The sequence below is a fragment of the Orcinus orca genome, chromosome 3, assembly GCF_937001465.1.
Source record: "Orcinus orca chromosome 3, mOrcOrc1.1, whole genome shotgun sequence".
Taxonomy (NCBI): domain Eukaryota; kingdom Metazoa; phylum Chordata; class Mammalia; order Artiodactyla; family Delphinidae; genus Orcinus; species Orcinus orca.
In genome coordinates this window covers 108364470-108583460 of record NC_064561.1, presented here as the reverse complement: position 1 = coordinate 108583460, position 218991 = coordinate 108364470, and the positions used below count along the sequence as shown (strand labels likewise).

The 218991-nt window shown below is 37.7% G+C and overlaps 5 protein-coding genes across 14 annotated transcripts; 3 read left to right on the top strand and 2 right to left on the bottom strand.

The window, feature by feature from the left end:
- Nucleotides 1–3544: 3544 nt before the first annotated feature.
- Nucleotides 3545–158672, bottom strand: SKIC3 (SKI3 subunit of superkiller complex). Of its 7 annotated transcripts, none has more exons than XM_049707062.1 (45): nt 158537–158672; nt 142871–142986; nt 93312–93357; nt 91591–91730; nt 84915–84983; nt 80478–80568; nt 76581–76724; nt 75407–75498; nt 74920–74995; nt 74253–74393; nt 70391–70489; nt 70175–70283; nt 63162–63302; nt 62210–62311; nt 61225–61364; nt 58992–59078; nt 58797–58900; nt 58006–58132; nt 57196–57375; nt 56746–56870; nt 55564–55817; nt 54288–54390; nt 51921–52097; nt 51688–51832; nt 51446–51524; nt 51295–51356; nt 51125–51181; nt 49638–49706; nt 47519–47593; nt 46153–46294; nt 43940–44033; nt 41258–41335; nt 38663–38787; nt 37501–37624; nt 28070–28291; nt 26945–27017; nt 26020–26073; nt 25672–25783; nt 22268–22396; nt 18869–18984; nt 16555–16713; nt 12868–13020; nt 7975–8105; nt 6054–6177; nt 3545–4339 (listed from the first exon to the last, which is right to left on the bottom strand). In XM_049707062.1, exons 6-45 carry the CDS (start codon nt 80565–80567, stop codon nt 4265–4267), a joined length of 4689 nt encoding a protein of 1562 aa, XP_049563019.1. In that variant the 5' UTR covers nt 80568; nt 84915–84983; nt 91591–91730; nt 93312–93357; nt 142871–142986; nt 158537–158672; the 3' UTR covers nt 3545–4264. The 7 variants fall into 7 exon arrangements, with proteins under 7 accessions (XP_049563019.1, XP_049563020.1, XP_049563021.1 ...); XM_049707063.1 differs by lacking the exon at nt 158537–158672 and adding an exon at nt 83900–83999; XM_049707064.1 differs by lacking the exons at nt 6054–6177; nt 158537–158672 and adding an exon at nt 6245–6305.
- Nucleotides 88947–133193, top strand: ARSK (arylsulfatase family member K). Of its 3 annotated transcripts, none has more exons than XM_033400989.2 (8): nt 88948–89210; nt 97034–97163; nt 103299–103458; nt 114008–114098; nt 117397–117568; nt 119504–119728; nt 127436–127660; nt 130112–133193. In XM_033400989.2, the coding sequence occupies exons 1-8, from the start codon at nt 89073–89075 to the stop codon at nt 130390–130392; spliced, it is 1422 nt and encodes a 473-aa protein (XP_033256880.1). In that variant the 5' UTR covers nt 88948–89072; the 3' UTR covers nt 130393–133193. The 3 variants fall into 3 exon arrangements, with proteins under 3 accessions (XP_049563032.1, XP_033256880.1, XP_033256874.1); XM_033400983.2 differs by having other exon boundaries at nt 88949–89210; nt 114008–114290; nt 130112–133177; XM_049707075.1 differs by lacking the exons at nt 127436–127660; nt 130112–133193 and adding an exon at nt 125465–125562 and having other exon boundaries at nt 88947–89210; nt 114008–114290.
- GPR150 (G protein-coupled receptor 150) lies at nt 137878–142064 on the top strand. Its single transcript, XM_004263523.3, has one exon. The coding sequence runs from the start codon at nt 140205–140207 to the stop codon at nt 141498–141500; it is 1296 nt and encodes a 431-aa protein (XP_004263571.1). The 5' UTR covers nt 137878–140204; the 3' UTR covers nt 141501–142064.
- RFESD (Rieske Fe-S domain containing) lies at nt 158669–167893 on the top strand. 2 transcript variants are annotated; one of them, XM_004263522.4, is made up of 4 exons: nt 158669–158805; nt 164451–164626; nt 164737–164771; nt 166806–167893. In XM_004263522.4, the coding sequence occupies exons 2-4, from the start codon at nt 164452–164454 to the stop codon at nt 167067–167069; spliced, it is 474 nt and encodes a 157-aa protein (XP_004263570.1). In that variant the 5' UTR covers nt 158669–158805; nt 164451; the 3' UTR covers nt 167070–167893. The 2 variants fall into 2 exon arrangements, with proteins under 2 accessions (XP_004263570.1, XP_049563034.1); XM_049707077.1 differs by lacking the exon at nt 158669–158805 and adding an exon at nt 159419–159559.
- Nucleotides 167894–168327: 434 nt separating this feature from the next.
- Nucleotides 168328–198329, bottom strand: SPATA9 (spermatogenesis associated 9). Its single transcript, XM_049707076.1, is given in 5 exon segments — nt 168328–169628; nt 174680–174775; nt 185386–185613; nt 197940–198028; nt 198182–198329. Coding segments are annotated over 5 exon segments (762 nt in total). The 5' UTR covers nt 198243–198329; the 3' UTR covers nt 168328–169340.
- Nucleotides 198330–218991: the final 20662 nt, after the last annotated feature.

Genomic DNA, 218991 nt, shown 5'->3' with positions numbered 1-218991 from the left:
ATGTCTGTAGGGCAGATACAGTCAAATGAACTGTCAGACTGCAACTTCTGATCCAGAGGTTTTAGTTTTCTAACAATCCCAATATTTATAGCAAGTCTAACTTATGCATATTTAAAATATTGATTCATTGTACTCAATATGTATCAGAATTACGAGCAAGTAAGAGTTAACGATATAAAAGAATACAACAGTTTCCATGAAAAACATCCAACATAATTTCATCTTGGTGCTAAACTCAGAAGCACTTCAAAAACGCTAATTAATTTCCCATAAAATTAAAATATATCTAACTTTTGTAGATATAAATGTTAAATTGAGAGCCTGGTATTGGGCAGTAAAATCATGAAAAATAAAATATTCATGTCTTGCACTTTGTAGAGAAATGTGTACTCTCTTATATTATTGGAGAGTCTACAAATTGGTACAATAATTTAAAGGGCAACTTGGAAACATCTATTAACATTTTAAAATGTATATAACCTTTGACCCTGGAATTCTACTGCTAGAAATATATATTGCAGGGGGGAAAAGAATTCCAAAATGTGGAAAGATATATGAACAAGGATGCTCATTATAACACCATTTCTTATAGTAAAAAAACTGAAAACTACTGAATTAAAAGGAACTGATTGACTAAATTAATGATATCACCAACAAAAAATGCTATCCAACACTTAAAAAGAACACAGAACGATATCCAAGATATGCTGTTAAGATAAAGCAAGTTGCAAAGCTAAATGGATGTGATCCCACCTGTGTCAAAAATATTTTAAAATAAGTTAAAATACACATACTACAGTATGCAAAAAAAAAAGTAAGACTTTACAACAGACTAGCAGTGACTGAATTAAGAAGAGTTTTGTTTTCTACATTAAGCAATTATTAATGCTTTTATATTATCACAATATAATATGTTTCCAGTAAAAATGTTTTAGAAAACAACCACAACAACAAATATACTACAGGGCTCAAAGAGTAACTCTTTATAATAAACCAAATAAGTGGTTGCAGGAAGGGTTAAATTAGAAATTCACACAGATCAAGAGCCAAGTCATCTCACTCAGACCCACATTTTATTCTACCCATTTAGCAACAAAAGCTGTGATGATATACCATAGATAGGAAAAAAAAAAAGATGTTGATGCATTTCTTTTCCTTGTAAGCAAAAATGCTCTAACTCGTAATTCAAATAATAGCACAAGATCAAGGCAAAAGCTTTCCTAGAATGGTTATTTTGTATTGGTGTTGACAGGGTAAAACCATGTAGAACTGAATGTAATGCAAGCGAGTAGGGGCTCAAAGGATCCTCTGCTAGAATTCTCTTGCTTGGGATCCCAAGTTGGGGTGCTCAGAGGTTTGCAGACTCTAGATGGCCTGAGAACTATGCCTAGTGAGAAGGTGGAGACACATTTTGTAGCGCCTAAAGCCTATACGGTTTTAATTTGTTGCTGATATCCTGTCCTGATGAGTGGGCACAGTAGTATGTAGGAATATTCCTGGAAGCCATTGCTTCCTCAGGACAGCAACAACTTAACTCCAAACAGAAGTGACTGTGAACAACATATTAATCTATATAACCCTCTAACCCAAATGTATCCCCAACTGAACTTCCCTTTAGTTGGATCCAAAGATGTCCACCGCCACCCCAGGGTCAACTGATATCAGCAGAAGTGGGAGTGGAGTGGTCTCAATCAATGGACTTACTGAAGTTAAAATACAAATTTTACAACATGTAAAGCTCATGTAAGTGAGGGACCCTGGAACTCAAGAGCCATCATTTCACAGTAAATTCACCTCTGCTTGGAGGACCAGCTGAGCACTGGGTTTCCCTCTTTTTACATTTATTTTGCCACAGATCCAAAAAGATGATAAAAATGAACAATTCCCCTTGAGAAGCTCAATATACATTGCACTTTATTCTTTATCAAACACCAATACTTAATCCTCTGGGAAATGTGAGACTTCTCTCCCCACAAATACAGGAGACTGTCTGAGCATGTTCAAAGTATTTTGCTTTCCTACTGAAGATGAAGGACAAATCCCTCATCTTATGTTACCCAGGTAACTTCCTTCTTGGCCCCATTGTGAGGTGGATGTGCTCACCACCTGTGAGCCAGGACAGCAATAAGGCTCAAGGTCAAAGAAATAGCATTCCCAGAGTGCTCTGGACACGATCAGCTCTCCCCTTTTCTGCAGAAATGCACGAAACATCATCTCACTTCTATGGTGTCACCAATAATATCAGCAAGTAGCATCCAAAAACACCAAGAAGGAAAAACTTGATCTATAATATACATGCTTTTACCTTATAAATGGGGCCTCTGAACTTTTTTGAGATATTACTTTTTATATTTTCATTCATTCACGTGCTAGGCACTGGAGATACAATACAGGACAAAATAATCATGGACCCTGCCCTTAGGGAACTTATAGTCTAGTGGAAAAGACCAACAATCAAACTTGCAAATACTTGGGCAAGTAAAGGGTGTGATGGGAGCACGTGGGAGAGGCATTCAGCATGAACATGGGCAAGCAGGCACAGGGGTCTTCCAGAAGAAGGGGTGTCTAAATCGAGACCTCCAAAGTATAAAGAGACGTTAGCCCAGGGGAAGGGGCTTGATTGGTAAAGGTCGGGGCTCAGGCAGATGGTGCAGCCTGAGCAAAGGCCTGGAGACCAAAAGAATGGGGCCCATGCCAGGAGCTGAAGAAGTTCAACACGGTCAGAACCTAAAGCGTGTATGGCTGGAGGTGGGGGCCAGGGGAGGGGGGCCAGCAGGAAAGAGAACACTGGAGACTTTAGGGGAGTGGGGTATCTGATCACAAAGAGCTGTGTTAACTCGTGTTGAGGAACTTGGGCCTGCAACAAAAAGAATAAAATACCTAGGAAAAAAACCTACCTAGGGAGACAAAAGACCTGTATGCAGAAAACTATAAGACACTGATGAAAAGAAATTAAAGGTGATACAAATAGATGGAGAGATATACCATGTTCTTGGATTGCAAGAATCAACATTGTGAAAATGACTCTACTACCCAAAGCAATCTACAGATTCAATGCAATCCCTATCAAATTACCAATGGCATTTTCCACAGAACTAGAACAAAAAATTTTGCAATTTGTATGGAAACACAAAAGACCCCGAAGAGCCAAAGCAACCTTGAGAAAGAAAAACGGAGCTGGAGGAATCAGGCTCCCTGACTTCAGACTATACTACAAAGCTACAGTAATCAAGACAGTATGGTACTGCCACAAAAACAGAAATATAGATCAATGGAACAGGATAGAAAGCCCAGAGATAAACCCATGCACATATGGTCACCTTATCTTTGATAAAGAAGGCGAGAATATACAATGGCGAAAAGACAGCCTCTTCAATAAGTGGTGCTGGGAAAAGTGGACAGCTACGTGTAAAAGAATGAAATTAGAACACTCCATAAAGGGCATTTTGTAAATTAAAATAAAATAGGAAAATGTGCTTTCATGTCTTAAAATCTGAAATTCTGAAATTATACCTGATATCGATACTATAAAGAAAACAAAACAGCCATTTCTTTTTTTTTTATTTAAGGAAGTTCATCTTTTCATCATGATTGAAGGAACTGCATGACCAGTTAAATATTGTCAGCACTATTTTCCAAAATTTTTCATTAATGTTTTACATGCAACCTTACACCTGAGTGTTCTGAATTACATAAACATATCCATTAGCAGTCTAAGATTCACCTAACATCTTCTTCAACAGAATCCAAGATGAACCACTAGTAAAACAGATTATAAGATTATCTGGATTTTAGATGAGTTGGTCTGCTGAACTCTAGAATTCACAGAAGGAATTAAATCTTTGAATTTGTTGTTTAACAAATACAATTCTGCATTGTGCTAATCTCCTTTTGCATATTATTTAGCAAATGGCTATTAAGGCTTTATTGTAAGGGATTACCAAAAAACAGTCCAATGGTGAACCATGCAAGATAGAGAAAATAATGATTTACAAATAACTAATGAACAACTAAGGGAACCATGGTTTTTCCTTTCATTATAGACTTCTCAAAATCAAAGATATTTTTCAAATTAAAGTTATATTAAGAGTTTATGGAAAATTATACCCCTAGCTTAAGAACTTAAACATCTTTAGATTTAAAAAAGGAATGGATGATTATAACTATAGTTTTTTAAATGCTGCTTTGGGGAAAAGTCTTGATTCTTTGTTTCATTCTCTCTAATAGCTTTTTCTTTGCTTGCTTACTATAAAATAAAGCATTGTTATTGTGAGGACAATTTCTGATTCAGTTCCAGTGCTCTTGTATCTCCATGAGTTTTGGCATTGTTTACCAGCACCTGTGGGAAATTATATACAGGAAATGTTAGTATTTTCTTTATTAACAATACCTACATTTAGAGTCATAGAAGTCAAGTAAGCCAAAGGGCAGCAGGCAATATCAAACTACACAAAAGTGACTATGTGCAAACTTTCTGTCATTTTTGCTGAAATAAACTGTTCTAACAAAGCTAACATCAGAGATAAGCACAATTTACTCAAATGCTCAACAGTACAGATGTCAACATTTTGATTGTTACCACCGCCAGCACTGCATAAAGTTAAAGGTTTTGTTTGGAGGCTTTGGTTTACAATACTGTCACCTTTAAACCCTTACCCCAAAAGACCATTTTATGCATAGAATTGTTCAAATGACATTGCTCTCCTTTAAAACCACAGCTTAGGATCAAGGCTTGGGTTCTAAGCTCTATTAAGAACCTTTCCGTAAGTTTCATCAGTTCCACAAACTAGAAGCTTTAATTTTAGTTTATCATTTGATTACTAAAACATTTTTTGGTTGTTCATTTTCAAACACTGTGAAGGATCCGAGATGTTGCTCTATCTGCAAGCTAACAAGTTAGCCTGTCACAGTTTCATGATGGGACACCTGGGTCAGAGACAAATGTCTTTATCATTCATGGTGTAGCAAACGACATGAGTATCAACATATTTGCATCTGTTCCCCTCCTAAGTCTCAAAGGGGTGACATGGATGGATGCATATAGTTTCCCACATACACAGTGGGTTGACAAAAGGGGAACCTTAGATTTAAGCCTAGGCACCTAGGAGACTTGAATCTTTTATAATTGGCAGTAAACATGCCTATTCCTTGCTCTGGAGGGAGACACTTATCTCCATCGCCCAAGGCTGGGGGTGTTTAAAAAAGGCTTCTCATTAATTTTCATTGTTTTTAAAACTCTTGGCTGAAGTTATAAGAATTTTAACTCAGTACATGTCATACAGACTCTACCTTTTTAAAAAGAATACACACACACACACATACATTTGACCCTTGAACAACATGCGGATTAGGGATGAAGACCCTCTACATGCTCAAAAATCCACAAACTTATAGTCAGCCACCCAAATAGGCAGTTCCTTGGTATCCATGGATTCAACTAATCAAGGATCGTGTAGTACTGTAGTATTTACTATCAAAAAAAAAATCCAAGTGTAAGGGGACCCACACCATTTATTTAAACCTGCATTCTTCAAGAGTCAACTGTACATGTTTATATATTTAGAAACCAGACCCATCCCACGAGAAGTGGAGTAGAAATTGTCATATGAATTTTACAGAAAAGACAATAAGAAGTAAAATAATCTTTCCAAAGATAATATGAACATTCCATTAATTTCTGCTACTTCTAAACCTATCCTATCTACCTATTTGCCTCCACTGCAATGGTCATAAGAAATACTACAACCAGAACCCAGAGCCTTCATCTATCTTTTCTTATGCTACATAGCACATCAGGAGAATATATTTCCTACAGGTTAAATCAGTGGTTCTCAACCAGGGGTGATTACACCTCAGATATTATTTGGCAATGTCTAGAAGACATTTTCAGTTGTTATAAGTGGGGTGGAGGAAGGAGGACAATGCTACTGGCATCTAGTGGTTAGAGTGGTTAGGGATGCTATTAGACATCCTACAACGCACAGGAAAGCAACCCTTAGCCCTCACCCAACAAAGGTCCAAGATTAATAACTTTAATACAATCAATGCCTTACATCAATGAGCTCGTAGTCATTTTTGGCATGTAAGTGTCTCAGAAGGTACCAACGTGCTGTTGAAACAATAGATTTGGGATACCCAGGCTGATACACCACTCTCTCTAAAAGTCGCCGTGTCTCTCTGGGGAAAAGATATTTACTTTCAGTCCAAAGCATATAAATTAATATAAGATATTTCATATACTAGCCTCAAACACACATTATCTTTCTCATTCTTTTGCAGACAACGTGCTGATTACTTCATGAATTCTTTCATCCATGTAACAAAAAAGATAGTAATAATGGTTAACATTTACTAAGTATTTATTACGTGCTACGTAGTATGCCAAGTGTTTTACTCATATGGTCACATTTAACATTCACAACCTTATAATGTAGGCTGCTGCTATTATTCTCATTTTACAAATAAGTAAATTAAGGCTCTTTCCAAACAGAATGGGAAAATGACCCCTATTTCATGAGCACTTCTGACTACTCTACTTCTAATCCCTCTTGAAGGTAGACAGAAAATAAATAATGCAAAGATAATACAGAGTGGAACAAGAAGAAATATTTAACATCTACACTAGAGGTTAAGTGTATAATATCAGGCTTTTAGTATATATTTTTAAGAACGTGTACAATATATGAACCTATGTAATAACAGGCTGATTTACAGTTGTGTTCTAATTTTTTCTTTCCAAATTTACTAACACCTATGGCTCTAAACACTTCTGTATGGGTAGAAACAACACAAATTGTGGTAACTTCAGAACTGCCGAATAGGAAGATTTTGTAGGTAGCAACTGGTTTGAAGTAGGAGCTAAAGAAGAACATGCCCTGAAGATGCTTTTACATAGGAATCACATAGTAAAGCACACTGCTTTTTCTTAGGCGGTATGTTTATTTGAGCTGATTTTGGGTGGTGATAAAAATTATGGGAGGTGCTAACAGAGATTACAGGCAATTGGGGGTTAAGGCTCTCTAAGTCATGTATACTGAGCTGCGGCAGAAAGAGTTCATTAGGAAGTTCACATTATAGCCTAAAACATTTCTTGGTGAAATTAGTCATATAAGAAGTGGCAAAAATAAATAAATATCAGTAAATGATGCTGGAATTGCTAATTAGTCATAGGTCTTATCTCTTCCTTCACTCCTATTTTGTGGTATTGATGTGACCTTTGCCACACATTTATATGTGTTAAGCTCTATGTCTACAATGCTTATTCTGTTTCAGCAATATATGCTCCTAAACCATTGTTTCACTTGTTTATGTGTGATATCCATTAGAGCTAAATATTCTCAGAATTCAAAAATATTCTTGCCTGTTTTTTCATCCATATGACTTTTAAGTAATTTTCTTCAAATTTATTTCTGACCTCATCTCTGCTTCCAATAAAAAGACTGTTAAAATTTAAATTTTATAACTTAAAATTTTTATATTTAAATCTGTAAAGCTTCTAGATTTTCTAGATATAAAAACCACATTATTTATAATATCTCTGCCTTTTTAATATTTATTACTGTTTTTCATAGCTTATTGCCTTGCAGGAATTTATGTCAATCTAGCCTTCAACTTGAGCCTTTTGGGTTTTGTTTGTTTCTAGAATCCACATTTACATTGTTGGCTCATCCTAAAACAGTGAAGAGCAAAAATTCCAAGGCCTTCTTCACTCAAAATGCTGTCATGCAAATCTCTCATATTCTATATCTGGGTACCAAATCACTTTTTTTAAGTAAGACTTTATTTTCTTCCTTACTGGGTTACTAGAACCAGCCTTTCCAAAGTAGAAACATATATATGAATAATATCAAAGTTTGTTAAACTAATTCTAAACCTTTGTGGTTTTTTTTGTTTTTTTTTTAAACCTTTGTTTTGTAGAAGGATTAAAAGTGAAGAATCACTTTAAAGAAAAAAATGAATAAAGATTCTTCATACCTTGCTCCCATTTTGCGTTTGAATTGTAACAAAGCTTGTAAAAGGACAGCAAGCGGACAAAAGCAAAGTTTCAAGGCCTCAGTTGTAGCTTCTTGAACCAAGGATGGCCAGTGATCACTGGAAATATTAGCCTATAAAAATAAAATACAAATATTAAATCATTAAACATTTGACGCGTTTATTTTTTAAATAAATTTATTTATTTATTTTTGGCCGCACTGGGTCTTCGTTGCTGCATGTGGGTTTTCTCTACTTGCAGTGAGCAGGGGCTACTCTTTGCTGCGGTGCATGGGCTTCTCATTGCGGTGGCTTCTCCTGTTGCGGAGCACAGGCTCAAGGCGCACGGGCTTCAGTAGTTGTGGCACACAGACTCAGTAGTTGTGGCTCACAGGCTCAGTTGCTCTGCAGCATGTGGGATCTTTCTGGACCAGGGATCGAACCCATGTCCCCTGCATTGGCAGGTGGATTCTTAACCACTGTGCCACCAGGGAAGTTCTGACATGTTTACTTTAAAAAATGTTATCAGCTCTTATTTGTTGACTGCCTACTTGTCTAAGTTGCCATGTAAATGATACAGGGATAAAAATTCTTCAAAATGATTAAAATCTGATTCCTGCCCTTATGGAACTACAAAACAAGGCTGACAGGGATTAAGGAAGGTTTCAAAAAGGAGATATCACTTTAAAAACACTAAAATATTTGCTAAAAGAAAATGCACTATTCTATTACATGGGTGAATGAAATCTATCAATTACTAAGCCTCTGGTCTACCAAATATACAAAACTCAATTTAACGTGATTCTTTAATTGGTAGTGTATGAGTTCCACATTTCAAAAATTATCTAAGGAGAGAAGAAAGACTGAAATGAAATATGTTAATAAAATCCCAATATAGGAAAAAAGGTGCAAAGCAGATCAGAGATAAATCAAAGTCATCAATTCTGAAAAACATTTTAAGAATTTCACTTTATGGGGAAAATGTTAAGATATCTATACATTACTTAGGTTGCAAACTTTAGTTTGTTATAGTATGTACTGACTCAGAAATAATATAGATAAGTAGTTCCAAAGAAACAGTAACTGCAAATAAAATGGTGAACACTCTACTGAATTACATAAGGAAAAAAATGTATTTAAAATCTTTCATTGGAAACCTCAAATTGTAACCAAGAATTCATAATTACAGGTATCTAGAATACACATTTTAATAAAGTCAATATAATGAGTGAATACACAGTCACTTTCAAACACTAAATTATTTTTTTAAATGTTAGAGCAATAAACTCTGAGTTCAGCACAGGCAAGAGTAATTTGTGTAATCAAGGAAGAGGAAGCCATAGGGATAATGAATATGAAAACAGAGATCAGAGATAATGAGGCATCCTCCATAAAGACGGGAGCAATGGCACCTTGGGTACATCTGGAAAAGAATGTAAGGCAAAGCCCATACTAATAAAATTACTCCTAATATATTTTTAAAAACTAATAACACAAAACTCTCACTGGTTGCTTTTATAATGCACTCTTTAAATTCCAAGAATTCATATAAAGTATCCCGTAAGTTTAGCCCATATTATGATATAACAGTTTCTATATGTAACTGGTATACTAAACAATGTGATTAGAAAAATAAGTATATTTTTGTCTCCCATTATGTTTTTAAAATTTATTATATAAGGGAGACTTTTCCTCATATAATAAGGATGTAAATTACAGTAGGTCCCATGACTCTGACATCCATTCACAAACACGGTCTTAACTAGAATGTTCTCTTTTCAATACTTCAATCTTCTTTCAAAGGTAATATTTACATCCCACTCCCATCTCCTCAGCTCCCAGCTAGGGTATGCTTACAGGGAGCAGCACATGGCTTGTTCCTCCGCCCAACACTCCCACCTTTTCTTACTAACTGTAGTTTCAGGAACCAACTGAAATATCAGAAGTTTGACTGATGCCATCATAAGATGATGCTCTTTAGGCCTGACAGATATTTAAAGATCTTTTTCTCATCCAGACTTTCCTAGCTTTATCAGAGACTCTCAACTTTACGCATAGTCTCTTATTGCAGGACCAGCTATGAAATCTGTGGGGCTCAATGTCAAAAAACAAAAACAAAAACAAAAACATGCAGGGCCCTTTGTTACAAAATGATTAATTTCAAGATGGCGGTTGCAGAGCGTTAAACCCAATGTGGAGGCCTATGCAGGTGCACAGGTAGGATGCACACCCACGAAGCAGTCCTGCTCAGCTGCAGTTCCACTAACCTGGGTGAATGAACTATTCCACTTACTCTCCTCACATGCTATGGCAATCTGGAAACCTTTAGCTTCCTTTCTGCTAGATCCCATCATTCCTCTAGGTGGCTCTACATGTCAGGATCTAAGATAATTCCCATGGCAGTCCACTATCTCAGCTGGCATCACTCATTCCTGGCCCTAACAAGCTCTAGGAGCACTGCTGACCCCACGCTGCAGCAACCCTCCTTCACAAGACGGAGGGCATCTTGTACCCAAACATTCACTCCTACCCACTTTTGGGATTCACCCACTGCTGACCACTCTGTCCCAGAAGCATGCAGTCACTTTCTAAAACATGAGCAACTCTTCCCAGCAGGTGGAGAGCCAAAGCTTCCGAGGCATGTGTCAGATACCTGTCCATGTGCTTCTAGACGTGTGCCTCCCGGACCTCAGAGGTCACACATCAAAGCCTCACTCTCTCTGGCAGCGAGACTCCCTTCCTCTGGTGGGCACCTGTGTGTGGAAACGTGCCAGGGGGACGACAGGGGAGGCAACAGCTTTCTCCAGAGAGATTTCTTCCCAATCCTCCAACTCTGCTCTTCTAATCCTTTTATAGCTTCCTTATAGGTTACTCTTCTACACACTTCAGAAATCTGTATCTTGGTCTGATATTTCTCTTTGGAATCTGATATTTAATATCTCAGGGGAAACTTTCAGTTTAATAGCCTTTTCATATATTATTACACATACAATAGCTTCTCTTAAAACAGTCTAATTTTAATATACCCATCCTCTGCACACTGCCAGCTCTTTACCAGAGAAATATGACATCTCCTTATAATAACTGCTGGGTATCAAATCTTATAACAAGCAAATTAGATGTGGATGGTGCTTTAAAGTTTACAAAGGCATTTGTAATGTTAACTTCATTTGATATTCCTAATACCTAGGCAAAGTAGGTATTACTACCTCCACTATTACCAAAAAAGGTTGGGGGAGCTCTAGACAGCTTAATTGGCTGAAGTTTTCACAGGTTGTAACTGGTAGAACCAGAACCAAGGCTCTTATAGAAAACACTTTTGTGGTGGTAGTAGTGGTGGGGCAATGGGGGCAGGTATACCTGGGTATTACTAAATTGTAAGCTAATTTTCCCATCTGTAAAATAAGGTTCTTATGAATATTAATGAAGTTAATATGTATAAAGCACTGTAACAGAACCTAGCACAGGCTAAGTGTTCTGTATGTTTGCTATTATTATTGCTATTTTTATTTTATTTCAGGGCAGATTTAATTTCCCAGCATGAAGAACAAACAAACAAAAAACCACATCACTAATAATATTTAACTAACAAATAATAAGTTAGACTAAAAGGGTATCGACTTCTCCAGTTCACATATTCAAGAGCATTTATAGGTGCTACATGTGGCTTCCATAGCCCACCGACTGCCAATGTCACAAAGACTTTTGTTAAATATAAACATGAGACAAACAAAACAAAATGTTTGGTGATCTAGAATTACCATTAACCACCATTTCTTTCCAGCCAAATCATCTCAAATTTGACTACCATTAGTCTAGTCATTCAAAAACCATTGGTGGAGGAGCTCCTATATATAAGGCAGAGTGGTAAAGCAAAGATGCAAAGATGAACAAAACATGGCCCCAACCTAAGGAACTCTGAAACGTGCTCCACAGTAATAGCACCAAAGCTGAATAAATTTCCTAATTCTTATATTTCTTTGGCAAAATGTCTAGTTAAAGCAAGTAAATAACGTTGACAATGGACTATTATGGCAAAAGCATGAGTTAATTCAGGCCTGTCTAGGTAATTTCTTCCAAAACAAAAAATGACATTTTATCTTTTAATTACAGAAATAACATGCATATGATAAAAAATTCAAATACTATCAAAGGATATAAAATGAAAAATTCTCCTCCACTATCCCTTAAAGACCCCTAGGTACTATCCTCCAGAATAACTGCCATTAAATTTCCTTTGTATCTTCTTGTATCTTTCCATGTGCCTATTAGCGTGCACACATGTACACACAGACACACACACACACGATGTAGAGATATATATTCTTAAAAATTCATACCACACACATATACACTCAAATAGCATATCATACACACTGTTCTGGAGTTTGCTCCTCCATGCAGCCACTTAAATATTTATCTTGAAAAGTTTTCCACACTAGTATATAAGACTTCTAGATTAATATACCTACCTTGGTATCAGAAAACATATCAAGTCAAAAATTACTAGAAATTCCTCTTACAGAATGTCAAATTGAACTAAGAAATGACTAAAATGTTAATTATTGGTATCTTTGTCACTGATGAGTAGCTGGGTTAATTCTAACTTAAATCACCAAGAAACAAAAATGTATATTCTGCCATAATTCAACTTTTAAAATTGCAATCTTTGTTTTTTCCCCCTAAACACTGACAGTGTCCTGCTAGAGTCTATAGGTTTATGTTATGTTACTCTTATGTCCATCAAAAAGCCCAAATACAAAGTCTATGAGGAGACCACACTAGAAGGTGATGAAACTATAGGAACTCAATGGAATATCACTATGTAAAAAACTTTTATCTTAAAGAAAAATAAAAGAGTCAACTTTTCACATCATAATTATAACATGATCTTACCATGCAGACTTCTAATGCAAGCAGTGCTAGTCTCAACAGGCTTGAGAGTTTCCCACTCCAGCTACCCTGTTGGGATGCTACTTGTAGACTCTTCCTATAACACATCTCTGCAGCACCCATCATTCCTTGGGACTGATATATGTGTGCCAGCCACTGAGGAACAGCAAGAGAAAAGGACCCAAAAGATTTTAGTTTCGTACACAGTCTACTTCCAACAAATTCAATAAACTTTGATGAAACTAAATTTTTAATTTAATTATTGATAAATTTTGTGCCTCCAAAACAAAAATCACAGGTCAAAAAAGGGGTAGCCATCTTGCCCATTCTACTGGCAACAGCCACATCCAGTCTGAAGCCTTAAAAAGTCTCCCAAGATGGCAAGTCAGGAACAAAATCAAAATGCAATATAATTTTTTATACATTACAGATGTAACATTTGAAAATCAATGCAATCTACCACATTAACAGAATAAAGAAGCATTCTCATAGATGGCCCCCACCCCAAATCCACTCATTCATGATAAAAAACAAATCTCTCTTGACAAACTCAGAAAAGGATTTCCTTAATCTGAAACATAATTTGGACAGCCATTTTAGAATCTGATAAATACCTACAAAAACCTAAAGCAAAAATTATAATTATGAAATCACAAATGTTTTCTATCTGAGGTAGAGAATAAGACAAGAATGTTCCCTTATCACCACTCTGCTTAACACTGTAATTGAGGCTCTATAAACAGTGCAATAAGGCAAGAAAAAAATTTAACATAAAAATATTAGAAAAAAAAAGTAAAACTTCATTATTTCTAAAGGACGTAATTGTGTATACAGAAAACCCAAAACCATTTCAAAAGAATAAGTGAATTTAGCAAGGTTTCTGGAAGGTCAGTATATAAAAATCAATGGTATTTCTAAATGTTTGACACCAACATACAGAAAAAAATACCACTTGCAATGGAACAACAAAAAAAATCAACTACCCGGAAATAAATTTAACACAAAAATGTAAAAGACCTCTATTGCAAAAATTTTAAAACACTGCTGAGAGAAATTCAGAGCTTAAACAAGGAGGAATATAACATTTATGGATAGAGAAACTCAATAGTAATACTTTGTCAATTCTCCCCAAATTAAACTATAGATTCATGTAATTCCAATCAAGATCTCTGTAGGACTTTTGTTTGGCGGGGAGAGTAAGGGTACTTGACAATTTACATGTAAATGCAAAACACCTAAAGTGACTGAGACACACTTGAAGGAAAACAAGAAAGTTGGAGGTCTTAATATTACCTCCACATATCAAAACTACTTATAAAACTATAAGCAAGAATAAACAAATAGATCAATGAAAAAGAAGGAAAAGAACAGGGAGCCTTAAAAGACCCAGTCACCTGATTTATGACAAAAGCATCACTACAATTTAGTGGGGACATAATGGTCTTTTCAAAGGATGGTACTGGGACAATTACACATCCATATGGAAAAAAATGAACCTTGACCCTGCAACACTCACAAAAATTAATCCAGTATGGATCATAGACCTACATGTGAAAGGTAAAACAACAGTTTCTAAAGAAAAACAGAAAAATATCTTCATAAACTTGGAGTAAGAGTTCTTGAGTAGAACACCTCAATAACGCATTAGCCATTAAAAAAATGATAAATTAGACTTCATTAAGATTAAGAACTATTCATCAAAAAATAATATTAAGAAAATGTTAAGCCAAGGTGCAGATGTGAGAAAATATCTGCAATACAGATATCCAAAAATGTGTCTGTATCCAGAAAATATGATTCCAACAATTCAGTAAGAAAACAGCATATGAAAAACTACAGTAAAGAAAAGGTAATTTAAAAAGAGGAAATCCAAAGATCCAATAAGTATATGAAAAGTGGCTCAACAGCATTTGTCATCAGGTAAATTCAAATTAAAACCACCACAAGATACTATTACCTACATATCCTTTGGAAAGGGAAAACAATAACCACGATCTGGCAATATCAGCAATTGGAATGTTCATAATTTGCTGGTGGGAATGTAAACTGGACATCCATTTAAAAAAACCATTTGACAGAATCTACTAAAGTCAATATACACATACTCTATCACCCAACAAAAGGCATATCCCAGAATGGACACAGCACCATTAATCATAATAGCCAAAACCTGGAAACACAGTTGACCCATGAACAACACGGATGTAACTTATAGTCAACCTCCGTATCCATGGTTCCGAGGATTGAACCAACCATGGACTATTGAAAAATATCCATTTATTAGTTGACCCGTGCAGTCGTGCAGTTCAAACCCATTATGTTCAAGGGTCAACTGTAATCCAAACAGTAAAAGGGATATTTTACAGTATATTCATAAAAATAAATGAAAAAAAACTATGGCTTCATGAATTTCAACTAAATGAAACAACTAAATGAATTTCACTGACGTGATGTTGAGTAAAACCAGATACAAAGTGATACTCCATTTATATCAAGTTCAAAAACAGGCAAAATTAGATAGAAGTGATAGAAGACAGAATAGTGTTCCCCTTTTCTTTTGGACGTAGGGGGCGATCACAAAGGGAGAGCATGGGGAAGGCAGCTAGGCTGCAGAAAATGTTCTATATCTTGATATAGGTCGTGGTTAAAAAGGTACATACATATAATGAGTATAAGATTTTTACACTCTTTTCTTTGTGAATTATATCACAGTATAAAAGAAAACACATATACTATCTCTAAGACTTTACCTACTGTATAATTTATCCTTTAATTTTCCCTTTTAGTTTGACAAGGTGTTTTTCCCCTTGATAAAGAACATGAGATCATCAATATCCAGTTGACCTTAGAATTAAAGTATCTTAACTCTCATATGGCAAATTTACTCTGAGAGGGAAAAAAGCACCATATTTCTTCAAGGATTAGAGTAAACAAAGTGGCTTAACTTGCATAGTCCAACTATTTTACACCATTAGATAATCTTTTTAAGCAGGACATCAAAACTGTTGACATAACAAAAGATCAAAATGAAGAACTGTAGTAAAATAAGCTTCTGTAAAACCTATATCAAAAAGTCCCTTGATACTATCTTGTGGTACAGAAAGAACTATAACAAATTGAGTAATTATATGCTTTTTGTATTTTACTATCAATTAGAATAAAGTACACAGTGATCATTATGTATTTGTCCTTGTGGTAAGCAGAGCCAGCTAAAAGGGCAGACAGTCTATTGATTGAGGCATCAGTCCTGAAAAGAACTATTTCTAAAGGCACTAAAAACCCATTAAAATCTTGGATATAGGTTACCTGTAAAGTAGCTAAGGAAAAACTACACACATCCCCTCTAAAGACAGAGTTAAACACCATTATGGTAACTTTATTATAAAATGTTTGTAACACTTAGCTCTCTTACACCAATCCTATGTAAAAGACAGTATTTTCAACACTATTTTAAATGGAGAAAATTTACAATCAACAATGTTAAAAGCTTCGAAGCCGTGCAGCAGCAGATTCTAAATGAATATTCAACTTCCTTAGTTTCTCTAACCACAATACCCTTTAAAGCCTGAAAATGAGAGATATACAGTGAATCTAAAGGCCAGACAAAAATGTAGCATACCCCTGACCTCATTTAGTATCACAGAGCATTTTAATTCAGGACTCACATAAGAAAAGAGAGAATTTATTTACCTGCCAAGCTGGAACAGAGGTTGAGTTGGACATGACTGTTTTTTGCAGCTCTTCAAGTACAGCATCTGGGAGAGGTTTTTGTGACTCTAGGAGTGGTTTACATTGAACTTGTCTCAAAAGTAAGATAACAGCTGGCTGATCAGGGTTACTTTTTAAATTCTAAAAATCAAACCCCAAACAGAAATACATCAAACAGGTTCTTAAGTGTTAAATGTAAAAGGCAAATAAGCTATTCTCCATATTGAAAAAAAACCCCTGACTTTAACCTTTTCTTATTAAAAAGTAAACAACAGCAAAAGTCAACAGAACACTGAACATCTTGGGAATACCAAACTCTACACTTAAATAAGCTCTAAAATCAGTAATGCTATTACTGTAGCTATAAGTTGTTAATCTTAGATTTAGTATGTCCCTTTGACTTGGTTTATTCTTAAGTGATATCTTGAAAAATTTAGGTACTACATATAAACAGCTGAACTAAGAAAACATAAAATTAACAGTGAAAGCTAAAACTAATCCTTATTGGAAGAAACTTAACTTTTTTTTTTTAAATTAATTAATTTATTTATTTTTGGCTGTGTTGGGTCTTCGTTTCTGTGCGAGGGCTTTCTCTAGTTGCGGCAAGCGGGGGCCACTCTTCATTGTGATGCACGGGCCTCTCACTGTCGCGGCCTCTCTTGTTGCGGAGCACAGGCTCCAGAGGCGCAGGCTCAGTAGTTGTGGCTCATGGGCCTAGTTGCTCCACGGTATGTGGGATCTTCCCAGACCAGGGCTCGAACCCGTGTCCCCTGCATTGGCAGGTAGAGTCTCAACCACTGTGCCACCAGGGAAGCCCAAACTTAACTTTTTTTAAGAGGGAAAGAGTTATAAATTTTTTCCTTTCTCAACCTCTTAACAAAGATACTCATTGTCCTTCCTCCAGGCACAGACTTCTTACACACTGGGAGTAAGAGAAATGACCCATTTACCCAGGCCATTTATTTATACCTTAAAACACATACACACACATATAAATGTATTGTATGTGTGTGTGTGTGTGTATATATATATACATACACAATATGTGTATGTTGTATATGTGTATATGTGCGTGTATATATTCTATATGTATATACATATATACATACAATATACACATACAAGAAGAAGTTAAGGAGATTCTCTAAACAAGTCCTTCCACTATTGTTTTAAACATTTCTTTCTTTATTGCTTGTCTCTCAATGACATAATTCTTTATTTTCTATTATTAGGTCATAGTCCTAAATGTCCTTATTTCTGAAATGTGACTGCTTTCTTCTAAGTAAGAGACTGGGACATTAAAATGACAAGTAAAGGTTCATAAAAGTATCCCTTATTCTGTCAGAGGGAGCACGAATCAACTGTCAATTTATGCTTACTAAACATTCACTGTATTATACTAAACTGTCCTGAACCTAGGTGGAATTTCTTAAATAAAAGAGAAAATGTATTATTCTGATTTTCAGAGAATTCAAGGACCAAAGGGATCTTCAAAGATCCATTCTTCTCTCTCTGCAAAATTTATATTGATCTTTCAAAAAACATTTCTAGAAAGACACCACCTGCTCCCTGGTAAGCATTTATGAAAACAGATGTTTTCAGGAAAAAATGATGTTTAAAACTCCCCTTATTCATTAAATTATTTTTGAGTTGGTTTATGAAACTGATTTGTTCATTCAATAAATATTTACTGAGACCCTACTATGGGTTGGGCAAGGTGTAAGAATTTATTCACACAGCCTACAATCCAGGTAGGTAAAAACTGACTACTCAATAGTTCCCGTCACCCACTTAACAATCCCCACAGTCATTCTACATTGTTCAGAACTTTGGAAAAATGTAGGGATACTGGAAAACATAGCATTCTGAAGAGAGTAACTAGAAATCAAAGGAAAATACTGCTTCCATAATGGTGCCAAAAAAAAAAATAGATTAAAACCTTGAGTCTTAAGAGTCAGAAAAATGTGAGCTCAAACAGCAACTCCATCAATTTCTACCTGTGAACTCCTGTGCAAATTACTTACCCTCTTTAAGCCTTAGTTTTCTCACTTGTAAAAATGGGGATAATAATAAATACCTATGTCATAGGATTGTTGTGAAGGTCAAATACAAAGTACTAAATGTATTAACTAGCTTACAGTAATTACTCAGTTAATATTGGGTATTATTATCATCATCATCACCACCACCGCCACCACCACCACCACCAAATGCTCTTTAAATAATGTGCATTCTATTTTTGAAGTTATTTTCCAAGTAGGATAAGAATCCATGAATCTCAATTCCATAACAATACCTTTGTGCAGAGGGCTTCAGCTTCAGCTATTCTTCTTGTGTCTATTAGACCAGTGACAGCTTGGGAGAGAGACCACTTTTCAAGAGATTGGTTGTAATTTTCAAAGAATTCTTTGTCTTTATTAAAAAAAAAAAGTCAATGTTACTTTTTTCTGCAATTTATAATGTGTTCTCAGAGAAGTAATCAGTTGTTAAGAAGTATTAAAATTAAATTACCATGCATATACAACTTTTACACATACCACTGGAATACCATAGACTATCTCAACATGAGACAGGTTTCTGCAAAGTTTCATAGCAGGAACATTTACAGCTGAATAACTTAAGACTTTACATACTTGTGACTTACATTAAAAAACATCACTATCTTCAGTAAAACTGAAAATACTTCATTGAAAAAAAGTGAAGATTTATTGCAATATAACTGACTTATGATAAACTGCACATATCCACATATTCAAGCTGTAAATCTGATGACTTTTGACATAAGAATATATCTGTGAACCATCACTACTATCAAGATAATACACATACCCATCATCATGAAAAGTTTCCTCCTACTACTTTGTAATCACTTCTGTCTCCAACCCATCTCTCCTCCTTTCCTCTGTCCCCAATCACTAATCATTTTCACTCACAATAGATCAGTTTGCATTACCTAATATTTCATATAAATGGAATCATAAAATATAAACTCTGGCATCTTTCATAGAAGCTAACGTGGTAAATTACATTCATTTTCAAATATTAAAGCAACCTTGCATTCCTAGAATAAACCTCACTTGATCATTAAGTATTACTATCTTTTTTATGTGTTACTGGATTTGAATTGCTAAAGTTTTGTTATAAATTTCTACATCTGTAGTTCTGTAGTTTTCTTGTAATGTCTTTGTCTGGTTTTGGTATCTGCATAATGCTGATCTCACAGAAGAAGTCAGGAAGTGTTACCACCTTTTCAATTTTCTGGAAGAGTTTGTATAGAACTGGTATTACTTCTTACTTAAATGTTTGGTAGAATCCATCTGGTCCTGGAGTTTTCTTTATAAGAAGATTTTTAACTATAAATTCCGTGTCTTTAATAGATATAAAGCTATTCAGTTTATTTCTTCTTAAGTGAGCTCTGTATCTTTTAAGGAATTTATCCATTGTATCTACATCGCCAAATTTAACGGCATAAAGTTCTTCTTAAGATTCTCTTATGAGCCTTTTAATAGCTATAGTGTTGTACCTGCTTTAAATCCTGACAATGGTACTCTCTGTTTTTTTCCTGATGCCTGGCTAGGTTTATCAATTTCATTGATCTTCTCAAAGAACTAGATTTTGCTTTTGCTGATTTTCTGTTTTCTATTTCATTGATCTCTACTCTATTTTCTTTTCTTCTGCTTACTTTGGATTTAATTTCCCCTTCCTTTTTCTAATTTCTCAAGGCACAGCTGAGATCATCGATTTGAGGCCCTTCTTATTTTCTAATGTGGATATATAATGTTAATATTTTCATATAAGCAGTGTTTTAGGAGTATTATAGAATTTTATATGTTGTTTTTTCATTTTCATGAAGTTCAAAATATTTTCTAATTTCCCTTCTGCCATATTCTTTGACCTGGATTATTTAGAAGTATGTTATTAAGTTTTCAAATATTTGAGAATTTTCCAGATTTTTTGGTTATTGATTTTTAAATTAATTCCATTGTATTAAGGTAACATACTTTGTATGATTTGAATCCTTTTAAATTTACTTAGACCTGTTTTATGGCTCATAATATGATATATATGGGTAAATAGTCTGTGTACACTTGACAAAAATATGCATTCTGTTGTTGTTAGGAGAATTGTTCTATAAGTTCTAACTAGGTCAAGTTAGTTGATAGTGTTTTTCAAGTTTTTAATTATATTTTTACTAATTTTCTGTCCAATTGTTCTATCAATTATCAAAAGAAGAGTGTTGAATCTCTATAATTATGAATTTATTTATCTCTCCTTTCAGTTCTGTAAGTTTGTTTCATGTATTTTTCCATAATTTTTCATTTTTTCTACCTATTTTATTGGGAAATACAACACAGATTTTATGTGTTTTGAAGCTTTGCTACTGGGTGCCTAAATTGTCCTCTTGATGAATTGATTCCAATGTGAAATGACCCTCCTTATCACTGGAAACATTCTTTGCTCTGAAATCTTAATTTGTAGGAAATTAACGTGGCCACTCCAGCTTTCTTTTGATTAGTGTTGGCATGGTATATCTTTTTCCATTCTTTTACTTTTTAGGTCATTTTTGTCTTTTTATTTGCATCTTTTTAAAATTGATGTATAGCTGATTTACAATGTTTCAGGTGTACAGCAAAGTGATTCAGTTATACATATATATAAATATATACATATAGATTCTTTTTTAGATTCTTTTCCATTATAAGTTATTACAAGATACTGAATGTAGTTCCCTGTGCTATAAAGTAGGTCCTTGCTGTTCTTCTATCTTATATATAGTACTGTGAGGTTATTTTGGTCTTTAAATATAGATTTATATTTTGTTTATGTTTCTTTTAAGCAGTATATAGTTAGCTCTTGCTTTTTTATCCAGTCTGTCAATCTGTGCCTTTTAACTGGGGTATTTAGACCATTATGCTTAACTTGATTATTGATATGGTTGGGTTTAACTCTATTGTGTTGTTTTCTCTTTATTCTATGTTCCCTTTTCCTCCTTTTTGTAGTATATAATTCCATTTTTTCTTTACTGTCTACTTTAAGGTTTAGAGTATTCACCTTTAACGTGTCACAGTCTACCTTTAAGTACAGTTGACCCTCTGTATCTATGGATATGGAACCCATGGATATGCAGAGTCAACTATTACTACATCATTTTATGTAAGGGAGTTGTGCATCGGTAGATTTTGGTATCTGAGGAGGGTCATGAAACAAATCCCCCACAAATCCTTACGGATGACTGTAATATTATACCACTTCACTTACAGTATAAAAACTTTACAACAAAATACTTCCATTTTCCCCTCCTGGCCTCTGTGCTATTGTCATATGTGCGTTAAACAGTAAATTACATGTTAAAGAGATTTCTATCGTGTGTCACTTGTGGATCTGTTTCTATTGATTGATTCTTCTCATTATGGGTGGTATTTTCCTGCTTATTTGCATGCCTATTAAGCTTTAACTGGATACCAGACATTGTGAATTTTACCTTGCTGAATGCTGGATATTTCTGTATTCCTATAATGTTCTTGAGCTTTGTTCTGTATGCAGGTAAACTCCTTAAGCCTTGTTTTTAAGCTTTGTTAGATGAGAATATAATAGCCTTTCATGTAGGGCTAATTCTGCCTACTACCTTTTGGCAATATCCTTCTGAATTCTTTATCTTGAATATATCATGTATGAAATGCTTCTTTAAACTTACTTGAAGCAGAAACAGCAGATAACAGTGCCAAGTGTAAATCCATCCTCTTTGGCTGAGTGTTCTTCACTAGGGCCAGTTTAGCATCAGCATGACAAGCTGCCATTAGCCCAGCCCAGACAGCAGGATCACCTAAACACAGGAAATACAGTTAGGAGGCTGTCAATACCAACACGTTGCTGAAAAACTACCAAAAATGAAAGTAAGAGTTTACAAATACCAACAAATGAAATAAAATAGTATCTCCAGAAAAATTCCATTTTCTTAAAGAAAAACTAGTTCATAAGGCACATTACTATATTCATCCTTTAAGATTTGCCATTTTGGGGCTTCCCTGGTGGCGCAGTGGTTGAGAGTCCGCCTGCCGATGCAGGGGACACGGGTTTGTCCCTGGTCCGGGACGATCCCACATGCCGTGGAGCGGCTGGGCCCGTGAGCCATGGCGGCTGAGCCTGCGCGTCCGGAGCCTGTGCTCCGCAATGGGAGAGGCCACAACAGTGAGAGGCCCGCGTACCGCAAAAAAAAAAAAAAAAAAATTGCCATTTTTTCCAAACACATCAGAGGATAAAAAATATCCTATTTAACTCTTCTTCCATGGCTGGTTACGTGAGTTGCCTAGAGTACTACGCTGTTGTGCAAAGGTCAATTATATTTACTTTCACTGAATACCAAGGGCAAGTCTCACAGAGACACTTGTGTTCATCACTGTCCCTATATTAAAGGCTCAGTCATGGGAAAAGGAAGATAACACAATTTCTCAGCTCTTAAGAAAAGTCTGAGACAAAGGAAAAGCTCAAGACAACTCCATTTTACCTATGTTCTAACAGCCAAGCATAAAAGTCACTTTATCATTCCAAGGAAGCAATTATGATTACACTGATGTATCCCTTCATCCATTTGATCTCTCCTTCCTTCCTTCACACCTTGATATAGCTTCAGGGGAAGAGGGAAAGCCCAATAGCAGTGGGTTGAGAAGGTAATAAAAGAGATTATGAGTATAGACTCCTCTTTTCAAGAAAGTTAATTGTGAAAAGAGAAAGCTGGATTGGGATTTGGAACTTAGGCTTTTTAATTTGATTGGTCTTTTGTTTCACAAATCATATTTTGCAAGTTAATATTTACATGGTTAATATTTTCAGTACTATTACCCTTAAAAAAACAAATGGATAATTTTTAAATCCTACAAGGGGTTCCAATTAACAATACAGTCATTTAAACATACTTCTTAGCTCTAGTTTTTAATTTTTTTCTTACCTAACTGCCCCATTCAATATATATCTCCTATCAAATGGCTGAAATACATGTATTTCATTTATAGACAGTCAGTATTACTGCTAATTGTACAAGAATCATTAGAAATCTTATGTAGACCAAAAATGTTTATAAAAAATTAAATACATACCTTGATATTATAAAATAATTTCTGCCCAGATAATGCCTACCTTATTTTAAATATCATAAGACATAATTAAATCCAGAATAAGAAAACAGGGACCATTTCCTACAATTTATGGTGAGATCTGAATACTATATAATGAAAGGCAGATGACTGAATCTTAGATCTGGATTTTAGGTCTAACAATGCCACTAATTAACTGTGCAGCCGCTCTTCCTTTGGAACACATAATTCTACAAAATAAGGCATCTAAATCAGATGATGGCTCAGGTGCCCTCAGGTCTAAAATCCTATAATTCCAGTTGAAGTGGACTCAATTTTTGTGTTTGTAAGATTAAGTGAACAACTCATTTAAGGATCTTAGGGTATTCTATAGTTTAGATTTTGGGAGGGGGATGGACATTAGCTGGCAGCAATTTCTTTTGTCACAATTCAAAAGAATTGCTGTCTTCATGAACTCTTCTACAGATAACCAGCAACTCAAATTCCCTATGAAACAAAGTGATAATATAAATATTATACATATATATGTGTATACACATATATATAATTTATACATATATATGTATATACACATATATATAATTTATACTATATATATACTAGAAACCTAAAAAAAATTAATATGGTTTGCTAAAAATACCTTTTAATATCACAGAAGTACTAATCTAACAGACATTGGATTTCTTTCCATTCAATTCTAAATTCCTGGGATTATATTTAAATTTCTGAAAAGATTCCTTGGAGTACCATCTATCAAAATTGTACTTTGTCTAACTAAAGATCTACAAAGGTTAGATGTACAGCTACTACACATAACTACAATTACATTCACTTTCACTGGACTCCACACAAGTCTCAAATAAGCACTCAGCTTCATCAGTCAGTCCTTGTTTTAAGCTTCCTATATGACTCTGCTTCCTTGTTTATGAATTTCTCCAGATAATATGGGAAAATCAGAAAAAATGATTAGAGAAGATCTTAGCTGGGCAATCTCACCTTTCTAAAGTGCATGCCATGTACACAATCAGAGGCTAACATTTATCATTCTAGATCCACAGTAAGAATTCTTGAGAGTAATTCTATATCTAATACTTGTTTGGGAACACCTTTAAAAATCAGAAACTTACCTAACATAGAACATAGATAAAACCAAATGTTTAGGATTTCTTTTTGTTCTAGTTCAAAAATGAAAGAAAGAATAAACAACAGGACATTGGTCTGTTTACTTGTTTTATAAAATAATCTCTGAAGTTTAGTTAGGATCCTTACCATTTATTGTGAAGACAGTACTGAACCTGTTCTTTGTATGTTTCCCCACAGTCCCTGGCCAAAAGCAATAGCATTCTGATCCAGCAAATGTTTGAAGTGCTCTGGGGGAATATACTGTTTAAAGCTATATTTCATGTTAAAAATAATGTTACGTAAAAATACATCCCATAACCCTACTTTGTTAGACATTCCAATCCTCTATAGCATTTCTCCAGCCGTGGTAACGGAAGCATGCTGATGCAGGTTACATGCAGTTCCTCAGTGCCTTTTGTGACCAATGGCATACATACGACTCTGGTTAGAACTAAGAAATTAGTTCATGTGAGGCCAGCACCTTGGCAGTTCTAACGGTTACCATAGAAGACATATCTCCACTCTTCAAGAAGTTAACTACACATAAAAATAACTAAACATGTTTATTAAATAATTTAGTAGCTATAAATAAACCTCATTAAACCAGACTGATGGAAAACAGAAATAAAACCACTTTTTGAAAATATATAATGCAGAGTTTTGATAATGGTTAATGAAGTATCTTTATACAGATATTCCTTTGAGCCTGCTTCAATAACTGATTATCTCTTAAATATCAGTAGCTGAGTGCAGTAATCGAATAATATGCAAGATCTTAAAATATTTTAAAATTCCCTTATTTCATAAAAATACAAACTTTGCTTCTTTAACACAAATGCAAGATGGACGGAATCCTAAATAATGAAATGGATCACATTATACTCACCTGGAGAAAGGAGAGCTGCCTTCTGAATGGCTTTTAGTGCAGTATTTTTCTCACCATCTGCTGAACTGCTTCCCACAGCCAACTGATTTACTGCAGTGTATAGTAGTGCCTTCTACAAAGAGAAAGGAAGGGTGTTAATCAATTCTCTTTATAGCTCCCTGACTTTCAAAGTGACTAGAAGTAGTACTATATTGGATATTGTGTGACCCCCAAGCCTAAGAAGAAAAATTATTCATCAATAATATTATTTAACAATATTATTTAACAGTAAATAATATTATTTAACATTTCCAATGTTAAATAATAATAATGTTATTTAACATTTCCTTTGAATTGGGGCAAACTAACCTTTCCATGATTTGAGTCCAGAATATAAGCCACATTTCCTGCTACCGCACCTCCCTATAATAGTAAACAAATTATTACTTATATAAATGCATAAACTTTCACAAAAAAGTAAAAATTAAGACTGATAAAATCTTTACATTAAGTCATTTGAAAGGTTCAGCTTTATCACATTTGTAACTTTTAAACTCCTTAAGTACCAACTTTAAAAAAGCAGTTTAATATTTTTATAAAAGAAAATCTTTTCTCCTATGATCAGTTCAACTCTGCTCTTTTAAAATATTCATTAAAGGTCCAAAAGTTACATGACTTTACAGTAGTAACAAACAAGTATACAATTTTATAACAATATACAAGATTGTGAAATGAAGACTGAAAGAAAAAAAAGAGAGACCACAAAACTTATTTTAAGATAAACTAACACAGTTTTACTCCATGAAAATTAAGTATTTTTAAAATGTCCATAGTCCCCAGTAAAATAAGTAACTAAAGTTCAGAGCATCATGAACCTCACCACCACCACCTCAATATTCAACTCAGTACTAAATGTAAGGAAAATATACGCAGCATGATAGTTTTCATAAAGTCGATCTGAAATCCTTAATGTAAAAAAATTCAATTGGACATTTTACCTGGAAAAGAAAGTGAAATTATAAGAATAACGTAACAATCTATACATGTTCAAAAAAGTCCACCTCCTTCTTTGTATCTTCCATAACACCCAGAGCAGTACAATAGTACATGGAAGAAACTCCGTGTACTACTTGTTGAATGACTAATGAAAAACTGCACTAAATAACAGAACTCCCTTGCTCTATTAGTTAATTATTTTCCAGAATGATAATGTTAATATTGATACTTTAAAATTATATTATATACCACATCGTAAGTTATTTTGTCTTTTGCTAGAATTTAGAACATTACTCACCTTTGCATTTCGTTGAGTATACTGAGCAACTACTCGGGACAACAAAGACCAAAGAGCAGGATCAGCTGGGTTACTATAATGATCATCAAAAGCAGAGGGCTTAGAGATGGTAGTTACTTTAATCACAAAAAGTACCCCCCCAAATCAACATTTTATTTAGTATCTAAGTTAAAAATCTTTTAGACATCTAAAACAAGTTCAAATTAATTCTCTACATGTGGTTAAAAGTGACTGAATTTTTAGAAACATACTTTATATCTCCTATATACACCTACAGTTTTTATTAAAATAAGAAAGAAAAATCAGCAATGTGATGATTACAGAGCCATGAGATTCAATTAGGAAAGGTTAAGGAAATTTTAATACGTTGTGTTCAAAGAAAACACAGAGATGAGAACTGTGGACGGAAAATAAACTACAGATGTAACACTTTACTGCTAAAAATAAATCTAATAAATAACTGCTGTTGCTAGTGATAACAGGTTTATATTTTCCAAATTTTGAACATTAATGAATGTTTGAGTGGCCAAAAAGTTCCTAAAACCATCAAACTGGACGGTATCAGATAATAAACTGACAATAACACAAACCTGAGAATTTGTAAGGGCTTTCATATTAAAACAAGATTTGGTTCAGGAGAATTTGGGGAAAATGTTTTGTGGCCAGTTACAGGTCCTGTATGAGTCCTCCATGTATAAACTGCTTTTACTCAGTATTTCTAATTTTTTTAAAAAGCTTAAAAATCTTTGTCAATTTGTCAAAAATTATATCTTAAAATTTGCATTTATTGTATTATTAATGAAGTTTCAGATATTTTCTTGTATATTAACCATTTTTATTCCTTCATTTGTGAATAAACTTTTTATGTTCTTAAGAAAAACGAGATTTGGGGCTTAATCTGAAAGATTTTCTGTTCTCTCTTTACCAACTGAATTTTTTATTTAAATTGTTAGAGGTGAAATAACGTGGAGTCAGTTACCTGATCCTACGTGCAGTTTCATAAAACCACAACTTGGTTTCCAAATATATATGCTTACCTCATTATATAGTCTTAATAAGGTCCAAACATCAAAGACAACTTCATCAAGTATAACTAGACCCCAAGTTCACAAGTACAGAATTTACCTGTGAACAGCTTTAGATGCTTGTCTCTGCACTGCCACAGTGCGACCTTGCAGTGCATAGATCGCTGAAGTAAGAAGGCACCTCTGATAATCATTGTCTTTCTGTTTGCAGTGCTTCAGTAACTCATTAAGTGCAGCTTTGGACAGTGTTGCATCCTGCATTGCCAATCCTAGAGCACACAGGGCTTGAAGGCTTTCCGTGGTTGGTTCTTTTAAGATAGAGCTGTAAATGTATTTTTAATTGCCTATTAGCCATGAGTACAATAGTCTGTAGCTATTAAAACATACTTAACAGTTGGTAGAAAAAACAATTTACTTATAGATTCACCAAACTACAGTCCGGCTTAAAATAACTATAAAACTAAGTTCCATGGTTTCTAGGAACAGTAATTTCCCTGAATTTCTTTTTTTTTTGGGCTGTGTCAGGTCTTTAGTTATGGCGCGTGGGCTCTGTAGTTTGCGGCACGCAGGCTCAGTAGCTGTGGCGCGTGGCTTAGTTGCCCCATGGCACGTGGGATCTTAGTTCCCCAACCAGGGATCAAATCCATGTCACCTGCATTGCAGAACGGATTCTTTACCACTGGACCACCAGGGAAGTCCCGTTTCCCTGAATTTCTGAAGCAGTTAAAAGTACCAATGGCCTTTGCAGAGCATCAATAGCCAAATTTCCTTTCTGGTCATTTTATGTACGTTTAGAAACAAATATACAGCACAGTCTCTTTGGGTCATAGTTCTAGGTAAATAATTAGAATAATTTCGCTAAAATCTTTAGTTCCAATAAAATCCTAAAAGGTATGAATAATAAAGAAAAATCCTTAACCTAAGTTCTGATTTTTATCATTCGCAAAAAGCTTTTGTCTTATTGTTCTGTGGTATTTGAAACAAGAGCAATATATAATAATTATAAAAACTGTATATCCACCATATTCCAAGTGAGCACATTTATAATTGAAGGAGAATTTAAATTTTGTATGTAAACATCCAGCTTTTTTCTTTTCCTTCTTCAGCCGTGAAATCTGATTTAAGCTTATGGAGGTAAAAGTCAATAATGTTTAGGAATCCTTATTAATTAAAATGAAGAAAACCTGAGCTCTTTATAAACTTAACAGTACTTCTAATAATAATTATGAATGTTGTACTGTAACAAAACATAGGAACTCTGAAAATTTTGTTAAACAAAGTTCATTAAAATATAATATAAATAGCTGTAACATTATAAAATATCACATACCTACCACTACGTCTTTCTATTATTTTGGGGGAGGAGATAACAAGCTGTTTAGAATTTTATTTTGACAAACAGCTACAAAGTCATGAATTTTCATGGGCAGCTCTGGAGTAAACTTAAAGCATCCATAGTAACTCTTTTTACGATAAGGGTTAATAGATGGAGGCATCCAAATATGGAAGAATATCAATTAGTTATAGTCATTTCCATCAATATAAATAAACCACACCATAAGTTGTAACTAAAAAAAAGCAAATAGTAAAATATAAATTCCAATACTAACAACAAAAGAAGAAATTCTAATTTGTGCCTTGGTTCAAAAGAGAACAAACATATACTCTAATATGTATTAATATACAAAATCTAGGGACTTCCCTGGTGGAACGGTGGTTCAGAATCTGCCTGCCAATGCAGAGGACACGGGTTTGAGCCCTGGTCCAGGAAGATCCCACATGCTGCAGAGCAACTAAGCCCATGCACCACAACTACTGAGCCTGCACTCTAGAGCCCACGAACCACAACTACTGAGCCAGCATGCCTCAACTACTGAAGCCGACACACCTACAGCCTGTGCTCTGCAATGAGAAGCCACCACAAATGAGAAGCCCGCGCACCGCAACAAAGAGTAGTCCCTGCTCACCGCAACTAGAGAAAGCCCGCGCACAGCAACGAAGACCCAATGCAGCCAAAAAAAAAAAACAAAAAACAAAAAAAAAAATCTAAATTATTACTGAAATGACTACATCCCATTAAGCTAACACATGCTGAATGCACGGTACCTGCATGTTGTCCTGTACCACGTGCTAGAATTTTACATATAGTTATTTATATCAAAAATTCTATGATGCTGGTAACCAGATTTTTTCCCCTTATGTATTGAACTTATTCACACTCCGCCTAAGCACCGAGGACACTGCTTTGTTCCCAACATGAGAATGCCAAACAAGATGAATAAAGAACAGGTAACTGAATTATTCATAGAAAGGAAGTCAAAGAAAAGAATGCCAAGGGGCAGGAAAGGGAGCAGTCTGCAGTGTTAAGTTTGGAAGATGACATGCAGAGAACCAAAAACAAAGAAAAAAACATAGATCAGATAAAATACCTAGCCCTGGATCCAACAACGCAAAAAAAAGGAGGTAAAGGTTTTCCCTCATAAGAGGAGAAAAGAACAAGAAAATATTCTACTATTTTTCCCCACTTCTACTAATGTTCAAAACAGTTTCATTTACTGTTTTAAACAGTAACCCAAGACTAATCTAATCATAATAATTTGGTGTTACTTTTGCTCTTGATTACTGCAGCAACATATTAGCATCTATGATTCTTTTTCTCAAGCTATTTGCAAATTTGGATATTCTGAACATATATTCACGTTACATGAGTATATCCATGTAAAGTGACAAGATTTTTAAAATTCTGATTGGTCTTCTCAAAATAGCTAAGAGGAGGAGAAAGAACTGCTTATTTATTATACAGGAAAATTACTTTTATCAGGATGGAACAAAAGTATCACCACGAATAAACAAAACCAACGCTTATCGTATAGAAGTCATTCTCAACTAGTACCATCTAGTCATCTCCATCCCCCTAACCTTTGGCACGGGAGCATAATTTGGAGATGTGGAGGCACTTCTTTCATTTCCACAATGATTGAGGAGTGCTGTTAGCATCTAACAGATGGGGGACAAGGATAAGATCTTCCTGCAATGGGGGAAACAATTCTGTACTATGAAGATCTGTACCACTGAAAATGCCAACAGAGCACTCACTGATAACCACTGTCCAATAGCATCCATTAATCATCTCCTGCTTTTTAAGGAATTAATAAGTTCAACATCCCCCCCCCCAACAAAATATTTCGAAAAGTCAAAAAATACCATATATGGCCTCTCTGGTGGCACAGTGGTTAGGAATCCACCTGCCAATGCAGGGGTCATGGGTTTGAGCCCTGATCTGGGAAGATCCCACATGCTGTAGAGCAACTAAGCCCGTGAGACACAACAACTGAGCCTGTGCTCTAGAGCCCGTGAGCCACAACTACTGAGCCTGTGTGCCACAACTATGAAGCCCATGTGCCTAGAGCCCATGCTGCACAACAAAAGGAGCCACTGCGATAAGAAGCCTGCAGAGATTGGAACAAAGATGGTGGAGTAGAAGGACGTGCTCCCACTTCCGCTGGTGGAGGATGGCTCTGTCTCACCGTGAGGACAAGGACACTGGCAGCAGAAGTTCTGGGAAGTACTCCTTGGCATGAGCCCTCCCAGAGTCTGTTATTAGCCCCACCAAAGAGCCCAGGTAGGCTCCAGTGTTGGGTTGCCTCAGGCTAAACAACCAACAGGGAGGGAACCCAGCCCCACCCATCAGCAGTCAAGTGGATTAAGGTTTTACTGAGCTCTGCCCAGCACAGCAACAGTCAGCTCTACCCACCACCAGTCCCTCCCATCAGAAAACTTGTACAAGCCTCTTAGATAGCCTCATCCACCAGAGGGCAGACAGCAGAAGCAAGAAGAACTACAATCCTGCAGCCTGTGGAACAAAAACCACATTCAAAGAAAGACAGACAAGATGAAAAGGCACAGGGCTATGTACCAGATGAAGAAATAAGATAAAACCCCAGAAAAACAACTAAATGAAGTGGAGATAGGCAACCTTCTAGAAAAAGAATTCAGAATAATGATAGTGAAGATGATCCAGGACCTCGGAAAATGAATGGAGGCAAAGATCGAGAAGATGCAAGAAATGTTTAACAAAGACCTAGAAGAATTAAAAAACGAACAAACAGAGATGAACAATACAATAACTGAAATGAAAACTACACTAGAGGAATCAATAGCAGAATAACTGAGGCAGAAGAATGGATAAGTGACCTGGAAGACAGAATGGTGGAATTCACTGCTGTGGAACAGAATAAAGAAAAAAGAATGAAAAGAAATGAAGACAGCCTAAGAGACCTCTGGGACACAATTAAACACAACAACATTCACATTATAGGGGTCCCAGAAGGAGAAGAGAGAGAGAAAGGATCAGAGAAAATATTTGAAGAGATTATAGTCGAAAACTTCCCTAACATGGGAAAGGAAATAGCCATCCAAGTCCAGGAAGTGCAGAGAGTCCCATACACGATAAACCCAAGGAGAAACACGCCAAGACACATAGTAATCAAATTGGCAAAAATTAAAGACAAAGAAAAATCATTAAAAGCAGCAAGGGAAAAACGACAAATAACATACAAGGGAACTCCCATAAGGTTAACAGCTGATTTCTCAGCAGAAACTCTACAAGCCAGAAGGGAGTGGCATGATATACTTAAAGTGATGAAAGGTAAGACCCCACAACCAAGATTACTCTACCCAGCAAGGATCTCATTCAGATTCAATGGAGAAATCAAAAGCTTTACAGACAAGCAAAAGCTAAGAGAATTCAGCACCACCAAACCAGCTCTACAACAAATGCTAAAGGAACTTCTCTAAGTGGGAAACACAAGAGAAGAAAATGACCTACAAAAACCCAAAACAATTAAGAAAATGGTAATAGGAACATACATATCGATAACTAAATTAAACATAAATGGATTAAATGCTCCAACGAAAAGACACAGGCTTGCTGAATGGATACAAAAACAAGACCCATATATATGCTGTCTACAAGAGAACCACTTCAGACCTAGGGACACATTCAGACTGAAAGTGAGGGGATGGAAAAAGATATTCCATGCAAATGGAAATCAAAAGAAAGCCGGAGTAGCAATACTCATATCAGATAAAATAGACTTTAAAATAAAGAATGTTACAAGAGACAAGGAACAACACTACATAATGATCAAGGGATCAATCCAAGAAGAAGCTATAACAATTATAAATATATATGCACCCAACATAGGAGCACCTCAATACATAAGGCCACTGCTAACAGCTATCAAAGAGGAAATTGACAGTAACACAATAATAGTGGGGGACTTTAACACCTCACTTACACCAATGGAAAGATCACCCAAATTGAAAATAAATAGGAAACACAAGCTTTAAATGACACAAAAGACAAGATAGATTTAACTGATATTTATAGGATATTCCATCCAAAAACAGCAGATTACACTTTCTTCTCAAGTGCACACAGAACATTCTCCAGGATAGATCACATCTTGGGTCACAAATCAAGCCTCAGTAAATTTAAGAAAACTGAAATCATATCAAGCATCTTTTCTGACCACAATGCTAAGAGATTAGAAATCAATTACAAGGAAAAAAACATAAAAAACACAAACACATGGAGGCTGAACAATATGTTACTAAATAACCAAGAGATCACTGAAGAAATCAAAGAGGAAATCAAAAAATACCTAGAGACAAATGACAATGAAAACATGACAATCCAAAACCTATAGGATGCAGCAAAAGCAGTTCTAAGAGGGACGTTTATAGCTATACAAGCCTACCTCAAGAAACAAAACTCTCAAATAAACAATCTAACCTTACACCTAAAGGAACTAGAGAAAGAAGAACAAACAAAACCTAAAGTTAGCAGAAGGAAAGAAATCATAAAGATCAGAGCAGAAATAAATGAAATAGAAACAAAGAAAACAATAGCAACGATCAATAAAACTAAGAGCTGGTTCTTGGAGAAGATAAACAAAATTGATAAACCATTAGCCAGACTCATCAAGAAAAAAAGGGAGAAGACTAAAATCAACAGAATTAGAAATGAAAAAGGAGAAGTAACAACTGACAGTGCAGAAATACAAAGCATCCTAAGAAACTACTACAAGCAACTCTATGCCAATAAAATGGACAACCTGGAAGAAATGGACAAATTCTTAGAAAGGTATAACCTTCCAAGACTGAACCAAGAAGAAATAGAAAATATGAACAGACCAATCACAAGTAATGAAACTGAAACTGTGATTAAAAATCTTCCAACAAACAAAAGTCCAGGACCAGATAGCTTCACAGGTGAATTCTATCAAACATTTAGAGAAGAGCTAACACCCATCCTTCTCAAACTCTTCCAAAATATTGCAGAGGAAGGAAAACTCCCAAACTCATTCTATGAGGCCACCATCACCCTGATACTAAAACCAGACAAAGATGCTACAAGAAAAGAAAATTACAGACCAATATCACTGATGAATATAGATGCAAAAATCCTCAACAAAATATTAGCAAACACAATCCAGCAACACATTAAAAGGATCATACACCATGATCAAGTGGGATTTAGCCCAGGGATGCAAGGATTGTTCAATATACGCATATCAACCAATGTGATACACCATATTAACAAACTGAATAAAAACCATATGATCATCTCAATAGATGCAGAAAAAGCTTTTGACAAAATTCAACACCAATTTATGATAAAAACTCTCCAGAAAGTGGGTAGAGAGGGAACCTACCTCAACATAATAAAGTCCATATACAACAAACCCACAGTAAACATCATTCTCAGTGGTGAAAAACTGAAAGCATTTCCTCTAAGATCAGGAACAAGGATGTCCACTCTCACCACTATTATTCAACACAGTTATGGAAGTCCTAACTGCAGAAATCAGAGAAGACAGACATAAAAGGAATACAAATTGGAAAAGAAGTAAAACTGTCACTGTTTGCAGATGACATGATACTATACATAGAGAATGCTAAAGATGCCACCAGAAAACTACTAGAGCTAATCAGTGCATCTGGTAAAATTGCAGGATACAAAATTAATATACAGAAATCTCTTGCATTCCTATACACTAATGATGAAAAATCTGTAAGAGAAATTAAGGAAATACTCCCATTTACCATTGCAGCAAAAAGAATAAAATACCTAGGAATAAACCTACCTAGGGAGACAAAAGACCTGTATGCAGAAATCTATAAAACACTGATGAAAGAAATGAAAGATGATACCAACAGATGGAGAGATATACCATGTTCTTGGATTAGAAGAATCAATATTGTGAAAATGACTATAGTACCCAAAGCAATCTACAGATTCAATGCTATCCCTATGAAATTACTAATGGCATTTTTTATGGAACTAGAACAAAAAATCTTAAAATTTTTATGGAGACACAAAAGACCCCAAATAGCCAGTCTTGAGGGAAAAAAACGGAGCTGGAGGAATCAGACTACGTGACTTCAGACTTTACTATAAAGCTACAGTAATCAAGACAGTATGGTACTGGCACAAAAACAGAAATATAGATAAATGGAACAAGATAGAAAGCCCAGAGATAAACCCATGCACCTATGGTCAACTAATCTATGACAAAGGAGCCAAGGCTGTACAATATAGAAAAGACAGTCTCTTCAATAAGTGGTGCTGGGAAAACTGGACAGCTACATGTAAAAGAATGAAATTAGAACACTCCCTAACACCATACACAAAAATAAACTCAAAACGGATTAGAGACCTAAATGTAAGACCGGACACTATAAAACTCTTAGAGGAAAACATAGGAAGAACACTCTCTGACATAAATCACAGCAAGATCTTTTTTGATCCACCTCTTAGAGTAATGGAAATAAAAACAAAAATAAACAAATGGGACCTAATGAAACTTAAAAGCTTTTGCACAGCAAAGGAAACCATAAACAAGATGAAAAGACAACCCTCAGAATGGGACAAAATATTTGCAAACGAATCAACGGACAAAGGAGTAATCCCCAAAATATATAAACAGCTCATGCAGCTCAATATTAAAAAAACAAACAACCCAATCCAAAAATGGGCAGAAGACCTAAATAGACATTTCTCCAAAGGAGACATACAGGTGGTGAAGAAGCACATGAAAAGCTGCTCAACATCACTAATTATTAGAGAAATGCAAATCAAAACTACAATGAGGTATCACCTCACACCAGTTAGAATGGGCATCATCAGAAAATCTACAAACAACAAATGCTGGAGAGGGTGTGGAGAAAAGGAAACCCTCTTGCACTGTTGGTGGGAATGTAAATTGATACAGCCACTATGGAGAACAGTATGGAGGTTCCTTAAAAAACTAAAAATAGAATTACCATATGATTCAGCAATCCCACTACTAGGCATATACCCAGAGAAGACCATAATTCAAAAAGACACATGCACCCCAATGTTCACTGCAGAACTATTTACTGCAGCACTGTTTACTATTTACTATTTATAGTCAGGTCATGGAAGCAACTTAAATGTCCAGAGACAGATGAATGGATAAAGAAGATGTGGTACATATATACAATGGAATAGTACTGAGCCATAAAAAGGAACGAAATTGGGTCATTTGTTTAGACGTGGATGGATGTAGAGACTGTCACACAGAGTGAAGTAAGTCAGAAAGAGAAAAACAAATATCGTATATTAATGCATATATGTGGAACCTAGAAAAATGGTACAGATGAACCAGTCTGCAGGGCAGAAACTGAGACACAGATGTAGAGAACAAACGTATGGACAGCAAGCAGGGAAAGCGGCCGGGGTGTGGGGATGGTGGTGTGATGAACTGGGCGATTGGCATTGACAGGTATATACTGATGTGTATAAAACTGATGACTAATAAGAACCTGCTGTATAAAAAAATAAATACAATAAAAGTTAAAAATTAAAGAAAAAGAAAAAGAAGCCTGCACACAATGAAGAGTAGCCCCTGCTCACTGCAACCAGAGAAAAGCCCACATGCAACAACCAAGACCCAACGCAGCCAAAAATAAAATAAAATAAATTATTTTTTAAAAAATACCATATAAGTAATCACAGATATCAGAGACTGTTATTTTATTAAATTATTCCAAAAATAAAGAAACAGTTACAATTTATATTGGTGTATATACACATTTTTAAAGACTCAACTTTAAATGAACTTTATCAGGTTAACCTGAAAATGAAAGAGGAAAAAAAGTCTCTTTGGGAACTTACGGGGCCAAAAGCAAGCCAGTTAATGACTGCCTTCATTAAAATTTTATGAGCCGAAGATATCAGCTGATCAATTATTGTTTTTAAAAAATAAATAATACACACAGAGTACAGGATGGTTTTGAAGGATTGGATGAATCCAGAATTTAAAATTAAGCCATGATCTCTAGCTCCACCTGTGACTGTCAGTTCAGAACCAGGTGGGTCCAATCCCTTTTGTTCACAAAAATGTTCCTGAAACATTAAGAACTTCATTTTACGTTCCTCCAAATTTTAACCCAATATTTAAGTATCTGGTCATGTCGAGTGTTGATGTCAACTATACATACCATTTAAATAACAATGTCTTGGCTACGTCCATTTTTCCTTGTTTATACTCCGCTATTGCCAGAGCTGTCAAGATATGAGCTTTGTCTTGCTCTGATTCAACAGTAGACAAGGCTCTCTCGTAGGCTGTTACATAGAGTTGGAAACAAAAACAAAACAATGTAAAAGCAATCCTGACTGACAAATGGTGGGATATTTCCTTTCCTAATACTATTTTTTTTTTTTTTTTTTTCCGCAGTACGCGGGCCTCTCACTGTTGTGGCCTCTCCCATTGCGGAGCACAGGCTCCGGACGTGCAGGCTCAGCGGCCATGGCTCACGGGCCCAGCCGCTCCGCAGCATGTGGGATGTTCCCAGACCAGGGCACGAACCCATGTCCCCTGCATCGGCAGACGGACTCTCAACCACTGCGCCACCAGGGAAGCCCACCTAATCCTATTTTTTAAAAGGGTCTAACTAAAATTACATCTTATTGTTCCCTTGCTCTCAAGTGAATGGAATAAAAATTTAGAATATCTAACTTGGTTTAGCTGTTCCAAGGTGATTCTGGGAATATCATTTGGGTTATTATGTGGTATTTCTCAATTTCCTTCTTTAGAATCTATAGGCAGGTTTGAATTACTATCTTCAAAAGAAGTGGAGGTCTAGAGCCATTGAGGTATCACCCACATTCCCATGTACAGACCAGCAACTCCATTAAGCAGTACTTAAAATGAGCTGCACACACATAGGCTGGGCCATATATGTGGAAATGCACTCAATAAGCATTTTTGGAGAAACCAAAATGTATTATTACTAACAATGGTTGAGGTCTTCATTTATCAGAAATGTATATTTAAACACTGTGGAGTAGTAAATACTTGCTTTCAAATGCTACCTTATACATGTACCCTAAGTGATATTGGGTCTGTTTCCTCATCTAAATAATAAAGATAAAATTCAGTTTGCAACACTGCTAAAAAGACTATTCATCATAATAATGTACTAAAGGAAGGAACAGTTAAAAAGTACCTCTTAACGTTCCTGACTTTTAGTCAGATTTTTAATAAACACTGCAACCCCTACCCCCATCTTAATATTACATCTTTCTGTATGTAAGCTCATCATGATTAAATTCTTCTCAGCTCTGGAAAAGTAGAAAGTATCCTTTAAGCAATGCACTTACCTTTGCTGCTCTCTTTATACAGACCCTTCATAAATAAAGCCAATCCAAAACCTATGATGTCTTCTAACTCCTCAAGGGGTGTTGACTTAAAAGCCTGGATAGCTTTATCATATTCACCAATAGAACTAAGAAGCAAAACATAACTTACTTTTAATATCAAAAATCATTTTGGATAATATCATCAAAATTCAGAAATATTATTATACTAAAGCTCTTTTAACAACTTAACCTACTTCATCTACCAGTGTTAAAGCTGTAGAAAAGCCTTATATTAAAATAGAAGGCGTTATCACTTATTTCAAACAGGATGCACTAAGGGGATTTAACTTCACACTTTTAAATTATGTGTGAAAATGAACAGTTCTGCTAAATTACAAACTGCCTTTTTTTTTAAAACAAACTTGAATTAAACTCTGTTATAAAAATAATTTCAAGTTGACTTTGATATAGAACTCTAATTTTTTAAGCTTAATATGTTAGTTAAATATTACCCTATGAGCATCTTTGACAAGCTTAGCAAGTCATAACCAAACCCAGCCTCCGTGTAAACTCTTTATCTGCACATCCATTTTTTTGGAGGGCATATAGATACACTAAAATCCCACAGACAAAACTATACATTATCTTTTCGGCATTTAATAGGAATAAAAGTAAAAATTGTTATGCATGATACTAAAGTAGAATGCTTTTTAATAACAACAAAATAAAAAAACGTGTTTTGTTTACTTAAAAATGAAGAGAGGCTGCCACCACCTGGAACAGACTCACTGAACCTGAGACTCTGATTTCTGGTATCTATCACTATAATCAGAAACTGCTTCTATTTTTAATGTGTTATGAGAAATCTTTTCATAAAACCTTTTTAATCTTGGAGGTGTGGATGGGAGCTAAAAATATAGGCAATGTTTGCTTCTAAAATTAATTTTATGAAGGTGAAAGAATTTTAAAATCCATTAACTCAAATTTTGATAAATATTTAATGAAGGGAAGAGGACTACCTTAGATTGTTTATGGATACATACATGTATTTTTTTAATTAATTAATCTAATTTGTTTATTTTTGGCTGCACTGGGTCTTCGTTGCTGCGCGTGGGCTTTCTCTAGTTGTGGTGAGTGGGGGTTACTCTACGTTGTGATGCACATCCCTCTCACTGCAGTGGCTTCTCTTGTTGTGGAACACCAGCTCTAGGCGCACAGGCTTCAGTAGTTGTGGCATGCGGGCTCTAGACTGCAGGCTCAGTAGTTGTAGTATACGGGCTTAGCTGCTCTGCGGCATGTGGGATCTTCCCAGACCAGGGCTCGAACCCGTGTCCCCTGCATTGGCAGGCAGATTCTTAACCACTGTGCCACCAGGGAAGCCCCCCATACATGTATTTTTAAAGTATTTTTTTTAATGAACACTATCTTCAAACATTTGATAACTTTTGTAGAGAAAAGAATGGAACTAGAGAAGGGCACAAGGGGCTTCAACTTTATTTGTAACTTTTTTTTTTGAAAAAGAAACCTGAAACCTATTAGCAGAATTTTAAGATCTGTTATATCTGAATGGTGACTATTCACTAAATTATGCTCCATACTCTATTGCTATGTTTTGCATGTTTAATATATTTCATAATAAAAACAAATTAAAAAGAAATCAGATGACCTATTTTCAATGGGAGGTATAAATCTTCTTCTAAAACAGTTACATTATATGAAACATCTAACTAAAGAGAACAGATACTTTGCTCCATACAGTTTCTTACAACAAAATGTTGGAACTGACAGAGCTCTATCAACTCCTAAACACAACGATTTAAAAGAATTAAAAGGAGAAGCAATCAAAACAGGGGAAATTTTCTGTCTGTAGATATGATTCAGTTACACGGTTATAAAAGAAACGAACTGGCTACCTCCGATTTCTACTATGTAGCTCCTTAAAAGATGTAGGTACTAATCCCAAAATATCAAACTATAGTTCTAATAATGTGTTTCAAACTGGAACATTCAATTTTGGGGCAGCTCTCAATTTGAGGAATGCCTCCTTGAGCCAAAAGCCTTCCTCCCATTAACACTCCTACTGTCCCAACCGAGTCCTATCCTCTGAAACAATTGGTTTCCAGCCTATTTTTTTTTTCAATCTTTTTTTTGAAGTCGGAAGTCTTCGAGACTCTGAAGAAAGTGATATTGCTCCCTCCCCACCCCCAAAATGCACACATACAAAAATTTTTGTGTACTATCTCAAAAGGGTTTCTGGACCCTTAATCCCACCCCCAGTTTAAGAATATACATCAAATCAGAATAAATTGAATCCTCTTCCAATTAACTAGGCTTCTACTATTAGAAACAGTAACTACCTCTCCTGTCTAGTTCACAAACATCAGTTCTAAACCTCGTCCTCACAAAGGACACTGGGGCTAGGGGTCATTACAGGGACAGGAAACTGTTAACACAGCTTGGTACAGTGGGAATGATGTATCCTGGGGGAATGTCATCATCGTACTCATTCATACACAACCCGCTACTCTGGAAACTGGTCATCACTTTACTAGCCCCACAGCTTTCACCAGAAAAACCTGTTAGGTTCATGAAATTAATGGGAAAAAATATGCTTACCATAACAATCTGCCATAATTTCTTATTGTAACATTATAAGCATCTCTGTCTTCTGCAGTCTGTAACAACAAAATTGCCCTTTAAAAAAAGGACAAGGTATTTTAAATTATCTACGTGCAATAGCATTCTTTTACGCTTCCTCCTTAACTGAATCTACAGATTTTTGTTTTCTTCATTTAATTCTACTAATTATTTAACTAGTTCCATAACAGCTTATTTATATTTTATTAAACTGGTACCACAAAAGCACTTAATAGATTTTAGATTGTCAGGAAAATAATAAAAAGTGACCTCTTAATAAGAGAAATTACTTACCATACTTGAGCTTTAAATATTCCAAAGATTTTAATCTAAACATGGGGAACAACTGGGTTGATGTTTTAAACTTTTGACATATTTGAAGTATACAGAATTTGAAGTACATAGTACACTCTTAAAATTATTTATATACTAGAAGTTTGAGGTAGGAAGCCAGGAAATTGAGTGCTTTCATGTGCGTTTTCCTGCTACATACAGAAAGATATTTAGGCAATAATGAATTCAGAGAAGGGAATGAGTCATCAGGAGTCCCAAGAGGCTTAGAATAACTACACCAACATGCTGACAGGCCATATTTTTACCTTCTCATGCTCAGTCCCCTTTGGGCAAGCAGGGAAATGTCTCAACAACCAAAGCAGTTGGATATTTAATGACTTTTTTTTTTCTGTTAAAGATTAGCCAGGGAGAAATAGCCAAGAAAAGCTTTTAATGCCCCTGATGTTACATGAAAAACAAAAATTTGCCAGAGAAGTCTAAAAGACAGTATTACAGAAACAGTATCATATTAAAGACTGTACCTGTGGTTAGATTTATACCTAATTTGTAATTTCAAGTCTCAAATACTTGTTTAAGGAGAAAACAACAGTGGTGATCAGTCAAGAAAGAGTGGTGTATACCCAAGTGACTATAGAGTTGCCATTTTAAGCAAAGGTATAACCAGTGTTACACTCACAATATTTGTGATTATAATGTATACCGAAAAAAGTAGCAAGCATTCTAAAGCTGCCTAGTTTTCTCTGTTTAAAAATCCTGCTCACTGTTGTATCCTATCAAATTTCTATTTTCTTTACTGGTAACTTTATTGTAACGTTGAAAGAAATAGAATTGTGGGTTTTCATAAACCTCTCTCCACATACACCTGGCAAAATAACTTCTTGATTATACAGCCTCCAGTACCATCTAGTGATTACTTCTTTAACTACAGAGAGATCCATACAAGGATGGCAAAGCATTTGGGACACCTCCATTATTTATTATCTGACAAGGCTTCTTCTAGACATCTGTTTATTTAGATTTAGGGCAGTGATGTGCCTCAGAGGTTAGGCAATCAGGTCTTTTAACTTTTCGTCTAGTACTCATGAGATCAACAGTGATTTTCCTATTCACAGATTGATTAATTTTTTTTTTAATTTTTATTTATTTTTGGCAGCGTTGGGTCTTTGTTGGTGCGCGCGGGCTTTCTCTAGTTGTGGCAAGCGGGGGCTACTCTTTGTTGCGTTGCATGGGCTTCTCATTACAGTGGCTTCTCTTGTTGTGGAGCACAGACTCTAGGTGCATGGGCTTCTATAGTTCTGGCATGCGGGATCAGTGTAGTTGTGGCTCGCGGGCTCTAGAGCGCAGGCTCAGTAGTTGTGGCGGACGGGCTTAGCTGCTCTACGGCATGTGGGATCTTCCCGGACCAGGGCTCGAACCCGTGTCCCCTACATTGGCAGGCAGATTCTTAACCACTGTGTTACCAGGGAAGCCCCACAGATCAATTAATTTGTAGAGAATAAAACTTCAAGTTGATTTCACTTCCTCTCACTCTCCCAGCTGGTCATCTCACTGAAGCACGCTGTCCTTGTTTCTTCAATATACCAAGTCCACTCCTGCTTCAGAGCACTTGTTCTTGCTGTTCCTTCTGCCTGGAATGCTCTTTCCCTGATAACCAAACGGCTTGTGGCCTCGCTTCATTCAGGTCAGGCCTTAATTGCCTCCTTAGGAAACCTACCTCTTAAACCTATCTCAAATTTGCTGCTTGCCTCTCTAGTGTCTAGCCCTTTACTTCGATTTTCTTTCCTAGCAAGTGTTACCATCACAGATGTTTATTAGCTTACCATGCGCCTCCCCTCCACCAGAACATGAGCTCCATGAGAACTGAGCCTGTGTTTGTTTTAACTCACTGCTAAATTGCCACTGCCAAGGACACTGCTTGACACATAGCAGTTTAACAAATATTTACTGAATGAATAAATACGATATAGTAGACATTAAAGTGATTCAAAATAACATGTAATTTTTTCTCATGCCTTAAATCTCATTTCTTCTCTGAATAAACACATGTCTTTAATAATAAAGCGAGACAAACTGTAAAGGGACAGATTTTTCTAAAACCTGAGAGGTTTTCTGGTTTGGTTTTTATTTTTTTTCTCTCTCTGTCTCTCTCTTCCTCTCTTTCTCTCAGGTTGAGCAACAGAAACGAAAATATAGCTGAAAATTTAGAACTGTATCTTTTCATATACAAAATGTAATAATAATAAATAACGAAAGATCAGGAAAAGAATCAGAACCTTTTATTAGTACCTTCTTCATGAAAATGAAACTATATCTTAAAAAGGCCAACTGACAAATAAGGACCACATTTCAATTAAAGGGAGCCTTTACCTCTGGTATGCATCTGCTGCTTCCTTCTTCAGTTGTAGATGTTCATTTAAGTAACCCAACATTGTGAAAGCTGGAGCATAATTCTGAATTCTTTCTGGAAATCCAAAAATATCTTTTCTTTGCATGTGCATAATGGTTGTGTTTGTAAAATATGAGTTTTATTTTAAATTTTTTTCAACATTTTAAACACTAGATTATTTCCTGAGGTGATGGGCATTGCTAAGAATAGTAGTCTGATTTTATCCTGACTATAAAATACCAGTAATCATTTCAGAACTCTTTTAAATTACTGAGTAACATCTATAGTTACATATGGCTTCTACTTATGTTTTAAAGTTTAAACACTTTTTTATTCCCAAAGGTATAACAATTTGAAATCATAGCTCATGTTAAAACGGGTCATTTGAATTGTAAGGAAATCCAGTTCTTTGGCTAGTCACTTAAACCTTCCTGGGATTAAATTTAGCAACAATTTCTCTTGGTGGTTCTGTTCCAATTTCTATGTATTTTTTTAAAAATTCAGTATTGTACTCTAGAAACAGAAGATGATTTGGGCACTTTCAGTGTAGTATTTTGAATTCTAATGTCAAAAAACATCATATATCTACTAACGTGCAAAGGAGAAAGAAACACATCTGATCAACTTGTGTTGGGAAGCAAGCCTTCAAATCTCTTAAACTGTTTAACAGAGTAGAGTATAATCACATCTTATGTGATGGTTAGGTTCTAACTGTCAAAGCATAAGGTAAAAATCACACGGTTAAAATGATTCCTGCAAAATTCTTAGGTCATCACACAAGGAGAAGGTCACCAAACTGAGTCAAATTAAGAGGAGACCCATAACCTTCATCCACTCTCACCCTGAGGCCAACGGTCAGCAGGACAAATGATTTATCTGCATTTTCTCTTGTCCCCCCTCTCTCTTTTCTGCTTCTAAATTAATATTTTTTTGGCCAAGCACATATAATTGAATTTGTTAAATGAATATATGATATGGCTCCACTACAGACTCAAAAACCTAGCTATTTATAACTGTCAGAGACTGTTTGTTGTTCTAGGTATCTGAATTTTGCAGACAGCTAAAAATTTACCTCTTTATGTAAACCCTTCACAAATGTTTCCCATTCTGTAAGGAAACCTATCAATAAAATTTCTGATCATACACTTTCTCAGAGGCTCTAGGTATTCATTAGAGTCATTCATTTGGGCACACTGCATAACATTTTAATGTCCCGAAGTGCTGATGTTTATAAATGAACTGCCTTCTACTCAAGTGCCCCAGGCTCAATGCAGGAAGAGTATTACCATCCTGCATATTACAATGATGAGGCATTTTCTCTTCTGCTTTTCAGTTTATCTGATTCTTCATATTATTCAACTGTCAATATTACTGCTTAAACGCCTTGCTTCTTTATTAGAATTTTGTTGAGGGATAAATAAGATGCTAGTGAAACTAATATTTCTTGAGCATCTAGGATACGCCAGGTACTCTGCATAACATTTTATATATATCATCTCATTAAACCCTAAGGAATAGATACTTTCACCTTGTATTATAGGTAGGAAAACTAAAATTCAATTTGGTAATAAGGCCAAGGTTTCATCATGGCTACTAAGTGGTGGAGCTGAGACTAAACCCAATGTTAGTTTTATTAAGGAAGAAAGTTATTACAATAGATGGTTAATTAAATTTCACCATTCTGTCCTTTTCCTAAGTCTAAACATATTTTTCCAGTATGTTGAAGAAAGATTAGGTGTTAAAGTGGGACGTTAAAGGCACTGGGTTTGGAACTTAAAGCATATTACCTCATTCAATTCTCACATCTCTGCAACCTCAGTATTATTATCTCTACTTCCCAAGATTAACAGAAGTTAAGGCAAGTAAAATACTTGGCCTAAGACTGCAGAGAAAGTAAACAGCAGAGCTAGAACAGCAGCAACTCAGGACCATTAGGCTCCAAAATGCTTCCTACTACAACATGGAAATCACTTCTACCTTGAATCAATAGGTAATAACAATTTTCAGCACTCTTCAAAAATCTTTAGAAAAGTTTAAAAAGCAGAATACTTGGCCGTGGGGTGGAAAGGGCAAATTCATGTCTTAAGGAGCTAATATTTAATTTGGAATTAATTTTAAATTTAATTAATTTAAATTCTTTAAATTATCTCGACAATTATTCATATATCTTGCCATTGTATAACAGGTGCCTTACCTGTGTATTTACTCAAAACCACTTGTGCTGCTGGAATTGCATTCATCTGGAGGATGTTGTATTGGTACAGCTCCGTGTCTCTGTTGCTTTTATCTTGCAATGTTGTACAGACCCAATACGCATAACCTATTGCTCCCTCCGTCTGTAAAAAGGCCAAAGTTAACAAGTAGACACAGGGTAATAAATCTTCCAAGAAAAATTAAGAAATGAAACAATGTACTTCAATACAGTAAATATCACATCTTAGTCTTCTAAGTCAACTGGTAAGTGCCTTTAAATAAAGGGTCACTATGATACAACACAGCTAAGAACATATTTAAATCACTTGCTTCAAACCTAAGTAGAAGAATCAAGCAGGATAAATAAAGGGGAAAAAACAGAGCCCCTCCTGATGGGTTGGTTTGCTTCTTCTCAGCATCATTTCCATAGGTCAAACAAATAATTACCAATCAAAAGAATTCTAAAACACTTTCATAAATAATCGAGAAATGTCAATCAAGTCTAGTATTTATCTCATTTTTTTTTGTATTAATAGTTAACTCCTTTTTATTGCTTAGCATTCCGTAGGTATGGACGTACCAGTTTGTTTGTTTTTTTAACAGCCTTATTGGAGTATAATTGCTTTACATTGTTGTGTTAGTTGCTGCTGTATAACAAACTAAATCAGCTATAAGTACACATATATCCCCATATCCCCTACCTCTTGCATCTCCCTCCCACCCTCCCTATCCCACCCCTCCAGGTGGTCACAAAGCAGGAGCTGATCTCCCTGTGTTATGTGGCTGCTTCCCACTAGCTATTTTACATTTGGTAGTGTATATATGTCAATGCCACTTTCTCACTTCGTCTCAGCTTACCATTCCCCCTGCCCATGTCCTCAAGTCCATTCTCTACATGTGTCTTTATTCCTGTCCTGCCCCTAGGTTCTTCAGAACCTTTTTTTTTTTTAGATTCCATATGTATGTATTGGCATATGGTATTTGTTTTTCTCTTTCTGACTTACTTCACTCTGTATGACAGACTCTAGGTCCATCTACCTCACTACAAATAACTCAATTTTGTCTCTTTTTATGGCTGAGTAATATTCCATTGTATATATGTGCCACATCTTCTTTATCCATTCATCTGTCGATCGTGGTTTTTTTTTTAGAGTCTCAGTTTCTATTCTACATGACTACTTCATCTATTGAATCCCAATGTCATTTCTTCATCAGCTCTTTAATGACAGTTTAATCTGTTTTTTAAGAAAGAATGAAGAGTAGGGACAACTGCTATCATTAACATCTGATACCACTATGTATTCAATTTCTCAAGAAGGACAGTACTTTATTCATTAATGAATCCTGAAGAATGCTCAAATTCTTACATGCATACTGAGTTCTGTAGTGTGCCTGAAGAGATCCATGGTGTCATAACTTCCAACTGTCTCTGCAATTAGAGCCTATAAAAGGAAAAAGGAGGCTCTTAATGTGTTTAAAAGGACTACTACTACTACTATTACTACTACCACTACTCCTACTAACAATAATAATAAATGAAACTCTTTGGAGGAACCAAAGGTTTACTAGCTGTGCTTAAAAGCAAAGTTAACTTCTTTTTCAATCTTGGCTACCGTATTCCCATGGCTCAGAGGACCAGAATGACTTGTTAAATTAGCCCTTAAGCTGACAGATGCTTGCAGAACTCCATTTGCAACCAGGGAGTTAGTGAAATAATCCATGTAAAATTCCTCAGAACACTGATAAAGCTATGCTACCTCCTCCCTTCCCTCCCCCCAATCTATTCATACTGGTATTTGTCTGGATTAGAGTTGTTAATCACAGGGTCCCCTCAGATTCAACTGGAAAGCTTTTAAAAAGGAGATCCTCTCCCCTAGAAATCTAGCTTCCATAGATCTGGGTAGAGTCTCATCATGTTTATTTTTTAAAACTGCCTCAGGATTTTAAATATTATATCTATGCCACTGACTTCATAGATTATGTGATAGTTAAAATTACTTTCAAGCTCATCTATCTTTTATAAGAAAGCAGGGTTTTTTTTTTAGTTATCATACATTACTAATTAAGAAATTAATATTAAGCCACACTCTATTGTTACCATTTTAATTAAATCTACTAATTACCTCCTGAAATAAATTATTTTTAAGAACAGAAATAATTTAAAAATAAGAAAAGGGACTTCCCTGGTGGCACAGTGGTTAAGAATCTGCCTGCCAATGCAGGGGACACGGGTTCGAGCCCTGGTCTGGGAAGATCCCATAAGCCACGGAGCAACTAAGCCCGTACGCCACAAATACTGAACCTGCGCTCCAGAGCCCGCGAGCTACAACTACTGAGCCTGCATGCTACAACTACTGAAGCCCACGCTCTGCAACAAGAGAAGCCACCGCAATAAGAAGCCCACGAACCGCAACGAAGAGTAGCCCCCGCTCGCCGCAACTAGAGAAAGCCCACGTGCAGCAATGAAGACCCAATACAGCCAAACATAAATAAAATTTAAAAAATAAATAAATAAAAATAAGAAAAAAAATACTTAAATGACTCTGATGAGCATCTCAGACCTACTGACCTACAGCAGTGCTACTCAAAGTGAAGGCCCTGGACCACCAGCATCGTCCTCAGTTGGGAGCAGTTATAAATGCAAATTCTCAGGCCCCCTAGGTCCAAAACCTTACATAGAGATTAGTGTAGTAATGCCACTGCTCCCAGATGCTACCACAGCTAATGGCAACAGGAGTTTGCCTTTCCTAACTCTGCATGTTTCACCGATTAACTAGAATCAGACCCAAGAGTCAAAGTATAAGAGAAGATATCTAATCCCTGATTAATGATTTTCTAATAGGGATGATGCTCCCACTAGTCTCTGAACTGAAACAATCAACCACTTACTAATTTATTACAACTTCTCAACTAGACAAGACCTTGGAGGCCACTCAGGCCAATCTCCTTCTTTTTCAGGTAAGAAAAATGAAATCCAGAAGTGATATGTTAAGGTAAAACAATCAGTAAGTGACAGACTCAGACTAGTAACCTGATTCCTATTTGGCAGTACAAAAATCTAAACTTTGCCGGGCGGGGGTGGGGGGGGCACTCATAAACAAGTACCAAATCAAATATGAAGATTTTACAGAAAATGAGAAAACATAATCAAAATGATCTTGTAAATGTTCATTTTTTTGATAAATGTATGTTAACAGAGTTCTAGGTTTATTTTTTAAGAATAATAATGGCAGAATGATGGTGTTCAAAGCCCCTCAAATCAAAGCTTAATCATTACAAGCTGTATGACCTTGGGCATGATACGTGGGATCTTTTAGCTTCAGCTTCCACACACAAAGAGCCTAGCACAGCAACTGGCACAAAGTAAGCCCTCAAATGCTATCATTATTATCAGTGTTGTTTATATTGACACGTTATTTATACCACTTTCTATTAACATGTTAGTTATAAAACAGATTATTAATAACTATATGTTATGTATCTTACTTGTCCAATCCAGCACATTAAATAAGATGGATCAAGGGACTGAGCCATTTTGAAAGCTTCATGAGCTTGCTAGGAAAAAAAGGCAAAAAATAACAAGCCGTTTTATAAACTTTATATTAAAGCACTTATATTTAAAAAGCATAAGAGAATAAGAAAAGCCAGACTTGTAAACATAACTACAAATGAACCTAAAACTTCACTGTTTAAGCACAACTGGCAATGCTTACAACTATGTCTTAAATATAGTCCTGAAAGAGTCCCGGATTCAAAAGATTTCTCTATAGGCTTAGGGATTCTGGTCCTCAATGAAAGGGCACTGTAGGTGTCTGCCTCATAGCCTGCAGAACTTTGAACCAATTACCCATCTATTTGCTAAGTCACAGGTCTGATGGAAATAATTAGAGAAGGCTGAATCTATTCCCCTCTCTTGGAGCTCAACTGGGAAGATAAAAACTACCAACAAGTGAGGTCTGAGACCTGCTACTGGGTGAAAGGAGTGGTCAACATAAATCTGAGCTAAACAGTTAGGAAACTTTCAAGTTACCCCACTTGGACACTTTAAATCATATGCTTTTTTTTCTGCTACAAAGAATAACTTATTATATGCTGCTTTGTATTGTTTTCCATCTATCTATGTGTGGCAGGAAACAGTCTTTTTTTCTCTTAAGAAAGTAAGCTCATGGACAACAACTGCACCACACTACCATAAAACCACATTCGTAGCTTATTAACTAAGACTTATCTTTGTTTAAATTTTAAAGAAATATTTTCACATATTTTAAGATCCAAATTAATATTTTTCTTCATTCTATTTACAATCTTCTAAAGCAATCTCTGCAGTGACTTCATGTATCCCTGAGAATACCACTGAAGCTATTTTAAAAGGATGATATTTAATATACTGGCTGAAACACAAAACAGTACAGATGTGCTATTATATATAGATTTGTGGAAACTTCTAAACATGACCTATAAACATGCTCCCCATTACTGTAGTTCTAATTCTCTATAGACAACTCTTCACGTATGACAATTTACACCGTGGCATGTAAAGGGATTAATATCTGCTAAAGCCAAATCTAAATTACCAAGCAAAGGTTAAATTTAAGTTTCTAGAGAGTACTAATAAATGCCCTTACTTCATCACCCCACCCCCAACACAGCCTACATGGGACTCCTCTTAATGTGTAAAAGATAAAAAGAAACACACCCAAATAATTCATAACAGAATTATTTTAATCTCCAAATGAAAAAAACAACATAATTATAAAACCAGAAATTTCTTGTGACATGAAAAGGGAAATCTTACACATTCATTATTCAATATAATAAAGTGAATGCTATCAATGATCTAGCATATTAGAGAGCATGCTGGATAGATAACAATGTGCAAAGTATTTCTCCACAACAAGTTAAGCTATTATGAAGAGGACATATATAGAAAATGTTCTTTACTTTTAATAGGACAAAACAGACAATATATGTACCTCAATCTTTTCATTTGCAAGGTATAACACTCCCAAGTTGGTCCATGCAACAGCATTCTAAAAAACACACATATACAAAATTATGTCCCTTGTCTACATAGCAGTCTCAGAAAATCATTAACACTAAATTTTGAAGTTATTTTGCATAGACAGAGACACGTAACACTCACAATTTGTTCTGATTGGATTGATTTGATGAAACAGTGCTGAGCAAGGGCATAATTTCTAATACCTGAAAAATACAGATTTCAATAAAACTGAACTTTACTGCCTGAAAACAGGCAATCTTCTAAAAATATTGAAGTGTTACTCAATTCTTACCACTGTAACATGAAACTACACCAAGAGCATTCCAGTATAAGTGATTATTACTGTCAAGTCTCACAGCCTTTTTCAGACACTGAAAAATAAAAGTAGATAAATTTTTCTCAGAATATCAGCATTTATATCAAGGTAAGTGTGGTTTTATGTGAAAACACTACAGAATTTACTTTATCAAAAGCATCTTTCAGAAAAGCCCTTAGTTTTTTTAAAAGTTTATGAAAAATTTCTCAAAACCATACATGCAAAGATTTCTCCAATAGCTCCTGAAGATCATTCGACTTGCTGCCTGTTTCTGCTAGATGTTGTGCTTGGCGATAATAATTAATTCCAAGATCACACCACGTGTTAGATGTAGACATCAGTTTTAATGCACGACCATAACACCTATAGAAATATAAAAGTGAATGTTATATTGTGTTATGATGTTCTAATTCGATTTGAATGTCATCCACTGGCAATCATTGAAAATTACCTTCCTCCAAGATGGAGGAGCTCATATTTCTTTAATACTTGTTTTCCTTCTTTCTGACCTAGGAGGACTCCTAAGACACTAACATTCACTTTAGATAGTGAGACAGCATACAGACTGGTACAAGCATCCCCAACTAGCTTCCAAAGGCAAGACACATCAGCTCGATGCTGCAGAGCCCTAAAAAAAAAAAACGGTGTGATTCTTACAAATTATTTCCAAAACGTATGGCGTTTATCTCCCTCACTACTACATACAATTAAAACAGAAAAAGTATACATACAATTTTGATTTAGTTCCTTAGCTAAATGCAGCAAATGCTTTACTGAATTCCTTCTAGCCATCTTATATCTTATCACCTCCTTATTATGAAGAAAGGAAGAGGGGAAGGAGAAGAAATTGACTATTTTAAGTGACAGAAACTTTGCAAACATTTCTTTGGTACTCTTTATCATTTTTCTTAGAAGCAGCAGAAATCACATAAATAAATCAATAAATTTTCCAGGACCAATTTACCTTTAATACTGAATTTTTTAAATTATGCTTTTTGTGTTTGTCTATTTAAACAAAAAGCAAAGCAGTAAAGTTGGTAACTGTCTCATAGTTGATTATTATAAACTTAAGTTTTGCTTGAAGATCTTCCTTCACATATTAAAAAAAAAAAGGACTAGTAAATATAAAATATATTTGGTAGTCCAAATGATTTTTACTCTCTGAGATCAAGAATACCAAAAATCTAAATATGAGAATGTGAAAAACCGTATTTATTGAAGCAAGAAAGACTCAGTGGACAAGCTCAAAAAGTAAATAAAAATATTAATTACGGTGATAAAGGGCACTTCTTTTTAGAATGAGAAAATCTCAGTTATTCATTTCTCTTCACTTTTCTCTTCTCAAAATCTTACAAATAAAACACAGCAATTTCTCAATTAAGCCAAGTCTCGATAATCAGCTATCACAAACAGCTATGTTGCTGGCAGATGGGCAAGCAGATGGAACATTTTTCATAGCCTTTTCTACTCATGGAGTCCAGCCAAAAATCATTTTTCAATGTCTTCCTGAGAAACAAGATTAATTACTGCAGTCATCACTGAAAGCCCACTGTGAGGATCAGGAGGAAGGACACTATTTGTAGCTCTTTTGCCTAAATATCTTAGTGTAATTTCTAAACTTGACAGCAGGAAAGAAGAAAACAGAGAGGAAAACAGAAAAGAAAACACTGGCAATTTTAGCAACCTAAACTCTTATCTCCTTTTAAGTTCAATGAAAAATAAAATATCTGTAAAGTGAAATAACTTCTATCACCCTTACACTAGAACTGTGGTAGTGTGAACTTTAAGTCTAGAAGTAAAGTAAATATAAATGTGGGAATATCACTTTAAAAGTTTTGTATACCTCCTCATAATTAGTTGTGAGTGTTATCCAGAACAAAATTTCCCAGACTCAGAAAGGCAGTATTTGTAGCTGAAGTATCATCACTCAAAGGTTCACATTTACCCTTAAATACTAGTTCAAACAAATTACACCCCTCTTCACAATACCTTCCTTTGGAAAGAGCTATATGTATTACATAAGACTTGAAAAGTAGCAATAAAAATCAGTGGGAGAAAAGAATGAAGTTTTCATTTCAGATTTGGTTCATGCTCAAAGCAAAGGAATTCTAGAGCAAGCAAATCAACACAACACACAGGAGAGGGCAACTAGGGAAAGAAAGGAAGTGAAGCACAAGAAAGATGTTTAAGAGCAAAAAAATTTAATTCTATGTCTAACTTGAGTACTTTTTAGTCATCTATCACAAATAACACTTCTACCTAACTAATGAATTTAGTTCTATAAAATAACCAGATTTACTGAAATCTTTCTGATTTATTTCTTGTTATTTGACATCACTTTTTTTCCTACACAGATTCTCTCCAGGAGCAATCAGATTGCTCATCTCCCTTCACCTTCAGCCCTACTAATTAGTCTAAAATGGGCCCTGATCACTGAATGTAAAGCCTATTGTGCACCTGAAACCCCATTTTCCAATCAGTTCCAATTAGAGATACTTGCATCTCTAGGTCTCCTGAAAGAGAACAATAACACGTGGTACCCAAGCTGCTGCTCCACTAGCTGACTGCTTCTTCCTTCCCATCCTTCTCTATGCTTCCAGCATGTCAGCTGCTAAAAGCAAGAAATTGTATCTGTTCCCCAGTGCAAAATTAATACAATATGTATGTTACAGAATTAACTGACTAGTCTGTTACTCTTTTATGTTTGAGATTCTGAATTATGATTGCTATAGCTAAAAGGATAAACAAAGCATGATTTCCTAAAATTGGCTTTATTATATAATACTAAGAAAATAGACTCATAAATAATGATACTAACCGAGTAAAATATTCCAGTGCTTTCTCTATGTAGTCTACAGCTTTTCCATCAAGATAATCAACTAGAGCTGCTTTTGCCATCATGAGATGGCATTCACCCAAACCTAAAATCAGGTAAGTTTGTAGTTGTTAAAACATGTAAAAGAAACATTGAGAATGAACATCAAATAAATTCATTGGTGTTATATTACAGCCACTTTCCAGAAAACAAAACTTAATGGTATTTTATAAAAGTTATCTTAAGCATGGTCTTGATGCATTTATTAAAGAATTCAAATGGCAGGGTTCTGCTGGAGTAAACATGTACTAAAAGATAAAAACTATCTATGGAACCTAAGAATTTCCTTGATTTTGGGCAAATTACTTACCTCTTAAAATCTTAGCTTTGAAAATGGGGATATTACCTAATAATATCTAATATGATGCTACTTGCTATCATATTACTATTTATTAGGTTGTTGTGAAACAAGATTTGACCTCTTTATATTCAAAACTATGTAGCAAACTATACTATCAAAATTAAATGAAACAGCAATTTCCTAAAGTGGCCAGTAAACATGTAATAAATGTGAGTTCTCCTTCTGTTAAGGAGTTTTATAAAAAAAATTTTTAAAAAGGGTTTCAAGGCCTAAGTTACATGTCACTTAAAACATACACTATTTCTGAATTAAACCCCCCACTGTTTCTTTAAAAAGGAAAAAGAGGGAAGCAAATATAATGAGCTCCAGGTTTTTTTAATGGTTAGAAGTAATCATTAAAAAATTAATTAAATATGGATGGTGGTGTTTTACTTTAAATTACCAAAAATAATTTGTTAAGAAGGAACAGGTATCTATAAAGGAACTAAAATTAATTTAGATAATTACAAAACAATGCAAGTTGCCTCTAAAGTTCAAAAAGTTTAAAAATGAGATTTTTAATTTACAAAGTAACTAAAAGGTATTACGATATTCTGAGAATATAGTGAATTAATTATCAAAATATGAGAGCAGGGAAATTCTTGTTTTAGAGATCTGTTTTTAGATCCCACAGCTATCATACTACTTATCTAAAAGCTAAATCTCTATCATATTACTATTTATTAACTGTTATGAAACAAAATTTCATCTTTCTATATTCAAATCTATATAACAAGCTATACTATAAACAGTTCATACCAGACACTTGCTGTTGACTAAAGAAGTCCTTTTCAAGTTACTCAATACATTTAGAAATTTATTCAAGGATTTTATACTTCAGTATCACAAAAGACAAAGGAGCTATTAAAGAGAAATTACCTTTCAAAGCAGGCACATAATCTTCTTTCTTTTTAATGATCAGCTGGTATTGCGCTACCGCCTCTTTATATTTGCCTAGGATTTGCTGTATTGCTGCAACCTTAAACACACTGTATGTGGATTCGGGGTTCAGCTCACTGGCTTTTGTGAAGGATTTCAAGGCTGTTGTATAGCCACCTCTGCTTAAATATGCCTCTCCTAATGACTCCCAACAATTGAAGTCCTTTGGGTCTGCCCTCAATGCTGCCTGTAAACTAAAATTTCAAGAAAGAGTAAGAGAACTAAAAGTAATAGAACTACTTCCATATCTGAAAGAAAAATACAAAGTAATTTAACTGAATCACACATATCCATGGTTCCTCCTATGGATAAAAGTGAAAAACCATATTTATTTAAAGCAAGTATACCTGTTCCTTTTATGACATGGGTTTTTTCATACTAAGAAATTTTATTGTAATTTTAGAATGAATAAAAACAAAATAAATTTTTGAAGAAATGCTCACCAAAATTTCTTTCCCTGGACTATGTAGGAGAACTCCAGTTTCCTATCCTACCAGAATAGGTATATATCTCAATATGCCTCATCACAGTCTATAAGCCCCCACCAAGCCTCCTACCAAAACAAAAATATGAGAGTTGAAAAATAGGAACAACAGGCATGCTTTAAATTTCTGATCAGATTCCAAAGCCATGAAAAAATTTTAAATGCCTGTATTCTAGGTATTAACATAAATCAGAACAACTTTGACTCAAACTATTTTCTTTACATGGTTCAAACCAAACTACTAAAAATGAGCTGTTCCATATGCCCTTCAAGCTGCCAGTGTCTCCCCTTCCCCAAAACAATGCTTGTCAGTGGGAGAACAACAAAGATATTAACCTTGGCTTTTTATCATTCCTTAAATTTCTACTGAGAACCTGCTATATACATGATACTATTAAGACTTCACTTCCCTGGACGGCTCTCTCCTTAACACAAGGACATCAGTTAATGCAATTTTGTAATTCCAGTGCCGTGCAGATAGTAAGAACCAATGAACCATAAATAAATTTTGCTATTTCTTCCCTCAAAATACAACCTGGTATGAGGCAACTTATAAGTTCATTTTGGATATAAATGGAGTTTAATTTAAGGAACCATTAGGTTGTCTATCAGAGGTTAAATATAGAAAGGTGCCTTACTCAGCCACTGCTTGAGAATGTTGACCAGCTTTTAAATAGTATAGTCCTCGCCTAAGCCAGGCCCATTTTGCCGCTCCAGCACTTGCCTTTTGAGTGACTGTTGTTAGGATAGCTAAGGCAGTTTCCTAAAAAGAAGAAAAGACTAGTATTAGAGATATTAAATATTATAAAAATACTGAACACTTATGTAAAGTAAACAGATATATTTTCATTTACCACTTTTGATTTTTTAAACTTACACTGGTATATACTGAACCACACTTTCAACATTAAGTAATTTAATATCTGCCAATAAAAAGAAAATTTACTCTATAAGCAGTGGCAGAAATATTTCTATAGCATCTACAAATAAAAATTAAAAAATAGCTTTCAAGTACACATATAAAAATATTTCTATTTCTATACTCAGGATTAAAAAAAAGACAAAAGTGTTTAAATTATTAGACATACCATCTCTTCAAGCTCTACACTTAAGTCAACTGCTGCAGCTCCAGATTCAGCATCAGTGTCATCTAATTCAAAAGCTTTCCTGTAACATCCACGGGCTCTGTTTCTATCTCCTACTACATCCCTGTAATAATGACCTAAATAGCAGAAAACTTTGCCCATGTATGTATCCAGTTTGGCAGCCTGAAAAATAAAAATTGATAATAACAGAATATTAAAGTTTGTTTGGATGGGTCCCTTTAAAAACACAAAAGATAAATACACAGATTTAAAAAAATAAATAAATATACAAAAATATGCCAAAACATCCTTTAACGTAAGATTTAAAGCAGACATGAAAACTGGCCATCACCGGTTACAGAAAACAAATATAAAAATACTATTTCTCTGCTAAAAGAAATGCGAAATTAGAGTTATTATTTCATCAATCTGTTTCTATGAGTCAAGATAGGAATGTAAAACTTCTAGCTGTTACACATCTAAAATATAAGAAGTTAAACACGTAGAAGTATATAAGACTCACATGGCAATAAAAGTACAGTGGAAATTACCTAAAAACAGTATTGTTTTCCAAAGGTACTGATGTCTCATTTTCTATAACACGTGTTTCTTAAATTAGTAACTTTTACATTTTTATGATTTAATTTTCTCCTTGAAAACCCATACAACATTCTCACAAAACCTTATGTGTGAGAGATGAAACACACACAAAAAAATCAGTAAAGGGTAATTTTAAGTACCTAACTTATGTGATTATTAGATTTGATTTCATAATGAATCCATTTCAACTAAGAATTAAATAGCATATGTTACCTTTAGAAAATGGGTAAGAGCCTTTGTTTTATCTTTTCTTGTTTCTTCACCCATAGACCAATATGTTAACCCAAGTTGGTAATGATATTCAGCAACTTCAGCATCTTTCTCAAGAGCTAGCTGAAAACTAAGTCACAAAAGGGAAGAAAGGAATATTCAGATAGATAGATTAAAAAAAAAATAGGAGACACCTAGTTGGAACAATCAAAGTTTGACTTATTCAAGGATGGTAAATTAGAAGCAAGTCATTACTTTAGGATATATAGATCATGAGAAAAAAAATGATTAGAAGAGGAAATCAAACTTAAAACCAAACATTATATGTGCTTACTGAACATTATGATCAGCTAATGAGATTTCAAACCCATCATGAAATTTTCTATAGTTACTGTGCTACATGCTAAATACATTTCTTAAAAATACTAAGGCTTGGGGCTCCCCTGGTGGCGCAGTGGTTGAAAGTCCGCCTGCCGATGCAGGGGACACGGGTTTGTGCCCCGGTGCGGGAGGATCCCACATGCTGCGGAGCGGCTGGGCCCATGGGCCATGGCCGCTGAGCCTGCGCATCCGGAGCCTGAACTCCGCGACGGGAGAGGCCACAACAGTGAGAGGCCCGCGTACCGCGCGTACCGCCAAAAAAAAAAAAAAAAACAAAAAAAAAAATACTAAGGCTTACAAAGATCAAATTTATGCAAAACTAGATCTTTATCAAACCCATTCATTTTGAATTTTTCAAGAAATATTAAATTAAGATAGGACTAGGTTTATGAGCAATCTAAATACATCCTTACCATTTTTCTGCTTGTAGATATTCCTTTTTGGTAAAATGAATCAAAGCCTCCAGGGCATGAGCTTCAGCTAGGTCAGGGTAAGAAGAGAGAAGGTCTTCCATAATCTATAAAGTATATATCTATCAATTCCATATCCAGATAAAAATAACTTTTAACTCAAAAAAAAAAACCCTCAGTTTAAATGAAAACACCAACCTTTGAAGCTTCATCTAATGAGCCTTTGTTCAGATAGGCCAAGCCTTTGAGAACCAAAAGTCCTGGGATATTATTTGCATCAGAAACCTAGAAAATAATTGTAAAGAATTGCTATAAATCTCCTACAACACAATGCAGCAATGTTTTGCTTTAACTAAAGAATGACCATGGTATAAAGACTTAGAGGTCCTGATTTTTATCACTATTAACACTTTCATTCTTTGCAATCTTATTAAAGAAAATTTCAAATACATTAAAAAATTAGAGAACAGCATAATGAACCCCCATGTACTTATCATCTAGTTTCAAAATTATTAGCTCAAAGCCAATCTTTTCTCATCCATACCTCCACCCATTTCACCACACTCCTGCTTAGATTACCCCAGAAATTATAGCTTTTCATCTGATAGTTTAGTATCTGTATCTAAAAAATACGTTTATTTTTAATAACATAATCATACTACCATTATAAACACATAAACAAAACCAACAATACATCCTTAACATCATCAAATAATTAACCAGTGTTCAAATTTATCAGTTGTCTCATAAAATATTTAAAGAATTTGTTTTAATCAAAATCCAAATAAGGTACATACATTTCAACTGGTGGTATGTCTCTTAAGTCTCTTTTAATCTATAGGGTTCCCTTCCATCCCTTTTTTTCTCCCTTAAAATTTAACTGTTGAAAAATATGGGCCACTTTCACAGTTTCTCAGAGTCTGGCTTGATGATTGTATTGTCATGGTATTGACATGTTCCCTGGTCCCCTGTATCTTCTATAAATTAGTAGGTCTAGACCTTTGATCTGATTCAGGTTTGATGTTCTGGCAAGAATACCTCATGTGTACTTGCACCTGGTTATGTCTAGTTGTCTTTCTTTCTTGTGATGTTAAGCAGCCATTGATCCTCAATGCCTAGATCTATTAATTCATTATGGACTGCAAAATGGTGATTTCCTAATTCTATCATTCCTTCTTTCCTTATTCGATGGCATACTTCAACAAAGAGAAATTTCCCCTCCTCTATCTATTTGATCATTCTGAGGAACAGTTCATAAAGGAAACATAGGATAAATACTTCGATTTTTTCCAAATGGTTCCTTAGCATCCTTCAAAGATTCACTTTACTGAGGATGATTTGTTGATTTTTTTTGGTATCATCATTAACACATGGATTTAAACTTAAATGATGTGCTTTAATCTACTGCAGTTACTACTGCTCAAACCATCCCCTCTTTAGCCAGTAAAAATCAATTCATGCTAGTTCCTGAGCACTTCTGACATAATTCTAATAGCCTTTTATGGTTTCATTGGTTTCTAACATTATAAGGTGTCCTGGGCTCATCTTGTACATTTTCTGTCTCAGACTTGGATTCTACCAGTTCTTCAAGGAACTTTTCATTTGGTTGTTGTTTTTGGTTAAAAAAAAAAAAAAAAAAAAGAGTATGGAAAGACCTCTCCAAAGCATTCACCCAAAACACACTATTGGTGGAAGGCAAGTATTGAGAGAAAACAAGAAAATAAGATATCTGTTCTTGAAGGATCCTGACAACTGTTTTAATTTTAAAGAAAACTATGAAATGCAAAGCCTTTTGAAACATAAAAAACAATGATTTTTTATAAAAATTCAGAACTCTGCAATATACTGAGTGATATAATTTTAATTTTACACCAAAAATAGCCTTTATCTGAAAAATATCTTTATATTGTTAAAGGCGCCATGTTGTTATAATTCATAATTTACTAGTTTTTGCTAGGGAATTTCAAACTGCTTGAATCAAAAACAGTAAGAAATCAGTTTCCTTCTTAAATATCAATCTTTCTCAGAGTGTTTTTTAAGTTGAATAAAACAAGCAACATTCTCTACCATGAAGCTACAAGTGTCCTTAATAATTCTTGTCAATAATCTATGAAATATTTTCTGGAGAGAAAAATTTAGAATACCAAGTTAATAATAATCAAGTATTGATAACCCAAGAGGGCAAAAAGAGAAAAGGAGAATAAGAGCAAGAACTAAAGAAAGAAATTGCATTATATGAAGAACATTGTAAGTACTTAAGCAAGAGGCAAACAAATAACTTTAGGAGTTTCCAAAAAGTGCAGAGGTGGTGAATTCATACCTCTAACACAAAATTTTTGTAAGTAAATATTTGTGGTAAGCAGAGAGTGGCTGATGCCTGGTTGACCGAAAACTAAATAAGGTGAAGGGAAAAATGCAATGATGAGACTACCTGATCAAGAGTACGAATTGCTTCCTCTGAAGATTCATAAGCTGAGAGTTCAATCAAAGCCTCTGCTTTCAAATGAAGACAAAGATTCTTCTGATGAAGATTGCCACCAGACACACCAAGATTATCTATGTTCTTCAGAGCTGACAAAATTAAGGACATCTGAATGAAGACAATCATATCACTTCACTTTTTTTTTTCTTTTTAAGGGTAACATATAACAAATTGTAGATATAGTAAGAATAAACTGTCAAAACAATATACATGATGAATAATTCAAAGCTAAATATAAATTCTTCCCTGAACTCTTTATGAAAATATCTGAATTTGAAACAGAATAGATCTAAATTTAAAACCTCCATCTTTACGTAACATATAATAAAACTGAACATCCTGAAACACAACAATGGCTGTCTATATCTGCTACATAATAGAGGTTAACCCTTATCCAAAGCATCTGTCACAAAAATAGCACATTAAGGATAATGGAAGGGAAAAGAAGCTGAATTAGGATGAACCAAGGTAAACTGTTTCCCAACTGCAGAGGCAAGGTCACCAGCCAGGCCAAGAGCAGTGCATCATTTCTCTGATTTCTTACCCCACACCTGACCTACGTGAGCACATGCAGATAGGCTCTACGATACCTCTCCTTGTCTATTACCTACATTGAAGGAATCAAGAATCTACATTAGAGTGAAGGTCACAGGTCACACAAGAAGCTTCCCTGTTACAAAGACAGAGCATCACCACACAAGCTTAAACTGACTTTGTCAAAATTCCAAGTGTAGGAAACCTTTGATAAATACTCATTGTTGGTTTAAAAATATAGTAGTAGACATGCACACAGACTTGGCGTGGGTTTTTTTTTAACCTCCTCAATGAAATTTAAATTAGTTGGTAACTTAAAATACAAAATAAAGCACCATTATCATTCTCCTTTAAGATGAAAAGAAACAGCCTTGGCCACCCTGGAAGATGTCAAGAATACCTTGATTGCATGAAAGAACAGCTTCCTTAGGTTTATGCATTCTGACTTGGGCTTCTGCCAGATGATACCATCCAGCTGTGCAGAGAGGGCTTTCCTTTAACCCTAAAAGGGTAAGAGTAATCACAAAATCCAAGGTTTCCATTACGACTGAGATGAATGGCACCACAATCCACTCCCCAGATCAGACTCCTCCCCGCTCCCTTGCAGTCCATATCTAATCAGTCACAAAGTCACATTGATTCCATGGCCCACCACTTCAGTTCAGACCTCCATTATCTATCCCAGATCAATGCAAGTGCCTGCCATCTACTCCAATTCATTCTCTATACTGTGGCCAGAATATTTCTAAAAATACAAATGGGATTATGAAATTCCCCTACTTAAGACTTTGCGCTGGTTCCCAGCTGCCCTTTGGATAACATGCAAACCTCTTAACAAGGTTTGCAAGGCCCCTTTCCAGCCTCAATTCTTGTCCCCTCCTGCTCCCATACTTTATTTTCAAATCTTGCTGAACGATCAGGAGTTTCCTGAACACTAGCTTTTCTCTCACCTCAGGCTATTTCAACTCTTGGCCTAAAATGCTCCTCCCGCTGCCAGGCTTGTATTTGTCATCCAGACCTCAATATGAAAGAGAGTTCATCCAGAATTGTCATACCTGATAAGACTAAATTAAAGCCTCCTAAGCATGGAGATAGCATCCTTATTTTACATGGAGATAGTATCCTTATTTTACAAACGAAAACACTGAGACACAAAGAGTTTAATTAACTTTTGTAAGGTCTTGAAATTAGTGAGTGGCAGAGTTGGAATTCAAACTTAAGCAGACTCCAGAGTATGTAAGTACATTTTTTTGCTTCTATCCTAAATATATATATTCCTTAAAGAAAGGCCCAAAGATAAACGCCTGCTAACAACTATACCTCATGTTATACGTTGCACACTGAACACTCACCTTCTGTTAAGTTCCTAACAGCACCTTCGTACTTTTTGTCTTGTAATGCTTTAATGCCTAAACCAATGAGACCTGGACCACTTTTTGAATCCATTTCCACTAATCTACAACAATACTGTTCTCCCTCATCAGTAAGGCTTCCTGGAATTAAAAGAAAAAGTTATTAGCATACATATAACAATATGTGCCAACACCTGTACACTTAAATCCCAAGAGCTGTCTTATGCATACACTTCCATATCTTGATTCCAGGAATTTGAAACTTAAATAGACCAACAAATGTAGAAAATATTAACATCTCATAAAGAAAATGATGTTCCTTCTTCTTCTTAAATACCAGAAGTAGAAACCACTTTACACACAGCAGTATGGGTAAACCGAACTTGCTGTCGTACTCAAGGGTTTCAAGCAAGAAACCTACTGCTACTTGCCACAAGGCTAAGACTCAGCCCGCTGCGTGCCACCGGGTCTCCCTTTGCTATTCAGCAATAAGAACTTTGGTTGTTAGATGAAGGAATACCTGTCAAAGGACAGTATCTTTGCCAACCTCTCTCCCTGGACAACAACGTGCTGCTAGAGATGCGGCAGCCAAGATGCCAGATGCAGTGGACTCTTCCAGCAGCCCAGAATCAAAAGACAGCCTACTCAGCAGGATACTGAACAAAGACTTAGTCACATTCTTCTTAAGTTTACATTCAAAACTTTCCTTTCCTATATAAGTTAACAGTTAGGCTTATGTAGTAATCATCCAATGCCTACATTTTGAGTTTATTTTGGTAAAAAAAATTAGTTTAGAAAACACTGTAGGTTCTGTTATACTGTATTTCCATTTTCTCCAACCTCAATCATTCTCAGAATTCCTGTTCCCAGAGAAGCACAAAAACAGGTGGAAAATATGATTTCTGTTTTGAGAATAAACTGGGACTACCATTCACGACTTTAATAAGTTGTTTAATCACATACGGAAATTCTTAAAAAGTAATTGAGACAGTAATTTACAACTTGAAGCAATAAATAAGGGGAACAAATAAAACTAATTTATCTGAAAAAGAGACCTGATGCTTTAATATCTCTATAAAACAGCCCCAAACCACATATGGAACCACTGTTTCAGTAACAGATGTCAAAGGTGAATTCTTTGCATGATACCATTTAGCTTATATATTTCAAAATATTTAAAACCAGATATACAACAATGTATATAATCCCTAAGTAATATTTTATATATTAATTTAGAAGTCCAAGTTAGCATCAAAAATTCAAAGAATTCATAAAGGCTAAACAATTAAAACTTCAATACTGTTTGGTGAAATATGAGAATAAACTGGAAGAAATACTATCTTGGTTAATAAGCCAGTAAAAAAGACACAAGCCTGATTCTAGACAAGAATTTCCCTTCCATCAATATGTTCTCACTATCGCTTCCATATATATGAATTCCAAGAATAGACATGCCTAGTTCCATACACCCTATTATCCTCCAAAAGCAAACCACTGGGGCTTCCCCCACCCCTTTTATATCCAGCGGTATTGTCTAAAGTAGATATCAAAATAACCTCGAGGACTTGTTAAAACAAAAAATGCTGAACGCTACTCTCAAAGTTTCTGATTCAGTAGGTCTGATATTAGACCTGAGAATTTGCATTTCTAACAAGTTGTCAGGTGATACTGATGCTACTGGTCCAGAGATCATACTTTAAGAATCACCAGCCTACAGTATTTACCAATACCATATACCAACTCTATTACTAGCTTTATAACATATATACCCTACCTTTGTTGCCTCTGTAGCTAAACAGTAATTTCTGAAGGGTAGGGACTAGTATAGTATCTTGTACATGTAGCCATTCATTAAATATTGTAATGATCCTTTAAAAATACCGTTATGAATTGATGTCCCAAAAGGCTTAGTCTATTAATAGGTAAAGGCTGAGAATTACTATGGAAAATTAAAAACATTCACCATTCTAAAAAAGAAAATAAAATGGCTACCAAAATTTTACCTTCGATTTCTATCCAACTGAGTCAAAACTCTCTCTTACTCCACAGAAACACAATTCATGATAGTCTATCTTGGCTATAAAAACTGCCCTTATTACAGAAAACACACCTGGGATGAAAAGAAGAAAAGCCAATCATGCATCTTTTCTAAAAAATCATCCATATTTAGGGTAACTAAAAACTGCACACAGGTGAGCAAAGTGTGAATAGGCAGATGAAAATAGTTTCCAAAAGGTCTAGGATTAACACAAAAATCTTTTAAACAAGGTATATTTTCCTAACATATTCCCCTTTGCTAACATCTGGGAGCACAATTATAAAAGCAAAAAGAGATTCGGGGAGACTATATTCACGTCTAGCCCTGGATAACATACTCTCTACATAAGACCAAGTGGCACTTAGAGGGTTTCTCTACAGTGTTCACAAAAACCATCAACAGTAATAACAACACTAGTGATCCTGTATAAAGAGACAGGAATATTCTAGCTTCAACTCTCAATCCACTTCTCCATACTAATTCTTGTTGAAAATACTACCTAAATAAATGTGGAGGATAAAACCAGAAAGGAAATAGACTTCATTGTTTTTGAATAGAAAATTGTTTATTTAACTTATCTGCTCTTTTTAACATTTAAAAGAGTCTAAGATTCCAGATTTAGTGACTTTAGAACAGTTTGTCAATATTATTTTTATTTGTCAATAAGGCAAGGTAGACTTGGAGCTGATAAACAATGTTCTGAAAAGGTTCAGAGTAGATGCTCAGTAATACCTATAAGAATTCTGTTTCCTAAAGTTTATCACAAAAAAAGGCAAGAGGTTTTTTTAATAACTAATTTATTTCTGACATCCCAAAGAAATCCAACAGTGCTGTAGAATTTTTCTTTTAAATTAACCTAGCTTGGAGGGAGAAAAACAACATGTACTCATTTTTTTATTTCCACCTGGATTTTCTAGTATTTCTGGAACAGAAAATCTTAAACTCTCTTCTGTTTGGATTTGAAGAAACAAGCTTTCTTATCCTCCTGCATTTCAGCAATAAAGCAAAACAAAATAAATCAAAAAGGTCATTTAGCATGAAATAACATTTCATCAGATGACAACTGTGAAAGCTATTCACTACTTGTTATGTGAAGCTTTATAAACTGAGTCATTTTGCAAATGAGTCTTCAAGCCTCAACATGCAAAGGAGGACAAAAGAGAATGAAATATATTTGTCCCCAGTGGAAAAGAACCCAGTGATTAACTGCTGTGAGGCAGCAAATTCTGCAGGCACTAAAGTACTCTGGGGGAGGATAGATCAGCCTTTAAGAGACCTCACAGATTTTCAGAAGTTCTTAATACATAGAAAGTTTGGCTTAAAGGAGCAATGAAAAGAAGGAAAAAAAGAAATCATTAAACACAGCTTCCTACTCTCCTACATTAACTATTAAACTTCCACCCCAAAATAATGCTTCACCTCAGAATGTACCTAAGCCTGAACTGCCCCATTCCACAAATCCTTACAACCAACATTTCAGCAGGGAAAGAAGTCTTCCTTGGAGTACCATACATGTAAATATCCACCTACCCACTCCCCTTTGCCAGGACATTTGTAATTCTGCAAAATACCCATCCCCAAACCCTCTTTGAGAATGGTGTTTTTTTTTTTCCCACAAAAATCAACACTCTCTCTAATCAATCCGATAATCCCTTTGCTATCTCTTTACTAAAACATTTTGTCAGGTACTGAATTTATGGGCAAAACTCTGCAGACTATTTGTTGAGCTTATTGCTTCTATAATTCTGTAGGCTTTTTGATATACTAGGGCATATTTACTCAACAAATCTACATTATAGGCTTATATGTGCCTATTAAGAAAACATTTGATCAGCCCTCAAAAAGAAACATCAGTGTATCTTCTTGTGCCAATTAGCATGTAAGCAAGAATGAGGGAATGGCACAAACCATGAATAGCTGAACAGGAACAGAGAGAAAAGGGTGAACAGCCATGAATTTCGCAATAGCAGAAAAAGGGGTGGAGGGATGAGTACCAGAGGCCACACAATAAAGAAAATCAGTCCACTTATATTGGGAACACACTGGGTCTCATGCTAAAAGTTGAAGAAACTGGGTGACTTAGAACTATGCTTCCTATTAGAGGAAAACAAACAAACAAAAAAACCACACACAAAAAAAATCATATAAGTCTTCCCTGGTGACGCAGTGGTTAAGAACCCGCCTGCCAATGCAGGGGACACGGGTTCGAGCCCTGGTCTGGGAAGATCCCACACGCCGCGGAGCAACTAAGGCCGTGCACCACAACTACTGAGACTGTGCTCTAGAGCCTGCGAGCCACAACTACTGAAGCCCGCGCACCTAGAGCCCGTGCTCTGCAACAAGAGAAGCCACCGCAATGAGAAGCCCGCGCGCCACAACAAAGAGTAGCCCTCGCTCGCTGCAACTAGAGAAAGCCCGCGCGCAGCAACGAAGACCCAACACAGCCAAAAATAAATTAATTAATTAAAAAAAAATCATAAGCATGCTTCCTGTACTGAAAGTCTCTTAGCATGCCTCTTCCTCCTTGACCTCAAGGCAACGTCCATAACATTAACTAGCCCTTTCTTCTTGAAACTCTCCTGCCAGAAGAGTTACTGCAATTCTCTTTCTCCTCTAAAAGCCTACTATCCCCCTCTCACACTTCCTCCTCTTCTCCCTTAAATGAAGTCAGTCCGTCCCTGGATTACTTCTTTTTATACCTGCTAACCATTTCTTCCTACTCTTTTCCCATTGCTGTATTCTAAGTTCCAATTCAATCACTTTGATTAAAAAAGACAGCCCTGGGCTTCCCTGGTGGCGTGGTGGTTGAGAGTCCACCTGCCGATGCAGGGGACACAGGTTCCTGCCCTGGTCCAGGAAGATCCCCACATGCCGCGGAGCGGCTGGGCCCGTGAGCCGTGGCCGCTGAGCCTGCGCGTCCGGAGCCTGTGCTCCGCAACGGGAGAGGCCACAACAGTGAGAGGCCCGCGTACCGCAAAAAAAAAAAAAAAAAAAAAAGACAGCCCTACTAAAGGCCTCCTAATCATAAAATTAGTTGCTCAATCTCTCAAGACAGACCTCCTTTCTGAAATGCTCTTTCCTTGCCTTCCGTGTTGCTTTGCATCGGCTCCCCCACCTTCCTCTCTGACCCTCTTCGCTTCTCTGTCCTCCCTCCCCTCTTCCCCCTCTTCCTCCCTTTCCCTTCGAGGCAGCCAACACTGCCCAAGGTACAGTTTTCACCTTTCCGCCCTTCAGGCATCCTCTGAAGTCATCCACTCCGTTCACTTTCATGTACACGCAAACGGCTTCTAAACCTTGTTGATCTCTCACGGGCAAACCCTGATGAACATTTCCCTCTGAATGCCCATTAACAGCTCCTCTCAACAACTTACCTTTCGTACAAACCATCATTCCATATTAGTGCAACTTTTCAGGAGAGTTGAAAGTTAAAATTGATTTCTCCCTCCCTTCACCTCTAAGAAATCTCTTCCATTTTTGCATTCACCTGTTACTTTCAATTGCTGCTATCATATTCCCAGGTCATTCATTCCTATAGTTCATTCATTCCTAGCATCACTTATTCTACCCAATCTAGTCTATCTTCTGTACAATCTATCCTGCACACCATATTAGTTTAAGATTTTATACTTCATAAATCTACTCACTACAACACTTTTAATGTTTTCTTTTCTCATGTTAGTGAAAACTGCTCTTGCACGTGTATCTTTGACTCAGTTAAAGTAAGGAAAAGGGGGTCTGCTTACTTCTCACCATAAAAAAATCCAAAACTGAAGAGTTCTGGACTTTAATTCAGACACCAGGGGGAAAAAAAGTACAAGTTGGACTTACAAGGGAAAGTTAGAGTGGGGAGAGCCAAGATAAGTGCAATGAGACTTTTGTAACAGGAATTTTCCCTCATTTATCTCAAGCAGTAGTTTTCAACCATTTTTCAATTATGAAACATGCGGTGGTCATTAACATACAAAGCATTCCCATGTCTATACTCATTTAGCAACAAAGTGAAAAAACTTAAATGGATTAGGAAAGCTCTGCAATAATTTACAATCACTACCACACTGGTGCTGGTACTGTCATTTCCATTCCAATGACTGACTTCTATGAATTATATTCCTATCGGGTGAATACAGGAATGGACAGGAATGATATTCAAATTCTTTTTAAAACACCTATTCAGCACAGACACTGGCAAAACAGACAGCAGCTGTTGTGAAAACCAATATGGTCAACATCCTGTAAACTGACAAGCACAAGAATATCCACAGCTACAAGTTTTGGCAACTCCCAGAAGGCTAGCTGCCATCACTTCTCTCTCTTCCCCCAACAAAAGTACACAAAGAAGCAACAGCATGAAGCATACACTAAGACACACTCTCTGACTTGAATCTGCTGTTTAATTAAAAAAGTAGATCATTCACAAACTTCATTACTTTATCATACTATCGTATTTGTAACAATGTCGTTGTGACATTGACATACCACATAACATCAACACTGAGAATGTTAATCTTTCACAAAATCTTTTGCATGGCATTCATATCCCTGTGTAATACAGTCTAACTTACTTGATCAAAATATATCTTAGTTATTCTTTCTACTACAGCAAATAGAACTATTTTACTATTCCCCCAAACCACACCTAGTCCCATTCCTCTGCTCATGCCATGTGGCGTATCTTTCACCTTCTCCTGTTCATCTAATTTCTGTGGAAAATTCAAGACCTTCTTCAATTCTTACCTTCAAAAAGACTTCACTGATCAACAATAAACTCAGTAGCTCATAATTCGTCTGTGTCACTAATACCTTCCTGTATTTCTTAGCCTTTTCATGTGCACAAAGAATACATATTGTACTTCCTCTCATGTCCAGAAATACTGAAACAATGCCTTACACACAACGGGCACTAAAACAATTTTTGATTCATAGCAACATCACTCTCACACCTCTGGGACACACAATATAACAAAGAATAAATTACCTGTTTCAATTAAATGCAAACAAAGCACTTCTAATGGATACTGTACAGTAGGATAGATGTTTATCATTCCTTCACAAGCCTTCTTCAACCTAGCAGTCTCATGAGGAAACTTGAAAATATAAAAGTAAAATAAAGTGAGTAGCAGAAAAATATACTTGTGAGCACTTTCCTAATTAGAATAGAAAGTCACGTTAGCGATTTTAAAAATCAACTTACTTTGGATAAACATTGAATGAAATGTCTATAAAGCACCTGGTGATCTTCACTAGGAATCTTATCTGATAAGTCCAGTGCATTCTCAAAAGCAGTTAATAGCTGAAACAAAGACACAAAAAGCTATTATCTGTAGCACACTTAAATGACAAATACAATAAACAGTTGAACACAAAAGACTTACTTATACAAACCATACCCTTAACTAGTAACTGCAAATGTGTTTTATTGTCTGGCCCTACAATTTCAATGAGGAAAAAAATGTATAATTAAGTTTGGAATACATCTAACTCCAATTGTCCAGCAGACTGCACTGAACTAATAAGGGATAACTATAAATTAGCGACATTAATTCAACAAAACATTCTTGTAAGTGCTTGCTGCTCCCTACTAACTAGTTGAGAGGTACAGTCTCATATGTTAGTGTAGCTGTTACTGCTCAGATCACTTTTAAAACATCTCTTCTGAAATCACCAGCACAGTCTTTGGAACATCTTCAGGATAGCAAATCTTCAATCTCAAAAAAAAAATTTTTATTAAGTTATACTTTTGGTAAAAAAACAGAGATACGACTGAACTATCATGAAATCATTCTTCTTACATAGTATTATTAACTGACTTTGAAGAAAATTCCAAAAGAAGCCTCCTAAATATTTCCTCAGCAAGGACAGCAATACCAGAATCCAAGGCAAGCACTTTAAAAAATACCATTCATGGGACTTCCCGGGTGGCGCAGAGGTTAAGAATCCGCCTGCCAATGCAGGGGACACGGGGGGTTCGAGCCCTGGTCCAGGAAGATCCCACATGCCACGGAGCAACTAAGTCCGTGCGCCACAACTACTGAGCCTGCGCTCTAGAGTCTGTAAGCCACAACTACTGAGCCTACACTCTAGAGCCCGCGAGCCACAACTACTGAAGCCCACATGCCTAGAGCCCATGCTCTGTAACAAGAGAAGCCACCTCAATGAGAAGCCCATGCACCGCAACAAAGAGTAGCCCCTGCTCACCGCAACTAGAGAAAGCCCGCACACAGCAACGAAGACCCAATGCAGCCAAAAATAAATATTTTTTAAAAATATATAATAAAAATAAAGAATACCATTCATTTGGTTACGTAAGTTCTACATTTTTCAAAATGAATTTCCATGACTTTATAATAAAAATTCATAATACAGTTCACCACCTCAAATTTTCATTTTAAGGTATGGTATAAAGTCTGTATAAATAAATAAAATTTTACTGTGCTAATAAAGTTTAATGATCTTGCAAATAAAGAAAAAAAAAAGAAGCCTAACAAACAGTCTAGCATAACACGTTTAAAAAAAATAGTAATGAAATTAATCCACGTGGTAAATATGTGATACATTTTTCCCTGAACAGACTTAAATAAGGCAGAGTATCGCTAGCATTCAAGGTGAAAATAACCCTCCCCCCAAAAAAATCCTTTTATCCTATTTAACAATTAGAAGTCAATTCTTAAAATGATAAGTATAATTAGTTCTCTTTCATGGAGGAGTATAGTGTAGATAATTCAAAATATTTTTACTTATTTTGACATGTGTTTGATATCCTGGTAACTGATACTATTTTAAGGAAATAAGTCATAATATGAAGACATGGTTTAAAAGAAGTTAATAAATCACCTAGTTTTGTCAATGTTCAATTTTTTTCCACAACTGAATCTATACACAGATAAACCAATACAAAAACAAATGCAAATCTTATTCTCATGTTTTTATTCCTACCACTTAGGACATGCCTGACATATAGTAATAGGTTCTCCATAAGTATTTTCTAATTAAAGGAACAAATTAATGAGTGAACAAATGAATGAACGTATAAAGAAATGAGATTTGTTTCCTATATGGAGTCTATAATTGTTCACATTTAAAAATTCTATTAAATTTAGCAAGTGTACATTGAGTGTTTATTTACTATAATATGAAATTAAGTTTACTTTTAAACTTACAAATATAAAAAAATAGAATTATGAAAATATTTTCCAATTATGGTTCAAAACCAATAGGTTTTTTTAAGTCTTTTAAAAAGTCTTTTCAATTACTTGAAAATGTGTACATTAAAAAAGAATATTTCAGGCTTTCCTGGTGGTGCAGTGGTTGGGAGTCCGCCTGCCGGTGCAGGGGATGCGGGTTCGTGCCCCGGTCCGGGAGGATCCCGCATGCCACGGGGCGGGTGGGCCCGTGGGCCATGGATGCTGGGCCTGCGCGTCCGCAGCCTGTGCTCCGCAATGGGAGAGGCCACAGCAGTGAGAGGCCCGTGTACCGCAAAAAAAAAAAAAAAAGAAATATTTCTAGGTATAAGTACTCTAAATACTAAATATAAATACTCTAAATAAAATACTCTACAACCAACAAGGGACTAAGCTCCAAAATATACAAACAGCTCATACAGCTCGATATCAAAAAAACAAACAACCCAATCCAAATTGGGCAGAAGCCCTAAATAGAAATTTCTCCAAAGAAGACATACAGATGGCCAAAAACCACATGAAAAGATGCTAAACACCACTAATTATTAGAGAAATGCAAATCAAAACTACAATGAGGTATCGCCTCACACGGATCATAATGGCCATCATCAAAAAATCTACAAACAATAAATGCTGGAGAGGGTGTGGAGAAAAGGGAACCCTCTTGCACTGTTGGTGGGAATGTAAATTGGTGCAGCCACTATGGAGAATAGTATGGAGGTTCCTTAAAAACTAAAAATAAAACTACCATATCACCCAGCAATCCCACTCCTGGGCATATGCTCAGAGAAAACCACAACTTGAAAAGATACATGTACCCCAATGATCACTGCAGCACTATTTACAATAGCCAAGACATGGAAGCAACCTAAATGTCCATCAACAGAGGAATGGATAAAGATGTAGTGTGTGTGTATATATATATATATATATATATATATATATATATATATATACACACACACAATGGAACATTACTCAGCCATAAAAAAAGAATGAAACAATGCCATTTGCAGCAACATGGATGGACCCAGAGACCGTCAAACTGAGTGAAGTAAGTCAGACAGAGAAAGACAAATATCATATGATATCATTTACATGTGGAATTTTAAAAAATGGTACAAATGAACTTGTTTACAAAACAGAAATAGAGTCACAGATGTATGTCACAAATTTATGGTTACCAGGGGGGAAAGGGCAGGGGAGAGATACATTGGGAGATTGGGATTGACATATACACACTACTATATACAAAACAGATAACTAATAAGGACCTACGGTATAGCACAGGGAACTCTAATCAATACTCTGTAATGAACTAAACGGGAAAAGAATCTAAAAAAGAGTGGCTATATATATATGTATAACTGACTCACTTTGCTGTACACCTGAAATTAACACAACATTGTAAATCAACTATGCTCCAATAAAAAGTTAAATAAATAAATAAAATACTCTAGTTGAACTGTTAAATCTGAAAGTAATCTAGTACTCTTAGTTCATAAATATAAAGAAACACACCTTTAAGGTACAACTTTTTAGAAATTATAGCAGTTTTGCAAAAGCCAATTTCATAGTATCTTTTTTTACAGTGATTAAGTAACTGATTTATTGTGAATTCTTATGAATACAAGGAAGTAAAATTCTGATACCCTGAATATTATTTCCACTCTGTCCAGACTTAGTATGAAACTGTAGGCCTGCAGTTCTGATTTTATCAGGAAGAGCTTCTATGAATTTAAAACTGAACATTTATAAAATATCTAGTCTGACGTACAGTGTTTTTCTATATCATATTGTTATGTTTCCATTTTCTAAATTCAACTAAATGATCAACTTTCATGACACAAATTGTGGGGAATAAATGGCTAGTACCAATTGTTGGGTCTCATTATTCTGATCCTCAGTACTCTCAGCCAGCAACTGGGTCAATTTCTTCCATAGCTGATGAAGTTCTTGGTTTTCTGCACCTCCTTCCTGCCGTGTCTTTATCAATTTGTGCCATGTTCGGGCCACCTATCAGGGAGATTTAAAATGGTTACTTTATCTAAAATACTAAAGTGCTATTAAAAAATTTTAAATCTATAAGTAAAAATATTTTTTATCTGCTAATACACAAAAATAGCAAAAGCACAGAACTCCATCTATTATGAATTCCATAAAAAATAAGATGATTGGGCACGTCCACATAGTGCTTATACTACAAGTATGACTGAGATACCAGAGTACATACAGGGATAATGACTACATGCCCCAATCTTCATAACCTACAGCATCAGGAGTCGCACACCACAAACAGGACAATAAATTCTACAGATGATATTTTTACTTATTTTATTTATCCCTGCCCAGTTTCAAAAAAGTCTGGAAATAATGACACCTGAAATTTGAATTCCAAGTTACAGTTTTCAAAGCACTGTGATTTGTTTTGATACCACACTAGAATTAATTTTCTAAATTTTTCCTTAAGCTAAAGGAAAGCTTTCTTTTAATAATGGTTTTATTAAAAGAAATCTACTACCCCAGCAAATCATTAACCAACCTCTACGTGTTTCTTTTCTTGGTAATACAGATCCACAAGTTTCTTACAGACATCACACCACTTCTGTTTGTCAACACTTAGAATAGAAGAAAAGGATTTTGAATCTGATTAATGAAAACAACTGAGGACTTAAGACACAAAAATTAAAATATCCCCAAAATAATGTTAGGCACTATTTTAAATTAGAACATATCCTCTATCACACTACAGTAAAATTTTATAAAATGAGCATCTCATAAAAAAGAAAAGGTTTAAGAAATATTATCTTCTATTATATTGACTAAAAATAATAACAAAGTTCTCAAATAAGTCAATCCCCTTACGATTAGTGTTTCAATCACAATCAAGAGATTCTGTAACAACAGTTTGAAAGAAAAATGATTCACAATTCCCAGTAAATGTCTGGAGTACTTCCATACAATTTTGAATCAGTTTTATTCTAATTCAAGCCATTAAAGAAACTAGCCTTTCCTCACATATTGATTACCTTTCATAAAGATCCAGGAGCTTTTGGTAAACACCAGGTAAGTCATCCTTAGCATTTATGTGATTACATTTCTCATACAAGCTTGCTAACCCCTAAAAGAGGAAACAACAGAGATTATTCTTCCAAAGATATTTAGTGTGCTCATGTTTATTTTGCTAAATAAACTGACAATCTATGAAGATTATTTATGATAGAGATTATTATAATTTACAGTTGAAATAAAATGTCTGGGATGTGCCTCCAAATAATTGGGGGTAGGAGGTAGTAGGTGAAAAAATACTGGCCATGAGTGAGTTTTTACTGAAGCTGGATGGTGGGCATAGAGGGGTTCATTTTACCATTCTCTTCACTTTTGAAAATATACTTGAAGTGTTCCACAATAAAAAAAATACCTTTTAATAATTATTATGCAATCTTAACACCTAAGACGTTACCATGTGACACTACTGTCACATGGTCAAACAAGAAAAATCCAAGTAGTCTTTGGAAATTGTCATTTTTGCTTCAAATAAAGATCAGATATCCTAAACCAATCAGTACATAATAAAAGCTGGCATTAGGGAGATGTTACTAGATAACCCTACTCATGTTGCTGTTCATGTAAACCTGAGACAAACAGGTTCATGTTCTCCAGACCTACTACCCCTATTAATCATAGTTTCCAAGATGTGATTGAGATATGAAACAGTTATTAAATATGAAAAAGCTGGAGAAGCCAAGTAAAAACCACGAAGACCATTAAATGAGAAGAAGGAATTTAACTAGTACTCAGAGACATAGAATTTCAAATTTTTTATATTATTTCATTTTTAAAAACATATTTTAAAAACATAATATACATTTCTTTTCTCTCAGGTAAGCATAAAGAATATTCTTCGTAAGTCTCTAATATGCACATATAATTAAGTTGGAAATTTATATAATCATGTTTCAATTTCTGTCCTAACATTTGGAAATAATCCATTGGATTGGAGATTAAATAGTGGTAAACAGCATTCTTGGCACCATTTTTTTTTCAACTAATTTTCAGGTTTAGAAGATCAATAGATTTAATTTTTTTTCTTATTCTGAGTAAATGGAGGTTTAAATGCTAAATTGTAAAGCTGTTAGCTGTATTTTGAAAAATGGGAAAAAGTTCTTTCCTATAACATAGTAAATAAAAATGTCTACGTACCTGCCAAGCTAGTAATTGGTCTGGCTCTAGCTCAGTAGCTTTCTTATAGGCACCCTGGGCCTGATCAGGTTGTTCTAGCTCGGCTGCAGCAACACCAATAAAAACCCAGGCATTATAGTTATTTTTCTCTTGTTTTAACACTGTCTGATTAAAAAATTAAAAGAGAAGGTAATTAAATTTTGGAAGCTCATGGACAAACAATAATCAAGACAGTCTACCTAGGAGTCAGGAAATCTGGATCTACCACTAAATGGACAATCTTAAGAATATCACTTAACCCCTGTGGTCTTCAGTTTCCTCAGGGAGAGGGAGTTGGACTGGATCAGTGACTGTAAGGGGTATGAAATATGAGGTATTATTTTTAAAAAGCTGCCCAAGTACTCCTGATGCCTCTACCAAATGCCTCCCTCTGTCCCTTGAGAATACTGAGTATAAAAAGAACAATAAGATCATTCTTACCACCCAACCATCCTGCCTGCCTCCATGCCACACTGCTGCTAGTCCCTCACAAAACTATTTTCTGTATCATTTCACCTTATCCAATTCCCATATTTTCCTTCACTATAACATCTCTCCATATTTAACAGAATTTTTTCATTGAAATTATACGCTAAGAAAGTAGGTTGACTCCAGTGTGACTGTACCAAATATGTTCAAAATAAATAGTGGCGGGACTTCCCTGGTGGCACAGTGGTTAAGAATCCGCCTGCCAATGCAGAGGACACGGTTTCGAGCCCTGGTCCAGGAAGATCCCACATGCTGCGGAGCAGCTAAGCCCATGTGCCACAACTACTGAAGCTTGTGCGCCTGGAGCCCGTGCTCTGCAACAAGAGAAGCCACTGCAATGAGAAGCCTGCGCACCGCAACGAAGAGTAGCCCCCACTCGCCGCAACTAGAGAAAGCCTGCACGCAGCAACAAAGACCCAAAGCAGCCAAAAATAAATAGTGGCAATGAATGTTTAAACAACACCTATCAACTAGAATAAAAATTATATGCAGAGCTGCTTTCAGAAGTAACAACTACTTGCTAAGGTAAAATAGTTTGAAACAGAAAGCAAAGATGTTCTAGTGAAAGAAAGAACTAGTAGCTAAAATGAAATTAGCTCTTAAGGTTTTACATATTCTAGAGAAAATAAGACCATTTCCAGGAGTTGAAGCAGTCACATTATTAGGCTTTTGTGCATCCACATAGCAGTCCTAGCCATCTGTCACCAATATGCAGCACAAGCTCCATTCTATCCCATAACACTACCTCCCAAAAAACCAGCAACAATGAGGTAACCACCAAAGCTAAGCTCCAAATACTGGGGCCTTATTAACATTTGTGTCCCCAACACCAAAAACAATGACTGGCACATAACTGCTGAGCAAACAATAAATGCCATAGTCAACCCACAATCAGTAAGGACTGGCTATCTGCCTGATGACCAGGTTTTCAGAATCTGAAACAGACTTTTAAGGAAATAATTATAACAATGTAGTGAAAGCAAGCATGGAGTGCTGAAACAATGTGAAGAAAAGAGTATCTGACTCCAAACTCCATCCACACAAGTCAGAGGAGGCTCCCTGAAGGGATGATTATACTGGGTTATAGAGGCACACAGGCAGACAGGGTGATACATCAGGCAAGACCCAGCCAATACACTAATCTCTTCACGAAAAATTTCCTTTAGTCTCAATCAACACTCTGGTTACTACACATAAGTAATCATACATTTGCCACTGACTAGCTCCCCATCTTTGCTTTCCATTTGAGTCTCTATGGCATAAATTATAGGAATTCATGTCTGAATCAGAAAGAAGAGTGCTATGGCGCTGCTGTATATAATAAAAGAAGCAGATTCAGATGTGCATTAGTTAGATCAGCCTAGTGCTGAAGGAAACAGTCCCTCCCCTCCCACACCTCCTTCTTCTCTCCCCGTTTAAACAGACTGTCCACCTTCTTCTGTATCAGGATTAGTCCTGTCGTGGTCTCCATCCCTGCTGGGCTCAGTCACCACTAGAAACCTAACCTCACAAGGGCATCCTCCACCCCTTAAGGCTCTCATCCTATACTGTTATGTATTTATTTCCCCCAATCTTACCCAATTCTCTCCCTCCCACTGTCTAAACTCTTTATTGTAACCTCTGGAACTCCCAATCTGGACAGCCAAGGGCCCTCTCTATTTTCAATCTTTCTTTTAACTGTACCAAGTTCTGCCTCAACAAAACTCGGCTATTCCCCTACAGATCTTACTTGCTGCAGCTGATTTCTTTTCTCGAACATCCCACATCCCACCAACCAGCAGGTGAGGAAAGGGCTCTCCTTGCTCATACTGATACCTACATTCTTCCTCTACTCCTCCCTCCTTCAAAATCCCCAGTACTTTTTTTTTTTTTGCGGTACGCGGGCCTCTCACTGTTGTGGCCTCTCCCGTGGCGGAGCACAGGCTCCAGACGCGCAGGCTCAGCGGCCATGGCTCACAGGCCCAGCCGCTCCGCGGCATGTGGGATCTTCCCGGACCGGGGCACGAACCTGTGTCCCCTGCATCGGCAGGAGGACTCTCAACCACTGCGCCACCAGGGAAGCCCAAAAAAACCCCAGTACTTTTGAAGGTCAAGCCATCTGGCTATACTACAAAAAATATCCTTCTTGTTGCTACCATCTACCAGCCTCCTAGGAACTCCCCTTTCCTTCAGTGAAAATACTGTATTCTTCCTCTCCACTTCAATTCCTTTAATCATTCTAACATTCATGCAGACGACCCAATGAATGCCATGGCCTCCCAGTTACTTAGCCTCAGCATTACTCAGCCATCCAAAACCTGGGTTTCCAGTATGCACCTCTCCTATCCTCCCAGTTCAATCACTGTAATGGTAACAATTCTTTAACCTCTGTTATGTCCAATTGTTTTTTACCTCACCCCCTTTGCTCAATTCTTGTCACCCCACTGCTCAATTCTTACCTCTCCTTTCCCATCTTTGACTCCATGACCAATCACTATTATCACTCCCTTGCAAACATCCTCAACTCCTTGGCCTCTCTTTCCCCTCAACTTTCTTACTACCCACAGTTGAATTCCATCATGCCCATCGCCAAGCCTGAGAAGTTTAACACAAAGGAAGAAACTACACAGCTGAGTTTACCGATTTCACTTTAATGACATGAAATCTCAAATGGATACTCATTAGGGCCTCCTAAGCTTTCTAATCCTTACTAGTAAGTTTCTTTCCTCACTATAAATGACAACTATTTCATACCTTCTTTTGTCTCAAACCTCCTATACAACTCCTCCTCCATCCTCAGGTTACACTTCACTAAGAAAATAGAAGCCATCAGAGGGGAACATTTATCTTCCCACCCCCAAATCTGCAAACCCGACAGCTATAGATCTACATCTATCTTCCCTTCTGTTAAGATGGAAGAAGTATCAAAGGCCCTCCTCTCACGCTCTGGATCCCATCTTCACCCACCTTCCCAGGGACTTCACTCCTAGCACTACTCTGCATCTCTCCTGCACCTTCAAGTTCTCCCTCTGGACTGGAACATCCCCATCAGCATAGAAAGCAACTTTGGAATCTTGATTCTCCCATCCACAAACCAAACAGAATCGAAATGTCCACATACCATTAAAGAACAAAAACTTTAAGATACAATGGTGTTCCGCAGTACAACCCATCAAAAAACACCTAAGAGACATTCAGGCTTTGAGAACTTGGCTTTGGTAAGTTACCAACACAGAGGGAGACGAAATTAAGTGGCAGAAGCGGCTTGCTCTGGCACAGCCACTGGGACGGTCCTACTCAAAAAGCCTGACTACTTTTGTTGTATTTAGACAGTAAGGGATTCACATTACAAATCAGTGATGCTCATAATCGGGTAACATTTTTATTGTGGAAGAAAAAAATACTGGTTACCTTACAATGTTTCAAAGCTTCTTTGTATTCTTTGTTTCTGATTGCATCTCTAGCATTTTTTAGAGCAGTCTTTACTTCCTTGCTGGACATGCTGTCAAAACAAAAAGCCTGAATGAATCTACAGTGAGACCTGCCTACGGCAACAGTTCCAACAAATTTAACAAACTTAACCTCTGAAAAAGGAACATGTAATTCCTTCTAGATGGAACATTCTTTCCCCTAAAATAAATATATCTTATGTTTAAAAAACATAAAACCAGATCATCTCTTCAGATTTTTACTCAAATGTCACTTCCTCAATGAAACCTTCCCTTGCCACACTATTTAAAGTGTCGACACTTCCTTCCCCCAACTCCCAACCACTCAATAGTCCCTAATCTCCAGAACACTGCATTTATTTTTCTTCAAAGCACCTGTCACCATCTAATACATCAGTATATATTTTACTTCTTTATCTTATTTATTATCTGTTCCCCAACCCCACCAGAACGTTAAGTTCCAGGCAGGCAGGGATTTTTATCTGTTGTTGTTGGGTTGTTGCTGTCTAACTGCTGCATCCTCAGTACCCAGTATCTGACAAACTGTATATATTAATAAACATTTGTTGAATTGAATTGTTATTTGAATTATAACCACTCCCCATGTAGTAGGTTAAAACACAGATGATCTTATGTGCCAGGATGGAAAACACATGCCAAGCTCAATCCAGTTCTACACGAAGCAAGAAGAATCAGTCTAAGTCACAGAGTGAAAACACAAACACAAACAAATTTCAGTAACTATGATGTAAGAGTTTAAGAAAGCATTCTGTTTTAATGTTAGTTTCTATAAAATATAAATCAGGATATTAACTTTCTTCACAATAAGAACTACTTTAGGATTACAGTAATATAGTATTCTTTGTAATATGGTATTCTTTGAAGAGAAATAAATGTAATGTTCACACTTAAATGAAGGCACTTAATATGCAAGAGGACTATATACTAATTTCAGCCATAAAAAGATTTCAACTCCAACATAAATAGACAGATATTTTAATTGGTAGACAAAGTATTTCTTCACTTAATCTTAAAATATAAGATACACTAATGTAATTTTAAATAAACTAACATATCTTAAGATTTCACAGCTTATTCTGGTTTACCAATAAACCAGTCAAATCCAACTACAACTTGATGTTGAAAAAAGAAACATTTTTTTGCCCACTCCACTGAATTCTAATCTCAGGAAGGCAAAACAAAGCTAGGTAAACATTAGGTCATTATAGACCACTGATGTTCAAGGCAGCAAAATGAACCAAGAAGATGGCTTGCTGACATGGTACACAGACAGTCCTTTATTTCCAAAGGGGCTGAGGCAGAAGTACAAGATCAAAGAAATTTAAGAAGCTACGGAGGGCTTCCCTGGTGGCGCAGTGGTTGAGAGTCCGCCTGCCGATGCAGGGGACACGGGCTCGTGCCCCGGTCTGGGAAGATCCCACATGCCGCGGAGCAGTTGGGCCCATGAGACATGGCCGCTGAGCCTCCGTGTCCGGAGCCTGTGCTCCGCAACGGGAGAGGCCACAACAGTGAGAGGCCCGTGTACCGGAAAAGAAGAAAAAAAAAAAAGAAGCTAGGGAATTTTTTTAAAAAACAATCCTTTTGACTTAAGGAATTTTAGATTCAAATAATATAAAAATTAAGATATCATAATATCAATTTATCTACAGCCAAAACGAGATTCCCTAAATAGGCAGAAAAGTGACTTTTTCCGTAGTTACAATAATTAGATAATTAAAGCAACATATTTCATATGCTCTTATTTTAGAAATTGCTCTGTTACCTGAAATTATCTTGGCATAAATTTATAGAGGCAAACTTCAGAAGGATTTTTTTTTATAGTCTACAAATCTTGTTTGGAGCAGGCAACAAATTTCTATGCTGATTTCACTTTAAATTTCTCACACCAAAGTTATCTTTGGTAGATAAACCTGCAGACTAAAAAGAAGAGAACATCAATGATGATGATAACTAATCTGGACCAACTGAAAGGGATAAAAAGAGGCATCCAAGGGAAAAAAAAAATCAAGAGGGACTTCCCTGGTTGCACAGTGTAAGAACCTGCCTGCCAATGCAGGGGACACGGGTTCAAGCTCTGATCCGGGAAGATCCCACATGTCGCAGAGCAACTAACCCCGTGCACCACAACTACTGAGCCTGCGCTCTAGAGCCCATGAGTCACAACTACTGAAGCCCGCGTGCCACAACTACTAAAGCCCGTGCGCCTAGAGCTGGTGCTCCGCAACAAGAGAAGCCACGGCAATGAGAAGCCCATGCACCACAAGGAAGAGTAGCCCCCGCTCACCACAACCAGAGAAAGCCCTCACACAGCAACAAAAGACCCAATGCAGCCAAAAATAAATAAATAATTTTTTTTTAAGTTATAAGGAAAAAAAAAGAACAAAGGCAGTTTTAAGACAAGACCAAGCAAAAAAAAAAAGAATGCAACTTTTCCAGGATAAAGATCACCATCTTTTCTATCACCCAACATACGAGTAAAAGCACATCTGGACAAAGTAGAACCAACCAGCACTAAAACAACATGCAGCTATGCAGCTCTCAAGCTATATGCTGTATATGACACAAAAGAAACAGAAAGGAAGGCCTCTGCTCTAAAGAATACAATCTCAATCAAGAGAAAGACCTAAGACATATGAGTCATTAAAGAATCAAAAGCTAAATTAAGGATAACGAGTGCAAGTGCAGTAGGAGTTCAGAGAAGAGAAGTGTGGGGTGAAGTAATTAACAGCTACTAGATGGAGAAAGGATTTGAGAATGGAGGGAAGAAGGAAAATTACTCCAGCCAGAGACACTGATTGCACGAGCAAAGTTGGAGAGACAGGAATGAGCATGGCACGTGGAGGAAACAATAAGGAAACCAGGCTGAATGGAACAGAAGGGACTTGCTGAAGAACAGGAAAATTAGGCTGGGTAGGTAAAGTAGAGCACCAGATTACAGAAGACCTTGAAAATGAGACAGAAAAATTTGGATTTAAATGGAGCAGCAAACATGGAGCTGTCAAATGCTTCTATTCTAAGTAGGTTACTTCTTCTTTTTTTTTTTTTTTTTTTTGCGGTATGCGGGCCTCTCACTGTTGTGGCCTCTCCCATATGCGGAGCACAGGCTCCGGATGCTCAGGCTTAGCGGCCATGGCTCACGGGCCCAGCCGCTCTGCCGCATGTGGGATCTTCCTGGACTGGGGCACGAACCCGTGTCCCCTGCATCGGCAGGCGGACTCTCAACCACTGCGCCACTAGGGAAGCCCATAAGTAGGTTACTTTTAAAGACCATATGAGACAAACTCCATTCTTCTCTTGGTAACCAGTTCTAATGTTCAATATCCTTCTACATCTCTATATGTCTCCACATATGATTACACCTACACTTGCTGCAGTGGAATCCTCTATTCTCCTCCTCCTGTTCCTTATTCATCTGATTTGGCATTTAGCATAATAAGCTAGCACTGAGGCCCCCTCTCTGCACCTAAAATACATATATATATACACATAAATATTAGTTTCAGGAGATTATTTTTTTTAAAGACAAAACAATCTGCCTCTTTCTAGCCCTGAAAATTTCTTCCCCTTTTTTGGGAAGTGGTGTGGAGAAGGAAGAGGTTCACCCACTCATGTTCTAGACAAAGCTTTAAGGAACACTAACCATCTACTAGGTACCATCAAACCCATTTCCTTTCACAAAGTGGAAAGCTAATACCCAAAATGAGTCTATGTGACCTCATATTCCTCTCTTTGGGATACTTCCCTCTATTCCAAGCACTTCCAACACTTCAGAGAAAACTCTGGCTCTCTTACAAGTGTCTTTAATATTTTTCCACAGCCCCACACAATTTTCCCTTATACCTCTCCTCCCATTTTTTCTCCTCGATCTCAATGACTTTTTTAAATAAGAGTGTTCATGTAGCACCTTTTCACTCAATGAAGGTTTTTTTTTTACTACCAACCTAAAAGGGTTTTTATTCAACAAATCAAGCATAAAGAGCAATAACTATATCTAAAAAAAAAAGAGTGAAAACCATGCCAAAAGACAATGATATACCTCAAAACTAACATAGGTAGATGTACTGATATGTCCCACACACTCCAGCTAAAGCTATGGAACCTTATGCTACCTCCACAACCTTAAGTTGTGGAGATACAAAGATTCCACAAAGCACAAATAAGAAGAATAATTTAAAAAATAGTGACAATAATGACACTGGAAGTTAATTACAGAAAAGCAAAAAATGATACCTTTAAATCTAATTACAAAAGTCTAAAGGTACTTTGTGATGACCATAACCTACACCATTACACCTTCCTTCTGAAAAGAATCAGTAAAAACAATCATTAAGTAAAAGTAGACTCCAATTACCTATTATTTAGCATTCTAGACACTTACCTTTTAGCTGTTATCACTTTATCTTCTCTTTAAATTGATTTTCAGATTGTTCCTTAAATGTTTATCCATCTAAATTAAGTAAAATATAAGACAGGCACATAAAAAAGATGACATACACAACCCAAAACATATTGAATTTTTTAAAACATCGGATTCGGGTTCAATTTTCATAATTCATAATTTAAAACATGAGAAATAATTATGTAAAATTTTCCATCTTTTTTCTTTCCCAAAGAGACACTAATTGTAATCTCCAAATTTCTGAATCAGTCTAAACTGTGTTGCTATAGCCACAAGGTGTAAAAGGAACATCATAAAAAATCAGAAAGACTCAGAAAAAAATTACAGAAACTCAAAATACACTGACTTCAACATAAAAAACTGAGCCAGAAGAGAATGTCACCTATTTCTACGCTACTTTGCTTTGAATCTAGGACAGTTAAGGGCACTATTTACTCACAATCTGCAAGCTGGCTACACTAAAGTGAATCTTGTTCTAAGCCACATAAGGCATTATAAACATGAAAAAAAGTTGCCCATATGACGCAACTAGACTAGTTTGTAATTTAATAAAACAGAGCAGACTTTTTTTTAAATATTAAAAATCCATCTAAATAGCCATCTGAAATACTAACACAAACTTTACACGACTACAAATTCTAAGTATCTTTCGATGGTATCTCTGGAACAGATTCTGTCAAACAAAATTAATCTAGAATGCTTCCTGGAGAGAATGGAGGTATTTTGAAAAACTGAATAAAGTAAAAATGGAAAAAATGCTACTTTAGAACTAGGAAATGAACAAAATTTAGGTGAACCTGGTAGGGATGAAGACATGTACTAGTGATATATGTACTTAAATAGAACGGTTAGTTCCACAGAAAAGGGTCTTACTGGTAAGAAGAGAAAGTACTGTGATCCTAATAACGTTTAGGAAAGTAAAATAAAAGTTAAACACGGTGTCAGGAGGTAAAATAAAAGTTACAGCCTGACTTCCCATTTCACTAACTTCTTTAAGCCGCCATCCAGCTACAAATGATTACCCTCCTCACTCAACCTAATTTTACTGATTTACTCAGTTGTTTCAACTCTGTTCTTACAAAATTCCCCAGTTTTTGTCAGCCCCTTCATTCTGCCATATCCAGCCACCAAGTCAAGAAAGATGGATCTGGATTCAAGTCTCCGCAGATCTTGGGCACCTTACTTCACCTCCAAGCCTATTTCCTCATTGGTAAAGTGAGAACGAGATCACTTACCTGATATGTACATAGACAGAACACCTGAACACAATAGCTATTAGTTCTGTTGTCCATATCTCCTACCACCCTCTCAATCAACTTCACCACTTTTTTCCCATTCCTAACCAACAGTGGTTATTATATACTTTCTCTACACATTTAAAATCCCCAATCCTTCCTTCCTTGATCTCTCAAGAAGCAACCTTCTTGCTTATGTTCTTCAAAAGACAGCTATCATCAAACGCAAGTATCTCCTTCAAATTAGTCATTACACAAATACTAGACTAAAGCCTGCAACTTAACAGATGCTTTATGTTCTATACAGATGTATTCTGTCTCTTCAGCAGGTGAAGATAATACTGAATTTGTTCCAGATAGTCACTAACTGCACACTTAGGGCAGAATATAGTGCTGCTGGTATTCTGGACATTAAAAAACTATGAAGAGCCAAAACCTAGACCAAGACTTTCAACTGAAGACTTTTCTGAACCGCAAAGTATTTCACTAAAGCAGGTAACCCGTAATGTAGATACCTTTAACTGATGACCTAAACATACACATAATGGAGCCCTCCCTCACTACAATACACTATATACACACATGTACACACAGAAAGGTGTGCACAAACAACTCAGAAGTACCTTTTCCGACAGGGTAAGTTACTGATTAGCAAACATGCTTTATGTCCAGAAAAGAGTGACCAAATAACAAACAAACCTGAAGTTACATGATAATTACCCGAAGGAACTGGGGGAGACCTGGGGAAAAAAAAATGGTGGGGAAGTTGAAAAGGGCTGTTGAAAGGGAGAGATTATTCATGTAAAAGTGAAGGTAAATGGACTAATGAACAATCAAAAGTAGAGGGAGACCGACTGCAGCTCAAAATATGAACTTTTAATAATTAAACCTGTACAAATATGGCACAGGCCCCTCGAAGGAAGTGTGTTTCCCATCACTGGAGATGAAAAGGCGCAGACTGCACAATCCACTTGGGAGGAATATTGTACGACAACTTGAATGTGAGTTGAGAATAAGACTAGAAGTCTCTTAGATTTTTCCAGCGCTATATGTCTGGGACCCTAAAATATCTATCTCACTCCAACCCAGTACAGCACCTGCTCCCACTGACACTGCCAAGGAGACAGAGAGAAAGAAAAAGATGTGTTCCTGTCATCCTGACCGGAAACTCAGAATACACGTCCTGTGAAAACAAGGCCAGAGAGAGTAAATAGTTTACAAAAATCAATACTATGCCACAGATAAAGTTAAATATATTTTTATGAACCTAAATGTCAGTCAACATTGTTTCTATGGTAAAATGTGTTCTACATTCCAAATTAACTCAAAACAAATATTTGAAATATAGCCTGTTCATGAGGGAGCCTATGTATATTACCTTTCATACTGTATTATTATTTTGTTTTTTTCCCTAGAGTGTAAGTTCCTTACGGTCAGGTACTATTGTTTATATATTTGTCTGCTCCCATAGATCGTTAGCATGCTGCTCGATTAACAATGCTGCTTCACTAACAGAGATTAATATCACTAGAATGGCATAACATTTTGCAGTTAATTAGAGACAGCATGGCGATGAGTTAGGGCAGAGACTACTCAAATTCAAGTCCTACTCAGACTGGCTCCCTGTGTAACCTTAGGCAGGTCATTTAACCTGTCCAAGTCTCAGCTTTCCTATCTGAAAAATGATGAAAGTGAGGATTATAGAAAATACTCCATGTAAAAGTACCTGGCACAAAACAGGTGCTCAATAAATGCGTAGTATAATACCCAGCACATAATAAGCACTATATGAGTGTTAAATAAATAAGGTCTGTCCTTTTTACAATTACTGTATGCAAAAAATACTGTCAAATATTAGTATTAAAGGTTGATTTTATGTAAATAAATACTACAACTCCTTTTCCTGTCAAAATACTAAAACGACTAATGTGAGGCACAAATTATATACCTGAAACTATAATAATGAAATCAGGAATCTGGCTCTGGGACAGAAATCTGCTTCTTCCAGATTTCTCCAAAGGAGTTCAACAGTCAAGAGGACCAGTGATTTTTCAAAACCACTGCAAAATAATGGTATTCTGAATCTACGTCAGTTAATCGAACACGTCACACAGCCCAACGTTTCTCCCTCTGAGAACCTATCCAGCTTCTCCCTCGCACTCTGAAGGTAAAGTCCACCTAAGCTTATCCCCACATAGAAGATGAAACTTTTCTTACCAGGCCCCGCTCCTCACCCCACCAGAGCACAATAAATCCTTACTGCACAGGCAAAGCGGCGAATAGGATGAGGCAGGCTAGAAACATCCTTGGGAGGAAGGTATTCGAGGGGCCACCCGGTATCCATATCGCACCTTAGGCGGTCCAGACAGAGGCCCCACAAAGAACCGCCCAATCCAACTTAAGTGACAGACGCGCTGCCACCTCATCATCTCCCAGTTCACGGTCTCACCTAACACTCAGCCACGCTTGCTCTGCGCAAAACAAGCAGCCTCGGCCCCTGATCCTTTCTCTGTCTAGGTAACATTTCAACTGCCTACCGGCTCCAACTTCTGCAAAAGCGACAGCGACCAAAACCAACCTGGGACAGATGCTTCTCCTGCAGAAGCCAAATCTGAAGTCAGAGCGCATGCGCATTTCCCAGGCATCGCTCACGTGACTGGAAACGGCTGGGTTTTAGTTCGCTCGGTATTTGATTAAAAGGTCTTAACGTGAGTCGAGAAAGGGAAATTCCTCCTTTGCGCATGTGCTCAGCCCGAGCGTGATGGGAGTTGTAGTTCCATGGGTGAAGGAAACCGAACTGCGATCTCTGCGATCCCCGCCCTCCTTTTCTCGGGTGGAACTTCCTAGGGGGAGGGGCAGGGTCCAGCGCCCAGAGGCCGGGCTCCCAGAACAGCTCCCCGTGATGCTGCCGCTGTGGGTGGCGGTGGTCGCAGTCTCGGCGCTGGCAACACCAGCTCCTGGGGCAGGTGGGCAGAGGCGGGGAGCAGTTAAGGCTTGGCCAGATGCGCCTAACGTGGTGCTAGTCGTGAGCGACTCCTTCGTAAGTATAGAAAGGCAGGGGAGGGGGCGCCCCGCTACACACCCGCGACCGGCCCACAGCCCTTCCTGTGCTGCTGGCTTTGGGGAGCAGAATCTGAGACTTTCAAACGTGTTTTACCCTGATGCAAAGTAAGAAATGCATTTTACCTTGAGGCCCCGTACACACATACGTGCACCACATAGATATGCGTGTAAAACAAACATACTTTAGTAAGATGCACTCCAATTAGCATCTTTGCAAATTTTTTTTAATTGCTGACCTCGACCCACTAAATTATCTTACCACTACTAATAAACTTTCAATCCATACCCCCGCTTGATTCAATTGTGGGGAAAAATAACATTCTATTTCAACATAAAAGCCTGTTAGCTTTCCAGCAGTCAACGTTATTTTTATTACTCAGGTGTCTGATAATCCTGTTAGTCTGATTTATATTCATTAGTTGACATAATTTGACACTCGCCCATATTCCAGATTGTGTATGTGTGTGTATGTGTGGTGGTGTTGTTGCTGTTTAATCCCAAACTTAAACAGTTTTTGTAACTCTCCCAAGCCATCAACTAAAAAGAATACTACTGTCAACATTACCTGATACTTTTAGTATTATCCATGATATTAAACCTAATGCTTGGACAAATGTTTGGTTACTAATTATAATATTAGTTTTTTATGACTGGGTGTTACTGTGGTCACATAGATTATTGGTGTTAAAGCATGTCTGGCACCAAAGAGTGCTTTTAATCATTATGTTGTATTGCCTTTCCTCATAGATTAACCCGTGATTATTAAAGTTACATAATCTGGATATACCCATAGGGTTTGCTGAGAATATTAAAGTAATCTTGATGACTATCTAAACTTAGGAAACAGGCAATATTGGAGAGTAACATGAAAGAGGTTTATTAGGGAGTACTCATGAGATCAAAGGGAAAGGAAGAAAGCAGGACTGTGCAGAGAGAAGTTGAGTTTTGTCACTGTCTCACTGGAGGCCTCAACTGATCTTATGGGTAGTTCTCAAACTAGTATGATGCTTCAGAACTGTTTCCATTTGTGGTGAGGAGACCAGGCCTTTGTACCCTCATGTTGGATGGCCATTACTTGTGGAATGCTCCCAGAATGAGGCACCATTTTGGGCAAGACAACTCTCTTCAGCAGAGGCAATCTTTCACTCTAAAAGGGAACCTGGGTGGTGCATCAAAACATCCTAGAAACTTCTGAAGATGACTGAAATATTTGGTTTATTTTTTAGTATAGTATAAGCACATAGATTTTTATATATTTGTGTATACAAATATTGTATGCAGACTGATACCTTATGAATATAAAAGAAAGGATCCTGAAAAAATACAAACAAATCAAATTCAGCAATATATAGAAAGGGTTATACACCATGACTAAATGTGATTTATCCCTGAAATGTAAGGTGGGTTTAATATCTGAAAATCAGTCAGTGTAGTAGACCACGTTAATTGAATGAAGGGCAAAAAACACGTGATCATATCAATAGATGCAGAAACAGCATTTGACAAAGTTCAATAACACTTCATGATAAAAGCACTCCACCAAGTAGAAATAGAAGAGAATTTTTTCATTCTGATTAAGAACATCTACAGGGCTTCCCTGGTGGCGCAGTGGTTAAGAATCCGCCTGCCAATGCAGGGGACACGGGTTCGAGCCCTGGTCCGGGAAGATCCCACATGCCACGGAGCAACTAAGCCCATGCGCCACAACTACTGAGCCTGCGCTCTAGAGCCCGTGAGCCACAACTACTGAGCCTGCGTGCTGCAACTACTGAAGCCCACACGCCTAGAGCCTGCACTCCGCAACAAGAGAAGCCACCGCATTGAGAAGCCGGCACACTGCAATGAAGAGTAGCCCCCGCTCACCGCAACTAGAGAAAGCCCATGCACAGCAACCAAGACCCAACGCAGCCATAAATTAATTAATTAATTTAAAAAAATGTATTTAAAAACAAAGAACATCTGCAAAAAATCCACAGCTAATGTTATACTTAACTATAAAAGACAATGTTTTCTCCCAAAGATCAGGAACAAGACAAGCCTATCTGTTCTCACTATGTTTACTGCAATTATGCTGGAGGTTTTAGACAGGAAATTAGACAAGAAAATGAAATAAAAGTCATCTAGATTAGAAAGGAAAAATTAAAAGTATCTCTATTTGCACCTAACATAATCTTGCATAAAGAAAATCCTAGGCAATCTACTACAAAATCCTAGAACTAATAAGTTAGTCTAGCAAGGCTGTAGGATGTAAGATCAATATACAAAAATCAGTTGTATTTTTATACACTTGATTGATGAACAAACTGAAAGTAAAATTAAGAAAACAATTCAATTTAAAATAGCATCCAGGGACTTACCTGGTGGTCCAGTGGCTAAGAGTCCATGCTCCCAATGCAGGGGGCCCGGGTTCAATCCCTGGTCAGGGAACTAGATCCCACACGCTGCAACTAAAGATCCTGCACGCAGCAACGAGGATCCCACATGCTGCAACTAAGACCTGGCACAGTCAAATAAATAAATAAATATTTTTTAAAAGTAAAAATAAAATAGCATCCAAAAAATGAAATACTTAGGATTAAATCTAACCAAAGAAGTTCAATTCTTATACTAAAATCAGATTTAATATTGTTAATATAGTAATAATCATCAAATTGATCTACAGATTCAATGCAATCTCTATAAAAATCCCTATGACGTTTTTGCAGAAACAGAGAAACCCATCTTAAAAGTCATGTGGATATTCAAGGGACCCAGAATACCTGAGAACAAAATTGGAGGACTTAAACTTTCTACTTTGAGAACTTACCATAAACTACAGTAATCAAGATAGTGTGTTACTGGCATAACAATAGATAGACATATAAATCAATAGAATAGAATTGAAAGTAGAGAAATAAACTCTCAGGTTTATAGTCAGTTGGTTTTTCAGTAAGGGTGCAAAGACCATTTAATGGGGAAAGAATAGTCTTTTCAACAGATAATGCTGGGAAAACTGACTATCCACATGCAAAATGCTTCACACCATTTTCAAAAAGTAACTCAACATGAATTGATGAATGAAACATAAAAGCTAAAATTATAAAACCCTTAGAAGAAAACATAGGGGCAAATCTTTGTGACTCTGGATTAGGCAATTAAAAACTGGGCAAAGGATCTGAAAAGACAGTTCTCCAAAGAAGATACGCAAATGGTCAATAAGCACATGAAAAGATAGTCAACATCATTAGTCATTAGGGAAATGCAGATCAAAACCACAATAAGATACCAATTCACACCCATTAAGATGACTATAATCAAAAAGAGACAATAGGGCTTACCTGGTGGCGCAGTGGTTAAGAGTCCGCCTGCCAATGCAGGGGACACGGGTTACGAGCCCTGGTCTGGGAAGATCCCACATGCCTAGAGCCCTGGTCTGGGAAGATCCCACATGCCACGGAGCAACTAAGCCTGTGTGCCAAAACTACTGAGCCTGCGCTCTAGAGCCCACGAGCCACAACTACTGAGCCCACGTGCCACAACTACCGAAGCCTGCGTGCCTACAGCCCATGCTCCACAACAAGAGAAGCCACCGCAATGAGAAGCCCGCACACCACAACGAAGAGTAGCCCCCACTCACTGCAACTAGAGAAAGCCCGCGCGCAGCAACGAAAACTCAACGCAGACAAAAATAAATAAATAAATTTATTAAGAAAAATAAAAGGAGACAATAACTAGGGTCACGAGAATATGGGAGAATTGCAACACTCATACGCTACTGGTGGGAATGTAAATGGTGCAGCCACTTTGGAAAACAGTTTAGCAATTCCTAAAATGCTAAACATGAGTTACCATATGATCCAGCAATCCACTTCGAGGTATATATCCAAGAGAAATAAAAACATATGTCCACACAAAAACTTGTACATGAATGTTAATACTGACAAAAATTGAAAACAACCCAAATATACACCAGCTGGTAAATGGATAAATAAAATTTAGTAATATTATTTGACAATAAAAAAACAAATGCAGTACTGATAACATGCTGCAGTGTGGATGAACCTAGAAATTGTTATGCTAAGAGAAAGAAGCTACTCACAAAGAGCCACATATTGTATGATTCCGTTTGTCCAGAGAAAGCAAATCTACAGAGACAGAAAGTAGAGACAGGTCAGCAATTACCTAGGGTTTGGGAAAATGGGAGGATTAGCAGGTGGTGGCTAAGGGATACAAGGAATACATGATGGAAATGTTCTAAAATTGATTATGGTGATGGCTGCACAACTCTCTGAATATACTAAAAAACATTGAATTGTACAAATTAAATGGGTTTTATGATGTGTGAATTACATCTTAAACCCTTTTTTAAAAAAGAGAAAATAAGCACCTCTGCCTGGGTCTTAAAGGGCACAAGCATCCTCTCTGCCTCCCTCCTTCCACCCCTGCACCTGCATTGTTTTTAGTTTGGGTGAGGTTTCAGGAGTGGGAGGTGGGCACAGGACTGTATACCAGAGTCTAGTGAGGATCTCATTCAGTCTGGTGAACAGATCTGAAAAGCATGCTCTTAACAGTCTTGCTTGATAATACATCTAGACAGTTGAAGTTACTGTTACATTCTTTCATTAGAATGATGTCTTGAAATCTAAACTTCACCGGTTTTCCCTGGCCCAGAATGATGAGGAACTGAGAACCAAGTCATGGTTCTAGAAGGAGCAATCCAGATCACAAAATCATATCTACACAAAAAGCTCATCCATCCCAAGGGGGAAAATGCCTGGACCCACGAGAGTCCAGAATAATAGCAAAATTCAGAAATTAAGGCAATTGGTGTCATTTTTGTCACTTTTATGCAGAAAGCCAATGAGTGGGCCTCTTTTTCTTTTTTAAATGCCCACTGTTAGAGTACTGTATTTGTTTTGAACTGTAGGAATGACCTTGAGAAAATTGAAATGGGCTATTGTTAAATGATGGAAGTTATTCTGAAAGCCATTCTGTAAGATCTCCTCTCCCAACTAAATGTGATAGAACTATAGTTTGACCTATGACTGACTATCCATTGTGAACCACAGTACCACACTATGGAAGACTTAACTTTCTCTGTGTTTTTATCAGCTAAACATGTTAAGATCCATTTCAGTTCAGAATTAATTATTATGTGGACCACCTCCCATTGATACCATGAGCAGTGGTACCAGTTTTAGTCTATTTTTTCAAGTATTTGCTAGTGTGTAAAAACTACATGAAGTTAAAAAACCAAAACTTCTAGAAATGTTTAATATTTTCTCTAATAATATAGTAATTTTGATCTTTGTTTAGAGTATTGGTATGCTTTTGACATTGAGAATATGTGTAGCATAACTTAAATATTTTCTAAGAACCTAATCAAATACAAATCTTTCCACTGATGTACTTAACCCAGGTTTATTAAGCTTTGCAAAAATACACTGTTGAATTTTGAACATATTAAATTTGCCTTTTGTAAATTGAACAGCTCTGGATTAAAGACTCGTTTCATTTAATTCACTAAATATTGTGGAGTGCCTTATATATCTTAGGCAGTAATCTTCACATGGACCACCTTTCACACATTCCACGTTAGAAACTTCCCCAAGGGAGGCAGTTATCCCCTCTGCCATTTGCTATCCCTGCTGCTCTGCACTTTAAATATCCCTGCTTTCTAGCCTGCTTTCAATGCAGATGAAGTCCTTGTACCAGTCATAGAAATGAGCCAAGAAATTGCTAACATGAGTTATAGATATGCTGCTGTAGCCATTTGCAGTGGTCGTTACACCCATTTGAACCTAGCCTGCAGGACTTGGAGTCCAAGCCTCACTGTTTGAATCATTGCAGTGCTTCTGCCACATGACTATGTGCTGCATCCCTCCAGCTAGATGAACCTGAGTGGCTGGGTTGTCTAGAGTGGCCAGTGGCCACAAATGGTTATTATCCCCCATATCCAAAAGATTGTAGGAATAATACATCTAGGCATTTGGGATTTACGAGGATGTTTCTGAGAGTTTGAATTTATGAATTTAACAAAATTCTTATGCACTTTTGTCTTAGGCTCCCTAGCTCATCATTCAGGAAGCTAAGTTTGCTTAGCATTCAGCGATTACTCCTGCTAGAAGTGGTATTTATTTCAACATACAAGCATGCTCTAATATTCCCCATCTTTAAAAAAAACCTGACCTTAATCCCACATTTATCCTCCAGCTAACTCTCTCTAACATCCATCCCATTTTTCTGTTTCGCTTTGCAAAAACAACTACTTAGAAGAGGTTTTTTCACCATGTCACCTCCCATTCTCTTTTCCCTGTCTGCTTTAGGTGTCCATCCCTACAACTCCATTGGAAGTGCTCTTGTCAGCATCACCAACTATCTCCATCCTACTAATTCCAGTGTGCATTTTCTGGCCTTCTTGTAAACACCCTCTCAACACAGCTATTACCCTTTCTTGACACACTGTCTTCTCTCAGCTTTCATGAGACTCAGTCTACTGATATCTTCCTCCCTCACTGGCCATTCTTTCTCAGTTTCCCATGCTGCCTTCTCCTCTTATTCGGGACTCCTCAGGGTTCCTTTCTTTCCTCTCTTTTCACTCTCTCCCTTAAAGGAGTCTTAAAGGAGTCAGTCTCACACTTTTCAATACCATGAATATGTTAAAGACTTATTTCACCAGGATAAAATTCTCTAAGCTCCAGATTCCTGTCTGTACCCTACAGCCTAATTTATATATCCATTTGGAAATCTCAGACATCTCAAAGATTTATGTATATCCCGTATTTTGGATTGGTTCACTTTTAAACTGTTTATTTACAATTACATTGAAAACATACAATAGATATAACTCCAGGACTGGAACATCCTTTTTTCTCTTTTTGCTCTTTACCAAGAAGAGTTCTTCAATTCCCAATTCGATTCCAAAATACGTATCTCCAACCCAAACATCTCTTCCAATCTTCAGGCTCATTTCTCTAGCTGCTTAGTTGTTATCTCCACTTAAGTCCTGAAGGTATCTCTAACTTTACATGTCCCTTAAGTTATTTGAATGGCTGATTCTTCTCATTCTTTAGGTCTCACTTCCCAGAGAAGCCTTCCCTGTATCAAAGTAGGTCTCCCTTGTTATTCTGTATCTTAGGTTTTTCTCAAAGCACATATCACAGTAACTTGTAATTATTCTTAGTTTATTTACGAGTATGTTTTTTGCCTCCCCTACTAGACTGTAAGCTTCATGAGGCCAGGGACTCTGTTTTTATTCACCATTGTATCTCTAGATCTTTCACAGTGCCTGGCACATACTAAATACTCAATAAACATTGGTTCACTCAGTCCATCATCCCCCAAAAAGAAACCTTCCAGGAAGTTCCTTTCATTTATTTACTATATTCAAATAGATCCAAACGTCACACCACAGGGCTTCCCTGGTGGCGCAGTGGTTGAGAGTCTGCCTGCCGATGCAGGGGACATAGGTTCGTGCCCCGGTTCGGGAAGATCCCACACGCCGCGGAGCGGCTGGGCCCGTGAGCCATGGCCGCTGGGCCTGCGCGTCCGGAGCCTGTGCTCCGCAACAGGAGAGGCCACGACAGTGAGAGGCCCGCGTACCGCAAAAAAAAAAAACCACACACACAAATGTCACACTACATTGAATTCTCAATATTATGAATCAGAGAATGATAACAGTTTCTCTACCCGTTTTTATCTTTTGAGGATTCTTAGGATCATATTGAAGTCTTTTGCTATTCGTGAATTTTATAGTTAAAATTAAAGGAAATTATTTTCTTTTGTGATGTAATCAATGGTAATTAAATTTCTTTATTCCAGGATGGAAGGCTAACATTTTATCCAGGGAGTCGGGTAGTGAAACTTCCTTTTATCAACTTCATGAAAGCACATGGCACGTCCTTTCTGAATGCCTACACAAACTCTCCGATCTGCTGCCCATCGCGCGCAGGTATGAGCATGCTTTAATATTACTGGAAGTGGTCCCATGCTGAAAATGTTTTCACAATTTAAAAAATTATACCCCCAAATAGGATAGTAAGTCATATTTGGCATCTAATAAAAAAATTTTAATATATGTGATGTGTGTTATAAGGTATGTATTGGGTATTGGGGTTTTTTAAGAATAGGAATTTTATCACCTAAATTGGTATTTAGTTCAAGTATTATTGTTTCATTTCCCTTAGGATTGGTGACAAAAAATCTTTTGACTATCCAGGCAAATCAGGAAATGCTCATATTTCCTTGAAGAGTTCTATTTCCAAGGAAATTTTTTAGTAAGAGATAGGGAGCTGGGAGGAGACTTCAAAGTATACCACAAAGTCGTTAGAACTTTTCAGATATATCTGGATTTTTCTGTATTATTTCAGATTACATATTTTTTCTCTTCAGTTTCAATTCACTTCTATCCCAAATTTAATTGTTCACTTTTATTATAGTAATTTAACAAATAGGCATAGTTTTAATGGCAAAATAACAGTGATATTAAGCCATGACTAACTGAAAAATCGGGGAAAATTGACATTTTTATAAATTCTATTGTCTGATAGAGTTGTTTTCTTTCTCCTCTAATTTATGATTGTTTGCTTTGGAACTCATAAATAGCACCCAACAATCTTCTTTTGTCCATAAGTTCCTGACATCATATTCTCTGTGATTTGAGTCACAGATTCTTTCACCTACATTTTCAGCACCATCAACTATATAATCACCAATGATTAAAGGAAACCTAAACTCTATTTTAAATATTTCAATAGTGAAGGACCAGGTATATTAAAAACACGTTTGTTAATTTTTTTATTCTTTATTGAGCAAGTGGAATGAGCAATGGACCAGGGTGAGGTGATGTCTGGATTCCAATCCTCAATGGACCACGTCAAGCAAGTCCCTCAGTTTCTTTATCTACAGAACGCTGTATGTGCTGTGTCCCTCACAGTGTTGTTCCCAGCATCAAATGAGATAATGGATTTTAAAAAGTGCTCAATGAACTCTAAAGGTTTCAAAAATGTTAGGTGATGCTTTTTCTGGAAGAAGTATATTTTGGAGAGTTTGAACAAAGAGAAGGAATAATAGTAATAAAAACTAACATTTATTGCATTCTTACTATGTGCCTGGCAATATAACTGCCTTACATGTCTTAATTTATATAATTCCCCACATTTTCACAAAGTAGATATTGTTATTATCCCCATTTTGCAGATGAAAACTAAAGTAACTTATCAAAGGTCACTCAGTAACTAGCATCATTGGGATTCAAAGCCGGGTAATGCCCCATTCCACTCCTCAAAAAGAAAGCATTTTGTTAGATGAGAAAAGGATTCAACCCTGCCATGTGTGTACACAGAAAAGGGAAAAGGAAAGGGATTTCTTTCCAGTTTTACTGAGATGTAATTGACATATAACACTGTATTAGTTTAAGGTATACACCATATTCTAGAGAAAATAAGAACATTTCCATGAGTTGAACCAGTCACATTAGGCTTATGTGCATCCACATAACACTTCTGGCAATCTTTCCCCAATATACAGCCATAATGCTACCTCCCAAAAAACCAACAATGAGGTAACTACCAAAGCTAAGCTCCAAACACTGGGGCCTTATTAACACTTGTGTCCCCAACAGCAACATAACTGCTGAACACATGATAAATGCCATAGTCAACCCGCAATCAGTAAGGACCTGCTATCTGCCTGATCACCAGGTTTTCAGAATCTGAAACAGACATTTTAGGAAATAATTATAACAATTAATGAAAGCAGGTATGAAGTTAAGTTTTTATTCTTTATTGAGCAAGTGGAATGAGATAACATAAAGAAAAACTCCACACTCTATCTGCACAAAGCAGAGGAGGCTAAAGTACTGAAGGGGTGCTTATACTGAATTATAAAGGCACACAGGTAGACAAGGTGATAAATCAGATAAGACACAGCAAATACACTAAGATGCAACATCTCTTCACTAAAAATTTCATTTGGTCTCAATCAGCAATCTAGGATAGTACACATAAGTAATCACACATTTGCTACTGACTAGGTCCTCATCTTTGCTTTCTATTTTTTCATTTACTTGTATATTCTTCAGTTTCTGTCATCAGTGTCTTAAAGTTTTTAGTGAACAGATCTTTCATCTCCTTGGTTAAATTTATTCGTTAGTATTTTATTCTTTTTTATACAATCGTAAATGGATTTTTTGGGTAATTTTTTCTGGTAGTTCATCATTAGTATATAGAAATGCAACTGATTTTTGCATATTGATTTTATATCCTGCAACTTTACTAAACGTATTGATTAGTTCTAACAGTTTTTTGGTAAAGTCTTTTTGGTTTTCTATATATAATATCATGTTTCTGCAAATAGGGACAATTTTACTTATTCTTTTCTGATTTGGATGCCTTTTATTTCTTTTTCTTGCTTAACTGCTCAGGCTAGGATTTCTAGAACTGTGTTGAATAAGAGTGCTGAGAGTGGGCACCCTTGTCTTGTTCCTGATCTTAGAGGAAAAACTTTTAGCTTTTTACCATTGAATATGATATTACCTGTGGGCTTCTATATATTCCTTCTATACCCAGTTTTTCAAGGTTTTTTTTAATTGGAGTATAGTTGCTTCACAATGTTGTGTTAGTTTCTGCTGTACAAGGAAGTGAATCAGCTATATGTATACATATATCCCCTCCCTCTTGGACCTTCCTCTCACTCCTCCCCCATTCCACCTATCTACATCATCACAGAGCACTGAGCTGAGCTCCCTGTGCTATACAGCAGGTTCCCACTAGCTATCTTTTTTACACATGGTAGTGTATATATGTCAATCCTAATCTCTCAATTAATCCCACATGAATGAATGCTAAAATTTGTCAAAGGCTTTTTCTGCATCTATTGAGATGATCATATTTTTTTTTTATCCCTCATTTTGCTAATTGATAGATTTGCAGATGTTGAACCATCTTTGCCTTCCTGGAGTAAATCCCAATTGGTCATGATGTATGATTCTTTCAAAGTATTGTTAAATTAGGTTTGCTAATATTTTGTTGAGAATTTTTGCATCTATGTTCATCACAGATCTTGGCCTATAATTTCCTTTTCTTGTAGTGTCCTTGTCTTGTTTTGCTATCACGGTATTGCTGGCCTCATGAGTTTGGAAATGTTTCCTCATCTTCTCTTTTCTGGAAGAGTTTGAGAAGGATTGTTTTCTTTTTTAAATATACCTCTTTGGCTTATTCTTTAAAATTTGTTTAATTAATTTATTTTTGGCTGTGTTGGGTCTTCGTTGCTGCACGTGGGCTTTCTCTAGTTGCGTCCAGCGGGGGTTACTCTTCGTTGAGGTGTGCAGGCTTCTTATTGTGGTGGCTTCTCTTATTGAGGAGCATGGGCTCTAGGCACACAGGCTTCAGTAGTTGTGGCTCGTGGGCTCTAGAGCACAGGCTCAGTAGTTGTGGAGCACAGGCTTAGTTGCTCTGCGGCATGTGGGATCTTCCTGGATCAGGGATCAAATCCGCGTCCCCTGCATTGGCAGGCGGATTCTTAACCACTGCACCACCAGGGAAGCCCCAGAAGGATTAGTTTTAATTCTGCTTTAAATGTTTGATAGAATGCACCAGTGAAGCCATCTGGTCCTGGACATTTCTTCATTGGGAGGTTTTTGATTACCGATTCAATCTCCTTACTCATAATTGGTCTGTTCAGCTTTTCTATTTCTTCATGATTCAATCTTGGTAGGTTTTACATTTCTAGGAACGTATCCAATTCTTCCAATTTGTTAGTATAATTGTTCATGGTAGTTAGTCTCTTATGATCCTTTGTCTTTCTGTGGTATCAGTTGTAGTGTCTCCTCTTTAATTCCTAATTTTATTTGAGTCCCCTTGTTTTTTTCTTGGAAAGTCTAAGGATTTGTCCATTTTATTTAAGAAAAAAACAACTCTTAGTTTTTTTGTTTGTTTGTTTGGCTGCATCTTAGTTGTGGCACGTGGTGTCTTCACTGGAGGCATGTGGGATTTTTGTTGTGGCACAAACTCTTTGTCTTGGCACGCGGGTTTCTCTCTAGTTGTGGTGTGCAGGATTTTCTCTCTCTGGTTGTGGCGTGCAGGGTCCAGGGTGCATGGGCTCTATAGTTTGCGGCATGCAGGCTCTCTCATTGAGGTGCACGAGCTCAGTAGTTGTGGCTCACGGGCTTAGTTGCCCCGCAGCATGTGGGATCTTAGTTCCCTGACCAGGGATCAAAACCGCATCCCCTGCATTGTAAGGCGGATTCTTTACCACAAGGGAAGCCCCAACAACTCTTAGTTTTATTGATCTTTTCTATTGTCTTTTTAGTCTCTATTTATTTCCACTCTGATCTTTGTTATTTCCTTTCTTCTACTAACTTTGGGCTTAGTTTGTTCTTCTTTTCCTAGATCCTTGAGATATAAAGTTAGGTTGTTTATTTGAGCTATTTTTTTTTATAATGTAGGCACTTAAAGTTGTGAACTTCCCTCTTAGAACTGCTTTTTCTGCATGCCATTTGTTTTGCTATGTTGTATTTCTATTTTCATTTGTCTCAAGATATTTTTTTGACCTCTCTTTTGATTTCTTCTTTGGCCCATTGGTTGTTCAGGAACATGTTGTTTAAACTCCATATATTTGTCAATTTTCCAGTTTTCTTCTTATAACTGATTCTAGTTTCATATCATTGTGGTCAGAAAAGATGCTTGATATGATTTCAGTCTTTTTAAATTTATGAAGACTTGTTTTGTGTCCTAACATATGATCTTCCTGGAGAATGTTCCATGTGCACTTGAGAAGAATGTACTTTCTTTTGCTTTTGGATGGAATGTACTGAAAATCTTAATTCCATCTGTTCTAATATGTAGGTTAAGTCCAGTGTTTCCTTATTGGTTTTCTGTCTGGAAGATCTATCTGCTGTTGAAGTCCCCTAGTATTATTGTATTGCTATCTATTTCTCCCTTTAGGTATGTTAATATTTGGAAAAAAAAAGATTTATTGACTAAACAATGATAGCTGTAGAAAATGAGAGAGAAAACATAGAACACGTAAGTTTTTTGTGGCAAGCCAGTATATAGACAAGAAATAGGGAAAAGCCTTGAGGATTTTTGGGAAATGAGATCTGTACTTCATTTGACCAACTTGGAAAATTAACCAACAAATACTTAGTGATTATTTTTATGACTCAAGTCAGACAAGCTTTATATTTAATTCCATTTATTTACCTTAAACAACTTAACCTGTAAGCCAGGGGTCCCCAACCCCCGGGCCACAGACCAGTACTGGTCTGTGACCTGTTAGGAATTGGGCTGCACAGCAGGTGAGTGGTGGATGAGCAAGCGAAGCTTCATCTGTATTTACAGCCACCCCACATCGCTTGCATTAACCACCTGCGCTCCACCTCCTGTCAGATCAGCAGCTGCATTAGATTCTCATAGGAATGTGAACCCTACTGTGAACTGCGCATGTGAGGGGTCTAGGTTGTGCAATCCTTACGAGAATCTAATGCCTGATGATCTGAGGTGGAGCTGAGGCGGTGATGCTAGTGCTGGGGAGTGGCTGCAAATGCAGATTATCATTAGCAGAGAGGTTTGACTAAACAGAGACCATAATAAATCAATTGCTTGAAGACATATCAAAACCCTATCAGTGAATGGCAAGTGAAAACAAGCTCAGGGTTCCCACTGATTCTGCATTATGGTGAGTTGTATAATTATTTCATTATATATTACAATGTAATAATAATAGAAATAAAGTGCACAATAAATGTAATGCACTTGAATCATCCCAAAACCATCCCCCCCTCCCCAGTCTGCAGAAAAATTGTCTTCCACGAAACTGGTCCTTGGTGCCAAAAAAGTTGGGGACCGCTGCTGCAAGCCTTAGAGATTCACCTGTAAAATGGAAATAGTAATTCATTTCAGTTTTCCCCTTGATAAAACGAGGTCACAATCAAAAATGTTAGGTAAAACACTTAATGCAGATATATCTTGTTGCCGAGCACAAGCTCTAAACTAGTAGTCAGTCTCTTTTCTCTCGGTATAATTGTCTTAATCATTAAAACGAATTGTTAAGCTTTATTTACACTGATCCCATTTTTTTCCCCCAGCAATGTGGAGTGGCCTCTTCACTCACTTAACAGAATCTTGGAATAACTTTAAGGGCTTAGATCCAAATTATACAACATGGATGGATGTCATGGAGAAGCATGGCTACCGAACACAAAAATTTGGAAAACTGGACTATATTTCAGGGCATCACTCCATCAGGTAAAAAATAAAATAAAAATGATTCTAACAGGCAGCCCACTGCTATAGTACATACATGTACCCTTTTTGACTTCTTTTATTTCTCCACAAAGGTGAATGTAAATCTCTTAATCCCTAGATTGTGTTAATTTGGCTAAATCTTTAGCTTTCTTTAATCTTCTTAAAATATTGAAATTATATGCTAGTAATTTTGTTTTTCTTAAACATTAAACGTCTATAAAATTGTTTAGTCCATGATTTATTTTGATTTAGTTATACAACGGCTACTTTATTACTCACTTTACAATTTGTTCTAAAGACCATAATCTTCTTGCTACTTGCTTTTTTCAGTTCTCCCCAACTTTATTCTATTGTAACTTTTTTTTTCTTTCATTTTACTCAGTCCTCAAAAATTAGGCAACTAAGCATAGGGAATAAGAGTAGAGATCTAGAATCAGATTGCCTACTTTTGAATTCTAGTTTCTCTGTTTACTACTAACTTGTAGTATAATCTTGGGAATATTATCTAAGCTAACTGAAGTTTAATTTCTTTGTTGTGAGCATTAAATGAAATAATATGTGCTCATTTCACAAAGTTTCACCAGTTTCTCTTTAAAATCCTTCTACTTTTTTGGAAAGTAAGGTTAATCCAAAGTAAGATACAACTATTCATATTATCCTATTTGAAATTGTTTTCTTTCTTTGTTTTCTCAGTCAGTCCAATAATAAAAAGAATCTAAGGTTGAATGCCTTGTATTGCATATCACTATCACTCTCTGTGTGAGATGGTTAAAATATGATCTGAGTTTTATTCCTCAGTGGGATAATAATTCTTGGAGGGCACAGACCCTGTTTCTCTTTCTCACTACTTTATTCCCACTTCCAACATAGTGCCTGTACATTGTAGGTACACAATTAAATATTTGTTTAATGAATGAATGAATGGAATAAAAAGTTACAACTTATTATTTGATAAACATTGATATTCTATCTCACCTGGGTTAAAAGGAAAAGAGCCACTTAAACGTTGACATTTGGGAAATCAAAGATGGTTTTCAGTATAATAATTGCTGTAGCATATTTTCACTTTACTTACTGTCTCACCTGAGCTTAGGAAGCTTAAATAAGCTATCAAGACTATCTGTATTAGTGCTATATGTACCCACATAGTCATTTTTTTTTTTTCCCACATAGTCATTTGACTGACAGATAGGTTAAGGCTTCTGTTAATAGCATGTCTGCAAAGGTTATATGAATTACAGCATGTTATCTTTCAGATTTTTCTGTGCAAGTTTAAAGATGGGTCTCAGAAAAAAAAGGTCTCTCAATATCAAATAGATGCATTCAATGTTTTGATAGACTGACTCTCAAAACACATTTTTATAACTTTGAGCTACCTTTACCACTGAAATTAGCCATTTTTGAACCTGTTTATATTTTCAGCCAGAATTACAAGTCCCTTTAGTTTACTACTACAATTCTCCATCTGTATTTTTTTCAACATCAAATGATGCTTTCTTCTTTTACCAGTTTAAGGACACTAGTCCAGCTGTGTGTCCCTTACCATATATACTATACTGCACCAGACTGGGAACTTTAAGGGCTACACGCTTGTTTCTTCCAGACAACTGTTAAACAAGTGCTGGTGGTACTACTCATTAAGATGACACTTACTGGCTTCCCTGGTGGTGCAGTGGTTAAGAATCCACCTGCCAATGCAGGGGACATGGGTTCAAGCCCTGATCCGGGAAGATCCCACATGCTGCGGAGCAACTAAGCCTGTGAGCCACAACTACTGAGCCCACGTGCCGCATCTACTGAAGCCCGCGCGCTCTAGAGCCTGTGCTCCACAACAAGAGAAGCCACCGCAATAAGCCTGCGCACCACAACAAAGAGTAGCCCCCGCTCACTGCAACTAGAGAAAGCCCGTGCACAGCAACGAAGACCCAACACAGCCAAAAATAATAAATAAATTAAAATAAATTTATTTTTTTAAAAAATGCCACTTACTAACAACTATAAGACCAGGGCAAGTTATTTATCTACTCAGGATCCCAGTTTAATCAAATGAGCTTACTCTAGATGACTCTAAAGATTCTTCCTGGGCTTCCCTAGTGGCGCAGTGGTTGAGAGTCTGCCTGCCGATGCAGGGGACACGGGTTCGTGCCCTGGTCCAGGAGAATCCCACATGCCACGGAGCGGCTGGGCTTGTGAGCCATGGCCGCTGAGCCTGCGCGTCCGGAGCCTGTGCTCCACAACAGGAGAGGCCACAACAGTGAGAGGCCCGTGTACCACAAAAACAAACAAACAAAAAACCCACACAAAGCATTGCAGCACTATTTACAATAGCCAGGACATGGAACCAACCTAAATGTCCATCAACAGATGAATGGATAAGGAAGATCTGGCACATATATACAATGGAATATTACTCAGCCATAAAAAGAAACGAAATTGAGTTATTTGTAGTGAGGTGGATGGACCTAGAGTCTGTCATACAGAGTGAAGTAAGTCAGCAAGAGAAAAACAAATACCGTATGCTAACACATATATATGGAATCTAAAAAAAAAGAAAAATAGTACTGATGAACCTAGTTGCAGAGCAGGAATAAAGAGGTAAGACATAGAGAATGGACTTGAGGATGTGGGGTGGGAGGGTGAAGCTGGGGCAAAGTGAGAGTAGCATTAACATATATACACTACCGAATGTAAAATAGTTGGCTGGTGGGAAGCAGCAGCATAGCACAGGGAGATCCACTCAGTGCTTTGAGATGACCTAGAGGGGTGGCATAGGAAGGATGGGAGGGAGGCTCAAGAGGGAGGGGAGATGGGGACATGTGTATGCATATGGCTGTTTCACTTTGGTGTGCAACAGAAACTAACACAGTATTGTGACGCAATTATACTCCAATAAAGATTAAAAAAAAAAAAAAGGCACAAAGGGAAATTCCGCCTCCTCTCCCCGCTCCCCCCACCAAGGGCAAGTGGTTTGGAAAACATGTCATATCCACGACTTGGCTGTCTTAGTTGCACCATGTCCAGTAACTCACTGAGCTAACTTGCCAAGTTTTAGTTACCTAAGAGATTTTAAATAATTCACACATGTCATTCATACCTCCATTACCATGAAAGTTAACCAGTTTAAATGAATTTCTTTGATCAAAGTGACCTAGAGAATAATGATGTCTATCATTATTAGGCTCTTACTACCTACTAGGCACTGCATTAGGTTTAAGGTAAAATATTTCCAAAAAGTCACTATGTATCTTCGTAGGCTTGGTAGAGTCATATATTCAGAAACATACATTGAACACTTAATATCTATTAGTAGGTAAAGGAACAATTTGCAGATTTACCAAAAGACTAATTATGCAGTGAAAAGGAATTTGGATTATCCGTCTAAGAACAGAGGCTGTACTTATACTAATCTCAGGAGATGGAACTGGGAATAATTCTGATTCTTTTTTTTATTTTTTTATTATTTTATTTATTTTTGACTGTGCTGGGTCTTTGTTGCTGTGCGTGGGCTTTCTGTAATTGCAGCGAGTGGGGGCTACTCTTTGTTGCGGTGCACGGGCCTCTCACTGTGGTGGCTTCTCTTGTTGCGGAGCACGGGCTCTAGGAGCACGGGCTTCAGTAGTTGTGGCTCGCGGGCTCTAGAGCGCAGGCTCAGTAGTTGTGGCTTGCGAGCCTAGATGCTCTGCGGCATGTGGGATCTTCCAAGACCAGGGTTCAAACCCGTGTCCCCTGCATTGGCAGGTGGATTCCCAACCACTGCCCCAGCAGGGAAGCCCAATAATTCTGATTCTAATACAACTTTAAGGACCTCAGTTGCAGGAGTTAGGAAAACTTTATCCTGGTTCTCTGTCATTAACATAATTTATGAGTTGTTTGTCTCCTCTCTGGGTCTTTTCTCAGCTACATCATTTCCAACTAGAACTTTGACCTGCATGACGCTTTTTGACTCAAACTCCATCTCCTTTTAGTGACGTTCTCTACCTTATAGCTGCATTCTAGGTAATTGCCAGTCACCTGTTTTTCCTTTCCAAATTCAAATTCTGTAAACAAGGATGATAGGCCCAACACATATTTCATCCCAGACTCCATCATAATCACTGACCAGGTTAAGGACCCAAGGATCTGGTCCTTAGGTCGGGTGCGCACCCCTGGCCAGTGGACAGGATAGGAGAAGAGTTAAATCCTACACAGTGTGGTCATCTGGGTCACCTCTTCGGCAAGGGCTATGGACATGGTAACATATTCAATGCAGTGACTGTTTGGTTAATTACTAATGAAAGATTTACTGGGGGATAATCCACCCACTTTATCTTTCAGATATAATGACATTTTGTCCAGGTTGTATTTTCTGTATAATACTGAAAAGCAAAAGCTTACAAAAAATTTTAAATGTTAGAGTTGCTTAAGTTGATATATTAAATTACTTTAAAAGTGTAAGAAGAATCTTCCCCTTATGTGATGTAAAAGAAGTCAATGTGATCTAAACCATTAGAGTTATAATCATAACCAAACTATTTCATCACAATTGCTTTTTCCGCAAGGTAGCAAATGGGCCTTTATTTTTTAAAGTATAGTAGTAGGAGTTTATGCCTGAGTGCATATGAGGAGGTAGTATCATTTTGGTAGCTAAGGGAGTCACCTCAAGTTCAGCCTAGCACAATGCCTTGTACATGGTAGACATTCAATAACTCTTTCTTGAATTAAATCAAAAAGCCTGCCTTTATTTAAAACCAAACTGCAGCAAATACTCTGTTAAGGGCTACAGTCACTGTCACCTAGAACTCAAAGTTTTAAATATTGATGTTCCAACAGTGATGAATTCACTAGCAGGCTAGGAAATGGCTAAATGGGAGTTCATAACCTGAAGTCCATGAAACCCCTGAGTACCCCCACACACACTCATGCAAAACAAACCTTTTGTTTGAAATTTATTTACTATTATATAATTTTATAATATATAATTGCATAAATATATTTACAATAAATATATAATAAAATATAAGACACAGAATGAATAACAATTGTTATTCATTCAATTAAAACAGACTTTTTGTGAGTGATCATATATGTAAAGATAGATGACAGCCTTGTGAGTCCCTTAAAAAACAGTGTGTTTCTCAGCTTTGAGAAAAGAACATTTAATGGGAATGAATATGGATTCCATTTTCTCTTACCGAATTTATCAGGCCGATAGTGAAATTTGCAAGGGCATGATTCAGAACTGTAATTTTTCCATGCAAGAGACTTATCTGAGACACATTAGCTGTTAAAGTCCCATCGAGAACAATGATTCTTTGTGTGAAAGGGATCCATTTGCACATAACTCTTAAAGTCTGAGATAGCTGAATTATTTAGTAATCTTAGGAAGCTGAAGGTTTAAGTCGACGCTCCTAATTCATTTTGAAAGAAAACTGTTATGTTCTCATCAATTTTAATGTATGATACTTTTTCAAATGTTATAGTCCCTATGTAAATTCACCTGGTGCTACCTGTGAGCTGATTGTCTCCAATACTGCAGCAGTGGAGTTTGGCACATTGGCACAGAAAACCCACAAAGCAATGGCATAGATACAAATTTATGCAATAATTCGTTGCTAATATGTTAGTTTTATATGCCATTTATATTAGGAGGAGATTTTGCTTTTAAAAAGACTAAAATTGCTGATTGCTGGATAGTGCATTTAGCCATCACCTCATTTTCTGGAATCGATCCAAGGTAGAATAATTCTCCTATTCATGGGCTACTGTGGAAGCTATTTTAATGATCTTCTCTAAAAATTGAGGCTTTTTTGCATAAAAATTCTTACACTGTTATGTGGAGTGGTGCATCTCAAAATGTAACATGCATGCAGATCACCTGGGCGTCTTATTAAATGCCCTTCCCAATTCAGTGGGTCTGGGATGGGGCTCTAGATTCTGCATATTTAACAAGCTCTCAGGTGATGCTGATGCTGCTTGAAATAGCAAAGATATAAGGAACTGGACCTCAGAGAGAGGTAAGACAAGGTATAGCCAATTGTGAATGCCTTTATCAGAAACATGTGGTTACTTTTCTGTCTCTGAGAAGAGAAGCCTCTCTTACATTTCTACAAAGAGGTAAAGTAAACCTTGGACCACTTAGGAGGGGCACTTAGTATATATGCACAAAATGACACATTGAAGCCTAAGTTTATAGAGAACAATTTCCTTTGAGATAGGAGTACTCCACATCCAAACTCCCACCTGAGGCTTCGTTACAGTGGTCTCCGCCACTGTACACTCATAAGAGCATGAGAGTGAAGAAGTCAAAAAATGATGTCTTACTATCTTTATGACAATAGTTTTGACCTTGTGGACCTCCTGAAAGCCTCTCGGGTACCTCCCAGAGATCCCTGAGCCACACTTTGAGAAATGCTGGCATATAGGAAACTATACAGTGTATGTTTGTGTCTATTTGCAAGTAACAGGGTAAATTTATAATGAGAGGAGCCAATGAATCAAAGTATCTAAACCACAGGTAGTTTTGGTTCCTCCCCATTAACACAAGCCCTTGTTTATCGTCCTGATTGAAGCCGTACTCTTAATATTTCAGACAAAGTACATAGAAATGGAATGGAAAGAAATTTATTCAAAATACCCCTGTGACCAACTAATTAGAAAGGTTATATTTGGAGGAGGTTATATAGCAAGTAATGGTGGGTAGCGGGTAGGGGAAGACAACACTGAACAGTAATAAAAAGTAGGTCTAAGCACATGGTCAAAAGATAATGTTTCCTGGTGCAACAGTTTGACCTGGTTAAAGAGGGATGGAGGGCTTCCCTGGTGGCACAGTGGTTGAGAGTCCGCCTGCCAATGCAGGGGACACGGGTTCGTGCCCTGGTCTGGGAAGATCCCACATGCCGCGGAGCAGCTGGGCCCGTGGGCCATGGCCGCTGAGCCTGCGCGTCCGGAGCCTGTGCTCCACAACGGGAGAGGCCACAACAATGAGAGGCCCGCGTACCGCAAAAAAAAAAAAAAAAAAAAAAAAAAAGGGATGGAGACATTCATTGTTTAGTAGAGAGAATTATAATTTTAAGTTATCTTTCTGTCACAGTAATTGTCATCGACTATGAGGTTGCATATTCACATTCTCTTTCCCTATTTTCCTCATTAGTGTTACTGGCCAGGAGAAATTTGGGCTGGGAAAAGGGACTTTGAGCTGAGAATTGCAGCTCCTGGAGCACCTACTGCTTATACTACATACACTTAACAATGGCCCAGGAGGATTGGGTTGGCCCAGGGAGTAGTGAGAGTAGAAGAGAGAATCATCATTGATTATAACTATTAATATGTACTGAATATCTAAAAAGTGCTAAATGTTTTTGAGTTATAACGAAGTAAATTTTAATTTTACACTTAGGCACAATGCTTGAACATGGGTCAGCTAATCAAAGTATTACCCTCTTGATCAGCTAGCTTACTCAAGATTCTTGGCATAGCCAGAAAGAGTTAAAAGGGGAAATTATGAGAGGCACCTTTACCTTCAACCATAATCCTGTCTCTGCTGCCCCAGTAATACCGAAAGCATTTGTTATACTCTACTTCACTACCAGCAGTTATAGCAATCATGCCAAAAGCCCACACACTCAGGAATAGACAAAAGAAGATGTCACTAAGAAAGAAGGGTAAATCACGTGTTATTGAGAGGGCAAAAGTGAAACTAAGTTTGAAATTAGCCATAATGGTAAGACCAGGCCAAAATTAAGTTGATTTGAGCCTTTTAACCCTTAAGGGAACCAACCTGGGCTAAAAGAATCTCAGAAACAAAGAATTAAAAAAACAAAAAAAAAGAAAGGAAAGGGGCATAACCTTGCCAGAAAGATTAAATGAAATCACACTTACTCATTGCTGTGGCAAAAGATGGTAATCTGGGGCTTCCCTGGTGGCGCAGTGGTTGGGAGTCCGCCTGCAGATGCAAGGGACACGGGTTCGTGCCCCGGTCCGGGAAGATCCCATATGCCGCGGAGCAGCGGGGCCCGTGAGCCATGGCCCCTGAGCCTGCGCGTCCAGAGCCTGTGCTCTGCAACGGGAGAGGCCGCAGCAGTGAGAGGCCCGCGTACCGCAAAAAAAAAAAAAAAAAAAAAAAAAGATGGTAATCTGGGTTCAATATAGCCATCTTTCAAGGCAAGATCTTTCCTTGAGATGTTCTAGACTCACTCATGACTGCCTTGTAAGGTGAACTGAGTAGTTTGGTTAGCACAGTCAGAGCAATAGTCTATACTTGAGTTAATCCAAAGCCTGGTAAAGGCTCTGATCACCGATTAGGGTTTCTGCACCCAATTCCATTGTGTGGGGTGGTTTCCACACACTACCAACTCTCTGGACACCAAGTGGATGTCCTTCAATTCAACTGAACTCCACAGGTTAAGGGCCCAGTCCTACAAGACTGCCCTCACTCCCCGACTTCAGATGCAAATCACAAGTCCAGGTTGTCACCTATGATTCTGACTGCCCAGCTATAAAATCAGAGGGTCCCATGACCTCTTCCTTGGGTTCAATTAATTTGCTAGAGTGGCTCACAGAACTCGGTGAAACATGTCACTTACTAGACTACCAGTTTATTATAAAAGGCTATAACTCAGGAACAGCCAAATGGAAGAGATGCATGGGGAAAGGGCATGATGCTTCCATACCCTCACCTAAGACGGTGCCACTCTCCCACCCCTCCCCAGTCCGCTCCTTTTCTGGGTTTTATAGAGGCTTCATTACGCAGGCATGATTGATTAAATCATTGACCACTGGTGATTGAACTCAATTTCCATTCCCTCTCCAGCCTCCTCCTTCCCCGGAGATCAGTGGGGTGGGACTAAAAGTTTCAGCCCTCTAATCTCTCCTTTGGTTCTGGCAACCAGCCCAAAAGTAACCTCATTAACGTAACAAAAGACACCTTTGTGTCTTTCACTTAGAAAATCTGAGGATTTTAGGAACTCTGGACCAGAATCAGGGAAGAAGACCAAATGTATATTTTTTTATTATAAATCACAATATCACACCGGACAACTAGTTAGGTTGTATTACAAGCTTTCTTGTAATTTTCTTGCTTCCTGCAATAATTTCTCAGCCATATTTTCCCACGTAACACTTCTTTGTTGAAAAGAAAGCACTTTGGTTCCTAAACATCCTGTGTGAATCTCAGTAACCTATTTCTGCTTATCACAAAATCCTAGAGCTCTACCGCCAGTACTGCTGGTGTGATAAACCCCTAGCATCTCACTCCTCTGCAGTAGCTCCGATAATAGCCACATGTAGTTCTCTCATTCAGCAGTGACTTAAGCAAAATTTACATTGTTTGGTAGTATGATAAATTTTACAAAACTTACGATTTTAGGATTTTCTATTTGTTAGATAGAATTAATTAAAATCTGTTAGATGCAATTCTGCTGAGATTCTAGTTTTCATTGTTTTTATCAAAATATATTGAATATCAACTATGAAAAATTATATTTTTATTATGGTTGCTTAAATTTATTTACCTGTCTTCAAAAGGCAGATAAAAGTTCTACTTAGTTCATCTATAAGCCATTAGTCATTTTGTGTGGTTTGAAACTTCCCTTATATGGAGTATTATGTTTTAATATAAAATAGTCTTTATTTTCACGTGGGTATCTGAATTTTTTAAGCTCTTTTCTTAATTGATAGGGCACTTCAGAGGTGTTTGCCTCAACCAAAACACAAAAACAGGCTTCTTAGAAATGTCCAAGAGTTCTTCCTAAACAATTATGCCAACTAAAAATACTTACATAATATGGGGATATATGTATATGTATAGCTGATTCACTTTGTTATACATCAGAAACTAACACAACATTGTAAAGCAATTATACTCCAATAAAGATGTTTAAAAAAATACATACATTATTGAGGAAAAAGTACTACTACATACTTCTGAAGCCGTTAGATAAAATATTTAGAGAAATTTAATTGATTAAACTTAATTTAATTGATCAAATCATTTAGCTTTTAAATTACCACCTAAAGAAAATACATCTAGAAATTTGCATCACCATTAGCTTAGCTTAAATCATAGTCAAAATTGTTCTTATAATGAGAAAAGATATAGCTGAAAACAATGTAAAACCTGAGACTTCAGAAACACGTAAGGTACACATGGGAGGTAAGATTTTTCTAAATATAAAGACAGTGATAGGAGGAAATGATTGTAGCTTTGGTTAGAAATACTCTCTCTCTTATTCTGACAGAAAAAAAGACAAAATGCTAAAAAATTCAAAAGAAATACTAGGAATTTGAAATATTTATTTTACTAAATATTTTATTACGAGAAAAAAGTAACCTTTGTAAATAATGTCTTAGTTTTAAAGAACACATAGGTGAATATTTGATTCTTGTTATTTTTTTTCTTGGTTTTTGAATTTGCAATGCTCAGTACCTTAATAAGATCTAGTATAGTCAGTCTGAACATTTACATGACTGAGTCTAAAAACTGTTTTCCATATTACTCTCTTTTATTTATGCTTAGTCAGTTTTTAAAACTTTTAAAATACCTTACAGTATACCTGTCTTTTTGCCCCCTCAGCAATCGTGTGGAGGCCTGGACAAGAGATGTTGCTTTCTTACTCAGACAAGAAGGCCGGCCTATGGTTAATCTTGTCCCTAAAAAGACTAAAGTAAGAGTGATGGAAGGGGACTGGAAGAATACAGATAGAGCAGTAAATTGGTTAAGAAAGGAAGCAATTAATTACACTCAACCATTTGTTCTGTACTTGGGATTAAATTTGCCACACCCATATCCTTCACCATCTTCAGGAGAAAATTTTGGATCTTCAACATTTCACACATCTCTTTATTGGCTTAAAAAAGTAGGTATACTGTGTGGGCTCAGAGGTAAAAGCTAACATTTTATCTGTATATTATTGGTGTTTGCTCACTGTTTCTTTTATTATCATTTTTAAAGAAAAATTTGAAAATTGCATAGTCACATTAAATCAAACTTGACCAATAACTGGTTGACAGAAACTAAAGGGACAATTTTACAAAAATATAATGTGTTAAAACTCAGAACCTACTTCTAAGTTGAATACATTTGCATATAATATGTCTATTAAAAAAAAACTAAACTAAAAGATACTCTCTTAGGAGTCCAGGCAGTCCTCACTTTGCATGCTTCAGGAGCGTAAAAATGACTGTGCAAGCTGAAACTGTATAAAGAGATCTTAATAATCAATTGGGAAAATGACCGTTTTTCTAGAACTCTAAAAACATTTGTCAAAACATTAAAAACTCTTCTTTCGGGTTATAAACGTATAGGGAAATGACAAAATAGTAAAACTAACGTTTATTTAATGCACTGTAATTGAAAACACTAGAAACATTAAGAATTAAAGTGTTTTGATTTTTTTGTAAAAAAAAAAGAATCAAGAATAGTTTGAACAGTGCTTGCCTTCTCATTGTGTAACTTAAGATACAGAGCAAGCATCTTTTCTATGTCTCAAGAAATTGTCATATTCCTTTCTAAATTTGGATCACCTTCCAACATTTTGCACTTTCAATGTCATAATATATTCCTGAGAGTTCCTATAATGTGAAGATTTTTGCTAGTGTCACTTCCTCTAGGAAATGTTCATCTTTTTCTTCATAACGACCTTCCTTACTTATATCTATGTTTTCACTAAGTTCCTCTGGCTGTATATCTTGAGTGTATCAAATGGTGGCAGTGTCAGCATTCCCAGGTCAGCTATTTCTTCTATAACTCCAGTTAACATTTGATTCAGGGACTTCCCTGGTGGTCCAGTGGTCAAGACTTCGCATTCCAATGCAGGGCGTGCAGGTTTGATCCCCGGTCAGGGAGCTAAGATCCCACATGCCTTGCGGCCAAAAAACCAAAACATAAAACAGAAGCAATATAATAACAAATTCAATAAAGACTTTTAAAATGGTCCACATCAAAAAAATCCTTAAAATTTTTTTTGATTCAAATTTTACTTGCAGCGTTATCTCTTTTTATTTCTTAACTGTATGTTCATCTTTGTTGATCAGTTTCCTCTTTTGAGTATCCATTTTTATATCACATGGATTTATCACTGGGAGACAAGGAGGCAGCATACTTACACACCTTTGCAGTCTGTTTATGTACTAAATAAAAGATGTGCAGTGATCAAACACAGACAAACTTTGAAAGAAATGACAATTAATCACTGACTGTGATACACATATGTAATCTACATGGTGATGTAGAGACTAAAGAACTAGCAGCATATGAATGTGAAAGTTTGTACTTTATGCAATAACTCGCAGTTAATATACCTGGGTAATGATGACAGATTTATATGATAATAGAGCAGTCAGAGTCAGGCATACAAACTGGAGTCGAGCAGCCATTGAGGATCTGGTCTCAGACACGTCTCTGCACCACTGAAAACTTGAACTTTCTTTGAACTGTACCAGGCCCAGGGACACCACCAGCTGTATTCAGAACAACACCTGCCAGCTGCAGCCTTACGGTCTCAAGGTCTCCCCTTGTAACTATGCAAACATTTCAGACCCCAAACAACCTAAGCCTCCTTACTTCTCATCAATTCCAATTATAATTCTTGATTATACAACTCATGTAACTAACTGTGGCCCTGCAGCTTTTTGCCTTTATAAGTCTCTCCCGTTGTATAGTCCTATGGAACACTGCAAAGTGCTTCCTGAATCCATGTCTCTTGGGCTTCAGTCCTAACACACCCCATATAAACACATTTTTATTTCAGTCAGGTCTCCATTTCTGAAATTTTGGTTAACAGTAATTAAAATGTGAACCCTGTTGTTGGGGAACTGGTGCTATTTAACTAAGCTGTGGTAACTGATATCCGTGCATACCTGAACCATGTAAAGCGAGGACTGCCTGTGTTTTGAAGTGTGTCCCCTTAAATCAAATTTAAGTTACTTTAAAACCTCTATCGAGAAACACTATGTAGTGCACCCTATTTTAAAGGAAACAGTGTCGAAGTTTTAGATACTTCATGTCTTCTTAAAAAGTTCCTTATTTACAAAACAGAAGTAGAGTCGCAGATATAGAAAACAAACATGGTTACCAGGGGGTAAGTGGGGGAGGGATAAATTGCGAGACGGGGATTGACATCTACACACTACTGTATATAAAATAGATAACTAATAAGGACCTATAGTATAGCATAGGGAACTCTACTCAATACTCAGTAATGGCCTATATGGAAAAAAAATCTAAAAAAAGAGTGTATATATGTATAACTGATTCATTTTGCTGTACAGCAGAAACTAACAACATTGTAAATCAACTATACTCCAATAAAAATTTTAAAATATAAATAAATTAAATTAAAAGTTCCAACTGGCTCTATCTTAAAAAACTTGTCAGGAGTCAGTACTAGCCTAATGAAATGAGTCAAATAATTTAAGTAGATATTTGAGTTTATTAAAGCTACATGACTAGAAGATATGTATGACTTAAGTCTAGTCTTAATGGTTTTCACCAAAACTGTAAGCATTTATATGTATTAAAAAGTTGTATTTGTTCTTAACAAACATTTGGCTATCTCACTAGATATTGGCATTTTTACTAGTGAACTACTGGGAAAAAGGAGTCTAGATTCTTAGGTTACTGATTCTGAAGTTCTGAATTGATCACACAACTATATTAAAGTGATTAGATACTTATGGATTAGAATACTGTCTAATATAGCTCATGCTTTTAATTGACATATATAATCTTTAAAATAATTTCACAACTGTCTTACTATATATACAGATATTGATATATACCTTTTGTTGTTACTGGGAATACTAACAATCTGTTCCTAATTTATGTATTTGATTTACTATTTTCTTTACATAATTCACAACCATGCTTTTCTAGTAACCTAAGTAATAAAACTTTGTCTAGTTTACCATATATTCTTGTTGGAAGGGAGGAATATTACAACTTTGTTTTTCTCCCCTTTTTAGGTGTCCTATGATGCCATCAAAATCCCAAAGTGGTCACCTCTGTCAGAAATGCACCCTATAGATTATTACTCTTCTTATACCAAAAACTGCACTGGGAAGTTTACAGAAAAAGAAATTAAGGATATTAGAGCATTTTATTATGCTATGTGTGCTGAGACAGATGCTATGCTTGGTAAGTGGTATAATTCAAAAGCAATCCCATGAGGAAAAAGTAAAATATTTTTCCAACAAACTGTGATTATGCTGGTTGGTGACTTGTATGAACATCCTCAGAAAATTTATTGCAACAGTTGCTGAGATACTTCAGACTTAGAATTTTAAGATTCCTGACACATATAAAAATTGGATAATTTGCATTATTAATAGTAGAATAAAAGTCTTTTCTATCTTAATTATTCATAAATTAACAGATACTTAGATTTGTTCATATATATATTAAAAAAAGGTCATAGAAAACTATCATCTGTTGGAAACGAAACGTTTTGCTGGATTTAATCAGGAATCAGTGTTCAGACAAACACAGTTAATTATAAGGCATCTTGGGTTCTAGGAGATTAAACAGATGAGATGTAGAACCTTGTGACTTCTCCCAGACATGTAAAGTGTAAAACGAATCCATTCTCCATAGGCCGTTTAGAGCAAGGCTTAACTAAAGCTGAAATCAGTTTCCCCATGTACACTGATCCAGAATTATACTGAATTAGGGAGTTAGGATTGTGAAAGGTAAAGGTCTAAGGGGTAGCTGAAGGTGCTGAACTTGCTCAAGAATTAGACAATGGGAAGCTGTGGGAAAGCTGGGGTGTGACATGATCAGATATTTTAGAAAGATAGCCACCAGAGTGGTACAAGGGATATTATGAAGGGGAAAGAGGAGTGGAGGCACGAAAACTAATTAGGAAGCAATTACAGTTGTCCAGCTGAAAGACCCTGATGCCCTGATGGTCTGAACTCCATAAATAACTCCTGAGCTGTGGGTCTCAAATCTGACTGGACTTCAGAATCACCTGTGGGTTTTGTGGGGGGGTTTTTTTTGTTTTTTTAAAAATAATACAGACTCCTGTAGGCCAGATTCAGAAACTGCCAAAGTAGAGATGATGCTTCTCTCTGGACTATGCCTTACTGTGTTCTCTTAATTGCAATGAGGAGGAAGTTTCACGTCACTTAGAGAGAGGGAGTGGTCAGAGAAATTTTACTGCCCAAGAGTATGCCACATCACATTCATATACCATCTGTACTGCTTCCAGCTCTTTTTCAAAGGTAGGATTTCCATAACACTCAGCCAACTTCATGGGCATGATCTTGATCTGGTGACTGGGAATTTGAGAGAAAGGGTAGCAGGAGGAGGGGTTCTGACCCTTTTATCACCTCCCGCTGGGCAGGAATTTTGGGTCGACGGTGATAGCAGTCCTTTCATGAGACATGCACAGTGCTGACATCCAGGCTTGTCTTTCCTTTCTCATTTGAGTCACTGCGGGTAATGTTTTCCCCCATTGTCTGATAGAAACATAGAAAGCAAGCCAGCATGATCTCCAAATAAAGAAACTTATCCTATGGGTATCGTATTTTCTCCTTCCTCTCTCTAGTCCATCCACTGAGAAGCAGGCACATGAACTCTGGTACAAGTTACTTAAGAACAGTAGATAGGGCTTCCCTGGTGGCTCGGTGGTTAAGAATCCGCCTGCCAATGCAGGGGACATGGTTCCAGCCCTGATCCAGGAAGATCCCACACGCCGTGGGGCAACTAAGCCTGGGCGCCACAACTACTGAGCCTGTGCTCTAGAGCCCTGAGCCACAGCTACTGAGCCTGCGTGCCTAGAGCCAGTGCTCCGCAAGAAGAGAAGCCTCCACAATAAGAAGCCCGCGCACCGCAACAAAGAGTAGCCCCCTCTCGCCGCAACTAGAGAAAGCCCACGCACAGCAACAAAGACCCAATGCAGCCTAAATAAATACATAAATTTATTTAAAAAAAAAAAGAACAGTAGATAACATTCTGATGTTAAGAAGCATCCTGACAAACTCTTAGAGGGTAGAGTTCTTATGAACTTATTGTGATAGAATAAAACATGAGCTAAAAGCTAATTAAGATTTACCTTGATTTATATTACAGGTGAAATTATTTTGGCTCTTCACCAGTTAGATCTTCTTCAGAAAACGATTGTCATATACACCTCAGACCACGGAGAGCTGGCCATGGAACATCGTCAGTTTTATAAAATGAGTATGTACGAAGCTAGCGCCCATGTCCCACTCTTGATCATGGGACCGGGAATTAAGACCAACCTACAAGTATCAAATGTGGTTTCTCTTGTGGATATTTACCCTACTATGCTTGGTAAGTAATGCAATTATGTAAATATTTATTTGTAATAATGCTGGAAAATGAATAAGCAAAATAGTCAGAGGCCCTGCGGACTTGTTCATAACCCTTGACCAGCTCACTTAACTGTGAGTCAAATCCATATCTGAAAAACGAGGATAATATTTCTCAGGTTCCTTTGGCCTTCACTTACTCTAGTCATTTTTCCTTCAAAAGATTCACAACCAGGATATGACAATAAAGTAAGCCACATATGATATTCAGGTCTATAACTTTATAGATATGATTTGTGTATCATTTGATTCTCTACCATCACCTACCTAAAATGTAAGCATTTCCCTTCTGGATTATTCCATCCACTTTGAAACTACTAATTTTTTTACAATGTTACAAATGTCCCTTAATGATAATGCTATGAACATATTTCTCCCCAGAATATTTAGATTGCTCTGTACTATTTATTTTACTAGCTTCTAATGCCTATTAGCATAACCATAGGTCTAGAACAGCAACATCTGGATATGGGTAGTTAGCAGTTTTTGTTAAAGATACAAGAGTAAAGCCATCGTAAATTCAGAAGTTATATAGAACTGTTTCTATCTAATTTAGAAGAGTACTCTAAATTCAGTAACATTTAAATTCAATAACATCTAAATACTCTGTTTGAAGGCACCATAAATTGCAAAAAGTACCATCAATTTATAAATAGATTTTGGTGAAAGAAAAAGCTAACACAGCATAAGACATATGTGTTTAATATGTTCATATCAAAATGCGAAACAAACATGTATCTGGAAATTAAAGAAATAAGAAAGTTCTTTTTATCTCCTTTTTTCTGCTACAAACTCTTGCCCTTCATTTAACTAAAGACTATTATAGGGTCTTAAATTTCTTTACAGTTAATTTAAATCAGTGCCTGGAATTCCCCGGCAGTCCAGTGGTTAGGACTCCAGGCTCTTACTGCTGAGGACCTAGGTTCAATACCTGGTTGGGGAACTAAGATCCCACAAGCTGCGCGGCCAAAAAAAAAAATCAGTGCCCTCCTTTTGTCTTTTATTTCACATCTCTTGTATATTTGGGCACACTTCTTTGTTGTTCTTTTGCCTGATGTATATTTTTAATCTCTTCAGTTTCTTAGTCATCATTTGCTGGTTCCCCTTTGTCCCAAAGCAATTATCACACAGCCATGTCTCTGCCACTTTCTGGCTCTATCAATTTCCAGGCAATCCCTATTACTTTTCCTCATTTCTGGGTTTTTTTTTTTCTTTTTTTTTTTAACTTTTTATTTTACACTGGAGTATAGTTGATTAACAATGTTGTGTTAGTTTCCCGTGTATAACAAAGTGATTCAGTTATACATATAAATGTATCTTTTTCAAATTCTTTTCCCATTTAGATTATTATAGAATATTGAGCAGAGTTCCCTGTGCTATATAGTAAGTCCTTGTTGGTCATGCATTTTAAATATAGCAGTGTATACGTGTTGATCCCAAACTCCCTAACTATCCCTCCCCTCACCTCATTTCTGTTTTTATAAGAAATGTATGTGCAATTGTGTTTTAAGTGTCTCTCTTATTTTAAGTGTCTTCTTTTAAATATTTTAAGTGTCTCTCTTATTATCATCTTTGTAGCTTTATCAGTATATGCTTCTTTTACAGTGGCATTTCTTTAGTTTCCTCCCTTAGTTTTTCCTTATAGAACTTCCCCTACCCCATTTCCTAATTTGCATATCTTTTTATCCTTGTTCTGCTTTCTTGAGGTACACTGATCAGAACTGCAAAAGATTATTAAAGGTTGGGATGATCTCAGTTTTCCCTCAATATATTTCATAGTGATATTTGGCATTTTGTTTGTCTTTTTGACTGTAGCAGCTAAATAAACCAGTATCTGTCTGCAGTGAGTTCTAGTCTATTCCTACTCATTCTGTCACTTTATATGTTAGTTGATTAATATGCACTGTTTAAATCATTTTTCTTTGAATATTGTTTTATATTTGCCTATAATGCAAATTTTCTTCTCTACAGTCTTGATACACCATTATCATTACTTGCCATTTCATACATCATAAAAGTTAAAAGTCATCTGCAAACTGGAAGATTTCACAATGTATGTATCTTAACAGATTATATAAGAAAATACTAAATAAAGTTGTTTGGAGTGAGGGAATTTTCATTTATCCACATAGAGGGACAACCTGCCTGTCCCTGCCTAGTTTATGTTACTTGACAATTAGCACTTCTTTAGCCAAACAAAGCATTCCCAGAAACCCCTTTGCATTCCTTCCCCACTCTTCTGGAAATTATGTAGGTTCTCTGAAATTGTAGATTTTTTTCCTATAATTTGTCAATTATTACAATTTTTTAAAACTCATAGTTCTACATAGATTTTTTTGTTTTGTTTTTATCTTTGACTGATGTTTGGTAATAGAGTCCTTCTGAGTCACATCTCCCAGCAGAACATGTTTTATTAACAGCATTTTGATCATGTGTTGATTAGACCTGCCCAACTAAAGTAAGTAAAGCCAAAAATTAGTGTATCTCCAGTTCTAAACTGGAAATTAACATTTCAAGGCTTAATGTGTTTCATAACGAACATTTTTATTATGAAAAGGGAAAAGTTACATTTATATGATTGGTGGAGGAGAGTGAAGAGAATATCTATGCATGGATCTTTATATAAAACACTGAAACAGGGGCTTCCCTGGTGGCGCATTGGTTGAGAGTCCACCTGCCGATGCAGGGGACACGGGTTCGTGCCCAGGTCCGGGAAGATCCCACATGCTGCAGAGCGGCTGGGCCCGTGAGCCATGGCCGCTAAGCCTGCGCATCCGGAGCCTGTGCTCCACAACGGAAGAGGCCACAACAGTGAGAGGCCCACGTACCACACATACAAAAAAAAAAGACAAAAAAAACACACTGAAACATCCTATTAACCAGATGTTAACCAGAGATAAGGTAGAAAGAGAATGATGCAAGGGAGATTCAACAAGAACCTTATGCTGGAGCCAGGAAACAGCATTGTAACATTATTTATCTAAAATTAACCTTTTACAAGTGATAAAGGGTTAATATTAATAGAACTCTCACAAATCTATAAGAGAAAGAGACATACCCTATTAACAAATTGACCAAAATATATAAATAAGCAATTCACAACAGAAGACACACAAATGGCCAAGATATTTTCAGAGATTCAAACTCAGTAGTCAGAAAAATATTAAAATAAGAAGATACCATTTTTCTTTCACACATAGAGTTTGCAAAGATTTTTAAACAGCAGAAAAGCTTATATTGGAAATAGGCTTTCTCATATTCTGCCGTTGGGAGTATAAACTGGCACAGATTTCCTGGAGGCAAATGTGGCATTACATTCCAAATTACTTAGAAATATGCATACATTTTGACCTAGAAAATTCCAATTTTAGAAATTAACCTGTAGATATACAGAAAGATTTATCTCCATGGATATTATTGTATTATGATGTTATATTAAAGAATTAGAAACAGTATGAATATCTAGTAGTAATGAACTGGGTAAAAATTAGTCAATTTTGTTTTAAAAAGTGAAATGATACATGGAAATGGCTCCCATGTATTATTGCAAAGAAAATGTAGGTTCTAAAACCGTATAAATTTTTTTTGGTTTGGTTTGGTTTGTTGTTTATTGAGATAAGGTATCTATCTAATTTATTGTCCAGATCAGCACATTTTTTAGAGTAAAAGGATACTATTAACAATTACACCAGGGACTTCCCTCGTGGCTCAGGGGTTAAGAATCCACCTGCCAATGCAGGGGACACAGGTTCGAGCCCTGGTCCGGGAAGATCCCACATGCCGTGGAGCAACTAAGCCCGCGGGCCACAACTACTGAGCCCGCGTGCCACAACTACTGAAGCCCGTGCGTCTAGAGCCCGTGCTCCGCAGCAAGAGAAGCCACCACAATGAGAAGCATGCATACTGCAACAAAGAGTAGCTCCCGCTCGCCGCAACTAGAGAAAGCCCGCGCGTAGCAACAAAGACCCAACGCGGCCAAAAATAAATAAATAAACTTAAACAAAAAAACTCCCAGATATTTCTTTAAAAAAAAAAAACAAAAAACAATTACACCAGGATTAGCATCAACTGAGTCCGTTGCCTTGTTGAACAGCCTTACCAATCAATAAGGCAAAGATAATTCTGATGGTCTGTGTTTAATCTGATGTTTAATTCAACCTTGTAAAATGAAATTATTTACTTCTAGAAGGGTTTAAAGCTATCAATACTTTTAGTAGTGATTAGTAACTCTAAAATTTGACCTGTGGGACAGTGTATTCTATTTTTCCTAAGCTTAATAAATAGATTTTGATAAAGTATCTATGAAGGACTTCTTATTTTGTGATTCTTCTAACCAACTAGGAGCCTAAAATAGATATAAAATATAATCTATTCTTAGAATTCCAAAGGTCCTTTCTTTATTACCTTAGCCACAGCTGTATTGTTTTGTATGAAACAATTTATACACAAGAGTATGGGATTAAATTTCTCAAAGCCTCAAGCCAGACTTCCTCTTCCCTTCCATTCTATGGACCTTAGAAATGTATAAAAGATGGTGATTCAAAAAACCTTAAATAGAAAGATATTAAATAGGAAAAACCAACTGGGATTCCTGTTTTAATAAACCTACCTTACTATAAAGAGCTTGTTGAAATTTAAGATGGTATAATGCATTTATAAAAAGGTCTGAATTTACAAATAGTTTTTAAAGGTGTTTTAGAAGAGTGATTATTTTCTATAAAATGATATTTTATGATAAAGTAGGAAGAGTATTCTTAGTCTGTGTATCTTTGTAAGTCCTATCACATTATCATTTTCTAGTACTGGCAGAAGAGTGCCATTTTATGAATAGGAATTCTTTATACTATTAAAGTTGATATCATTATTGCATAGATTATTCTTTAAAAATTGCTCCCCAACCTGTGATAAACCATAATGGGAAAGAATATGAAAAAGAATGTGTGTGTATATATATATATATATTATATATATATGAATCATTTTGCCGTACAGCAGAAATTAGCACAACACTATTAATCAACTATACTTCAATAAAATAAATTTAAAAAAAATTACTCCCCAAAATATTTTCTTCTCTAATAATCTAGTATCAACATCCTTTAGCTCAGTTAGAAATAAAGGTAATCTCATTTTTAAATTAAAATTGTTTGGACTTTCTCTTTTAAACTTCTTATTTTCAGGTGAATTTTTTTCATTAATAGTTGGCCTTTTTTGTAAAACACCTAACTTCTTTTCACATAAAGGATAAATCCAGAATTTTTTTGAATTGTGAAAATGTAATTGTATAAAAATGCAGTTGTGTTTAAAAGAATGCTTCATTGCTAGTGATTTCAATTGCAAAACCCTCCTTATCACAGGATCTTAGTGGAGGGTTGGGAGGGTCATTCTACATAGACTATTTTGTTTTTATTGGCTGAAAAATATTGGGAAGTTGAATAACTACAGTAAGGCAAGACTTGAGGAGCAGTATTGAAGAGTCCAGACATCCTGGAGTCAACACTGCCTAAATTCAAATCCTCCTTCATTATTTACCAACTGTATACCCTTTGGCCAGTAACTTAACATCTCTGGTCTTCAGTTTTCTTATCAATAAAATAGAAATAATAGTGGCTATTCCATAGCTTAGAACAATGACTGGAACATGGTAAACAATTAAATGTTAGATATTATTGCCATTAATATTTTTTATTCTTCTTAGGTATGCCCTAAAAAATGTACATAGCTTGCATCATTGCCATACCAGGCTAATCCCTTATCTACCCATACACTCGGGAAGAAATATAAGCTTATCTTTCTTCAGGAGACCATCACAAATTCACTGTTGTTGCCCTAAACCTGGAACAGCACCTAGTTTGTTAGATGCTGGGGTGGTTTTTCTTTTGAGTAAAAAAAATTAATACTTAAATGGACTCATCCTAGTTTAATGCTGACTTCTCATATAAACATAGCAGAATTATTTAAATTTTCTTAGTCTAACAAGCTTCTTTAGGAAAATTAGGCTAAGAACAGATCTGAAATAAGGTATTTCTAAGTATTAAAGGTGATTAAACTGCTGAATACAGGAACTTCCCAGTCATGGGTATCTGCCAGGCTGCTTCCCAGCCATCTTCAAAGCCCTCTTCTGTCCCTTCCTCTGCCTCGCAGTGGTGCCCCCTGACGGCTGACACACAGACCAGCCCGACCCAGCCTATTCCCTGGCTACTTTCTCTCCTTACAGTAAGTAGCCGACTGTCTTGTAGCTCAATTAGTTTCGTCTTGGGCCATCTTTTTCTCTCATGCACATCCTCTTTAACATCTTTGCTCCTTCCTCGTTTTTAATCAGTTATCTCTGAAATACTTCTCTTTCTTTCCTTCCTTCCTTCACTTGTTCTTTCACTCTTTCTCAAAAAAGTCCCTGATGATGATTGGTTGGCAGAAGATTAGTACTTGTAATATGCTCCTTCCAAGGAAATGGAAGATACAAATTTTTTAATTAAGTTATATGTAAGACAAGTACCTTCAGAAGATTTATAGAGGTCTTTGTCTACTTCCTTATTGTCTTTTTTTCCTTATTGTCTTTTAATTCACTTGTTTTTCCTCAAATATGTACAGTCAAGTTAAATTAATTTTCTTATTCAATTTTAATTTCTAGCATTGCAGATATATTACATTCTATTTTTTATTGGAAATATTTAATTATTTCTAAATTAATGTTTCTAAAAACATGGAACATTGAAACCAGAAAAGCTGCAGGGGAGGCAACTACAGATTCCTTTTGGAACTATCGCAAGGACCCAGCCATAATTAACGGTAATTTTTTTTTCGCGGCTTGCGGGATCTTAGTTCCCTGACCAGGGATTGAACCGGGCCCATGGCAGTGAAAGCACTGGACCACCAGGGAATTCCCAATGATAATTTTTCTATAGGAAAAAGATAGTTTGAGTTCCAAACAAATAACTTAAAAGCAATTTTTTAAAATACAACCTTTCTTTGACGTTAAACATTTCTCATGCTATTGTTTTCTATGTCTATATTTGATAAGGAAAAAATAGATTATTTTTCTCTAAATCAGTATAATCCAGGATTTCCAACGTCTGTTCTGCAAAATACTAGTTCCTCAAGATGCTACTTCGGGGTTAAAAGATGTTCTGTCATCAAATAACTTTGGGACAGATGGCGTACTACATACCACCCTTGAAGGTTTATGATACACATCATCAATAAATTTATTTAATTTTAACGACTGTTTGCAAACATATGTAACTACTAGACTCCTCTCTCGTATAGGTCTTGTTAATATCCTGTGGGACCAATTTGAAAAACACCTGTGATCATTCCATCATTTGGAAATACAGTACTTATGATATTAACTAATATTCGTTGAGGGTTTCCTATGTGTCAGACACTGTTCTCAGAATTTTACATAAATTTTCATATTTAAACCTAAAATAAACCTGTGAAATACAGGCACTATTATTATCCCCCTTTTACAGATGACAAAATTGAGGTTCGGAGTGGTTAATAACATGCCCAAGGTCACAAGTCTAGTGGAGTAATAAGCATTTGGATCTAGGCAGTCTGTTTACAAAAATCCATATACAGCCTCTAGTCTCTGCGACCTTTAATGATGTCATTTATGAATGTTCAACTAATGAAAGAATGAGTTATTTTAAAATACTGTGTTATTTAGATATTGCTGGAATTCCTCTGCCTCAGAACCTGAGTGGATACTCTCTGCTGCCATTATCATCAGAAATGTTTAAGAATGAACAAAAATTCAAAAACCTACATCCGCCCTGGATTCTGAGTGAATTCCATGGATGCAATGTAAACGCTTCCGCCTACATGCTTCGAACTAACCAATGGAAGTATATAGCCTACTCTGATGGTGCTTCAGTATTGCCTCAACTCTTTGGTAAATTTGTTGATATATTTTTTAAGTATAGATTATGTGTAATGAGTTGACCTACGCAGCATTTGCTCAAGGGAGCCAGTAATCATCTAAATAAATATCTGCAGTTTCTCATGCTAGGCCAGTTTACAAAAGGTTGCCCTTGTGAGGAGCAGCTTCTTTGCAAATCAGCATCTGAATTCCAAAGCAAGTGCCCTGAGGCTTTTGATCTGGGTCTCAAGACTGCCACCATTGTTTTCTCTGATCAAGGTGTCTTCTAATACTCGTGGTTATCTTTCCCAATCAGTAGTCAACACCCTCTTATTGTACTTTGGATTCAGTTGTTCTGGAAAATTAACTGCTCTCTTATGGAGCCTGACATTCTACATTTATTAGTTAATGTTCACCCCATCCCTACAAGATGTTACTATCATCTTTATTTTATAGAGAAGACTAGAGTTCAGAGACTAGCGTTCAGATACCTGCACAAGGTCTCACAGCTCAGAAGTGGCAGAACTGGGATTTCAACCCAGGTTTGACTCCAAAATCCATGCTCCTTCCACCCTACAAAAGCCTGCTAGATTCACTACTCTGAATTTGTTTTTAAGCAGCATTATTAGATGTATGGTTTTACTTATCCTTTGTCCTCCTTTTGCATATAAAATATGTGCTAAAGCTATTTTTAATATTCCTTTCTCCCTAAGTTTTTTTCCCAGTTACAAATGTCAAAATCATTAACTCAAAATAATTCTTCAGAGGCCAAACTGATTGACACCCCCCCCCTTAACTCTAAAAGGAGGAGATTCTTGGCTTCAAAACAAGTCCTTAAGTTTTCATTCTGTTGAATAGTGGGCATCTCTTGTTCATTCATGAGTTACGTTCTGCAAAAAGGAGGTGTGCCTGTCAAAGAATCAGTGCGGGAGCCTGCCTTTCCTGTATTCTCTGGGGTTTATTCACTGACGTCCCTTTCCCAGAGAGGTGCCATCTGAAATCACCTATAGCAAAACCATAAATGTCTTCAGGATCTTCTGGCCAATGCGCTCAAATAGGCCTGTAGGGGGTTCTCCCTCACTGTGACTTGTTCATTTACTGTCTTAGGTAACTTGTCATAAGATCTTTGATTTTTCCAATTAGACTGGCATCCTAGTTATACCCTCTGTCTTCCTACATTGTAGGTAAAAGGGGGGTTTATGTTATCTGAAATATTTATCATTTTCTTGATGATAGTGATTGAGAGTTTTTATTTCCATGGCTATTTGCTCAAATAGACACAATCAATGAATGTAATTTTCAAAAATTCAAGCATAGGATGCTAAAAAAAAACAAAAAAAACAAAAATTCAAGCATAGGATGCTAAAAAAAAACAAAAAAAACTAGGAGTTAGTGAAGTTGCAAGAACTTGACTCCACTATATAAAAAATTCTTCAGCTGGAACATCTGGGGTTGTTGAAATGGGACAATATAAGCATTACTATAATTAATATATATATATATATATACACACACATATATATACATATTTTTTTGCATGTCAAAGTAAGCAAGGCATCACAGATAGGAAGAATTGTGGCTAAGCCATCTAAGAATAGATAAGAAAAAAAAAAGGGATAGCAGGATGATGGTAAGAAGGAAGATAATTTGGACATACATTTAGAGAGGTGTTTAACTTTCAGTATATTATTTTTCCATTTACACTGTCCTTTAGCTTACTATACTAAGAAGAACTGAGAAAAAAAAAAAGAACTGAGAATAAAAATAAATTTTAATATGTTATTCGTCACAGAGTAATGACATTCTAAAAGATGGTTTTTAAGCAGATAATTGTAACAGAGCAGGACCCTATGGGGCCTTCCTGGGACAGGCCTTCCCCCATATCCTCTGCTTTAGCTCCTCTTTGAAGTACTTAAATAACAGTATTTGATGCACATTTCCTGAGTTGTTTTACAGATGTGAAAACCCCCCACCAAATGGAAGATGTTATAACTACTTGATGACCATGAGCACATAGCCCCAGGCCTCCTGGAGCCTAAGGACTGATCAAGTTAACCCCTGTGACACCACCCTGTTCCCTCATCAGCCAATCAGAGAATTGTGCCCTGCGAGCCCCCTCCCTCAACCTGGCTTTTAAAAATGCTTTGCCGAAACTCTTCCGGGAGCTCAGGGGGTTTTAGGGCGTGAGCCACCCAATAAACCTTTCTCTGCTCCAAACTGCAACATTTCAGTGTGTTTATAGCCCCACTGTGCATCAGGCACACGAACTTGCGTCCCAGGAAGGCCCCATAGGGTCCTGCTCGGTTACAACTGCCCCCTTTTCTTTGATACTCCTCAATCTTGAGGAGAACAAGTTTTGAATGAGAAAAGAACTAAAGATTCAGATAAGGAGGTTAATCATAAACTTGACAGAGGTACCCACAGGGTCCTGCTCGGTTACATAACTGTTTTGAGAGGTATTCAATTTTTTTTTTTTTCTTTCAGATCTTTCCTCAGATCCAGATGAACTAACAAATATTGCTACAAAATTTCCAGAAGTTACTGCTTCTTTGGATCAGAAGCTTCGTTCCATTATAAACTACCCTAAGGTTTCTGATTCTGTCCACCGATACAATAAAGAGCAGTTTATCAAGTGGAAACAAAGTATAGGGCAAAACTATTCAAATGTCATAGCAAATCTTAGGTGGCATCAGGACTGGCTGAAAGAACCATGGAAGTATGAAAATGCCATTGATCAGTGGCTTAAAAGCCACTCTGATCCATAAAATATTTGAACAAAAATAAGAAAATAATGTTCTAGAACTATATAGAAATATGTTAAAAGATCATGATTATGCATTTTAAACATTAGTCTTAATAATTACTGATTTTCAGTTAAAGAATGTACTCTTCTAAAATAAAATATCAATCATTATAGAATTACATATTTTCAAACATTACTATCAAGACCTTATTCTTATAAACTTCTGACAACTTAACCAAAATATTAAAAGGGTAGAATCAAATACTATCATATAAAGTTGTGTTCCTCTGAATATTATGGAATATAAAATATTTTAACAATTTTTATTACTTATGACCCATAAAATAGTTGTTTTTGAGTATTTGATGGTGTCTGATGAGTTATTTTTATTTGATGGGATATAGATCATTTGGATGTATTTGATGGGAGTATTTGGAGTATTTTAATGGTACACAGACCATGGATATGGCAGAAATTATTATTTTTTAAAATAGGTAATACATGCACAAGGTACAAGCTTCAAAAAGTACTGAACAGTTAACAGTGAGCATGAAGTCTCTCTCCTTTCCCAGTCCCCCAGCCACCCAGTACCCCTTCCTGGTGGCAACTACTGTAACCACCTATGTATCCTTTGAGAGACAGGCTCCCACAAACTTTATATTCTTCCCCAGCACCCGCCCCTGACACACACACACAAATGGTAGCATACTATAAAAGATGTTCTACAGCTTGCTCTCTTTTTTTCCATTTAACAAAGACACCGAGGACTTCCCTGGTGGCCCAGTGGTTAAGACTCCGCGCTTCCACTGTGGCGGGCACGGATCCCTGGTCCAGGAACTAAGATCCCCACATGCCATGCGGCACAGCCAAATAAATAAACAAATAAATAATTTTAAAAATGAAAAATAAAAAACACCTAGAAGTGAAATTACTGGGGCAAGACTATATCTAGCAAAATTACTCTAGATACCACCAAATGACCCCTAAAGAAGTTATACCAATTTATACTCTTACCAGCAATGCATGGCCTCACACTTGCTGCCAACTGGGTAGATAAAAAATACTTTATTATTGTTTTTCTTCTTTTTCTTACTATGAGTAAAGTAGATCATATTTTCATATATTTAATAGCCACTGGAATTTCCTTTACATGACCTTTCTTATTTCTATTCTTTGCCTATTTTTCTGTTGGTTGGTTGTCTTTTTTATTACAGGCATACTTTAGATATTAGCTCTCTGTCTGTGAGAGAAGCTACAAATATTTTTTTCCTTTTCATAATTTGTCTTTTGACTTTGCCCTGGTGTTTGTTGACATGTAGAAATTGGTATTTTCATGCAAATTTATGAATCTTTGCTTTTGTGGCTTGGAGATTTTGTGTCATATTTAGAATGGCCTTCCCCACTTATCTTCTTTTAGAGTTTTATTTTTTACCCTTAGATCTTTGACCCATTGGAATGTATTACATATTAGAGATCTAACTTTCGTTTGTTTTTTTAAGATGGCCACCCCAATTGACCTTTTATTGAGTAAGCTAATATTTGTCCCATTAGTTAGAAAATGCCACTCTATTATATAACATCTTTTATTGAACAAATTATCTTTTCCTCTATTGATCTGAAATGCCTTTTTCATTATATACAAGTCACAATGACATTTGGGTCCTTTCAAAACATTTCTTACTTTGCAGTGGACCAGTCTATTTTGTTTATTAATAGGGTAGGCAATATCTGGTGATACTATTTTCTTTGCAACAGTTTTCATTTTTGGAATTGTCCTTGGCTATTCTTGCTAACTTATTTTTCCCATACAAATTTAGAATAAGTTTGTGTAGTTCCAAAAATGAAAAATCTTTTTAGTCTTTTTATGATATATTAAATTTATAGCCTACTTTAGGGCAAACTGAATTCTTTGTGATATTCGGTTATTCTAAAGAATATAGTCCACTTTTCCCTTTCTTCAAGCCTTCTTCATATTGCTCAGTAGCATTCTAAGTTTTCTTCATATAGATTAGTTTCTTCTTAGAGATTTTTGGAAAGTAGGGACCTTTAAAAAAATACCACCTAGGACCCGTCCCACACCAGTGGAATTAGAATTCTAGGGACGGCACCTGGGCAGTTTTGTTCTTATTGCTGTTTTGTTTGGTAAGCCCTCCAGCGGACGATTCTAATGTGCAGCCAGCGGTGAGTTTATTCCTAGGTGTTTTATCATTTGTTGGTGTTGTGCTATTTTAAGTAGATGTTTCTTCCATTGTATCTTCTAATTGGTTATTTGTATATACAAATTTTATTTCTATATATTTACTTTGTACCAATAATACAATTTTTTTGGTACTAATAGTTTTCCAGTTGGTATCTTGTATTTCTCTGGTAAAAAGTTTATCTGCAAATAATAATTTTACCTAATTTCCTTTTAACCTAACTTCCTTTTTCCAACTGTCTTGGAAGTTTTCTTCATTAGACAGCTCATCACCTTTACTTTCTTTATTGTTCTTCAGTGAATTGGTATGAGCTTATCTTTGTAGTTATGTATGAATTTCTGAGAAATAATTTTCACTTCAGATACATTCTGAAGTAAAACCCTTAAGAGAAAGATCTCAAGATTTAAACTATTGAGGTTAAAATTAAAATATACAAATCTACTTCTCATCTCCTAATTAAACCTAAGGAATAAAAAAATAGCTAATGTGTGATGTATATGCTAAACATAGTGAAAAATAAAGCAATAATAATAGAAATGTGGTTTTGAAAACAGAAGCATGTGAAGATAAACATAATCCACCTCATTCTATTCAAACTCTTTAAGATGCAATCATTGTTAGAATTTACCAAGCATCTGCAATGTTTTAAGCATATTCAATATAGGATCATAATTAGGTAAAATTGAGGTTTTAAGACAATATCTAATTCAAACATGGTTTCTAACAACCATGAAAACAGAAAAAGAAGAAAAACTTGGAAAACGAGACAAATTATCTAATGCCAGAATCTGAGAGGAACTGACATTAATTATAAACTGGATTGAGGACAATCTTTGGGCTTCATCTTTCCCAACCTCCACCATTACCCCGCTGTTCCAAACTACCATAATCTGTTGTATGGAATTTTGCAATAGCTTCCTAGGAGGTCTCCCTGAGTCTGCCCTTGGCTTTCCTCAGTCTCTTCTCAACACAGCAGCCAGAGTGATCAGATCACATCACTGGATACTCAAACCCTCCACTGGTTTCTCACCTTACTCTGTGAAAGCCTGTCGAATGAAAAAAAAAAAAAAAAAAAAGCACAACCTAAAAGTTGAGAATTGTGTTTTATTCCGCGAACTTGCTGAGGACTTGAGCCCAGCAGGCAGCCTCTCAGATAACTCTGAGGGAGAGGCTGCTCTGAAGAGGTAAGGGAGGATCCAGGATATGTAGTTTTTGCAACAAAAACCAGGCAGTCGGAATATCAAAAGATTACTGTTAATTAAAGAAAACCAGACATCTCAAGTTAATGAATTTAGCGCTTTTCTAGGTATGGGAAGATGCAAGAGTCTGGGCTCAATGAAGTCATTCCTTTGATAGGCACCTGAACTATCTAGGGCCAGTATCCTACTTTCTAGATCCTGAATCCCTTCAGAGTGCACAGTCGGGGGTGGCTGCAGTGACTGATGGCTTGATCCTTTGTTTATTGATATGGCAGGTGACATTCTTGGTCACAAGCCCAAATCATTACAGTGGCCTTCAGGGCTCTAAATGATCCGGCGGCACATTGTACATCTCCCGCATTCTACTTGGTTCACTCTGCTCCAGCCACACTGGCCTTCCTATCCTTTCCCAGGCACACTAGGCAAGTACCACCTCAAGACCTCTGTGCTTATCAACTCTTGGCCTGGAATGCGGTTCTTCCCTCAGATTTACACATGGCTCTCTTTGTTATCTCCTTCCGGTCATTGCTCAAATGTTACCTAATCACAAGGGCTTCACTGCTTTATTTTTCTGCATATAAATCATTACCGTCCAACTTAGTGTATGTTTTACATACTTAATTTGTTGATACTGTCTCCCACCCCTCCTACCCACTAGGATGGAAGCTCCATACAGGAATGGCCTTTTGTCCTTTTTGTTTCCTAAAGTACCCCAAGGGCCTGACACATAGTAGCAGCTCAGTAAATATTTGTTGAATTAATATGCGAGGAATTCGAGTTTCTCAGATATCACGTTGTATTGGAAAACCAACACATTTGTCCATGGCAGGGCAGGGGGTGAAAGGGAGTAGGCTTCTCATAAAACAGAGCTTTCTAGAAACAGTGAATTCTAGAAAATCCTGCACAGGAGAACTGATAAAGGGACTCTATCCCTCTGTTTTTTCTTTTTCTATGAAAAAGCCAGATACTAAATATTTTAGGCTTTGTGAGCCATATGGTCTCTTTCACAACTGCTCAATCCTGCCGTAGTAGCAAGAAAGCAGCAGCACACACTATGTGAACAAATGAGAGCGGCTATGCTCCAATGAAGCTTTGTTTACAAAAACACGGGATTTGACCTGGGGGCCATAGACTGCTAACTGCTAGTCTAGAGCAATGGTTCAAACCTTGCTGCAAATTGGAATCACCTGAGGATGTTTAAAAACTATTATGCCTAGCTCCCACCTGCAAGCATTGAGAGGTTTTAAAACTCTCCAGGTGATTCTAATGTGCAGCAAAATGTGGGAACCATGGGTCTGGAACCTTGTTATTCAAACTATGGTCCTTGGACCAGAAGCATCCACATCACCTGGAAGCTTTATATATTTCTGTCTTTGCAGAAAGAAAAAAAAGTGGATTCTGTATTCTTTCTACTGTTTGTGGTTTTCCATTTCATAAACCCAGGAGATCCTAGTAAAAACTATTATAATTGATGAAATTTGTTAAATGGCTGCATATACATAAATCAATACCTATCTGTAAGAATAATCACTAATTAAAAATAGAAATCAGGAAAAATATTCCACTCACAGTATGACATTCTATAAAAATAGCTTAAAGTTCAACAAGAAGCACAAATCTAGATGAAAAAAATTATAAAATTCTATTAAGTTTACAAACAAACTATAAACATGGAATGACAGCATGTTCTGGGATAGGAGGCTCTAATATTAAAATGCCACTTCTCCAGAATTAATGCATACATTTCATGCAATCCTGATCTTAGTCCCAGTAAGGGTTTGTTTTTCTTTTAACTGGACTAAATGATCTGAAAGTTTTCAAAAAACATTGAATGTCTGAAATAACTAATAAAATTATGGAAAATGAATATTGAGGTAGGACAATTCTTACTGGCTATTAAAGCATATTGTAAATCACTGAATCAAACTAGAACTTGGTGATGAGGGGCCATGAGCAAAAAAGAGAGATCTCAACACAAATTAGGTGAAAGAAGCTCAATGTGGAAAACAAAAGATCTAGATCCCTTCTACACTGGTCAGATATTCTAGGTATCTGTGTGTGATGTTTACAATTATGTATATTAAACTCTCAGATAAGATTTTTAGCCCCCTTTCTTCTCTTAAAGTTACAAAGCAGAATCTTAAATTCTTGGGTCAAAAAATCAAAGGTATAGGCTATTTTTTAAATAACGAAAATGAGAAAACTTAGAAGAACATATGGCACAACCAAAGCTATACTCAGCCTTAAACTTTTTATTATTAAGGGGAATAAAAAATAAATAAACTGTTCAAGAAGTTAGAAAACAAAATAATCATAAATGTTGTAATATTGATGGTAAAGGATTGGTATCCTTAGTGTCTTGAGAGCTCTGCTTCCACATAGGATAGGGATTATTGCTCCCACAGGAAAAGAAAAAAGCTAGATAATCTACAAAATTAAAACTTTTTTGAGCCTCTCATAGGACAGGTGAACTGAATTGAAAAGGGTGGCAAGCCCTTCTGAGGACAGCTGAGACACCCAAACTGTCCCACCTTTGGCAGTACATGGGAAGAAAGACTAGAAGCCAAAAGAGGAGGTAAGAAAACAACTGAGGGCTTCCCTGGTGGCGCAGTGGTTGAGAGTCCGCCTGCCGATGCAGGGGACACGGGTTCGTGCCGCGGTCCGGGAAGATCCCACATGCCGCAGAGCGGCTGGGCCCGTGAGCCATGGCCGCTGAGCCTGCGTGTCTGGAGCCTGTGCTCCACAACGTGAGAGGCCACAACAGTGAGAGGCCCGCGTAGCACAAAAAAAAAAAAAAAAGGAAACAACTGATATTTTGACAAATTCATAAAAGCCAAATGTGTGTGAAAAAAGCAGCAGAAACTAGGAGCCGCACACACAAGGGAGACCACCTCCAGTAATGAGCTTTTTCTCATGGACCTTAACCAGCACTCATGAGAACGATGGGAGCAGGGCAGGGGACCTGACAGAGCCTCTACAGTGGGACAGACGAACAGATGGGGAGGGGCTGCCTCTGTAGCAGAAGCATAAAACCCAGAACCTTCTCTCTTACAAAGCGAAAACTCATCGGCCACTGGGGAAGGAGCAGAAAACCCTCTCAGCCCCAGTCCTCAGCAAAAGGTCAGCTATCACCGGGAAGGGGTAGATTATAGCAAAAGCTCTCTGCTCCTGAGGAGAGGCAGAACCCCAGTCATGCTCACAGTCCTGCACTGAGAGAAAGCAGAGATCTCTTGCAACAGCGGTACAGACAAGAAACTTGCTCTTCTGCAAGTTACAAGGCTGAGTTCAGCTGCCATAGGGGAAAGTGACAAATATGGATAAAGTCCCACCCTTAAGGCTCAGGCCCCCAGGGCCTACATAAGACTGAAGCTGGAGTTAAGTGAGTTTCTTTAAAAAAAAACAAAACACCCTGCCCCCACCATGAACAACAGCACACTACTTCTGGGAGAAAGATAAGAAGCATGGAGAAAGAAACCACCCACCGCACTCCCTATGGCCAGGTGTGCCGAAAGCTAGGGGTGGAGCAGGAAGACTGAGAAAAACCCTCCAGTGTTCCAAGCCTCTCACTAAAGCAAGACAGCAGCAGTATTGCAGGAATCTGAAGTCTGCCGGAGAATAATGATAACTATACCAACATCAGAACCCAAGCCTAGCTCAACTACTGCCTACATTTAGTCAACCCCTCCACCCTACTAGCCTGACAGATCTGAAGCATGCCCATTTTCAGGAGTGAATACTATTTACATCAGTCACTGTTTTTCACTTACATATTATATCTGGCATTTGGTCAAACTTACATGGCAAAGAAGCAAGAAAAGACCCATTTTGAAGAAAGAAGGCAGTAAACAGAACCAGACTGAGAGAAGGCCCAGAAGCTGAAACCATGAGAAAGTGACTTGAAAATACTATGATTAATCTATTGAAGGATCTAGGGGGAAATGTGGTTAACATGCACGAACAGAGTGGGAATTTCAGCAGAGACATGGAAACTATTTTTTAAAAAAGGAATAAAACTGATTCACTAGAAACAACATGCTATTGTGGATGAAGAAGTCCTTCAAATGGCTTATCAGCAGACTAGATACACACAAAAAATTAGTGAACTTGAGAGAAAAAGAATTAGTGAACTTGAATATAGGCCAAGCGAAATTTTTCAAGATAAAATACTGAATTTCAAAGGGTAACAACTTCCTCTGAGGAGAGATGGGATGGGAAAAAAAGAAGGAAAAAAAGAAAAAGTAAAAGGTAGAGAAAAAAGAGCAGAGCATCCAAGAACTGTGGGACAATATGAAAAGGTATAATATATATGCAATTGAAATAATAGAAGAATAGAGGCAAAATGTCAGAAGAAATATCTGAAAAGACAATTGCTGAGAATTTTCCAAAATTAATGGAAGACAACAAATCACCAACCTAAACGTTTAGAGAAGCCCAAGCAGAATACAAAGAAAAACACACATAGGGACTTCCCAGGTGGTGCAGTAGTTAAGAATCCACCTGCCAATGCAGGGGACACGGGTTCAAGCCCTGGTTCGGGAAGATCCCACATGCTGCGGAGCAACTAAGCCCCTGTGCCACAACTACTGAGCCTGCGCTCTGGAGCCCATGAGCCACAACTACTGAGCCCACGTGCCACAACTACTGAAGCCCGCGCACCTAGAGCCCAAGAGAAGCCACTGCAGCGAGAAGCCCGCGACGAAGAGTAGCCCCCGCTCGCCGCAACTAGAGAAAGCCCGCGTGCAGCAACAAAGACCCAACACAGCCAAAAATAATAAATAAGATAAATTAAAAAAAAAATTAAACCAGGAGTTTGATTTCCCAAGGCTATCACTCTACCTCTTAAATGTTCCACCAAGAATGGCTATTCCTACATCTCCCCAGAGCTTCCTTGAGCTCTTCTGGATGATACTGGCACAGGTATAACAGGCATTTTTTTCTTAGGTTGATGGATTTATAATCAAGGTAGAAACATTTGCTCAAAATTATCTGAAATGCATCATATATCCATTAATTCATCAACTCAAAACATATTTACTGATACCTACCATGGGTCAGGTCCAGTGATAGGCACTGGGGATATAATAAAAATGACAAAGTTCTCTGGCCACAAAGAGCAACAGCTTGAGAAATGAGATTCCCACTCCACCTGGCAGGCCTGTCCACTGCACCCACCAAACCCTCCTATCCCGGACATCTTAAAGTGTCAAATATTTCCTCAGCCTGGGAATGTGAACCCCAGCAGACACCCAGACCAGGAAGCATAGGCTGTACTTTCACCATAATTAATGTGGAGGGTGCATAAAAAACCAAACTGATGCTTCCAACAGGAAAACTAAAATCTGTTTCTGAGGAGGTAGGGCTAAAATAAAAGAGATTGCATTTAATCTAAACCATTTCCTGTGAGTTGGATTTCTTTTTTAAAACTTGGCCGCCTCATCATCTTCTTAGTCACCTTTTCTCCAGGCTTATTGGAGGCGTAGTCCCTCCTAGCAACCTCCCATCTGCTAAAAAACAGAATCAAGAGAATGAAGAGCCTCGATGATACATCTGTCACTGAGTGAAAATATTAGGAGAAAAGCAATAAATGTACTATCCATTTGCATAAAACCTATTAATGCCCTCTTCAGACTAATGAAATGAATTTTACATCACGGAGAGCAGCTGTGATCTGCTGTTTCTAGTAATGAGGAGTATTTGAAACAATCTGCAAACCACTGTTGCTCCTAATTGCCAAGCAACACCTTTGACTTTAGTTCTCTCCGAGTAAAATACTCTTGTTGGCCAGAGGAAGATTTATCTGTTGGGCTCCTCTTTGCTCAAAACACTGTTAGGTTTCTTGGGTTCCTGTTTTTCTCAAGCTAGTGCAGAACCATGGCATTTCAAATCTTTCTCTTCTGTATTTTAATCAAAACTAGTGCCTTTTTTTTTTTTCTTACTATCAATCTGAAACCATTTTGAGGGGTATAGTCTCAGTCAGGACTTTCCTCTCCAGTGTGCTGGTCCCGGGTTAACGCTGGCCAGGCAAAGCGACCTTCTGTCTGGCTGTACTATATGTAACCACCCAACGGGAGAGGTTTCTAGAGCCCAGCGGTTCGCGGCTCCCGCGAGGGCTGCACCGGGGCTGCGGCAGAGACTGGAAGGGGATCTACCCGGATTGGGAGGGGAGACGCGGAGAGGAAGGTGGAGAAGAGGAATCATGTGTGTTCCTCGAGCGTACACCCCCCCCCCCATTTGAGTGACAAATGACGAGGACAACCTATAAAAACAACTAAGCGCAAAGCTACCTGCATCTATCTCCCTCTCCGTGCGTGTGCGTTTTCAACTAACTTTGGGAACTCGTTAAGACCCGGCATCGCGCCCAGCGGAGCCTCGCCTCCACCTTGGTTTCCCGCGCCCTGCCTGCCCTGTTCGGTACCTCCTCTTCCTCCAGGCTAGGGATGGAGGATCCCTTCAGCCCCTCAACTCCGGCGCCGGCGCCCAACCTCTCCGTACCCATCTCGCTGGGCTGGGGTCTCAACCTGACTTCCGGACAGGGAGCCCCAGTCCCGGGGCCGCCGCCGCCGCCGTCCGGGCCGCCCAGCCGCCGCGTCCGCCTGGTCTTCCTGGGGGTCATCCTGGTGGTGACGGTGGCCGGCAACGCTACGGTGCTGTGCCGCCTGTGCGGGGGCGGCGGGCCCTGGGCAGGGCCCAAGCGTCGCAAGATGGACTTCCTGCTGGTGCAGCTGGCCCTGGCCGACCTGTATGCGTGCGGGGGCACCGCGCTGTCGCAGCTGGCCTGGGAGCTGCTGAGCGAGCCGCGCCGGGCCGCGGGCGACCTGGCGTGCCGCTTCGTGCATCTGCTACGGGCATCCGGCCACAGCGCGTCGGCCCACCTCGTGGCGATCATTGCCCTCGAACGCCAGCGCGCCGTGCGCCGTCCACAGGGCCCGCCGCTGCCCGCGCGCGCCCTCGCCGCCCTGGGCTGGCTGCTGGCGCTGCTGCTGGCGCTGCCCCCGGCCTTCGTGGTGCGCGGGGGCGCCCCCTCGCAGCCGCCCGCCGCGCCCCCGGCCGCTCGCGCCTGGCCCGGGGAGCGTCGCTGCCGCGACATCTTCGCGCCGCTACCGCGCTGGCACCTGATGGTCTACGCGCTCTATGAGGCCGTCGCGGGCTTCGTGGCGCCGGTCGCGGTCATGGGCATCGCTGGCAGCCGCCTGCTCTGCGCCTGGCGGCAGCGCCCGCCCCAGGCCCCATCGGCCGCGGCGCCCAGGTCGGCCAGTCCCGGCCAAGCCCCCGCGCCCAACGCGCTGCCCCGCGCCAAGGTCCAGAGCCTGAAGATGAGCCTGGTGCTGGCGCTGCTGTTCGTGGGGTGCGAGCTGCCCTACTTCGCTGCCCGGCTGGCGGCCACGTGGTCGTCTGGGCTAATGGGAGACTGGGAGGCCGAGGACCTAGCGGTGGCCCTGCGCCTCCTGGGGGTGGCCAACAGCGCTCTCAATCCCTTCGTCTACCTGTTCTTCCAGGCGGGCGACTGTCAGCTCTGGCGGTGCTGGCGGAGGCGCCTGGGTGCAGTGTGCTGCCCGCGGGAGGGAGTCGCGGAGGACGACGAGGGCGCCCGGGGCCACCAGGCGCTCCACCGCCACCGCTGGCCCCACCCACATTATCACCACGCTCGGCGGGATCAGCCGGAGGAGGGTTACTTGCGCCCACCCCCGCCGCGTCCCCGGTCGCTGCCCTGCTCCTGCGAAAGCGTCTTCTAGGTGTTCGTTGGCCAGAGTCAGGTCATCTGTCGCTGCGGCACCGCTTCCACGGAACACGAGGCCGGCCGGGCTCTATCTAGATCACAACCGTCAGGACCGTCTCCAAGAGCGTTACACTGAAGCTGTCCCCATCCTCCACTCCCCTATTACATTTCTTTCTAATGTTTACATTTTTCTACACTCTTCCAGGTTCTTTTCTCCTTTTCAGTTCTCACATTTCCCCATCTGGAGACAGAGAGTGAGCCATTTGTTTGTAAAAGCAAAGTTACAGAGTTATTTTTGTAGTTCTTTTTCACTCCCATAGCATTCTGGATAAGACCATTTGCTTTAGTTAAATTGCCAAGCTTTCATTACTTGCTGTGTTATCATCTGTTTTTCCTTGTTTGGGGTCGTGTTTAACTGTAGCTTGGGGACCAGAGAATGTGTCTCTCTTTCCTGGAGGAATATCTTCACATTGCCCTGAGGAGCCTGGAAATTGTACCAGTGATACTGTCAGAAATGTAATCTTGCTGTCACTTCAGAGCCACAGAGTATTTGTAAAATAAAAACATTTCCCACAGAGCAGTTAGGACTTTTTTTTTAACATGGTAATGTGTTTTGTCAGAAGAAAATCAGTGTGGCCTTTATTTCTGGTCTAGCTTCCACTTCAGGAGAAGCCGGGATTGTAGGAGGGAGACATAAAAGCTTGCCTTCCAACCTTTCAAATATGCCCTGTTTCTGTAGGAAATTGTTCCTGTGCCCAGAGCAGCCTCTACAGCTGTGATGCTTTGCACAGGTGGAGCCTCTGGGCAGAATCGCCAGCAGACTAGAGAAGGGAAGCACCTGAGTGGTGCATAGGGGTGAGGCTCACTGTCCCAGGTGGAGTCTTAGGGATATTCGCAGCTAGGAAGAAAGCTACAACCTCCCAATGCTGCATGGATATATAAAACTCTCTTTTTTCAAACAAAGGCAATGCCTATTGGTGTGGATTGCTGAGAACAAGGTCAAGGAGCAGATTTAGTCAGTGACCTCCTCCTCCTAACTGTCCTTGGCTCTAGAGAAAAGTGGCAGCTCTTAGGAACAAATATCCATCTGTTTACCAATGTTTCATCTGAGAATCTGCAGGCTTTCCATTACAGTCTTTCCTGTTCATGCACAAACGCAGGATTAAGATCCAGAAAGGAGAAATGACTGGTAAAGTTCACTTGTGAAGCCAATGCTCTCTGAGGACTTCCTTGTTTTGTTCATTGATGAATCCCAAACTCTTAAACAATGTTTGATACACAGTAGGTACACAACACACATTTGTTGATTAATTCATCATGTGAATCAGGCATAGATAGAATAAGAAAAAGATTTACAAAAAGAAATCTTCATTAAACTTGGCTTACCTTCCTCCAAAATCTTGTCCAAAAATGTTATATAGTTAGAGGTTTTCCTTCCTCTCTTTCATCCTCCCTACCCTGATGAGGAAGGTATGGCATGCAGTATACCAAGAATAAGCCACCTAAAGAGAAAAGAACACAATTGTCTTCAGGAACCTAAATCTGGGTTATAGCATTATTTTTATTCATTAATAAACATTTTTTACTCGCTTATTTTGTGCCAAGCAATGTACTAGGCATTGGAGATGCTAAAATGAATAAGACACATTTTCCCTCAAAGACCTTATAATCATATGTAGGAGACAATCTGACAAATACAGCACAAAAACAGTCAGATGTGCTTTAATAGGGGTTCCAGTCTGGGTGTCAGGACACTGAAGAAGAACATCTAACAACCTTGGGAGCCTGGGGGATGGTGGGGGTGACCCATCAGATAGGGGAAGGTATTCTATGCAGTTGGGACTAGCATTTGTAAAGCATAAGTGAGAGAGAACATAGCATGGTTAAGGAATGGCAATAGTTGAAGTATCTAGCATTAGGGTGCCTGTGGGGTCTGACCTGATGGGATATGTGGCCACAGAGATCCAGCCCAGACCCAGTGAAGAAAAGTCTGTTTGCCACACCAAGAAAGCCAAAAATAGCCTTTGAAAGATTTAACCAGAGTTGCAGTATGATCAGATTTGAATTCTGCAAAGTCATTCCAATGATGGTGTGAAGGATCAACTAATTGGAAGGGGGGAATACCTAGAGGCAGGGATCAAGGAAGAAGCTCAGAGACCTCAAAATATGACCTATAATGTTTTATCACTTAGAATGCTCTCAACAAGGTAATTTAAGCCAACTGAGTCAGATTTTCTGTTTTCTGCAGTTGAGAACACACTAACAGAAAAACAGATACAGCTGGCTTAAATTTATTATCTCGCATAACAAGAAGTTCAGTGGTAGGGCTGCTCCAGGATTGGTTAATTGAGTAGCTTCATAACTTCATAACCAAGGACCTAAATCCTTTTCGTCTTTCTATTCTGCCATCCTGAACTGGTGGGCTTGACATTAAAGTCAGTTTCCCTTGAGGTCACAAAATGGCTGCTGCAGTTCCAGGCATCACATTCAAACATGACAATGTGCAGAAGGAGATTCTCTCTTATTTTCACTCTTTATAAGAATGAAGAAACATTTCTTAGATGTCCTGGATAGACTTTCCCACATGGTTCATTGGCCAGTCCATATCTAGACATATCATTGCAAGGGAAACAGGGCCACCATGACTGACTTGGACCTGGAACTGAAGATATGAGTTGCATAGAGAAGGGGTGAAAAATGAGACTCTCATTCTTTCTTTTAGGAAAGAAAGAAGGGGAAATGCTTGTTGGGAGGCCAGACTAAACTTTTAAACAATTGCAAAATTGTTAAAAGGATTGATTTTTTAAATCTATTGAAGATTTACAGCTGATTACCATCTAGAAATTAAGAGAAATTTCCATCTGGGTCAAAAATACAGAATTCCAATTCAAGTAGTTAATTTAAAATACAATTAAACTACATTTCCCTAGATTTTGTGGAAGATTTGGTTAAATCTACTTCATACTAAAATGTTTCTCTTCTATAACTAAGAAACTTTCTCTAACTTTAACTATATCTGAAATTTGAAGGTAGATCTAGGTGACTTCGTTCCCATCCCTGGTGGCATTTCTAGGTTAAGAAACTTAAAGCACCACCTCAGAATCATGACCACTGATCCTAGGAATCTACATTGCTATAGACAACTCATAATTTCAGCTCTGTCCCACTCAAGGAAGCCCCCAAAGGTTATTCTAAATTTAGACTCTTCCTAGAGTAGGACATACCACTCAAACTGCACAGCAAAGGGAAATGAGCGGATGACCCTGAACTTGATCTCTTTTCTAGGTATCACCCAAACAGGAAATGACTAGAGGACCATCAAGACCACATATTTAGAGTTTGGGAGGAAACAAATAACATCCCCTCACCCACTGTACATTCCCCTTGGAGTTAGATTTTAACTAAGCTGCTGCAAACAGGTCTGGACTTCAGGACTCCAGAGAGCACTATTTACATAGACAACAATGCAAATGTCACCACAACTTAAAAGACTAAATTCAAATAATTCTGCATTTTTTAAAAAGAACTAGCCACACAGTAACATACAGCTAAAATAAGTAAACATGAGCTATTACATAATTTGAAGGAGAAGATATGTAGAAAACAGCCAGGAGTGTAACTAAAACCACAACTAGCTATAAATCATTTACTAAAAATAGAATAGTCTAGCTCATTTGTGGAAGAGATAGATTTAAAATATTTTTTCCTAAGCCACTTCCTAGGAAACACGAAAGGAAGTAGAAAATTTGAGCAGTTTCTCTCCCATTCCTAAAGTTCCCTCGATCAAAGGGAAAACATTAATAAAATACTAATACAAATGAATAGTCTAATTAAATTAAACATGTTTTGCTGAGTTGAGACAGTGTAATATCATGAAAAGAGCAGAGTCTATGGAGCCTAAAGACTTGGACTTGTTTCATCTCTACAACTTAGTGGCTGTGTGACTTTAAGCTGTTTGCTGAATCTTTTTTGTTTGTTTGTTTTGTTTTTTGTTTTTTGTGGTATGTGGGCCTCTCACTGTTGTGGCCTCTCCCGTTGCAGAGCACAGGCTCCGGACGTGCAGGCTCAGCGGCCACGGCTCACAGGCCTAGCTGCTCCGTGGCATAGTGGGATCTTCCCGGACCGGGGCACGAACCCGTGTCCCCTACATCGGCAGGCAGACTCTCAACCACTGCACCACCAGGGAAGCCCTGCTGAATCTTTTTGAGTCTTGGTTTTCTCATCAATAAAATGAGGTTTCTATTACCTTGCTTCATAGGATTCACGTATGTAAAATACTTGATTGCTGGGGAGGCGGGTCCTGTCAGCTTGTCTCTTCAGTTTCACCCCAGTATTCAATATATGATAGCTATTGTTATTCTCTAACACTGGGCTATGAGGGATAAAATCCAGCTGAGTAATATCACATGAAATGAAGGAAGGGATATTGGAGAATCTATGAAAGATTAATGCACTCAATGGTGCTACATAGTAATAAGGAAGTTAGGCCTTACAGAAGGGAGAATGCTCACAGTAATTGTCAAATACCTTCCTTGAATCCACTTTCTCTTTTCTAGCAGTTCTCAGGTTCTTATTGCTGCCAAAATCCTGGCTCTCTGTGCACCGATGTCAAATAGAAATATGGAGACGGAGTTTGGAGGAAAGAGAAGGAGTAGCTTTATTTCTTTGCCAGGCAAAGAGGGAACACAGCACGCTAGTGCCTCAAGGACCGTGCCCACCCCGGAGAGGTCAGTGAGGTGTTTTATAGTGTTCAAGGAGCAGGGCATGATTAGCTCATGGACAATTCTCGGATTGGTTGGCATAAAGGTGAAATTTTAAGCATCATCAACCTTCTGGTTTCAACCAGTCTAGGGTCCATGTTCTTGTGGTTAGCGGTTTTCATCTGGAGGGGCTACCTTGCCTGTAAAAACAACTTAGGAATGTGTGTCAGGACTTTATCTATATCTTTCAGGGAACTGGGAGTTTGGTGATTCTGCAATGTGACAGAATTATAGTCTAAATTGTTACTAGCTCCTCAACCAGCTATTCTTTGTTTCTACATCTTCACATTTCCCAATCATTAACTCTTTTTTTTAAATTAAAAAATATATATATATATTTATTTATTTTGGTTGTGTTGGGTCTTCGTTGCTGCACGCGGGCTTTCTCTAGTTGTGGCAAGCACGGGCTACTCTCTGTTGCGGTGCGCGGGATTCTCATTGCAGTGGCTTCTCTTGTTGCGGAGCACAGGCCCTAGAGTGCTCGGGCTTCAGTATCAGTAGTTTGTGGTTCGTGGGCTCTCGAGCACAGGCTCAGTAGTTGTGGCACCCGGGCTTAGTTGCTCCACGTCATGTGGGACCTTCCTGGACCAGGGATCGAACCCATTTCCCCTGCATTGGCAGGTGGATTCTTAACCACTGTGCCACCAGGGAAGTCCCTCACAAGCAGGGTCTTGATAAGCATTTATGCATGGGGATTGCCTTCTCAGAAAAGCTGCCCTGAGGTGACCATGCCATGAAAAAGCCAAGCGGAGGCCCAGCTACTCAGCCATTCTATCTGGGCGCAGTTCCCAGATGACCCTCCAGCTCAATGCACCCACATGAGTGAGCCCAAGGGAAACCAAAGGAAGAACTACCATGCTAACCCACAGACTTGTGAGGAATAACAAACCATAGCCATTAAGTGTTAGGGTGGTTTGTTTTGCAGCAACAGTTAACTAAATCATGGGCGGAGTAGTGAAGTGGTGTTGGATGCATTCAAAACGGGAGTCAAAAGACACAGATATCAGAAACCTGGGTTCTAGTCTCCAACCACATGTTAAATTGGGAGATTTAACTGCTTACCATGTAATATGATGAGGCCTCATGCTAACTTGAAATGAGAGAACCCCAAGCTCAGGGGATAGAATTAGAGCCCCAACTCTAATCCCATTTCCACAAGGTGAAATCTCCTTCTATGGCCAAACCCTGGCAGTTCTGGGTATCGTTTTATTAAGCAAGGTACTATTGTCTGCCTTACAAAATACCCATAAGATAAATAATGGGAACCACAACAATAATAACAGACAAAATTTATTAAATAATTTCTATGAAGTTTGGCACTTTACAAGCATTAATTCATTTAATGCTCATAACGACTAAAAGGAATATATCATAACCACCTTCAGTTTATAGATAAGGAAATTGGGTCTACAGATAACTTGCCCAGGATCAAACAGCTAGTAAGTGACAGAGCTGTGGGGTTTTCTGTTTGTTTGTTTTGGGTTTTTTTTCATCATCTGAACAGTAATAGCCAAGAAGTTTCGCTGAGCCTCAGATAAAGGTCTTGCTTTACAGACTTACGTGTCTGTTAGAGACACAGCCTAGAGATACACAAGTGGGGGACAGGGGTGGGAGAGGGGGGATGTTGGATAAAAATGGCTACCAGAATGGTGAAATGCATTTTAGAAAAACAGTACCTAATTATGTCAGAGAGTTTCATCATTTCAGCCTCCAAATGATCCAAATAAAGAACTCACTTGCTAGGAATGGAGGAGACTGGTCACCAAAATCCATTCTCCCCTTCTTACGTGGCTGCCCTGCCACAGACTATATTTCCCAGTCTCTCTTGCAGTTAGTTACAGCTCTGTGACCTGTTCTCAGCGATGGAATGTGAGCAAACATGGTATGTGTGGCTTCCAGACTTGGGCCTTAAGACATAGGGCTTGGGCTCCTCCAAGCTCTCTTTCCCCTTCCTATTGGCTGGAAGACACAATGATCAGGTTCAGCCATGCAGATGAGGACAACGTCCTAGAGGTTCCTTCAGGATCTTGTGGGAGCACAGACAGCCTAAACTGTTCAGAAGATTATGTGACAGAAATAAATTTCTGTCTTCTTTAAGCCATGAACTCTGGCAGTCTGTTTATTACAGTAGATTAGTCTCTACCTCAGTTAATATTTTGAGGTTGTACTAAATTAGACTAGGAGATGGTCTTGCTCATCAGTTCCAGAGGCCCTCTGTGTTTCCAGGGGAGCTTGGTGTGAATTTAGCTGGAGCCAAGTCTAGAATATGAAACTCCTCAGAGGTCCAAGATGTCTGAGCCAAACCAGACATCTGTGAGATGCATCTTTTATTGTCCCCAAAGGAAGTCCTTAACCTCAGGAAGTACTTTTTTAAAAAAATTTTAATCTAAAAGTTGAGTGTGTTAGAGAAACCTCATGTCCATGGACATCAATACAGAAGCAGGCATCCAAAATGTGGCAGGCTCTCTGGTTGTCCACATGAACATTTCTTATTCTCTTGCCTTGCTAGAAGAATCCTGATTGTGTTCAGAGGGCTAGAAATCACCTGGGAGCTTCTTCTTTCCTCATATGTCTGATGCCTTGGCTGGGATATTCAAAGCTGGACTCAACAGGAACATCAACCAAAGTGCCTACCTATCGCCCTCCATGTGGCTTTGGCTTTCTCACTGCATGACAGCCAGAGAGTAGTCAAACTTCTCCTAAGGCAGCTCAAGTTTCCAAGAGCAAGTGTTCTAGTGAACAAGCCACATGGCTCTGTATGGCCTTGCCTCAAAAGTCTCACAGAAGCATATCCTCTGTTTCTACTGGTGGAAGCAGTTCCAAACCTGTCCAGATTCAAAGGCAGAGAACATAAACCCTACCCTCTAAGGGAAGAGGTGTCAAAGAATTTGCAGTCGTATTTTAAAACTGCCACACCATCCCCCAAGGAAGATAACCCTATCCCCCGCTCTGGGAGATATATCTAAGACAACCATGGTAATGCCATTCCTCCTGCTAGTTGACTGGTGTGGGGCAATGAAACTAGAGGTAAGACCTTCTGGAGGCTACTGGAAAAGGTTTTGTAACCTTAAATAGTAGATACCAGTAGAGGCAATTCCTCTTCTTTCTCTGGATATTACAGTTTATGGATTTGACCTAAAGCTCTAACAGCCATCTTGCAACCAGAGAGGGAAGATAACCCTAAGAGAAGGCCAACACCTTAATCCTAGAACAGCAGAAAGGTAAAAAACCCAAGTCTTTGATTATGTAGCTGAGCACCTGAATTAACCAAAGTCTGAGCCATCCAACCTCAGATCTTGTTATGTGAAATAATAAATTTCCTTTTTGTTTAATCAGTTTGAATTGCTGTTTTCTCTAAAGGCATCCAAATGGATATAAGGAATGCATTCTTCTGGGTTCTCCAGAGAAAGAGTACATATATATATAGAGAGAGACAGAGACAGAGAGAGAAAGAAAGAGAAAGAGAGAGAGGGAGATTGATTCATTATAAGTAACTGGCTGGCCCAAGTGATTACAGAAGCTGAGAAGTCCTACAATCTTCTGTCTGCAGGTTGGAGACCCAGAAGAGTTGGTGGTGTAGTTCAAGATCAAGAGTAGAAGACAAGGCTTCCCTGGTAGCGCAGTGGTTGAGAGTCCGCCTGCCGATGCAGGGGACGCGGGTTCGTGCCCCGGTCCGGGAAGATCCCACATGCCGCGGAGCGGCTGGCCCCGTGAGCCATGGCCGCTGAGCCTGCGCATCCGGAGCCCATGCTCCGCAACGGGAGAGGCCACAACAGTGAGAGGCCCATGTACCGCAAAAAAAAAAAAAAAAAAAAAGAGTATAAGATGGATGTCCCAGATGAGCACTCAGGCAGACAGAGTGAATTCTCCGAATTCTCCCTTCCTCCACTGTTTTGTTCTATTCAGGCCCTCAGTGGATTGCATGATGTCCACCCACATTAGGGAAGACAATCTGCTTTACTCAATCTACCAATTCAAATGCTAATCTCATCCAGAAACACCCACACAGGCACAGGCAGGAATAATGTTTAACCAGACATCTGGGCTGCCCATGGCCCAGTCAAGTTGACATAAAATTAGCCATCACAAGAAACTATGAGGGGACTTCCCTCATGGCACAGTGGTTAAGAATCCACCTGCCAGTGCAGGGGACATGGGTTCAATTCCTGGTCCAAGAAGATTCCACATGCCGCGGAGCAACTAAGCCTGTGAGCCACAACTACTGAGCCCACATGCCACAACTACTGAAGCCCGCATGCCTAGAGCCTGTGCTCTGCAAGAGAAGCCACCTCAATAAGAAGCCCGCTCACCGCAACGAACAGTAGCCCCCGCTCGCCACGACTAGAGAAAGCCCACACGCAGCAACAAAGACCCAATGCAGCCAAAAATAAATAAATAAATAATAGGGGCTTCCCTGGTGGCTCAGTGGTTAAGAATCCACCTGCCAATGCAGGGGACACGGGTTCGAGCCCTGTTCCGGGAAGATCACACACACACACACACACACACACACAAAAAAAAGAAACTATGAAGTCTCATAACTTCATCCCTAGTAAGAATCGTCAATTATGCTTGCAAATTTGTTTCTCTTCCTTAAGTGCTCTAAATGATCTATCACTTCATCTAATTCTTTAAGCACAGAAGGATATAGATGATTGAAAATTCAGCCTGTACCATCATCCATGAGGTTATACTAAGAGAAAGGACTTGGGTAACGCAAACTGGACATTCAAGAATCACAGTGTAAGCTGTGACCTTCATTCCTCTGGCCAATAAAGTCACACCACTGTTAAGAGCATTAGAATGGTCCCATTGTAAATGATATAGCGAACATTTCCTCAGACAGCTGGATGAAATTTTTTAAGTATATTTTGAATTTTTCTTTAAGATTTTTACTCTTCACTGAGCATTTATCATTACAGTATATTTTTAAAATGTAGCCACTGACAGCCTGCCCTAGGCCAGCATGTCCAAGTATACTTTGTGAAGCAGCAGGTGCTTCCATATTAATATATTCTAAAGGAAAAAAAGAGTTTCATAGTTAAATGTTTGGAACACTAGGTTAAATAGGTTTCCCTTTTTTTTTTTTTTTTACGTTTTATTATAAAATATACAGAAAACTTGAAGAATAATACAAAAGAACACCCACATATTCACTACTGAGATTCAACAGTTGTTAACATTTTGTCATCTTTGCTTTCATCCATATTTTTGGTTGTTGATTTTGAATAACTTGAAAATTAGTTGCAGACATCATGATATCATACACCTCACCTCTGAATACCTGAGCATGCATCTCCTAAGACATTCTTGCATAACCACAAAAGCATCATCAAAAAATTAACAACAGTTCCCTAATATCAACTAATATCCAGTCCAGATTCAAAAATTCCCTCTTGTCCTCAATATACTTGAATAGATTTTTTTATAACTATATATATATATTTTTATTTATTTATTTTATTTTTGGCTGTGTTGGGCTTCGTTGCTGTCCACAGGCCTTCTCTAGTTGTGGCAAGTGGGGGTTACTGTTTGTTGCAGTGCATGGGCTTCTCATTGCAGTGGCTTCTCTTGTTGCAGAGTGCAGGCTCTTAGGCGTGTGGGCTTCAGTAGTTGTGGCTCACGGGCTCTAGAGTGCAGGCTCAGTAGTTGTGGTGCATGGGTATAGTTGCTCTGCAGCATGTGGGATCTTCCTGGACCAGGGCTCAAACCCATGTCCCCTGCACTGGCAGGCGGATTCTTAACCACTGTGCCACCAGGGAAGTCCTGCTTCATGTTTCATGATAATATTTTCTATTTAAAAAAAAAAAGATAACTCAACCTTTCTTACAGCATAATCTTTAAAAACATTTTTTTAGTTGAAGTATAGTTGATTTACAATATTATATAAGTTTCAGGTGTACAACATAGTGATTCAAAATTTTTATACATTATATTCCATTTAAAGTTATTACAAAATATTGGCTGTATTCCCTGTGCTGTACAATATATTCTTGTGGCTTATTTATTTCATACATAGTAGTTTGTGGTTTTTAATCCCCTACCCCTAACTTGGCTCTCTCCCCTTCCATCTCCCCACTAGTAACCACTAGTTTTTTCTCTACATTTGTGAGTCTGTTTCTGTTTTGTTATATTCATCCATTTATTTTTTTAGATTCCACATATAAGTGGTAACAGTATTTGTCTTCCTCTGTTTTATTTCACTAAGCGTAATACCCTCTAGGTCCATCCATGTTGTTGCAAATGGCAGAATTTCATTCTTTTTTATGGCTGAGTAATATTCCATTGCATATATGTATCACATCTTCTTTATCCATTCATCTGTCGATAGACACTTAGGTTGCTTCCATATTTTGCCTATTGTAAACAACACTGCTATGAACATTGGGACGCATGTATCTTTTCAAATTAGTGTTTTCATTTCCTTCAGACATATACTCAGGAGTAGAATTGCTAGATCATATGGTAATTCTAGTTTTAGCTTTCTGAGGAACCTCCATACTGTTCTCCGTAGTGGCTGCACCAATTTACATTCCCACCAACAGTGCAACAGGGTTCCCTTTTCTCCACATCCTTGCCAACATTTGCTATTTGTAGACTTTTTGATGATAACCATTCTGACAGGTATGAGGTGATATCTCATTGTGGTTTTGATTTGCATTAAACATTTTTAATTGACAAGAAGCATAAAACAGCTTGTAGTCCTAGTACAGGTTTGTGTACTCATAGGACTCCTGATAAATTCTGTTTCACATGATTCCCATCAAGAAAGGTATATGGTGGATTTATAGTTTAAATGCTGTATTATTGAGCATATCCCATGTGTACTATGTCTATGAGAACAGAATCTTATGCTTACAATTTTACAAAAAATCTGATGACAGAATTTTCCATAGAGCAGTTTCTGGCTCTACCATTTCAAACTCTTGTTTTTCCTCCAGTACTCCCATACTTTCTGAGCCAGACATCACAGCACATATTCACATGTTAATAGAACCCTAGTCCTCACCTCCATGTCAGCAAATGAGGAGAGTCATTACAGTGGACAGTGGGAGTATTTTTGGAAGCCATTTCTACACTAGGACAGCCAGCAAAAACATAACTATACACAGAACTGGATGCAAATTATATAAATGATCCCACTAAACTCATGTATTTCCAACTCAACTACCTCTTAGCCAAATTCCTAAAATGCCTGAGTGACAGAAGGAAAAGAGACAAAGGCCTTAATCCATTTAAGTTAAATCATCTCACTTCTGTACATTTTACAGAAATATATGACCACTATTCTTTTCCCTCTTCTCTTTCCTTCCTGAACAATTCAGTCCTAAAGCCAGCAGGTGGGACAGAGTAGAGACCCATGCTGGCTGGCTGGGGGAGTGGGGTGATGCACACTGGCTCAGAGTGGGGTGAAAGCACGAGTGGGGTAGATGTTAACATGGTGGTGGAGTGAGTCTAGCTTGTGCTGAGCGAGAAGGGAGTGGAGTGGCAACCCTACAGGGGCACAGAGTCGTCTCTGTGATGTTCCTGTCAAAAATGCATGACCTGAATCTAATCATGAGGAAATGTCAGACGAACCTCAATTGAGAGATATTCCACAAAATAAATGTCAATGTCATGAATGTTAAGGAGGGACTGAGGAACTGCCCCAGCCAAGGAAGCTAAAGAGATATGACAACTAAAGCCAACTTGATTCTGAACTAGGTGTGAGGATTAGATAGTGGAAATATGTCAGTGTTAACTTCCTGATTTTGAGGGTTGTATTGTGGTTCTATAGAAGAATATCCTTTTTTTTGTTGGAGGAAACACACACTAAAGCATTAGGGGCTGATGGGCCATCAGAAGGACAACATATTCTCAAATGGCTGTTTGGGGGATAGAGTTCCCTGTATTACTTTTCTGTAATTTTGTATGTTTCCAAATTACATTAAAAGGATATAAAGGACAACCATGTGAACACATTACTAGGGTCCCTTAGGACCTTGGAAAGGGCCCACAAATGCGAGGGGACCTGAAGCATAAGTTTCATTAATCTCACTGCCTCTAACTGCAGCAAATATTATTCTACCCAGTATTGTCTGAAAGGCCAATGTAGCAAAAGACATTTTTCCTATAATATAGTCCTTGCCTTAGTTATGCCTGATTTCTGAGGTCTTTGTGGCCTCCCTATCTCTGCTGAGTCCCAGTGTGGTAGAATAAGTATGTTCTGAACATGGTTCAAGGTCAAGGAGCAGCAGTCTGCACCCTAAGGCCCACCTCACCTAAGGCTCTCTGGGCTGTGCCTTTGCTGGGCCCACGTAGCTCTGTGCATATTTGCTAAGCCTGGCTTGGTACTAATGGCCCATGTTTTGCTTCAGGCTCAGGGCAGACTACCCTGGTGTTCACTGACTACACTCCTTTCTCCACACCCCACTTATGGCCAGCTTGTGTTTCATTTGCTTCATGCCCAGGACTTGGAGTTCCACCTGGAAGACAGAAATCAGGAGTGAGCAAGAAGCCTTCTAATTTTTTCTTAAAATCTCCAACCTTCACTCCCTTTTTGGTACGCTCAGCTCAGCCCCTTCCTTCTCCTTTCTACAGATCTGTGTGCCTGCGGAGTACAATCTCACCTGTCTTCTCAAGAGGACAGCTCTAAGGCAGAAGGCAGCAGTTTAATTCAGGAGACTGTTAGCAAGTCCATTTGCCTGCACATTTAACCCACTCCAATCTAGATTTTTATTATAAACACAGCTTACACTTTGATCACTTTCTGTATCTCAGTTGATTCCAAACTCAGGCAGGAAAGAAACGTGTTATTTATTGGGTCCTCTCAAAATCCAACACAAAATCACCTTCCAGAGTGATGACAGCAGATAAGAAAAGAAGCAGAGTCATTTGAAATACATTTTAGGAAACAGAATTGACAGAACTCAGTGCTGGATTAGATAGACGTGGTTTTAGGGGTATCCCTAAAACCAGCTCATGTTCAGGGAGTCACTAAAAGGACTCATGGGACCCATGATATAGTTCTTCTCACGCTAAGATTATTACAATTACAATGATGTTGTAAGGATACACAGCTGGATCAAAGGAAAAAGAACACAGGTGGAATATGGAAGGATCCATGTGCAGGCTTCCTTATACATGCTCCCTCTCACGAGGGGTCACACACAGCTAGCTCCCCCTTCCTCCAGCAATGAAAATGCAGAAACATGTATGCAATGTTTCTGCCCAGGGAAGCCCATTAGAGACTCAGCACCTAAGGTTCTTATTGGGGGCTGGTCACATAGGCACCTCTGCCCAGCATATATCAAAGTTCCAATCTCCCAGAAGGAAAGCAGGCTGTGGTTAGCATGAACCATACTGTTTGTACAGTTTAGGCACAGTGAGTCACCCTTATTGCTCAGGGAAATTTTTATATCAGTGTAGGAAACGTTTACCAACCAAGTTCCCAGATGCCAGCTAAGGGCCAACCTTGCCAGCAGAGCTTTTTAAGGACAGTAGTCTCAGGTCAGATGTGTTAACTGTTCTGCATAGGAAGAATGAAGAAAAGGGAGATCTCAAGTATGGCATTTAGGTTTCTACCTTAAGCACGTGAATAGACAGTGTTGTCACTTATGGAGATGGAGAAGGCAAAGGAAGAACAGGTTTATGGGACAAATTTAGTATTTCAATTTTGAACATATAAAATTGGAGACACCTGTGTATGAGACAGCAGGTTAAACTATGCTGTTGTAATTGTAAACAACCTTAAAATTTCAGTGGCTTAACACCACAAAAGTTTATTTCTCACATTAGTTATATGTCTTTTATGGCTTGACAGACGTTGGTGAGTTGGGGGTGCTGATGGAGGCTCCACCATCTAGAAAGTCAACTGTGACAGAAAAAGACACAACTGATGAGGTCTCATATCTGCCCTTCTATGCTTCAGTCTGGGAGTGACAGCCTCAACTGCCTATAGGTGGGGCTGGGAAATGTGGGCTAGTAGACGGGATGTTTGATGAACACCACTGTCTCTGTCATAATATCCAGGTGGGAATATTACGTAGGCATCCACACACATGCATGTTGTTCAGACTTTCATTTTCAAGTTGTAAGCAGATAGGTGGTATATAAAGCCACCATCACTTTCTCATGATCATAATCCCAATGGCCGAATACAGGCAATGTTATCACCCTTTTCTGGTTTGAAGGAGTAGGAAATCCAGATTAACTGATACTCTTCAAGACTCCCTGTAGTGAAACTAGCAACATACAAAGGTTTTCACTAGCTCACAAGATGGACTTTGGCTTAGGACTGAAGGCAGTTTTTGAACCTCTCTGAAGGAAACGTTTGGTCTCAGAAAAGCTCGCCTAGAAAACAGCTTGCTGCTAAGAGCAGAGCAGGGGGCTCACAAAGGTGGGAAGGGCCATCGGAAACTATTTATAGACAAAGATATTGACGGGCAAGATCATAGAGGGAAAGCTGTTTTGGGTGACTGGGAACAAAACTCCTGCCAGGGCTACCACTAGGTGTCACTAGTAGGAAAGGGAAGCCTGAAAGAACAAATGGAAGGAACTGACACAAAAATTGGTTCCAAGGAGAGAAGTAGAAACTGCCCCCAAATGTCCTCAGGTAGAACTTTGTGGAAGTGTCGCTCACACTGGCTGGAACTGTTCTACTGACAAGAAAAGAAAGAAAGGGGTTGGGGGGAAGGAAGGGGAGAGGGAGAGAGAGAGGGAGAAAGGAAGGAAGGAAGGAAAGGAGGGAGGGAAGAAAGGAAAGAAAAGGAAAATGACAGTAGGAATCATGAATTTTATTCTGAACTGTAATGACTTTCAAATGGACTTTATGGGTTCCTGCTGTTAACTCACATGCCTGTGCCAGCTAGGCTAGGCACACACCCTATTGTGCATGTGAATCTCAGAAGTGGAGAGGGGTAGTTTATTCTGCCTCCCACGACAGCTTTCTAAGCATTTCATATTTTCATGTGACCAACCACGTTAATACTTTAGGTAGAGATAAAAGAAAGTTTTGCATTTCTCTCTCATTCTTCTTGGGTACCTAAGAGTGCTTATCTACTGAGGTCTCCAATTGATTCAAAATCATATTTAAAGGTCAGTGGATCTAAGATGTGTCTTATTTTAATGCCCGAATTATGCCAAAGAACAAAAGAAGTACTTTTCATTAAAAATGGCAAACTTATTTAGTCCTTCAATGACACAAGCCGAGGATTGCTAACACGCTCCATGTGCCAATAAAATAATTTGGGACAGCTAAGAGATAATGTAAATTATAATAAATCCAAACATATTTTATTATCACTTTGGTAAAGCGATTCAACAAAACTAGATGGTTAATTTGTACTTGGCTCATTGAAACAAATGGTCAAAAAACGAAATTATCCCATAAAATATGACTGTCACCCTGAAACTATACTGAAAGGAACAGAAATAGCACTGGAGACAAATCCATTATTCTGAGCTTCTCAATCTTTTACATGTTTTGGCTCATAGAAAAAAATGGCATTTGTATGGCATACTGGGGTAAATGAATAAGGCTCTGGGGCTTCAGCTGCCCCTGGCCCGTTAGGCCTCTCAAGGACCTGAGATCAGTATGTCAGCATATTAAATATAGATTGTGGGTTTCAACCTTAAGGTCACACTGGAATCACTTGGGAGGTTAGAAAAAATATGTCGATTCCCCCTCCTCCCATGACCCGTGGAGATTTCATTGGTTTGGGCATCACGAGTCCCAGGTGACTGAAGTGGGACCAAAGTTAAGAACCACTGCATTAGGAGATAGCCAAGGAAACTTAAAAAACCTACGAGACTCATCTAGCTTCCAACTTTGAACACAAGTATGAGGTGTGTGGGTTTTGTTTTGTTTTGTTTTTGTTTTTTCTCAGAGAAGTATAAAGAGAAAAAACAAAGTTGCAAAGTTCAAAAACTGAAAGTGAAACCCATCTCCCCCAAGTAACCACTCTTAATTTTTTTTAAAGCTTATGTATATATCTACATATTTGTATCTCGAGAAATAATTTTTATTTACACCAAAGAAAGCACATTCCAATGTGCTCTTGAGTATGTGGCTACAAAGTAATTCACATGTCTACACTGTATTTTATTTAACCACTTCCTTGTTGATGCCCCGTTGAGCTACTGTCACTCTTTCCTTGCAATAAACATCTTTATACATAGATTATACGCATCGTGACGAACTTTGGTAAATATTTTTATAAGCTAAATTCCTATAAGACCCCTGAGTGAGTTTAAAGTCTGGATAAACGTGGTGAGCTCAACAAACATTTAAAAATAAACTGATGGCACCTACGTTTGTCAAACACGATTAAGACGGTCAGTTCGGAAGTCCCGGCGGAGCGCGGGTGGTTGGCGGCCGCTGTCAGGTGGGGTCGTCGGCCAGCTGAACCCCAGATGCCGTCCCGGGGGCGGTGTCACGCGCGCTCGGGTCACGTGGGCAGCTTCGTCCCGCCCCGCCCCGCGGAGCTCCACGCGGTGGCCGGAGCCCTGGCTGGCTCAGTAGCCTCACGCGGGGGCGCTGTAGCCGGGTCTCGCGGAGGTGGGGCAGGTGACTTGAGGCAGGTAAGTTCTGTTCTGGCTGCGGGGTTGGGCGGCCGGACGCCGGGCGGGGCTCACGAGGCTGGCTGCTTCCGGCCGGACGGCGGGCCCGGGCTCGGGCTTCCGGCGGCGGCGGCGAGTTGGAGCAGGCGAGGGCGGGTGTTGTGTGGCCTTTGCTCCCGGCCCTTCTGAGCACTGCAGCTCTGCCGGCCTCGATGCCGCGTTCCTTAACCGTTAACCCCAGCGCAGGCTTCCGCCCGTGCACTGCGGGGTCACCGCGCTTGTTCACCGTCGAGTCTGAGCCGCACCCTGGACCTGCCGCCTCCGTGAGCCTTTTTTAACAAGGTTTCCTGGCATTTGTGCTCTTTCACTCGTGAAAACTGCTCCAGGGTTTCTGCAGCCCCAGCCGTCCTAGTTATCGGTCTCCTGAAGTCTGCAGGCGGAACGATCAGCCACATCTGGACAGCCACGCTCGGGCTGTCTCTGCGGTTTTTCAGCGCCGGTCGGTCTGAGAACTGCAGGCCGTCTTTACTCAAACGTTAAACACAGCTTGAAGTCCTCGCTCATAAGCTGTCAGAGCTTGCAGCCCTTAGAAATGGCCGCTACCGTGATCGCAGCGTTTCCCACGCTCCGGCCCTACTCTAGACACTTGACTATGGAGAGGCATTTATCCCTCACCACCGCCCTACGTGCAGGGGTTTCTTATAGCTGCTCACCTGCAGCGCAGCGAAATTAGGCGACTTCTCCCAAGTCACGCAGAGCCGGGATTTGAACCCAGGTGAGCGCACCTGGTACTCAAAGATCTCTAATATCACAGACGACAGTAGGTCCAGGGTGGCTGCGCAACTTGACTAAATTATTAGGGAAGTATTCTGTTTTAAACATTTGTTGACACGACTCTTGCACATTGGCGTTCCTAAATTTAAAAAAATTCAGGACCATCATCTTCGGATATATATATGGTGTATACACACACATATCTTTACTAAAAGGTTTTGTACCTTCAAGATAGTTTACCCGCAGGCCACCTATTTTTATAAATCCGTGGATGCTACTTAGATAAAATGTTAAGATTTATATATCAGTGTGCACAAAGTTTAGATTCATAATATCTCGGTTTGAATCTTCACTGCTATTTTGTGAGTTTGGGCAAGCTTTTGTTAAAGAAGGTCCTTTACCCTTAGTTTCCTCATCTGGAAGATAGGCATTTTTCTGAGAATTAATGAATTCATCTATGCAAAGAGTCCAAGCACTTGGCACTCACTGAAGGATAGCTAGTTTTATCTGTTATTATTCTGCCATCCAAAGCAATATAAAACTAAGGCATTTCTCTTCTCTGAACCTAAAAGCAAGGGTGTCACCCTGGAGCTATGCATTCTGATAACGTGTAGGCCAAGTCCCCAGACTCAGTAAAAGCAACTTTGTGGTTTTGTGCTCAAAAAGAATAACAAATTCCTTTAATTTCATGTTTCTTTTGTCCCACTGCCTTCTAGAAACTTAAGTTATGCTTTTTAAAAATTCAACCTGAATAGATTCCCTATGCTGGAAAGGTATCTAATAGAGACAGAGGATCCATTTAGCTAATTTGTAATTTTATGTGGTGTTAGCACCTTTAGAAACCTAATTTTAGGCACAGGCCAAAAAATATTTCTTGAAGAGAACTGTGGAATAAAATGGCTCAACATTTCAGAAGGCAGTTTTCTTAATCTGGCTCCCATACTGGGTAAGTCGTTTAATTTTTCACTTTCTTTTTATTCTGTTAAGATTCTACTATCTTAGGGACTTCCCTGGTGGTGCAGTGGTTAAGAATCCGCCTGCCAATGTAGGGGACATGGGTTCAAGCCCTGGTCCAGGAACATCCCACATGCTGCGGAGCAACTAAGCCCGTGTGCCACAACTACTGAGCCTGCGCTCTAGAGCCTGCGAGCCACAACTACTGAGCCCGCGCATCACAGCTAGTGGAGCCTGTGTGCCTAGAGCCCGTGCTCCACACGAGAAGCCACAGCAATGAGAAGCCCACACACCGCAACAAAGAGTAGCTCCTGCTTGCCGCAACTAGAGAAAGCCCGTGTGCAGCAACAAAGACCCAACACAGCCATAAATAAATAAATAAATTTATTTATAAAAAATAAAAATAAAAAAAAGATTCTACTATCTTAAAATTGACTCAAAACAGAGGAAATGTGTGGGAGCATATGAATAGTGCATCAGAGTAACAGTAATTAAGGTGACCCCACTGACTCGTTGTATGAATGGACTGTGATATTCACAATATTTAAGAATAATATGGGTGTTAATTATAAACAGTCACCAGATATCATAAATAAATAGAACCCCCTATGATGCTTAGAGGGAACAATTACTTGAAGGATGAGATAATACTTTCCTAAGCAAAATACAAAACTAATCATATTTCTCTGAAATCTTTATTGTTTAGCCCCAGCTTTCTCTGCTCATTTCTTATCAGCCCCTGCAAAGTTGCCAACCGTTTTCCTCGGTTGGGGGAACACCCTGCAAAGACTTTATGTTCTAAGAGACTTAAACGAGGAAGGATAATGTTTGGTTCTCATATATTTGGGAGTTGGGTAGAACTTAATTAACTTCTGATGCCACTCCACATCTCATGTGTTTTGTTACTGGCTTGATACTAGTATTTCTTTTCCAGTTTTTGCCTGGAAAAAAAAAAGTAAGAGAACTATTCATTTATTTCCTCCTGTAGTGGCAAGTCTTGAAATAAGCTGTACAAAACTTTCAAATAGTCCATTCATGACCTATGTACAGGCACATTCTCTGAGGATAGAAAGTACCATTTTATCCCTTTTCTTGGATTTTGGATCATTTGCTACATAAATATAAAGTAGGATACAAATATTGAAAAAAAGTAATTTTAAATATAAGACTAAATGTAATATATTGACATTTAAGAAAATTTGTGTTTATTATCCCCTTGCTTTTCTTTGTAAGTTTTCCCTATATACATTTACCCATGAATAATATATTTAGTTTTGCCCCTTTTTCCATTTGATAAAAATGGAAGCATACTCTGAATTCTTAAAATTTTTTTCATTTGAAGTTACGTTTTTGAAATTAATCCAGCTTGACGTAGCCATACATTTTTCACTGCTAAACAGCATTGCATTGAATGAGTATAAAAATGATCCATTCTACTGTTGATGGATTTTGAGTTGTTTCCTGTCTTTTGCTGCTATAACCATTCTTGTGCATGTCTCCTGGTGTACCTGTGCACACTTCTCTGGAATACACCTGCAGTGGGATTACTGGGTCATGAATATGTTCAGCTTTACTAGGTACCGCCAGACTGTCGCAACTCTAATTTATGTCATCACTATATCAGTTGCTCCATATGCTCACCAATACTTGTTATACGTTTTTGCCAGTCTGTTGGATAGAAAATAGTATCCTATTTTGACTTTGCTTTGCATTTCTTTTGCATTTTCCTACTAATGAGGTTGAGCATCTTTACATGTGATTACTAGCCATTCAAATTTCCTCATCTGTGAAATATTTTTTCACGTCTTTTGCCTATTTTTGTAATGGCTATTTGGCATTTTCTTACTTGTTTATAGGAGTTCTTCATATATTCTGAATCTTAGTCCTTTGTCAGTTATATGTGTTTCATAGTCCATATTTTTCTTGTTCTTTAGCCAATTTCCCCCTCTTCTCTTTTTAGTTCATCTGTCTGTTCCCATTTTTCTTATCATTGTTGCCCCTCTGTCTGTTCTGTCACAAAATGTGATAAAGGCTGCACATCCAACGGTGTGGAGTAAATGTTACCACCTGAGTAATTTGTGTACTTTGAGTACCTGCCAAAATCAAGTAAAACCAGGTAACCATTTAGAGATGTTGTCATCCAGCCTCTGGTCAGCCATGGCTAACCCAGAAAATCTAAATGTTGGATGTACTTCAAGAATTGCATTAGACCTTACTCCCTATTGATACTCCCACTCCAAGTGATTCTGTTGAATTCTGTCATTTGAAAACTCCCAAATTTATATCTTTACTGATTCTCAATGCTAGTCTCATATATCTGACTTTCGACTTGATATCTCCCTGGATGTCTTTTAAGTACCTCAAACTCACTATGTGCAAAATGTAACTAGTTCCTGATTCTTCCATTCTTGCAAAATATCATTCCTTTCTCAGTCTTCCCAATCACATTCACAAACCATGTAGTTGCACAAACCTAAAACCTGGGAGCTATCCTTTATTTCTGTTCTGTTGCTCCTTCACTGTAGTTCATGAGCCCAGTGCCTCACTCAATTGTGCCTCACTCAATTTTCTTACTGGGGAGAGGAAGGAGCTTTGAATTCAATGTATAAAGGAAAGCATTACACAAATCAGGTTTAGGAAATAACAGAGATGTCAAATTTGTACACTGAAGTTTGCATTGTTAACCCTTGCTCCAATTATTAGGAGATAAAGGAAAAAGCACAACCCTTTGAGTGGCCTCAATTTTTGTCTTGTGATTTTTATTGCATTACATGCAAAGATTCAAAATATACTCTTGCCTAGGGGAGAAAGCTCTTTGTCAATCCTAAGATACACGGTTCTTTACACTTTTTGAAAGTTCTGGACCACCACAATCTCTCTCCTGAGATAGGGAGAAAAAGCAGGAATGTTTCCAGAAACTTTGGGATAGCAACCCTAATGAAAAGAGGATAGGAATAATAGGACAGATTTCGAATTAGAAGTGGAGAAAGAACAAATATAGAAATTCTTGGCAAAACAGGATGTATAGTTTTATTCAGAAACTATCACAGGAAAAAAACTTAAATACCCTCATATGGGAGGCCCTTGGGAAAATCCTCTACATGGGGCCTTAAATGCCTGACAATGATATATCTTGATGTTTCTTTCTTATGGAATTAACAGACTATGGCTATGTTCTTAAAGTACACAGAAGTCTCTTTGAAAGGGTTGCTTTCAAAGAAATAGGCTGAATATCTGTGCTAAGAAAAAATTATATTTAGAATACCTACAACTTCTCTAAAATTTATATACTTCTATAAATTAATTGAGGAGACAGTCATCTTTTTGAATGCCCAAATAAGACAGAAGAAAGTAATGACATTTTCTGTGTGAGTTAAGAAAATGGAAGACATCCATTCACACTTACCCCCTTCCACTAGAACACAGTTACTTGGTGGATCTATAAGAGCTGGCTGCCCACTCCAGGCAAAACCAAGTGAGCCACGTCAACCAAGGGGTCCAAGACTATTCAGACTATTGAAAAATCCTACCTTCAGCAGAAGCTGAAAACAACATGGATAATACGCAGATGTTGTTTACCACTGAATTTGAGAGGGAATAAAAGGATAGTGATACTTTAGTGTCTGTATCTTAAATATCTGTTCTGAAATATCTAATGCAATGAAGTGAATCAAGTACTAGTCCAGCCTCAAAGTAGGCAGTCCTCCCTAATTTTGCCAAGTTTTAAGAGCTCTAGCTGACAATCATGACTAACTATAATCCAGTATTTATTTTTTATTTTATATAGCTACAAAAAAGTACCTCCATCAGTCTCAGAGAAATAAGTCTTCTCTTATGATATGATTATCTCTGTGAGTCAAGTGTAGTGGAACTAGTGAAGACCACCTGTAATTTTTTTTCTTTCTTTTTTTGTTTGTGGTTTGTTGTTGTTCAACTAGCATGGATCCTGATGGCTCTGAGCAAGATCCTGAAACGAAGAAATATTCTTCTGTCTGTGTTGGCAGAGAAGAAGATATTAAAAAATCTGAAAGAATGACAGCTGTTGTCCATGACAGAGAAGTGGTCATTTTCTACCACAGAGGAGAATATCATGCTATGGATATTCGCTGTTACCGTAAGATTTTATTTTTCATTTGTAAACCTTGTATTTGTTTACTATCCACGAAACTTCAAAATTTCATTTTTTTTTTTAGTGACTAGATGTAATATTCAATTCCTTTGCAGACTCAGGAGGACCTTTACATTTAGGAGAAATAGAGGTATGTAAAATTAAATCTATTCTCAACAAACTCAGATGTTTCCTATTTATATTCTTACTATATTTACAGTCTCTATTCAAAAATAATTTATATTTGGGTTTGAACTATATATATATATATATTTTTTTTTTTTTTTTTTTTTTTTTTTTTTTTGCGGTACGTGGGCCTCTCACTGTTGTGGCCTCTCCCGTTGCGGAGCACAGGCTCCGGACGCGCAGGCTCAGCGGCCATGGCTCACGGGCCCAGCCGCTCCGTGGATGTGGGATCCTCCTGGACCGGGGCACGAACCCGTGCTCCCTGCATCGGCAGGCGGACTCTCAACCACTGCACCACCAGGGAAGCCCTTGAACTATATTTTAATGCTTTGAGTACAATTACCAATATTCTAGGAATTCACAACACTACAATGTAAAGAAAACCATTTTATAGGTAAATATGAAAAATATGCCTGTCTTCTGACCTAGCAAATATACTCCGAGAGATCTACCCGGCATATTATTGCACAAATGTTTAAGTATATATACACTTACCTATATATATACTAAAGTACATATATATATATATATACACACTATATATAAAAGTATATATATATATACTTTAGTATATGTATATATACTAAAGTATACACACACACACACACACACACACACATATAGGAGAGGTTCAGTGTAGCGAAAAGTTGAAGGAAATCTAAATGTTTTAACAATAGGAAACAGTTTAAATTATGAATAGCCATGCTATGGAATAGTATACAACCATTAAATTAATGAGGCATGGGTTGTCAACAATATATTTTTGAGTGAAAAAGGCAAGTTGTAGAATAATAGGTCTAATGAGATCCCATTTTTTAAAAATAAAAAATAACATTCACTTTTTACTTTATACACTTCTACATAGTTTGAATTTTTCCAATGTGTATATATTACTTTTATGATTTAATAAAGGTATAAAAATATATATTTTAAGAAAGAAGTAACACTGTGAAGGCTTAACTGAGGAATGGGGGCAATGTCTTACGTCCTTGCATTCTCAAACCAGCTGCCTAATTTCCTGTTTTCTACTTCATGAAACTTCTCTCTCTCCCCTTCTCCCTCTCCCCTCACTATCTCTCTCTCTCTGACTGGTACAAAGTACATGCTTAAATTTAGTGTTCCACTCTCTCTACACTTCATATCTACCTAGTTCCACACCTGTCCTCATGTTAAAACATGTGAGTTTAAATTATGAATGAATTTATGAATTATGAAACTGTTGTTTGCTGACGGTTCTGTCAGGGGAGGGTGGTACAAAACAGCATTTCTGCACTTCTGGTGTAGAGATAAAATGTAAGCATCTGGATGATAGCGTGGAAGAATTTCCCTCAGTTTCAGACCATAATGAGAGCTGAAAGACTACTCAAAGTGTGGTCCATAGACCATCAACACTGGTGACACCTGGGAGTGTCTTAAAAATGCAGAATATTGTGCCCTGCTCTTGGACTATGGAACTTAAACAAGAGCTGCCTTTAAACAAGATCCAGGTGATTCCCATGCTTTTTAAAATTTTAGAAGCACTGCTTTAAGACAGTTAAAAGTTGGGAATTAACTACTTTGGATCATAAATTGCTCTTCAGTTAACATATGCACTTATGCCTTTAGTAACCTCTCTTGAAATTATATCTGAAGCTTACCATTCTTCCACCAGCTAGTGAAAATTCGTTTGGAAGCACTTGAAGCCCTTTCCCTATTTCTGTCAAGAAAGTGACATTAATATCTAACAGATAACAACACACTGCAGTCACATGGTGTAGTTGCCTGAGCTAGTTATCTTCTGATAGAGCTCTAACAAACTGGGTTTCTTATCAGCTGCAAAAGGAACTTGATGACTGCTAAGATTAGATTCTGCCTTATGCTGAATAATTTGTAAATGGCAGGGAAAAAGAGAAGCCTGTTTTTTAACCTGGTGCTTCTGCAACAGATTCTGTTCTGAGCCTGAGGTTTATTGTCAACATTGGAAATGTCATATTATAAAATCAATTATTTCTTTCCCCAGGAATTTGATGGACGACCATGTATAGTTTGCCCCTGGCATAAATACAAAATTACTTTGGCCACAGGAGAAGGACTGTATCAGTCTATAAACCCTAAAGATCCATCAGCAAAGCCCAAGTGGTGCTCCAAAGGAATAAAGCAAAGGATTCACACGGTGACAGTGGACAATGGGAATATTTATGTGACTCTTTCTAACGAGCCTTTTAGGTGTGACTCTGATTTTTATGCCACTGGAATCTTCAAAGTAATTCAGAGTTCTTCCTGATAAAATTTTACGGCAATGAAAAATGTTGTATATGTTTTGAAAGTATTTTTAGAATAACCTTGCTTCAATACCAAAGATGATTAACTTTTTCCAAAATAGGCACATTTATTATCTTTAACAATCATATAAATGAAAGGTTCAAAGCACATGTACTTAGTGTGATGTAAGGATCATCATCAGGATGTATAGAATACATTTTAGCCAATCCTCTGGATTGATTGGAACCTGAAGGTTATAGGTTTAGAATAAGCGTTTTAAGAAGGATGAAAATAATTTAGAATAACCAAAGTGAAGAAAGGTTAAAAAAATTAGATCTACTAAGAAAAACTTAGGGGAAAATCCCTACTTGATATAGCAGACTTTATCATGGAAAAATTTTAATGTATACAAAGTAAACAGAATAATAAACCTCCACCACCCACCTTCAACAATTACCAGCATTCTTCCATTCTTGTTTCATTGATGCATGTATTCACCACCTCCCCTACTGATCGTTATAATTTTTTTTAGGTAAAATTTAAACACACTGAAATACTTAAATCTTAACTGTTCAGTTTTTCCAAATATATAGCAGACCATTTACACTTAAAAAATACCTCCCAAAATGGGATCAGTTTACATGCTGAATTTAAAAACAAGAACCTTAATTTGCCTGACATCAAAACCAAGTAAACTTTGGCTCCGTTTCTCTCCAGTCAAGGCAGACAGTTTCAAAGTAAGGAAGATACAGCTGCTCCCCAGCCATAAGAGATGTGAAAGTTTCAGCGAACCAAGGTACTTTGAATGCTTATATGAAATTTTCAAATAAAGTTTTTTTAATTTTATTTTTATAGAATTTTGTGCATGTATGTACAACTAAGTGTTTCATGTAAATGTTATAGAGAGAAGAGATATAGGGTGTTGTTTCTCAGAGTCTTCTGAGTTCATAGGCAGGGTTGATATTAAGTTGGTTCACCCTGCTTTTTCTATGCCAGTTATTTATGGCCAACGCTGTTCTGGTTGCGTCGTGCCCACACTGTACTATAAAACCCTGGGTACTGATCATCTAAAACTCAGCAGCACATAGTAGAATGTAAGAGTAGGTGGGACCAGAAGGAACTAGGATGCAGAGATTATCAATTCGGAGTGAGAAAAGCTGTTTGTCAAAATTGGAACTTAGTTTCAAACCACAGTAATCTTCTTAGTGACATAGAACTGAATTAAGGCTTAATATTCTAAGGGGCCCACCTGGGTCCTTTCCCTTGGTTATTATTAAAATAAGTGAATAAAGTATGTATCATTAAGGCTGTGCTTACAGAGCCCTTTGCTACATATTATTACATTTTTTTTCTGATGTATTGCTACATGCTACCCATATTCCAACACTTGCTATTCATTAGACGACTAATGAGCCAGGGCTGGGCTTTTTATAAATACTATTTTTGGCAGCAGCTACTCATCAGGTACAGGAAATGTGCCATCTCTGGGATGGGTACATCCCAGCCTATTATATCAGGTGCTAATCCTCCAGTGACTTAACATGTGTCCAGATTTTAAAATGCATGGAGGAAACCAAAGTACCTCCTGCAGGCAAAACCAGGACCCTGGTTTGCAGGGCCAATCACAAGCATTTTTTCTCAGGATCCAGTGGCAACAATGAGTCATATGGACTTGGCTTCTGGTTCTTAATTTGTTCCTCTAGATGTGGAAATTAAAAATGTCATGTCATGTCCTGCTCTCATATACAGACCTCATCAGATTTGTAAACAATATTTTGTTTTATAAATTTACGTCTATGAATTACAAGTTCTTCATAACTTTACAGATGAGTTTTAAAATAACTGATAATAGGCAGACTGAAACCATACAGCCTGTAGATAGAAAATATATATATCCTTTTATTATCTCTGAAAAAGATATGTAGCATTTTAACAGGGAGAGTTTTTTCCCCTCCCAGATAAGTAATTGGAGAGATACTCTAAATGAGTCTCTAATAAAAACATAAACGTATTATAAACATGCCCATATTATAAACCATAGCATAGCGTCTAACCCACCAATTTTCTGGTTCATTAAAAAATATCCATAGTCATATATACTACATCGATTCATTTTATTTTCTCCACCATATAAATACTTGAGAATGACATTTTAGCAGTAGTCCCCCCGACCGTTTTTATTTTTTCAAAGCAGAGCAGTTAGAATATGAAAACTAGTTTCCTAGTTTTGTCAGATGCAATGTCATTAGATAACTCTTAAGCTCTGTTCAGTGATATTTCAGTTCAGATTTGCTCATTCATTCATTTCAGTTGATGGGTCAAACACAGAATGTAAAACCTGGATCTTATTCCTCAACTTATTAGCAGGAAGTCTGGGGCGATCTGAAATATTCTCCAGCTTCTCCGGTAATGACCTGTAAGGTTTTGCTTTGATTTCACCTTCAGGAAACAGAGGCTCAGAAAGCACAGGCTCAGAAAAGGCTTTTCTAAGATTTTCACTCTCCCCTCTGTTTTGCCTTATGGATTCTTCTTCTTGGAAAATTGTCATTACCTTCTCCAGCACAGCATTAACACAGACTGTCTAATAATAATAAAAAATTTTAAGTAAGGTTTCTTTTTAAGCTACTAAACTTACAGATAAAAATCCAATAAAACATTTAACATAAAGTCATCAATCTGTATATTCTAAGAAAGAAGCACTTTTGGGACTTCCCTGGTGGTCCAGAGGTTAAGACTCTGTGCTCCCAATGCAGGGGACCCAGGTTCCATCCCTGGTCAAGGAAGTAGATCCCACATGCTGCAACTAAAGATCCCACGTGCTGCAACGAAGATCCTGCATGCTGCAACTAAAACCTGGCGCACTCCAATAAATAAATAAATATTTTTTAAAACATCTAAGCGCTTTCTTCCAGGTACCCCTGGCACATGATAAACATGAGGAGATTGATTCCTTATTATAAATACACCATAATCTAGAAAGAAAATTAAAACATAGTATGCTTTAATAAAGACATGCTTTATATTTTCCCCAATTCTCTAGATGTTTTACATCTTTATTCTCTGATTTAATTAAATGAAACTTTTCTGAAACATTTTCTGAGAGATGGAATTTGTCCTCAAACATGTTAATATCTCAAAGTAGGTTTTTTGTTTTTACTTTTTCCCCCCTAGACTTTGCTTATACCAATTGTATGCAATTGGAAGGGCATAAACATTTTGGTAAGAATTTAGTAAGTTAATGGATCAGTGATTTATAAGCAAACTTGTTTTCCATTTTCCCTCAAAAAATGCCATTCGGTACTTAGTGTGTCAAAACAAAGCACACAGAGAAAAAAAACTTCAAAAACTGAGACTCACTAAGAGCTGTATCTGTTAAACCTATAAGTTTACTGATGAAGATGATGATGCCAAGTATTTAAGGCAAGCAACAAGAATAATAAAATGTATAAAATATGAAAACACCTAAACTAGCTTATTTTACCAAAGAGATGCCTCCCAGGTGACATAATAGGCTATAAATGCTTAGAAGGTTTTTCTGAAGAGGGTAACAGAGAAAGGATTCAGGGCCTTGGCTTGGTTAGCCTTTTTCTTCCTGACCTCCTTCCTCCTCTTTTCTTGCCTGTCTCCCACTATAGAATGGGCGGACACCAGATGCTTTCCTTCACTTCCCTGTGTTACTGTATGGCAATGTGACCCTGTTCTGGCCAACTAAAAAAAATGTCTGCTGTGGAGGAAGATAGGATTTTTGGAAGAGTTCTTCCTCCTTTTATATAAAAAAGACTCTGTCTTTTGCCTCTACTATCTCCTCCCTCTTGCTTTGGACACTGATATGGATATAAGGCCTGAGCATGAGGCAATAAACCTAAGGACCAAAAACAACAAACAGGATAGCCAAAGAGAAAGATGGAAGGGCCCTGGGTTCATGATGACATTGTAGCTCCACTGTACAAACCCGGGAACTGCCTAACTCCAGACTTCTAATTAAGAGAGATATTTAAATGTCTGTATTGATTAAGGTATTCTCAGGTATTTTTTTGTTACTTGTATCTGAGTATACCCAAATCTAGAGCTATAAACCTTGAGGTCCATCACTTCCAGATGCAAACAGCTTTAGCCATTTATCACAAATATGATCATTTTCTATGTATGCCATGCTGTGAAAAAAGGTTGGGAAGCCCTATCCTATTTGATACATTTCTTCTTCCCTCACTTACAACATTTTATCTGTGCCCATTCTAACCAATTCTGTCCAAGTCTCAGAAAATGAAGGGTCTTGACCAAGGTCAGCATCTCTCTATCTTTGCTTTTAACCTATACTCTACCATTTTGTCTATCAATTATTCCCTGCTTCTTCAACCTCTCATTCTTGACTAGCTCCTCCCCTGCAACCTGTAACATGCTGAAGTATCTTCTATCCTAAAATTTAAAAATTAAAAATCACTCTGGCTCTGTGTCCCTCTTTGACTGCTACACACACTCTTTTCTTCATCACACCAGGGCCGACATTCATGATTTCCATTTTATCATCTCTTCACTCTTCCTGCTTATTTCTGTCTTCCTTATCCCATCACACCACTGAAATAGTTCTCAAGATGGTTAATTCCAACATCTTTACTACTAGATCTAATGGACACTTTTCAGATCTGCACTTTACTTGACTTTTTCTGCTTGTATGTGACACTTAACCACTCACAACTTCCTAAGTCTCTACTTCCTTGCCAGTGTTTCTCCTGATTCACTTCCTACTTTTCTAATTATTGGTCCTTTGTCTCCTTCATGGATTTCTTCTTAGCTCACCTTAAATGTAAGCTGTTCTTCACATTTCTGTCGACTTTCTACTCTTTTCACTTGGCATGGTTCCACTCACAGGGCACTAACTTCCAACATATATGTTATTTGCCTTCAAAACCGTAATTCTAGCCCTGACCTTTCCTACGTCTTGGATGCATATATGACCAATTATCAGAGGTCACCAACAAATGGTTTCTATTACCTACTTAGAAAGTTTATAGCATGACAAATCATGTAGGATGATCTCAAAAGCCTTTGAAAAATTAGAGAAATTTTGGTTTTTAATCTAGTTTGTTTTAGTTTCACCATAGCTGTTTCACCCCACCCATTTTCTGCAATGTATTTGCATCAATTCTGTATGAGATTCACATTTAAGATACTGAGCATTTCTCAAAAATTCAAAAGACTTGCAACATTTTTTATTCGATAAATTCAGAGTTTTTGAAACTGTAAATATGTTTAAAAAGTTCTTTTACTTTGTTTTTTTTTCAAGGATGTCTTGCTATTCTTTACCATTTGCATTTCCCTATAAATTTTAGAATAAACTAGTCAATGTACACATATACACCTGTTCAGATTTTAATTGGGACTGCACTGAATCTATGGATTACGGGGAAATTTTAATCTTTATTATTGTGTGTTTCAATATGATCAAAAATATTAACAAATATGTAAAAGACCTCTAACAAAAAAAGCCATAAAATTATTAAGAGAAATTAAAGAAGATCTAAATAAATGGAGGAATACACCATGTTCATAGATTGGAAAAAGAAATTCTACCAGTTATCAAGACTTATTGTAAAACTCCTGTAAACAATACAGTGTTGAATTGGTGCAAGAAGACAAACAGATCAACTGACTAGAACAGAGAGAATATAAACAGACCTACATATCTAAGGACATTTGATTTATTAAAAAAGAGGTGTTCTGGGGCAATAGGAAAAGGGTTTTTTTTCCCCAATAAATTGAGTTGGATCAACTGGATACCAATGGAGGAAAAATTTTACCCTTACCTCATACCAATTCCAGATGTAATCTAAAAGTGAAAGGCAAAATAACAAAGCTCCCAGGATATATCAGAGGGAGTAGTTTCAGGACCTAGGATGTACGTCAAGATTCCCTAATTAAGACATAAAAAGCACTTAACATAAAGATTAATAAATTGGACTACATTAAAATTAAGAACTTCTGTTTTAAAAGACATTGCTGAAAGTGAAAGGCCAGTCACAAAATAACTCTGCCCATATTCAGCCAAAAAAGGGCTTGTTCTAGTAATATAGTTAAAAGTACAATTTGATAATAAAACGATGGACAACCCCAAGGAGGAAAATGAGAAGAGACTAACAGAAATTAACAAAAGAGGATATCCAAATGTCCAATTACTGTATAAAAGTATTCAATCTCATTAACAATCAAGAAAATGCAGATTGAAACCACAATGTGATAGTACTACATACCCACAAGAATGGCTATACTGGAAAAGATTGACAATACCAAGTGTCAGTGATGATACAGGGCAACTAGGATTAATAATCTGCCAGGATGAATTGTTAAAACCATTTTGGAAAACTTTGGCAATATCTGCTAGAGATGAACATATGCAAATTCTACAGTCCAGCAATTTCACCAAAACATATGTACAAGAATATTCATAGCAACATTATTCACAATAGACAAAGTTGTAAATAATCTAAATATTCAAAAATAGAATGGATAAATAGCTATATATTCAATCAATGGAATACTACACAGCAATGGCAATCAACAAACTACTGTTACAGGCAACAAATCTCACAATGATAATGTTAAGCAAAACGACAAATACAAAAGAAAATATAGTATATGATTTCATTTATATACAACTCAAAACTGACTATGGTATTAGAAGTCAAAATAGTGGTTGCCTTTACAGAAGAGGTTACTGGGGCTTCCCTGGTGGTGCAGTGGTTGAGAATCCGCCTGCCAATGCAGGGGACATGGGTTTGAGCCCTGGTCCAGGAAGATCCCACATAAGCCCGTGCGCCACAACTACTGAGCCTGCGCTCTAGAGCCCGTGAGCCACAACTACTGAGCCTGTGTGCTGCAACTACTGAAGCCCGCGTGCCTAGAGCCTGTGCACCACAACAAGAAGCCACCACAATGAGAAGCCTGCACACCACAACGAAGAGTAGCCCCTGTTCACTGCAACTAGAGAAAGCCTGCACGCAGCAACAAAGACCCAACACAACCAAAAATAAATAAATAAAATTAATTATTTTTTTAAAAAAAGAGGTTAGTGATTGTGAGGGGTGCAAGAAAGAGTCTTCTAACATGATGGTATAATGTTTTGTTTCTTGACCTGTGTGATACATAGATTAATAAATTTTCTGATAATTCACCAAGGTGTGTACTTTTCTCTTTGTATGTTGTACATTTAAAAAAAAATAAAGGTAAGTATAAATGGCAGTGGATTAAAAGAAAATAACCCTTATAATTTATAATATTCTTTATATTTTTGTCATGCTTTTTAATGAACACTTTTGGAATTCAAAAGACAGAATAGTGAACTTTAACCAACCATGGCACAATGGCTGGAACAAAACAACTGTAGCTAAATGAAAGCAAAACCAAAATGTTTTGAGCAAATAGTAATACGTTTTATAAAAATAAAATAAGTTTAGTTATCTAAGCAACTTAGTTTTTGGTGGATTGATTTGGCTCCTTAGAAATGTAATTTTTTAATGTAAAATTATTCTGTGTAACAAGAGAATTTAAATACCTTGGTTTATACAGTTTATACAGTATATCTTTACATAAAATAAGTATATTTATTTCTAGATTCTAATAATTTTATTAACTTACCAAATAAATGAGTGCTGCGTATGAAGCATACATTATGCTAGTTAAAGCAGTCTTTGCTGGGAAAGAAATGATTTCAAACAAAGATCCGTTTCTGACCTGAAAAAACGAAAGAGTTTTCTTATTAAAACAAAAAATTTTCAACGTTACAATGTTAAATTTTACAATGTTATTGTAAAATGAGAATTCAAATATTTATAAAGTCATCTACTTTAGTTCTGAGTTTTCTCACATCCTGAAAATATATTATTTTTCTCCTTTACAAAAAGATACTTTCTTTTGCTAATTTAAATCTATGACAAATCTATAAAAAACCTTGCATTTCCAAAATCTGAATTACTTTAACTTTCTTACATTTACCAAGTGTGCTCACTAGGGGGTGCCGCTGTGCCTGTTAGAAAAACAGTCTTTGTCCAAATTAATGTAGTCATCCTTTACTAAATTCTTCACCTCTTCAATTAAGCAGACAGCAATCAAAATACCGAGCGTTTCCTGGAGATTAATGACCTGCTTGGAAATGTTAATCATGAGAATGCTGAAGGCCAGGCATTAATCTTAGATGATCATTAAGCTTCAAGAAATACTCTGTGTTCATATTCAGCATATGCTTTTTGGAATGCAGACGTTTACACCAATAAAGAATTTGTCTCTCAGATGTTTCTACCTTCTAGAAGGTGTCCCTGCCTCAACGTAACAGTATAATATATTCAGTTTAAGGGACTAGTATAATATATTCAGATTAAGGGACCTATACTCTCTTATAGGCTACCTCTGTTGCCTTGAGCTATAAGGATATGAAATGATGACATTAGGAAAAACACTCCCTTCCCATTCAGCAGTGAAGTGGCAGTTAGCCATGCTCCTCTGCAGTAAGAGCCAAGCCACTCAGAGGCTTCAATAACTCCCCAAAGGTACAGGCTGTATCCTAAAATCATGTAGATGCATAGTAAAAATGCACATAAATTAGAAAGAAGAGTATGTATGTGTTCATTAAAAAGTTATTTATAACACTGAAAAACTGAAACAATGATAGCAGAATGGCTCGGTAAATTATGCTATATCCACCCAATGGTATATTGCAGCCTTTTAAAAGGTGCTTCTGAAGAACACGTGATAATATTTTATTGAACAGACATTTATATGGCACTGTGTACCAGGTCCTGTTCGAAGTGCTTGTTGTTGTACTATACTCAGTTTTTGCTTACTGCTGTCACTACTGATGAAGAACAAAACTGCCCATCACAATTTTCTTCTCTCAAGTGATTTATGGGATGCCGAAGCCAAGAATACTATCTAGCCTAGTAGCTAAGAGATGGTGGGGTAAGGAGGGAGGGGGAAGGGGAGTTTCCCTTTTTATTCCCTACGTTTCAGGCCATACCAACTCCTACACATAGGTATAGGTGGGGGCAGTTTCAGCCCACTCTTTCCATAAGTCAGTCTGGAAAATTTCCCAGAAGTTCCTGGCTTCTGGAAAGAGTTTCCATGAAATGAAGCAGCTGCTGCTCTTTCCCTCTTGCTGAAAGAATCAAAATGATAGCCTGACATTGAATCCCACTATTGGGCTATAAGGAGACAAACATATAAATAGGGAGCAGAGGTCAGGAAGGAAATCAGATATACTCCAACAGAATGCCTCCTAGTAGAGTAAAAGATTCATGAGTTTGTGAATATATGAATGTTTAAGTGGAAGGTCCATAGTCAATAATTGGTAGGCCATAAACAATAAAAAATAAAAGTGGTGTCTGCATGCAGGGAAAATTACTCTGTTTCTGTTTCACTGCATCTTTCTTTTTCAGATTTTTGTCCTTCACCTAAAAGTAATTAAAATTGATGAGTTTCAAAATAAATATGTATTTTATATATGTTATGCTTCTCAGCCATGAACCTGTATGTTGCCTAAGGGTCACTTTTTCACCATTTTAATGCTTTTAATAAATACTTGCTATTCCTGTAATAAATCAGCCCTGTAGAAAATATATTTCCTCCAAAATTTATGTGGCTACTGGCTAAGTAGCCATTTTTCCATTTTATGACTCACTTGCAATACATGTTTTTCACATTATAAACCACACTGTTTCATTTTGGTTTGCTATGAGCAGGAACAGTGTATGGTAAAACTGAGATAAACAGGAGAAATTTGGAAAATGGAAGGCTTTGTCTAGATTGTCTTGGCCTATTTCAAAAATTTTTATCTTAACCTCATAATTACATGAATTTTATTTGCATTTTAAGTTAAAAGTATCTTGATATCATTATACCCATATATTTCTTTTTTGAATTTGGAAATATTAACATATAAGATACATGGATATTTCAATCTTTAACTAAATTTCTCCCACATTATTTCATGTTCCACTTCTCCCACATAATTCTGACTACCTTGTCTCATAAAAGAAATATCTATATTCATCTTATTTTCACTAATAATGAGATAAATCACAAAAAAGAAAACTATAAGCTGTTTAGAAAATAGAGACCCACTTACAGATAACCTGCAGGTTGGAGTATTACCAGGTCCAACTTAATTTATGTTGTCCAAAACCATCTTGATGAGAGATATCAAGGGAGTTATAGGGGAAAAAACTCTAACAGTGATTCACAAATAAGTGTTGGAAGAAGCACTGACTGCTTTTATAGGTTCAGAAAATAGTGTTTCCTATAGGTTTGGGAGAGCTACATGATCATGTCTTTGCTTAGCAACCCACAATACTTGTGAAGACAGGAAATACTCCTAGCAGTCCACAGAAAAGAAAGCTATCTGACTTTATTTACCCCAGTATTAACATCCTGTGGAGCAGTGCTGTTGAATGAGCTCTTAATCAAGTGGTCCTATAAAAGCTCAAATGTCCCAACCTCTTGGCCAACCTGCAAAAGTACGTCTTCAAGATTCCAAGACTTCTACTTTCTAGGAATTGTCCTTTGTTCCCAGGTCTTGAATTATACCACCCAAGATAGCCTCATGGCAAGCCCATCAAGGAGCTACAGAAGTTCCTGATATTTGTGAGGTTTCCAGTTTAAACCCCAAACTGGAGTCTACCTTGGAGGGTGGGGGTGAGGAAGAAACTTTACTTAGATAAGCCTCTGACCTTCATCCTGAAAAAGGGAGCACAAGTTCACTGGGATCCACTTACGGCACACGCACTTTTGAGGCTAAGAGTTTTCTTTACTTTGCCCATCTCTTGCCTATGCCACTCCACAGGGTCTGTACAAAGTAGAAATAGACATCTCTAATGCCACTATAAGGAAGATTCTATCACAGAAAGAGCTCCTGGTCCTGTGGCCCTGCGTTGGGCTGCCAAAGTCAACGACTATGTCTGGGAGCTGACGTGTCTTGGCTGAAGTCAGCATTCAAAGCAATTATCTAGGTCACTGAAGCCTAGGCTGCAAGCTTCGCTCAGCCAGGCAGCTTACAAGGCTAAGCAGATGCAGCATTCTGTAAGTACTGCTGCTGGGGATCTTAAAAATCACCAGGAACTTCTCAGTTTTCCATTTCTAAGGCCCCTTGTAGAAGAGGCAGGTATACTACTATAATCTCAGCCCAGCAGAATGGGGAAAGGTTTGAGGAGCAACCTGACTCAGCACCCATATAGCCAGGTGCAAAGAAAGCCTCTTTTAACAAGGCGGCCAGTTGGACAGCCCTGACCCCAACTCTCTGTGCTCATGTCACAAGCCACTGGAATCTCTTCAGGTCACTTATATTGGTTGGGTCTTTGGGTAGTTCATATTTGGCACAATATCATTAAATATGCTAAGATACACAGTACATGCTCTACAGCTGAGCATGCAACCAAAAGGCCTGGATAGATTGTCAAGAGAGCTCCTGTGACAGCGTCTATACTCTAATTATCTTGACGAGACCATCACCATATGCTACATCTCAGACCACACCAAAAAGCTGAAACACTACCTAGTTACAGGCAGTAATGACAATGCTCCTCTATTTCGAGTTCTTGAGGGAAGTAATCTGCCTGACTGGCATTCCAAGCTACATGATAGCCAGCAGAGTTCTGGTAGAACTGTTTAAGGTAGAAATGCATCTTTCCATCATTCATCATCCTCAGATCAGTGATGAGACAGAGCACATGAAGAGGATCTTTAAAACTTTGCTTCTGATAGGTTAATTAGGCTGCTTACCTTTCTAAAGTGATGCCCTCCATGCAGCCACAAAGCATATCCCCTGGCATAGTAATTCCATATTTCACTCCTTGTATTTCTACACGCCACAAAGTTCCATCTTGACACAGGCAGCCTGACAATTCTTTTTTTTTTTTTTAATTTTTAAATTTTATTTATTTATTTTTGGCTGCGCTGGGTCTTTGTTGCTGTGCGCAGGCTTTCTCTAGTTGCAGTGAGCGGGGGCTACTCTTCTTTGCGGTGCGCAGGCTTCTCATCGCGGTAGCTTCTCTCGTTGAAGAGCACGGACTCTAGGCACGCAGGCTTCAGTAATTGTGGCACGCAGGCTCAGTAGTTGTGGCACACGGGCTTAGTTGCTCTGCGGCATGTGGGATCTTCCCGGACCAGGGATTGAACCGGTGTCCCCTGCATTGGCAGGCGGATTCTCAACCACTGCACCACCAGGGAAGCCCCAGCCTGACAATTCTTGAAGTAATTCATGCTGGAATCTACTCCAGGTAAGCTGAACTCTGTGCTGTGCCACTTACCTCTCAGCACACTCTGGCACCATGGATACATTCCATTCACAGACCAATTCACTGACCTCCACCACACCTCATATATTACTCTGTTGTTCTTTTAATTCTCCAGGCCATTATCTTCACTATTCATACTTCTGTATCTTTCCTCACTGAGACTTTACATTTGAGCTATTTTGTTTTCTTCCTTGCTACAACTTAGGTTCCTTTCAGTGGCAATCCTGAATCTCCAACCAGCTAATACATATTACCCAAGAAAAGCTTCTTCCTCACTCCTAACCCTCAAGGACCCCAGAAGCTCTGACTTGGGACTGTTCCCACTTATCACACTTCAGCCATATGGAACTACTTACATTTCCTACATAAGTCATGCTCTCTCTTGCCTCAGCTTCTTAATATACACTGTTCGCTTCCTTGAATGATTCTCCTACTTCTCCACTGGGCTAATTTCCCTTCCTTCAAGTCTCAGATCCAGTATCATCTTCTAGAAACACTACACTGATTACACTTAGGAATTATACGCTCCTTGTTGATGCTTCCATAGTACACTTTGCACACTTTAATCATGCACTCAGTACACTCTACTGACATTGCTTACTTGCCTATCATCCCTAGAGTCCATGGGACATCTATGAATCCCTAGTACCTAAACTCTTGATTTTATATGTCAGGTTTTCAATAAAAATAATGTTTACCAAGTGAATGAAAAAGTAGAATTACACCTCATTTACTTCCAAGAAGAAATTTAACCATCTTATAACTTGTAAAAGATATTAAGAAGTAAAGCTGAAGGACATCTAGTTCCAGTAACGTGGCAGACTGAGCTAGTGGGGAACCTCTCACATAAAAAAATCTAGAAATTCTATATAAAATCAAACTCCAAAAATTTAATACAAGACTGAGTTCACAAAAAGTGGAAGGAAAGAAAGAAGGGAGGGAGGGAGGGAGGGGAGAGGAAGGAAGGAAGAAGTCCTCCTATGCCAGGAAAGAAGAGGGAACTAAAAGCCAAGCAGTAAGCGTGGGAGATTATGTCCCAGGAACACTGGGGTTGCTACTGGATCCTGAAATAATGGCTGGGGGCTTGAGTTTTAATAAAGATCCTGGAGATGAGACTTGGATGCACATGAGGTGAGGATCAGGCCTTTGCAGAGCTGCAATCTCAGTGAAAGGGGGAATAGAAAAACTGCACCCACCAGTCCAAAAAGAAGGTGAGGAAGCTGGTCTCCACCAGGGACTGATATCTCCAGAGCACAAGCAAAATCCTCTAGAGGAACAGTTCTACTACCAAGGCCAGAAGGGATTTCTATTTTTTAAAAATCCTTATTGGAGAAAAACTTTAAAACAAAACAAAAACAAAGAAATGATGAGAAGACACAATATAGATCACAATAGTCAGAAAGATTAGCATCCCCCCAAAATCTCAAAGAATAATATTTTAAAAGACCATAAATAAGTATTTTTAAAATAGATTTTTAAAAAGAAATAAACCTATGAAAGGACACTTTGAAATAAGTGGAAATTTGGGGGAAAACACCAAATAGAATTTCTAGAGATAATATAATGTTTGAAATTTAAAATACATTTAATAAGTAAAAGAGCATATTAGATACAGCTGGAGAGAGTTGGTTAACTGGAAGACAGATCAGAGGAAGTTATTCAGGATGTATCAAAAAGAGATAAAGAAAAGGAAAATATGAAGAAGGTAATGGACATAAAGAATAAAATGAGAAGGTCCAAAGTATGTTTAGTAGGCATTCCAGCAGATGAGATTAGATAAAATGAGAAAGAGGCAATACTTGAAGAAATAATGGCTAAGAGTTTTCCAGAATTGAAATTATCCTCAAATTCAAAAATCGCAAAGGCTCCCAAGAATATGTACCCATTCCAAAAAGCATTTTGACAACAGCTAATAAAACTGAAGATGTGGGGCTTCCCTGATGGCGCAGTGGTTGAGAGTCCGCCTGCCGATGCAGAGGACACAGGTTCGTGCCCCAGACCGGGAAGATCCCACATGCCGCGGAGCGGCTAGGCCCGTGAGCCATGGCCGCTGAGCCTGCGCGTCTGGAGCCTGTGCTCTGCAACGAGAGAGGCCACACAGTGAGAGGCCCGCGTACCGCAAAAAAAAACAAACTGAAGATGTGTATCCCTCATGACCCAGCAATCCCCCTTGTAGATATATACCTGGAGAAATGTCTCATACATATGGACGAGGAGTCATTTACAAGAGTGTTCAGTGAAGCACTGTTTGTAATACAAAAACTTTGGAAACTAAATTGTCCATCTGTTCAGTAACAGATAAACTGTGGATTACTTTTTCTTATAATGGAATACCACAAAGAAGTTAAAGTAATAAACCATAGAACCATAGCTATATATATCAAAAATGTTGAGTGAAAAAGGAAGTTTCAGAAGAGTAAGTACAGTATCATATCATTTATATAAATTTTAAATATGCATAGGATGATAGATGTATACAAATGTAGTTAAAATATAAAACATGCATGAAAATGCTTACATCAACTTCAGGATAATGATTACCTTTGGTAGACAAAAAAAGGAAGGGATCGGAGCATGGTTAATTATATTTCTTTTTATAAAACAGATATCTAAAGGCAATATGGCAAAATATTACTACCAGTTTAAATTTGGGTGGGACTTCTGATAAACTATTTTTTATATATTTTGAAATATTTTATTGATAAGAATTTAAAAATTTAAAGCTAGCTCCTAAGACAATTAGAACAAGAGCAAAGGAGAAGATATTTCATAGGTGTTGATTCTGTATTGATGTCAAAAGAGACAGTATATGGACCCTGGACAAATCACTTAGTCCCTCAACCTGGTTCCTTCATCTCATTTCCGGAATAAGTTATCACAAGTGAGCTCTAACTTCACCTGTGGAAACTCACTGTCAGGCAAGGCAAAAGGCAAGCACATTGTGTTTTTTAGTTCTCATTATTGGATAGAAGGAAACAGACTCCACTGGAAAGGGAGATTATCATCCTGCCACTGAACTTTCATGAGTATTGTGAGACAATTCTCCATAGATATCTCTCATTCCTGTACAGCAGCAGTCCCCAACCTTTTTGGCACCAGGGACTGGTTTCGTGGAAGACAGTTTTTCCATGGACCAGGGGTGGGTGCCGATGGTTTCCGGATGATTCAAGTGCATTACATTTATTGTGCACTTTATTTCTATTATTATTACATTGTAATATATAATGAAATAATTATACAACTCACCACAATGCAGAATCAGTGGGAGCCCTGAGCTTGTTTTCACTTGCCACTCACTGATAGGGTTTTTGGTTTGTTTAATTTATTTATTTTATTTTTTGCTGCGTTGCGTCTTCATTGCTGCACTCGGGCTTTCTCTAGTTGTGGTGAGCAGGGGCTACTCTTCATTGCAGTGTGCAGGCTTCTCACTGTGGTGGCTTTTCTTGCTGTGGAGCACAGGCTCTAGGTGCACAGGCTTCCGTAGTTGTGGCTCGCGGACTTAGTTGCTCCGCGGCATGTGGCATCTTCCTGGACCAGGGCTCGAACCTGTGCCCCTGCATTGGCAGGCAGATTCTTAACCACTGCGCCACCAGGGAAGCCCCATTGATAGGGTTTTGAAATGAGTCAACAAGCAACTGATTTATTATGGTCTCTGTGCAGTCAAACCTCTCTGCTAATGATAATCTGTTATTTGCAGCCACTGCCAGCACTGGCAACACCTCCTCAGCTCCACCTCAGATCATCAGGCATTAGATTCTCATAAGGAGCACGCAACTTAAATCCCTCGTATGCGCAGTCCACAGTAGGGTTCACGCTCCTATGAGAATCTAATGCCGCCACTGATCTGACAGGAGGCAGAGCTCAGGTGGTAATGCGAGTGATGGGGAGCGGCTGTAAATACAGATGAGGCTTCGCTTGCTCACCCGCCGCTCACCTCCTGCTGTGCAGCCCAGTTCCCAACTGGGCTGGGGACCCCCAGCTGTGCAGATTGGGCCTTCTGATATGGATGAATAGCAAACAGCTTTGTAAGCTAGAGAAAGTATATTCCTTTGGAGAGATCTAGAGATGTACTTCCCAAGATATGTCACAGGGCACTAAAGATAAAACCTCCTTACCCTCCAGAAACATTTGTTTCTCTCTCTCTCTCTCCTCTCTCTCTCTCTCTCTCCTCTCTTCTCTCTCTCTCTCTCTCTCTCCCCCCCTCTCCCTCCCCCCCCGCCCAGCTTCTCTCTCGGATGCTGGGAAGATGTGCCAGGATCCCTATAAAAAGATGAGTCTCCTGATTTCAAGGTTCCTCTCCTGCAATGCAACTTACTACACGCATAGTTAACATCTGGCTGTCACCACATTGCCCTGTGGGAACTGACACAAGCTACTGCTCTGGCTGCTGCTTTTGCTTGTCTCTTCTGTCAGTGTGTGTGCCTGTGTATTTCTATAACTGTGTCAAACTAACTTGTTAGCTCATAAATAGTGTAAAATCTCAGCTCCTTCACAGTTTTAACTTAGCAAAGAGGAGAAAAAAGAAAGACTCTGAATAACAATAATGGACAGTGTCTTTAAACATAAGTTCATAATAAATACAGAAATATTCTTCAAAGGACACTTCTTACATCAACTCTCTATGAAAACTATGGGTCTAACAATGCAAGGAAAGAAACAGCAAGGCAAAACATTAGATTCAGAAAGACATTTCATTGGGAATTTAAAAATAATACAGTTCATCTATGTTTCTTTTTGATGATCTAAAGATACAGGAATAAGCCTTAATAGTGCTCAGAAATCCAATGGTTAACAAACAGAAACCATTTTTTACTTTCTCAAACATCAGGTATTATAAAGGTGCCTTTTATAAATGTTGTCTCAGGCAACTCATAATTGAAATATCTGATGATTTCTGGAAATGTCAAAATCTTTGATTAAAAACAGATTCCTATATACTGAATATTTCATTTATTTTAGCGACCCATCATCTATTTTCTCATATTCTTAAAACAACACAGATTTTTGTTTGAGGACTCATCCTTTCCCCATTCTTAAGTCATGTTGTCTGGATGGGGCTCCAACCCCTACTCTAGAAATGAAGCAGGTAATCAAGTCCTAGGCCAATCAATGCACCCCCATTTCCCTGGTTTAGAGGTAAGCCATTCTCTTAGAGTGAACCTCAGGACTTGGCCAGAATGCTGGGTCAAGGACTCATTCTTTTCCGCTGTAATTGAACCTGGAAGGATGTAGCCTGGGAACAATTGCAAATCATCTTGTGACCACGAGGGGAAAGTCAGTCTATGAATGGAGTCAACACAGAGATAGCAGAGCCAAGAGATCAGTAAAAGAGAGAAACAGGATCCTGAAGGTATCATTTGAGTACCTATATCCAGCTATGCCTGAAACGTTCTCAACTCTGGTTTGTTCGAGTACAAGAACTAATACATCTCCTTTCTGGCTTAACTCTCCCTTCAACAAAGGAATGCTTTGAATAATGCCCAGATTGAAAAACCCAGAGTTCTGTGCCATAAAGTTCAGAAAAAAAGAAACTGGTCCTGAAAAACTTTGACAAAATATAATAGGACCTCAATAAAACAACATAGAAGACATATTTGAAATAGACCTGGACACTGACAGGTCTATCGAAATGAGTTTATAGCTAAATATACTCAATATGTTATGCCAAAGATTATCTTGGAAACATAACAAGGTTATGGGGAAAAGGACACAAAGCACAATCATTTTTAAGGCTTGTTGTAGAATTTCTTTCAGATTTGACATAGGTGGTAATTTGCATGCTTATATTTAGGTTGAACCATTTGAAATTGATAGTTTCATTTAGTTCAATCAAATAACAAGGGAGAAAAAAGTCTGCATTACTTCCTTCTTCACATTTATTTAAACAAGAGAATATACTATACTGAAAAAAGGCCCATCTATTTATTTCTCTTATCCAACCATTCTTGTTTTACATCTAGGACAACCAAATGTGCTACATTTTCATTTTCCAAATCTTACAGTTTCAAAATACTTCCTAAAAAAAGATCCATAGCCTGTGCAAATGCAATATTTACTTACCTGCATGTTATATAGGGGTTGCTTTGGTGCATTAACTTCCTTGAGCAGACGATGAGATACGTCCCTTAACTCTAAAAGTCTGCAAGCAAGCTGAGGCTGCAGAAGTCTGGCAACTGATTTGGAGGATCTGGATATGCTGTTTAATCCTCAAATTAATGTTCCTCGGTTGATCTTGGCTAAAGCAACAGCCATTCTGATTTTGGATGTTTTTTGCACGGGTTCTCTTTTCTGGAAAATAAGCCTTTGAAAAGTGACTGATGTGTGATTCTCCAGTGCAGTATTTATTTATTCAAAATTTTTTATTTGAAATATAGTTGATGTACAGTATTGTTAGTCTCAGGTATACTATATAATTTGACATTTGCAAACAGTATGAAATGAATATCACAAGTCTAGTAACCATCTGTCTCCATACAAAGTTATTACAATATTATTGATCATCTTCCTTATGCTGTATATTGCATTCCCATTACTTATTATAGAACTGGAGATTTGTACCTCTTAATCCCCTTCACCTGTTTCACTCACACTGCTCCCTCCCTCCATTCCCCCTCACCCTACCAGCAACCACCCATTTGTTTCCAGTGCATTTTTAAAATCTACTTCAGGCAGAGACAAGTACCACATAACTGTACACTGTGCCTGATACTAAGTGTCCAATAATTATCTCCCACCCTCCTTACAGTTCATTGGCCCCACCCCAGGTATTTAAATATTTATATGAATATACGATTTTTTCCTTAGGATAAATATCCAGAGTTAAGTTAGTAGCCTAAAGATATAAATTTTTCATTTTTCTCTCTGGATTTATCTGTTTTTTGCATTGATTTTTTTTAAAAGAGCTCTTTCAAAAGTAAACAATCTTTTAAAAAAATATTTATTTATTTGGTTGCACTGGATCTTAGTTGTGCAGGTGGGCTCCTTAGTTGTGGCACATGGGCTCCTTAGTTGTGGCTCACAGGCTCCTTAGTTGCAGCTCTCTGGCTCCTCAGTTGAGGCACATGGGCTCCTTAGTTGTGGCATGTGAACTCTTAGCTGCAGCATGAATGTGGGATCTAGTTCCCTGACCAGGGATCAAACCCTGGCCCCCTGCACTGGGAGCTCAGAGCCTTAACCACTGCACCACCAGGGAAGTCCCAAAAGTAAACAATTCGTATTCAAATATCATTCAGTGTTTGAATTGTTCAAATAATAATTCTTATTCAAAACTGTTACAAATAGTTTCCCAGCTTACTTTAAAATTTTTAAATGATAAAATATAGCATATATACATAATACATAATGTACAATTTACTTAAAAAAATTTTTATTAGTTAAGGTGCATATCAAAGGAATGATTTTAACGATCCCAGACTCTTGCTTCTTCCCATACATAGAAAAGTGCTAAATTCATTAACTTGAGACATCTGTTTTTTTTTAATTGAATGAAAAGTTCTTTAAATTCTACAGTGCTTTACAATTTTCATAAGTTTAACATACATGATTTCATATAATCCCATAATAACCCCCTTTTTCCAATCCCCTAACCTTATGTTACCCCCCCTTCCCTCTCCCCACTGGTAACCACTAGGTCGTTCTCTATATCTATGAGTCTGCTTCTTTTTTGTTTTATTCACTAGTTTGTTGTATTTTTTAGATTCCACATATAAGTGATAACATACAGTATTTGTCTTTCTCTGTCTGACTTATTTCATTTTAATGCCCTACAAGTCCACCCATTTTGCTGCAAATTGCAAAATTTCATTCTTTTTTATGGCTAATATTCTATTGTATATATACACCACATCTTCTTTATCCATTCATCTGTCGATGGACACTTAGGTTGCTTCCATATCTTGGCAATTGTAAATAATGTTGCTATGAACATTGGGGTGCATGTATCTTTTCGAATTGGTGTTTTTGATTTTTTGGATATATACACAGGAGTCTGATTGCTGGGTCATATGATAGTTTTATTTTTAGTTTTCTTTGAGAAATCTCCATACTGTTTTCCATAGTGGCTACACCAATTTACATTCCCAACCACAGTGTAGGAGGGTTCCTTTTTCTCCACACCCTCACTAACATTTATTTGTGTTCTTTTTGATGATAGCCATTCTGACAGGTGTGATATGATATCTCATTGTGGTTCTGATTTGCATTTCCCTGATGATTAGCAATGTTGAGCATCTTTTCATGTGCCTGTTGGCAATCTGCATTTCCTCTTTAGAAAAATGTCTGTTCAGTTCTTCTGCCAATTTTTTAAGCAGGTTGTTGGATTTTTAAATGTTGAGTTGTATGAGCTGTTTATATATGTTGGACATTACCCCTTACCAGTCATATCATTTGCAAATATCTTCTCCCATTCAGTAGGTTGTCTTTTTGTTTAGTCAATGGTTTCCTTTGCTGTGCAAAAGATTTTAAGTTTAATTAGGTCCCATTTGTTTATTTTTGCTTTTTAGGAGATGGATCAAAAAAAAATATTGCTGCTATTTATGTCAAAGAGTGTTCTGCCTATGTTTTCCTCCAGGAATTTTATAGTATCCAGTCTTACATTTAGGTCTTTAATCCATTCTGAGTTTATTTTTGTATGTGGTGCTAGAGAACATTCTAATTTAATTCTTTTACAAGTAGCTGTTCAGTTTTCCCAGCACAGCTTATTGAAGAGACTGCCTTTTCTCCATTGTATATTCTTGCCTCCTTTGTCACAGATTAATTAACCATAAGTGTGTGGGTTTATTTCTGGGCTCTCTATTCCATTCTATTGACCAATGTGTCTGTTTTTGTGCCAGTACCATACTGTTTTGATTAGTATAGCTTTGTAGTATAATCTGAAGTCCAGGAGCCTGATTCCTCCAGTCTGTTCTTCTTTCTCAAGATTGCTTTGGCTATTTGGGGTCTTCTGTGTTTCCATATAAATTTTAAAATTATTTGTTCTAGTTCTGTGAAAAATGCCATTGATACTTTGATATGCATTGCACTGAATCTGCAGATTGCCTTGGGTGGTATGGTCATTTTAACAATACTAATTCTTCCAATCCAAGAATATGGTATATCTCTCCATCTGTTTGTGTGTCTTCAATTTCTTTCATTAGTGTCTTATAGTTTTCCATGTACAGGTCTTTTGCCTCCACAGGTAGGTTTATTCCTAGGTATTTTATTCTTTTTGATGCAATGGTAAATGGGATTGTTTCCTTAACTTCTCTTTCTGATAGTCTGTTGTTAGTGTATAGAAATGCAACAGATTTTTAAATATTACTTTTGTATCCTGCAACTTTACCAAATTCATTGATGAGCTCTAGTAGTTTTCTGGTGGCGTCTTTAGGATTTTCTATGTACAGTATCATGTCATCTGCAAACAGTGACAGTTTTAGTTCTTCCTTTCCAATTTGGATTCCTTTGATTTTTTTTCCTTCTCTGGTAGCTGTGGCTAGGACTTCCAAAACTACATTGAATAAAAGTGGTGAGAGTGGACAGCCTCGTATATAAAATATAGCATATATACATAATCATAATGTACAATTTACTTTAAATTTTTTAATGTTAAAATATAGCATATATACACAATGCATTGTACTGTTTAAAGAAAAATGAAACAAAAACCCTATATACTAATCCACAAGCTTACAAAACTTGTAGTTCTGAAAACTTCAAATCTTCTATGAGCACTCTGACAGGAAAAATTTCTGGCATTTCTAAAACACAGGACATGTAGTTCTCTCTCTGTTCTAGCAGAAAGTGAACCACAGGTTAGACTGCATTCCAGGCAACAGACAAGTATAATTTCCATTATTCATTTAAGTAATTTTATGAGCTATTCTGGCTTTTCAGTACATAACTTGGGGGAAAGAGTTGGTTAATAACACAAAGAAACAACTTTGAATCTCATTTAATTATTGAGTACAAATATATAAGTGCAAAACATATTTTGGATTTTTTTGTCTACAATAAGCATCATATATTTGGTTAAGAGCTAACATGCTGTATATTTATTTTAAATGCCTCAACTTTTATCCTGAAGTCATAATTTTATTAGTGCTGTTTTTGTCATCAAAGTTCAGTACTTCTCTTACTCTTCAGCATTTGTCAGTGGAGATAACCAAAAGCTGTTCTAGCCTGTCAATGAAGATGTACTTCTGCAACACCTGGTGTCCTACCATGGCTTAATCTATTAACTTTAGCAAAAATGTCCCAGTAGCCCACCTGTGGTCTCAACCCTCCTCGTCAGTAGAACAGTAGAGGATGGACTAAGTTGTGGGCTGCTACAGTTGCTATAATTTCAAGCCACTTTAGAGCACAGCAATCCTTACAAGCAGTTACATGGTAGGTAGAACAAGTGAAAAGAACACACAGGTGCAATCACTTGATATTATCTAAGCTGGTTGCATGCACACCTTGAAGAGAAACCACATTGTCTGCAGTATCCAAAGTTCCTGCACATACAGATTCAATTTCTCTTGTGACGTTATGCTTTGCTGCACTGACTCTTCCTCCTAACTCCTCCTCAAGGTGGAGCAGCTGGAATCAGTTTGGTTTTACCTCTGATTACAATTTACAGTTGTCCCTAGGCATCCCATGTGGATTAGTTAGTTCCAGAACCCCTGAAGATACCAAAATCCGTGGATGCTTAAGTTCTTTATATAAAATGGCATAGTATTTGCGTATAGCCTATGCATATCCTCCTTTATACTTTAAATCATCTCTAGATTACTTATAAACTCTCATACAATGTAAGTGCTATGTAAATCAACAAACTTAAGTTTTGCTTTTTGGAACTTTCTGGAATTTTTTTCAATCACAGGTTGGTTGAATCCCTGGATACCAAGGGCCGACAGTACTGTGTTTTCTCTCATTATAATTTGTAACCAGAGGTGAGGACCACATTGCCAGGGCAAACAGGAGTTGGATGTGTGCAGTTCCACCTTTAGTGAAACCTTGTCTATGTGGTCATTCAGTGTTTTATGGACCCTTCATTTCTTCAGTTGCAAAACAACATTCTGTAGTTTCCCTCTTCTGATTTTGTGAGTTCCTTCACAAAATCTTAGTGATCTGTACGTGCTGGCCTGGATTCACTGACTTTACACAGGTATTTCTATTAACCAGTATTGATGCATTCCCCCAAACATTATACTAGATTGATCCATTCAACTTTCCTCTCTTTCAGAAATTCTAAATTTTTATCTCTGTAGAAAAATAAGCCTATTTGTAATAAATAATCTATTAATAAAAATTTTCCTGCAAGGTTCATATAATGTGTTCACCAAAATACAGCATTTATTATAGACAATATTTTAAAAAATTCGAATGCATTATAATAATGCTTTAGCGCATTTTGTGTTATCTTTCTCATTTTAGTATCCTCGTGAGTTTATGGCTTTTTCCAACAGACTCAACTTGTTCCTAATTAATATTTTTGTTTCCCTTTAATGCTTAAATGGTTACAATATGACGACTGCATTTCCCTTTTAAAATGCCTTCCTTTTTTGATACTTTCCTAGATAACTGAAAGAATTATTTCTAACAACAAAATATGTTTCTGACCCCTTTTATTTTCCCTGCCACAAAACATGAAATAAATTTGTTCCCAAGAAGACCATTATTGCTTTTAAGAAGAATAGTATATTAGAAACCAAATCTGGGCTTGGGGGTGCATGGTCAATGGTTCTTCGTGGCTCTGGGAATACAAAGGTGACAGCAGGGAAAGGCTACTTACATTCCTTAAGATGCAGAAGGAGACGTTCTTCTTTTTTAAATAAACAGTCACCAGTTTATGATGATGGTTCCAATTCACTCTTACTTTCAATGAGTTATTTTTTTAAATTAGCTCTAACAGAAAATTTTTAAGTAAAAGGTTTTTCCCCTCTGAGGTACCAGCTTTTCCTTTTCGTCTACTCTCTATGCTGTGTATTTTCCTACCAAACCATATGTGTAAATTTAAATGTTGAACTGAAATTAAGAAGTCCTCATTTCCTTCTTTTTCCCTTTTTAATTTTTTGACCCTTGGCCTAAACATCCTGGAGTCAGTGGCAAAGTGTGCAAATTCAGATGATATTTTTTTGTCATATGTTCATCATCTGAGCATATCAGCAAATGTCAGAAAAGAAAGTCCAACTCCCAACCACCACCAACACCTCAGAGATAAACAAAGGTACTTAAAGACCATTTGCCAAAACAAACTTAGCATCATTTAATCAGATTTATTCAAGAATCCTGCTCCATATTTCTCTATTTGAGCTCCATTCTTTGAATATATATCCTGCTTTCCCCATTACTTTTCTTTTTTCCAGAGCCATGCCCATTTTTCTATCATCAGCAGTTTTAATGCTGAACTCCAATTTCTAGTAACATCAGCTTTTTACTACTGTACATCTATAAAACCAGCCTGTCAGCAAATCTTATTCAGTTCTTTCGCTGAATAGTCCCAGAATTTGACCACTCCTCACTAGCCCCAGTACCAACACTCAGTCCACTTTATTTATATACCACTGTCATCTCATCTCCAGACTTGAAAATTAGCCTCATCAATGGCCTCCCTACTTTCATTCTGTTCCTCAACACATCAGCCAAAGAGACACAATTAAAAATTAGATCACATCAGATCTTGCTTTTCTGCTCAACCACTTCAGTGGCCTCCTGGTGCACTCAGTGTAAAAGCCAAAGTACATACAATGGTCTACAAGGTCCTACAAAGGCTGCCTCTTCTTTACCTCCCTGGCCTCACAGTCTTTTTCTCTCCCTTTTCCTCCTTCATTATTTATTGAACTTGTTAGGTATACTCCCATCTTAGGGACTTTGAACTAACTATGCCATTTGATTCTCAAGGACGCCAAGGTTTGCTCCCTCACTTCCTTCAAGTCTTTTTCTTTTTTAAATTTTTATTGGAATATAGTTGATTTATAATGTATTAGTTTCAGGTGTACAAAGTGAATCAGTTATACATATACATATATCCACTCTTTTTTTTTTTTTAGATTCTTGTTCCATATAGGCCATTACAAAGTATTGAGTAGAGTTCCCTGTGCTATACAGTAGGTTCCTATTAGTTATCTATTTTATATTTAGTAGTGTGTATATGTCAGTCCCAATCTCACAATTTATCCCTCCTCCCTCCCTTATCCCCTGGAAACCATAAGTTTGTTTTCTATATCCATGACTCTACTTCTATTTTTGTAAGTAAGTTCAATTGTACTCCCCCTTTATTTTAGATTCCACATATAAGCAATATCATATATTTGTCTTTCTGTGTCTGACTTACTTCACTCAGTATGACAATCTCTACGTCCATCCATGTTGCTGCAGATGGCATTATTTTGTTCTTTTTTATTGCTAAGTAATATTCCATGTGGTATATATGTATCACATCTTCTTTATCCATTCCTCTGTTGATGGACATAGGTTGCTTTCATGTCCTGGCTATTGTAGATAGTGCTGCAATGAACACTGGGGTGCATGTATCTTTTTGTATTATGATTTTCTCTGGGTATATGCCCAGGAGTGGGATTGCTGGGTCATATGGTAGTTCTATTTTTTGTTTTTAAAGGAACCTCCATACTGTTCTCCATAGTGGCTGCACCAGTTTACATTCCCACCAACACTGTAGGAGGGTTCCCCTTTCTCCACACCCTCTCCAGCATTTGTTGTTTGTAGATTTTTTTGACTGGTGTGAGGTGATACCTCATTGTAGTTTTCACTTGTGTTTTTCTAATAATTAGCGATGCTGAACATCTTTCCATGTGCTTCTTGGCCATCTGTATGTCATCTTTGGAGAAATGTCTATTTAGATCTTCCCCCCTTTTTTGATTGGGTTATTTGTTTTTTTGATATTGAGCTACATGAGCTATTTGTATATTTTGGAGATTAATCCCTTGTCGGTTGCTTCATTTGCAAATATTTTCTCCCAGTCTGAGGGTTTTGTTTTGTTTATGGTTTCCTTTGCTGTGCAAAAGTTTTTAAGTTTAACACATTTTTGACGGGAGACGTATTACGGCCACAGGCGTTAGTTTCTGCAAAAATCCCCTGGGTCAATAATGTGTTAATTAGATCCCATTTGTTTATTTTTGTTTTTATTTTCATTACTCTAGGAGGTGGATACTTCCTTTAAGTCTTAATTCAAGAATCACTTTCTCACTAAGACTCTCTTGGTCTTACCTTTCCCATCAATTGTTCTCCTTATCCCTACCCCTACCTCGTATCCTTTCTCTGCTATGTGCTTTCTTCCCCTTAAGACCTACCATTAATATAATCTGTAGTTTATTTTCCTTGTTTATTGGTTTTCTATTTGACTAGGATATAAGTTTGGGGTTTTTTAGGACATAAGTTTTACGGCAGCAGTGTTCTATATCCATCTGGCTCACTGATCTTTCCCCAGGGCCTAGAATAGTGTCTCGTACATAATGGGTGCTCTATAAATATATTCATTTCAGTGAATGAATGAAAAATATCAGAAAAATATAACAAGTTAGCATAGATATATATTGGAAAAATATAACAAATATTAAATTAGAAACTACCCAGAAAGATTTCAGTGCACAACGTGCTCTGTGAATTTTCACAATGATAGTGTCCCACAAGAAACAACTCACCAAAGACAAATATACAACTGAATTATAGAACACTCTAGTTACAGTTCTACTCTCATTATATTTAGAAACCCCAATGCCAATACAAGTAATTTCCAGACATCACTGGTGCATCCCCAGTGAAACCGTGCCCCACAAGGTTAAAAAGCTCATTCTGAACCTGTGCCCCATAGGGTTAACAGAAACTGGCGACTGACAGCAATTCTTTAGCTTGTCTTACAGAACAGCAGATACGGGAGAGTCTTGTTAAAAATCCCTATGCTTGTAATCTGCCTCCACTGATCAAACTTGCCTTAATTGTTCCTGCAAATTGCGTACCTTCCAAGCTTCACATACCTTAGACAAATACTGTATATCACAAGACTCCTTTAACCACCCCCTACAGATAACACCTCTGACATATGGGTCGCTACAGTAATGGCTGCTTCAGAAACATGGAGCTAATCTTGCCCAGTTCAAACTGGTCAAGACCACTTGACCATTCAACTGAGCCTGCTCAGGTGTGCAATGGGTGACCTTTTGACATCTGAGGGCCAAAAGTTCCACCCCCAGATCATGCTAACACCCACATTTTCTGAACATACATCCTGTGAAGAAGCATGTAACTCAGATATGCCTGCAAAGAGCAGACATTACCTCACCTTTTTCCTGCCTCCAAACACCTTCACGGGCCTCTCTGACTACGCTATACTCTTCATGCACAAACAATCCAAGCCCCTTGCCTTTGGGGAGGTGGATCAGAGATTTGCTCTCCTGTTTCCTCACTTGGCTGCCTCTTGAATAAACCCTTTCTCTGCTGCAAACCTCAGCGTCTCAGCATTAGGCTTTCTGCATGTCGGACAAAGAAACCTGGTTTGGTAACACCAGCAGTTTTTGTCCCACATGTTTAAAAAGAAAAAAAGAAAGCATAGAGGATTCAGAAAAATGTATCTACATATGTAAAGGCCAAAATTTTGCATGGATTCTATTATGCTCTGTCTACAATCCTCAATTTTGTAGTATACAGTTAAGTGCAAGATAATTACAGAATAAAATACAAACCACCTTTCATAATTAAAACCCACAAAATTGACCCTATTTACCATAAAAGATTTATCTCATTCAAGTAAAGATCATCTGAATTAAAAAATTTTAATTCCCTAATTGTAGCATGCATCTTTTCATTCGTTCAAATTTAAAAGTTTAATATTTTAAAGTCCTCATATGGAAATCATTTGCAATTTGCAAGTGTAAACCTTAAAAAGTCACTTTTACTAAAAGATGTGGATACTGAGCGTATTGGGGTCTGGGCTGCTTGGAAGGGAGGGAGTGGAGAGTACAAGACCTCAGAAACCAGGACCTCAAGTCAAAATTCTAAAATTAACTTTCCCCAGCCCCAGAAAAAAAATGTCCTTCAAAATCTTTAGCCATGAAGAACTATTTAATAACCAGTATTCTCAGTGTATTCCTCTATAAAAATTCCACCACCATCACTCCCACCAAATCTCTAAATCTTTTTTTTTTATTATTCCAGGCCAGCAATATGGCTTTTTCCTAAATAAATAAAATTAAATGCCAACCACAAAACTTAGAGATTTAAAATACAACCCAATTAATAAAGCCCTCTAAGTAGTCTTAAAACCATTCTTTTCAGTATGTTTGGGAACTATGGACCACACTAGAAATAATAAAATCTGCAACATTTCTAATCTGACCTTTAAAAATAATCTAGTTAAGAACAGAGTATTAGCATTGTTTTCTGGATAATTTATTTTTGAAGAGCAAATAACTTCAATGTGTTATAATATCCCCTCACTACTCAGGTTTCCTGCCAATCTCAGCAACACTTTCTTCAAAGTAAATGGTGGAAAAAGAACAATGTAAGTGTTTTGAAAATGAGAAATAAAGTAACTTTATGTTTATATTCTTCACTTGGGTGGGGTATAGTTCTTATAAGTGAACGACTTCAGGGATTTGGAAATAGGAACTTAGATTTCTTTGGGGATCAGAATATCAATCTATTTCACATAAAGCATACTTATGGCTCTAGTGATAACGAGGCTATGCAGAGGGTAGGAAGAGATGAAGGAAGTTGTAAAGAAAGTTGCAACTTCGATTAAATAAAACCCAGTTTCTCTAATGTTGGCAATGGTGGGAGAATCACAACTTGGAAGGACAACAGGGCTTTCCAGGCCTAGGCTTCCTTGGCTTTACCTTGAGGTTTTCTCAATAATTACTGACACTACTGTGCTGGCCTTAACCATTTTACATCCTAGACCAAGCATCTCTTTCCTTAATACCCCAGAGCATAGCCAAGAAAAATCTCTCATGTTTCAAAAGAATTTATACCAAGACTAGGGGGATACAAAAAGAGGAAGCAACTAGACACCAAGGTTAAGATATGGAATGACAAAATCCATTTTGCCCTCTAGAGTTTTTAAGGCTTATCCTCTCCTACTTAGCCAGCCACCACCTAGATGCCACCTTACCACTGTGCATCCAGATACTTACATTTCAGTATCGCCCATTCCTAAAGTCTAGACCCAAGACTGACGCCATTTATTCAAATTTACTTAACATTCTGGAAACGTGCTATGATGTTTCATACTTTTTTGGCATGACACTGCTTCCTTTGGAATATTTTTCCCTATTCATCCTCTGAGACCCAGTCTAAGCATCTTTCCTCCATGAAGTCTTCTCTGACTACCCTATGTAGAGTCATTCCTTCCTCTAAATTGTATATGCCTCTTACCATATTCCATGGCAATTACTTGTTTATGACTGTGTCTCCATGAGATTAAGCTCACTGACTGAAGGAACCCTGCCTTGTTTAATCTCTGTATTCCTTCCTCCCAGTTCCAGGCAAAGTATTTATTAAGTGTCTAATGCCTGGTTATCTGGATGAATGGTTAAAGGTAGCTCTAATACCTCTCCTTTGGAATAAAATATACAGACTTTGTGATTACTATGTTACTCACAGAGCTTTTTTGTTTACTTCCAGGTTTTAGCTATGTTCCTCATGTTGACATTGCCAAAAGTCTGATTTCTGGATAAGTAAGTTGTTACTGTACCATATAACTTTACAACATATTCTATTCCAACCGTGGCCAAAATGACTAAAACAGCACTTTCCCATTAAGAATTGCGTACTTTTGGGACTTCCATGGTGGTCCAGTGGCTAAGACTCTGTGCTTCCAATGCAAGGGGGCCCGGGTTCGATCCCTGGTCAGGAAACTAGACCCCACATGCCACAACTAAGAGTTTGCATGCTGCAACTAAAGATCCCACGTGCCACAATGAAGATCTCGCATGCCACAACGAAGATCCTGCATGCCACAACAAAGATCCCACATGCCCCAACTAAGACCCGGTTTAGCCAAATAAATATTTTAAAAAGACGAGTTGTGTACTTTTGAGTAAATCAGGTTACCTGTGTCCCCTAAACAAGATGTTACTTTTTCCTAACTAAATGTCTTTATGATTCTCTATCTCCTTCCACTCCCAATATTATATCTAAAACCTTTTTGCAACAGATGTTTAAAACATATGCATATGTACTTTGTTTAAATTGATATCATTATTTTCTTTCCATATTAAAACACACACCCATGCCATATTTATCTTTCCATTGTTATAACATATCAATTATGTTTTTTCACTGACTTAATTGCCACAGATTTTAAAGTACATCTAGATATTTTTCTGACTTTATATTAAGCAAATCTTAAGTAAACTACATTGCAATTGTATCTATGAGAAAGTTCTAGATTTCCAATCTAATGGTAGAGTGACTCTCCTTAAGCTTTATTTATCTTTCTACCTCACTTCCTTGTCCACAGTCCTTCTGTTTTCCATATACCCCTCGCAATGAGTAAGAGTTGAAATGGTGTTTTTCTGAGGTGAAAGTAATGTTTTCCTAAGCTTAAAATACTGATCTCAAAATCACAAATTAAATAATTGGTACTAAAAATACAATATACTTTTTATAATCCTTTCAAAGTTATAAAATCACATTACCTGATTAGACTGTGATAATCGTAGGACGGTAGGGAATTCATCTTTAAACTTATCTTTAAGGACCATGATTGCTTTCTGGATCCCCTCGACTAAGACAAAAAGAAGTTAGGGGGTTAAACAAAAAAGCTTAACTAAAAATCCCCTAAACATAATTTAAAAGATCATGGAACACTGGGTCCACCTTGGGGATTTAATTCCCAGTTTCCACACCCATATCCCCTTTACAGGAAGACTGTGCATACTTCTTCCAGAGAAGTTCTTCAACATCTGCCCACATATCCGCCCAACAGGTTTGACTGGCATGTTGAGTTCTTGCTTGGGTTCCTAGTTCGAGGCAAGCTTACAGGCCTGGGCACTGCTTGTCCTACTCTACCATTAGTGAGGGATGATGGCAGCCTTCCACTCAGGAACGCAGGCAAGGACAGAACCTGCAGCTCACTGCAGGGATTCTTTGTTACTTCACAATGGGCCTCTGAGAACTTGTTACAGAATCCTCTGAAATCACTCTGGCAGTGAGCAGGAAGAGTGTGTTTGGAGGCACAAGGGGAGGAGACATGGGATTGGAAAGTGAAGCACACTAAGGAGTTCTGCAATATGAATTAAATTTTGCCCCAATTTCTGCAGTGATACTTCAATTACTGGATCACCTGAGAACAAAGCTCCCTTTGAAAAAAGCTGGCATACGCTTTAAAAGAAATGCTTCACACTTGATGCCACGTGGAAAAGAAACACCAGCAGTTAACTCAGAAAGACTTCTGAACAGGTTGTTTTTCCTTCACCCAAATGAGGATCACTAGGTCAGACCCAGGCAAAATCGTGAAGTCTTTGGTTTGCCTTCTTTAAAATCTCAACCTTTTTTTCTTCTTCATCTTTGTCTCTTCTAGCACTCTCCCACTTCAGATGACCATTATTTTCCTCTTATCAAACATGGGAAGAACTGCATATTATGCAGACTTGATTGACTACCTGGTTATATTTTAGTGTGGATGAGCTGAGTTGGTTAACTCAAATCCCATTTTATTTATTTATTTATTATTTTTTTAAAATAAATTTATTTTTTATTTTATTTTATTTTATTTTATTTATTTTTGGCTGCATTGGGTCTTTGTTGCTGTGTGCGGCTTTCTCTAGTTGCAGCAAGCAGGGGCTATACTTTGGTGCAGTGCGCGGGCTTCTCATTGCGGTGGCTTCTACTGTTGGGGAGCACGGGCTCTAGGCACGTGGGCTACAGTAGTTGTGGCACACAGGCTCAGTAGTTGTGGCTCGCGGGCTCTAGAGTGCAGGCTCAGTAGTTGTGGCGCATGGGCTTACTTGCTTTGGCTGTAGAGCGCAGGCTCAGTAGTTGTGGCGCATGGGCTTAGTTGCTCCGCGGCATGTGGGATCTTCCTGGGCCAGGGCTCGAACCCGTGTCCCCTGCATTGGTAGGCAGATTCTTAACCACTGCACCACCAGGGAAGCCCTCAAATCCCATTTTAATTTGAAGCCTTTATATTTAACTGCAGCTAGATGGATTTCTTTGGCAAGCATAAAACTGGCTGCTGGAGGTCTATTTAGGGAACTGTCCAGGAAAGAGAAATGTTCATCAAAGGATTCCTCTAGATTGTGAAGCCTGCCAGATCCCCAGCTTTCACTTTGTCCTTAGTCCTTATCTGCCTGAGAATACTCTCCATCACAGCACAACCACCTCTCTGAACCTTAACAGATCCTGCTTTCCTCCATCATAAATCTAATGCTTAAGATAATTATACCCCTAACATTTGGAAAGTGAAATCTATTGCCAGAAAGAATTATTAGACAATGATGAACACACAAACTGGGAGCCTATAAGAAAATGAAAACTTTATTTGTCCTATTAAGATAACTTGGCTATCAGAGTCTACCAGAGTAACACCTGTTAGGACCTGCTCTCTCTGGTCTTATTCTATGTTCTCCACTCCCATCAACTCCCTAATTCTTTTTTCCATCTGCCCACCCTCAATGTCCTAGCTCCCAGTTGTTTCACTCAGTTTTCTTTTCATCCATTCTCACCCTCCTAGGCATCCTATAAAACTAACAAATCTACAAGAAAAACATATCATGTTAATATTTCCCACACTTCAAGCTTAACTGACTCTTTGTTAATTATTCTAACAAAATTCTTTTTGTCTTTTCTTTCTTAATGACCCCCTCTCAGGATGGGGAATGGTAGAAAAAGGCAGGGGGTGATAAGTAAAAAAATTCCACCTTGGGCTTCCCTGGTGGCGCAGTGGTTGAGAGTCTGCTTGCCGATGCAGGGGACACGGGTTCGTGCGCTGGTCCGGGAAGATCCCACATGCCATGGAGCAGCTGGGCCTGTGAGCCATGGCCGCTGGGCCTGCGCGTCCGGAGCCTGTGCTCTGCAACGGGAGAGGCCACAACAGTGAGAGGCCCGTGTACCGCAAAAAAAAAAAAAAAAAAATTCCACTTTGCCACACTTAACATTTGTGACCATATCTGATAATGTTTTGGTTTTTATTTAATCATATCTTATACCTATATCCTTACACATCTTACATTATTACAGATAAAGTTAGATGAAATAATGTCAATGGCTATCTTTAATTGTTATTCTTTACAACTCATAATTGAGTGGTCCATACTTACAAAATAAATTCTAATAAGAATCTGAGGCAGTTTGTATGTAGGATGTTTGAAAATTGAATCATTTGAAATGTACTAAGGGAACTTATTCTTTAAAAGTAACTAACCCTAGGTAAATTCTTCTATAAGGTAAATAACCATCTTTTCCCCACGAAAAATAAATACCTGCTATGTATCTTGTAAATACAGATTTTCAAAGATGTTTCAAAATAGATATAACATTTTGCTTCTCCTTAAAAATTATTTAATAACTATATTCTACAATTCCAGTTGGGTACCATTAGTATGGTACCCAACCATATTAATGGATGAAAAGACTGATGGAAGTCCTCAAATAGTTACAGTAAAATGACAGGCCACACGGGGAACACAATTAACAACATTGGCATTGCTACTGAACTTTGGGAACTGCTGAGTTTCATTAGATGGTAGGAAGCTGGGAAGCAGATTTGCTGTTGTCTGTTTCCTGTATCACAATATAAACTTCATGAGCTCAGGGTCTTTGGTTGGCTCAAGGCTATATTCCCAATATGTAGATAATGCTTTTACAATTTTACAAAAATATTTCCTGGAAGAATATAATCGTATTTGTTACTTATGTCTTAGGCAGGATGAAAATTTTTATCATTAACAAATTCATCGTGGAATCAATTAAATGATATGTAAATGCAAAACAAGACACATTACATATACATACACACACATAATGTTTATCAAACACTATGGGAAGAAAACTTTTTTTCCCCACACACAAAGCACTACATTTTAATTTATTTTACCCATGACAGTGACATAACCTAAATAATTAACTGAATTAATTCAAAATGAGCTCAGTAAGAACTAGCAAGTAGATACACAAATAGAGAACATGTCTTTGATTTTTCTTTACACTTTTTTAGCTAGATAATACTGAGTAGATAAATTGCAGCCTATTATTCTATATATTTGAGGATAGAAAATAAAAGTGTAGCAAGTTCATGGATTTAGTACTGATAAAAACATGAGTAAATGAAAATATATGATGCAGTAGAGATCAAAAGAATATACCTGTAATACACATTACTATATATAAAATAGATAACTCTTAAGGACCTACTGTATGGCACAGGGAACTCAATACTCGTTCGTTCATATGGCTGAGTAATATTCTATTGTATGTATATAGCACGTCTTCCTAATCTAGTCATCTGTCGATGGGCATTTATGTTGTTTCCATGTCAATAGTACTGCTATGAACATTGGGGTGCATGTATCTTTTCGAATTAGAAGTTTTTTGAGTGATTTTAGAACACAGTTCAGAACATTCCAAGGACAAAAAGAACTAGAAAAGCCATTTTAGATTTCATTCAGTCATTTCCTTGGAAGTATTGATATTGGTTTGTTATTTGAAATTATTTTCCTCATAATGCAGTGTAAACACATTTTGGGGTTAATAATGTTAGGCATCAAGAATTTCAGGATAAGAGAAAAAAACACCTAATTATAAAATCAAAGAACAGAGTAAAACACTGTAATGTTAAACAGAATTAACTATATCATCATAAACTCACGATTTTCAAAAATACATTTTTTCTAGCTGTACAGAATGAAATAACTAGAAACATTGCCAACTCAGTAGAAAAGAGCACCCCTAGCACCCAGATTCTGGGACTCTTTTTTTTTTAATTAATTAATTTATGGCTGTGTTGGGTCTTTGTTGCTGCATGCAGGCTTTCTCCAGTTGCAGCGAGCAGGGGCTACTCTTCGTTGTGGTGTGCAGGCTTCTCATTGCGGTGGCTTCTCTTGTTGTGGAGCATGGGCCCTAGGCACATGGGTTTCATTAGTTGTAGGCTCTAGAGCGCAGGCTCAGTAGTTGTGGCACACGGGCTTAGTTGCTCCACGGCATATGGGATCTTCCCAGACCAGGGCTCGAACCCATGTCCCCTGCATTGGCATTTGGATTCTTAACTACTGCACCACCAGGGAAGTCCCTTTGGGCTTTAATATAATTCTCCCCTACCATGAGCCAGGACTCCTTGAAGAAATAGCTGACATCAGTCTGCAGCAGCAGAAGTACAAGGTGAAGCAGGGAGATCTCAGGCCAGAAAGGAAGAAAGCTTTTTGAAGGTTAATGGGGTCCTATTAGGAGGACACAGAAGGCAGCTGGAAGGAGCTACAAAGGCCTCCTTTACAATGGAAGACTCAGGCCATGTGAATGTTCACTGCTGCACTAATCGTAATATCAAGAAATTGTAAGCAACCCAAACATCCATTCCTCAACTACAGAATTAATAAGTCAATTATAATATACCCATAATGGTTACTCTCCAGCAGTAAACATGAATGAATTATAGCTACATGCAACATCGTGAATAAATCTCAGTAATATAATAATTTTGAATGAGAAAAAGCAAGATACAGAAAAAAAAGCAGAGCATGATTTCATTTATATGAAGTTCAAAAACACTCAAAACTAAGCAATATATTAGGAGTACACATATATGTGGCAAAATAGAGAAAAAAACCAAGGGAACCATAAACATAAAATTCAGGATAGTGGTTACTACTTCTGAGAGAAGAATGAAGAGGTGGGGTTGGACAAGGCCACAGAAGGATTTTGAAGGTAATGGTAGTGTAATTTTTCTAAAACTTAATCATGTGTATGGGTATCGAAGGACTATAATCTTTATCCCTTACAACGACATATAAATATATCTTCTCAATATTTAATAAAAACAATGAAAGGACATAACCTGATGAACAAATTGCTGTAAAAACTTTGGTAAAAAATTGTCATTAAAAGCTATTCCAGTAATAATGGTAAAGGGACATTTTTCATTTATTCGATATTTACTGAGCACCTACTATGTGTCATCACTGTTCAGCACTGGGAATAGGGTACTGAATAAAATAGACAAAAACCCTTGCTCTACTGGAACTTACATCCAGTGGAACAGAATCAAACTATTTGCTGTTTTCTATGGACCTAGAAAAGCCATTTCTTTCATTAGTAACTTGCTCAGATTTTGAGGTGAATGTTTCACAACTATATTCTACATAATGTGTAAAAAACTAACTATATATTGATATAAAACATTCTTCTGATTGAAAAGATCTTATTTTAGCCTTAGAAAAGTTTATGTTACAAATCTATGTTTTAGATGAAAATCTTTCTTTTCTTACATCTCCCTCATCAAATCTGTAGTCATAACCAGAAATAAGAGTTTTTGAGCAGCTACGTATCTTCTGATAGACATCTCCACTTTGGAAACAGGCAATCTATAAGTGAAGCCTTTCAAGAAAAGCAATATTAAACACATTTAAGTATCCATAGTCCACATATTTTTATGGCCTTTGGTTAGAGTCTCAGACTTATCTACTTTATGCTGTAACCTCTGCCAGGAGTGACTAAAAATACGGATTTTGTATTTCGGTCCTTTCCCTTATGGACATAGAGTGTATAGCTTAACTGCCTAGATACTTAAACAGCTCTCCCTGGTCAAACCAATAATATTCAAACATAATGAAAAAGAAAACCAGTGAATTCCAAATAATTCTATATAATTATAAAAAAGAAAATTGTTATGTTCACTCAAAGGAGCAAAAAATGAAAACACTGAAGGATGCAGTCCACTCTTTCTTTGACCCAACACTTTGACAGCAAGTTGATGACACGTCTTTAAAGCTGAGCCCAGACAAGATATAATTCACCAGGTGCACATTTATGTAAACTTACCATGAGACTACATTTATGTTCAGCCAGTACCAACCAATCCTCTTAAGTATTTCTAAGGTATTTGTACAAAAATATTCTTACAAGTTAAAAGTGTGACAAATTATACAATTATAATAACAATGCCCTTTATTTTAAAATGAAGTCCTCTTGACCAATGATTTACATTGCCTCTGCCTAATTTGTAGTTAGTATTCAATTTTCACACAAACAAGTCGATAAAGCCCAAAACTAAACATGTCTAATATGCGTTATCTAGGCAATTAGAAGATTGGGAAATCAAGCTTTGTTTTTCTTTTAACGGATGTAGTAAAGCCAGATTATTTTTTCAGATTCTATTTATGTTAAGAAAACAGGATGGTTTTGTGGACCGTACATGAGTATTACTATCTCTCTACAAATGGCGAACCAGGCTCTGAGGAATTTAGAAAGTATCCCCAAACCAGGAAGTGGCAGAGCAAGGACTCTTGTCTAGATTCCCTTTCAAAATTTTGAATTCTCCTTACCAGCATATGGCCTCTCTTAGATGGAGTGAGTGACTTTCAAGAGCAGAAAGAAAAATGAGAGAATAACAACAGGTGAAATACTCTAAAATGGTCTAAGAAATTTAGAAAAAGGTTCAGATGATCAGAAATTCTATTATGGAAGGCTTTCACCTTCTCAATCAAAATCTGAATGTCCACTGTACACCAGGGACCTGGACACAAAAACGAACAGAAAAAGTCCTTGATCGAAAAAGAGGACCAGGCAATATAAAACAAACACTTTCAAAGAAAATTACAATAAAATATTATAAAAGCAGTAACACAAAGTGCTCTATGCAAGCAAGAGAAAGGGTGCCAACTTTGGGTGGCCAAAGTCTGAAAAGATTTTATTTGAGAAACACGTCAGACACTGTGCAAGAAACTGGGGACAGTGATAAATAAAACGGATGGTATTGTCACTCTCATGGAGCTTGCATTACAGTAGGAGAAGAGACAGCAAATAAATGAGGTCATCCCATGTAGTAATAAATGCCATAATGGAAATTAAACTGAGCAACATATAGAGACAACTGGGCCACCACTTTCAGTTGGAATGTCAAGGAAGAACATTTGAGACAACGAGAAACACCTGAGAAGTCAGGGGTGTATGCTGCTACCAATCGTTATCACTTAACCTCTGGGGCAAAATCATTAAGTTTTTAAAAAATCAGCACCGGGACTTCCCTGGTGGCGCAGTGGTTAAGAATCTGCCTGCCCATGTGGTTTTGGTAGACGGACGTGCTCTCACTCCCTCTTGCAAGAACAACAGAATCACAACTAACTGCTGAACAATCATCAACAGGAAGACACTGGAACTCACCAAAAAAGATACCCCACGTCCAAAGACAAAGGAGAAGCCACAGTGAGGTGGCAGGAGGGGCGCAATCACAATAAAATCAAATCCCATAACTGCTGGGTGGGTAACTCACAAACTGGAGAACACTTATACCACAGAAGCCCACCCACTGGAGTGAAGGTTCTGAGCCCCACGTCAGGCTACCGAACCTGGGGATCCAGCAACAGGAGGAGGAATTCCTAGAGAATCAGACCTTGAAGGCTAGCAGGATTTGATTGCAGGACTTTGACAGGACTGGTGGAAACAGAGACTCCACTCTTGGAGGGCACACACAAAGTAGTCTGTGCATCGGAACCCAGGGGAAGGAGCAGTGACCCCATAGGAAACTGAACCAGAATTACCTGCTAGTGTAGGAAGGTCTACTGCAGAGGGGGAGGATGGCTCTGTCTCACCCTGACGACAAGGACACTGGCAGCAGAAGTTCTGGGAAGTACTCCTTGGTGTGAGTCCTCCAGAGTCTGCCATTAGCCCCATCAAAGAGCACAGGTAGGCTCCAGTGTTGGGTTGCCTCAGGCCAAACAACCAACAGGGAGGGAACCCAGCCCCACCCATCAGCAGTCAAGTACATTAAAGTTTTACTGAGCCCTGGCCACCAGAGCAACAGCCAGCTCTACCCACCACCAGTTCCTCCCATCAGAAAACTTGCACAAGCTTCTTAGATAGCCTCATCCACCAGAGGGCAGACAACAGAAGCAAGAACTACAATCCTGCAGCCTGTGGAACAAAACCCACATTCACAGAAAGATAGACAAGATGAAAAGGCACAGGGCTATGTACCAGATGAAGAAATAAGATAAAACCCCAGAAAAACAACTAAATAAAGTGGAGATAGGCAACCTTCTAGAAAAAGAATTCAGAATAATGATAGTGAACATGATCCAGGACCTCAGAAAAAGAATGGAGGCAAAGATCGAGAAGATGCAAGAAATGTTTAACAAAGACCTAGAGGAATTAAAGAACAAACAAACAGAGATGAACAACACAATAACTGAAATGAAAACTACACTAGAAGGAATCAATAGCAGAATAACTGAAGCAGAAGAACGGATAAGTGACCTGGAAGACAGAATGGTGGAATTCACTGCTGTGGAAAAGAATAAAGAAAAAAGAATGAAAAGAAATGAAGACAGCCTAAGAGACCTCTGGGACAACATTAAACGCAACAACATTTACATTATAGGGGTCCCAGAAGGAGAAGAGAGAGAGAAAGGACCCAAGAAAATATTTGAGGAGATTATAGTTGAAAACTTCCCTAATATGGGAAAGGAAATAGCCACCCAAGTCCAGGAAGCGCAGAGAGTCCCATATAGGATAAACCCAAGGAGAAACATGACGAGACACATAGTAATCAAGCTGGCAAAAATTAAAGACAAAGAAAAATTATTGAAAGCAGCAAGGGAAAAATGACAAATAACATACAAGGGAACTCCCATAAGGTTAACAGCTGATTTCTCAGCAGAAACGCTACAAGCCAAACGGAGTGCCATGATATACTTAAAGTGATGAAAGGGAAGAATGTACAACCAAGATTTCTCCACCCGGCAAGGATCTCATTCAGATTCCATGGAGAAATCAAAAGCTTTACAGACAAGCAAAAGCTAAGAGAATTCAGCACCACCAAACCAGCTCTACAACAAATGCTAAAGGAACTTCTCTAAGTGGGAAATACAAGAGAACAAAAGGTCATACAAAAACAAACCCAAAACAATTAAGAAAATGGTAATAGGAACATACATATCGATAATTACCTTGAACGTGAATGGATTAAATGCTCCAACCAAAAGACACAGGCTTGCTGAATGGATACAAAAACAAGACCCATACCCACTTCAGACTAAGGGACACATACAGACTGAAAGTGAAGGGATGGAAAAAGATATTCCATGCAAATGGAAATCAGAAGAAAACTGGAGTAGCAATACTCATATCAGATAAAATAGACTTTCAGATAAAGAATGCTACAAGAGACAAGGAAGGACACTACATAATGATCAAGGGATCAATCCGAGAAGAAGATATAACAATTATAAACATATACGCACCATACATAGGAGCACCTCAATACATAAGGCAACTGCTAACAGCTAAAAAAGAGGAAATCGACAGTAACACAAAAATAGTGGGGGACATTAACACCTCACTTACACCAATGGACAGATCATCCAAACAGAAAATTAATAATGAAACACAAGCTTTAAATGCCACAATAGGCCATATAGATTTAATTGATATTTATAGAACATTCCATCCAAAAACAGCAGATTACACTTTCTTCTCAAGTGCACACGGAACATTCTCCAGGATAGATTGCATCCTGTGTCACAAATCAAGCCTCAGTAAATTTAAAAAATTGAAATCATATCAAGCATCTTTTCTGACCACAACACTATGAGATTAGAAATCAATTACAGGGAAAAAAACGTAAAAAACACAAACACATGGAGGCTAAACACTACGTTACTAAATAACCAAGGGATCACTGAAGAAATCAAAGAGGAAATCAAAAAATACCTAGAAACAAATGACAATGGAGACACGACGACCCAAAACCTATGGGATGCATCAAAAGAAGTTCTAAGAGGGAAGTGTATAGCAAAACAATCCTACCTTAAGAAACAGGAAACATCTCGAATAAACAATCTAAACTTGGACCTAAAGCAATTAGAGAAAGAAGAACAAAAAAACCCCAAAGTTAGCAGAAGGAAAGAAATCATAAAGATCAGATCAGAAATAAATGAAAAAGAAATGAAGGAAACGATAGCAAAGATCAATAAAACTAAAAGCTGGTTCTTTGAGAAGATAAACAAAGTTGATTAGCCATTAGCCAGACTCATCAAGAAAAAAAGGGAGAAGACTCAAATCAATAGAATTAGAAATGAAAAAGGAGAAGTAACAACTGACACTGCAGAAATACAAAAGATCATGAGAGATTACTACAAGCAACTCTGCCAATAAAGTGGACAACCTGGAAAAAATGGACAAATTCTTAGAAATGCACAACCTGCCAAGACTGAATGAGGAAGAAATAGAAAATATGAACAGACCAATCACAAGCACTGAAATTGAAACTGTGATTAAAAATCTTCCAACAAACAAAAGCCCAGGACCAGATGGCTTCACAGGTGAATTCTATCAAACATTTAGAGAAGATCTAACACCTATCCTTCTCAAACTCTCCCAAAATATAGCAGATGGAGGAACACTCCCAAACTCATTCTACGAGGCCACCATCACCCTGATACCAAAACCAGACAAGGATGTCACAAAGAAAGAAAACTACAGGCCGATATCACTGATGAACATAGATGCAAAAATCCTCAACAAAACACTAGCAAACAGAATCCAACAGCACATAAAGAGGATCATACGCCATGATCAAATGGGGTTTATTCCAGGAATGCAAGGATTCTTCAATACACGCAAATCAATCAATGTGATATACCATATTAACAAATTGAAGGAGAAAAACCATATGGTCATCTCAATAGATGTAGAGAAAGCTTTTGACAAAATTCAACACCCATTTATAGTAAACACCCTGCAGAAAGTAGGCAGAGAGGGAACTTTCCTCAACATAATAAAAGCCATATTTGACAAACCCACAGCCAACATCATCCTCAATGGTGAAAAACTGAAAGCATTTCCACTAAGATCAGGAACAAGACAAGGTTGCCCACTCTCACCACTCTTATTCAACATAGTTTTGGAAGTTTTAGCTACAGCAATCAGAGAAGAAAAGGAAATAAAAGGAATCCAAATCGGAAAAGAAGAAGTAAAACTGTCACTGTTTGCAGATGACATGATAGTATACATAGAGAATCCTAAAGATGCCAACAGAAAACTACTAGAGCTAATCAATGAATTTGGTAAAGCAGCAGGATACAAAATTAATGCACAGAAATCTCTGTCATTCCTATACACTAATGATGAAAAATCTGAAAGTGAAATCAAGAAAACACTCCCATTTACCACTGCAACAAAAAGAATAAAATATCTAGGAATAAACCTACCTAAGGAGACAAAAGACCTGTATGCAGAAAATTACAAGATGCTGATGAAAGAAATTAAAGATGATACAAATAGATGGAGAGATATACCATGTTCTTGGATTGGAAGAATCAACACTGTGAAAATGACTCTACTACCCAAAGCAATCTACAGATGCAATGCAATCCCTATCAAAGTACCACTGGCATTTTCCACAGAACTAGAACAAAAAATTTCACAATTTGTATGGAAACACAAAAGACCCCGAATAGCTAAAGCAATATTGAGAACAAAAAACGGAGCTGGAGGAATCAGGCTCCCTGACTTCGGACTATACTACAAAGCTACAGTAATCAAGACAGTATGGTACTGGCACAAAAACAGAAAGATAGATCAATGGAACAGGATAGAAAGCCCAGAGATAAACCCACACACATATGGTCACCTTATCTTTGATAAAGGAGGCAGGAATGTACAGTGGAGAAAGGACAGCCTCTTCAATAAGTGGTGCTGGGAAAACTGGACAGGTACATGTAAAAGTATGAGATTAGAACACTCCCTAACACCATACACAAAAATAAGCTCAAAATGGATTAAAGACCTAAATGTAAGGCCAGAAACTATCAAACTCTTAGACGAAAACATAGGCAGAACACTCTATGACATAAATCACAGTAAGATCCTTTTTGACCCACCTCCTAGAGAAATGGAAATAAAAACAAAAATAAACTAATGGGACCTAATGAAATTTCAAAGCTTTTGCACAGCAAAGGAAACCATAAACAAGACCAAAAGACAACGCTCAGAATGGGAGAAAATATTTGCAAATGAAGCAACTGAAAAAGGATTAATCTCCAAAATTTACAAGCAGCTCATGCAGCTCAATAACCAAAAAACAAACAACCCAATCCAAAAATGGGCAGAAGACCTAAATAGACATTTCTCCAAAGAAGATATACAGACTGCCAACAAACACATGAAAGAATGCTCAACATCTTTAATTATTAGAGAAATGCAAATCAAAACTACAATGAGATATCATCTCACACCATTCAGAATGGCCATGATCAAAAAATCTAGAAACAATAAATGCTGGAGAGGGTGCGGAGAAAAGGGAACACTCTTGCACTGCTGGTGGGAATGTGAATTGGTTCAGCCACTATGGAGAACAGTATGGAGGTTCCTTATAAAACTAAAAATAGAACTATCGTAGGACCCAGCAATCCCATTACTGGGCATATACCCTGAGAAAACCATAATTCAAAAAGAGTCATGTACCACAATGTTCATTGCAGCTCTATTTACAATAGCCAGGACAAGGAAGCAACCTAAGTGTCCATCAACAGATGAATGGATAAAGAAGATGTGGCACATATATACAATGGAATATTATTCAGCCATAAAAAGAAATGAACTTGAGTTTTTAAAGTGAGGTAGATGGACTTAGAGACTGTTATACAGAGTGAAGCAAGTCAAAAAGAGAAAAACAAATACCGTATGCTAACACATATATATGGAATCTAAAAAAAAAAAAATGCTTCTGAAGAACCTAGGGGTGGGACAAGAATAAAGATGCAGACGTAGGGAATGGACTTGAGGACACAGGGAGGGGGAAGGGTAAACTGGGACGAAGTGGGAGAGTGGCATGGACATATATATACTACCAAATGAAAAATAGATAGGTAGTGGGAAGCAGCCACATAGCACAGGGAGATCAGCTCCGTGCTTTGTGTCCACCTAGAGGGGTGGGATAGGGAGGGTAGGAGGGAGACTCAAGAGGGAGGAGATATGGGGATATATGTATATGTATAGCTGATTCACTTTGTTATACAGCAGCAACTAACACACCATTGTAAAGCAATTATACTCCAATAAAGATGTTAATAAGTAAATAAAGCAAATGAGAGAATGCAAAAAAGAATCCACCTGGCAATGCAGGGGACACGGGTTTGCCCTGGTTCGGGAAGATCCCACATGCTGCTGAGCAACTAAGCCCGTGTGCCACAACTACTTAGCCTGCACTCTAGAGCCCGCAAGCCACAACTACTGAGCCCGCGTGCCTAGAGCCCATGCTCTGCAACAAGAGAAGCCACAGCAATAACAAGCCCGTTCACTGCAACGAAGAGTTGCCCCCGCTGGCACAACTAGAGACGGCCCGTGCGCAGCAACGAAGACACAACACAGCCAAAAAACAAATAAATAAAATTTAAAAATAAATTAATAAAATAAAATAAAACTCAGCACCTTTATTCTACACAGTTTACCTTCAGCCTAATAGCATAACTTCTCCGTAGCTCAAAATCTCTTGATTCAATTTTCATCCTTCCCCAGTATAAAAAAGAAGAAAAATCTCGGGTTTTTCCCAATCAACAGGGCTGCTCTCAGCTAGGCTGGCCCCAGCAGCGGCCTGGTGCTCACTGCACTGAGGGCTGTCCTCACCTTGGCCAGCTCTCCAGGAAGTGCAGGCTCCGATGAGGCTGCTGTGCTCCCGGTGCACCCCAAGCACGGGCAAGTGGGCAGGTTGGCAGGCGGAGGCCACGAACTCACACTGGCGTTCAGTCACTACTGCTGCATCTCCGCGGGGCCCTCGCTGGCCTCGGGGTTTCAGCTTTCGCCTCCACCGCAGCCTCTCTCACCCAGCTGCAAATGGGCACACTCACCCCTGACTGCTACCACTTATCTGTGACGGAGAACTTTGGGCCTGTTCTCATAGGCCCCGCGGCACGTGCCCTGACCTGTGACGTCAACGCGTCACACACAGGGCGTAGCAAAGCCGGGCATAGGGGGAGGAAGCCTGGGATAGATTTCAGGCGACGGACCCTGGAGGTTCGCGAACCGCTGGCCTCGGTGTTGCCGTACTCTGCGCCTGTCCAAACGTACCCCCAGGGCCGGTTATGGCGCAGGCACCGATCGGTTGTCTTGGCTTCTCCTCCACTTCACCCCTCCCCGAACTTTGCATGCCCTTGGAGACTGAAATGCCAACCCAGAGAACTGCACTTCTGCCTAAAATCAGAGACACTTAGGCCCCAGGGGTTTGGAACTGCCTGTGGAGAAGAGCAAATGGTGCGGACTGCGGTTGATTCATTTGCGATGAAAACGCGGGCTCTAGTGATAGGGGTCCTGCCATACATCATTTTGAAGAAAATGGATGATAGTTTTAGGGAGAAAGCCCCAGAATAGTATCAGCAGAAAGATTTAAATCCAAGACTTAACACTAATTTTTGTCAACCCAATAACCTTTATTTTTCAGAGGTTTCTTCACCCTCAATCCACTCCCTAACCTAAAGTATCAAGTTTTTGTTAAATTACACCAGTAATAATTTTGGAAAAGTCATTAAAAAAATAATGTAGTATGATGTGATGTGAATAAGGGACCCCAGGATTAGAAGTCAAGAGACCCTGGGATATTAGTGTCAGGCTTGATCTGACTACCTGTAGGAACTACCAGTCACTTAATCCCTCAGCTCAAACTTATTAATCAGTAAAGTGAGGGAGTTGAAATAGAGGTCTTCAAAATTTTGAGTGTCTGACCTTAGCAACTCTGATACATTATCACAGATAATGACTACATGTTTTTGTAGCTGTAATTTCCCCAGAATGAAAACCAAAAATTAGGGCACAGTGCAGGGAAAATAAGGACGTACCTATAAAACATTGGCAAGAAAAAAAAAAACAATTCTCAGTCAAAGCAAAATCTCTAAAGTTTAGTTCATTAAACCATACGGTTTTAAAAATATAAAAACGAATACATTTCGAAACTGGCCATTCTTGGTTTGTATACAAAAAGCAGGCTGTTGCTAAAATTCTTCAATGCTTAAAGTAGCAAACAGGAAGAAGACAGATATTTAGATCTCCCTGTTCCTTAGATCTTGCAAGTTTCTTTTGTTAGTAGCCAAAGTTTTCTCTTCCCTTTACTTTCTCAGCTTTCTTACTTCCTCTTTAGATTAATCCTTTGCATTCTGGCCCTGTGGGGGATTTTCTTTGTAAGTCTCCTCACCACCTCTAAGCCTTTTCTCAGTCTTCACCCTTTTCAAGCTTTATACTAGCTGATGCTGTTGATCGCCCATAATTCCTAAGATAGCCTTTTTCCTTCATAAGATAATTTCCTATTTTATTTACCTGGATATTCTCTGTGTCTTCTCTCCCTTCTTCCTCTCCCTTTTTCTCCATACTCCAAAGTCTCCTACTTTATCCTTTTTTTCATTAAAATCTTTTCCATGGCAATCACATCTGAACATTGGCTTAAATTATTATTTCTTGGTAGAAAATTCACAAATCCCTAACTCTGATACTATTCTCTGTTCAGAGTTTTCAAAATACCTACTGAACAAAATAATAATAAAATCACCAATTATTGAATGCTGACAAATCTAAGCACTTAATATATTGAATAAATATTATTAAATTTTCAAAAATGTATTCACAGATATGTGATTAATATACAGTATATTGAGTACTTATTAGTCTTATCACACCCATTGTGTAGATACATGTGATAAAGGCTACTATATTTCAATATGCATTTGTGTATCTTGTAATGCTATTATAAATACTATTGTTTGGGGGAAAAGAGTTTATAGCTATGCATAATAATAAAAATAAGACATGTATCATCAACTCCTGAATAATGCCCTGAATCTTTACCACGTGGGAAGCCAATGTTTGTACTACTAGAACAGTAGTAACACACACCTGTTTACACTCTAACAAATTATTAAAAACCTGTTTACACTCTTACAAATTATTGAAGACCCCAGATAGCTTTTGTTTATGTGAGTTGTACCTACTGATAATACTTTACTAGAAATTAATACTGATACGTTTATAAAATATTTATTAATTCATATGGTAGGCAGCCTTTGGGATTGACATGTATACACTCCTGATAGTCATGCCCTTGTGAAAAGTCATGCCCTTGTGAAATCCCCTCCCCTTGATTTGCAGCCTGGATTTATTGACTCCTTTCAAAACACAGAGTACAGCTGAAATGATGGGATGTCACTTCCAGGATTAGGTTACAAAAAGACTGTGGCTTCTGCCTTGCTTGTTCTCTCTCTCTCTATCTCTCTTTCTCTCAATCTCTCTGAGGGAAGCCAGCTGCCATGTTGTAAGTTGTCCTATGAAGAGATCCATGTGGCAAGGAATTGATATCTTTGGCCAACAGCAGTGAGGAACTGGGTTCTGTCAATAGCTACATAGGCGAGCTGAGAAGATCCCCCTCCCAGTCAAGCCTTAAGATTACTGCAGCCCTGCTGACATCCTGATTATAGTTTTGTGAGAGACCCTAAGCCAGAGGTACCCAACTAAGCCACACCTGGATTCCTGACTCAAGATATGCTGAGATAATATTTATTGTTTTAAGCTGCTAAATTTGGGGGCAATTTGTTACACAGCAACATATAACTAATACAATTCATCTTAAAATAACAATAATAACATATTCTATGAAAAATAACTATTTCCCGAAAAGAAAAATGTAGTGAGATGAGTGGTATTGTTTTCAATGTTTGCAAATCTCCCTAATGTCTAGTTTCATAGAAGACATCTGATTTCTCATATCTGCTTCTGAATTTAACCTGTTGCAGTACATTGTTTTGGTTGACATACATGAAGAAAACCCAGCCTTACCCAGACATGTAGTTGTGGAGGGAGTATTTTAATAGTCTTTCCTGATAACTGTGGATATTCTTCTTTAGTCTTATACCAGCATTCAGCAAGTGATAATTTCCTAAAGGTGAGTTTCAATGTAGAAACCATATACTCTTGTTACATTAAAATTTATTGGTCTGTCTTGCACTTTGAATCAATCATTTACTAACGCATGACCTTGTAACATCATGTATTGATCATTTTAGTAATATTGGTTCTCTGAGTTATGCAAATTTTCCATTGATACGTTGCATTAGTTTCATTATACAACAACCTCCCTGCCTCCCACTAAAAAGAGAAAAAAAACTTTGTTAATATCACCACCATTCTTACCAGAAAAGGCTTTAAGTTTGGGGCACTTGTTGTATTAGTTATCTACTGTTGCATAGCAAATTATCCCAAGTTAGCAACTTAAAACAACAAACTTTTATTATTTCACAGTTTCAGTGGGTCAGGAATCTAGGAGTGGCATAGCTGGGTGGTTTGCCTCCAAGTCTTTCAAGAGGTTGCAGTCAAGCTGTTGGCTGGGCTGCAGTCATTTGAAAGTGCAACTGAGAGACAATCTACTTACAAACTCATTCAACATGCTGCTTGGCAGGCTTCAGAAGATCTACTTCCAAGTTCATTCACATGGTTACTTGCAAGCCTCAGTTCCTTGCCATGTGGGCCTTTCCATGGTCTGCTTGAGTCTCCTTATGACAGGGCAGCTGGCTTCCCTTTCCCAGGGATAAAAGACACACACACACACACACACACACACACGCACACACGCACACACACACACACACGGAGAGAGAGAGAATAAGAGAGCCAACCCAAGACAGAAGTCACAGTCATTTCATAGACTAGTGTCAATATGATAGCTCATCATTTCAGCCATGTTCTGTTCACTAGAAATGGTCCAGGCCAAACTCAACAGGAGGGAAGCTAAGCTCCACCTCTTGAGGGGAGCTGGATCAAAGAATGTGGAGACATAGCTACAAAACCACCACAAGTTGTCAAACTCATGATGCCGGATGCAAGTTCCTCCCAAATTATAATTTTTCCTTTAAAGCTCAAGCTTATCATTGGCAACAAACACTGTCAGTTGTTTTTCTCGAAATGACAGGCTTCTTTCATTTTTGAGAAAATATCTTGCCAAACACTCAACTCTATATAACCATAGTTTTTCTGTCAGTCATTCTTTCAAGTGAAAATGATCTTCTGTGAGAAAGCAGCAACTTTAGCTCACGACTCCAGCAAGTATACTATTGCTTTTCCTTGGGGCAATCATATATTTCAGTATGCACGGAAAAGCTTTATGCATACTTCCTATTAAATCACACAAAATATTAAAATGATGTATACTCAAGGGTAAATATTTAATAAAATTAATCATTTTTATTGCTTCATCTTAGGTAAAACTGACTTTTGGGGGGTACAGACTAGACTACTCAGAACTTCTGACTACAATGTCCTTCTGACATTGTAGGAGCAGGTAAATCAAGAAAAGCTTCAAGGAAAAAGGTGTATATTGACATTGGGTGGGAGCTACTTTAAGACTGGCAGCAGGGAAGAAAGGTGGGAGAGGAAAATAAGCAAAACAGTGGGACTGGAATGAGATGAGCATGTTATGTTCAAGAACGAAGGAAAAGAAGGCTAATTTGGGAGCAAGCTGTGGACTTGATACAGGCACCTGTGAAGGGAAACAGCCTGATAGCCTCATAAAATAGACCCCACCTGAAGGGGCAGTGTGAGAGGAGGACTATTGGAAGTCCAAGTGCTGCTCAGGATTGTTTTCTACCGGGAAATGCAGCGGGAGGGTCCCAGCAGGCTTCCATGAGACACAGAATCACCTTTGACTATTCTATTTCCCACTCCTGAGGGCACCAATGCTAGTCAAAACCATGCAGTTAAATAAGAGCTTTTCCCCATCTTATCTTTTCTCCTTCCCTCTTGCATCTTGGAAAGGGCCAAAACCAGCAGCCGATGAGAGAAAAGGGGTGCTGAGAAGAGGAAGCGCAGCTTACCACAGCTGCCTCCTTTCTCCACTGTCGATTTCCAAGCCTGGCACAAAACAGGTACGAAAGGGAAGAAGTTTTAAATGGAATGAGATTAGAGTTTGGATTCTTATCCTGGACCGGACTCTAATTACTAAAAAGAGACTATTATTACCTAAGAGCAAACACAAAACTAAAAATCTACCTGAGAATTCAAGGGAGTAGAGGTGGAGCACAGTGAGCTGGCACAAATTGACAGGGCAAGTTTGAAGGACAGTGGACAAAAAGATAGTTGCTTTCAGCTTGCACCCTACTAAGTTCACCTCCTGTAACGAAGTGGTTACAATAACTATTTATTGAGCACTTATTTTTGCAGGCTGAGGTTCTGCTGGCCATGTTTCAATGAATGGCCAAGATGTATTTATGTTTAGGAGAATGGTGTTTTCAGAGTGATTGGAACCAGGCTACCCAGAGTTCACATCCTAGCTCTGCTACTTAAAAAATGTGACATTGTTAATCTCTTGAACTCTCAGTTTCTTCATCTATAAAATGAAAATAAGTAATGCCTACCTCACAGGGTTGTAATGAAGAGTGAAGGAGATAATATAGGTGCCATAACACAGCGCCTGGTACACAGTGAGCCCTCAATAAATGGTAGCAATGATTATGATCTTTTCTTTTAATTGGAGTATAGTTGTTTTACAACGTTGTGTTAGTTTCTACTGTACAGCAAAGTGAAGTAGAGTTCCCTGTGCTACACAGCAGGCTCTTATTAGTTATCTCTTTTATACATATTAGTGTATATATGTCAATCCCTATCTCCTGTTGACCTTTGAGCATTTGGATCCAGCCCGACCTGAAACAAACTCTACTCCTGGACTTTTCAGTTAAGTGAGCCAAAAAAACTCCCCCCTTTTCGGCTATGTGTATAGTGATCTACTACTGTGTAACAAGTTACCCCCAAACTTTGCGGCTTTAAACAACAACATTTAGTATCACAGTGTCTATGGGTGAGGAATCTAGGGGTGGCATCTCTGGGTCCCCTGGTTCACAGTCCCTCATGAGATTACATAAAGATGTGAGCTTAGGCTGCTTCAGCTCAAAGCTTGATTGAGAAAGGATCTCCTTCCAAGCTCACTTCTTGTAGCAGACTTCAGTTCCTGATGGGCTGTTGGATTGAGATCCTCAGTTCTTTGCTCTCTGTTGGTCAAAGGTGGCCCTCAGTTCCTTGCCATGTGGGCCTCTCCATAGGGTAGCTCACAATGTGACAGGTGGCTTCCACCAGAGCAAGCAACACAGAAGCCAGAGTCTTTTATCACTAAATTGTTTTTAAACATCTTTATTAGAGTATAATTGCTTTACAGTGGTGTGTTAGTTTCTGCTTTATAACAAAGTGAATCGATCATCATGATCTTAGTCAGTGTAGTGACCAAAAATATTATTTTAGAAAAATTTACCAGCTATTAGCATGTGAGATAGATTGAAAGTGAGTCAAGATTAGAACCCGGGAGAAAAATTAGGAACATTGTATAATAAAATGAGGCTAGAGTGGTAAACATAGGGATGAAAAAGAGGTGAATAGACAAATATAAGGCATATTTGAGAGGAAAATGAATGTAAGAAGTACCTGCTTAGATATAATATGGTAAATAAAGGAGAAGGAAGAGTCAAAAGCAGCTTAAATTTTTAAAGCTTGGTTAGATGGGAGAATAATAGAAATGGAAGC

Bases quoted from the DNA above. Each gene is read 5' to 3' on its own strand.
- GPR150 (XM_004263523.3), top strand. From the start codon at position 140,205: ATGGAGGATCCCTTCAGCCCCTCAACTCCGGCGCCGGCGCCCAACCTC.
- RFESD (XM_004263522.4), top strand. From the start codon at position 164,452: ATGGATCCTGATGGCTCTGAGCAAGATCCTGAAACGAAGAAATATTCT. The intron at 164,627-164,736 runs GTAAGATTTTAT...ATTCCTTTGCAG, and splicing joins TATGGATATTCGCTGTTACC to ACTCAGGAGGACCTTTACAT. The intron at 164,772-166,805 runs GTATGTAAAATT...TTCTTTCCCCAG, and splicing joins TACATTTAGGAGAAATAGAG to GAATTTGATGGACGACCATG.
- ARSK (XM_033400983.2), top strand. From the start codon at position 89,073: ATGCTGCCGCTGTGGGTGGCGGTGGTCGCAGTCTCGGCGCTGGCAACA. The intron at 89,211-97,033 runs GTAAGTATAGAA...TCTTTATTCCAG, and splicing joins TAGTCGTGAGCGACTCCTTC to GATGGAAGGCTAACATTTTA. The intron at 127,661-130,111 runs GTAAATTTGTTG...TTTTTCTTTCAG, and splicing joins AGTATTGCCTCAACTCTTTG to ATCTTTCCTCAGATCCAGAT.
- SKIC3 (XM_049707062.1), bottom strand. From the start codon at position 80,567: ATGTCCAGCAAGGAAGTAAAGACTGCTCTAAAAAATGCTAGAGATGCA. The intron at 75,499-76,580 runs GTACGTAGACAT...TTCCTCTTTTAG, and splicing joins ACCAATTACTAGCTTGGCAG to GGGTTAGCAAGCTTGTATGA. The intron at 49,707-51,124 runs GTACATATATTG...TTTTTTTCCTAG, and splicing joins TTGCAAATGAAAAGATTGAG to CAAGCTCATGAAGCTTTCAA.